Raw genomic sequence first — 229,156 nt, 5'->3', positions numbered from 1 at the left:
CCTTGTGCATTTGGCAACATTTTGTGCATAGTCAGCATCAGTTTCTTTGTGTTTGAGTCTTTTCACAGGGCAATGGTGGAGAGAACCAGCACCTAGAACAATGGGACTGTTGTATTTATAAATAGACTTTCAAGTCATTTGTTAAAAATTGACTAGATTTCATGTTGGCTGTATCTCTCTCAAACTCTGATTTAGAGAATACATTTTTGGTGGTTTGGTGATGTACAAAGCAGAAATAGAAGCTTAATTAAGTCTGTTATTATCTGAATATATACATTTACTGCTGAAATGTTTAATCAGCCATTTCTTTTCCCTCAGAGAAAATGAGGCGGTGTTAGTGGTTGAGTTTTTCTCCTGATAAATAAAAGTGCTGGTTATTTTAAGACAATTACACATTAAAAGTCTGATGCATACACTCCAAACTGGGAGCCTGGGTGAGGGTAGTTTTTCTTTAAAAATGTGTATCACTGTTTCTGTTGACATAGCTATTTTGAGTTGTGCTTTCGGGAAAATGTTGGAGTTGAGGCCGTCTGGTGCATCTAGATATTAACCTCAAATGTCTCATGGGGAACCCTCCTGATCCATTTGCACTGGCGGCTTTTTCTCTGGCTATCCTCGTACAGAAAGTTTTTGGGAGTCATCAGATTCTGCCAAACTGCTGAACTTTTTTCTCTCTGCTTTTTCTTCTCCTCTAACACCAAAATACCATAAAAATCTTACTGCGAGGTACTGCAAACTATTCTGAGTGCAGGGTCAAGCAATTGCTGGTGTGTGGGACATTCCCTTGAAGCACTTAACTTCAAAGGGCTGCTGTCTGATTCAAACTTGAAGGGATGTGTTGAAGTTTAGAGAAGTGCTTCAGCTCTTCAAAGTGTATTCTGCTAGCTATTCCTGGTGGGTCTGACTGAGGCTGGAGTCTATTAGTTTTGTACTGTAACATTATAAAATCAGGATTGCATTTCAAGGGATCATCTGTATGACTTCCCATCTTTGTGCTTGGTGCTTTACAATATGGAAAAATACAGAAGCTTGCCTGACAGTTTGCAGCTTGGGGATGGGGGCGAATACCAATAAAATATATTCTCAAGGAAATAAGATCAGTCATTGAAGTCCTTGCTTCCTCTTTAAAAGAGATGAAAAATTACAAAAGACTGAGTTAGTGCCATCATAATAAACATTTCTTCCCATACATAACGGAATTTGGCGGGAAACAACAATGTAGGGACTGTCCCTGAAGAAGTAAACTCTGATTTCAAATTCACCTTTTTCCCCCTCTTGGCTTTGGTCAGCCTGCTGAAATCCTGAGCACTGAACACTTTTTTACCTAGATGGCAAACATTAATCCTTAAATAATTCTGTACACTGTAAAGAATGATAAACAGAGCAAGAATAAGAAGATTTTGAAGAAAGCGTATTTTCACAAGGAAAGTGTTTATTACGTACCTGGGGTTTTTTTTGGGGGGGGAGGGGGTAGATGAGTAATTTTTGAAAGCATCTGAGTCCCTCCTTTTCAAAAAATGAATGTCTGGGAGCTCCTAAATGCCTGCATTACTCTTCAAAATGATTAGGGAGCTTTTGAAAATTGTACCCAATGACTTTTTGTTCTTGGATAACTCAGATAGGTTAGTGTTTAAACTTCAGACTTTCCATTGTCTTCGTCCTTGATGAGGATGAGTGCTTTATATGTGCTTGAGGAAATCTGATTTGAAATAACTGTATAGCTGAAAATGAAGTAGTGGCAATGTATAGTTCTTACTTAATTGTTTCAATTCATAGTAGTGCATGGAATGTGCTTAAAATATATGTGAGAGCAATATATATTTGTGTAAGGAATTGGATTTTTTTTCTTCATAGCTTCTGTCCAGTGGTTCAAAAAATTGGGCTGGGAATTCCAAAATGTGCAGCACTGCTATATCCAAAATGAAGATTTATCTGAATCTAAACAAAATGAATCACCCACCGTGCAAATATTGCACTCCCAACAAATCTAAGCTGATCTCTAAATCAGAAGGGAAATAAGCATTACATCAATGTGGGGAAAATGAAGCAGAGAACCACAGACTGTCTAATGCATCTGTGGGGTATTTCCATTGGCTTCAAAACACAGGAGTTGAATAGTGAGGATGTGATAGATTATTTATTTGTATTATAGTCCTACAGGCCCCAGCGAACGTCAGGGATCTGTTGGACTGGATCCAAGACAAATACAAAGTAAAAGTCAGGTCATATCCTGAATAGTTGAATTAGGCAGGACAGAGCATGAGCAGGTGGGGAGCTAAGGCACAGAGAGATTAAATGACTTGCCCAAGGACTCACAGAAAGTGTGTTTTAGAGCTGGGTACTGAACCCACATTTCTAGTGTCACATTCCAGTGCCATAACCACAGGACCATCTTTCCTCCTAGTTCTTAAATTAGCAATTATTTCCCCCTTGAAAATCAGGCTCTTCTTGTTTATGGTCTGGGTATCCCTCATGAGCAAGATCACTGAAACATCCTCTTCTACTGAAATTTATTTTACTGTACTGCTCAGAAACAGGTGTCTGAATGAGTGAAGGTCAGGACTGCACTTCTCAGAGTATATTTACAAGCGAGTAGGAAAGGGGAAATAGAGGAAGTATTGGTGAGTGTTTGTCAGTCAGCGTGCTCGTTTTTTGCTTGTGTTGAAATTGAGGTGTCAAATATCAGCTTGTGTAGTGGCCCTATTGAAGTTAATGGTGTGTAAGTCATGAGTGGTATTGGTGCAATGTGGTGGTATGCACTGGTCAAGCAGTATATGCTGTGCTGTTGCTTACCTAGTTGTCATTTGGATCACTCCCTGGAGCTAAGCCATTGGGTATTTTCTTTTCATGTCAGCTGAAATTGGCTCTCCTGAAAGTGAGGGTATAAGAATCTGATTCCCACTGAAGTCAATATGAATCTTTCCATTGATATTAATGGGCTTTGGATATGGCTCTAGGAGAGCACTCTGGTAGTTGGACACAGGCATAGCGCAGGCAAGATGTCCCCCATAGCTCTTCTAGTTCACATGAATTCTGAGCGGAGTCAACCCTGCCATCTCAGAGCTTGACCTCTCCTACAAAGACTAATTGTGCTAAAATACGTCAGTCTTTTTGTCATGTGGACTAAGGCCTAGGATGAGACCAACCTGTGACATTTTGGGGATCACACAGACCAGTAAGGGGTTCTGTCACCTTGGGTGCCTTTATGCTGTGCAGCTTTGGTTCAGACCCCTGACAGCAGTAGCCTGCCCACAGGTACAAGATCGCACCCTGTCTTCCACCACCCTACTTACTCTTTGCATGGTGACACTACCAGCCCTTCTGGTCCTGAGTCTCCCCGAATCCATCCTCCCCAAGTTCAAGTACTAGAAACTTGGACCGTTCTCCTCTGGTTCATCAGCCCAGATGGTGTGAAACCAACCCCCAACACCACTTAGTTTGGTCTCCACACAGTTTGGACAACAGAGACCTGCTTAGGGTAAAAATAAAAGATTTATTTAATAGAAAGCCACAGATTCAAAGATGCAAGAGTAAGGAAAGCCAACACATACCAGTTACATAAAAATAAATGAGACGCAACCTCAAGCTTTACACTTCCATATTAGACAAAATTGCTTTTCTAATACAAGTTACCTATTACCTTTGAACAGTTCCGCAACTCCCTTAGCCACAGAAGGGATCTAGCGGTTTATGGACCGCACCCAACAAGTGACTGTCTTCAGTTTCGGGATACCAAGTCTCAGACAGAAGCCTGCTTTTAAAAAGCTTTCTCTTTTCCCCCCACCTCTTACACCATGCTGACTTACGTTTGTTCAGAGTGTGGAAATCCTCTGATTAGAGAGCTGGCATGTCCGTGTCTTTCCATTAACTTTAATGGTCAACTATTATCCTTTCCTGGGCTGGACACTGGATGGGTACTTGAAGCTGGTTTCATGTAAACAGCTGTCTTGAGAGGTGCCTTTTCCTGTCTTAACACTTGTCGTCCTGCTGTGAAGTGGAGCCAAAGTTTTATGAGCACAGTTCTTTATATTCACAAATACATAAAATTATGATGATCGCCTGTATTCCTATATCATGATGATTAAATTTAGAACATTACAAGCTTTCATGAGACCTTACTTGACATTTTAATACCTCAATAACAGTGTATACAATCAGTTGGTTAACTGCTTATTCTTTAAAAAGAAAAGGAGTACTTGTGGCACCTTAGAGACTAACAAATTTATTTAAGCATTAGCTTTCATGAGCCTATGCTCAAATAAATTTGTTAGTCTCTAAGGTGCCACAAGTACTCCTTTTCTTTTTGTGGATAGAGACTAACATGGCTGCTACTCTGAAACCTGCATATTCTTTGGGGTTCAAACCCCCTATTCCCCCCTTGGAGTGTCTGGATCCTTGTTGTCACACAATCACACACAGCTTCACTTGTGACCTAATTTATCAAGTGGGCCTGCGATTAAATTCTTGTGCACTAAACCCCAAGGCCCACATCCTCCAAGGTATTTAAGTGCCTACCTCCCATGGGACTTGGGTGCCAAAATACATGGGAGAATCTGGGCCCAGCTCTCAAGTCAAGGCATTTTGTAGTAATTTTTGTTTCTTAACAAAATGTTAGTGCCCCAGTACAGAGTGCTTTGCATGTACTTGAGGAAATCTGAATCTGACCTGAAATTAATGATGATCAAGAGTGCTTATCACCTTACATAATCAGTCAGGTTTATTTACATTTCCTTTTTCCAAGGCAAGGGAAAAATCATTTGGTCCAATTAAAGGACTATTCTAAATTAACTTTCTGCAGCAAAGTTTCTTCGCAGTAACACACAATTGTCCGTTTGCTAGACCTGTTCCAGTCAGTACAGTAGAGAGATTAGCGTTATGATTTATGGGATGGTGATGTTCCATGGAAAACATCTTTCTAATCTAAAGCATTTTCAGATGAACTCATTTCAGCAAAATGCACTAGAGTGGAGACATGTTTGAGATGTTGATGATGAATCATGTTCCGTAAGAGCTTTAGAAATAATTCAGTTGCCTTGAGATCCTTTTGTACTTTTACTGACTCCAACTTTAAATCATGTTGGCTTTTCTAGAGTTTGGCTTTACTATAAATGTATTGTCTTTTCAATAGGGAAAATAACTTTTTAGAGAATTCCAGAGCTTTGAGCTCAAGAACTCTGAATGTACAATGGGGTCCATTTATATATCACTTATTAATACATATTTTATGCCAACTTGTGCAAGTCATGAATAAAAGAATAAAAGAGTCGTGAATAAAAGAGAAGCATTTTTACCTAGTGGTTAGAGCTGGAGATTATAAATCAGGACTCTGGGGTTCTATTTCCAGCTCTATTCCTCATTGTGGGATAATGGACAAATCACTTAGAGCCAGATTCTGCTCCCTCGCCTTTCGCTAATTGCTCACCAAAGGCCCTACTCAATATGGGTAAGGTGGGGAGCAGAATCTGTCCTTTTGTGGTGCCTCAGTTTATCCACTTGTAAAATGAGAACACTGTATCTCATATTATAGACATCAGCCTTAATTTAATTTAAAGCTTGTAAAGTGAAGGATTTAGAAAACCTGAGTTCAATTCCCTGCTCTTCTCCTGAAATCAGTGGCAATTAGGAGCCTAAATACCTTTTGAGGATCTGAGCCTTAGCTTCTCTGTCCTTCACTTCCCATCTGTAAATGAGGGTAATAGCATTGTCCTACCTCATGAGGTATTGAGGATAAATACATTAAAGATTATGATACATTGGGATACATTGGGTAATACAGGCCGGAGAAGTATGTTGAGATGCTTGGATAAAAGTTGCTTGTACAAATAGGGAAGGAAAAAACACCCACAGTTTCAACTGGGGGAGGAAAAGACCAAACCACAGCTGATAGATGTCACATCTCACTCAAAGCGCTGCTGGAATGTGCTAGGGTGCTATCATGATGAGGGTCATATAAGAACCTGAGTAGAACAAATGCAAGGAACTATTTCAAATATCTTTGTTTCCTATTATGTTCTAAACATATTTGTATTTCTTTGCTGAATTGCTTTATATCTCAATTGTAACTACAAGGTACAAAAGCATTTAATGGGTCTAGCATGAAAATTGTGTTTCCTTTGGCATTAATATTAGTTACTAAAATTCTGTGTTGTCCAAGGCACACTTTTTGGTCTCTTAAGTAGGCTCTATTGAAAAAACACATTTTAATATTTTTCTTTTTGTAGAAGACTGTTAAAATAATAGCGCATTTGTGTTGAACTCATTTCCTTTTATCCGGCTGTAGGCTGGGTGCAGGTCTCATCTGCTGTCTTTGTGGGTTTGCTGTCATATCATCAGGCAGTTTCCTCCTTTGCCTTTTTTAACAACAACAACAAAAAATCCATTTTGCCAGGAAAATCAAATCTGAGAACTTGGCTGGATGTTTTGCAAGAACATCTGAAGATGCCATCAGGCTTCATAAAAGAAGAGGGTTTGAGGAGGGATTTGAAAGAGGAGAGGGAGAGAGTTGAATCCCATTAAATGGGAGGCAGAATGGATGCAAGTGCCAAGTCACGACTGGTAGAAAGAGACTTAAGGTAAAGTCTGGAGAAAAGATTGGGAAGAATATAACAAATGAGGGGAAAAAAGAGATGAGAGAAGGAATGTAGGCAGGGAAAAATACTTCCAATTATTGTGTAGCACCTAGAGCCTGTATCTCAGATAAGGAACCATTTGTGCCAAACACTGTACATAGTAAGACACAGACACTGCCTTGGAGAGTTTGCAATAGACAGGAGATACAAAGGGTGAGATAGAAGTGAAATGACTGGCTCAAGGTGACACAGCAGGCCAATGGCAGAGCTGGGATTAGAAACCAGCTCTGGGGACAATCTACCCATTAGATTATGGGCCTTAGTGCTATACAGTCATGTGGGACTGTGCTCAGCACCCAAAACTGGAGCTGGATTTTCAGCACCCAGCAGCTCAATGTGACACTTGCAGTCAGGCTTTCTTAAGAGCTCCACCCCAACACTGTTGCAATTCCATTGACCTAGAGTGGAGTGGTTATTGATTCACACTGCTGTAAGTGAAGGGAAAATCAGGCTCAGTTAGTTTCTAAGGCACTTTGGGATCATTCTTTAAAAGCGGCTCTCTAAGGCCTGGTCTATATGCTACAAAGTTAGGTCAACATAAGCCGCCTTGTGTAAACCTAGTGCATGTCTCCTACTGATGTAAGCGCCCCATTTGGGAGATGCAGTAACACGTCCCCGAATCGTTTGAGCTGTGGTCAACTTACTGAAGTCAATACAATATGAGTGTAGACAGTCACCTAACAGTCCTCCAGCAGCTTTTCCACAATGATCAACACTGACAGCTCTGGTCACAACTGTAAACTCCATTGCCCAGAGTCACGGAGGCTGGAAACCCTCCGCGCCCCTCCCCCCCCTTAATGCTCACATTCTTTTTTAAAAACCCATAAATTTTCGAACTGCTTTTTCCTGATTGCCCAGCTTGGCGATCACACCTAGCAGCTCTTCATTGTTGTGTGCAACTGACAATGCCGGCTACACACTCCAGACATGCCTGTACTAGAATGGGAGCTATTGGATCTCCTAGGACTGTGGAGAGAAGAGGCTGGACACAACAGGCAGCTATAACCATTGGGATATTTTTCTCACAGAGATCCAATCTTGCCAGTAAACACCACCAGTGTTCCTTCAATTTACCAAAGGCACGTTCAACTGTCATTCTGCACCTGTGCTGCCTGTAGTTGAATCTTTCCTTGGTGCTGTTAAGGTGGCCGGTGTATGGCTTCATGAGCAAGGAGCAGGCTATTTCAACATCACCAGTAGCAATCTACTGGTTGGAAAAGAATTTCAGCTTTCTGAACAGTCCTGTGTTCTTCATGATCTGAGTGTCGTACACTTTCCCTGACCAGCAAACGCTTTTGCTGAGAATCACAGTCCTACTTAGCAGGAGGAGATTAATGGCCCTGCACATTTGCATGACAATAGCTCCTACTGTGGAGTTTCTAACTTCAAAATGCTTTCCCACTGACCGGTATCAATCTGGCATTGTAATCTTCCCCAATGTGATCTCCACTTGCTTCTCAACTGTCAGTGCAGGTCTCTTTCTCATGTCTCTGTGCAGGAGGGCTGGGGTGAGCTTAGCTCACAGGTCCAGGAACGTGACTTTTCACATCCAAAAATTCTGTAGCTAGTCCTACGAAACCGGAGTTCTTCGAGTGATTGCACATGGCCATTCCACTACTACCTTTAGCAGTACCCATTGGGGTTGCCCGATCACCCTGTGCTGTCTCACGCACACCACACAGGCACAAAAGATTCTGCTGCCCCAGAACCTCCCTCAGTTCCTTCCTACCGCCCATGACTGTTATTGAAGCTCCCTATCTTTGCTTGTGCAAGTCTTTTCTTCAAAACTGTATATTATACCCGTGTATAGTTAATGTAATTCAATAGTTAGTAAAAAATTTAAATTTGTTTTTGTTTTGTGTGGTTCCAGCACCCAGTCTGGGTACTGGTACTGGAGATATTCTGTGCTTTTTCAGGTATCAAGCTGGTAACAGACAATAACATTTTCAATATTTTTTACTCTAACCGGACTGATTTCAATGGAACAGAAAACTTGTCCTGTGGCAAGGCCATGCCTCATTGTGACCCTCACCCCAGCTGCTTTTAGTGGAGGCTCATGTTAGTGACAAGTGTGGCTTTAAGCCCTGTTTTTTTGTTTGTTTTTTTAAAAACAAGACAAGGCAGCCAGTGTCTATGGCCTTCATCCGATACTGAGCTCATTGGCTTCAGTCAGCAGCACATCGCCAGTGCTACCAGTACCAAGAGGCAGATCAGTGCCACCAGTACTGAAGAAGAGGCATTGGAAATCAGACTTGGTACTGGGATCATCAAAAGACTCAGAGGATGAACTCTTCTAAAGACTTGGGAGGATGGTCAAAGAGGAAACACTCCCCAGAGCAGGCCTCTAAACAGGGGAGCTGGTTGACACCAGAGTCCAGTGCGGGCCTGTCAAAACTGACTCCCGAAGCACCTTCATTGGCATCTCCTCATGCCATGGTACCACAGAAAGTCTTCCTCATACCGTCTATTCCTGAGGCATTTGAGGCTGTGAAAGAGGTGTTGAATCTCTCAGTGCTGCCATCACCAGCAGTTAGAGATTCATCCAGCGCTGGTGCCCAAGGTACTGCTTCCAGCATCTTCACTTCTGCACCACGCAGCACCAATAGATGTGGACATCAGGGTATCAGTGAGGCTGGTACTGTCTAGGGGAAAGCCACAGATGATATCCTCCACTCTTTCTTCAGTCTGAACCACCTTCCCCAGTACTGACAGGTATGGCCCTGCTATGGTTGCAACAAGAAACTTCATCCTCATCAGTCTCTGAAGTGGGATCCTGGTAATAAATGAGGATATTGATATAACAGGTGTCACAGAAACTTGGTGGCAAGGTGACAATCAATGGGACATTAATACTAAGGTACAAAATGCTGGTGGGGGAGTGGCACTATATATGAAAGTGACTATATATATATAATCAAATACAGTAAAAAAATCTTAAATTAATCAAACTGTACCATGGAAACTCTATGGATAGAAATTCTGTGCTTGAATAGTAGGAGTATAGCAATAGGAATATGCTACTGACCACCCGACCAGGTGGTGACTGTGAAATGCTCAGGGAGATTAGAGAGGCTATAAAAATAGAAAACTCAATAATAATAATAATGGGGGATTTCAACTACTGTACCCCCATTTGACTGGATACATGTCACCTCAGGACTGAATGCCAAAATGAAGTTTCTAGATACCATAAAAGACTGCTTCTTGGAGCAGCTAGTCCTGGAACCCACAAGGGGAGAGGCAATTCTTGTTATAGTCCTAAATGGAGCATAGGATCTGGTCCAAGAGGTGAATATAGCTGAACCGCTCAGTAAAGCATTCATAGTACAGTCTAATTAAATTGAACATTCTGAGCGGGGGAGGGTGGAAATACTAAAAGCTCACTACATTAGCATTTCATTTCAGAAAGGCGAACTACACAAAAATGAGGAAGCTAAGTAAGTGGAAACTAAAAGGAACAGTCACAAGAGTGAAATGCCTGCAAGCTGCTTGGAAAGTTTTAAAAAAACACCATAATAGAGGCTCAAATTAAATCTATACCCCAAATTAAAAAGACTAGTAAGAGGACCAAAACAGTGCTACCATGGCTAAACAACAGAGTAAAAGAAGTGGCTAGAAGAAAACAGAGTCACAAACAAACAGTGAAAAAAAATTTAAGTACGTCAGAAGTTGGAAGCCTGCCAAACAATCTGTGGGGCCACTGGACAATTGAGATGCTAAAGAAGCACTCAGGAAGATAAAACCATTGTGGAGATGCTAAATGAACTCTTTGCATTGGTCTTCACTGCAGAGGATGTGAGGGAGATTCCCATACCTGAATCATTCTTTTTAGGTGACAAATCTGAGGAAATGTCCTAGAGTGAGGTTTTGGAATAAATTGATAAATTAAACAGTAATTAGTCATCAGATCCAGATGGTATTCACCCAAGAGTTCTCCAGGAACTCAAATATGAAATTGCAGAACTAACTATGGTATGTAATCTATCGCTTAAATCAGTTTCTGTAACAGATTACTAGTAAAGAGCTAATACCAGAGGTGAAAGTAAGCCAGTACACTCCGGTAGTAAAGAACAGAATTGTCTGACATGTACAATGAACATGGTTTGTTGGGAAAGTATCCACATGACTTCTGTAAATGGAAATCATGCCTCACCAATCTAGCAGAATTCTTTGAGGGGGTCAACAAGCATGTCAATAAGAGTGATCCAGTGGGATCACATATCTATTCAGGGGACACCATCATAGGGCCTAATCACATCAGCCACACTATCAGAGGCTCGTTCACCTGCACATCTACCAATGTGATATATGCCATCATGTGTCAGCAATGCCCCTCCGGCATGTACATTGGCCAAACTGGACAGTCTCTAAGTAAAAGAATAAATGGACACAAATCAGATGTCAAGAATTGTAACATTCAAAAACCAGTCGGAGAACACTTCAATCTCTTCGGTCACTCAATTACAGACCTAAAAGTGGCAATTCTTCAACAAAAAAAACTTCAAAAACAGACTTCAACGAGAGACTGCTGAATTGGAATTAATTTGCAAACTGTATACAATTAACTTAGGCTTGAATAAAGACTGGGAGTGGACGTGTCATTACACAAAGTAAAACTGTTTCCCCATGTTTATCCCCCCTCTCCCCCCCACTGTTCCTCAGACGTTCTTGTCAACTCCTTGATTATCAGTACAAAAAGTTCCCCCCACACACACCCCACTCTCCTGCTGGTAATAGCTCCCCTTACCTGATCACTCTCGTTACAGTGTGTATGGTAACACCCATTGTTTCATGTTCTCTGTGTATATAACTCTCCCCACTGTATTTTCCAGTCACTCGATTACAAACCTAAGAGTGGCTATCCTTCAATTGGCATTTTCCTCCTTTTCTTTTTGTGGATACAGATTAACACAGCTGCTACTCTGAAACCAGTGGGTATAGTGTATTTGGACTTTCAGAAAGCCTTTGTCAAAGTTCCTCACCAAAGGCTCTTAAGCAAAGTAAGCAGTCAAGAGATGAGGAATCAGTAACTGGTTAAAAGTCAGGAAACAAAGGGTAGGAATTAAGTGGTCAGTTTTCAGAATGGACAGAGGTAGTGATGTACCTCTGGGATCTGTACTGTGATCGGTGCTGTTCAACATATTCATAAATGCTCTGGAAGAAGGGGTAAACAGTGAGATGGCAAAGTTTACAGATGAGAATAAATTACTCAAGATAGTTAAGTCCATAGCTGACAGCAAAGAGTTACTAAGGTATCTCACAAAACTGGGTGACTGGACAACAAAATGGCAGCTGCAATTCAAAGTTGATAAATGCAAAGTAATGCACATTGGAAAACATAATCCCAACTATACATAATGATGGGGTCTAAATTAGCTGTTAACACTCAAGAAAGAAATCTTGGGAGATCCTGGACTTTTCAGCTTGGAAAAGAAATAACTAAGAGGGGGTATAAGGGAGGTCTATAAAATCATGAATGGTGTGGAGAAAGTGAATAAGGAAGTGTTATTTACACCTTCACATAGCACAAGAATTAGGGGTCACCAAATGAAATTAATAGGAAGCAGATTTAAAACAAACAAAAGGAAGAATTTTTTCACACACGGCACAGTCAACCTGTGGAACGAGATGTTGTGAAGGCCAAAACTATAACTGGATTCAATAAAGAATTAGATAAATTTGTAGAGAATAGGTCCATCAATGGCTATTAGCCAAGATGGTCAGGGATTCAATCCCATGCTGTGTGTGTCCCTAGGCCTCTGACTGCTGGATGCTGGGGCTGGATGACAGGGGATGGATCACTTGGTGGTTGCCCTGTTCTGTTTATTCCCTTTGAATCATCTGGCATTGGCCACTGTCAGAAGGCAGGATACTGGGCTAGATACTGGTCTCACCCAGTACAGCTATTCTTATGATAAATTGGAGAATGTTCAGAAAAGGGCCAGGAGAATGATTAAAGGGTTAAATAACATGCCTTATAATGATAGACTCAAGGAGCTCAATCTATTTAGTTTAAAAAAGAGAAGGTTAAGGAGTGACTTGATTACAGTCTATAAGCATTTACATAGGGAACAAATATTTAATAATGGGCTCTTCAATCTAACAGAGAAAGGTTTGCAATAGAATGGCTGGAAGTCAAAGCTAGACAAATTCAGACTGGAAATAAGGTGTACATTTTTAACATTGAGAGGAATTAACCATTGGAAGAATTTACCAAGGGTTGAGGTAGATTCTCTATCACTGACCATTTTAAAATCAATATTGAATGTTTTTCTAAAAGCTCTGCTCTAGGGATTATTGTGACGAAGTGCTATGGCCTGTGTTATGCAGGAGATTGGACTAGATGATCACAATGGTCCTACTGGCCTTGGAATCTATGAACAACTCTTGACGCAGCCTTGATGACTCAGTAACACAGGTTAACTGACTAGATCTTTTCTCAAACTACCTCTCTCCTATAGGAAATGGCCATCATTTTACCAAGGCTAGTGACTAAACACTAAAAAAAAATCCATTAATGATTGTTCAGATTTAAATACAAACTTACTTTGACTTTATTCATGCCCTTTGCATCAATATTCCAGCAAATGAGTTTTACTGGTGGGAATGAAGACTGATGAAGGCAATATAAGAACCTAGACATAAAACCTTCACCAAGCCAGCAAATTTGAGGGGATTATTGTGCAAGAATCATGGAAAATCCATTTGGAATTCACACTAGTAACCTAATTCAGTCTTCGATTAATCTAAACAGTGAACAGGAGCTCTTGGAAGATCAGCATATAAATATGAAGGAAAATGTGGAGATATGAGTCATGTCCTAAACTAGTGTAAACAAGCATAAATTCTTTGAAGAGAATGGCACTATACCAATTTACATTAGTGGAGGAATCTAGCCCACAATTTATTCCTCTTCCTTCAGCTTTAGTTTCCCTCTCTTCTTAATCGCTATTTTTAATAGAAAAAAATAAAGCTTAATTTCTTAATTTTTGTCCATTAATCCCAGCAAGATAGAAAATAATCAGTAATGATTGTTATATGCAGAAAAATTAACTATTGTCAAGACACTGAGGGTTTTTTGTTAATTATAAAATATGAACTAACGAGATACTGATATCGGTGATTGGTCACCGACTTACCTAATATCAGTTGACAATTTGCTATAGGCATCATGGTAGAAGTGGGTCTTGAGAAAGGATTTGAAAGAGGAGGGGGGGAATTGCTTTATGGAGTCGTTCAGGGAAGGAAATCCATGTATATGGCTTGGAATTATTATTGCTTGTTAGACTGATTACTAAACATGTTTCATTTGAAACGTATATGGATTGCTTGCACCATACATTGTAGCAAAACCACATATGCTGCCTCAGCTATTGTCCTGGCAGCTTTGATTAAGTGCTGCTTTCAAAGACAATAAAGAAACAAGGAGTTTACATTTCAAAGGCCTAAACATTCATGGAGACCTCTTGCTGATGTCTACTTTACATAAACCAACATCAAGCTAATGTGCTAATAAAGTTTCATCAGTTTCCTTGACCAGGCCAGATATCCCATCTTGTTTTCTATTGTGTCAGTGAAGTAGAGACAGTTTCTCTGAGATTTATATGGTTATTTTACAGGGTTCAAAGGGAGCTTTGAAAAGAGGAGCCCATTCCTAACCTCTGCACCTTTCAGGAGCAGGAAGCAATGAAGGGGGAAACCAAATAGCAGGCCCAAGTTCAAGAAAGCTCAGAGGGACAGCAGTATGAGTAGGTGCTTCTGAGGAAAGGCTACTCAGGATGGATTCATAAGGTGCAGCATGGAACAAAGTGCAGAGAGGACTGTGGGAAAAACAGACAAATGGGTCATCAAGGCTGGTGTTGTTGGAAGAGCAGTGGGTATGGGGAACAATGAGGTAAGAGATGAGGCTGGTTAAGTAGGGAGGGGTAGAGCTGTGCAGTGCTTTGAAGGCAAGAACAAGAAGTTTTAATTGATGTGGTGGAAGAGGAGAGCCTGTGGAGGGTGGGATGGCTTAGTGTCAACCTATGGATTTAACTGTGTTTTGTGAGTATCAGTTATGATGGTAACCTGCATGGTGGATTAGGACGACTATTTTGTATCTGATCATATTTGTGTCCTGTCTTGGGAGACAGTTTGAACTGCTATATGCTTGTTTGTGACGGATGGAGGAGGGCGGTTGTTTCTCACCTTGGGGAGAGCTAATACAGGAAGAAACAGCCAGGCAGCTCCCCACCTGCTTTACCTCTCCCTGTGAAATAAGGGAGCTGGGCATGCTAACCCAGCATGACTTTTCAAACCAGGGGGGGCTCAAGTCCACGGCTGTTTCTTAGCCAGAGAGTTGTGTGCGCAAGGGATCAGTCACCACCAACAGCAAGAGGGACTTGCTGCAGGAGAGCCAGAGGGTACAGACAGACCTGGGCCCAAACAGAGGGATGAAATCCAGGGGAGGGGTTGCACTTAAGTCTTGGTAGTTTTGCCTAGATCGGTAACTCTCCTGCCTCAGAGCTAAGTGTAAGTGTTTGAGAAGCCAAGCCTGGCTCCTTGTTTTCCCTGTCACATGTTCTCTGCAGGGTGTAACTAGAGAACCCAGAATTCATCCAGCCAGGTAGACCCTGGAGGGAATGTATCTAAGCAACAGGGGGATGGGGAGGCTCCGGTTGCAGGGCCTAGGCAGCCAGGCTGAAGGATCCCCAGTGCAAAGAGGGGTGTCAGACACAGAGAATGCACCTGAATGGTCCAGAACAGGAATGGTGATCAGTTCCTCAGACCCAGGGAGCTTAGCAGCAGGTCAGTTCAGCGTCTGGATCCCATCACAACAGACTGGTGTCTGGTCAGAGAGCGGGACTGGAGATGGGGGGAGAGGGGTGGAGAAGGAATCAGTGAGGTGTCAAGGAGAGGTGATTAAGGTAATCAAGAGGGTAAAGCACGAGGGCCTGGAGGAGAGAGTTGGTTTGAATAGCAAGGAAAGCACAGACATTAGAGAGCTTGTTGTGAAAGAGCAGCAGGATCAAGACAGTCTGTTTGAGGAACAAAGGGGAGGGAGAAGTCAAAGATGACACCAGGTTATGGGCATGACTTAACAGAGGATGTGGGGTGCTGTCAAGAATGACAGAATGTGAGAAGGGAGGGGAGTAGGCCATTTCAGATGGAAAAATTCAAAGTTCAGTTTTGGTCAAGTTAAGTTTAAGTTGACAGCTGGAGCTCCAGGAGGAGCTATAAGAGAGACAGGAGCAGGTGCGGGGTCAGACAACGGGACACAGGTAAGGCGCAGAGAGGTAGATTTGTGAATCACTGGCATGGTGGTGGCAGCCAAAGCCATGTGAGCAGATGAAATCCATCTAGGGTGCAGATGGAAAAGAGGAGAGAGCCAAAGATGGGGTCCTGATCTTGCAAGCCGCTGAGCACTCTGGTCTTAATCCAGCAAAGTACTTAAACATCTGCATAACTTGAAGCACATGAATAGTCACATTGGCTTCAAGGATTGAGCCCCACGAGTGGACAGTGTCACGAAAGCTGGGGACAGGCTATCACAGGTGGCAGGTGCTCCACAGTGTCAAAAATGACACTGAGTTGAATTCCAGCAAGAGAGAAAGGAAGAGGGAACAGTAGGCCTGAGGGTGAGGAAGGATTTTTAAAGGTGCTAGAGTTGTGATTGCTGCAAAGTCCCTAATGGAACAAATTCAGGGGCCCAGCTCTCTGTGGGGCAGGAAGGGAGTTAGAGCCTGACTTTTTCCTGTCTCCATCTGCTAGTAGGAGGACTTACGCCCACTGTCTGTTCTGAAACCAAATTAGCAGGTTAAAAAATTATCATTTTTTCGGTCAGCAGAAACAGCAGCCTCCTGATGTCTCCATGGAGACCATTTGGACAAGGAAACTTGCATAGTAGTCAGATCTACAAGCTGCAAAGTACAGATCCTGTTCTGGATTTGGCACTCCTTAAAGTTCAGGCATGTTTGGATTTGGGGTTTTGCCCATTAAAAAGGGTACGGTTCATTTGCAAAATTTGGATCCAGCCAAGGTTCAGGTTTTCAATAGATATAAAGTCCTGGGGTGTTTAGATAGTGAGTTTTATTTTTGTTCAGCACCAGCTGTAGGAAGATTGCTCTTGTATGAGCAGAGACAGCATGGGTGGGCAGGGAAATTGTTGCTGAAATTGGAGTTACAAATAAATTTTTTTTTATCAGTTAGGAATCCCCCTTTTTTTCATCCCATTTAAAAATGAACTCAATAGTTGGCCTGGTCCTTTAGTGTTAGATGAGATGCTGCTTCTTTCTCCCCATATTTGCCTCATGTGGAAAGGAACTTGTGATGACTGTGATACTTTCTGATGGTTCCTTGTATATTTCACGCTTCTCTAACATAATCTTGAAGGCTGTTGCTGCAAGGAATTTACAGGTAAACTGTCTTTATCTCCACCAAAAGAAAAGGACACAGGATAATGTTCAGTCATTCACTATTAGCGATGGTAGTTCCCCAAAGCCGTATGCGAGATATTGTACCGTCACCAACTATGTGACATAATTCCCTACCATTCATATACAAAAGGAAGAGGATTCTCTCCAATCATGCCATACGTCTATTATACACAGAATGAGTCTACATTACCAGGCACTCCCATCACCTTTCCCCTCCCTCTTTCCTTCCTTTTGCTTGTTACACTCGAATTTGTGTTAAGGTCCTTCCAATGGATCTCTCTGAATGGGGCTCTAGTCAGCCACAGATGTCCCCCCTGTACAGAGCTTGTTGAGGGATCAGGACTATAGCTTGTAAGCATTTGGGGGCTTCCCCAAAGTCCTCTTCCCAACTCTGCCCCCTACCTGCCCCATCAGACTCCTTCCCCAAATCCCCACCCTGGGCCTGCCTCTTCCCAGAGCATGCCGTGTTCCCCCTCCCTCCCAGTGCTTGCCACCGCGAAACAGTTGTGTACCCACTACTGTTTTTCATTGGTATAAGGGTTTGATGGGAGTCTTTCCATTTACTTCAACTGGCTTTGTATCAGGCCCAAAGTGAGATCAGAATCGGTTCCAAAGCCTCCAAGAGCTCTGGATGGGGCACCAGGTTTCTGTGTTGCTCCCTACTGCGATCTATGGATCACCGCCACAAGCGAGCCCCAAGACAAGTTGTTTATGGACATGTTATGGACAAAGTTTTCACTGGAGAATTTAAGCAGGAAGGGGAATAGAAGAAAAATGTTTCACACCCAGAGGCTTTCCCTATGCATTTCTCCACCCACAGGCAAATGGCTAAATTACTGTAATTCATTCTTTTTAAGGATTTCAGCTACAGCTGGATGTTAAATGAATGGATTACTCTGAAAGTGCTTTTCTATTGCAGTGACTAACCAGTGCGGTCATTATCAACTGAGGCACTGATCAAAAACACCATCACTTATAATGAGCACTCCTAAATCCCACTTGGTAGGATGAGAAAGGGACAACTGTCAAGAAGTTTTAGATGCAGAATGCAGGCCCACTGGTAAAATGCCCATGCAGAAAAGGAGGAGAGTGCCACAAACCAAAGGCAATGGAAACTGTATATTTTTTTCTTCCTTTCTGTAACTGTAAACATTCCCCTGCAGGGTTGGGACCCTAAAGAAAATACCCAAAATAGAAACTAGATGGAAAAAGAATGTTTCACTGCCCAAAGTGAGGGCCTACTCCAGCCTGTGGGGGAAGTCATTGAGGAGCCAGTGATTTCAGTGAGCTCTGGATCAGCCCCTGAGTGAGGGGCAAGGAGTTGTCAAAGAGAGTAGCTGCTGAGAAGAAGGATGGTCTTATGGTTAAGGCACTGGACTGGGCCTCAACAGATGGTTCTTTGTCTTAAGCTCCTTTTACCTTGGTCTTTCTCTCTAAGAATCATTTTCTTATGTGTAGCTGCTGCCTAGATGTTACACCCAGGCCAGCAAACAGGACAATGCCTGGTGCCAAAACATTGCAACTGGAGTAGCTTCAGACCTGACTTGACATAACATCATAGTCTTGGGTTTCCAGGTTTCCCTTGTGACAGCTGATGATATTCTTAATGCCGAGCAGGTGGCATGACTCACCATGTCTTCAATGTCAGTTAGGCCTTCAAAAATTACAGTGGAAACCAAAATCCCACAAGCCCCAAATGGCTAGCTCCTCGATTACACGTAATGCAATTCACAGCCCAACTAGGTGCCTATGAACAGGAACCACAATGCCAGCACTCCTGAGTAAGTGCCTTAACCACTGGGCTCCAAACACGGCCCTTGCCTCTGCAGCCATTTTCTGTGGGTGTAGCTGTGCCCTGAGGACATCTACCAGATCAGCTCCGAAGTGAACACCTAGTCTGTGAATCCCTCAGGATCTCAGGTGTGAGGTAAATGCCAAGCAGCTCAGTGGGGTCAGGACTGAAGTGGCTGTGCACATGCCCAGCCATTGAAATTTAGGTTCCTCAGGGCCTCTAACAGTGGAAACATAGGTTTCAGAGTAGCAGCCATGTTAGTCTGTATTCGCAAAAAGAAAAGGAGTACTTGTGGCACCTTAGAGACTAACAAATTTATTAGAGATTAAGCTTTCGTGAGCTACAGCTCACTTCATCGGATGCATTTGGTGGAAAAAACAGAGGGGAGATTTATATACACACACAGAGAACATGAAACAATGGGTTTATCATACACACTATAAGGAGAGTGATCACTTAAGATAAGCCATCACCAGCAGCGGGGGGGGGGGGCGGGGGAGGAGGAAAACCTTTCATGGTGACAAGCAAGGTAGGCTATTTCCAGCAGTTAACAAGAATATCTGAGGAACAGTGAGGGGTGGGGTGGGAGGGAGAAATAACATGGGGAAATAGTTTTACTTTGTGTAATGACTCATCCATTCCCAGTCTCTATTCAAGCCTAAGTTAATTGTATCCAGTTTGCAAATTAATTCCAATTCAGCAGTCTCTCGTTGGAGTCTGTTTTTGAAGCTTTTTTGTTGAAGTATAGCCACTCTTAGGTCTGTAATCGAGTGACCAGAGAGATTGAAGTGTTCTCCAACTGGTTTTTGAATGTTATAATTCTTGACGTCTGATTTGTGTCCATTCATTCTTTTACGTAGAGACTGTCCAGTTTGACCAATGTACATGGCAGAGGGGCATTGCTGGCACATGATGGCATATATCACATTGGTAGATGCGCAGGTGAACGAGCCTCTGATAGTGTGGCTGATGTGATTAGGCCCTATGATAGTGTCCCCTGAATAGATATGTGGACAGAGTTGGCAATGGGCTTTGTTGCAAGGATAGGTTCCTGGGTTAGTGGTTCTGTTGTGTGGTGTGTGGTTGCTGGTGAGTATTTGCTTCAGATTGGGGGGCTGTCTGTAAGCAAGGACTGGCCTGTCTCCCAAGATCTGTGAGAGTAATGGGTCGTCCTTCAGGATAGGTTGTAGATCCTTCATGATGCGTTGGAAAGGTTTTAGTTGGGGGCTGAAGGTGATGGCTAGTGGCGTTCTGTTATTTTCTTTGTTGGGCCTGTCCTGTAGTAGGTGACTTCTGGGTACTCTTCTGGCTCTGTCCATCTGTTTCTTCACTTCAGCAGGTGGGTATTGTAGTTGTAGGAATGCATGATAGAGATCTTGTAGGTGTTTGTCTCTGTCGGAGGGGTTGGAGCAAATGCGGTTATATTGTAGAGCTTGGCTGTAGACAATGGATCGTGTGGTATGATCTGGATGAAAGCTAGAGGCATGTAGGTAGGAATAGCGGTCAGTAGGTTTCCGATATAGGGTGGTGTTTATGTGACCATCGCTTATTAGCACTGTAGTGTCCAGGAAGTGGATCTCTAGCAATGCCCCTCTGCCATGTACATTGGTCAAACTGGACAGTCTCTACGTAAAAGAATGAATGGACACAAATCAGACGTCAAGAATTATAACATTCAAAAACCAGTTGGAGAACACTTCAATCTCTCTGGTCACTCAATTACAGACCTAAGAGTGGCTATCCTTCAACAAAAAAGCTTCAAAAACAGACTCCAACGAGAGACTGCTGAATTGGAATTAATTTGCAAACTGGATACAATTAACTTAGGCTTGAATAGAGACTGGGAATGGATGAGTCATTACACAAAGTAAAACTATTTCCCCATGGTATTTCTCCCCCCCACCGCCCACTGTTCCTCAGATATTCTTTTAACTGCTGGAAATAGCCTACCTTGCTTGTCACCATGAAAGGTTTTCCTCCTTCCCCGCCCCCCCCCCCCCCCGCTGCTGGTGATGGCTTATCTTAAGTGACCACTCTCCTTATAGTGTTTATGATAAACCCATTGTTTCATGTTCTCTGTGTGTGTATATAAATCTCCCCTCTGTTTTTTCCACCAAATGCATCCGATGAAGTGAGCTGTAGCTCACGAAAGCTTAATCTCTAATAAATTTGTTAGTCTCTAAGGTGCCACAAGTACTCCTTTTCTTTTTAGTGGAAACTTAGGTGCTGAGGGAATTTACGTGCCTCCAGTGTTTGGTGACAGCTGAGCAGGGATTTTGTGAATGTCAGTGGTGCCAAAGTGTTGGACTTACGCACCTAAAGAGACAGTTAAGGGCACATGATTCCCTTTGTGAATCTAGGTGCCTAACTCCCATTAACTTCAATTGGAGTTATTACCCAAATATCTTTGAGGATCTGGGCTCAAGGGCCTGAAAATAGGTATGGGCAGAAAACTGAGAGAGAAACTGATTTTCAACATGTTGGCTTTAAACTCTGTCGTTTCTAGCTGTTTATTTAGGGAGTTTTAACAAGTTTTTATTTGTAATTTGTCCTCCCACGCCCTTGTGTTAAGGATTCTGCCAGTACCTGAGTTGTTTTCAAAGCCACTGCCCCCAAGAAGAGTAACCATGATTCCATCAACTAAAAGCTATTCCCTCCATGATTCACATAATAAGCATAATCCCGGAACAGCTGGGAATGTGAAAACCTAATTGGAAATATAACATTGTCCCTCTTCTCAACTCCAGGATGAGTGGCTGGAGGCTTCAATGTGAACAGCCAAAACATTTTAGCTTCTTTGTAGCATTCCCTGTTAGAGTTCAAGTCTAAAGTCAAGACTTGGCCCTGTTCAGCTGTGATCTTTGATGTTTCTATATTAGATCTTCCCCGCGTATGTTCTCAGAAGATAGGGGGAGAGGGGAGAAGACAATCTTGCACGAGGGTCACGTTTGCCTTTTACAATGGCCCCCTTTATGGTTTAGCATCAGGGGATCTTGCATATTGTGGACTATAGAAAACAGAAACAGCTAAAAGGGTAAAGCAAAGACCAGAGATCCTAGGCGAGAGAAATGAAAACAAGATGTGTTTTCTTGTTCCTGCTTTAATTTACATATTATACTCTCAACTCTTCTCTGGGCAGCCCTGTTTTATCTTGTATGGAACAACTCCCCTGAAAAATGAAGAACAGCATCAATTTTTATACTGTGTTTAAACATTATTTCTGCTTATTTTTCTTTTTAAAACAGTTGAACAAATCACTCCATAAAACAAGAGACCCAAGGGAACTCTGCGCCAGCCTCTTGCCCTTCTGAATTCCATACAGCTCCAAAGCTCTCTGCGCCTTTGGGTTTAACCTGTTGCCTTGTCATGGAAAGTTTTCCTCATACTAAGGGTCTGTTTGAGAGCTGGTAGAAGAATGAAGCAGTAGAAAAAGTGAAAATTTTAGTGATTTCCAGGTTGTATTCATTTTAGAGAGTTAGAAAGAAACCCATTTTTTGTTTTGGTTTGTTTGGTTGTTTTTGTTTTTTAAAAAAACACTTTTTTTATTATTTTAGTTGAAATATTTGTGTAAAACGTTATTTAAAAAGTCATTTTTACTGAAATCCCAAGTTTTCATAAATGAGTCATATTTTTAACTTTTAAAAGTCTAAATTTTTTGGTGGAAAAACAAGATATTTGTACACTGCCTACAAAATCATATTTGAAAATGGCTTTTGGGGAAAAAAGTTATAAATCTTTTTTTTCCCTGCCCCAAAAAATTGTGATCAGTTTAGTTATTGCTTATCCTCTCCAGTGTGTGTCCTGTGCTTCCTTCAGAGCACACCATCCAACAGCCACAGATAAATGAAGCAGACCCTCTGAATCCATGCTTTGCTTGATAGCCAAACCCACCTCCTTCACCATTCAACTTGTGCACTGAATGAAGATGAAGCCCTGCAAAGAAACAACAACCCTCTGTTACCATATATTAAGGAATTATAGAATTCTCCTGAGTTCCAGTCCAGTGCTCTATTCCAATGGTTCTCAGCCAGAGGTCCATGTACCCCTGGGGGCATGCAGAGGTCTTCCTGGGGACACATCAACTCATCTAGATATTTGCCTAGTTTTCAACAGGCTACATAAAAAGCACTAGTAAATTCAGTACAAACTAAAATTTCATACAAACAATGACTTGTTTATACTGCTCTGTGTCCTATACACTGAAATGTAAGTACAATATTTATATTCCAGTTGCTTTATTTTATAATTATATGGTAAAAATTAGATATTTTCTGTAGATATTTCAAAGTCATCGGTGGAATGGCCTTCAACAAAGGACTCCAATGTATAACACAGCAGCTACCCAGTGTCTGTTGCCAACTCAAGCCACTTACTGCAGCATCTTGCTTGGCCAATGCACATGCAACTGTTCAAATAGCACAGTGCAGCTACTAGCCTGAATAAGCACCATGTCATGTTGCGTATTGACCAGACATCCCTTTCCTTGGGTAGCATGGTTTCTCACACCACCATAAAGGCAAACCGCCTATTTTATCTTTGGTAGGCCATGAACTAGAGCTGCCTTGCATTAGCACATGCAAAATGGAAAATGTTAACATGTATCTCTTACTACATGGTTTTAGCCATTCATTTCTTGGCAAGGATGATTAGGATCAATGGGTCTGATTCAAAGCCCACTGGGGTCAATGGAAGCTGTTCTGCTGACGTGGCCAAAGATGCATTTCTGAGATACATCTGGTCTTGGAAGCTGACCTAGAAATGGTCTGTTTAATAAGAGCCGAATGTCCAAAATACTATTGCTAAAGTCGTCTTCTATTCCTCCTTCTCAGATTCCATCATCTCCCTCAAATCCCTGCATTATCTTCCTGCCTTTTATCACATTCAGTTCATGCTCCTCATCCTCACCTGCGTAGTTGTGCCTACTATGTCCCTGCCCTGATTTCTCCCGAGTTGACTCTCCCTCCTTATGTTCTTCCCTTTGTTCCTTTTCCCAGTCTTATTTCAGGTGGCCCCTGCAACAAGCGAAGTGCCCAGGCCCATATCTGCTCCCTCTCTCTGACTTAAAATCCCTTCTTAAAAATCAGCCCCTTCTAACTACCGCCGCCTCCTTTCTCCACTTCAGTAACTCCACACCCTCCCTTTCCTGAGCTGCTGTCATGTCTTGGCTTGCATTTATCTGTCTTCTCATCACTTAGATTGCAAGCTCCCGTGTATGGACTAAATCCTGAGGTCCTTCTTCAGTCTTCACTTTCTTTCTTGGCTGCTGGCCCGAGTAAAGACAGCAGTTGTTCGGCCTTGTGTTTCTAAAGCAGCATGTAAATGTACAGCACTCAAAAAAATATTTTATAGCACTCATTAGAGAAGTAGCCACAGAGGACATGGAAAAATCCTAGCCCATTCCTATAGCATGCTAGGCTGGACAGATGTGTGGGTGTTTCAGCTCATGTCTTGCCTGGCTGTAGTCAGGAAATAAATTAGTCAGTAAATCAAGTGACACCTAGTAGTGCACACATTATAGTGCATATTTCAATGGCTTCTTTCTGATCGACTTTAACATCATTTCCCATATAATTTTATACCTCCTTTGGAGGGAAAACACTTTTTGGTGCCTATTGCCATTACAGGGAATGCACTGTAATCCTGCTCCTCTTTATTTCATATCGTCTGCACAATAAGCCATTCCCTTTTGTGTTGGACTAGCCTCTAATGCTGTTCCTGTCTCATCCCATGTCAGACACAGTAATCTTTCTTCATCTCCTGCAACCCGGTTTGTAATTCTCATCTCATTGAGTCGCACTGACTGTAATGCTCTGTCTCCTTGTGTTGAGATGCAAGCTCCCTCAGAACATTTCTCGCAGCCCAGGCAATTGAAGCCAAGTACTGATATGCATGGACATGGAAAGATGCATCACAAGCAGGTCACTTATATAGTGACAATAGTGTTCAAACACAACCTTCTATCTCACTCTAAACTGAGGTGGTAATTCTGGGGCTCTCCAATAGTGTGCAAAATCCCGTCACCATAGCATAATAGACTATCACATAGTTACATATTATTGCCCCAATTTAATATCTAAATATGGGATTACTCATCTGCTTAAAAGGGGGCATGTATTTAGGCCCAGATCCCCAAAGATATTTAGGCCATATGGGAGTTAGGCACCTAAATCCCTTTGTGGCTCTGTGTCCAAGGTACTTACACCTATGAATTGAAATATAAAGCAGCAATGGGAGCATCAAATATTGCTATGTATAAAAAGTAACATGCCTAAGAACAGCAGGTTCCTAAAGCATGAACATCTCCAAATATTTTCAACACCTTTATGATTCTGTTTTAAGCTGCAAAGAAATAATCATGTATTTAAAGAAAAAGGTAAAAGATGGCCCAGGACTGAGAGGCGGAGACCTGGGTTCATTCTCCGCTCTGCCCTTGATTCATTGTACGATCTGGGTAAGTCACTTCAGACAAACTTTCTAAACTTGCGCACTTAAATGTAGGCAACTTAATCCCCATTTTGGCTAATAAGTAGGTTGCTTTTCAGAGGCACTGAATGGCCCCCACAGTTTGGGTTGGCAATGGGGGCTATGGCTGCCTCAGCACACCTGAAAATCAGGCCATTCATCTAGGGGCCTTAATGCGGATTTCAGGGCCTAACTTCCGGCATCCCAGTTGGAAAATGTGGTCTAGACCCTCTGTATTTCCATTACCCCATCTGTCAAATGGGGATATTCATATGAATCTGCCTCAGCAGGGTGTTGCGAGGCTAAATTAATGTTTGGAATAATGCTTATGAGATCCTTGGACAGATCCTTCTGCGGAAGTGCAAAATATTATGACGAATTTGCAATTCCCTTCTTAATTCAGCATTGCCAGAAGGCAGTTGTATTGCCATGTTGCTATAGCAACATCTCCCTATTGAAAATAACAAGAACTGAGAAAAGGAACAGCTTGCTTGCAGAGAGATAACAGAATGATTTTTTTTTCTTTGCTGCCATAGCTCTTGTTGGTTTTATGCTCCTAGGATAGGTGATTCTAACACCCCATGCACTTGGATGGTAGCTCAGCAAGCTGAAGGAGCAGCTTCTAGGTGGGCAAGAGCGGGGATGCAATAGACTGGGGCGATGGGAGGGAGGTCATAGCAGATTTGATTTAGCTTCCATTGCTTAAGCGATTGTTTTTCTTGGCAGGGCTCTTGTGGGAAGAAGCCTTCAGCACCAATGTAGAGTTTTTACTGCTGGAGGGAGTGATGAAAAGTGTCAATATACTGCGAACATAGAAACATAAGGATGGACATACTGAGTCAGACCAATGGTCCATCTAGCCCAGTATCTTGTTTTCTGACAGTGGCCAATGCCAGGTACTTCAGAGGGAATGAACAGAATAGGCAATCATTGGGTGATCTGTCCCAGCTCCAGGACAATCATATAGTGTAAAATGTGATGAAGACTTCCAGTATATTTTTTTGCTGTTATTCTTATGGGACCAGTGGCACAAATTGAGTTTCATGCTCACCAGCTTGCTCTATTGGTGCACAATGCATATATCAGGAATTTTGGCACAATATACAGACTTGCCAAGATTTTCCAAAGTGACTAGTGATTTTGGGTACCTTTTATTTCTGGATGACCACTTTGAGATACCTTTTAAGGGACCTGTTTTTTCTATAGGATGCCCCTTTATGAAAATCCGGCCCCTTCAAGTATCTCAAGTTGGGCACCCCACATTTTGCAGCACTTAAAATCACTAGTCACTTCTGAAAAATCCTGGCCATTGTTTTTGCATTGTGCTATAATAACACAAATACTTTGGACTTTTATAGCACTTTCCAACTATCCATCACAAAGGACTTTTAAAAAGAAATGTAAGTATCATAAGGCCCATTTTACAGATGGGGAAACGGAGGTACAACAAAGTGACATGACTTGTCCAAGATTATACAGCAGGTCAGTTGTTGAGTCAGAAGAGAAGCTAGGTCTCCTGACTCCCAGTTCAATCCACTAGTAATTACACTATCCTAATAATTATATTTCCCCATTTTACAGTACTTAGTGGGGCCTAGGCTGTATGAATAGGATGAACAGGTTTATTGGTCTTTGTAATTGCGCTAGAAATAGGCATGTTACAGTGTTAATGTGACTGTTGTAAGATTTAGACTTAAGGTCAAGACAGGGACTGTCTCTCAGTATGTTTGTACAGCACCTAGGACAGTGGGGGCCCAAACTTATTGGGGTGCTTAGGTGCTACTAAATAATTAATAACTATTTTGTATTATTATTTATTATTTCCATGAGTCATTACAAAATGGAAGGGACAGTGCCCTATATTTGATTGCTCTGGAATAAGACAATTCTGCTCTCACTTGAGTCAGTTCTGATGGAATGGCTATACAGAGAATAATCAGCTCTGCAAGCATCTTGGGGCTTGTTTCAGAACTAACTCTCTATCTAAAGCAGTGATGTCTAGTAGTGTTGTCTAGTAGTTAAAGCAATGGATTGGGCCAATGGACTCCTGGACTCCAATTCTCACGCTGTTTCTGATGGCCCATCAGACTTTAAGCCAATTACTCAATCATCTTTTTGTATCTGTTTACCTATGTTTAGTTCAAGTATAATGATACCTACTTTGAGACACTTAGTTTATTAGTGTTTGTACTGTGCATTGAGAACTGCATATGAAAGAACTTGTATAATTAGAGATGAGCCTTCACTAAGAAGTTTGGATCCAAAACCACCTGCACATTTTGAGTGAATTCAGATCTTGTTTCCTGGTTTAGATTCATCTTCCAGAGAGGAGGCTGAGCTGCAAGGTTCAGATCTGGATGTGACTCTTTCCAAAAATTCTGGGGTCTAGATTCAGTCACCTGCTTTGTACCGTCTTTGATTCTAAGTATGAAGTCAGATAACAAATCCACTGTCACCTTGGATTTAATGTTTGTCATGATGCTGTGCACCATGTGAGTCTTCCCAGGAGGAGTGGGGAAAGATCTCAGAAGCACAATCACCTACCACTTTAACAAAGGAAAATCTCCATTACTAGTTAGCAATACAGGGCCTGTTCCATTTAATTGAGCTGTTCAGATTCCAGTAACTAGAGGGCAGAATTATGCACATACGCTACCAGCGTGTTACAGTATTATTATTAATGAACTGTTTGTTCTTCAAAGGGAGGGAGAAGCCAACTTTAAACTATTAAAGAAAATCATCTACTTTTTTTTTTGGTAGCATTTCCTCCGTAACTGAGTTTGTTGCCAATTCCTATCCTTCCATTCAGCCCTAACATCCCCTCCCATTCCCCAGTGGATTTCCCAGCCGCTTGCTGCTGGACTGTGTACTGTTTGAAATTCCACTGAAAAGCACTTTCTCAGGATAGTTCCAAAAGGGGGCTGGGTGTGTACATCTGGAAATGCTGCGGGAAAGTGCTTTCTCATGGTCTTTTCACTAAGAACAGCAAATCCCAAAGGCTCATCCTGACCCCTGTTACTAGAGAGCAGATGAAAAGAGACACTCAGATGAAATCCCTGTTGTAACTGGAAGGAGAGGCTCATGACACCATACAACTGAAACTTGAGAATCCCAGAATCCCAGCAAAGTGGCATAGTTGTTCTCATGTTTCTATAGCCTTGGGCAGGCAAGGATTAAGATGTAGCACTGAATAGCAGGCACCCTGAACTCGGCTCTATCTTTTGCTCTGCTCCCCAGGATAGAAGCAGAGAATCGCCATAGAAAACTAAGGTGGTTTAGGCCCAGGTTCCAGTTTACAGGAACCAACAGTGTTTGTGGGGATTTATTTGGATAAAATTTTTTATTCTGGCTCTGCACTTGCATCCACCTCCTTTACCAGCTTTCCAAGGCACGAATTCAGAAAGGCACCTTGTATTAACCCTGTCTTTCAGGACACTGGAACAGATACCCCTACTCCTGCAAAAGTCATTGGGATCTCTCTAATGATGCTAAGTGCTCAGGCACCCAATTTTACATATTAGGCAAAAGTGAGCCCCTCCCGCATCACACTGAGGCATCGGCTCTGTTCTGAATCACAGCACCACTTCCTGTAGCACCTGGGTGGGGGTTTCTTTGGCGAGCTCCCATCTGTGCACTAAGCAGGACTAAGCCTGCTTTGTGTGTGGGATCTAAGCCTTTTCTACCACGTGCTCTAGCCCTGGGTCACACAGCTTCAGCTACCATCTCTGTGTTGATTATCTACTTCTCTGCACCTGACCTCTTCTGCTCCATCCAGGCTTGTGCCTGTGGCCACTTCCACTGAGGAGAGAGGACATGGACCTTGACAGCTCCTCGCACATGTGATCTCCGGTGTCCTGCTGCCAACTAAAACCTAACTTGGCTAAAACTGAGCTCTTACCTTTCCTTCCAAACTGTCCCGCCTCCCTCCCTTCCTATCACTGTTGGCAACTCTTGGTCCTCTCTGCCCAGTGGGTCCACATCCTTGGTCTTTTCTTCTTCTTCTTCTCCCCCAGATTGATACTATCACTAAATCTTGCCAGTCTTTCCTTCACAACCTCTCCCAAAATCTGCCCCTTCCTTTCCTGTGACCCTTGTCCTGTCCAGTCACCTGGATTGCTATGACTTCATCTTCGCTGGCCTGCACAGCACCCGCCTCAACCCCAGTTAAACCATCCAGAAAGCTGCTACCAAAATCATCTTGCTTGAATGACACACTTCCGGCTCCTTTGCAAATCCCTTCACTGGCTTCCCCTCTGCCCCACCTCTGAATCCAGTTTCATGCTCCTTGTCCTCTCCTTCAAGGCCCAGTAGGACCTGGATCCGGGTCAACTCTCCACTCTTGTCATCTTCTCTCCTCCTTGCTCACTTCATGGCTCCCTTCTTGCCAGACTTAAAACTGCCCTCCATAAGTCCCACGGTCTGTCAGAACAAACACACACATGCAGAGGTGACAGAAGCTCGCTTTGAAGGGGGTGGGAGGGGTAAGGTGCATATTGGGGGAGTGGGAAGCCGTGGGGGGAAGCAGGGGGTAATGGCAGGGGAGCTGAGAGAAAAGGGCAGTGGGGGAGCTGGGGGAGGCCCAGAGGAGCAGGGAGTGACTGCTTACAGAGTCTGTCCTGTCCCTGCCTCCCCACTACTTGTGCCCAACTCCTACTCCCCCTCAGCATGCTACATTCTCTGGGTGGCACCACTACTAGCTCTCAATATCATCTGGCTCCGACCGGACTCCTGCCAGCTCTGGCCCCCCATACCCCTCTGCCTGGTCTCAGCTGCAGCTTCCCTGGATTCCTACATGCTGATCCGCCTGGGCCTGGCACCGGTACTTGTTTGAGGATGCTCCAGAGAGGGAAAAGGACTGCCTGGGTGAGGACCAGCTCCCCACAGTGTGCACTAGCACCAGGGGCCCACTCACTCCAACTCCTACCTGCTCCCTACCCAGCTTGATGCACAGAAGTATAGTTCATCCCCCACAATATTTCCTTTCCGGGGGTTAGTCTGCACTCCCCTCTTCCCCCTGCGTGCTAGGGGCTTTGAGGTGTTAGGGTCCATTCAGGACAAATGTTGTGGTACCTAGGTAATAATGGATATCCATCTGCTACTTCGTTACTGTGTCAAATTACTGTCTGTAGGGGGCGGGGAGGAACTTTTTGTGCTGTTTTTATTTCCATGGCTGCAAGCAGTTATAATTGGATACCAAGTAGAACTATGCTGAAACTTTCATTAGCTGTTTCCTGTACAGAGGCATGTTAAACCCATTACCATGGCAGCACCAACATGTTTTAGGGCCCAGTCCTGTTCCTTCTGTTTTGCCATTGACTTCAGGGGGACCAAGAGCAGGCTCATACTCACTTGCCAGCCTATGGTTTGCAATCGTAAGGCAGTTTCTTTGTTTACAGTGGGCTGAAGCAGGCTCCTCTTACCTTTGTTCCAAACACATGGTTTTCATTACAGCTATATGACGCACAGGTCAGTTGGGGCCTAAAGAAACATTGATTTGACCTAAGAACAATTTTGCTTTTACTAAAACTCATTTTTCAGAGACTTAAATTGAGGACCAGATTGATTAAAAAAAAAGAGTTTGTATACACAGCTGTGACTAGATAGAGGGCAGTGTAATGGCAGCATACTATGGGGCCCACAGACATTATTGACTCGTGTTGCTTTAATGCATCATGTCGTGTCTGAAATAGCCAAAGCAGGATCTGTTCCTAAGACTGACCCATTTGTTCTGTGAGAAGAAGTTCTCTGTTAATTGTTCCAAGTTATTAAATTCAGGATGAATTACATTACAGCAAACTGTACAGAATGATGAGGAGTTTAAAACTAGCTAGTGAGCTATTAAAATATCTGATGGGGTGGTGAGGTGGTGTATTGAAAACTCTGTTCAAATAACAAGCTTCCCCTTTACAGACTGGCTTCCTGGTCCTCCTTGCAGGCTAGGGAACTTTGAGGGCAGCATGTGATCTGGTTCCGCAGGAGTCACTCTAGGTGGCTCTTTGCAGACTAAGGTTGGCGAGTTGTGCCTCTCTGCCTTAGGGCACAGCCTGCTTTGTGTCTCTCTCACTCTGTTTTTGACTCTTGTGTATTAGGGTATGTCTCAACTGCAATAAAAAATCCCATGGCACTGAGTCTCAGAGCCCGCGTCAACTGACTTGGGGTCATGGTGCTGGCTGCGTGATGAAAAAGAGCAGTGTAGATGTGCAGGCTGGATTCCAGGCTCTGAGAGCCACCTCCTTGCACAGTTTCAGAGCCCTGGCTCTAGCCCAAGCCTAAACTTTCTATACTACAGTTTTTAGCCCTGCAGCCCACGAGCCCAAGTCAGGTGATCTGGGTCAGCTGTGGCCGTGCAAGCGGATCTTTTATTGCAGTGTAGATGTACTCATAGGGTTCTGAATTCTAAGAAATAAAGTAGTGTTATGTTGCAACCTTCTAGGGAAAGGCTTTTATGTTTTTCCCTAACTTCTCTGTGTGTATGCTGGGAACATAAGAGTAAGGTATTAAGGTTTTATCAGCATGTGGTTGGGATGGCTGCCTTATTCACAAGTAGCAAAGCAAGTGACTTTGCAGGTTTTCCCAGAAAAATGATATGTATTCAGCTCTTTCTCTCAAATTCTCTCACCTTCTGTTAATGGTCTTATAAATGAAATCTTTAATGTATTAACCATTCTTTGGGACCCGTCGTCTGGTCCGTGTCCTAGGCCCTATATACTGGTGGTTTATAGGGGCTGTAAATAAACCACAAGAGATGAGAGGAAAATATCCTTGTCACAGGAATAAAGTAGGGTAGTTGTAAGTGACCCTGTGCTGTCCCTTACCCCTCATGCCAGTGTGTTACCGAAACAGATTCTCTGTTACTTGTACACTCTAGGGGACCCACCTTTACCCAGTTCCTAGGGCTCAAGGCATAACTCTCTTAATTTAGACACCCACTCTTACCCAATTCCTAGGGCTCAGGGCGTACTCTTTGTACGTTTACAGGACTTTTACCAGTCAAAGAGTAAGATCCTTATCTATGTATTGACCATTACCAAGCAGAATACACATGCTACGCATACAGTGCTGTGTTCACCATAAGATCAGGCAGGCGGACTTTCTCTGTTGGCCAAGCAAGGTCAGTCTCGTCTGGATTCTGGTTGCTGCACGTCATGGTCATGCAGAGAATTCTTAGCAGCTTTGATCTTAGGCTGCGTCTGCGAAGTAAGTTTCACTATATAAACTTGGTTTCAGAGTAGCAGCCGTGTTAGTCTGTATCTACAAAAAGAACAGGAGTACTTGTGGGGTCCAAGAAGGAGACCAGCAGTGAAGGAACAGAAGAATAAGAAGAGGGAAAGACCTGGAGGAAGAAGAAGAACTCGAGTCCTGCTTAGCTATACCTTAACCAACCATTTTACTAAAATTTTACTAACCAATCTTACCCCACCCCCTTAATTAATTTACACCTAGCAAAATTAATTATGTAATTGACAGAAACAACCAAAGAACCAGACAGAGAGTATACAGGCAAACAATGGAGAATTAGGGACCATAATGACAAAACAATAAAGAAGTGAGAATTTCACAACCACATCCTTGCCAGACAGGATGCTATCAAACTAAGTTTTCATTAACCATCTTTCAGAGTAGCAGCCATGTTAGTCTGTATTTGCAAAAAGAAAAGGAGTACTTGTGGCACCTCAGAGACTAACAAATTTATTTGAGCATAAGCTTTCATGAGCTACAGCTCACTTCATCGATGCATTTGGTGGAAAATACAGTGGGGAGATTTATATACACACACAGAGAACATGAAACAATGGGTTTTATCATACACACTGTAAGGAGAGTGATCACTTAAGATAAGCCATCACCAGCAGCGGGGGAGGGGGAAGGGGGGAAGGAGGAAAACCTTTCATGGTGACTAGCAAGGTAGGCTATTTCCAGCAGTTAACAAGAACATCTGAGGAAGAGTGTGGGGGGGGGGGGGAGAAATAACACGGGGAAATAGTTTTACTTTGTGTAATGACTCAAAACCATCTTACCCCAGCCTCTTGCTTCTTCCTGAGCTGTGCTTTCAGTGCTGTGTCTCCAGCTCGTTGTTGTTTGCACCCTGCTGTTGAAAGCACATTGTGTGTTATTGTATATACACATATGGCTAATGGCTGTACATGATTTAATTCTATAGAGCATTATGGGACACAATTTTTAGGCAGGCCATTACATTAAAAAAGCTGCATCATATTACATAGAATGGAACAAATTTCCTCTTGCTTTTAGTTAACTTTACATAGCAACATGTTATTTCTCTTTTGAATCCTGATAAGATGAATGCGGGGGGGGGTGGGGGGGAAATAGTATGAAGGCAACCTCCCACAAGCGCAATCTGTTTATCTGCTTGTGCCTCTTTAGTTTTGCAGCTAATTTGGTTCCTCTCAGAGCCAGTTGTTCGCCCAATAATGGATGATCTGAATATTGTCTGCCAGCTTCAGTTGCAGATAACCAGTACGCAATGTAGTGAGAGGAAGCCCAGAATAATCTGTGCGTCACTGAAGCACTGTAAGGTCAAAAAGCTCAATTCTGCTGAGTGTCAGTCATCTTGGGTGGGTCTTCCAAGCCAATGGGACTTCGCAGAGGGCACTCAGCACCTTGCAGGATCAGACCCAAAGGGTGGCCAGTGAAACACTGCAGAGAAATTCCCAAGGGAAAGTTTAGAAATGGCTAGATATTTTTTGCTAGGATTGAGAGAGAGAGAGAGAGACTTAAATTTGTATGTCCAAAAATTCTCTTCTAGTTAGAACTTTTAGTATAAGGACTTTTTTCACAGGGGAAAATCTTGAGATTAGTAACATTTCCATGACGGAAGCTGATGCACTTAGAAAAATAATAATAATAATAATACCTAGTTTATATATAGTGCTTTTCATCAGTAGAGCTCAAAGTGCTTCACAAAGGAGATCAGTGCCATTTTCCCCATCCTACAGAAGGGGAAACTGAGGAATTTAGAGTTGAAGCAACTTGCCCAAGGTCAGCCACTCATCAGGCTCATTCTACAGCCAGGAATAGAACCCAGATCACCAGTGCTTTATCCACTAGAATATGCTGCCTCCAAATTGAAGAGACCATACCCCACCTCTTAGATAGGATTTGAACGTGCAACTGCATGCGTACAAAGCACCACACTCTCCACTACTTCACAAAGCTACTGGGAAATTACTCTGGGAATTGATACAAAAATTGTTATATAAAAAAGTGTCTTGAAATGTTTTTTAAAAAATGAAGTAAAATGAATATACAATAGCTGTTTGGAATCCCAGCCTATGAGCAGATACATGGGCTGACTTAACGGGCAAATTTAAGTTGCAAAATCACATAAGCACCAATTTGCAATTGTAGACCCCACATTTACATGTGGATTTTCCTATTTTGCTCATGCAAATGCAGAACTGCGTGTGCAAATACAGATTTTGCCTAAACAAAATTAGTTCTTCAGGTTCAAGTGTTTCCCTAGAACAGTGGCCAGCCTTGCTAACCTCTGCACTGTAAATGAGAAAGGGAATGCAGCTCCCTGAAATGCTTTGGACATTTGTAATGTTCTCCACTGTAGCTGGATTTCACTGTGGCTATAACTGTAACTGTAGGGAAGTATTTATTTGCCTGTCAGGCAATAGCAATCCCAGTGCTGAGGAATATCAGGTACCTATTCCGGGGAAGGAGAGTGACCATGCTGTCAGAAACGTCGGAGCACAATAGTCAGGGGTCAGCTAAAAGGCTAATAACCTCACCCTGGAGTCTGCAGGGAAGCTATGGGTAGGTCCCTCTGACAAAAGGTAAAACGGCCCGAGTACAAACAGTAATCCGGGTAATGTGATCAGGCTTCCAATGTCCTCAAATGAAAAGCCCAGCCAGTCTAAAATAGGACCTGCAATAGTGTAGAGGCATTATTTTATTGCCTATGTGAAATGTCTTTCTGCTCTCTTGCCAGATTAAAATTCAAGGCATTTTTACAATATCCTCTGCCTAATAACAGGTGAGCATTGGAGCTGTGTGGGCAGGTGCTCTCAAAGGCTATCTGGGTTCCCTTTCTGCTATTTTTGTCATTTATTTTATAATAGATGTTAAATTCCTTAGCACTGCCTCTGCCCCCCACGTCTATCTTCCACAAATACTAGTATGCTTTTCCTTTTTCAATCCAGAATGAAAACATGCTTCTCAGACATCAGTGGAAGGATACTTTTTCTAGGGACAATAGCCTTATCTTCCTCTGTAATTCTCAACCAACCAATACCTCTCTCGGGAAACAGTTGATACGTCTCACACTTCCTTGCCTTTTACCCTGGAGTGATTCCATTGACTTCAATGCAACTGTTGTTGATTTACACAGGTGTGAAACTGGAGTAACACAGGTTTCAGAGTAGCAGCCATGTTAGTCTGTATTCGCAAAAAGAAAAGGAGTACTTGTGGCACATTAGAGACTAACAAATTTATTAGAGCACAAGCTTTCGTGAGCTACAGCTCACTTCATCGGATGCATTTGGTAGAAAAAAACAAATGCATTTGGTGGAGTAACACAGTGGTGGATCAGGCAAAGTACCTCTAAACTTCTCCCTAGATAGTGTTGGTAACCTGTATAGCCAATTGCTTGACCGCACTTTGGTTCATTATAATATCTATTCCAGAGGCCAAATAATCATTGTCAGTCAAGTTTATTGCTTTAAACTAATAATAATAAAGTACAGGAAAAAGGTTCAGCATACTACCAGTCTTCAGGAAGTCAGCTCACAGAGCCTTGTTATATTCCCCTTACACAGAAAGTGTGCTCCCAGAGTTGCACATTTCAGCTCGGAGTATTTATAGGATGATTTTTGCAAGTTACAAAATTCTTTACAGGTCACTAAAATTCAACCCAGCAGTTTGTCCCAGTTTCTTAACTTGTTGTTTTGGATACTAGCATTCCAGGTACTGGTCAATGAAAGATACCTTCCTAGCTTGTATTAAGACACAGAACAAATGTACATTGGGTGTGACACATTTCCTATCTGCTTATGCCAAATGTTGGCTTGTACTATTGCAGGGTCTTGTGGGCTATAACAACGTGAGTGAACAGAACTCTGGGAGAAATATAGGCCAGTCCAGCTCTTATAACTGGCAGATATTTGTACTATATGGTATGTACTAACCTACCATACACGTGTTGGGTAACAAATCCATCTGAAAGGTCATTACTTCAGTTGATATTAGTATTATTGTTAATTGAGTTTATTATGGCAGTCCCTAGAGATCAACCAAGAACTGGGCCCCAGTGTGGTAAGCACTAAGAACATAAGAACATAAGAATGGCCATACGGGGTCAGACCAAAGGTCCGTCCAGCCCAGTATGCTGTCTACTGACAGTGGCCAATGCCAGGTGCCCCAGAGGGAGTGAACCTAACAGGCAATGATCAAGTGATCTCTCTCCTGCCATCCAGCTCCACCCTCTGACAAGCAGAGGCTAGGGACACCATTCCTTACCCATCCTGGCTAATAGCCATTAATGGACTTAACCTCCATGAATTTATCCAGTTCTCTTTTAAACCCTGTTATAGTCCTAGCCTTCACAACCTCCTCAGGCAAGGAGTTCCACAGGTTGACTTTGCACTGAGTGAAGAAGAACTTCCTTTTGTTTGTTTTAAACCTGCTACCCATTAATTTCATTTGGTGGCCTCTAGTTCTTACATTATGGGAACAAGTAAAAAACTTTTCCTTATTCACTTGCTCCACACCACTCATGTTTTATATACCTCTATCATATCCCCACTTAGTCTCCTATTTTCCAAGATGAAAAGTCCTAGCCTCTATAATCTTGCCTCATATCAGACCCATTCCAAACCCCTAATCATTTTAGTTGCCCTTCTCTGAACCTTTTCTAATGCCAGTATATCTTTTTTGAGATGAAGAGACCAGTTTTCAGTATTCAAGATGTGTACCATGGATTTATATAAGGGCAATAAGATATTCTCTGTCTTATTCTCTATCCCTTTTTTAATGATTCCTAACATCCCGTTTGTTTTTTGACTGCCACTGCACACTGCGTGGATGTCTTCAGAGAACTATCCATGATGACTCCAAGATCTTTCTCCTGATTAGTTGTAGCTAAATTAGCCGCCATCATATTGTATGTATAGTTGGGGTTATTTTTTCCAATGTGCATTACTTTACATTTATCCACATTAAATTTCATTTTCCACTGTACAAACAAAAGACACTAGTATAACACTCTATCAGAGTGAACAATATGATGATGGCAAATGGCATATTAGTTCCCTGAGTTTTTGGGGGCGGGGGAGTGGGGTTGAGTTTAGAGGAGCTAATCTAAGGGACAGAGAAAGGAGCGGGATGAGGAGACAGGGCTGCAATGGGATGAAAGAGGCAGGTAGGAGGGTCAGGTATGGAGCGAGGCTGAGGTGAAGAGATAGCGAGGGCGGTGGGTTGGTGCAACCAGAAAAGGGGAGAGAATGTGCAACATCTATAATATAGCAGGGTAAGATATATTTTCATGATAAATACTGCCACATACCCTAAACCCGCTGTGCAATACAGTTGCCATAAGAGACATATGCATAGTGAGCCCCTTCCTATTTATACCCTCTACCAGTCTTTCCTTAAACTAGGCAGTTGGGAGCAGCTGATTAGACACAAGGGAACACTTTAGGCCAAATCTTGTTCCACAAGATTAACCTAATTCCTGAGTGGAACATAAACAAACTGGCTTACTCTATAGCTATTTTGGATGGTTTAGACCCAACAAATCCTGCATCTTGGCAGGGGATTAGACTAGATGATCTTTGTGGTTCCTTCCAACCCTATGGTTCTATGAGTCTAAATGCTAAAGCTCTCTGCAACTCAACACCCTCATCAATCCCTTTTTTCTACTGACCCAACCAAGCTCTGCTCTTCTTACCATACATTTTAAATGATTATCCAAGTGCCCCATCCCATTCTGGTCTGAGGGGCGCAGGATACACCATCCAGAGACAGCACTGTGTCCATGCTTCCCCTGGGTGCTGGGAGCCTGGGGATGCGAGAGCATCTCCTGAGTGCCACAGCTCTGCTATGGGGAAGACAATCATGGCCCCACTTCCTCCTGGCTCCCTTTCCAATGATTTGCACTCTTGAATGGAGTCAGAGGAGGAACCTGCTGGGGGAGACAGGTGATGGGCGTGGGGAGAAAGGCTCATTGTACCTGCCCAGCCATCCCCACACAAGGGCAGACACAACGTGGCCTTTAGCTTTCAAATCAATAGATGATACTGGGGAATGAGAGACACAAACGAGCCAATATAGTGTGTTGGGTAATGAATTATTATTATCGTTTTCTAAAATAAATAGGTTTGTACCAGGAATCTAATTCTGTTTTGCTTTTACACTTTAGAGCAGAGATGCACCCAATTCAGAAACCTGGATTTGAACAACCATGAACCAGATTCAGATTTTTGCAACTGAAGCTAATTTCAGTTGAGGGTCAAGCTAGTGTGTGGTTTTCCAAGCTTTTGGACAGCCGCTCCTTACTACAGTTCCACTCTGCTTGGCTCATGTTACACTTTCTATCAGGATTTCACAGCATATGGTTTGTTCCTTCTTGATGGCACGTCAGACAGGCTTCGCCACGTAAATGGCAGAACAGTTTGCTTTGACACCCAAATGCTCACCAGTCTAAATAGATACCTTACCACAAGGGACATGCGAGCTGCGTACCAGTTTTTACCCACACACATTTTCGTTGCTATAACAACATAATGTAGGTTTTATATTTTTGGCATCTAATTTTTTCAGTCCGATTCCTTTCCACAGTCATTTACATCAGCTTTTCGTCCCCCTTCAGTCAGCTTTCAGTCAGTTTATTTTTCTGCATTTAGCAGCGCTGGTTATAATGTGCATTTTCACTTGTCACCCTGTGGCTGTGCATTCGCATTAGCTAATTATTTGTATTGTACTTGCATCTCAAAGCCCCAACAGCTATCTGGGCCCCACTGTATATACCCATAATAAGAGAGTTCCCTCCCTCAAGCATTTACCGGATAGATAAAACAGACAAAAGCCCTGTTGGTCCCAGGATACTAGAGAGACAAGGTGGGTGAGGGAATATCTTTTATTGGATCAACTTCTGTTGGTGAGAGAGACAAATCTTCGAACTTACACAGAGCTCCTCTCTGTGTACGCGAGAAAACTTCTCTCTCACTAACAGAAGTTGGTCCAATAAAAGGTATTACCTCACCCACCTTGTCTTTCTAAAAAGACATTATGTGACTCACCCAAGGGCACACAGGGGAGTTGTGGTAGAGGTTGGAACTGACCCCAGGTCTCTCGAGTTCCAAGCCAGAGCCTCAACTACAAGTCTATCATTAGTCAATCCAAGATGACACAAATAGCCGGACAAAAAAGTTGGGCTGGGTTTTACAGCTCTTGGCCAGATTCTGCACTCAGATGGCTGTGACCCTGTCAATTCCAGTGGTTTTGTACATGTTCAAGTGAGGTTGGAGTTGTCCTAGGATTGCATTGCTCATTCATGTGCAGAGGTGTATTACCACGCAAATAAGATGTCTAAAGGGATTTACCTAAGAGCAATGAGCTTAAATTAAGAACAGGGAAAATGGGAGCTGACAACCATGCCAGTTAGAAATCTGTTAGTCTGTGGTCATGCACATTGGTGGAAACTCTGTCAGCAGAATCAATTTAAAAGTGGGTGAGCTAATATACTGTAGGGAGCAATCCTGTGCTGGCAGAGGGCTGGACTAGGTAACCTAATAGGCCTTTCCCATCTGATTCTGTGTCTGCAGGACCTCAGGCCTGCAAGTTTGAGGCCAGGGAGAGCATCTGGTTGAGACCAGTCCTGCTCACACCCTCTTAACCTGTGGAGACTCAAAGCCATAGAGGGTCAAATGGGGGGGACGAGGAGTTCTGAATGGGTAGAGCGCAATCCTCACAGGCCCCTCTGCTTAGCACCCATCAGGGTCAGGCTCTCAATTTTTCTGAACAATGCTGGTCTCGCTCAGTGTTTAGATCCAGAAAGACTTTGCCTGAATTGGCTGTTGACATTCCAGTTCTGTAGGAGTCGAGAGATTGATGGCGAAGCTGGCAGCTGCGTAGCCCTTATTTTCTGCTCCAGGGTCCAGCTGTCACACAGGAAGTTCTGAATTCCTGGTGAGTCATCAGCTTTCCCCCTCAGTGTTCTGCAGAGACCTAACTGCATTTCCAGGTAATGCATAAGCCGTGTGTGTATATGTAGAATTTTTCTGCCATAAATGGGGAGTCAAAAGAATAGTTGAGTAATCAGAGAAAGTTCTTTGGAGAACAAATCCTGCAGTTCTGTTTCCATTAAAGTGTTTAATGAAAAATAACTATAAATGAATCTGGAACATCTGACACCTAGTGCGTATAGGTAGGGATCATCCCACCTACTAGTCATAGCTATGCTATTCCTTCTGTCAATTGCTTATTGGCAGAGGAAGTACTGAATGGCTGGTATTATTATTATTATTAGCAGCAGCAGCTTCTACGTTGACCTAGGGCAATTCTAAGAACAAGTCTGTATCCCAGCCCAGGTGGGTGGGACTGTTACAGTCTATCCCTCTAGAACAGTCGTTCTCAACCAGGACTTTGGGGGCTCCTTGGGGGGGGCGGTGAGCAGGTTTCGGGGGGGGCTGCCAAGCCGGGCCAGTGTTAGACTCGCTGTGGCCCAGGATAAAAAACTAAAGCCCCACTGCATGGGGCTGAAGTCCAGGGCCCCGAGTCCGACCACCTGGGAGCTGAAGCTGAAGTCTGAGCAACTTAGCTTTGCAGAGGCCCCTGTGGCATGAGACCCCAGGCAATTGCCCTGCTTGCTATCCCCTAATGCTGGGCCTGGCTTTTATATGCAGAAAACCAATTGTTGTGGCACAGCTGGGCTGTGGCATTTTTATAGCATGTTAGGGGTGCCTTAGAAAGAAAAAGGTTGGGAACTGATGGTCTAGAAGGTCAGTGCTCAGGTCACTTCCCCTAGGATTCATTTCCTTCTTTCCTTAAACCAGGATTGTAGCACATCTGCCAGGGGCCTGAAAGAAAATGGAAATTCCACTGCTCTGCAAACAGAAAGCAAAAAGAGTCAACCGACTGTGAATGAACCCAGTTCTAATTAGAGATGGGCCAAAGCTGCAGAGTCCAGATCCAGCAATTCTGCCCCAACTGGTGGGTGCTGGGATCCAGATTGCATTTTGGTTCAGGTCAGAGGAAAGGTTAAATCCATTAAAAGCTCCCCAAAGGTTGGAGACATTGATTTGGGCTCAGCTTTAGCTATAACTGTTTGTTCTCCATATCACTCATGCTAGGAGCTGCATTAAATGTAAGCGGGAGCCACACCGCATACAGTGACGTGATTCTGCTGCAACCCTGAGGACTGGAGCCTCATGCTCATACACTGAACAAGCACAGCATGGGCCAGGGCAATGCAGCCTTTGGTAGGAGTGAGAGTTCTGTCTCTGTGTCCAGTCAGTCTTTGGCTCTTGGGAAGGGGAGTAGCTGTAGTTATGGGGCATTTGGGGATGCTGCGCAGCCCATAGGCAGCTCTGGGAAGACTGCTGAAGTTAGAGCAGCCCTGTGGCTGCTTTAACTTACACTAGGAGCTGAGTGAAGACCCTTAGTAGCCCAGAATCCAAAGGGCACATAGGTGGTGAAAAGCCACCTTGCCCACCCTCATCCTGGGTTGTACCTCCTGGCAATCCAGCACAGAATCTAGATTGTGCTACTTCGTTATTCCTCATTGTAGAGCAAGTGATGTATGGAAATGTGTTTTAGCCAATTGGTTGTTCACAAATCAATCTCTTTGCCTGTGCCTTCAGCTACTCCCAATTAGTGTGTGATTGGTCACATACGTCACATGATAGGCTTTCTGTGCCCTGACTGGGTGACTGAAATGTTATCAATAGGGGATGCTCACTTCTTCAGTTGGGCATGAACACTATTTTTTATTTTATTTTTTGCATGTGAACACAGGCAATTGCATGAAGATCTGGGTTTCCCCTGTTCGTGTGTGAGCGAAAGTCTAGCTGCACAAATATTCTCAGAAAAGCAAGGAGGCACAAACATAGCCAAATGGACAGAGACTGCAAAGTAGTGAAAGCTCTCGTAAATGAATTCCACACTGTCTGATCAGCTCTACACCCATATCTGCTGCAGGCACAAATGGGACTGATTCTGATTTCACACCAGTTTTATAGCAAACAGTATTATTTATAGCAAATTCCATTGGACCAATTCCCCAGTACGCTCTGACTACTTTGCACTGCTCTGGTAAGCCAAGGCAGCTGTAAACACAACATAACTGGGCAGGTAGAGAGCTGCTTTGTATCACCAGAGTGGCCCCAAAATCAACCAGAAACCAGCCTATTAACTTTCAGTGGAGTTACTCCTGATTTACCTTGTTGCAAATGAGACTTAGGGTATGTCTACACTATGAAATAGGTCGAATTTATAGAAGTCGGGTTTGCAGAAAGCATTTTTATACAGTCAAGTGTGTGTGTCCCCACAGAAATGCTCTAAGGGCATGTAGTCAGCGGACTGTGTCCACAGTACCGAGGCAACAGTCGACTTCAGGAGCTTTGCACTGTGGGTAGCTATTCCACAGTTCCCGCAGTCTCCACTGCCCATTTGAATTCTGGGTAGAAATCCCAGTGCCTGATGGGGCTAAAACATTGTCACGGGTGGTTCTGTGTACATATCGTCAAGCCCCCATTCCCTCCCTCCCTCCGTAAAAGCAACGGCAAACAATCGTTTTGCACCTTTTTTCTTGAGTTACCTGTGCAGACGCCATACCACAGCAAGCATGGAGCCTGCTCAGCTAACCGTCACCATATGTCTCCTGGGTGCTGGCGGACATGGTACTGCATTGCTACACAGCAGCAGTTTATTGCCTTTTAGCTGCAGACAGTGCAGTATGATTGGTAGCCATCATTGATGTAGTCCTGGGTGCTCTTTTAACTGGGTGCCTGGGTAAACATGGGAGTGACTCAGCCAGGTCATTTCCCTTGTTTTGTCTCATGGCGATTGAGTCCTACTGGCAGTGCACTGTCTTTTAATTTGCAGCCAGCAGAAGACGATGGCCAGTAGTCATACTGCACCATCTTCTGCCGAGCACCCAGGAGGTGACGATGGCTAGCGGTCGTACTGCACAGTCTGCTGCCAGCATGATGTATAAAGATAGATGAAGTGGCTCAAAACAAGAAATAGACCAGATTTGTTTTGTATTCATTTTCTCCTCTCTCCCTCTGTGAAATCGATGGCCTGCTAAACCCAGTTTTGAGTTCTATCCTTGAGGCGGCCATTCAGTTTCTTGCAAAGCCACCCCCTTTGTTGATTTTAATTCCCTGTAAGCCATGTTGTCAGTCGCCCCTCCCTCCATCAGGGCAACAGCAGACAATCGTTCCGCGCCTTTTTTCTGTGCAGATGCCATACCACAGCAAGCATGGAGCCTGCTTAGATCACTTTGGCAATTTGGAGCACATTAAACACCACACGCATTATCCAGCAGTATATGCAGCACCAGAACCTGGCAAAGCGAAACCGGGCGAGTAGGCAACATCAGCGCGGTGACGAGAGTGATGAGGACATGGACACAGACTTCTCTCAAAGCATGGGCCCTGCCAATGTGGGCATCATGGTGCTAATGGGGCAGGTTCATGCGGTGGAATGCCGATTCTGGGCTCGGGAAACAAGCACAGATTGGTGGGACCGCACAGTGTTGCAGGTCTGGGACGATTCCCAGTGGCTGCGAAACTTTCGCATGTGTAAGGGCACTTTCATGGAACTTTGTGACTTGCTTTCCCCTGCCCTGAGGCGCAAGAATACCAAGATGAGAGCAGCCCTCACAGTTGAGAAGCGAGTGGCAATAGCCCTGCAGAAGCTTGCAATGCCAGACAGCTACCGGTCAGTTGGGAATCAATTTTGAGTGAGCAAATCTACTGTGGGGGCTGCTGTGATGCAAGTAGCCAACGCAATCAAAGATCTGCTGATATCAAGGGTAGTGACCCTGGGAAATGTGCAGGTCATAGTAGATGGCTTTGCTGCAATGGGATTCCCTAACCGTGGTGGGGCCATAGACGGAACCAATATCTCTATCTTGGCACTGGAGCACCAAGCCAGCGAGTACATAAACCGCAAGGGGTACTTTTCAATAGTGCTGCAAGCACTGGTGGATCACAAGGGACGTTTCACCAACATCAATGTGGGATGGCCGGGAAAGGTACATGACGCTCGCATCTTCAGGACCTCTGGTCTGTTTCAAAAGCTGCAGGAAGGGACTTTCTTTCCAGACCAGAAAATAACTGTTGGGGATGTTGAAATGCCTATAGTTATCCTTGGGGACCCAGCCTACCCCTTAATGCCATGGCTCATGAAGCCATACATAGGCAGCCTGGAGAGTAGTCAGGAGCTGTTCAACTACAGGCTGAGCAAGTGCAGAATGGTGGTAGAATGTGCATTTGGACATTTAAAAGTGCACTGGCGCAGTTTACTGACTCGGTTAGATCTCAGCAAAACCAATATTCCCACTGTTATTACTGCTTGCTGTGTGCTACACAATATCTGTGAGAGGAAGGGGGAGACATTTATGGTGGGGTGGGAGGTTGAGGCAAATCGCCTGGCTGCTGGTTACGCACAGCTAGACACCAGGGCAGTTAGAAGAGCACAGGAGGGTGCGGTGCGCATCAGAGAAGCTTTGAAAACCAGTTTCATGACTGGCCAGGCTACGGTGTGAAAGTTCTGTTTGTTTCTCCTTGATGAAACCCCCCGCCCCTTGGTTCACTCTACTTCCCTGTAAGCTAACCACCCTCCCCCCCTCCCTTCGATCACCGCTTGCCGAGGCAATAAAGTCATTGTTGCTTCACATTCATGCATTCTTTATTAGTTCATCACACACAAAGGGGAATAATTACCAAGGTAGCCCAGGAGGGGTGGTGGAGGAGGGAAGGACAAGGCCACACAGCACTTTAAAAGTTTAAAACTTATTGAATGCCAGCCTTCTGTTCCTTGGGCAATCCTCTGGGGTGGAGTGGCTGGGTGGCCGGAGGCCCCCCCACCGCATTCTTGGGCGTCTGGGTGAGGAGGCTATGGAACTTGGGGAGGAGGGTGGTTGGTTACACAGGAGCCGTAGTGGCAGTCTGTGCTCCTGCTGCCTTTCCTGCAGCTAAACTATACGCTGGAGCATATTAGTTTGATCCTCCAGCAGCCTCAGCATTGAATCCTGCCTCCTCTCATCACGCTGCCGCCACCTTTCAGCTTCAGCCCTATCTTCAGCCCGCCACTTACTCTCTTCAGCCCGCCACCTCTCCTCCCAGTCATTTTGTGCTTTCCTGCATTCTGATATTGTCCGCCTCCATGCATTCATCTGTGCTCTGTCAGTGTGGGAGAACAGCATGAGCTCAGAGAACATTTCATCGCGAGTGCGGTTTTTTCACCTTCTAATCTTCGCTAGTCTCTGGGAAGGAGAAGATCCTGTGATCCTTGAAACAAATGCAGCTGGTGGAGAAAAAAAAAAAGGGACAGTGGTATTTGAAAAGACACATTTTATAGAACAATGGGTACACTCTTTCACGGTAAACCTTGCTGTTAACATTACATACATAGCACATGTGCTTTCATTACAAGGTCGCATTTTGCCTCCCCCCACCGCATCTCTAACAGCGGGGAACATTTCTGTTCAGCCATAGGCAAACAGCCCAGCAGGAACGGGCACCTCTGAATGTCCCCTTAAGAAAAGCACCCTATTTCAACCGGGTGACCATGAATGATATCACTCTCCTGAGGATAACACAGAGAGATAAAGAACGGATGTTGTTTGAACGCCAGCAAACACACACTGCAATGCTTTGTTCTACAATGATTCCCGAGTACGTGCTACTGGCCTGGAGTGGTAAAGTGTCCTACCATGGTGGATGGAATAAGGCTGCCCTCCCCAGAAACCTTTGGCAAAGGCTTTGGGAGTATATCCAGGAGAGCCACGAATGCCAGGGCAAATTAATCATTAAACATGCTGGCTTTTAAACCTTTTATAGTATTTTAAAAGGTACACTCACCAAAGGTCCCTTCTCCATCTGGTGGGTCTGGGAGGCAGCCTTGGGTGGGTTCGGGGGGTAGTGGCTCCAGGTCCAGGGTGAGAAACAGTTCCTGGCTGTCGGGAAAACCAGTTTCTCCACTTGTTTGCTGTGAGCTATCTACAGCCTCCTCCTCATCGTCTTCCTCATCCCCAAAACCTGCTTCCGTGTTGCCTCCATCTCCATTGAAGGAGTCAAACAACATGGCAGGGGTAGTGGTGGCTGAACCCCCTAAAATGGCATGGAGCTCATTATAGAAGCGGCACATTTGGGGCTCTGACCCGGAGCGGCCATTTGCCTCTCTGGTTTTCTGGTAGCTTGCCTCAGCTCCTTAAGTTTCACGTGGCACTGCTTTGGGTCTCTGTTATGGCCTCTGTCCTTCATGCCCTGGGAGATTTTCACAAATGTTTTGGCATTTAGAAAACTGGAACGTAGTTCTGATAGCACGGATTCCTCTCCCCATACAGCGATCAGATCCCGTACCTCCCGTTTGGTCCATGCTGGAGCTCTTTTGCGATTTTAGGACTCCATCATGGTCACCTCTGCTGATGAGCTCTGCATGGTCACCTGCAGCTTGCCACACTGGCCAAACAGGAAATTGAAATTCAAAAGTTTGCGGGCCTTTTCCTGTCTACCTGGTCAGTGCATCTGAGTTGAGAGTGCTGTCCAGAGCGGTCACAATGGAGCACTCTGGGATAGCTCCCAGAGGCCAATACCATCTAATTGCGTCCACAGTACCCCAAATTCGACCCAGAAAACCGATTTCAGCGCTAATCCCCTTGTTGGGGGTGGAATAAGGAAATCGATTTTAAGAGCCCTTTAAATCGAAAAAAAGGGCTTCGTCATGTGGATGGGTGCAGGGTTACATCAATTTAATGCTGCTAAATTCAACCTCAACGCCTAGTGTAGACCAGGACTTAGGCACTAGGAATTGGACTTAGACGGAAAGATCTTTTCACAATGATCAAATATATTTTTCTTGGCCAGACTGTCGGGGGAGTCCAGAACCTGGCATATGTGCTTTTTCATTGCAGCTGTAGTATAAAGACATATAACGACATGGGACCTGCCACAAAAAGTTTCCAGTGTAAGATTTGAACAGCTGACCTTCCCGGTGGGAGGTTCTGTGCCTCACATCCTTAAAGCTATTTAGGTGCCCAACTCCCATTGAAATCAATGGGGCTTCTATCACCATTAGCATTCCCTGATCCATTTAGCTGACATGAAGACAGTGCTCAAGAAAGTTGCAAGATTAAAGTCCTCTTCCTAGTCACCTGTGTGCAGGGCTCCACACAGAGATTTACCAATGTGCCAAACTCAGGAAGGGACAGGCTGAGCTATATGAAGACATTTTTTTCTTCCTATATTTTCTTTAATTTGAGAGTGAGAAGTTTTAGAAACTAGCTGGGAGGCTCCTGGAGACATTACAAGTTACACACAGGCTGCAATTTAGTGTGTAGCATGTAATGATATTTCAAAGTTATGCCAGACCTATTATTGAAATAGGCGTCTGTGCCATTTGCTGCTACTCTGTTTCCAGTTTGACCTGGACAGTCTCTACGAAAAAGAATAAATGGACACAAATCAGACGTCAAGAATTATAACATTCAAAAACCAGTTGGAGAACACTTCAATCTCTCTGGTCACTCGATTACAGACCTGAGAGTGGCTATCCTTCAACAAAAAAACTTCAAAAACAGACTCCAACGAGAGACTGCTGAATTGGAATTAATTTGCAAACTGGATACAATTAACTTAGGCTTAAATAGAGACTGGGAGTGGATGAGTCATTATACAAAGTAAAACTATTTCCCCATGTTATTTCTCCCCCCCATCCCACCCCCCACTGTTCCTCAGACGTTCTTGTTAACTGCTGGAAATGGCCCACCTTGCTTGTCACCATGAAAGGTTTCCCCCCACCCCCCGCTGGTGATGGCTCATCTTAAGTGATCACTCTCCTTACAGTGTGTATGATAAAACCCATTGTTTCATGTTCTCTGTGTATATAAATCTCCCCACTGTATTTTCCACTGAATGCATCCCATGAAGTGAGCTGTAGCTCATGAAAGCTTATGCTCAAATAAATTTGTTAGTTTCTAAGGTGCCACAAGTACTCCTTTTCTTTTTACATCAAATCTGTAACTGAAAATACAGCAGGAGAGGGCTGGGCAACAAGCTGGCCATTACTTGTACAGTTTCAAAACTGGGTGCCCATAGCTAGGCACCCAAACCCATATTGAGGCATCTAACACAGTGCCTTGATTTTCATGGGGTACTGATCTTCCTTTAGGAATGGTTGGAAACTGTTGGCCATTGTGGACTGATGTTCAGTAACTGATAATGCTCTTGCACTGATATAATAACTCCAGTAGTTTTCAAAGCATCTTACAGAATGTACTCAGGAAAAGTCAAGATCCTGCAAGGTGCTGAGTGCCCCTTCTTGGCTGTTTCTCAATGCCCAGCACTTTCCAGGCCTGGGCCCTAACTCAATACACTTTGGGCCTGATTCTGATATTGTGTACACCAGTGTCGGTCCATTGACTTCAGTGGAGTTACTCCAAACAGGACTTAAAGTGGTGCACTGGACTGTTGCATGGGTGGGGGTGTGGGGAATTTCACCCTCTGGGCTGGGGAGCCAAGGGATCCTCTGATGACTATGAGCAGTGATATTTATTCATCTAAAACTGAAGTAGCTGCTATGAAAGATAATGCCCTAGGGTCTTTCAGTCTTAGTGTAATCTAATTCCTGGCCCTTTTGTAGCCTGAGAGTGTGGGGTAGTCTAAGCTAGTTTCACTTGCCTGCAAAGCCATGGTTTAAGGGATGGATTACCATTAATACAGAACAGAAATGATGCCAACTGCTCTTCTTGTACTGGGCTTACAGTGGATGTAATGTCGCTGCTCATTATTCCTCGTTTTCCCTGCTTGCTGTCTGATGGAAGTGCTTCCCAACATAGGAGAGCTACAGTGCAAGCCACTGTTTTAACAGCAGCTCTGCATCCTAAATAGCATGTTTTTGCAATGAGAGCCAACTGTATGGTAAAGTGGGAAGGATGGGTTTAAAGCGAGTGTTTAGAAGTTCTATGATCACCTAGTCCGTTCCCGCCGGTGCCAGCTTGCTTCTTACACTGGCCACTGTCTCCGTCTGCATTTGTCACACTGAGTTTTAAATATCTTAAGCCATGGTGCTTATGCCATTTCCTGTGGATTCAAGGAGAGGAAATGACTCAGCGCAGTACAATGGCAGATTCTGAGGCAGATTCTGAAGCTGTTTATCAATGAAACAATTTCTGACATCTGGGTGAGATAGTGAGAAAACTTCACAAAATTAAGATCAAATGACAGTAGATGTGATCAAATCAAAATATTGAACGCAAATTGTTGCAAGGGAGGACTAACTGGACTCTGAGCTACGGCTTTGTTTTGTAAAAGATACCTTAATTGGTCATGTTGAGAAGGAAAAAGGCAACAAAGAAGCAGTAGAACTGCCGAGCATAGTGAATGCATTATCGCCAACACCACTTTGTCCTTCTGTGCTTCTTTTCACCTGAAGTTCTCCCAGCCAGTATCATTACTCCCATTTACCACCTGGGGCACAGCAGGTCAGTGGCCAAGATGGGAACAGAACTGGGGTCGCTTGACTCACAGTCCAATGGTGCTTTTTTGGTACCTCAGTGATCCTCCTTATTTGGCTGGCAGTTTGGGAAGCTCCTGTGTTTGTAGGCATTCCAAAGTAGGATCAAATCCATTTTGGTCTATAGCTGGATACATTTTTTATTCAGCTTTTCCTACACATTCCATTCCATTTTTTCCTGGACTGGTTCCTTTCCTAACATGATCTCAAGCCACTCAGCGAAGTCCTAAACCTTGCTACAAAATCCTGGCTCCAGCTTTTTTTTCAAACAATAAACTAGATTCTTCTATGGGCCTGAGCATGTTACCTAATTTTTTTTGCTGTTGTTGGCAAAGCCCACTTGCACTAAAAATAGATACAGCTGCTACATCTTAGGGCGAGTGCTAAGATAGGTGACCCAGCGTGGCACTGAAACCTGTGTTGAGTATGTGGGACATGAGACTGCTGCAATGTGTGAAGGATGCCATCCACGCTGGTATCTATGACATCCCTGTGTGTCTTCTGACACATGTTAATTCCAGGGTTGTTTTTTTAAAAAACAGGTGCAGGAGAGCCAGGCAGGAATGTGGCAAGCAGCCGGGAAGATACACTTCATGGTTTTCATATCTTACATACACAGAGCTCCTCTGGAGTCATTTCAGGAATTTTTTAATAGATGCATTCAAGAGCATGTGAGAAGATAAATTAATTCTCTCTGATCCCATTCTTCACGCTTGCTGGATCATGGCTAGATTCTTTTCCTTTATTTGTTTTTACTCTTCGCTTTGTAGGTCTATCTATAAGAGTTTGCCATGTACAGGGAGTCTGTATTGTCCTTGTCTTTCAGATGAGACACAATCAACTTCCTCTCCACCAGTATGCCATGATGTCAATAGTTTAGGGTTATGAAAAGGGGAAATGATGTGAAGCTAACTCTGGCCATCACTTTCTGGTTTTACAAAAAGAAAAGGAGTACTTGTGGCACCATAGAGACTAACAAATTTATTTGAGTATAAGCTTTCGTGAGTTACAGCTCACTCACGAAAGCTTATGCTCAAATAAATTTCACGAAAGCTTATACTCAAATAAATTTGTTAGTCTCTAAGGTGCCACAAGCACTCCTTTTCTTTTTGCGAATACCGACTAACACGGCTGCTACTCTGTTTCCAGTTTTAGTAACTGGCCTGCAAAAGCATAGAGAATGGTTTAAAAATTCGTGGTTTTTTCATAGAGCTGATACATTTCACACTGGAAACTCAAGGAAGGAAACATTTTATACATTTATTATATACAATATTAAGGCACAAGTTTAAGCAGCAAAGAATAGGAAAATCTTTGGCTGACCAACAATATCAATATTTGCCGCGAGTGACACATAATGTTCTTCATTTCCCCACATATGTACAAACACCCCTCCAGCTGTACAACACTGTACACCAACCATTCTATACAACCAACAACAGTAGAAAATGACAATATTTTACAATCAGTTACCAACATCACCTGGAATGGCTACAGCACAATTTCACAAAGCACAATACAAATCAAGCATTTGGGAAGAACAGTAGAAATGCAGTTACACTGGTTTGCTGAGGCTAGGTGAACTGATTTACTAACAGTAGTACTTTACACATATTGCCACTAATGCTCTAACTTTGGGTAGAGATCCACTGCCTTCCTTTGCGTGAAAAGAAAAATTTCAGCTGTGAATTCAAAAGCTATCTAAATAAATAGTTTTCTGTAGATGACTAGAATTCTGGGCAGCATCAATTGTAAACACACCTTTGGGTATTGAAACTGGAGGGATTGATGCTTAAAGAAATGCTGGAATATATATAAAGAGAGAGGGAGAGGTGTATTCTAAGTGACCAAAAGAAGCAAAGATATACCGCTAGCAGATATAATTGTGTGAAAACAACACCATCATGCACGTTAATAGAACACCGTTTTTGCTGGATGATTAGTTGTATATATGTACAGCATATATTAAATAGTTCTGCTTGAAAGGAAATAGCATAGCTAGCAATAAAATACTGAACAAACAAAAGGATTACAAAGCTTTTGTGTATCCTTATTCCTTAGAAAAGGTCCAAGGTCCATTTGGTGAAATATTTATCACTAGTAGTTTTATTTTTACTCCCTTGTCTCTCTGCTGATCCATGCCTAATTAAGGGTGTGATCTTGCCACATCTGTTCACTTGAGTAAGGACTACTGATGTGAATCAAGGTTGTAGGATCAAGACCGTATGAAGGACAGATAGAAGCCATATGTCGAATGCATATTCTCTTAAAACATTTAAATTAACAAAGTGAGGAAAAGGAATTTCTGTTACAATGCATATTAAACTGTGTAACATCTTCCAAAGGGTTTATGCATTTGCTTTGCAAGACAAAACTGCTAATACTTAAAAACAGACCCTATTTCTTGGTTTAACAAGTGCAAAAATTAGAGAGAGGGAGATGCTGACATATGAATATTTCTATGTATAGAGAAATATAAGTGCATAGATTTAACAACATTGTTTAGTACAAAAAAAAGTATCGTTTTGCTATGCACTACTCCATGTTGTATCAGACACACGGCTGGTTTTTGGCACCTGCAGGCCTTCAGAGCACAAGTTTTCAGTGGAAGCAGACTTGAAAGTGGTTGCAGTCTCCACAATCTAGTGGCCAGTAGGAAGAGCTCAGTGTAAGTCTTTGCAAGAGGGTTCCCCACATGACCCCCTGGGGCCAGCCCTGAACACATGAATGAATCTAAACATGTGACTTTTGTGACAAAGTCAGGCTGGACAGCTGGGAGAGAGTGGTGGAAGGCGGGTAGATGAGCCCTAGAATGATAAAGGCCCTTTTTCCTCTAAGCTGGAAAGGAGTTACTTCAGGTCCACTAGGGACACCCGAGTCCAATTAAGGGCTGCCTGAAATCTGTACAAACCCCTCTGCTGGTGAGAGAGGAGGGGGAGAGACTAGCTGCTGCAGGGCTAGTGGCAGCAAGGAGAAAGGACTCCTCCACGGTGGAAGGCTGCTCACCTCCCTACAGGGGAAGCTACTTAACTGCCTGCCTGTTTAGGGGATGAACTGGCACCCCAGGGCCAACAAAAAGGCCACCCAACCCCAGAAAGAGGGTAGGAAAAGGTATTCCCCTTTTCTGTTTTGTAGATTTGTGTCCTTTGGTTTGGTGGAGGAGAACTCCTTGGACCTCCGCTGAAGCCTAGCTGGAAAATATTGACAAATAACCCCCCTAGTGGGAAGATAAACACTGTCTGGAGAGGGGCTGATTCACTCCAGGCCCACCTCCACCAGCAGAGGAGCAAGTGCTGAGCCCTGCGAGGCGGAAGAGGTGCCTTGGCACACTTTAATCTTTGACCACCAGGGCTGCAAAATCACCCTCACCCCCATCTCAAGGCCGTATTAACCCCTAACTTCAGTAGAAAAAGAGAATCCAAAGATTTGGAAAGATTTTTTTTTTTTTAAATGATGAGGAGCGACATCTACCCCCAGCATTTGGAATAAAAGAAGCAAAGTTGTGTGTGTTAGGTTTCATGGTGAGGTGTGTCCCCTTAATTACTGTCACGCCTTACACCACTGAAAGGTACATTTTAAAATGAGGAATGTTTCATCTTGGGAGAAAACAAGTGGAGAAGAGAGATGGCAGGTCAGCAGGAAACAACCAAATTATTATTAACATTGATGCAGTTAAACTCTTGGAGCCAAGTTCTGCATTCCTGAAGTGTCTCAAATCCCATTAACTTGAGGGAGCAAGGAATGTAAGATCAGACGCGAAAGGCGGGTGGGGGAGAGTTTCTCTTGGGGAGATTTTTTGGGGTTAAAAACACTAAGCACTTATATAGCGCTTTGCATCATCAAAGCACTGTACAAACACCAGCCTTCTCCACAACCCTGGTAGGAAGAAAAGCATTCCTATCCGCATTTTACAGCTGGGGTCACTCAGACACACAAGGCCTGAGGCTACACTGCAGTCCTTCCATTTTTAGGCCAGTGACACTGGTGTAAAACTGGAGTAGCGCAGCAGTGAATCAGGCCCAGAGAGATTGACTGACTTGCCCAAGGACACACAGAGAGACAGTGGCTGAGCCAAGATTAGCGCATGGGGAGTTTCTAGACTCTCAGTTATTAGAATATGCTGCCTCCCGACCTTTGTCTTCTCACCTTGGGGAGACATTTTCAAAACTTGGGCTCTGCCCAGAAGCCATTTATTTTTTAGTTTGAACAAATCTCCAGCCATATTTGTGGGAAAAAAAAAAAGAGTTATTTTCATAGAGTTCTATTCTTGTGAGCAGCCCCACAACCAAAGTGATGAAAAGGTGAATTCCAGCCTCCATCGAGGAACTCTGCATACATAGTCCTGTTCCATGAAAACGTGTTTTGATTTGACCAAATTCTGGCTGAATCATGGAGGATGAAATTCACCCTTGTGCAGAGAGCCAGGACAAGGATCTTTTTACATAGAACAGGTTCCACTTTTGTCCCATTTAAGCCTTACTGGGAAGCTTTAAGTGGGGCGTAGGTCTTGTTCAGGCTCCTCTGCACCGGGGGGGCGGGGGGGGGGGAAGGGAATGTAACTTCTAAGGAATGATAATTTAGACAGCAATGGTTATGCATGTGTACATATACAAACTCACCACCAAAATATCCCTTCGGGACCCTAACCTGGTGACCTTAGAAATGTTAAATCTTCCATCTCTCAACACACATTCACATGTGTCACAATTAAAATTCGAGCCCAGTCCTGTAACCTTGACTCGGGTGAGGAATGGTTACTTATGAAAGGGCTGCAGGATTGGTCCCTTTAAGATCAGGAAAAAAGGATTAGGAGAATTTCCGTGCATGTTCAGAAACATCCTTTCTCATTTACACAACCAGGCTGTCTTTTAAAATGAATGTAAACATCCCAGACAGGCAGCTACGAAGTACTGTAGAAATCTTACCAACAAACTGAACCATGCTAAGCAGTTGTGCAAATTAACTCCTGCAGAGCCATGTGCAGTGGAAATCCATTTTTAAGTGAGGACTTTTATTATTTCTCATCCCAAGTGTATTGACTAATTTATTATTGTTATTTAATATACACCCAAGGGCCTGATTCTGATCTCAATTGCAAGCAGTAAACCTGGATGAATTAGGCTGAAATCAGTCAATGATCTCCACATTCCTCTCAAACCTCTACAGTGATTGGCCCCAAACACGGTAGTAACCCTGGCCTAAAACGCTGCCTGCCATTGCATGCTCAAATTCACCCTGGGTCATAACAGGAGGGTAGAATTTGCCCCACTGACAATGCTGAAGCAGTTTGGACAGAATACTGCAGAATACTATACTATTATTTTAATAAGCCAGAGAATACATCTACAGTGGCACCATGTTGTTCCCTGCGAGGTGCTGAGCATCCTGAATGCCCATTGTCTCCAGGCCCTCATGAGTAAAAACTTTTAGCACTTGAATGTATGTACAATTTGCTGCTTACACAGCTTTGTGTGTGTGTTTTATGTATTAGAGCTGAGGGAATATGCTCAACATTTTCCCCTGAATAGTTACCAAAATTGTAAAAGAAATTGCTTTGACAGGGTTTATGCCCCTTTTACATGCATCTTCTATGCAAATTCTAGCAAAGAAATGCTCCTGGAGACAGTGAATTTTGAGCAAATTTTGAATTTGCAAAACATGAGAATTTGCTTTGGAAACCTGTTCCCAAGAGTAGCACTCATCCAACCAGGAAAGACCTATACATCCAACCAAAACAAACCAACCTGGCTTGAAACAAATACTTACAACAAACTGCTTTGTGCTCAATCTACAGACCAAGATTTTTTTGCTAAAATAATCTCGTGAACAATTATGAATAATGACTAAATTTGAGAAAAGTGTAAACTTCTGGACAATTCACGAACTCCCACTGACTTCAACAGAGCCAGGATTTCAGTCTCTGTCTTGGTTGTAGCTAGAGAGTAAAATAGAATAGCATTATAGAACACTGTTGTAAATGGTAAAAAGATACATTTTCTCTACAATAGTACATGCAGTTCCTATTTCCTTTACCATCTCTTTGTGAATCCATGTTTCCTTATCACCTTCTGTTGTCAGAATATTCCAGCCATTCATGTCCACCTTCAACATCCTTCATTTCATGTTTACATCTCTTTCTTTTCCCTCTGTCATTCAAAGTCTTATTCATCTCAGCCTCTAGGCTCCTTCCAGACTCAATCTTTCTCAGAGTTCTTCAAACTCATATATTTAGTTTTTAAGATTTGTACAACATTGGCCTCCGTGGACTTGAATGAAACAAAATCCTGAGGAAGGTCACTCTTTCCTCAGATGAGGACTTCCATCATGTCGGCATCAGGAAATTCAGGCTTCTGGACCAAACTGCTTACTCGGCCTTTGTTATCAGACAGCTTCCCATGGCTGGGGGAGTTCTCTGTGACAGTGAGGAGAGAGAGAAATCCAGATTCATCAGAAATTCTCTAAAACTAATGCAAAATATTTTGGGGGGAAATCTCTAACAATACTTTTTTATAATGTAAGGCCAAATTCATCCCTTAGGTAGTGACATCAGAGAGAGCTCCTTTGGTGTTTGCCAGGATACAACAACTCCTCAGTCACTTATGCCCTCTGAGATAGAATTCTTATTTTTATGTTTCAGTTTTGCAATTTGAAAATATAACTCCTTCCATTTGCAACATCTGAAGTTCTCTGTGGCAAACTGGATTTGCACCAAGAAGGGCTTGTGTGTATTTCATAGTAGAACCTGACCCTGAATTCCTGGTGCACCAAAGGAATCCCACTGACGTTAGTAGGTTAATTAGCATGCAAAGAATGTAAGATTGGACACAATGTGAATTAAAGGGACATGGTAAAGATAAAAATGACATTTAACAATGTTTCTTCCCCTGTGTTGCTAATAAACACAATAAATGCCTACCTAGATACTGAAACTGCCATATCACCATAAGAATCCTCAGATTCTTAAAGCAGAAAGAATTTTTTAGATCATTAAAACACAGAGAAGTTTAAAAGTTTAATTCATTGTTAATTGAAAAGGGGCTTGAACTAACCCCAGAGCTGAATTTTGGAAAACATACTGGCCAAGATTTTCAAGAGACTTGTGATTTTGGACACCTTGTAGAGGCCTGATTTTTAGAAGGAGGGTGGCTCAGCTTCACCCCCTTAAGAAGAAAAGGAGTATTTGTGGCACCTTAGAGTACAGACTAACATGGCTGCTACTCTTAAACCCCCTTTAAGGTGTCTCAAGTTGGGCATCAAAATCACAACTTTCACTGAAAAACTGAAATTTGGAAAATGTCAATATGCTGTAGGCTTTACCATTATTTGGGGAAGCTTCTCAGAGCAGCTACTCTGGATCTATAGTGATATAACTGAGTATAAAATCCCTAAATATTTTTAAGTTGTTTTTATTCTTTTTCTTTATCTGTGAAAACAGTTCTACTCATACAGCATTTTGAAAAATTAGTCCAAGATACTATTGTAATCCATGTATTTTATCTATCTGTCTATTGCCCCATCACAAGAGAATCTAAAGGCTGAAAACACAAGTCTACACCCATCTTATTTCCCTTCCTGAAATATAAATTTAGGGTTTAAATTACTTGACTGCACCTCTTTCAATTAACAGCAATGGATTTCTTTTCATGGGGAATAAAAGATTGTGTGGGAAACAGTCTTTTTCTAAAATAATGTTTTTAAAACAAATGTCTCCTCTAACTAGGAGTGTATGGAAACAGTCCCTATCCATCAAAAATTATTTCTAAATCAAATTTCCCTAGTTTTCACACAAAAGTAAACCATTCTGTGTTTTTGGCTCACTTTTCCCACAAGTTTTCATAAAAATATGAAACAAATGATTTCTTCCCCCCCAAAATAGTTTAAACTGGGAAAATTCTACAAAAAAATGTTTGTCTGAATGTGGGAACAAATGCGGAATGTATCCAAGGTGAGAAATGTTGTGACCAGTTCCAGGATGGAATGTCACTTTTGGCACCACAAATAACTGTACATGCTGAAATTTCTCCCTTCAGCAAATTAATGGAACTTGATGAAAACTGGTAAAAAAATCTAAGCTCTGCATAGGAAAGTTTGCAAGGCCAAACTAGGTGGTTTTGCACACATCTCTCTCTTAAATTTGACTTAAAGGATGCTTTTGATTGTCTTGAGATAATAACCAGCAACAATTTATTCATCCATCTAAGAAGTATTGTCTGTCTATAATTATATTTGTCTCAGGCACCTATATAGCGTGAGTCACCAAAATATCAATGCACTGATTGTACCATGAAGGTTGGAATCACTTACCTAGTTTATCTCTAGTGCCTTTGGCTCCTGTGTGTCTCAGGGCAGGGCTGTTCGATGGGGTGGCGTTTAGCCTTCCCCTGCCTGGAAAAGAAGAAGTGTTTGGCCAGAAAAGCTCAGAGCTTTTGTCAGTCTGAGTGCTGCTGTCTTTGCTGCCTGTTTTAGCATGGGAGGCGCTGACTGGCAACGAGGGGGCTGCACAGGACAAAGAGGGAGGTAGGGGAGGCAGTGCAGGGATTGATGAATGGTCGTGATGATCCTTCCCTAACAGCAACCCTAAAAACACAATAATGATCATGTTAGTAAAATCAGAGATGGAGAAGCCCTGCTAGATCCCCCAGCCCAGCCTCCTCCCAGGGCAGGATTGTTCTCCAGGGCTTTGGTGCAGGGTAATTTTAAATATATCCACTAATGAGGGGACCACTACTCATCTGGGGAGGCTCCCCCTGAGAGACAGCCTCCTAGATCTCACTATCAGGAAGATTTTCCTAATATCAGCTGAAAAGGTCAGCTGAAAAGGTCCCTTCTCTTGAGTCCATGATAAAACCCCCTAGAGGGGAAAGAGTGTGAGATTCACCACAGGGATGAGGAATTTGGACACTCAGCACATATTCTCAGTGGTGTGCTGACCCCACTCTGGTGCCACCCAACTTCTCCTTCCTCCCATGGTTCTCAAAGGAGCACAGCTGACTGGTTAAGAGTAAAGTGCGCCTCATACAGCCGTTGCTATGCACCCCTTCCATCGTTCCCCAAAGCCATGGAGGCCCAACCTTGCAGAATTGGGATAGAGGAGCTGCTGAAGGCTACCCGGGAGGGGACGAGCATACATTGAAGATTCTATTGCCAATCTTTCATGCTCCCACTCTCAATTCCATGCATATTTGCTTCCCACAGCCTGTATGAGCAGGTAAAAGCACAAGACCCTTCCTTTGATCCCATTACCACTCATTATATTCTGCACTGTTCTTCTTCTTCTTTGGTGTTCATGTTGTTCCCATGACACTCTCAGAAACTATTTCCTCAAGATGTACAGATTCAGTCGTTTTTACCTCATCTGATACATCAGTCATTTCAGAACAATTGCTCTTCTCTGAACCCCCTCTCATTTGCCTACATTGTTCTGACACCAAGCACACTGAACACAGCATTCTGAAATTGCTGTCTCAGCAGTGCCATGTAGAGAGGGGCTATTGCTGGATTGCAATGCCTTTTTGCACACAGCCCAAAATGGCATGCCTTCTTTTTTTTCCTGCCTTATTACATTGCAAATTCCTATCCAAAGTGCTGTCTGCTCTCTAGTTTAATGCAACTTTTCCTAGCCCAGAGTAGGTTTGATTCCCATGAAATATGCATACACTGCCTGCATTCCTCTGGGTATGATTGTCAGGCGAGTACAGCTGTGCCTGAACACACAGGGTGGTGGTTCAAACTGTTTATGGAAGGTGGCCAATCACACTTTCAACGCTGACCCTAAAAGTCTTATTCTGGCCACAGACAGATTTTACTTGTTAAGCCGCCCTCTCTCTGAAACTGTTTGCACTGCCAATGCCTCGCTCAAATTGGTGCTCACCTATGCTTCCTTTCCAGGTCTTCTCCTCCTTCTTTTCCTCAGCTATCTGATTGCTGGTGAGAGAGGTCTGGCGGGAATGCGCACCCGTTGCTGCAGCGATGGACGGGACTGATCGAGCAGGACGTAAACTTGTGCTGTCTGTTTTCCCAGCATCCTTCCGCAAACGCTGCTGAAGGACCTTGATCATGGCATCTTTCTCAATTATTTTCGCATGCAGATTCTTTATCCTGCCAAAATATGAATGTTCTGCTTACAAAGATAGAAAATAACTCCTAGATCACAGCTATTCCATTGCTGCCTTTTCCCTGTAGTACATGCTCTGCTGCTTTACCCCTTCCAGTTTTAAGCAACTCAAACAATGAAATATCCACCATTTCCTTTGAGGGCAATTGCACAGCTTAACTGGGCAATATTTCCTGCTATTACAATCTTTTTGTAAGATTAAATAGATTTAAATTAAGCTGATCCATTGATATTTCTTCAATAAACTAGCAAGATTAATCTGAAAAATAGTCCTAAAGATGCTGTGGACTGATGGGATCATTCAGATAGGTAAAGGAGCAATTTTCTTTGCCCCATAATACTTCTGGGCTAAATCCTGAGTTCTTTACTGTGGCAGATTGCCATTGGGGAGTTTTGTCTGAATCACGGTAGACTGAATTAAAACTGCGTAAAAACCTCAGGAGTTGGCCCTATAATAGATTGAAATAATAATAATTAAATTATCTTGCCCAAATCTCTGAGACCCCATACCAACTGCCACTGAAATAAATGAAAGAAACTTCCATTGCCTTCAGTGAGCATTGGATTGGGCCCTGAGTTTCTGTTGAAAGCAGTGGAAACAACTAATGGTCTGTGTTTTCCAACTAATTGGAGGCCCCAACAGCTTTCTTCTATAGATCCTGAAAATGTTTTAAGATGATAAAGAATCAATTATTTGAGAACAGGCTGTGGAAACATGGCGGTGGGGAATTTAAGACTGAATCAAACTGAAAAGGTTTGAACTAACTAATTAAAATGCCAGTCAAATGAAAATCATGTCTTGTGAAATATAGCCAAATACAGCAGATGTTTTTTGTGAGGGTTTTAAAAAAGAAATGTCACATATGGTCTAAATAAACATATAAGGGAGTTGAAAACTTTAAGGCTTTTCAAAATGGAGTCCCTAATTTGCACTTGCAACATAAAATCCTGATCCACCTCTTAAAGAAGTCAGTGGCAAAATTCCCCCTGATTTCAAGTCCTCTGTGGGTGTGTATGCATGCACGTGTCTATAAGATGAAAAACATAGAACCGGTTAAATTATATTTGTATTTTCTGAAAAAAAATTTGAAGAACATAAAATTTTTTGTCAGAATTTTATTTGGCTTTTTTTTTGCTTTTCAACAAAACCTGGGAAATATCTGTGAAAACAGAAATTTTCTCAAAAAAATAAATAAAAAAAAAGTTTTGATTACAAATTTTTGAGCAGCTCTTGCAAACAAGTAATTGGACGTGCTACATACATATTTGCATTTGCATGCTCAAAATGGGAAAACTGCATTTGTAATGGGCACTTGCGTGTGCATAGACAGGTTCTGTAGCAACTACTGTTTTCATAGATTCCATGCCAGGAAGGACCAACTATTTATAAACTGTGATCAAGTCAACCCGTAACCTTCTCTTTGTTAAGGTAAATAGATTGAGTTCCTTGCGTCTATCACTATAAGGCATGTTTTCTAATCCTTTAATCATTCTTGTGGCTTTTCTCTGGACCCTTTCCAATTTATCAACATAGAATCATAGACTTTAAGGTCAGAAGGGACTATTATGATTGTCTAGTCTGACCTCCTGCACAACGCAGGTCACAGAATCTCACCCACCCACTCCTGTAACAAACCCCTAACCTATGTCTGAGCTACTGAGTCCTCAAATCATGGTTTAAAGACTTCGAGGTGCAGAGAATCCTCCAGCAAGTGACCCATGCCCCATGCGGCAGAGGAAGGCGAAAAACCCCCAGGGCCTCTGCCAATCTGCCTTGGAGGAAAATTCCTTCCTGAGCCCATATATGGCGATCACCTAAACCCTGAGCATGTGGGCAAGACTCACCAGCCAGACACCCAGGAAAGAATTCTCTGTAGTAACTCAGACCCCACCCCATCTAACATCCCATCACAGGCCATTGGGCATATCTACCGCTAATAGTTGAAGATCAATTAATTGCCAAAATTAGGCTATCCCATCATATCATTCCTTTCATAAACTTATCAAGCTTAGTGCCCCCACTGCTTCCCTGGGAAGGCTGTTCCAGAACTTCACTCCTCTGACTGTTAGAAATCTTCGTCTAATTTCAAGTCTAAACTTCCTGATGATCAGTTTATATCCATTTGTTCTTGTGTCCACATTGGTACTGAGCTTAAATAATTCTTCCTCTGATATATTTATAAAGAGCAATCATATCTCCTCTCAGCCTTCTTTTGGTTAGGCTAAACAAGCCAAACTCTTTGAGTCTCCTTTCATAAGACAAGTTTTCCATTCTTCGGATCATCCTAGTAGCCCTTCTCTGTACCTCTTCCAGTCTGAATTCATCTTTCTTAAACATTGGAGACCAGAACTGCACACAATATTCCAGGTGAGGTCTCACCAGTGCCTTATATAATGGTACTAACACCTCCTTATCTCTACTGGAAATACCTCGCCTGATGCATCCCAAGACCGCATTAGCTTTTTTCAGGGCCATATCACATTGGCGGCTCATAGTCATCCTGTGATCAACCAATACTCCAAGGTCCTTCTCCTCCTCTGTTACTTTCAGTGATGCGTCCCCAGTTTATAACAAAAATTCTGTTATTAATCCCTAAATGCATGATCTTGCACTTTGCTCTATTAAGTTTCATCTTATTACTATTACTCCAGTTTACAAGGTCATCCAGATCTTCCTGTATAATATCCCGATCCTTCTCTGTATTGGCAATACCTCCCAGCTTTGTGTCATCTGCAAACTTTATTAGAACATTCCTGCTTTTTGTGCCAAGGTCAGTAGTAAAAAGATTAAATAAGATTGGTCCCAAAACTCATCCCTGAGGAACTCCACTAGTAACCTCCTTCCAGCCTGACAGTTCACCTTTCAGTGTGACCCGTTGTAGTCTTCCCTTTAACCAGTTCCATATCCACCTTTCAATTTTCATATTTATCCCCATCTTTTCCAATTTAGCTAATAATTCCCCATGTGGAACTGTATCAAATGCCTTACTGAAACTGAGGTAAATTAGATCCACTGCATTTCCTTTGTCTAAAAAAAATCTGTTACCTTCTCAAAGAAGGAGATCAGGCTGGTTTGATACGATCTACCTTTTGTAAAACCATGTTGTATTTTCTCCCAGTTACCATTGACCTCAATGTCCTTAACTACTTTCTCCTTCAAATTTTTTTCCAAGACCTTGCATACTACAGATGTCAAACTAACAGGCCTGTAGTTACCTGGATCACCTTTTTTTCCTTTCTTAAAAATAGGAACTATGTTAGCAATTCTCCAGTCATACGGTACAACCCCTGAGTTTACAGATTCATTAAAATTTTTTGCTAATGGGCTTGCAATTTCATGTGCCAGTTCCTTTAATATTCTTGGATGAAGGTTATCTGGGCCCCCCGATTTAGTCCCATTAAGCTGTTCAAGTTTGGCTTCTACCTCGGATATGGTAATATCTACCTCCATATCCTCATTCCCGTTTGTCACCCTACCATTATCCTTAAGCTCCTCATTAAAGACTGAGGCAAAGTATTTGTTTAGATATTGGGCCATGCCTAAATTATTCTTAACCTCCCCTCCATCCTCAATGTTTAGCAGTCCCACTTCTTCTTTCTTTGTTTTCTTCTTATTTATATGGCTATAGAACCTTTTACTATTGGTTTTAATTCCCTTTGCTAGGTCCAACTCTACTCGACTTTTAGCCTGTCTCACTTTATCCCTACATGTTCTGACCTCAATAAGGTAGCTTTCCTTGCTGATCCCTCCCATCTTCCACTCCTTGTAGGCTTTCTGCTTTTTCTTAATCACCTCTCTAAGATGCTTGCTCATCCAGCTTGGTCTACAACTCCTGCCTATGAACTTTTCCCCCTTTCTTGGGATGCAGGCTTCTGACAGTTTCTGCAACTTTGACTAGAAGTAATTCCAGGCCTCCTCCACCTTTAGGTCCACAAGTTCTTCAGTCCAATCCACTTCCCTAACTAATTTCCTTAATTTTTTAAAGTTAGCTCTTTTGAAATCAAAAACCCTACTCACAGATCTATTTTTGTTTATCCTTCCATTTAGTTTGAACTGAATTAGCTCATGATCACTCGAACCAGGGCTGTCCCCTACAACCATTTCTTCTATGAGTTCCTCACTACTCACCAAAACCAAATCCAAAATGGCATCCCCTCTTGTTGGTTCAGCAACTACTTGGTGAAGGAATCCATCGGCTATCACATCCTGGAAAATCTGAGCCCTATTATTATTACTAGCACTTGTCCTCCAGTCTATATCTGGGAAGTTAAAGTCTCCCACGACTCTCACACAATTCCCATTAGTATTTACTTCATTAAAAACATTAAAGGGATCTCTATCCATATCCAGATCGGATCCCAGTGGTCTATAGCACACCCCAAGCCCTATCCCAGGGGAGGCTCTAGTAACTTTCTTCCCCAATGTGATTTTTGCCCAGACAGACTCTGTCTTATCCATTCCATCACTTCTTATTTCTTTACAGTCTACCTCATCACTGATATACAATGCTATTCCACCACGTATTCACGCTGTTGTGAATTTTCTAAAAAAAATTTTTTTTTAGGAAGGATATTTTTTTAGGAAGGGTATTTTTTTTAGAAAATTTTTTTTAGGGCTTTCCTAAACAGCACATACCCTTCAATACCTGTAGTCCAGTCATGACTACCATTCCACCATGTTTCTGTTATCCCTATAATATCTGGTTTCACTCTCTGCACCAGTAGCTTTAGTTCCTCCATTTTGTTACCTAGGCTCCTCGCATTAGTGTACAGACATCTTAATTTTTGACATTTGGCCTTGCTTACATTCTTTACCCGATTAGGCACAGACACTCTACCGCCAGTATCACCTATTAGACTGGTATGTACACTACCCTTCCTCCTTATATGTCCATTCTCCTACCCACGACTGTATCCTTTTTTACTTCGCTTTCTCCTCTCTCAATGTTAAAATCCGGTGTGGAGATTACCTGGACATCTCCCAACTATCTCCCCCAGATTCCTAGTTTAAAGCTCTCTTGATCAGTTGTGACATCCTCCATCCTAGAAGTCTATTTCCCTCCTTACTCAGGTGAAGTCCATCCCCATACCTCTGTATGCATTTTTGTGTGGGTTCAACTTCAGGTGTTCAGTTTTAAAGGTTTGTTCCTACATGCCATGGTACCTTTCATATAACTCAGAGAGATATCAGATACATACACACACCTTTTTGGTTGGGCAGCAATGAAGTCATATTTAAAGCATTGGCTACTAGAGAGTCTTGCTTTAAAAAGTCAGAATTTTGAGTGAGATCATGCAAGCTCATGCCAACCTCCTTTTTGTCGTAAGGAAGCCATCCGTTTTTAAGGTCTCTCTTTGTTGTGAAGAAGGTTTAAATCCAGGGAGGGGAGGAGGCAGAACCTAATCCCTGTCTTTTAATAGCTGAAGAGTGAAATGACTAGAAGACAAACTGAAGCAAAATCCCTCTTTTTAGAATGGGCCTATTGGCATGCGAAGGGCTAAATGACGCGTAGGCTAGCTTATCCAAGGATCCGAGCGGTTAGGACGCTATGAGTCTCATGATAAGATCTTTAGCACAAATCCCGCGGTAAGTATTTAAAGCTGTCCTTTACGTGTATTCCATGTCCTGACACCTCCGATTGGCTTGAACAATCTCCTCCTCTTCCTGCCATATTCGAACCTCCAGGGAGTTCTCGTTGTAGCTGCCATTCCGCGAGTGGTTAATGACTGAGGTATCCCTAGCAACACAAGACACAGCCACACCCTTTAGTGTCACTTGGTTCAATAAAAGGCCTCTTTTGAAACAAACAGGCATGCAGCTGTTTTTTCACCATTCACGTTACAATGGAAATCTACAGCTATATTTGGAGGATGTAATAGTCCAGTGAAATGAGGATTTCTGAAAATACAACAAAAGGTGGGAGGGAACAAATTGGAGGTGAAATCTCATGTTCTAAAATGAATTAAAATGAAAGGACACTGTCAAGATAAAAATAATGGACCAGATCTTCTGCCAGTCTAAAACAGCTCAGCTCTATTGAGTTCAATGAACCTATGTTGATTTACATCAGTTGAAAACCTGATCCAGTATATTAAACAATAAATCCTTAGCTGGTGATATAAATAACAAATAAATGAACTGTGGATTGTTTTTAACTCCCCTCAGGTTTCTGAGCCTTTGAAGTACACTTGAATCATGTTTCATGTTTTCCTGTACAATCACAAGGGCTAGAAAAAAATATAAAAAATTAATGAAAGCAGAGATTCTCATGTAATCACTTGGCTCTATGTGCTCGGGCTTTAAGAAAAACACCAAATAATGTGAAGGTTGAAAGAAAATCACAAGAGTCATCACATTAAATCTAATTTGCTGTTTGCTTCTGCACTTCAATGCTGGATGAGAAAATAAGATAGATCAAGTTAATTTCCTGTTTCAAGTTAAGTTTCACTTTCTGGTTCTCATACACTAGCAAAAAGCTGGTATGTTTGAGTTTCCAAAGCCGTAGGGGAAAATTTTCAAGAAAACATTTATATAAAAGAAAAATATATAATTGATTAAAAAACGTATTTTATGTGAAATTTTGCAAACCTTGGTTTTGTTGTTATTTTTTATTTTACATTTTTTTTATAAAGTCATACCTACGTTTAGGATCTAAAATATTTGATAGGATCCTTTTAATTATAATTTTTTAGATGTCAGTACACATCAGTGACGATGCCTTGTATTACCTGTGACAGAAATATTAAAAACCCTATTCTGAAGACACAAATGGCCTGATTTGAAAAGGTGCTGAGCACCCACAAGTCTAGCTGAAGTCGACAGGAGTTGTGGGTACTTTGCATTGTGATGGGATGACTACCTTGCAGGGTTTAATGCAGGCCAGATGTGCCAATTAACCCCCTAGGCAGCTGATCAAGGAAGCTCAGCTAGGTCACAATAGGCAGGGTCTATAAAGGCCAAGAGCTGAAGCAGAAGGGGATACTGGGAAAAAAGGCAGACACCCCCAGGAGAAAGGGAGGAATGAGTCGAGACTGCAGACACTACCTGGGAAGAGGGAGGAGGTGTTGGGGAACTGGTAGGCCTATGAAGAAAAGGGGAACCAACAATAGGAAGAAGCCCAAGGATAGAGCAGTGAGGCCAGAGAGAGAAGGCCCAGATTGCTAAACTCAGGGTCCCTGGGCTGGAACCTAGAGAAGAGGGTGGGCCTGGGTTCCTCTATCAGCCACTGGGCAAGTGGCACTGAGCGAGAGAAGTAGCTAAACCTCCCCTGGGAGGGGGGTGGTAACTTGTGACACAACCACAGGGCCGAGCCATGAAGAGGATGCTGTGAGAGGAGCTCCAGGTGGACAGGGTGACGATGTGCAAACCGTGGACAGGGGTTTGTCTGCCTCAAGCTACTCCCCAGAGTACCAGAAGGCAGTCAGGCATTGAGTGGTGCAGCCCATGACATACCTCTCTGAAAATCAAGCCCCCACTGAATACACTCATTTTTTGGGTAATTAAAATGCCTGGGTCTGTGTGAAATACTTGATAGTATCTGGCAATAAATGGAGGGAAATTCCTTTGTGAGCCCTTAATACTATGGAGAAAAATTCCCTCTCCTCCCCCACACATGCCAAGTACATTACACCAGGTTTATTAAGGAAAACTTCTGCCTTCCTTTGATGCAACAGTTATAGGTAAGACCCCGTATAAATCACAATTTCCTGGAGGGCATGGAAGTTGTGAAAATGCCCTCAAACCGTGATTTTAAAATATTTTTTTTAAAAGGTAAAAGTCTACAGCAAAGTCCATTTCAAGGATGGATTGAATTTTACAAGTAACAATAGTCAATGAATTTTCTGTCCTTGAAATTGATGAACATTATTTGTAAACTTCATTCTGTGCAAACTCCATGAAATTCAATACTTTGCCATTTACGCTGTTGTGAATTTTCTAAAAATAATAATAATCATGATTTACACAGGGCCTTAGCTACAGGACACTGCTGGAGGCTGGTTCACTGGCCTTGATGAACCATTGATCCTGACCCAGAATGGCAAGGCCTCAAGGCCTTACTATGGTGAATGGTCCCATTAACTTCAATGGGACTACATGACTGGATAAACCAAGCCAGATTTGTCCCTAAGAAAACACCCACTTCTTTTTACTATACAAAGCCTCATTTGATTGAGTGTATTGCTGACTGCCTGGAACAATATGATCTTACCTTTCTGTTGCTGCTGTGGCTGCTGCATTCATGGCAAAGTGCCTGATTGTGCTCTCCTCTAGATACTTCTGCTCCCACTTGGTCATGTCAGCTTCCAGAGCCAGAATCCTCTCCTCCTTTTCCCGCACTAGCTCCATCAGTGCTGGGGCATTGTGTTCTGGCAGGCTTTCGGCCTGGTAGTTCCCCTGTCTCTGGAGTTGGGGAGAAGGAAACAACGAAAGATATTCAGCCTGCACCAACACGAGAGCTGCAGGCACCTCTTCTACAAAATCTTCTGCAAAACAAACCCAGGGGCTTTCAATCTTTTGGGTGGCCTGTTGCTGAATCAGTAGCCACCCTGGTGATCAGAGCTTAAATAGGGCTCCTTGTCAAAGAGTGACCCAGTAGTTATTGCCTACAACCAGTGAGATGCAAGTTTGCTCTAGAAACTGACACTAGCAACTCAACAGCATCAGGAAAGCTGGTTTATTGCTTAGCAAAGGAGGCAAGGCTACACATGGCGTGTGTAAAACTTCCAGCTGAAGGTGGGGTCCTCCCCAAGTTCCTGAAGGTGACTGACTGAATGCTAAAAGATGTTGAAAGAGGCTAAAAGAGCTGGTGGTCCCAGCACACTCCTCATGGGGTGGAGCCGTCCAGCTCTCCACCGTGGAGTGTTAATACCTCATGGGCTGATTGAGCTGGCTGTTCACCCTCGCACATGCATATACTGCATGAGCTGGTGAAAGCCGGCTGGCAGAGCTGAATTGAGCTGCTATCCCAGGCATACATCTGCCAATATAACATACTTGATGGATTGCTGAAAAAGCAATGGGATTGTGAAATAGGCTAGTAGAGACAGCATGTTTGCTGCCTATTACAGCATGTCCACACCACTGCATGGGAACTGAAACAGCACACGGACTGCACAGGATTCTGACTTCTTGTCTCTATGCTCCTTTCTCTTCTTTCCTCAGTTCCTTCAAGTAATCTCCACACTGTCTGTGCAAGAGATCAGCCTTGTCTGAGAGAGCCTGCCTGTGTCTCTCTCCCTTATTGGCCTGCAATCTTTTTTCAAATCTCTCGTCCCCTATGTCCAGGCTCCTTCATTTTTCTCTCCTCCTGCTGTCTTTTAAGCTGGCATTTTCAAAACTGGCAGCCTCAAGTTAGGGCACCTACATCAGAGGCTAGCTTTTCAGAGGTGCTGAGTACTTGCAAATCCAAGTGAAGTCAGTGGGATGGAGAGTTCTCAACATCCTTGAAAATACATCCACTTAAACAGGTACCTAATATGGATTTGGGTCCAGATCGTCAAAGGTACTAAGCGCCTAACTCCCACTCCTTTCAATGGGAATTAGATCCTTAAATACCTTTGAGAATCTGGGCCTTGGGGCCTAAAGTTAGAGATTAGTTAGTTAAAGTTTCAAACCTGAGTTTGAAAATGTGGGGTGGGATTTTCTAAAGAGCTCAGAGTTTGCCTAAGTCTGCTTCCATGGAAGTTAATGGGAGTTTTACCAATGACTTTTTGCAGTGCCTACATGGAGCACTTTAAAAAGTCCCATCCTTTGTCTTTTACCTCTCTAATGGCTGCTGTCTTGCACTGCCAAGCACCTGGGGGGTGCAGTTTGTAGGAAAGGTGCAATGCAAGCAAAGGTTGTGTTCTGTTGTTATTACATTTGAAAAATGTGCTGGCAGGACTGGCTTTCCAGATGCTCACTGTGGCCATCATATATTCCATGGGATGCTGAACCAGGCTGACAGAACTAGGATTCCTGCTGCTCATCCTGGAATGCAAGGGCATCGTGGGATACTCCAAACCTAGCATTAAAATACCTCTTTTGCTGACACTTTGTCACACTTCTCTCATGCATGGAGACAGTGTCCAAGGAATTGGTAATAGTTAAATATAACCCAGAAGCAAAGCAATATAGCATGCTAAATTAAACGGCACTTGGCCACTATTATGGGCCATGGATCAATGCCAATTTACAGGAGCTGAAGATCTGTGTATCTACTATGGCTTCTTAAGCACCAGTTTCAGACTGTCCATCTCCCCTTGACATATGAGTTTATAGAGCATTCTTAATACCAGCTACAGTACCTCTACTGCATGTAGCACATTAACAGCACTTCAATAATCAGCATCATTATAAGATATAGAAATCAATCCATGAGTGTGGATAAAGCTTTTTTATGTTATGGATAACACTGATGTTTGTTTACGCATTATCTCATTTGGCATCATCTTTTGAAATTTCAGAGTTATGGGATAAGCAAAATGGACACAGTGGATGAAAGAACCCGATAGAATAGAAAACTGTTTATCCAAAGCAGGGAAGCTAATGCAGAGGATGGGGAGTTAAAAGACCTTGGCTCTATTCCTGGTTCTCCCACACGATCTTAGGAGGTGGTTTCTGTGGTATAGCAGTTTGTGTGTTTATCTAGCATGCAAAAAGTCCCTGGTTTGAAACTGAGCAAAATGCTGGTTTTCAGCTCCCACAGGAACTCTGTATGGAACAGTGAAAGTAAGACCTTAAGCAAATTACTTAACCTCCCTGTACCTAAAATGGGGATAACATTAGTTACCTAATCCATAGGGGATGGTGTGAGAATTAAGTGTTGTAAAGTTCTCTGAGACCTTCAGAGAGTAGACATTATTGAAGTGTTTTATAAAGTATAAAAGTTGCTGCACTTAGTGGCACATAAGATTGCATCAGAGACGAGGAAACTATGTTGTGCACACCCGTTTGTCAACTTTGCCACATCATAAGCTGCCCAGGGCAAGGCAGGCCCTATGTGATGCATCAACACCATGAAATCAGGGGTTACCATGTAACCTACATTTCCATTCTCTGGAATTCACGTCACAAAATACTACAGCCTCTATTTCTTCGTTTTGGAACCTTTCCTCTTGATGACAGAAAACATGACTTGGGAATGCAGGAGAAGACTTAAGTGAACTTTGGCTTTGGGGTAATACTGACTTTTTTGGAAGAAGTTTTCTGGAATAATCCATTATGGAACAATCCTTGGGGGGCAACTGTTGTGATGCTTCACCAACAAAAACATCAGTTATACTTCAGATAATGTCAGTCCTGGAAGGTATGATCATATTTTTACAGAGCAATTCCACTCTGTAAAAATTGTACCCTGAAACTCCATGTGTAGAGTGTCTTATTAATATCAGATCAAAATAAATGCCTACCCCGTAAACTCAACCTGGAATATAAAGTTAAGAGGTCCTTTTTTCCCAGATACATGCATCATCAACAATAAAGATTGGCCATTTGGAATTTAGCTAATAATTTTGTTGATGATACCTGAGCCAGAATAAAATCCAGCTCATTCTCTCCTAGGTGGACTGGGTCTATAAAGCTCACTGGAGTAAAAAGTAGTAAAAGTCTATTTTATTTGGCATGACTCAATATTCCGTAGATATGACTGTGATACATGGATAGCAGGTGTCATTTTATGGAGTGATGGGACTCACCCCACAGTTACAATTAGAGCTAGTTGTTCATCATAAACCCGGTTTTGGCCCTCTCTCAAATTAAAAAATAACCCAAACATTTATACCAGCCTCCCCTCAAACCCGGCAGGTTAGCTGGGAGGCCAAGGCAATTTTTTTAAGTGAAAATCTGAAGGGAAAAGGTGTTCCAGAATTACGACACTTTAAGCATAGTGCTAATTACAATTCCAAGCCACTAACTGTAGTAGACTGCCCAGTATTTATGCTTTTATCCCCCCAACATCCCTGTGAAGTAGAGAAATATTTGCAGATTTCCCACCTTCCCAGTGAAAATTGAGGCACAAAGAGATTGAGCAACTTGTGAGGTCACACAGATTGTCTGTGGCAAAGCCAGAGATTGACCCTAGATCCCCTGAACCCAAGTACAGTGCCTGATCCAGAAGCCCATTCTGATTACACCATAGACTGATGTGGCTCACTGATATTCAAACACTGAAAATAATTTTTTTTTAATGTTACTTAACTGCAACTATCTTCTCTTTTGGGGCCCTGATCCACCTCTCACACTGGTTTTTACACTGTTATAACTCAATTTAAGTCAATGGTGTTATTTCTGATTTATCCCCATGTAGCTAAGAGCAGAATCAGGTCCTTTGCTTTTAAGCAACAACACTGTGTAGCAGTGTGTCTATTTGCCACAAGTCTTAGCAATAACAAGCCCTGATTCCAGTAGGGTTCTGGCAGCAGCAGTGTTTCTCGACAGTGGGAAATGTGTGAACTTTCTAAGTTAAAACTACATGTCATGCCTCAGTTATGTTCCTTTTTACACCCTTCAGCTGTTTTTATCAAATGGTGGCTTAATGCACTAGTATACCCATTCGCTGACCCTCAGCAGCCAATAATCACATGTTCTGATCTCAGTGCTAGCTGCAAGCTGGGAATTCTCTCTGCAAACTCTTCAATGCTTTTTCTTTGTCATGAACTAATCTACGCCCCAAAATAACATTACGATTTGTTTTGAGGAGGTGGTGATAAGTAAAGGCGAGAGAGGGAGTTACTTATCTAGATGAGTAACTGTACTAAGACAGTTCAACTAAGCATGAAAGTACAGGCTCAAACACATAGATGCAGAGCTCCCAAAAAAACCCATGAGATCCCGGGAAGCATTCATAGAACCATGTCTCCGCACCTCCATCCAATTTTGTTTTTAACCCATACATAAATAATTTACTGGAGTAGCAGAAGAAATGGTCCTTTGTAATCAAGTAAATTATTCTGAATTTGTGCATGTATTTCCATATATCAAATCAATGTCATGTTACACCAGAAAATGCTATTAAATGCTGTTTGAGTGTTTGGTTCTATAGGATCCATTTGAAACTTGCATTTTCAGTAAAAGTCCATCAGAAAAACTATGGGCAAGATTCTCAGCAGGTATAAATCCCAAAGCTTTATAAATGATACAGTTGAATTATGAAGTGTTTACGAGTCTGGAATTGCCAGAGTTAAGGTTGGAGAGCGTATGAATTCCTTACTTACATTGGTCCCAGTTCAGGACCTTAACTCTGCTCTATAGTGACACCATGCAATAACCATATGATTACAGCTAAGGATTTTAGTGATTAGTCCCAAATTAGATTGATTTTTGAAGCATTTTTTTTATTTTTTTTTAGATTTTTTTGCTTTCCTTACCCATCCCACCCCACTCATTGTTTCACCATAAGGCAGAGTAAAGGTTGTTTGAGTGCTCCAATTCTGCATTTTTACCATATCATACCATATTTTTATTATTGTAAGGCTAGCCTGAAATCTGAATTTCCTAGGTTCATAATGTTTGTTTGCGGGATAACTGCAACATTCCTGTAATGTGTTTTACCCTAAATGACTGATATATGTACTCACAAACCTAACTTCAGATTAACATTATTTTTGTCTAGGAATTTCCTTGTTTTGTTTTTTTAATTACAATTTTCATACATTAAACCCTAAATAGGAAACAAAAGAGAATGTTGCCTTATGATATTTCTAATGACATGAAGATGTGTAATATCAACCTTAAAACATCATATCTATTTATTTATTTATTTATTTTAAGCCTTTTGTAACCAGATTCACCCATTTCCCACTCGCTCCTTCAACCCCTGCATTCCTCTGCATGTACCTTTACACACATACAGAGTTTTTCCCACCTATCCTCCCTGTTGAACAGATCTGGTAGTTTTTGAAAAGCAATTTTGAGAAGGATACACTGTATTCTCCATAGATATGAAAGCAGTTGAATCCCTACTTTCAGTGCAAAACTACACTCAATCTTAACTATGGAGCTGTAACTAGTGTCTCCTCAGCATCTGGAGAGAGCCAAGCGCCATCAAGCAAAAAATGGTGGAGAATAATAAATAATCCTCTATTTAAAATCAGCACTGAAGAGGCTTTTCCAAGTGAAGGATTCATCTAAAATCCAGGAATTTCTATCAGGGTGACCTTTGATATAGTTAAAAATGACTGTCATGATTAAAAAAATGAAAAAAGTATGTGGTACGTGTCAAGTCATGAGTATTAAGCATCCAGGTTTCTGCTTCAGTGCTGCATGGAAAACTCAGAGCTTTAAAACTCAACCAGGCGCTCACACAGCTCTAATCCAGGAACCCTGACAACACCCCATGGAGTCAAGGAATTCTTGAATCTCTCTAGAGGGACTGGTAAAAAAAAAAAATCCTAAGAATATGACAATTCTCCAAAATGCTCCTGTATTTGTTTAGCTTGTCATTGAGCTGGTTTGCTTTTTGGTTTATTTAGCAACCAACAAGAGTCTTTGCAGGTTTTACACCAAGGCAAGAACATGTAGGGTCATGACTATAGGAGATGAGTGACTGCTATATGAATATTCACACCATGCAGGCCTGATCAGCAGTCTGTCATCATGTACTTTGCTATCTAACCTCAGCACCTGCCTTAAGGACCTCTTGAAGGGCCCATCTCTGAAAACAGTCTATCCCCAGATACTCAGATCTGTAGGTGAGAGCACTTCAGCTGACCTCAACTGTCACAATGCTGCATAGGGAGAGACGTCATCCCTCTTATAACTAGAACTCAGCCAGGCAGGGCTTTAAGGATCATGATTAATTGTGCCTAGAATCAAATAGAGGCAGGGCAGCCGTTGAAGCATTGGTGTAATATGCACTTTGGCTAATGCTACTAAGCAAGCTGGCTGTCACATGCTGAATGAGCAGTAGCTTCCAAATGGCTTTCATGGGTAGCCCCACAGAGAGAACATTGCATCATTAATCCAATGTAGAGCTCACAAAAAGGCTTAGCTAACTGTGGCGAACATCAGAGAGAAACTCTTGCAACCATTGCATCAAACCGATGGAAAAAGGCACTGATAGCTAACGAAGCACTGCAGAAACAAGCAAGGGTTTGGAAGTGCCCCCTAACTCAGCTTCACAAAACTGCACTCACCCACTCACTGAAGGGGGGGAAGGAAATTGTTTTGGATGGGCAAATAAAATACCATTCTTGTTTCTACTATCAACATGGTGGCAAAGGGTAAGAGACCATTCCTCCTGTTCTCATTGCCAAGACACATCCTGGAGGTAATGCCAGGAGTACAGGGCATGAAGCATTCCATCCTTATTTACCCAGGCATCGGGATGGATGTGCTTGTGGCCCACGACCAATCAGCCTCTCACCTGCTGCATCCTCAGCGAATCCAGCTCCCGCTCCAGCCGCGTGCGCAATCGCCGTTCCATCTGCTCCCGTTTCTCACATGCTGCCTGGAGCTGGGTCAGAGCCTGCTGCAGCTTCTCCACTTTCTCAACATAGGCCTGCTTCTTACGCAACTGGGGGCAGAGCGCAAGCGGAGAGCACAGTGTCATTAACAGATGAGCAGAAGCCAAACAAATATGACATGAATGTTTATGTCCATGAATCAGGTTGCGATATGATCTCATAAATCACTGGCATGTGCATGTTGCATGTAAATGTGGCTTTCACTGAACCTAAATTTCACAGGGAGAAAATTCTGGGTAGCAAAGGGCTCTTTAATCTAGAGGAGAATGGCATGACAAGAACCAGTGGCTGGAAGCTGAAGCCAGACACATTCAAATTAGAATTTAGCCACACATCTTTAGCAGTGAGGTAATTAATCACCTGGATGAAGTACCAAGGGAAAAGAAGGATTCTCCCTCTCTTGATGTTTTCAAATCAAGATCTATGTTTTAGCCAAACACAAGTTATCAGGCTCAATAAGGGGATAACTTGGTGAAATTTAATTGGCTTGTGATATACAGGAGTTCAGACTAGATGATCTAATGGTCCCTTCTAGCCTTCAACTCTATGATTCTAGAAATAAATCTTAACCCTGTATAACTGAATGATCCAGTCTCCGATGATGGGAAAGGCATCTGCAGACCCTTAGCTGAAGGTATACATCTGCTGGTTTCCAGATGTTTTCTTGTCTACCAAGAGCTAGGTCATACAGATGAATATGGGTGACTGTTAGTATCAGTATCAGTTAAAGCCATTCTTACTTCTAATGCATGCAATGAGTGATTTATAGGCCCAGTGTTACATGAGGATTCTGCAACCTAGCATTTTATGGCCTGAGATTAATCCTGACTTGATCAAGTAGCATACCCTAACAGGAGTTTGTGGGAGTGGACTGCAGACTTTCTCTGTGACCTTTTAGGCATGCAAGTGGATGAGGATATTAGGTGCATCATAGCTGCTATCTGAGCCATTATTCTTGCGGCCTCCCACCGTGCTACAGAAGTGGTAATTGCAGGACAACAAGGTAAAATTATATTAATCCATGATGGGGATTAACATGCTTTAGAACCTTTGGGGAAAAGTTCAGATATGCCACAGACTGCCCAAGGCACATGTCAGTGAGAAGGGCATCAAAGCCTTCTGGGAAAACTGATCCTCGGGAAGCAACTAGGACAAAAAATGAGCCTGATCCTGGGGTGTAGTGAAGTCAATTGGAGTTGCAATTACTCAGCACTTCTCAGAATCAGTCCCAGTGTAATCCAAAATGCAAATTGTTTCTATCAAGAGTGACTAAGATACAGTCCTCTTTCCCATTGAGCTTGGATGCTAACCCTAAACTTGCATGCATATCATTTTGACTGCTGCAGACAGATTCAAGACTTCACCCTGCAGGCTGCAATGCCTCTCTCTGGTGAGATATTGTGTTCTTGTTCCATCCCAACAATGTAAATGTTTAATCCCCTTCAAAACATACCTGCTTTGTTGTACAGAAAAAATCAATTAGCATAAAGCAAGGCTGCAAGTCCAAACCAATTAAAAACATTTCTAGCCTTACTGAAAAGTTCACTAGGCCCAGGAGTTGGGGTTAGATAGTTTGGATTTTGTTAAATACAGACTTTACAGAGATCAGTGTGATTATTGCCACTTGATAGATATGAAACTGAGACAGAGAGCTTAATATGACTTTAGTCACAGTATGACAATATGAGGTTAATATGACTATCCAAAGTCACAGCTAATTCCTAGCATACGCCGGATTCCTGGCTTCTAGTCTAGTTACACAGACACTCCCACTCTTCCTCATTTATTTGTGCTCATGTGGCTTTGGTTCTTTGCACATTTTACAGTCCAGATAGGAGGTTGGAAGACTAATGTTTAACACAGTTATTGTTAGAAGAGTGCTCTATAAAGAAACAAGTCTGTATACATGTGAATAGGAAACAGTAGTTTTCCAGTTTCACAAATATTTTCAAGAATTTAATACTTTTGCACCTCTCAGATCAGGACAAAAAGTCAAAATCTTAAACTTTTGCAAACTGGGAAACCATTTTTTTTCCCGTTTCAAGTCGATTGAATTGTTTCAGTATGATAATTTCAACACATTTCATTTTGATTTTGACCTTCTTTTCAGAACTTTTTTTTGGTCTTATGAGCTTAAATTTCAAAGCAAAAAGTCCTTTCAAACTGGAACACTGGAATTAGTCATTTTGAAAATGTCAAAGTGAAATGTTTCAACAATTCAAAACCTTTTTGGTTTTTTGAGTCAGGAAATTCCTTGAACCTGATCCGGGTTTGCAAATGGTGTTAGTTTTGGCGAACCGGCATTTTTTGACCCCCCCCAAAAAAATTAACCAGAAAATTTCTGACCAGCTCTAGTCAATAATTAGTTAATAGATAATGTGCTATTAGCTGATACTTTAGAATATGCAGCTTTCTTCCTGGGTCTTGTAGGACCAATAACAATTGTTATTATGGATTGCAAATGTTTTCTTGAATGTGGTCCTTTGCATGAAGCTCTTAGCAATTATAAAGCAGGGCCTCAGGTGTTTCATCCAGAATAGGTGGAATTCTTTCAGTACAATGCTAGATTAAGCTATGTACCTTCCCACAGATTATACTGACAATGGATTCTTATACCTCAAAATTGTTTTCTGTGACCATAAAATATCCAAGTCAAAAATCAGAAACACAGGTTTCAGAGTAGCAGCCGTGTTAGTCTGTATTCGCAAAAAGAAAAGGAGTACTTGTGGCACCTTAGAGACTAACAAATTTATTAGAGCATAAGCTTTCGTGAGCTACAGCTCACTTCATCGAATGCATCCGATGAAGTGAGCTGTAGTTCACGAAAGCTTATGCTCTAATAAATTTGTTAGTCTCTAAGGTGCCACAAGTACTCCAAAAATCAGAATGAAATTAATGGAGGTTTTTTTACAATACAGATGCAAAACAAAACTTATTCTAAGCAGCCTTTCTAGACACAGTAACAATGGGCCAGATTCTCATCTCCATTACACTGCTGTAAACAGCAGTTATTTCAATGGATTTACATTGGTATGAATGAGATAAGAATCTGAACTAATGTCCAGAAGCAATCAGAAGATTAGATTCCCAAGGGGTGTGTGACTCTGTGAGAGTGGTATTGTGGGGTTCCAAGTTCATGATCTCTGGCTTACTGATCAGAGGTGCTCAGTTTACAAGCAAAAAGATGGTTTTACTAACTGCCAGCCCTGCAGACTGAGCCTGGGATCAGAGAGTCAAGCTGGATTCTTTCTCCCTCATTCATCATCAGTAGCAATAAAGACACTCCAAGCCAAATTATCTCTCATTCATAACTGAGAAACCCTGTTGTCTGCAAAGGAAGTGCACTGATTTAACCAAATGCAAAATTTTGGTTTGTAATTGGAACTTAGGTTCCAGTCCTGCAAATGCTTAAGCATGCATGTAATTTTATTCACTACAGTAAAGGAATGCACTGAAGTGTTCACACTATCAAGCCCTTTGTTAACAATGTTGTTGATTATACACAAAAATATAGCTCACTTGTCCATAAATAATAATGAATTATTATTATTATTGGGCAATTCTGACATCCTTACCCAGTCTGTAATTTCATAATCACCAAATACACACAAATACCTTTAAAAATTAAAGTGAAAAATGTTTGCTAAATGGAACAGGAGAAATTTGGTGGGGAAATAATTGCTAGTCAGCTTAGAACTGAACTGTGTGTGAAGAAGCAAGAGCGTAATAAGAATGATATGATTTTAGGATCCAATAACTCATGACTTATTAGAGCAAGAAACATTTAATGGAACAATAGAAAAATTCATAGGATCAGTAAACTTATCCAGGTGCTGGTCCTGGCCTAGCGATCAGGAAAAAAGTTTCTCTCTTGGCTCAACCAGTATCTAGCCTTAGATTTATACATTTTAAGGTCAGACGGGACCATTATGTCAAGTATCGGGGTAGCCGTGTTAGTCTGTATCCACAAAAACAACAAGGAGTCTGGTGGCACCTTAAAGACTAACAGATTTATTTGAGCATAAGCTTTCATGGGTAAAAACCTCACTTCTTCAGAAGCTTATACTCAAATAAATCTGTTAGTCTTTAAGGTGCCACCGGACTCCTTGTTGTTTTTAAGGGACCATTATGATCATCTAGTCCAGTGGTCCCCAACCTTTCTTGTGGGAATAGGAAGAAGTGTTGCCGCCAAAATGCTTCCAAGAAATGACAATGCTTCTCGGCGGAATTTTGGTGGCAGGGTGTCCTGCAGGTGCACACAAATGCCCTGACAGGCACCATGGCACCCACAGGCACTGCCTTGCGGACCCCTGATCTTGTCTGACCTCCTGCATAGCACAGACCGTAGGGTGTCACCCATGAGTTTCTGCATGAAACCCATAACTGCCTGAGCTATGTCGTATCTTTTAGAAAGCTATCCAGTCTTGACTTAAAGACTGCAAATAATGGAGAATTCACCACGTCCCTAGGAAATTTGTTCCAATTGTTAATTACTTGCACTATTAAAAATTTGCATCTATTTCTATACTGAATTTGTCTATCTTTAGCTTCCAACCATTGGATCTCATTTTGCCTTTTTATGCTAAATTAAAGAGCCCTTTCCTACCAGAAACCTCTTCCCAATGTACACGGATATAGACTGGGATCAAGTCACTAGAGTCCTGTGCGGTGACAAAATTTGTATCCATGTCCAATCCGCGATCCGCAAATATGCGGATGTGGATATCTGCGGATATAAAGTGGATAGCTGCACATTTGCAGGGCTCTACGAGTCAACTCTTAATATTCTCTTGAATAAACTAAATAGATTGAGCTCTTTAGTCTCTCACTATAGGGTATGTTTTCTAGACCACAAATAATTTTTGTGGCTCTTTTCTGAACCCTTTCCCATTTTTCAACATCTTTTGTGAAGTGTGGACACTGGACTGGACATTATTCCAGTAATGTTCTCATATACAGAGGTAATACTACCTTCATGTTTTAAAATAAAATATTTCTATTAACAGGCATTCCATATAATGTAGATTTACACAGTAGGTTTTTTACATTTTTCATTAATAGTTTTGAGTTATGATTGCCCTGGTTTACTACAAACAGCTTTTTAACTTAACTATGATGATTTGGCAATACAAGAAATTCATTGAGATTTACAAAGATCTGCAGGTGGTAAAACCTTGATAAAAGTGTAGATTTTCCCTAAAGTATTTTTTTTTCATTCCGTATATTCCAAATTATATTAAAAACTCCTTGTTTAAGAAATGGTCCAAAACTTCAGAAATGGTTATCTTAACATGTCTTATGTCAGGCAACCAAAAAGTGAGACACACAAAATCAGTGGGCTCTTTTGAAAATGTCATTTAATTTTGTGATTAGAAACAGACAAAAGGTGGGAGGATGGAAGTATTTAATAGCTCATTGTACAAATGGGTGGTGGAGCAACAGAAAGACTCAGTGATTTGCCCCAGATCACACAGGAAGTGTGTAGCAGAGCAAAGACTTGACCCCCAGTCTACTGCCTTCATTGACCATCCCTTCTCAATTTGTTTTGCTACCCAGACTGTTCCTTTATTTGTTCATTTTGTAACTAAGATGTCAACAGCAAAACTCCCATTGATTTCAAGAGGAACAGTACTGAGTCTATAATTTACATATTCCATATTATTTTAATATTGTGAGTTCAAAAATAGATGGCTTAGTAGTCTAAAATAAAGTAATAATAATACTTAGCAGGTGCACATAGCACTTTACATCTTCAAGAGTATGTACAATGCTGATTAATGTAATCATTAGGTTTGAAATACCTAGATTCTTTGGCACCAGTGCTTCAATATGAATTGCATGCACTTTGCTGCTTGTGAATCTTACAGATGAGACCTCAGAAAGTACTTGGATGCTTTTTATCATAGCAGTATCTGAGCACGTCACAATCTGTAGCGTATTTACCCTCACAACACCCCTGTGAGGTAAGGATATGCAATTTTCTCCATTGTACAGATGGGAACCTAGTCACAGATTATTAAAAGTAATTAGGCATCGCTGCGCTCAGTGTTGCAATGCCTACCTGATTTAGGAGCCTAAATCTCATTTTCAAGAAATATTTAAATCCCATTCGGATTCTGGCTCTTAAGTGCCTAAATCCCTTTTGAAAATTAGATTTGGGCTCCTTAATCAGTTAGTTGCAGCAGCGATGTTGCTGAGAGAAGCAATGGCTAAATACCTTTAAAAATATGGGCCAGACAGACTAAGTGACTTGCCTAAGGTCACACAGGAACTCTGTGGCAGAGCAGTGAATTGTGCCTTGATCTCCCAAGTCCTATCTAGTGCCCAAACCACTGGACAACCCTCCCTCTCACCAAGGTCTGATCTGCTCTGTATAGACATTCAAGGTCCCATAGCCTTTTTATCCTTATTCAGAATTTCCCTCATTACACTGTTCATAGATAAAACCAGAAAGACCAATGATGATAATCTAGTCTGATCTCTTGCATAACACAGGCCATAAAATTTCACCAAGTGATTCCTGCATCAAGCTCATAAATTCTGATAGAGCTATAGCAGATCTTTTAGAAAGACATCTAATCTTGATTTAAAGACTCAAATGATGGAGAAGCTAGAACCCTCATAGGTAAACTGCTCCAATGGTTAATTATCTTCACTATTAAAAATGTACACCTTAATTCTAGTCTGAATTTTTCTAGTTTCATCTTCAGCTACTGGATACTGTTATGCCTTTGTCTGTCTGCAAGATCAAAGAGCCCTCTTTTATCAGAAATGTTCTCCCTATGTAAGTACATCTACACCAGGGGCTCTCAAACTGGGGGGCGGGACTCCTCAAGGGGTCACAAGATTCAAACCCTGCTTTGCCTCCAGCATTTATAATGGTGTTAAATATATAAAAAGTGTTTTTAATTTATAAGGGGGGGGGTCACACTCAGACTTGCTATGTGAAAGGGGTCACCAATACAAAAGTTTGAGAACCACTGATCTACACGATGATGTAAGTATTCTGATACTGTGGTCAAATCACCTCTTAAACAATGCTTGGGTAATCTAAACAGATTGGTCTTCTTTAATCTCATTGTCGGGCAGGTTTTCCAGACCTCATATCGTTCTTGTGGCTCTTTTCAGAACCCTGCAAACTTTACCAGCAATGTTTTTATATTCTCATCCAAATCATTGACAAAGATATTGAATAGCACTGGACCAAGAACAGATCCACTAGAAACATCCTCATTGGATGACTAATCCCCATATACAATGACTTTTCGTGATCCATCAGCTAACCACTTTCTAATCCATTTAATAAGGGCTACATTGATTTTGTATAATGCTAATTTTTTAATCAGAATGTTGTGCAATACTTTGTCAAATGTCTTACACAAGTCTGAATATATTATTTTAAACTCAACCAATCTCGTAATCTCATGAAGTTATATCATGTTAGTTTGACAATCTCGGTTTTCTATATAACCATACTAATTTGCATTAATTATGCGACCATTCTTTAATTCTTTACTGATTGCACTCAATCAGTCTTTCCAAAATTTTGCCCATGACCCTCAAGCTAACCAGCCTATAGTTACCCATGTTAATCCTGTATAAATGTTGGGACATTAGCTTTTTACAGTCCTTTGGAACTTCACCAGTATTCAAAGATTTGTTAAATATCAGAGTGCCTCAGCCATTTCTTTTAATACTCCTGAATGCAATTTATCTGGTCCTGTTGTACTGAGTTCTGTGAATTGATCTGGCTGACTGTGGTGCACTCTGTGTGTGTGTTTGTATACACAGACACAGACTATATGTATGCACTTTGGGATTCTTTGAGAAGAAATGGACTATACCCATACAAGATATTTTCTCATTAATTACACAAGTCCTAAATTAGTAGACAGGGTATTCTAAAGAGAAAGAACCCTATGTTCTAACATCACGTTAGCCATCAGCTGGTGAAATTCGGTCAAGCTTTTGGTTACACAAAAAGCATCTGTGATTGTGGTTTCCTTTCATATCCTGCCTGGCTCAGTGTTTTATAATTGTTTTCTGTTTGGAAGGGTCTGGGGAAGAGGGGGGCTGCCACCCTGGTGCTGGAAAGGGTTAAGAGGCTGGGCTGAACTACAGCTGTAAAATGAATACTAAATACAAGCAATCATTTGCAGCAAAGCAGAGGAAATGATGCCCTCATCTCACCTCCTCTTCCAGTTTGATGACCTTGGCCTGAGCATTGTTCAGTGCCTGGTCCAGGATTTCGATGTGTCTCCGCTGATCCTCACTGGCAGAGCGCACGGCTGCCAATTCCATTTCCAGCTTCTCCCTCTCCTTCAAGTGCTCTTTGTCTGGAAGAGAGAAGAACAAGAGCAGCTCTATCAGAACAGTGCACAGACTCCGGGCCAAGTGCCAGAGGTAAGTTGGCACCATGTTAAAAAAATAAAACCTATGCAAAGCAACAGAGGGTTGGGCTACTCTAGCACAGTGCCTGAGATTCAACTGTGCAGTGGTGTGATGGGCAGAGAGTCTCATATGCCAGAACTCACTAGCTCACAGCCTGGCTTTACATTACTGAATCACTTCTCACTACATTGCCAGCACAAAGCTGCTTCTCTGCCTCTGCCGAGGGATAAAAAGCAAAGACCTTTTACTTTCCAGTAAATAATCCAGACCTGCCCAAATAGGAGGTCAAGATGCACCAGCAGAAAGGATCTTAATGTGTCATTAGCCAGACAGGGGAGCTGATCAAAGTGCCTCACTGACCACAGTTCAGAATCCTCACCTTCGGGTTCACTAGAACCCTACTGAAATTGTGATTTTATTATTTAAGGGAAAGGAAGGTAACCTCCAGTAACAGGCATTCTCTTGATCTATAGCCCCTGCATAGCCATAGGACCCACAACAGGGATTTCTAGAAGCAGTTCTAGGAAAGAGAATTTAATCTTTAGTCCCACTGGGGCTCTAGTTGATCCTCTAGTCCAGCATGACCTACGTGCCCTTCAGCCCTGCTGTGACTGCCAGCAAACTGGCTCTTCTACTAAGTGACTGTTCATATGTCAGTAATGAGTGATCCCTTCCTTCACAACAAATGTACCAGGAACTACCCATGCAGAAGCCCTGATGGCAAAGCACACAAACGAGTGTTAGACCTCTGTCGTGGGTGTAATCCTCTCTATTGCCAGATCTAATTTCACCATTCGTGCCGGCTGGAAAATAGGGACATTTTCTGCCAAAATTTCATCCTCCTCTTTTTTTTTTTTAACAAAATTTCAAATTTTCAAAATTAAAAATGACTTAAAAAAATCAAATTTCACAACCAGCTATGCTCACCATCTTTCCTTTAGCAAGAAGGCAACAAGATCTAAGCAACAACTCATAGGCCCAGGTAGCATCTTTGTTGGCTAGCTGTCTATTGAGAGCATAACGTTAATTCATTACAGCCCAAACTCACCTAACAATCCCTTCCTGTGAATGTAAGTGGAACTACCCGCGCATAAAGTTGGCCATTGGATCGTCTCTTACCTGAAGGAGGGCAGTTAATTTTTAAAGCTATGTGGAAAAGAGAAGTTCTGTTTCACAAAGAATTTAAAAAGCAGGCTTCATTCTGAATCAGAATGAAAATCAATAATTTTGAAATTCTCTGCCAAGGAAATATGGGAAAAGTTCATTTCAGATCAATTGAAACATTTTGTTCAGTTTGATTTCGACCCTTTTTCTTTTGTAGTATAACATATCACAGAATGCTAAATTAAAAAACTCAAACAGGCATGTTTAAAAATAATTCCGAATGTTTTGTTCTAAAAATATCAAAACAGTCCAGTAACTACAGTTAATCATTGGACTATCAGACAACACTTGACAGGGCTCTCAGACTTCAAGTGCCAAACCTTTTAATATATAGTAGGGCTGTTGATTAATCGCAGTTAACTCATACGACTAACTCAAAAAAATTAACTGTGATTAAAAAAAATTTATCGTGATTAACCGCGCTGTTAAACAATAGAATACCAATTGAAATTTATTAAACATTTTTGGACTTTTTTCTACATTTTCAAATATATTGATTTCAACTACAATTCAGAATACAAAGTGTACAGTGCTCACTTTATATTATTTTTATTACAAGTATTTGGTCTGTAAAAATGATAAACAAAAGAAATACTATTTTTAAATTCACCTCATACAAGTACTGTAGTGCAATCTCTGTCATGAAAATGTAACTTACAAATGTAGATTTTTTTGTTACATAACTGCACTCAAAAAACAAAACAATGTAAAACTTTAGAGCCCACAGTCCAATCAGTCCTACTTTTTGTTTAGCCAATAGCGCTAAGACAAACAAGTTTGTTTACATTTGCAGGAGATAATGCTGCCTGCTTCTTATTTACAGTGTCACCTGAAAGTGAGAACAGGCTTTCGCATAGCACTTTTGTAGCCCGCGTTGCAAGGTATTTACTTGCCAGATATGCTAAACATTCATATGCCCCTTCATGCTTCAGCCAGTATTCTGGAGGAAATGCTTCCATGCTCATGATGTTTGTTAAAAAAATAGTGCATTAACTAAATTTGTGACTAAACTGCTTGGGGGAGAATTGTATGTCCCCTGTTCTGTTTTACCCGCTTTCTGCCATATATTTCATGTTATAGCAGTCTTGGATGATGACCCAGCATGTTGTTTGATTTACGAACACTGTCACTGCAGAGTTGATAAAACGCAAAGAAGGTACCAATGTGAGATTTCTAAAAATAGCTACAGCACTCGACCCAACATATTGTGTTCACCTATGCATCTGATAATTCTATTCTTTAGTACAGTTTCAACCAATTTACCTGGTAGTAACATCTGGTTTACTGACCTGTAATTGCCAGGATCACCTCTAGAGGCTCTTTTAAAAATTAGCATTATATTAGCTATTCTCCAGTCATCTGGTACAGAGGTTGATTAAAGTGATAGGTTACATACCAATTAATAAAAAGAAAAGGAGTACCGGTTGCACCTTAGAGACTAACAAATTTATTAGAGCATAAGCTTTCGTGAGCTACAGCTCACTTCATCAGCTGTAGCTCACGAAAGCTTATGCTCTAATAAATTTGTTAGTCTCTAAGGTGCCACCGGTACTCCTTTTCTTTTTGCGAATACAGACTAACACGGCTGCTACTCTGATACCAATTAATAGTTCTTCAGTTTCATATTTGAGTTTCTTCAGAACTCTTGGGTGGATCCTATCTAGTCCTGGTGATTTATTACTGTTGAATTTATCAGTTTGTTTCAAAACCTCCTCTATTGACACCTCAATCTGGGACAATTCCTCATATTTGTCACCTAAAAAGAATGGCTCAAGTGTGGGAATCTCCTTCACATCCTCTGCAGTAAACACCGATTCAAAGAATTCATTTAGCTTCTTTGCAACTGCCTTGTCTTCCTTGAGTGCTACTCTAGCACCTTAATCATCCAGTGACCCCACTGATTGTTTGGCAGGCTTCCTGCTTCTGCTGTACTTTACATTTGTTTGTTGTTAGTTTTTGTGTCTTTTGCTAGCTGCTCTTCAAATTCTTTTTTGGCCTGCCGAAGTATACTTTTACACTTGACTTGCCAATGTTTATGCTCCTTTCTATTTTCCTCACTAGGATTTGACTTCCAATTTTTAAAGGATGCCTTTTTCCCTCTAACTGCCTCTTTTATTTAGCCATGGTGGCATTTTTTTGGTCATCTTACTGGGTTTTTTTTTATTAGGGGTATACATATACCTCTATTGAGCCTCTATTATGGTGTTTTTAAAAAGTTTCCATGAAGCACAGAGGCATTTCACTCTTGCAACTGTTCCTTCTAATATCCATTTAACTTGCTTCCTCATTGTTGCATAGTTTCCCTTTTTGAAGTTAAATGGTACTGTGGTGTTCTTCTTTGGTATTTTCCTCTCTACAAGGATGATAAATTGAATTACATTATGGTAGCTATTACACAGTGATTCAGCTATATTCACTTCTTAGACCAGATCCTGTGCTCCACTTAGGTCTAATCAAGAATTGCCTCTCCCCTTGTGGGTTCTAGGACAAGCTAGACTAGCTAGTAGTCATTAATAGTGACTAGAAATTTTATCTCTGCATCCCATCCTGAGGTGGCTAGTTTCTAGTCACTATGTGGAGTAAATATCTCTCATTATTACTGGGTTTTCTGTTTTTGTAGCCTCTCTAATCTCCCTGACCATTTCCTAATCCCCATCACCATTCTAGTCGGGTGATTGGTAGTATATTTCTACTTCTACACTCCTGTTGTTCAAGCATGGAATTTCTATCTGAAGCGATTCTGTGATACAGTTTGATTCATTTAAGATTTTTACTGTATTTGATTCTATACTTTCTTTCAGATATAGTGCCACTCCCCCACCAGCACAACGTATTCTGTCATTCTTATATATTTTGTACCCTGGTATTACCGTCTTCCATTGATTATCATTGTTCCACCAAGTTTCTGTGAAGCTGAAATATGAATGCTATTTATGCCCCCTGGCATTAAACTGTCATGTGCTAGGAGCTAGTTGGATCAATTCTGACTTTAAAAGCAATACTGTACATTGGCAACACATATAAAAACAAGTCTTGGACCTACTCTATCATCTTGCACCTGAAGAATTCAAAACATTTTACCCACATTGATTCATTAAGCCATACTTTGCCCCTATCAGGCAGGGAAGGGATATGCAATATACAAGAGTGATCATCCATTAATAGGCTGGAAAGCACAAGTTATTTAACAGCTCGCAAGGATGTTGCACAGCAGATTAGGCCGTCATTTAACTTTTGCTTCAATAGGCTGCACTTTCTATATTTATAAGCACTTTCTTTATTTGGTTAGTTCTGGGTAAAAAAGGACTACTTTTAATTCTTGTCAAGTGCACCTGAAATATCAAAATTATGCTGTAATGAGCTACAATACATATATCTTCCATAAAAGAAATTGCTTCTGCACCTGCATGTGTTCACTATACACTTAATAAATTAATAAATATTTCTGTTATTCTAATGCAGGGGTGGGCAAACTTTATGGCCTGAGGGCCACATCTGGGTATGGAAACTGTATGGTGGGCCATGAATGCTCACGAAATTGGGGTTGGTGTGCAGCAGGGGGTGAAGGCTCTGGCTGGGGATGCAGGCTCTGGGCTGGGGCCAGAAATGAGGAGTTCAGGGTGCGGGAGGGGGCTCTGGGCTGGGGCATGGCGGGGAGGCTGTGTGTGTGTGTGTGAGGGCTCCGGCTCAGGGTGTGGGCTCCGGGGATGAGGGGTTTGGGGTGTAGAAAGGTGTTCCAGGCTGGGCTGAGGGGTTCAGAGGCCAGGAGTGGGATCAGAGCTAGGGCACAGGGTGTGAGCTAGGGCACAGAGGGGTGCTCTGGGGTGGTGCTGGGGATGAGGGGCTCTGGACTGCAACCAAGGGGTTCACAGAGCAGGAGGGGGATCAGGGCTGGGGCAGGGGGTGGTGGCACATGGGGATGGCTCAGGGGTTCAGGCTTACCTCAAGCAGTTCCCGGAAGCAGCAGCATGCCCCCCCTCCGGCTCCTATATGTAGGGGCAGCCAGGGGGCTCCGCAAGCTGCCCCCTCCCCAAGCACCACCCCTGCAGCTCCCATTGGCCATGGTTCCCGCCCAATGGGAGCTGCGGAGGTGGTGCTTGGGGAGGGGGCAGCTTGCGGAGCCCCCTGGCTGCCCCTACATATAGGAGCCGGAGGGGGGGCATGCTGCTGCTTCCGGGAGCCACATGGAGCAGCCCCCAAACCTGCTCCCCAGCTGGAACGCCAGAGCGGGGCAAGCCTCAGAACCCACTCCCCAGTGGGAGCTCGAGGGCTGGATTAAAATGGCTGGCGGGCCAGATGCGGCCCGCAAGCTGTAGTTTGCCCACCCCTGTTGTAATGAGTCAATATACTCAGACTGTTAAGGGATGCTTCCCAAATGGCTTCTCTTTTATTGTTATAGTTGTAATTATATAGAGTTCAATCCCCTTCCTGTGATAGTCAGCCTTCGGTGTGCTGAGAATGAGTAGAGCTATTCAGTGTGTTTGGGCAGATCAAACAGGGAATACAGTGGGGAGGCTGGGTTAAGGTTCTCTCCAAACACACATGTCTTGGGTTATATATATTTGTAAATATAGTAACGGGAATCTACCAGTATGGGAATATATGATTTAGGGTGAGTGCACAGACATTGTTTTATGGAAAGGAGGGGTAGCCCCTCCTCTGGGAAAGTGGGAGGAGGTGGCCCCTTCCCTCTGGGAGAGGGAAAATGACAGTGGGTGAATAAGAGGAGAAACAGAGCATCTGGGAGTAAGAAGAAAGAAAGAGAGCAAGGAGAGAGGGCAGACAGACGGATGGCAGGAAACTGGGACTGAGAGAAACTGAGAACGAGCGGAGAGGCTGAGATTGGGCAGGACAGACAGATGTGCAGGAGAGGGTTCTGTCAGGTTAAAGATAGCTGGTCAAGTCGGTCCGTGTTTAATGGCATGTTCCTGAGCATCCGTTCCTGATCATCAGATCTGGTCTGATTCATGCTGTCCCAGGGACCCAGAACAGGAGAACCAAAGGTCTTTCAAATCCAGAGGATCTGGTCTAATGTGCACCCCCAAAAGAAAGCACCACTGGAGACAAGTCCAGCTCTTTAGGAAATCCTGAGAGGCACTTGAGCTCAAAGACTGACTTGGGTGTTAGACAGAACCCAGTGAAAGATCTTGGGAAAGGGGAACCTTGAACTAAAAATAAAATAATAAAATTATTATTATTAATAATAATTAACCTATAAACTAATAGCCTGTGTAGACAGAGATAGACACAGATTTTTTTTTATTTAGAGGGTTATATGTCACTAAATACACTTAATAGTAAGTATAGTGTGTGTGTGAATCATTATTATTTTTATTATATATATTCTTCATATATTGAATGTTATTGTAGGTAGGTGGAATCCAGTTCCTTTTGTTCCAGTTTAAATAAAATCCCTGTTATGTTATCTGTTATATTTTGACAACCAGTTGTAATATCTTGTCTAGTATTACATAATCTTTTATCACGGTGCAACGCCCTCCCTCCACAGCTCTCACCTGCCAAATAATATTGTACCAACACTGTGATGGACCATTATTAAATCTTGATCAGTGGTTTTGGGGCAGGGTGACCCTCGATGTATTTCAGATTATAACACAATAACTCTACTCAGAGAGGTCAGTTTACAGATACACCTTTTTCTTATGTGTTTGTACAGTGCCTGGCACTATGGAGTCCTGGTCCAGGACTGAGGCTGCTAGGTGCTACCACAATACAAACAATAAAACAACTCCACCAGAAACACAGTGTTGTTGACTGTGCTATGGAACAGAAACATTATACAGAAAGAAACATTTGCTCGGTGCCACCCTAACCCCAAAGGCAAGAAAAAAGTGGACTTGTTTTCAATGTTAATTTTTAATTTTTAGGGAAAAGCTCTGCCCTTGACTTGCACCCAGGTCATACATCATGGGAAAGTTTGCCCCCACATTTTTACCCAGATCACACATTTAACAAATGTTACTAATCTGGACAAAGTGGGAACAAAAATGGGCCACACTTTTAATTAAGGTTTTATTTATAAAAGGTTGTTGAATGATTAATAGATGTTTTAATAAATGATGAATCAATTGTTATAGAGTTCAATGGATTGCTTACAATAGGTTGCTTATTTATAACACCTACTGATGTGCTAATAACCATTAATATATACTACTCATGTCTGTAACATGCTTGTAAGAGCTACTGATCATTTATTAGGTTTATCTGAATGTTAATGAAACCAATAATCTGGAGATTCCATCAGTGCATCCAGAACGGTTGTCCTCTCTTCAAAATAAGCAGACCCAAACTCTTGCAAAATGAAGCCTTTAAAATAAGTATTTTTGATTCCTCTAGAATTATCATCAACAATGGGACTATCAAAATTGACTGGTATAAGAGAGGGCAGAATTTGGCTCCAAGAGTTTTGCTAAAAATATTAATCTCCCTCATTCTGAATCAGAATTTCTCCATGTTGTTTTCACAATTATCTTTTTTTAACTAATGGGGTGTTTAGTTCTGGTTTATTGCTCTTTATTTACAGCTGTTATTTCCAAAGGCCCCACAGAGGGACCTTGCCTTTCTTGAGTGATAACTAGGGTAGTTATTTAGCTTTTCATCAGTCTTACAGCCCTGACACGGCAAGCACTCGGATGAATTTTGTCGTGAGCCATTTACAAATGCAGGAATCCATTGCTGCAGCTGTTGCCAGGCCTATCATGGAGTGACTGATTCACTAGAATGTAGGCTGGGTAACAAGATATGCCTTTTCTGCTCATTCAGCTCCAGCCTTGATCTGGCTGATTCACAGAACTTGACCTTAACAAATCGGTGGGGTCATAGGGACACAGGGTGAAAAGGGATATAGGCCACTTGTACCCTGAGCCCCTACCAAAAATGCCAGTATTTGAAGATGGCACAGAAAGTGGCAGGATGGATGCAGAACTGATGAGCACAAGATTCCAGAAGATACTGAAATTCAGACATGGTCATTTCACATGCTGCAAAGACCTTGAGCTGTAAGTTCTCAAAGCACTGCATGGGGCTTGCATGCCACAAATCCTGCTAATTCAATGGGGGTTGCACTGCTGAGACACAGAATGAAGGTTTTCTTATTTTTTTTCTAACTGAAAGGGGTCAAGTTGCCAAGCCTGAAGACCTGATTACCCATCAAAGACATACAGGATGGACTGTACTAGGACAAGCTTTCACCACGCTGTCCAGACTGCATGTCTCACTCTGAACTTGTAGGCACTGATCCCAATAGGATAAGACTAAGGCAGGGTCTCTGGATCCAGAAGTCCAGCAGTCTGAGTGGCCTGATGTAGCAAAGTGCCATGGAGGAATAAAGTGTTTATTTCTGCCTTCACTGACACAGATGTGACTCCTAATGGGAGGGCAAGTGAGGACCAAACTGGACATCAAGAGTTTATGTAGGGTGGCTGAGAGGGTAATATGAGGGAGCCCATTGGGGTGGAGAAAGAGCAGGAATCTATGCAGCAAAAGGGTGATTTTTTGAGGTGGGGCAGCAAAGTTTTGTTGAGTCTGGCCCCATTTTCTGTTAATCCACCCCTGTTTCTATGGCTTAACCTCTGTTCACATTCATCCCTTCACCTCACAGCTGGGAAGGGCTGAGTGAAATTCCCACATTTGCACACACAATTACAGTGATTATAGATACACAACAGGAGTGAAACTGTATGTGCACAGTCCTGGCCTCTGATATGTTGAAAATCAGGTACCATTACACAAGAGCTGCAGTCCTAACCCTTGCGTCCTGGCCAAATTCCATCAGTAGTCATTACAATCTACCCTCCTAAATTCCCTCTACAATTTCAATTACTGATGGTGTGCTAATGACAAAGCTCATCGGAGAACTACACATGGTAGGGACTGCAAGACTGAAAAAAGACTAAATGACTACAGGAATTCACATTTGAGAAAGGCAAGGTCTCTGCACAGCATCTCTGGAATTAACAGCTATAAATAAAGAGCAATAATCCAGAATTAAATAACACATTAGCTAAAAAATAGACGGAATTGCAAGAACACCCTGAAGTAAATGACTCTGATTCAGAATGACAGTTGTTCTGGCCACATTCTGTTTCGGGTTATACACTGGGGCTATCAGTGGGATAGCAAGTGTGACCTAGAGCAGAATTTGGCCCTTAATCTGATTTGAAAAAACAAGAGAAAGTATGGTCCAGTGGTAAGGGTGCTTGCCAGGGACTTGGGAGATCAGGGTTCAATTCCTGTCTCTGTCACAGACTTCCTGTGTGACGTAGGACAAGTCATTGAGTTGCTCTGTGCCTCAGTTTCCTAGCTGTAAAACTGGAATAACAAAATGCCCCCACCTTCCGTGGATGTTATGAAGATAGACCCATTGAAGATGGTGAGGTGCTCAGATGTCATCAAAATGAGGGGCATAGATGATAGGAACTTAGCTCTGATAGCCTATGGAACCCCAGTGGCTATCCTCAATCACCACGACCTGTCTCTTTTAATTCTGTAGATCTCAATACATACAGACACATATGAATGAAGCTGTACTGAGTGCACTCAGGCTGCAATTTAGCCACAAATTTGCAAAGAGCTTGCAGTCTTCTGGCTGAAGCTCCTACCAAAAGATGTAACAGAGTGTACAGAAGGGGCCCACAAAACACCAGACCTTGCTTGCAACAGAGTGCAAGCCAAGTTGTATTCTGCTTCTCAGAAAGGACTTATAAATGACTAAACCTGGACTGCAAAGGGATGCTAAACCTGGACTGCAAAGGGATTTTCATTACATCTGGAGAAAGGGAAATTCCTTGTGGATCTCAATAGTGGAGTACTCAACCAATATTCTCATATCAAGCTAATCTATTCTGCAGACAATAGCTGCTCACAAAATATAAATAAAGATGGCTCAGTTCGTAAATTCTGTACCCCCTCTTTTTCTATTATTGGAAAAGCTTTACATCATATTTGTCACATTTGGCTCTCTGGCCTAGACTAGTAGACACTCCAAGCATCCACGCCAATTTGTGTGATGTGATCTCAAAGTGCTATATTTGTTTATAATTGTTATCTGTGATACACTGAGAGCACAGCATGCGGTTACATCATTACTTCTGGTTATGTGTCAATAAAACTATTTTGAAGCATAGTTGTAGTCAGAAAAGTGACTACAGCTTTGGCTACACTGGCGATTTTAACCATCAGTTGCCCAGCCATCAGTTTAGCTGCACTGGTGTAGACCCTTTGTATCGAAAGGCAAAGGCATTATAAACTGAAAATTGTATTGGTGTAATCTATCCTTGCTTGAAACTGTCCCCAGAATAGACAAGGCCGGTGTGAAAGTGGTATCTTCTTATTCAACAGACCTGCTTCTGTATTCAGAACACCATCGACAGGTCTAATGACATCTGTTAACAATGCAGAGCCAACATGGTTATGGAAGAGTGGGCTAGATTGCCTTCTGCTTTGCGCATCTATAACAAAATTATCATACACATTCCCACTGTGGCATCTTTGTTACTGATGATGTTGCATAAGCCAGAAAGAACACAGCATGATTTTCAAATTCCAGGTGGAGTTAGCATGGCTGGCAGTTGGAAACCCCAAGCCAAATCCTTAGATGGTGTATCTCAGCATTTGCTCCAATGAATTCAGTGGAGCTAGGCTGATTTACACCAACTGAAGAGTTGCCTCTTACTTTTAACTTGTAAACTCAGCAAACTTGATATGGAAATATGGAAGCCACGGAGAAGGACAAGATATGAAACCCATACAAGGTCACTTTGCAGAGTAACTTCTCCTTAAACACTCTTTTAACACATTGAAATCTGTGGTCATAGAACAACATCTATGCATCCTAGCAAACACTCATTTAGCTAGCAGGATGGTACATCCACTCATTCAAGATCTGTGCAATAACTATTTGCTCTTCAGTGTTGGGGATATTTTTGGTTGGTATCTTATTGGCTAAGGTCCTAGTAAAGGATTTTTTAAAAATTTGCTTTAAATCGCAGTATAATGTATGACGTGATCTGGTTCAAATAAAGTTTAGTGTTTTTAGTAACATGTAGTAGCAAGTACACACCCACAGGCTACATTATAGACATAAATATTAGAATGTTAAGGAATTACAGAGCCTAAATATTCTGGAATATCCAACAGATTGAGTCCAGTTTCCTCACTCTGAAACTATCACAGAGTCCTTTAAAAAGACATGGTTACTTACTGTAACTGTGGTTCTTCAAGATGTGATACAAAAGTGTATTCCACTTATGTGTGTGCAAACACAGTGCACTGGTGCCAGAGAATGCTGCCTAGTGGTACCCATGCCTTGTAGCCATAGCCCCTCCATTGGCTATATGAGGCAGCACCACCGTATCAGAGACAGCTGCAGTAGCACAGGAGCTAGCAAACAGAGCTGTAAACAGGGGAGTTTGAGTGGCAGTTTGTAAGGGGAGTTTGTGTTGTGGTGCTTGTTTGGGCTTTGGGGTTTTTGCTGTGGGGGGTGGTCTTTTTGGTGTGGCTTGTGTTTCCCAGATTAATAGGACTTAGGTGGGAAGGCTATGATGGATACAGAGGCAGCTGTGGGAATGACTCCTGTAGTGGAAGACTCAATGAAGATGACTGGATGTGGAAGCTGTGGTATGTACATGATCCTGGAGGGGGAACTTGGTAAGAGTTTTGTCTGCATGAAATGCCGTCTGATAGAGCTGATGGAGGAAAAGATCCGAGGTTTGGAGATGCAGATGGAAAGTCTGGTTGAGTTTAGGAGGGGGTTTGAGCAGATGAAGGAGCAAAGACATGAGGTATCTGAAGGAAAAAGCTCAGACTTACAGATGGAAGCACGGCTGGGGAATTTTGAGGGGAGACTGGGTGAGGAAAGTGGTCAATGGAAGCATGTGACTAGAAGAACCAGGCAGAGGAAAAAACGGGCTAGTGAAGGAGAAATAGAGTTTAGGAACAGGTTTGCAGAGTTGGAAAATGAAGAAGGGGCTCAGCAGGTAGTTGCTGAAGGTGGAAGGGTAAGGAAGAGGAGAAGAGAGGCTAGTCCTATAGGAAAAGGGGAAGAGTCAAGGGAGACTACACCAAATATGAGCCCCAGGAGGATACAGGATGGGTTGAAGAGGATTATAAGGGAAAATAGGAATGGAAAGAACTTGCAGCCAGAGGGAACAGGGGAGAGACTGGAGAATAGCATCGTCACCAGGAAAAGGCAGGTCTATGTGATGGGGGACTCTTTATTGAGAAGAATAGAGAGACCTGTAACTAGAGCTGATCCAGAGAATAGAAGGGTGTGCTGTCTTCCGGGTGCTAAGATACGGGATGTAGACCTGAGGTTGAAAAGGATCCTAAAGGGAGCGGGAAAGAATCCCCTAATTATCCTTCATGTGGGAACAAATGATACGGCTAGATTCTCGCTGGAAAGTATTAAGGGAGACTATTCTAGGCTGGGGAAGATGCTTAAGGAAATTGAGGCTCAGGTGATCTTTAGTGGAATCCTGCCTGTTCCTAGAGAAGGGCAACAAAGGTGTGACAAGATTATGACTGTCAACAGATGGCTTAGGCAGTGGTGCTATAAGGAGGGCTTTGGGATGTATGGCCACTGGGAGGCATTCACGGACAGAGGACAGCTCTCGGGATGGACTTCATCTGAGTAGGGAAGGAAATAGACTTGTAGGATCGAGGCTGGCACAACTGATAAAGAGAGCTTTAAACTAGGAATTAGGGGGAGATGGATGGGAGATGTCCAGGAAATCTCCACGCCAGATTTTAGCATTGAGAGGGAAGAAGACGAAGTAAGAAAGGATACAGCCGTGGGTAGGAGAATGTATATAAGGAGCGAGGGCGGTGTGGATACTAGTCTAATAGGTTATACTGGCTGTAGAATGACTGTGCCTAATAGGGTACAAAATGTGAGCGAGGCCAAACAACAAAAATTAAGATGTTTGTACACCAATGCGAGGAGCCTAGGTAACAAAATGGAGGAACTAGAGCTACTGGTGCAGGAAGTGAAACCAGATATTATAGGTATAACAGAAACATGGTGGAATAGTAGTCATGACTGGACTACAGGTATTGAAGGGTATGTGCTATTTAGGAAAGACAGAAATAAAGGTAAAGGTGGTGGAGAAGCATTGTATATCAATGATGAGGTAGAATGTAAAGAAATAAGAAGCGATGCAAAGGATGAGACAGAGTCCGTCTGGGCAAAAATTACATTGGGGAAGATAACTAGTAGAGCCTCTCCTATGATAGTGCTTGGGATGTACTATAGACCTCCGGGATCTAATTTGGATATGGATAGAGCCCTTTTTAATGTTTTTAATAAAGTAAATACTAATGGAAACTGCGTGATCATGGGAGACTTTAACTTCCCAGATATAGATTGGAGGACCAGTGCTAGTAATAAAAATAGGGCTCAGATTTTCCTAGATGTGATAGCTGATGGATTCCTTCATCAAGTAGTTGCTGAACCGACTAGAGGGGATGCCATTTTAGATTTAATTTTGGTGAGTAGTGAGGACCTCATAGAAGAAATGGTTGTAGGGGATAATCTTGGCTCAAGTGATCATGAGCTAATTCAGTTCAAACTGAATGGAAGGATTAACAAAAATAAATCTGCAACTAGAGTTGATTTCAAAAGGGCTGACTTTCAAAAATTAAGAAAATTAGTTAGGGAAGTGGATTGGACTGAAGAATTTATGGATCTAAAGCTAGAGGAGGCCTGGGATTACTTTAAATCAAAGCTGCAGAAGCTATCAGAAGCCTGTATCCCAAGAAAGGGGAAAAAATTCATAGGCAGGAGTTGTAGACCAAGCTGGATGAGCAAGCATCTTAGAGAGGTGATTAAGAAAAAGCAGAAAGCCTACAAGGAGTGGAAGATGGGAGGGATCAGCAAGGAAAGCTACCTTATTGAGGTCAGAACATGTAGGGATAAAGTGAGACAGGCTAAAAGTCGAGTAGAGTTGGACCTAGCAAAGGGAATTAAAACCAATAGTAAAAGGTTCTATAGCCATATAAATAAGAAGAAAACTCAGAAAGAAGAAGTGGGGCCGCTAAACACTGAGGGTGGAGTGGAGGTTAAAGATAATCTAGGCATGGCCCAATATCTAAACAAATACTTTGCCTCAGTCTTTAATAAGGCTAAAGAGGATCTTAGGGATAATGGTAGCATGACAAATGGGATTGAGGATATGGAGGTAGATATTACCATATCTGAGGTAGAAGCAAAACTCAAACAGCTTAATGGGACTAAATCGGGGGGCCCAGATAACCTTCATCCAAGAATATTAAAGGAATTGGCACCTGAAATTGCAAGCCCATTAGCAAGAATTTTTAATGAATCTGTAAACTCAGGAGTTGTACCGAATGATTGGAGAATTGCTAATATAGTTCCTATTTTTAAGAAAGGGAAAAAAAGTGATCCGGGTAACTACAGGCCTGTTAGTTTGACATCTGTAGTATGCAAGGTCCTGGAAAAAATTTTGAAGGAGAAATTAGTTAAGGACATTGAAGTCAATGGTAAATGGGACAAAATACAACATGGTTTTACAAAAGGTAGATCGTGCCAAACCAACCTGATCTCCTTCTTTGAAAAGGTAACAGATTTTTTAGATAAAGGAAACGCAGTGGATCTAATTTACCTAGATTTCAGTAAGGCGTTTGATACCGTGCTACATGGGGAATTATTGGTTAAATTGGAAAAGATAGGGATCAATATGAACATCAAAAGTTGGATAAGGAATTGGTTAAAGGGGAGACTGCAATGGGTCCTACTGAAAGACGAACTGTCAGGCTGGAGGGAGATTACCAGTGGAGTTCCTCAGGGATCAGTTTTGGGACCAATCTTATTTAATCTTTTTATTACTGACCTTGGCACAAAAAGTGGGAGTGTGCTAATAAAGTTTGCAGATGATACAAAGCTGGGAGGTATTGCCAATTCAGAGAAGGATGAAGTGTAAGGTTATGCATTTGGGGATTAATAACAAGAATTTTAGTTATAAGTTGGGGACACATCAATTAGAAGTAACAGAAGAGGAGAAGGACCTTGGAGTATTGGTTGATCATAGGATGACTATGAGGTGCCAATGTGATATGGCTGTGAAAAAAGCTAATGCGGTTTTGGGATGCATCAGGAGAGGCATTTCCAGTAGGGATAAGGAGGTTTTAGTACCATTATACAAGGCACTGGTGAGACCTCACCTAGAATACTGTGTGCAGTTCTGGTCTCCCATGTTTAAAAAGGATGAATTCAAACTGGAGCAGGTACAGAGAAGGGCTACTAGGATGATCCGAGGAATGGAAAACTTGTCTTATGAAAGGAGACTTAAGGAGCTTGCCTTGTTTAGCCTAACTAAAAGAAGGTTGAGGAGAGATATGATTGCTCTCTATAAATATATCAGAGGGATAAATACAGAAGAGGGAGAGGAATTATTTTAGCTCAGCACCAATGTGGACACAAGAACAAATGGGTATAAACTGGCCACCAGGAAGTTTAGACTTGAAATTAGATGAAGGTTTCTAACCATCAGAGGAGTGAAGTTTTGGAATAGCCTTCCAAGGGAAGCAGTGGGGGCAAAAGATCTATCTGGTTTTAAGATTCTATTCGATAAGTTTATGGAGGAGATGGTATGATGGGATAATGGGATTTTGGTAAGTAATTGATCTTTAAATATTCAGGGTAAATAGGCCTAATCCCCTGAGATGGGATATTAGATGGATGGGATCTGAGTTACCCAGGAAAGAATTTTCTGTCGTATCTGGCTGGTGAATTTTGCCCATATGCTCAGGGTTTAGCTGATCGCCATATTTGGGGTCGGGAAGGAATTTTCCTCCAGGGCAGATTGGAAGAGGCCCTGGAGGTTTTTCGCCTTCCTCTGTAGCATGGGGCACGGGTCACTTGAGGGAGGATTCTCTGCTCCTTGAAGTCTTTAAACCACGATTTGAGGACTTCAATAGCTCAGACATAGGTGAGGTTTTTCGTAGGAGTGGGTGGGTAAGATTCTGTGGCCTGCGTTGTGCAGGAGGTCAGACTAGATGATCAGAATGGTCCCTTCTGACCTTAGTATCTATGAATCTATGAAACCCCCATCAGTTCCTTCACACTGAACGCCAAGAGTATAGACTCCAAAGCTGATGGGACAGAGGGTGGATTGTGGAATACTACGTCTGCATCACATCTTAAAGAACTCAAGTTATAGTAAGTAACCGTTTCATCTTCTTTGAGTAGATTCAGCTGTGTATTGCACTTAGGTGACTCATAAGCAGTACTGGGAGGAGGTGGGGCCCAGAGTCTGCTTAAAGGACTGCTCTACCAAAATTTACTGCAACATCCAGAGCAGATGCAATGGCATAATGAGTGGTAAACGTATGCACAGACAACCACGTAGCACCCCTGTAAATGTCCAATACTGAAACGCCACTTCAAAACACCATTGTTGTAGCCTGCACCCTCGTGAAGTGAGCTCACACCCCTTGAGGGGTGTAGCTTGCATTTTTTCATATTCATATCCACCTGGAGACTGCCTGCAAAGAGACTGCTTGTCCCTTCATCTGATCTGCATAGGAGACAAACAGATGAGGCAAAATAATAAAGGGTTTAGTCCTGTCCAGGTAAAAGGTGAAGCAACACTTAACATCCAACAAACGAAGACTCTGCTTCTCCAGGATTAAATGTAGCTTAAGTTAGAACACTGGAACAGGTAGATACACTGCCTGTTTCAGGTAAAATTGAGATATCACTTTAGATAAAAACTTAGGATGTGGCCACAAGGGCATTTTGTCTTTAGAGAATTGCCATCAAAGACATGAAGATGCAACAAATACTCCAAGATGTTCTGAATCCCAGTCAACATCAGTTGAACCCTGCGAGTCGATGACCACACCCATAAACATTTCCATTTGGCCAAATAGGCCAATCTGGTGGAGGGTTTCCTACTATTAGGTAAAACCTGTTGAATAGCCTCTGAATATTGTTCCTTCTCCTCATTTAACCATGGAGCAGCCATGCAATGATATATAGAGGGCTGAGTGCAAGATCTGACTGTGATGATGGGTCAGGAGGTTGGGATGAAGAGAAAGAGATATGGAAAGGCCGAATCAATAACACCAGAAACCAGGAGAACCAAGATTGCCTTGTCCATGCTGGAGCAATGAGGATGACCTTGGAATGATCAAAAAGAAAAAGAGTACTTGTGGCACCTTAGAGACTAACAAATTTATTTGAGCATAAGCTTTCGTGAGCTACCGCTCACTTCATCGGCTTATGCTCAAATAAATTTGTTAGTCTCTAAAGTGCCACAAGTACTCCTTTTCTTTTTGCGAATACAGACTACAGACGGCTGCTACTCTGAAACTTGGAATGATCCAACTTGAGTTTGAGGATTACCTGAGGGATAATTGGAATTGGAGGAAAAGCATACAGGAATGCTGATTCCCAACCCAGGTGAAAGGTATCAGTCATGGAGCCCAGACTAAGGCCCCCTTCAGAGCAAAACAGATGGCATTTCTTATTGTCTTTCATAGTGAACAGATAGATCATAGTGATGCCCCAATTACAAAGATGGATTGCAGGACACTGGGTTTCAGAGACCACTTGTGACTCCGGAAGAAATTCCAGCTGAGGTGATCTGTGAGTTGATTCTGGGCCCCAGGTAAGTGATTAACCACTGGAGTAATGTTCTCTCCAGTGCAAAACTGCCATGCCCTGATTGGTTCCTGACACAGCACTCAAGTGTGCTTCTCCTTTCTGTTCACATAATACATCACGGTGGTGTTGTCTGTAAGAATGTGAACCACTGAGCCACGATGCAATCTCTAAGGGCGTGATATGTGTTGTAAATGGACTGAAGTTCCGGAATGCTGACATAAAATGTAGCTTCTCATTCTGACTACAGACCCTGAACTCTCAGTGACTCCAGATGTGCTCCCCAGCCTATCAAGGAGGCATCGGTGACAACAGTCCTGGCTGGTGAGACCAGGTGAAGGGAACACCCTGGCATATATTGCCCTCAACTGTCCACCACCATAAGGAGAGGAGGGAGCCAAATCAATCTGTCTAAGGGGTGATGAGTTGGATGATAAAATTGTCCGCAGCCAAATTTGGAGAGGGCGAAGATGCAACTTGGCAAGCAGCCATGTGACCCAACAGCTTTAGGCACGCTCGAGCTGTAGTTAAAGGCTGAAAGTGCAGCTCCAGATACAGATGACAAATCGTCTGAAAACGATCTGTCGGCAGAAGTGCTCTCGAACTTGTAGAATCTATTAAGGCCCCAATGAACTCAATTTTTTGAGTGGGGACCAATGTTGACTTGTCTCTGTTGAGAATGAGACCCAGACAATCAAGTCAGCAAAGTGTGGAGCGTACATGAGAGAGAACTACTTCACTGGACTTGCCCCTCAGTAACCAATCATGTAGTTATGGGAAGATATGAACTTCCCCCTTTCCTGTGTTATACTGTCACTACAACCATCCATTTGGTAAAAACTGGGGGAGCAGAGGCCAGACTAGAGGGAGTATGGTATACTGATAATGTCGGTGTGCCACAACAAACTGGAGAAACCGTCTGTGGCTTGGAAGAACTGTCATGTGAAAATAAGCATCCTAACGGTCCAGAGTTGTTCTGATTTAATGCAGGAAGGATAGTTGATAGGGTGACCATCCAAAATCTCACATATCTGACATATTTGTTGAGGTTGCAGAGATCAAGAATCAGTCTCATCCCTCTTTTGGTTTTGGGAACCAGAAAGTACTGTGAATAAAACCCTGGGCCCTGGTTCTGTACAGGGACTTCCTCTACAGCTCTCAAAGCTAGTAGAGACTGAACCTGCTCAAGGAGCAATGTCAAGTGAGTGGGCTCCCTGAAGAGAGATGGGGTAGGAAGGTGGAAAGGAGGGATGGAAAAGAACTGGATGGCATAACCTGATCTGATGGTGCTTAGGACCCAGCAGTCAGTGGTAATCGAGTCCCAAACATCATGAAAACAAGACAGCCTGTCCCCAAACAGGGGGGATGGGGATATAGTGATCATGACTGGATCACTGCCCTGGACATACAAATTAAAACAGGCATTTGGTAGATGCTGTGGATGAGTCAGCTGGCCAAACCCCAGACCTGACAGCCTCTGCTCCTGGGATCTATGATCCTCTCTGGGGTAGTCTTGTTGCCTTGGGGGACAGTTGCAAGTGGTACAGTTGATGCTGCCACTGACTGTCAAAATGACATCTCCCCGCTGCCTGAGTATATATCCCAAGAGAGCATAGGGTGGTTCTTGAGTCTAAATGAGAGCAAGGTTTCAGCAGTCTTTTCCGGAAAAAGCACTCGACCTTTGTAAGGCACATCCTCAATAGTCTGCAGCACATCTGGAGCAATGCCTGAATTTTGCAGCCACGACACCCTTCTCATGGTTACCGCTGAGGCCGTAACTCTGGCCAATGTACCTGCCATGTCCAAAGCTGACTGCAAGGATGTATTGGCCACCAAATAGAAATCAGCTCCCAATGCTCAAAATTCGTCCCTGGAGGCTTCAGGTAACTGGTGTACAAATTTAGACTTAGCTGTCCAATTAATAAAATTGTACTTGGATAGCAATGGCTGCTGGTTCGCAATACACATTTGCAGGGAAGAGGAGGTATACATTTTTTTACCCATTAAATCCATCCTCTTGGATTCCTTGTCTTTGGGCGCAGACTTACACCTGCCCTGCCAAGCCCCATCATTTCCTGCAGTCACAACCAGGGAATTAGGGAATAGAAGCCCTCAAAACCCTGCGTAGGTACAAAATAGTGTTTCTCTGAATGCTTTGCTGCAGGTGACACTGAAGCCGGAGTACTCCAAAGAATGTTTGCAGACTCCAGGAGTGCATCATTAATAGGTCAATAGGCTACCCTCCCATGGAAGACGGCTGAAGAATATCCAGTAGTTTGTGAGTATTCTCCTGCAGGAACGCTGCCTGGATGCCCAAGGTAGCAGCCACACACTGCAGAAGGTCCTGGTCAGCCTTGAAGTCCTCAGGCACTGATGGAGAAGAGGAGCCTGGTACCCTCAAATCATCAAGGGACGATGATGAAGCAGCAGTTCCACTAGAGATGGGTCCTGCCCTGAACTGTCAGATCTGGACGGGACAACTCTGAGAAGGGAAGCTCAACCGATGTCTGAACTCACAGTGGAATACCACCGCCACCGACGTACCCCATCAGGTCTTGCTCTGGAACAGGGTGAGGAATGTGACTTTTGACACTGAGGACCATCCCACAGATTCCAAGGAGGTCATTGGGAATACGGGTAGGGCACTGGTGGCCAGGAGACTCTGGGTCGGGGCCTCTGTCTCGGTACCAGTGCTCTTCTCGGCATCAATCGGGTGAGGGAGAGCATAAAAAAGATCCCAATCTGAATCCTGAGGAGCCCTAGGTCTCCAGGAACAGTGATGGAGCCCCTGATGGTGCAGGAGATGGTCTGATTCACCTGCTACCTAGTAGGAAAGAAGTATTAGTGCGGCTGATGGAACTGGCACAGCCAACACCAAATACATCATAGTTACATCTGGTGCCAGGAGCGGTATTGGTACTAACGTCAGCAGCGGTGCTGATGCAGCAGATGGTTCTGAGATGGAAGATAGGATCTGCTGTCAAGACAATGTCAGTGCCAAGGAGTGCACCAGTGCAGAGGAGGTTCTCAGTGCCAGGCCCAGCACTGGCCTCAATTCTGCAGTCTGTGGCAGGTGGAAATCAGGCTGTGTTGTCCACGGACCCCAAGGTACTGAGACAAGCCTAGACGGTGTCAACAATGTCATGGATGCCATAACCCCAGCGAAGTCCTGGATGAGTGGGAAACCCAGAACTGATAGGCAGAGTAGATCTGCAGCTGCCTGGCATACTGTCAGTGTGTAAACACCCAGTGCTGGCATCACTGTCATTGGTACCAGACTCCATGGATGTTCCAGAGCTGGAACTAGAGTCACTAGTAGGGGTGCCAACCCTCCAGGATTGTCCTGGGGCCTCCAGGGATTAAAGATTAATCTTTAATTAAAGATTATGTCATCTGCTGAAACCTCCAGGAATATGTCCAACCAAAGTTAGCAATCCTAGTCACTGCTATGGGCTCCCCATACCTCTACGCAGTACTGGGGAGCAGTCTGAAGGGCCTGCTCCATCCCATGTGCAGGCAGTAGCACCAGTCCATACTCCTCTTAAAAGAAGAAGAGTCTCCATGAGACTTTTTCCTTGGCGCACTCCAGGAGGCTGAACAGCTTCTTCATCTCTTTGGAGAGATGCCAGCCCTGCAACACAGAGCGGCGTCACTCACTGAATCTGAGAGCGACCGCCGATCCAACTTGGGCCTCTGTGCTGAAACTGGCCTCATGGCCTGCTCAAGGAGGTGCTGCTTCACACGACGGTCTCTATCCACCTGAGTCCTTTCTGTGAATGATTAACAAATCTAACACCACTCCTTGGCGTGACCCTTGCCCACACAGAGCAAGCACCTCATGTGGGGATCACTAAAGGGGATCGCCCTTGAACACGACAGGCAGCGTTTGAATCTTGGGAGGGCATCACCCACGGCAACTAACTACACTAACTTGCTAACTAACACTAACACTGAGTAGGGTTTAACTATATAACTATAGAGAGAAAAAACTCTCAGTAACTGAGAAGGGATTGTGAGGTGAAAACCACACAGAGCTCCGACTCCAGCCCCAGGCAGTGAGAGCAAACTATACCTCATATAACCGGGGGAGGGGCTACAACCACGAAGCGCGAGTGCTACGGGTACTATGAGGCAAAATTCTCAGGCTCCGATGCACTGGGAGCACACATACTGATGTGGAATACATGGCTGCATCTACTTGTAGAAGAACATTTCTGAAACCTCTAGAACTATTTAGTATTTATTAAGCACTGTACAAGAAAGAAAAAGTCAATACATTATAGACAGGTGGGCACGGAATGAGGCTCCTGCCTCATTGATTGCACAAGCTGTGCAATGCAGCACATTCTAGTGTTGCTAGCAAATAGTAGCACATGGTAGAATTTCTTTGTTTCCCTATTTCTCCTTTTTTTAAAATGTAGGAAATTCCATATTAAAAAAAACAATGCTAGAAGACAGCTACAGTTGCAAAGTGAATCATCCACTGACTAAATTAAGGCTGTCTGTGCAACCTGAGATCTCACCTCCTGCATATGTTATTATGCAGTCAATGCTATATAGTCACATGCTGTCATTTAAGGAAACCATCAACACACACCAGAAAATGAAGATTAAGTCACATTCCAGACATTTGCTTCAATTGGATCAAATCCGACAAGGTGCTGCATAACACCAGGGAGGTTTTCAACCCTGAGCTCCCATTGAAGCTTCTTTGATACAGCTGGCTGGAAATTTTTAATCAAAATGGAGTTTTGACAAAAAACTCTGGTTTTGTAGAAACAGAAACATTTCAGAAAATATGTAGATTTTGACAAAATTTTGTTCAGAAATAAAAGAAACAAAATATTTTGATAACATCAAAACGTCCCATTTCAAAATATTCAGAATGGAATGTTTTCATTTTCCATTTCAATATGACTATTTTTTTTAAAGAAAATTAGTTGTTTTTAGATTAATTTTTTAAAAGGTCAAAATCAGAATGAAATGTTGTGATTTTATTGAAACAAAACTTTTTGATTGACCCAAAACTATTTTTTTTCCAGAATTTTTTTTTTGTGGGAAATTTCTCATTTGGTTTTGTTCTGTTTTGGAACAGCACAGCATTCCACCAATAAATAAGCCTAAACCTCTGGGGAAATGCCTGGGATGTCACAAGAAGTGTATGACTGCTGTCCCTCCAGTTCCCTTCTTCAAAGAAGGGGCCAAATTCTGCTCTCATTCACATTAGTGTCTATCCTGAGTCATTCCAATGAAGTCAGTGGAGGTTACTCTGAACCTATCCCAGCTGAGAGAAGAATTTGGCTTCTCTGAGATGTGTGTGTTCTGGGACTACCCCTGCAAACAACATTTTAAAGTAAATATTTAATCAAAATGATCTAATTTGTGTGTACCGTTAACTCCTGTTACATGGCTCTGGTGCACAGAGAAACAACAGGCTACAGAACCTAGTCTGGTAGCTGCAATAATGTTACACAACGAATTTGCTAAGTAAAACCTAAGCACAAAGGCAATCAAAAATGATGACTAAGCTCCCTCCTCCACTCCAGTTAAAAACCATATCTTCAGAAGAGATGAATGTAGTACTCACTCTGAGAGGCATAAAAGCCCTCTGTTGCCTTATCTTCATGCCCATCAAATTCTCTGCTGGCCAGCTGCCTATTGGCAGTCTCCAGTCGGTCTGCACATAAACAGGAAATACTTTAAGTATAAATACATGTATATAAAATTATAGGCCAACAACCAAGAAAATGCATGCCAGCAGCATGGTATAAATAGAAGCTCAAAAGGGAGACATAAAAATGAAAGAGGCTGAGGTATATATCAAACAGTGAGGGATGAGCCCTGGACTCCTTCAGAAGATTCATCTTTTAGTTTCTGGTTGCTAAGAAGATGTTTACTGGTTGGCAGAGTTCAGGCCTTCATAGATTTGAAAACCAGAAGCAACATTAGATCATCAAGTTGGACTGCCTGCATAACACAGGCCACAGAGTTTCACCCAGTGATTCCTGTCTCAAGCCCAATGACTTGTGGTTGAGCTAGAGCAGTCTTTCTCAACCTTTTTGAAACCTGGGACCAGTTTGTTGCCTTCCTAAACTGTGTCTGGGAGATCTCAGGGACTGTCACCGGTCCACGGACCTGTCATTGAGAAACACTGAGCTAGAGCATCTCTTTGAGAAAGACTTAATTTAAAGCTGTCAAGTGAAGAAGAATCCACTATATCACTGGATAATGTGTTCCCAATGGTTAATTGCCCTCAATGTTAAAGAGTGCCCCTTATTTCTTGTTTGAATTTGTCAAGCTTCAGGAGATGAAAGGCTGAAATTAACAGTACAGGAAATAGGAGACCTGAATGCCTGCAGCACTGTCGATCACGGTACAGAGTACTCTAATGTAGCTGCTTGTGGTCTCCAGGTGAAATTCAGCTCCAGGCTGAGGGCCAGCACAAGGCCTATGCTTTAGTCCCAAATAAGAACTACTTGGAGGATGATAGGGCAATGAAATGGTGCTAAGCATTGTGCCAGCCCTCTGTACAAGGGTGAACCTCACTCTGCAAGTGCAAGGGCAATCCTGCTGTGGGTGGTAGTGCTGTACACCACAAAGGGGATAGCCTCACTCCTGACCAGCAGCTAGTACCAGAGGAGCAACAGTGCTGCTTTGAACTGTGATTCCCCTACAGAGAGAGACATGTGATACCCTTCTCCACCACTCAGGCACTACTCATTCTACCTCCCTGCACCCCATTGCTCCATTGGCTCTAACCTTATTGCCTCTTCACTTCCATTTCTCCATCTGTAAAATGGTGACCAACCTCCAGCTGTGCTGAGTAAAATCATGACTCCATTTTTAAAGGGCCTCCATTGGACAAGCGCACAAAGAGGAATCTGTGCACACGCAGTGGATAGTTAGGCACACAATTAAATGACGTGCACATCCATTTGCACTCGCAAAAAGGGTGTCTACAAATGTTGCCTATTCAATGAGAAGCTCTTTGAAAATTTGGCTTTTACATGTTTGTAATGCATTTGAGACTAGGGCTGTCAAGTGATTAAAAAAATAAATCGCAATTAATCACACTGTTAAACAATAATAGAATACCATTTATTTAAATTTTTTTGATGTTTTCTACATTTTCAAATATATTGATTTCAATTACAACACAGAATACAAAGTGTACAGTGCTCACTTTATATTTATTTTTCATTACAAATATTTGCACTGTAAAAAACAAAACAAATAGTATTTTTCAATTCACCTCATACAAGTACTGTAGAGCAATCTCTTTATCATGAAAGTTGAACTTAAAATGTAGAATTATGTACAAAAAATCCTGCATTCTAAAATAAAACAATGTAAAACTTTAGAGCCTACAAGTCCATTCAGTCCTACTTGTTCAGCCAGTCACTCAGACAAACAAGTTTGTTTACATTTACGGGAGATAATGCTGCCCGCTTCTTGTTTACAATGTCACCTGAAAGTGAGAACAGGAGTTCGCATGGTACTGTTGTAGCCAGCATTGCAAGATATTTACGCGCCAGATGCTCTAAAGATTCATATGTCCTTTCATGCTTCTACCACCATTCCAGAGGACATGCCTCCATGCTGATGAAGGGTTCTGCTCGATAACGATCCAAAGCAGAGCGGACCAACGCATGTTCACTTTCATCATCTGAGTCAGATGCCACCAGTAGAAGGTTGATTTTCTTTTTTGGTGGTTTGGGTTCTGTAGTTTCTGCATTGGAGTGTTGCTACTTAAGACTTCTGAAAGCATGGTTCACACCTCATTCCTCTCAGATTTTGGAAGGCACTTCAGATTCTTAAACCTTGGGTCCACTGCTGTAGATATCTTTAGAAAACTCACATTCGTACCTTCTTTGCATTTTGTCAAATCTGCAGTGAAAAAGTTCTTAAAACGAACAACATGTGCTAGGTCATCATCCAAGACTGCTATCATATGAAATACATGGCAGAATGAGGGTAAAACTGAGCAGGAGACATACTATTCTCCCTCAAGGAGTTCAGTCACAAATTTAATTAACACATTACTTTTTTAACAAGCGTCATCAGCATGGAAGCATGTCTTCTGGAATGGTGGCCGAAGTATGAAGGGGCATACAAATATTTAGCGTATCTGGCATGTAAATATCTTACAATGCCAGCTACAAAAGTGCCATGCAAACACCTGTTCTCAATTTCAGGTAACATTGTAAATAAGAAGACAGCAGCTTTATCTCCTGTAAATGTAAACAAACTTGTTTGTCTTAGCAATTGGTGAACAAGAAGGATGACTGTGAATTTGTAGGCGCTGAAGTTTTACATTGTTTTGTTTTTGAGTGCAGTTATGTAACAAAAAAAGTCTACACTTGTAAGTTGCACTTTCACAATAAAAAGACTGCATTATGGTACTTGTATGAGGTGAATTGAAAAATACTATTTCCTTTGTTTATTATTTTTACATTGCAAATATATTTGTAATAAAAATAATAATATAAAGTGAGCACTGTACACTTTGTATTCTGTGTTGTAGTTGAAATCAATATATTTGAAAATGTAGAAAAACATCCAAAAATATTTAATAAATTTCAATTGTAGTCTATTGTTTAGCAGTGCAATTAAAACTGTGATTAATCGCGATAAATTTTTTAAATTGTGATTAATTGTTTGAGTTAATCATGTGAGTTAACTGCAATTAATCGGCAGTACTATTTGAGACTTATATTTTATATTATATATTACATTATATTACATACTTTGCTGTAGAGCTCATTATAGACAGATTAGATTTGCAGACTGGGAAGAATAACCTTTAGAGGTTTACTGCAGAGTTTATAATTTTGGTCTTCAGGTTAAACTGGTGTTTTAAGGATTGAACAAAAATCCAATGCTTGAAGTTGTCTCATGTAGTTTGGTGGGGTACTTGTTTGTAACTTGGAAAATGAGAGCATTTTTATCCTTTACCAACAAACAGAACTTGATTTCTAAAGAGGTTTATCTAAAACACATGAAAATCGGTTTGTCTAAAGCCTGAGGCTGGTGATTAGGAGCTTGATAATTGAGGAATGATGCAGCATGTCACTTAGAGTGAAAAAATGTGTAAAAAAACTCAACATACCACGGAGATCCCTGTTGAAATCGTGAAGTCTCCTAATTTCTCCTTCAAGCTTGTTTCTCATAGCCTTGTCCAGAGACTCTCTCTTAGTGGTGGTCTTGACCAGGCCCTCATACGCTTCTGAAATCCTCTGAATTTCTATTTCAAACTGAAAGGAGAGAGACCTCCCATTAAAGCAGGGCAGGAATGTATGTCATTCTGAAACTCGCTTGGAGCATTTCCCAGGGGCTTTTGTGTGCCGGGACAATGCACGTTCCAAGTTTCAAACAAGCATATGATTCTATAATAAGAATTCTTTTAGACAGATGACAAACTGATCCCTGTGCTTTTTAAACATCCCTATTGCACTGAGCAATCAACTTCCCACCCACCCCAAAAATATTCTGCTACAATAGCACAGGTCAATGCTCAGATAAATGCTTTCAAGCAAACTCAAGGGGGGGGGGAATGGACAGCTGTTATGTAACATAGTGATTTGATCCTCTTTCTTCAGCTACAGGGGCTTCCATTTGAAAGCTGTCCTCAGGGGGTACTGAGGAAATATGCACATTAGAATGGGCTGAGTTACTCCTGATTTATACTGGTGTAAGTGAATCTGGCCCCTTATTTCTCTAACACACTGTTTTCCAAACACCAGTAGGTCACTGGAGAGCTCTAGATTGTTTGCCATGTGCAGGGCCAATTAGTCCATTACTAGGTACTGGCCTAGGCAAGCATATACTTCTGTTCTGGTGCCGAGGGAAGGGCCTAGGTGGGTGAGGAGGAGGGGGTGGAGAATGAGCCCACCCCACACTCAACCCACACACAAGCTCCTGCCCAGCGGGGCTGGGGCTGGATCCCTGTTCCAGACATTGCAGCCTGGGACATGGACTTGCAGTGCCACTCAGGTTTGGCCCCGAGGGGACAGGAGCTGCTGCTGTAAGGTGTGTGGGGTTGGGTTCACACTCCATCCCCCGACCCTCCCACGCCCAGGGCTGCCCTTCTGCACCAGGCCAGGATTAGGGTTTTGGTGCTGGGGCAGACGGTGCATATGTATAATGATAGATTGCAAAAAAAGACAAAATGGTGCGTCATCTTAGTTAAAAGGTTGTGAACTGCTTTAATGGACTGAAACAAAAGCCAGGATTTGAACACGCTTGCACTTGGACTGTTGAAATCTAGATCCCAATCCAAATTGAAGCAAATTGCAGAGACCTGAATGCACAAAAGGAATTTGGCGTGGTGACACTGAACAGATTCACAAAGCCTGAGGTAGGCGTCCAAGCTCCCCTACAATAAACGGGAAGAGACAGGAACCTTGGACTGCAACTCACAAAAGCCAGCACACTATGTGGGGAGCAGCCTAAGCTAGCCAATGGGAGATGCCATTGAGATGGGTTGTGCTAAATCCCACCAAGTCTCAGAGGTAGGTGCCTAAATCCAGGCTGTAGGGAGGCACCTAGCTCTGTTTGGGATTCTGAACTGTAAATCCTCTCTTGGCAGCAGCACCTATGTTGTTAGTAAGGAGGAGGAGAGTGGTTAGGGTACTCCCCTAGGATGTGGGAGACCCTTGGCTAAAGCCCACCTCCACCTGAAGGAGAAAGGGGATTTGAACAGGGAACTACCATCTCTTAGGTGAGTGCTCTAACCACTGGGCTATGGGATATTCTGAATGTGGGGCTTCCTCAGGCCATGTCTACACTACGAAATTAGGTCGAATTTATAGAAGTCGGTTTTGTAGAAAGCATTTTTATACAGTCGATTGTGTGTGTCCCCACACAAATGCTCTAAGTGCATTTAGTTGGCAGAGTGCATCCACAGTACCGAGGCAACCATCAACTTCCGGAGCGTTGCACTGTGGGTAGCTATCCCACAGTTCCCGCAGTCTCCACCACCCATTTGAAATCTGGGTAGAAATGCCAATGCCTGATGGGGCAAAAACATTGTCACAGGTGGTTCTCGGTACATATCGTCAGGCCTCCCCTTCCCTCCCTCCCTCCATGAAAGCAACGGCAGACAATCGTTTCGCGCCTTTTTTCCTGGGTTACCCATGCAGATGCCATACCACGGCAAGCATGGAGCCCGCTCAGCTCACCGTATGTCTCCTGAGTGCTGGCAGACGCGGTACTGCATTGCTACACAGCAGTAGCTCATTGCCTTTTGGCAGCAGACAGTGCAGTATGACTGGTAGCCATCGTCGCTGTACTCCAGGGTGCTCTTTTAGCCGACCTTGGTGACGTCGATCGGGGGCTCCTGGGCAAACATGGGAGTGACTCAGCCAGGTCATTTCCCGTTTAAGTTTTGGCTCATGGTGATTCAGTCCTGCCGGCAGTCCTACTGCACCGTCTTCTAATGAGCAGCCAGAAGACGACAATGGCCAGCAGTCATACTGCACCGTCTGCTGCCAGCAAGATGTATAAAGATAGATGAAGTAGATCAAAACAAGAAATAGACCAGATTTGTTTTGTATTCATTTTCTCCTCCCTCCCTCCCTCTGTGAAATCAACAGCCTGCTAAACCTAGGGTTTTGAGTTCTATCCTGGAGGGGGTCATTCTGTTTCTCCTTGATGCAAAGCCATCTCCTTTATTGATTTTAATTCCCTGTAAGTCAACCCTGTAAGCCATGTTGTCAGTCGCCCCTCCCTCCGTCAGAGCAACGGCAGACAATCATTTTGTGCCCTTTTCCCTGGATTGCCCGAGCAGACGCCATAGCACAGCAAGCATGGAGCCCGTTCAGCTCACTGCAGCAGTTATGACCATTGTAAACACTTCGCGCATTATCGTGCAGTTTATGCAGAACCAACACCTGAAAAACCAGGCAAGGAGGCGACGGCAGTGCGGTGATGAGGACATGAACACAGATTTCTCTAAAACCACGGTCCCCAGCAATTTGGAGATCATGGTGTTACTGGGGCAGGCTCATGCCATGGAATGCCGATTCTGGGCTCGGGAAACAAGCACAGAGTAGTGGGACTGCATAGTGTTGCAGGTTTGGGATAATTCCCAATGGCTGCGAAACTTTCATATGCGTAAGGGCACTTTTATGGAACTTTGTGACTTGGTTTCCCCTGCCCTCAAGCCAAGAATACCAAGATGAGAGCAGCCCTCAGAGTTCACAAGCGAGTGGCAATAGCCCTGTGGAAGCTTTCAACGCCAGACAGCTACCGGTCAGTCAGGAATCAATTTGGAGCGGGCAAATCTACTGTGGGGATTGCTGTGATGCAACTAGCCAATGCAATCATTGAGCTGCTGCTATCAAAGGTAGTGACTCTGGGAAATGTGCAGGTCATACTAGATGGCTTTGCTGGAATGGGATTCCCTAACTGTGGTGGGGCTATAGACAGAACGCATATCCCTATCTTGGGACCAGACCACCAAGGCAGCCAGTACATAAACCACAAGGTATACTTTTCAATGGTGCTGCAAGCACTGGTGGATCACAAGGGACGTTTCACCAACATCAACGTGGGATGGCCGGGAAAGGTACATGACACTCATGTCTTCAGGAACTCTGGTCTGTTTAAATGGCTGCAGGAAGTGATTTACTTCCCAGACCAGAAAATAACTGTTGGGGATGTTGAAATGCTTATAGTTATCCTTGGGGACCCAGCCTACCCCTTAATGCCCTGGCTCATGAAGCTGTACACAGGCACCCTGGACAGTAGTAAGGAGCTGTTCAACTATAGGCTGAGCAAGTACAAAATGGTGGTAGAGTGTGCTTTTGGACGTTTAAAGGGTCACTGGCGCAGTTTACTGACTCGCTCAGACCTCAGCAAAACCAATATTCCCATTGTTACTGCTGCTTGCTGTGTGCTCCACAATCTCGATGAGAGTAAGGGGGAAGACGTTTATGGCGGGGTGGGAGGTTGATGCAAATCTCCTGGCCGCTGAATACGCATAGCCAGACACCAGGGCGGTTAGAAGAGCACATCAGGAAGTGCTGTGCATCAGAGAAGCTTTGAAAACCAGTTTCATGACTGGCCAGGGTACTGTGTGACGGTTCTGTTTGTTTCTCCTTGATGAAAACCCACTCCCTTGGTTGCCTCTAAATTCCCTGTAAGCCAGCCGCCCTCCCCGCTTCGATCACAGCTTGCTTGCAAAGGAAATAAAGTCACTATCGTTCAAAAAACATGTATTCTTTATTAATTGATTATACAAATAGGGAGATAACTCACAAGGTAGCCTGGGTAGGGTGTGGGAGGAGGGTAGGAGGGAAGGAAAAGGCCACTTTAAAACTTGTTGAATGCCAGCCTTCTGTTGCTTGGGCTGTCCATGGGTGGAGTGGTTGGGTGCCGAGAACCTCCCCCCTGCGCGTTCTTGGGCGTCTGGGTGAGGACGCTATGGAACTTGGGGAGGAGGGAGGGCAGTTAAACAGGGGCTGCAGCGGCAGTCTGTGATCCTGCTGCCGTTTATGAACCTTCACCAGACGCCGGATCATGTCCGTTTGATCCCGCAGTAGCCCCAGCATCGCCTCATGCCTCCTCTGATCTTCCTGCCACCACCTCTCCTCACATTCATCGGCCACTTTCCTGTACTCTGCTATTGCGTCCCTCCACACATTCTGCAGAGCTCTGTCAGTGCCGGACGACTGCATGAGCTCAGAGAACATTTCATCGCGTGTGCGTTTTTTTCGCCGCCTTATCTGAGATAGCCTTTGGGACGGAGGAGGGAGGCTTGAAACATTTGCAGCTGCTGGAAGAAAAAAAGGGAGTGAAGTATTTTAAAAGATACATTTTACAGAACAATGGCTATATTCTTTCATGGTGAACAACAATATTCACATTACATAGCACATGTGATTTTGGTATAAGGTCGCATTTTGCATCTTATATTGAGTGCCTGCGGCTTTGGTATTAGAGATCATACACGAAGGACCGGGCAACAGAATTCGGTTTGCAGGCGGCCATGGTAAGCCATAGTCTTTCAGCTTCTGCAACCTTCATAACAACAGCGCCCTCCTCTCCCATACCAAGCAAAGCACATTGAGTTGGCCATTTAGTGCTGCGGTTTTCCTGTTAACGTGCAGCAGCAGAAACCAAACTAAACCCCCCACACTCATCCATTTCTCTGGGATGATCGCTTTACCCCGCCCCACACCGCGTGGCCTGTATCAGGGAAGATCCCTACTAGCCAAATGTGAACAGCTCCGCGCCAATGCCTTCTCTCCCCCTCCCCATCGCATGGCTAACTGCGGGGAGGATTTCTTTTCAGCCACAGGCAAACAGCCCGGTAGGAACAGCCATCTCTGAATGTCCCCTTAATTAAATTCCCCTATTTCAACCAGGTGACCATGAACGATATCACTCTCCTGAGGATAAGACAGAGAGATAAAGAACAGATGTTGCTTGAATGCCAGCAAACACTGGGACCATACGCTGCCAGGCTTCGTCATGCAATGATACCAGATTACTTGCTATTAGCATGGTGTGGTAAAGTGTCCTACCTTGGAGGATGGAATAAGGCTGCTCTCCCCAGCAACCTTCTGCAAAGGCTTTTAGAGTACCTCCAGGAGAGCTTCATGGAGACATCCCTGGAAGCTTTCCGCTCCATCCCCAGACACGTTAACAGACTATTCCAGTAGCAGTACTGGCCACGAATGCATCCCAAGTCTTCAGAGCTACTTAATCATTAAAAAAACGCTTGCTTTTATAACATGTATTATATTTAAAAAGGTACACTCACCAGGGGTCCTTTCTCCAGCTTCGTTGGGTTGGGAGGGTATTTCAGTCAGGGTGATAAAAAGATCCTGGCTGTCAGGGAGAACAGTGTGCTGCGTGCTCTCCTCAAGCTCCTCCTCCTCCTCCTCCTCATCTTCCCTATCCGCAAAATCCTCAGCCATGGCAGAGAGTACCCCATCATCAGAGTCCACGGACGGGGTAGGGTAATGGTGGCAGCCCCCCTTAGAATTGCATGCAGCTCAGCGTAGAAATGGCATGTCTGGGGCTCTGTTCCAGAGCATCCGTTTGATTCTTTGGTTTTCTGATACGCTTGTCTGAGCTCCTTAAGTTTCCAGTGGCTCTGTGTTGCATCCCTGATGCAGCCTCTGTCCCTCATGGCCTCGGAGATTTTTTGAAATGTTTTGGCATTTCGTCTTTTGGAACGTAGGTCTGATAGCACGGATTCGTCTCCCCATACAGTGATCAGACCCAGTACCTCCCGTTCGGTCCATGCTGGAGCTCTTTTTTGATTCTGGGACTGCATGTCACTTGTGCTGATGAGCTCTGCATGGTCACCTGTGTGATGAGCTCGCCTGGCCAAACAGGAAATGAGATTCAAAAGTTCCCGAGGCTTTTCCTGTACCCCTGGCCAGTGCATCCGAGTTCAGAGTGCTGTCCAGAGCGGTCACAATGGTGCACTGTGGGATAGCTCCCGTAGGCCAATACCTTTGAATTGCGTCGACACTAACCCTAATTCGAAACGGCGATGTCTATTTCAGCACTAATCCCCTTTGGAGAGGAGTACAGAAATCGGTTTTAAGAGCCCTTTATGTCAAAAAAAATGGCTTCATTGTGTGAACGTGTGCCGGGTGAATTTGATTTAACGCTGCTAAATCCAACATAAACACGTAGTGTAGACCAGGCCTTAGTCTCTCCAGTGGAAGCTGTTGCCCTGTGGCTAAATAATTAGAGTCATTAGAGCAGGGGGACTGGACCCTGGGAAATAGGTCTCTGTCTCTCTCTCATTATTTGTTCCAGAAAGAGAGCACAAGCATAAGAACGACTCTATACTCTGATGGTGAGGGCACCCAGACAGGGAGGCAGTATGCACTAGCTCAGAGGCAAAGACCTAGGTGCCTTGGCAATTTCTGCTGCCAAAACTTAGGAGCTGAATCAGTTTAGGTGCCTGCAGGATTCAGCAGGAGTTTAGTACATTGCAGTGGCCCCAAAACGGGGGATTTAGGGGTCTAAAACAGGATTTTAGGTATTTAACTCCTTTTGTGCATTCAAGCCAGGACAGATTTGGTATTCAAGCCATTACAGAGATAGGCTTAAACTGTGTACTCAGATCCCTACCTGGTCCAAGGGTGCTAGGAGGGGAGTCAAAAGCAAGGTTTGGTTTGCAGTGTCGCTGAATCTCATGAAAACCAGCTCCTGGAGTGCTGGGATTATGACAGAATCTCAGTTTTCATTTGAAAAAAAAAATTATAAATAAGGACCGAATTCTCAGCTGGTGCAAACTGTCATAGCTCCAGTGAAGTAAATGGTGCTATGCTGATTTACACCAACTGAGTATCTGGCTCTATATTTACAGACCTCATGGTTGTGGAGAAAAGCAGGAAAACAAGACCCCTAATGGCTCAAAAATCGGGATGCAAATTAAAAGAACCCAAATTCATCACTGGTTACAATCTCATGAGATTTTAGCCAATCTCAACATATTCAGGGTTTGACTCAGGATTTTTGGACACTTGGGGTTGGCAATTTTGGGTCTGGGCCCATCTCTCCTTATAATAGAGCCCATCTGGCATGAAAACTCTAGAGTTAGGGCCCTCTCTGATGTTGCTTGGACTTGATGCTGCAGCAATGGCAAAGAAGAGGTCCAGCTACAGTAATCATAGAATATCAGGGTTGTATTAGAGCTGTACAAAATGTTTGCAGTGGAACTCGAAACTAGTGAAACTGGCCAGGCTTCACATTTTGTCACAAACTCGAACTTGCATCCAGATTCCCCAAAAGGTTTGTGATTATTTAGAACGCCCCCCCCCCCCGCCCCTCCGAGTCCTGTGATGTGTAACTTTGCAGGGTTGGGATGTGGAATGAGCTAGGAGAAACTCAGCCATTTCGACTGACTTTTGATTTCAGTTTATTTAGACCTGACACTGAAGATAAAACTCAGGGGTATAAATCTATGTTAATGGAAACTAACCTGGACCTGATCCAAAGCCTAATGAAATCAATGGAAAATCTCCTATTGTCTTCAAGGGCTTTGGATCAGGCTCCAAATTCATGAAATATCTAGCTTACATGGTCATTTAACAATTACCATGCACTGCTCATCTCTACTCAAAATTTTTAAAAGGTCATTAACAAAGTTACCTAATGTCCATTGCTTCCCAAGTGACCCCCAATTCTGCACAACATAGAGAATCCAATGGGCTTCTTGTAATGTGGCAGTGAACAGCACAGTATGATCTGAAACACTGTCTTAGTGCTACCACAAATTAGTATCCTGACTTTTTATTTTGTTTTTAAAAAGGAAGAACTCCAGGAAGCAGCATTATTTTTCAGCTAATATCATCTTTAAAAGGTGGCCTTTCTCTTTAGCACAACTGAGACACACCAAAATAACAGTAGCATTTTGAGTACAAGAGACCGCATACTCAAAATAACTCTGAATAAACCTTGCCACATTACTTTGTTGCTGTAAGAAAACCACCTTGTACAGGAAGAGAGTTTATTTTTCACTCTTTCCTGCACTACGACTGGAGAACTTATCAGCAATCGTTTACTTTCCAACTGGCAACGGGCAAACATGCTTGGATAAAATAAAACACCCCAGAGAATCTTTGTCCAAAATTCAACCCAAATCTTTACTGCGGTTCAAAAACATCTGGACAACTTTTTTTTTCATCTTCTGTAGCCAAAATTTGGACCAAAATTTAACAAAAAATGCTGTTTTGCTCGGGATGACAATTACTAGAAATCTCAAGAGAAAGCCTGTTATTGCAAGTTTTGCAGAATCAAACCAATGCTTCAATTAGCTGGTTTTTAATCTATAATAATACATAACACCCCAAAAGTGCCTTCCCTCTGAAGATATCATAGTGCCTTACAAAGTAGGCATAGATTTCAAAGCTAGAAGGGCCCATTATGATCATCGAGCCTGACTTCTGCCATAACACAAGGCATAGAATTTCACTCAGCAGCTCCTGAGCCATGCCATCACTTCTGGCTGGACTAGAGCAGATCTTTTAGACAAACATCCTGTCTTAATGTAATGACTTCAAGTGATGAAGAGTCTAGCACACCCTGGTTAATTATATTAGTGTAAAAATCAGCACTTATTTCTAGTTTGAATGTATCTAGCTTCAGCTCCCAGCCACTGGATCTTGTTATGTCTTTGTTGCCAGATTAATGAGTCCTCTACTACCAGAAATTTTCTCCCCAGGTAAGTAATAATAAACCATGTTGAAGCCATCTCTTAGCCTTCTATTTACCAAGCTAAACAGATTGAGCTTCTCCAAGTCTCTCACACGAAGGCAGGTTTTCCAGACCTCAAATAATTCCTGTGTCTATTTTCTGAATCCTCTCTAATTATTCAACATCCTTTTTAAAGTACAGACACCAGAACTGGACATAGCATTCCACTAGTGGTCGCAGCAATGCCATATGCAGAGGTAATATCACCTCCCTGCTCCTTCTCAACATTTCCCTGGATCACATAACTCCCCTCCCCCTTAGACACCTCATCACCTTGGGTCCTCATGTTATACTGGCTATCTCCATTTTCCAGATGAGGCACCAGGAGATGAAGTGACTTACCCAAGATTACACAGGAAGTCTGTGGCAGAGGTGGAAAGAGAACCTACCTCTCTAGATTCCCAAGGCTTATGCTTTATCCCCACAACCATTCTCCCATGTTAGTCTTTCCTGCCTAAAAGCCACCTGCTACATAATGTTCCTATTGCAATTAAATTAATTTACTAACACAGCCAGGCAGATTAACAGCTTATTAGTGCAGATCAATATTGTTAAGTCATATAAGTAAAGCCTTGTTCAATGCCCTTTAACTCTTTAGATATCTTTTCCTCCCCCAAAACACACTCCATCACGCAAGTCCCTCCACATGGTCTAGCAGCTATGACCAGAGGCAGGCTTGCTGCAGGATAAAAGGAGAGCTACCATCAAAGCTACTTTTGTTTAAAGTGATAAAGGGGGACAAGGGGAACATCATTCTCATGTTTCTCAGCAGCTCTGCAATTTCCTTTTCAACTCCCACCCCATTCCCAATCCTTTCTATCCCCAGATGGCTTCCAATGCCAACCCACTCAAACAACCTACATGATGAGACGTTGGTTGAAACCATGCCAACCTGATCATTAAGCTTCAAAGAGGTAATATCATCAACAACAACAAAGAAAGAAAGAAAAAATGAAAGCAATGAACAAGTGAGCTAAAAATGAAATATCAAAAAGAAAACAGCTCTTTTAGATGTCAGAATGAGACAATGTTTCAAACAATGCCAGGATTAATCACTACCTTGTAACTCATTGCAAAATGTCTATTCAAACATGGTCTAGAATTTGACAGCACTTAGGGACACCCTGTTCATGCAAACTACTAGCTGTGCTATACACATCAGGAACACAGTCTGCTTTTCAATCCTCAGTATTTTTATTCTGTTCTGTTCTGAATGTCAGTGGAGGAAAGACTGTCCCTCATATCGCAAACATCTTTTCCCTGCTCCACCACAGACTTCCAATGTGACCTTGGGCAAGCCACTTAGCCTCTCTGTGCTTCAGTTCCCCATCTGTAGAATGTGGATAATGACACATCCCTACCTCACAGAGGTCTTGTGAGGATAAATACACGGAGGATTGGGAAGAGTTTTGAGATCAACCGATGAAAAGCATGATAAAAGCTAGATATTGTTATTATTAATTATTATTATAATTATTTTGCAGTGACACATTTTGCTTAGAAAAAATTACATACAGCCTTTTTTCAATAATACTGAGCAATTTCCAAGTCCAAAATGCATTATTTAACTAATCACAACACTCAGGTGAAACAGTTAAACATAATTATTATTTGACAGGTGAGGAAACAAAGACATAGAAGTTAAGGCAAAACAATTCAGATTTAGGTGCCTAAGTTAGGCACCCAAATGAGTGGCTTTATTTTTAGAGGTTCTGAACACTCACAATTCCCACTAAAGTCCAACAGGAACATCAGGAGCCTCAGAGAGAAGGACTTGACCCTTCTTTGTCTGTCATAGAGTCATAGAATATCAGGGTTGGAAGGGACCTTAGGTGGTCATCTAGTCCAACCCCATGCTCAAAGCAGGACTAATCCCCAACTAAATCATCCCAGCCAGGTCTTTGTCAAGCATGACCTTAAAAAACTTCAAAGGAAGGAGATTCCACTACCTCCCTAGGTAACGCATTCCAGTGCTTCACCACCCTCCTAGTGAAAAAGTTTTTCCTAATATCCAACCTAAACCTCCCCCACAGCAACTTGAGATCCTTACTCCTCTTTCTGTCATCTACTACCACTGAGAACAGTCTAGATCCATCCTCTTTGGAACCCCCTTTCAGGTAGTTGAAAGCAGCTATCAAATCCCCCCTCATTCTTCTCTTCCACAGATTAAACAATCCCAGTTCCCTCAGCCTCTCCTCATAAGTCATGTGTTCCAGTCCCCTAATCATTTTTGTTGCCCTCCCCTGAACACTTTCCAATTTTTTCACATCCTTCTTATAGTGTGGGACCCAAAACTGGACACAGGACTCCAGATGAGGCCTCACCAATGTCGAATAGAGGTGAATGATCACGTCCCTCAATCTGCGGGCAATGCCCCAACTTATACTGCCCAAAATGCCATTGGCTTTCTTGGCAACAAAGGCACACTGTCGACTCATATCCAGCTTCTCGTCCACTGTAACCCCTAGGTCCTTTTCTGCAGAACTGCTGCCTAACCATTTAGTCCTTCATCTGTAGCGGTGCATGGGATTCTTCCATCCTAAGTGCAGGACTCTGCACTTGTCCTTGTTGAACCTCATCAGATTTCTTTTAGCCCAATCCTCTGATTTGTCTAGGTCCCTCTGTATCCAAACCCTATCCTCCAGCATATCTACCTCTCCTCCCAGTTTACTGTCATCTGCAAACTTGCTGAGGGTGCAATCCACGTCATCCTCCAGATCATTAATGAAAATATTGAACAAAACAGGCCCCAGGACCGAACCTTGGGGCACTACGCTTGATACAGGCTGCCAACTAGACATGGAGCCATTGATCACTACCTATTGAGCCCAGCAATCTAGCCAGCTTTCTATCCACCTTATAGTCCATTCATCCAGCCCATACTTCTTTAACTTGCTGGCAAGAGTATTGTGGGAGACAGTGTCAAAAGCTTTGCTAAAGTCAAGGAATAACACGTCCACTGCTTTCCCCTCATCCACAGAGCCAGTTATCTCATCATAGAAGGCAATTAGATTAGTCAGGCATGACTTGCCCTTGGTGAATCCATGTTGACTGTTCCTGATCACTTTCCTCTCCTCTAAGTGCTTCAGAATCGATTCCTTGAGAATCTACTCCATGATTTTTCCAGGGACTGAGGTGAGGCTGACTGGCCTGTAGTTCCCCAGATCCTCCTTCTTCCCTTTTTTTAAAGATGGGCACTACATTAGCCTTTTTCCAATCGTCCAGGACCTCCCCTGATCGACATGACTTTTCAAAGATAATGGCCAATGGCTCTGCAATCACATCCGCCAACTCCTTTAGCACTCTCGGATGTCCATCACATCAAAGCAGGTAAGAAAATGGAGTCCTTTTAAATGACTGACCAATGAGGGCCTTGATTCAGGGAAGCATCCCTATTCAGGAAAGCACTTATACACATGTTTAACTTTAAGTATGTAATTAAGTTCCATGGGACTTAAGTATGTGCTTTCCTCTGGCAAGGCCTAATGCCACAAATTTCCAGAGCACCAAAAAGAGAAAGAGAATGCAATTACTAACAAGTGTAAAGTGGTAAGACTCTTCAATTAATACATTTTTTGTGCATCACACTCAAATATATTTTATAAAAGAAAGCAGCCTTTGTAAAACCAACATCTGGAATCCAACCTATTCAAAGAATATTTTTTGTCCAGGAAGGCCATACAGAGGACACCATTAAAACCTTTACAACTCTTTAGACAAAATTCAGTACGGGGTTGGACCTCTGGCCTCAACTCTCTAAAAATCTGGCCCATGAAGTTCAAAGTGGATATACAAAAGTCCTGTTGATTGTTCAGTGGAGTAAAATCTTCACAGCATTTTCCTTTGCATGTAGGCAACGTTACTAGTATATTTGCAGTATTTCCTATACTTAGGGTATGCCTATACTGCAAAAAAAGATGTGTTCTTAATTTGGGTTTGCTAATCCACATTAGATAACTCAGGTTAAAACAGCAGTGAAGTCACGGCAACCTATAGGCGATCCTGGGCTTGAACACAAGGTAGGTACATCATTGTTTATGCCCTAACATGAACAGATTCCACTTTCTAAAAACAGACCCTAAGAGTTCTAGCACTGAGTTAAGCAATCCACTGTTAGCCTGGACAGGAGACAGACAGTAGTGCCCACTCTTTGGCAGTGGGTCTCTTTAAGTATCATCTTCTTGCTTGATTTTCTTTTTCTCCATTTTCTTCTATTGTTGCTTTAGATAGTTAGCTAGACAAATAGGCACAGTGACGGAAATAAGAACAGAATCTTTAAATAATTATTTTACACAGTGTGGGTGCCATTAGATTGGGTATGTAATGAGGTCAAAGGAAGCAACTCTGAAAATCAGCTCACCTATGTAGAGGTCTTTAAAATTGATTTAGGCACCTAACTTTTGGTGCCCATGTTTTAAAACTGGGCTCTAAAGTGTTGCTTTTTTTATTATTAAATTTAAAAACAACTCCTCAGAAAAGATTTATTATCAAAGTCCCAAACATGAGTCAACCCACAGTACTGGTGTGTTTGTCTCTTATGATAAAAGAAGGACTAATGCAAATCTATTAAAATGCGCAAGACCACACAGGACAGATTTTGTTGTGATCACTAAACATATTCAGTTATGTACAGAATGTTGCTGATTACGCTACACCTGTACAAAGGTGCTAGCTTAAAAATGCCATGTATTCAGACATGCACTCCAGAAGGGAGCCTACTGAAGGAAGTTTCCCTAAGGCAGGCATAAAAAAGTTGAAGTAGATGCTCCCAAGAAAAGAAAAAACAGCACGCCTTCTGAGTAACATTTTCATGGCAAAGGAGTCTGCAGAGCCTACTGTATGGGAATCACAGTCCATCCAATGACTGGCAAGGACTTACAGAGGGCCCACATGGCAAGAATAGGAACCACAGGCTGTGTTAGGCAGTTTGAGTGCCTCATGTTAGGAAGGATTACTTAGATCATTGCCTGTGCCCAGGAGGGTAATAGACACACTTTAGACACACTATAATAGGTGCTTGCCTCTTTTATACCCTGTGAGAACATTCCACGTACCTTCTGAAGTTTGTCTGCCTTCTCGTAGTATCTCTCCAGCTCCTGCCGCAGAACACGATTCTCCTCTGACAGCATTTCCACCATTTGCTGCGCTCGCTCCACAATGGCATATGCATCAGGCGTGAGCTGCTGGCTTGGTGCAGTTGCAGGTGAAGACTGGGCAGTTACAGCTGAGGGGAGCTGTGGCAAGGTTGCTGAGTGCAGTGGGCCAGTAATGGAGGAGGCCTGGGAGGACATTGGGCTGTGCTGCTGTACCGGCACCGATGGAAAAGCAGGTTGACATTGTCGGCTAAATAAAAGCAAATACGGGAAAAGAATTATATCAGCCCAGAAAAACTGCCCAGAAAATATACCAGCCATCTAGATTGTAAGGGCTTTGGGATAAGGCATATCTTTTTACTACAAGTTTGTTCAGCACCTAGCAATGGGACCCTGATTTATAAGTATTACCATAATATAAATCACAACAGTACTCCAAGTAAAGCATCTACTCTCACGGGATTGACAATGATTTATATATTTATCTGGATCTCTAAAATGATAAAAAGATATCAATCCAAAAGCACTGGGTATCCTGCTTTTGCTTAGATGCACAACTAGTATCACAGACTTCAGACACCAACATAATTCAGGAGTACTGGCTGATGGATGCTAACAATATATTCCTCATCCTTCAACCATTACCTGCGTGGAGCAAGTTGGTGAGTAGAATTCTGATAGGCTGAATCAGAAGATGGGAGGAAGTGAAGCGAGCAATGTGATGTTCCTGAATAGCTTTAGCCTAGCAAAGGACAGACTGCTGCAAAACTGCTCGCTGGACAACCCAGATCAATTATTTCAAATCATCAAAGTCATTTTACAAAAGACCCTCATAACGATTGTATGAATAGGTGAGTTATATTCAGATGCATTAATCTATTTATTGATTTTACTGAAAACAAAGAGATGACTTGATCAGAGGTGGGCAAACTACGGTCCGTGGGCCACGTCCAGCCCACGGGACCCTCCTGCCCAGCCCGAGCTCCTGGCCCGGGAAGCTCACCCTGGCCCCTCCCCCGCTGTTCACCTTCCCCCGCAGCCTCAGCTCTCTGCGCCGCCAGTGCAATGCTCTGGGCAGCGGGGCTGTGAGCTCCTGGGGCAGCGCAGCTGCAGAGCCCAGCCTGACCCGGTGCTCTGTGCTGCACGGTGCATAGTTGGCTCCAGCCAGGTGGCGCGGCTGTAGCGCTGCCAGCCACCGGTGCTCCAGGCAGTGTGGTAAGGGGGCAGGGAGCAGGGGGGTTAGATAGAGGGCAGGGGAGTTCAGGGGGTGGGGGTGTGGATAGAGTCGGGGCCGTCATAAGGCGGGGAACAGGGGGGTTGAATAGGGGCAGGAGTCCCGGGGGGGGCAGTCAGGAAGGAGGGGGTGTTGGATGGGGTGGTGGGGGGTAGTCAGGGGCAGGGGTTCCGGGAGCAGTCAGGGGACAGGAAGAAGGAGTGGTTGGATGGGGCAGGGGTCCCGGGGGGGCAGTCAGGAAGGAGACGGGGCGGTGGGGAGCAGTCAGGGACAGAACTTCTGGGGGCGATCAGGAAAAAGGGGTGGTTGGATGGGGAAGAGGTCCGGGGCAGGAGGGGGGAGGGTCAGGGGGGTGAGAATCTTTAACGTATATATCCTCACCACACTCCTGTGTGGTAGAGAAGTGCTATTATCCCCATTTTACAGATAGGGAACTGACACACAGAGAGGCTAAGTGACTTGCCCAGTGTCACACAGGAAGTCTGTGATGGAACAAGGAATCAAACCTGGGTTTCTGAAGTCCCAGGTTAGCATCCTAACCACTGGATCAACATTCCTCTCCAATTACCCATTCTCCATCATCTGCAGCCGTATCAAGGCTACTTTTCCTGAAAGATAAGTTCTCAGATAACTACAAGTTATTGGAGTTGATGCAGGAATCACTGGGTGAATTTCTGCATCCTGTGTTATGCAGGAGGTCATAATTATCCCTTTTGGCCTTAAAATCTATGAATACTATTATGTATACACCATATTTTTTGCTAAATACACAATACATGTGATCAATGTTGTTTTCACAGTGTATGGTGCTTCACAAGGAGTGAAAGATGGGATTCTCAAAAGCACTTAGCATTGGCTAATTCTGTTCCTACTGGAATCAACATCCCATTGACTTCCATGGGTGCAGAGTTAGACCAACACTGAATGCTTTTGAAAATCCTACCTAAAAGCAAAAGTCCAAGTACTAAAGAGCTCACCACAGCCTAATAACAATGGCTAGGCAAGTGGCCTGTTGGCAATTCACAGGTATCTTAGCTTATGCCTTGATGGACAGAACCTGGTTGAAATAGGAAATGTCCTGAAGCAGCAAAGGTGCCATTACACAAGCGGGATGGGAATGGGCAGCAGGGCAGACTTAACCAGTAAACACTCATGAGGCTACTTTGTGTGCTGAGTACATCATCGCATTAGTGAATTTTTTAAAACTTATTTGTTAATTCACTAATGATTAAGTTGGCACAAGAAAGCAGGTGAGTGCCAGGAAAGAGCTTGAACCAAATACATCAGGAGATAGATTTGCTGCAATTGTTATACTTTGTTTTGCTTCAATAGCCATATAGTTTCACTTCAAAGTTGCTGGCAGAACCCCCCTCCTCCCGGCCTTCTCACACTACATGCCACATCCCACCTATGCCGCATAATGTTTGATCCTTAAGCGAGGTCACAGAGCATCAAGGGGAAAAGAAATAAGGGAAGCTATCACAAGCAAAGCCACTGTTAACTGAATGGATCCTGTCTGGAACTGGGAATTCTCCTACACTGCTATACCAGTGACGATGTCATAGGGGATGGGAAGTTACAGCAACACTGTTCTCAGTATTGATTATAATGGGAAGTAACATGATGTATCCTGCTTGGGCTGCGCAGTGCTCCTTTATGTGGAAGGGTCAGTATCACAGGTGATACTGCTTGGAATGTTATGCTGCTCTGCTACATCTGTCTCCTTATCACCAGCAAAATCAGAGAGAGGAAAAGACTGTGCGTGTGGGCGCATGTGCTGTGGGGGAGGCCTTTCAAGTGCCCCTTTATTCATTCCTTTGCAATAGCGTTTGAGGTTGGACCTATACCTGGTCAACCAGTTTTTTATTGACAGGTTTCAGAGTAGCAGCCGTGTTAGTCTGTATTCGCAAAAAGAAAAGGAGTACTTGTGGCACCTTAGAGACTAACAAATTTATTAGAGCATAAGCTTTCGGGAATGCATCCGATGAAGTGAGCTGTAGCTCACGAAAGCTTATGCTCTAATAAATTTGTTAGTCTCTAAGGTGCCACAAGTACTCCTTTTCAGTTTTTTTATTGTGAACTGAACGGTGTGGCCTTCAGATGTTAGACTGTATCACCCCGAGATGTACTGAGGCCATTTTGTTACTGCCCTTTTCTTCATCACACTCGACTTTGTAAAACCTCATAGGAAACCGCCAGTATCCTGACCTCGTCAGGGAACTGAAATTTCTTTTTGTTTCAAGAGTTAACAATATAAAAACAGTATGACCAATATTATAAATTGCGTTGAGCAATGAAATGTCACATACAATATTATGAGCATGTCAAATATTTCCAAATGCAACCTAGTAAATGGAATATTATTAGTTTATGTGAGGCCTATTCTAACACTTAATAGTTTTATCAATATAATTATTTCAATTAGTGTTTATTTTACCCAAATAGTTATCCTGGTAAAAGGCTAATGTAGACACAGTTATGCTAGCATAAAGGAGACTTATACCAGTATAGTTAATTCCCCTCCTGTACAGGAATAGCTACACTGGTATAAAGATACTATATGTTGATATACCTGTATCCAAACTAGGTGAGCTGTACCTACTTTAACTATACTGGTTAAGCCCTGATTTTCCTGTTTGGGGATTTCTAACCTCGTATTAGTTTTGCACTTTTCCGTTGGCTTCAGCCAGTCTAGATTTACATTGAGAAGTGAGGAAAGAAGCAGGCCCAGTTAATTCAGTCATTCCTGATTTTTGAGTTATTCACCCCAAGTTACTCCTGATTTACATCCATGTGAGAGCAGAATCAGGCCATAGATTCTGCACAGGCCAGAGTGTATTGGATGTCCTCATAACTATTTTCCATCTTGAACTTGTACAATTTATGTCGCTTCTTTTGATGTGTGGCTGGTAAACATAATGAATTACTGATGAACAGTTTGTTCTTTACTGTTCACAAGTCCCATTTATCCCAGGTTTCCTTTGAAGTTTTTTAAAACTGAACCCACTGTCAAACCTCTGGATGCATGTACAATACATAGAATACAACAATCCAAAAAGCAAACTGGCAGTTAGAAAAAATAAGATTCCCTGATGAGGTTAAATACAGTTCATATCCAACCCCTCAAGTTAATACCTGAATGAATAAATAAATGAATCAAGCTTCCCCTCTGCCAGAAAGTCAACAGAGTTGAGCTCCCTTGGACTAATAGGGCACACAAATGCCAACGATTTTCCTTTATTCTTTTAGATGATGGTTTTACTCTGTATTAGATCTGGCTGAAATTTCCTGTGTAAAAGGCTTTTTCATGACAAAATTGCCTATTTTTTAAAAAAAGAAAAGGAGTACTTGTGGCACCTTAGAGACTAACAAATTTATTAGAGCATAAGCTTTCGTGAGCTACAGCTCACTTCATCAGATGCATCGTGCATCCGATGAAGTGAGCTGTAGCTCACGAAAGCTTATGCTCTAATAAATTTGTTAGTCTCTAAGGTGCCACAAGTACTCCTTTTCTTTTTGCGAATACAGACTAACACGGCTGCTACTCTGAAACCTATTTTTTAAAATGACTCTTCAAGAAAAATTATCAAAATTATAGGTATTTTCCATTTTTTGCAAAATTTCCAGTGATGTTTTTATCAATTCTTTTAAAATGCTTTTGTCAAAATTGTTTTAGAACTCAGTGGCATTTTTTTGTTTGCTGAAAACCTGGTTTTTTGGTAAATGAAAAGTTTTGTACAAAATAATAAAACACTGCTTTTGGGAATGAAAAATTTCAGTAATGATTTTGATAAAAATTTGATTAATTTTTCAGTTTAAAATATTATGAAAAATAGGTCCACTTGGAACACTTCATAATTCTGAAATCATTTTTCAACCAGCTTTGCTCTCACTTTTTTTCATTATAATTGTTTCCCTAGTGATTGCACTTTTCTAGTGTTGTCAGGATAGTTTTATTGATTGTTTGTTTATTTTTCCTTTTTGAAAGGCATTTAGGAGGGAAGGCTATGACAGCTACAGAAGCAGCAGTGGTAGTGACCCACGGAATGAAGTGACTAGAAGTGGAAGCTGCAGGATGTACAATCTTCTGGAGAGGGTACTTGAAATGAAGTGCTGCCTGATAGACCTAAAGGAAGAAAAGGCCAGAGGTTTGGAGATGCAGCTAGAAACTATGGTTGACTTTCTAAGGGGATTTGAGCAGATGAGAGAGAGAGAAGGCTGAAGGGAAACCTCAAGACTTGCACATCAGAGAACTGTGGATGAAAAAAGTGGCCAGTGGAAGCGTATGACTATGAGAACATGGCAGAAGAAAAGACCAGCTAGCGAAGGAGAAATAGAGCTGAGGAATAGGCTGTTGGAAAATGAAAGGGAGAAGCAGGCAGTAACAGAAGATGGAAGAGCAAGGAAGAAGAGAAGAGTGGCTAGTCCTACAAGAAGAGGGGAAGAGGCATGGGTGGTCGTTATTATAGATTATAGATATATTATTATTATTATTATAGATTGGGGGAGGCTGAGCCTTCCCAAACACCAGGAAGAGGCAGATCTATGTAACTGGGGACTTCCTACTAAGAAGAACAGAAAGACCTGTCACCAGAGCTGATCTGGAGAATACAAGGGTGTGCTGTCTGCCCGGAGCTAATATATGGAATGTGGACCTAAGGCTGAAGAGAATCCTAATGAGAGCAGGCAAGAATCCACTGATTATTCTTCACATGGGGACAAAGAATACTGCTAGATTCTCATTAATGTGCATCAAGGAAGACTACACCAAGCCGAGGAAGACGCTTAAAGAAATGAAAGCTCAGGTGAGCTTCAGTAAAAACAACAAGGAGTATGGTGGCACCTTAAAGACTAAACAGATTTATTTGGGCATAAGCTTTTGCCCAACTAAATCTGTTAGTCTTTAAGGTGCCACCGGACTCCTCGTTGTTTTTGTGGATACAGACTAACACAGCTACCCCTCTGATACGTGATCTTCAGTGGGATTCTCCCTATACCTGGAGGAGGAGAGCAGAGGCCAGACAAGATTATGAGGATCAACAGATGACTTGCACAACGGTGCTGTGAAGAGGGCTTTGAGGTAGTAGACCACTGGGAGGCATTCAGCAATAGAGGATTGTTCTCATGGGATGGATTCAACCTTAGCAGGGAGGGAAACAGACTTCTGGGATGGAGGTTGGCACAGCTGATGAAGAGCTTTAAACTACGAATTCAGGAGAGACAGTTGGGAGGTGCTCATATAATCTCAATGTTTGATTCCAATATTTGAGCAGAAGGAAAATCACGTGAAAGAGGATACAGCAATGGAGAAAGGAACAACAGAGGGTAGGAAAATGGACATCAAGAGGAAAGATGTGTCAATACCACTGCCAATAACAGGTATGTGATACTGGCAGTAAAATGAGTGTACTAATCGGGCGAGAAATCTGAGTGAAGCCAAGCAGCAACAACTAAGATGTCCATACACCATTGCAAGGAGCCTGAGTAACAAAACAGAAGAACTAGAACTATTGGTGCAGAAGGTGAAACCAGATATTATAGAGATAATGGAAACATGGTGGAATAGTCGTCATGACTGGAATACAGGTATTGAAGGGTATGTGCTGTTCAGGAAAGACAGAAATAAAGGTAAAGGTGGTGGAGCAGCATTGTATATTAATGATGAGGTAGACTGTAAAGAAACTGGAAGTGATGGAATGGATAAAATGGAATCTGGGTCAAAATCAATTGGGGAAGAAAGGTAACAGAAGCTCCACTTGGATAATGGTTGGGGTCTGCTACAGAGCCCCAGGAACTTATCTGGATATGGTATTTTAAATGAAATAAATACTAGAGCTGTCAAGAGATTAAAAAAATTAATCACGTTGTTAATAATAGAATACCATTTATTTAAATATTTTTGGATATTTTCTACATTTTCAAATATCTTGATTTCAATTACAACACAGAATACAAAGTATACAGTGCTCATTTTATATTTATTTTTATTACAAATATTCGCACTGTAAAAAACAAAAGAAATAGTATTTTTCAATTCATCTAATATAAGTACTGTAGAGCAATCTCTTTAGCATGAAAGTTGAACTTACAAATGTAGAATTATGTACAAAAAATAACTGCATTCAAAAATAAAACAAATGTAAAACTTACAAGTCCACTCAGTCCTATTTCTTGTTCAGCCAATCACTCATAGAAACAAGTTTATTTACATTTGCAGGGGATAATGCTGCCCACTTCTTGTTTACAATGTCACCTGAAAGTGACAACAGGCGTTCACATGGCACTGTGGTAGCCGGCATCACAAGATATTTATGTGCCAGATGCACTAAAGGTTCATATGCCCCTTCATGCTTCAACCACCATTCCAGAAGACATGCGTCCATGCTGATAACAGGTTCTGCTCGATAATGATGGTGCGGATGGACACATGTTTTTTTTTCCATCATCTGAGTCAGATGCCACCAGCAGAAGGTTGATTTTTTTGGGGTGGGTGGGGGGTTCAGGTTCTGTAGTTTCCGCATCAGAGTGTTGGTCTTTTAAGACGTCTGACAGCATGCTCCACACCTCATCCCTCTCAGATTTTGGAAGGCACTTCAGATTCCTAAACCTTCAGTAGAGTGCTATAGCAATCTTTAGAAATCTCACATTGGCAACTTCTTTGCGTTTTGTCAAATCTGCAGTGAAAGTGTTCTTAAAACGAATACTATGTGCTGGGGCGTCATCCGAGACTGCTATAACATGAAATATATGTCAGAATGCAGGTAAAACAGAGCAGGAGACATATAATTCTTCCCCAAAGAGTTGAGTCACAAATTTAATTAACACATTCTTTTTTTTATAAGCGTCATCAGCATGGAAGCATGTCCTCTGGAATGGTAGCCAAAGCATGAAGGGACATACAAATGCTTAGCATATCTGGCACGTAAATACTTTGCAACGCCAGCTACAAAAGTGCCATGTGAACGCCTGTTCTCATTTTCAGGTGACACTGTAAATAAGAAGTGGGCAGCATTATCTCCCGTAAATGTAAACAAACTTGTTTGTCTGAGCAATTGGCTGAACAAGTTGGACTGGGTGGATTGTATGCACTAAAGTTTTACATTGTTTTGAGTACAGATATGTAACAAAAAAAAATCTATATTAGTAAATTGCATTGATTTAAATTACAACACAGAATACAAAGTGTACAGTGCTCACATTATACTATTATTTTTATTACAAAATTCACACTGTAAAATGATAAACAAAAGAAATAGTATTTTTCAATTAACCTCATACAAGTACTGTATTGAAAACTCTTTATCATGGAAGTATTTAATAAATTTCATAGATTCATAGATACTAAGGTCAGAAGGGACCATTCTGATCATCTAGTCCGACCTCCTGCACAGCGCAGGCCACAGAATCTCACCCACCCACTCCTATGAAAAACCTCACCCATGTCTGAGCTATCGAAGTCCTTAAATCATGGTTCAAAGACTTCAAGGAGCAGAGAAGCCTCCCTCAAGTCAACCATGCTCCATGCTACAGAGGAAGGCGAAAAACCTCCAGGGCATCTCCAATCTGCCCTGGAGGAAAATTCCTTCCCGACCCCATATATGGCGATCAGCTAAACCCTGAGCATATGGGCAAGATTCACCAGCCAGATACTCAGGAAAGAATTTTCTATAGTAACTCAGATCCCATCCATTTAATATCCCATCTCAGAGGATTTGGCCTATTTACCCTGAATATTTAAAGATCAATTACTTACCAAAATCCCATTATCCCATCATACCATCTCCTCCATAAACTTATCGAGTAGAATCTTAAAGCCAGATAGATCTTTTGCCCCCACTGCTTCCCTTGGAAGGCTATTCCAAAACTTCACTCCTCTGATGGTTAAAAACCTTCGTCTGATTTCAAGTCTAAACTTCCTGGTGGCCAGTTTATACCCATTTGTTCTTGTGTTCACATTGGTGCTGAGCTTAAATAATTCCTCTCCCTCTCCTATATTTATCCCTCTGATATATTTATAGAGAGCAATCATATCTCCCCTCAACCTTCTTTTAGTTAGGCTAAACAAGCCAAGCTCCTTAAGTCTCCTTTCATAAGACAAGTTTTCCATTCCTCGGATCATCCTAGTAGCCCTTCTCTGAACCTGCTCCAGTTTGAATTCATCCTTTTTAAACATGGGAGACCAGAACTGCACACAGTATTCTAGGTGAGGTCTCACCAGTGCCTTGTATAATGGTACTAAAACCTCCTTATCCCTACTGGAAATGCCTCTCCTGATGCATCCCAAAACCGCATTAGCTTTTTTCACAGCCATATCACATTGGCAGCTCATAGTCATCCTATGATCAACCAATACTCCAAGGTCCTTCTCCTCTTCCGTTACTTCTAATTGATGCGTCCCCAACTTATAGCTAAAATTCTTGTTATTAATCCCTAAATGCATAACCTTACACTTCTCACTATTAAATTTCATCCTATTACTATTACTCCAGTTTACAAGGTAATCCAGATCCTCCTGTATAATATCCCGATCCTTCTCCGAATTGGCAATACCTCCCAGCTTTGTATCATCTGCAAACTTTATTAGCACACTCCCACTTTCATTTCATTTGGTATTCTATTGTTTAACAGTGCAATTAAAACTGAGATTAATCGCGATTAATTTTTTTAATCGTGATTAATTTTTTTGAATTAATCGTGTGAGTTAACTGTGATTAATCGACAACCCTAGTTTAGATGTAACAAGTTAGAGGATGCTTTTCTGTATGTTTTTTTTCTTTTTTTTTTGCTGTTAATCTAGTTTGTTCACGATTGTCCTCCACTGCATCTTCTGATGCCACAAATTAGTGACATGGATGTGATGTCTAGATAATTAATCTACTTTAACACTCTCTAAACAATGAACAAATTGGGGTGAGGGGCAATTGTCTGATGCTTTATTTTAATCAAGATCATTGTGGACCTAGAAACAAAACAATTCCCTAAGATGAATCCTGTGAGGACTGATAATCATGCATTGAATGACTACAGCAGTTTGTTGATGATTATGGTGCAGCATAACAAAAAGGTAGCATTCCCTTCTGAGACCTGTGGGAAGTAAAACCTATGGGTACTTCCACCTTTTCATGTTCTCTGTATGTATAAATATCTTTTTACTATATGTCCATTCTATGCATCCGATGAAGTGGGCTGTAGCCCACGAAAATTTATGCTCAAATAAATTTGTTAGTCTCTAAGGTGCCACAAGTACTCCTGTTCTCTATGTACACAGCATTTCATACATTCACAGTGACAGAGATGAGCTATAGAAAGATTGCAGCCACTTTACAAAGGCATTTGGCACTGAAACTTTTTATCCTGGCAGAACGTTTCCAGATTCTTAAGTGGAATCAGCAGCCTGCCAAGCTCACAGGTGTGCATGTGGCACAACTAAAGAAGCCAACCCAATTTGGAACAAATCTGGATGATGGTTTGAGGAGCTATTTGGTGTGTGGTTAGAGATGCCCAGCCATTTCCTGACAGAGGCAGATCTTACATAATCCAGTGCTGTGGGATATCGCTGTGTCAGTGAAGACTGTAGCAAAAGACACAGAAGATAAAATGGCCCAAAGTCAGAGTGACGTTTACCAAATCAGTGCCACATTAGCCAAAGGCTGAATCCTCATTTTGAATGTTTCTTCTGTTGCCAAACAGACCATAAATTGTCATTTCAAAGGGGAGCTGTACCAGAAGTACCAGAAAGAAGGACATACACAGTCCATCTGTAAAAACAAATAAACTGTAACAAATCCAGATACAAGAATAAAGTAGTTCAAACTGTTCCTGAACAACTGTCACCAGTGACAGCGATGGTGACTGGTTAAACATTGCCAGTAGGAATACGCACACAGAAAATAAACCCCAGAAAAGCTCAGCTATCATCTAGACGGAACCAGAAAACATCTGCAGCATCAGTTAAAAAAGCTAACAGAATGTTAGGAACCACTGGAAAAAGGACAGATAGTAAGACAGAAAATATCATAATACCACTATATAAATTAATGGTATGCTCACACCTTAAATATTGTGTGCACTTCTGGTTTCCCCATCTTAAAAAAGTTATATTAGAATTGGAAAAGGTACAGAAAGGGGCACTAATTCATGATCAGGGGTATGGAAGAGTTTCCATACGAGGTGAGGTTAAAAAGACTGGGACTGTTCATCTTACAAAAGAGATGACTAAGAGGGGCTACGATAGAGGTCTATAAAATGAATGGTGTGGAGAAAGTGAATAGAGAAGTGTTATTTATTTACCCCTTCACGCAACACAAGAACAAGGGGTCACGCAATGAAATGAATAGATAGCAGGTTTAAAACAAACATAAGGACGTAGTTCTTCACAAAACGCACCATCAACCAGTAGAACTTGTTAACAAGGGACGTAGTGAAGGCCAAAAGTATAACTGGGTTCAAAAAAGAACTAGATAAGTTAATGAGAATAGGTCCATGAATGGCTCTTAGCCAAGATGCTCAGGTACACAACCCCAGCCTCTGGGTGTCCCTCGTCTCTGACCGCCAGATGCTGGGACTGGACAACAGGGAACAATGGATCATTTGATAATTGCCCTGTTCTATTAATTCCCTCTGAAGTATGTGGCATTTGCCACTGCTGGAAGACTGGTTTAGATGGACCATTGGTCTGACCCAGTATGGCCATTCTTAAATGAGCAGTCTCACTGAAGTCAATGGGACTACTTGTAAGAGTTCCTGCTCACCAGTGAGCAATAAAGGAGTTCACAAACTGGGCCCAAACAATTTCAAAATCAATTAACCTCGCTGTATCATTCCCATTTTGACACAGATTTCAATGAAGCTCTGCCGCATACACTGGAGGAAGCTCTGCTGCTTAGTACACAGGGCCTTGCCCAAGGAATATTTAAAGAGACTTAGCAGAACAAGCTCCTTGGTTATTGAATCAGCATTTTTCATGAGCTATAAAAATCAAGCCATCACCCTTTTATGTGGAGATTAATCCATTTGGTGTCTGCAGTGTTTGTTAACATAATGAATCACAGCTGGAATCCTGTTAGGCTTCCTGAGAATATGACCTGAACGTGACCCCATTATCTTGCATTTCCCATTCTCATATAGTTGTTTCTTATCATAAACAGGGATTTTCACTTGGCTCTTATGAACATAATTTTCAGCGGAAAAATTATACAAACTCTGGAGAGCTAATGCTGGTATTCAAAACACATGTTTAGCTGGTGGAATTCAAATAATGTTCCCAAGTCTAAGCATGCCTAAGGGAAGGCCGGCAGGCCACCAGTGCAGGCTCGTGCTTGCAAATAAAGTGGCAAGGTCCTAATTCGGGGCATCCCTGCATGGCAGAATCAGATTTTATTTAATCAATTTGTACAACCGTTGCACTATTTGAATGAGCAATCGTCTTTACTAGCCCTCATTTTCCAAACAAACAAGTTACTTCCACTATTTCAGACATTCACAATAATGAAATCATGTTCTGATTTATGCTTTCAAAAAAATGATCAGAAATGAGGAGCTGGGCCTGGGAATTCAGACCGTACTCCAGCTTCACCATGGACCAATGCTGAGGAAAGAAGAGGAATTCTGCATTGGGAGTTAAAGTCAAAGGAGCTTCAAGGATTTATGGGTCAATAAATATCTAATTAGACTACTTTTAACATGGAAAATATTAACACACCACCAAATATGTGGATTTTTAAAGTTCTCCAGATCCGAGGAGGATGGAGAGATGTTGTTCAGGGAGACCAAGGAGGAATTGCTAAGAGTCATGTGATGAAACAGAGATTATACATATCAGGAAAAATATTCTAACAGTGCAGTCCATTGGACTATGGAATAATTCCCTAAGGAATGGTGGAAGCCTCATTCTTTAAGGGATACTTGAGGACAAACTCCACCTTCAGACAGGAGCATGAGAATTCAGTGGGAGCTATGATGCTTAACTGGTTTCCACTAACTCTTAGGAGTCAGTCCACAAAAGGTAACATTTTAAGATGACTTTTTATGCACTTTGAGGGAAACACCCCTGTGCAGAAGGTCAGCACAAGGGACTATGTGCCACATAAGCCCACTTGTGAGGATTTAAGTGAAACATAAGAGGCACATAGGGCCCTTTGCACAAGACAGCATTTTACTCTTTGAGTGACAGTCACACCCAATGAGGACAGCCTGAAATAAGCGGGTAACTCATTACCTTGCAGAGCGTGGCTTTGTTTTCTGGGTTGTTGGTTTTTTTTGGGGGGGAAGGGTTCCACACTCTCATTTACAAAGAACCAACACACTATTTCATTTTTTTAACACTCCTGGACTAAAAAATTTTAGGCCAAACCTCAGCCCAAAGCATTTTTTTTTCTTACTTGTGAACTACAAACAATTGACAAACAGGGTTTTACAAAGGTAGCATTGTGTCCTTTAATTTAGAAGCTGAATCAGAGTAAGTGTTAGAAAGTTTATGGCACCTCTAACCACCTATGGTGGTGACCTAGAGCTTTGTTGCTTCAGATAACCTACATTAAAATGGGAACATCTGTACAGGTTGGTATTACATTAATGGTGAAGAATTGCATACCTAATCAATGTTTTTTCTACTATAATTCAATTGCATAAATATATTCAGATACTTTTAGGTTTATGCGTAGAGTGAAATTTATAGGAATTAAGATACTAAAGAACTTCTAAATACAATATTCATTTTTGAAGAACTTTAGAGCTCAGAGATTATCAGAATATTGGACCCAGTTCTGCTCTCAGTTACAGCAGTGCAAATCCAGAGTAATTCCATTGACTCCAGTGGAGTTAATCCAGATTTATGCTGCTGTAACTGAGAGCAGAATATAGACCACTATATTTAAATATATCATCAGTGTTATAATCATGGGGCCTAATTCCAATTTACACTAAGGTCACTTTATACCATTCTTCCAGTGTAAAGGGCCTTGAAATGGGAATAAATTATATTTACATCCATTTTAAGGCTCTTTTGCACTGCTAGTAGTGTAAAATGGTCCTAGTGTAATGGGAATCAGACCCATATTTGTTTATATAGGACCAGAACCTGCACAAGCCAACTGGAGTTATTCCATTGATGTCACTGGGCACAGGATCAGGGCTTGTACAACTGTACTTTCACTTATCCCTTCAGAAAACAATTATTTATGACTTACACAGCATATTTCTAAGTCTGTGGGAAAGTCTGGTGCAATTTGATTTCTTGGTTCAAGTTGTTTAATGGGAAAAAATGCCCACAGATGAACCCACTTGGCTTTCTAGCATTATGGAGCTGATGGAGTTCACCCTCAAAGCTAAGAAGCCGGATTAAGAGAATAGTAGGCCTGTTTGCTTAAAAGCATCAACAACATTAATTTAAAAAAAAAAAAGTTCAAAGCCAAAAAGTATTTACAAAAACAAGGATGTCAAAGGCCAGGAGCTAGAATTACCTTGTCACACCATATTCCGGGGGATGCTGGTATCTGACAACTGCTCCTTCCGTTCTTGCTGGCAGAGGAACCGGGTAGGAGGGTTTGAGAATCTGCATCATTCCAGAGTGCTGGTCATTATAAAACAACCCATGTTCCTGAGTCTTGCTGACTGGTGACACCACCTGCTTGGCTTTGTAGGGGTACTCGGGCGGGGGACCTCTGGGATCCATTCCTTTGCCAGAAGGCTGAGTGGGTGGGGGTCCTCCAGTTTTGAAGCCTTTGTTGCTCCCTGAGGTAGGAGGGTGTTGCTTAGCACCATTTCTCTCCAAAGACAGCTGCATTATTCTCTCGCTTAGAGATCGGACATGACCCTGCTTAAGTTCTTTAAGTGCTTCATCTTTATGAGCCTGCCCACTGTTGGCCCGATTCACAGTTGGTCTCCCTTCTGTTCTCGATTTCTGACTGGACACCCCAGCCACGTAAAAACTTGGGCCAACAGCACCTGGCTGCTGGCCCCTAAAAAACTGGGACTGGGCCTTTGCCTCCTCATAAGTTGGTAGTTCTTCATTGTTCTGATGAGGCTGTGTGGCCCTGGGCTGTTTCTCCATCACAGTATTGTCCACCTGATGTTCTTGCCCCTGAGGTTCCTGGCGTGCTGACTGCTGGAGCATTTGTGGGTCTTCTTGTGTGAGGTTTTCTGTGGAAGAAAGTGTGCTCGTAGTGCTGTTGGATGGTCCTGCGCTCCCTGTGGCCTGGTGCTGAATTGCCAGCAGATTCATGTTCTCATTTGGATTGCCATACCTCAGCTGCTCCTGGATCAATCGCTGTAATACTGTTCCCGCTGCAACATCCTCTGAACCTCTCATTTCCACCTCTGAGATCCCAAGGAAGTTTGGCGGGTGGAAGTTGCAAAGAGGGTCCTCAACTAAACATAGAACAGAAGAAAGTCAGGGTTTATGTTTGCTGATGACACCATTATTTAACGCTGGCAACTGCTGAGAAATCATCTAATCCTTTTACACTATAGTGCCCACCTTGGGAAAACTCTGAAATGCTATTAAAAGTAATAATGTTGTACAGGTGTAATTAAGAGTAGAATCTGGCCATGAATCTACTATCTTAGTCCAGTAATTTGATTTATTTCTAACAATGCCATCTCTACATGATTAACAGTAATATTGACATGTCAGTTCTAACAAGATGATAGGGTGACAGATGCACTGCTATGTAAATCAGATCTGCTTATACAGTACCTTGGCTGTTCTATTCTCAGATGTCAGGCACCTTAGAAATAATACAGCTAGGCAGATTAGATAAAATATCTTCCATAAATGACACAGACAATAAAAAGGATAGTGCAATATCCTGAGCCACAGGAGGACAGGAGCTAAGGAAAAGTCACAAATCTCCAAGTACTGTATTTTAGGGGCCAAATACCACATTAATTTGCACGCTGTGAAACTCACTGACTTCAATAAGGTTGCACAGGTTGTGAGTAACTGCAAAATACTGACTGATGTCTGAATTGATTCCAATCCACTTTTCCAACACTTGAATCCACTCACCTAGTTTTCTACTGGAAACAATTTACAGCTCATATAACGAGGAGTCTTTGTGGCACCTTAGAGACTAACAAATTTATTTGGGCATAAGCTTTCATGGGTTAGAACCCACTTCATCAGATGAATGGAGTGAAAATACAGGAGCAGGTATAAATACATGAAAGGATGGGGGTTGCTTTACCAAGTGTGAGGTCAGTCTAACGAGATAAATCAATTAACAGCAGGATACCAAGGGAGGAAAAATAACTTTTGAAGTGGTAAGAGAGTGGCCCATTACAGACAGTTGACAAGAAGGTGTGAGTAACAGTAGGGTGAAATTAGTATTGGGGAAATTAAGTTTAGGTTTTGTAATGACCCAACCACTCCCAGTACAATGTACATAGCAGAGGGGCATTGCTGGCACATGATGGCATATATCATATTGGTAGATGTGCAGGTGAATGAGCCCTTGATGTGATATATGCTATCATGTGCCAGCAATGCCCCTCTGCCATGTACATTGGCGAAACCGGACAGTCTCTTCGCAAAAGATAAATGGACACAAATCTGACATCAGGAATCATAACATTCAAAAACCAGTAGGAGAACACTTCAATCTCTCTGGTCACTCAATAACAGACCTAAAAGTGGCAACTCTTCAACAAAAAAACTTCAAAAACAGACTCCAACGTGAAGCTGCAGAACTGGAATTAATTTGCAAACTGGATACCATCAGATTAGGCCTGAATAGAGAGTAGGAGTGGTTGGGTCATTACAAAATCTAAACTTAATTTCCCCAATAGTAATTTCTCCCTACTGTTACTCACACCTTCTTGTCAACTGTCTGTAATGGGCCACTCTCTTACCACTTCAAACGTTATTTTTCCTCCCTTGGTATCCTGCTGTTAATTGATTTATCTCATTAGACTGACCTCACACTTGGTAAAGCAACCCCCATCCTTTCATGTATTTATACCTGCTCCTGTATTTTCACTCCATGCATCTGATGAAGTGGGTTCTAGCCCACAAAAGCTTATGCCCAAATAAATTTCTTAGTCTCTAAGGTGCCACAAAGACTCCTCATTATTTTTGCTGATACAGACTAACACAGCTACCACTCTGAAACCTTTGCAGCTAATGAATTGCAAAAAGTGAAATATGTAGCTGGGGTCTTTGCTGAATTTCCTAGACTGTAGCAAAGCAATAATTCTATCTATACAATCTCACCAGGGCTTGCTTCCCCCTCACTTAGCAGGCACTAGTTCCACAGGGGTGTAACTCCACCGAGACCAATGAAGTTACTCCTTAGAGACACCAGTGTAAACGAGATTAGAATCAAGTCCTCAAGAATTGGATATAATCATCACAAATTGTTAGGCAATGAGGAAGCACCATTCTGTGTTCATTTTTTGAGGTCACTCTTGGAAATGTTATTTCTGAAGCCTGCTGTTCTCAGCTCTCATAGCAGTTTTTTTAGAAGTATTTAAAAAAATTCATTTGAAAGTAATTAAAAAACAAATGTTCTCTCGAGGTTTCGTACCTCCCTGAGGTTTCATCTGTTATTGCTCACACTGTGTGATCACTTACATACAAAATTGGATGCCAGATAGAAAAGAAAAACCCTCAGCTCTCCACTATGAAAATAGGTCACTTCTATTAACGTTTTTGTGGCAAAGACTTAAAGATGATTGTAGGATTTGCAGGGGAGAGTTGATACCATGCTGTTTCACTACAGTCATGTCACACGCTCTGCAAAGTTCCTTCAGAGGACATTATCTGCCTATGCAGGGTCTAATCATTGCCAGGAAGTGCTTTGATCACAAGCTGTCCATTTAGTTGAAGTCAATGGGACTGGTTAACCTACTAAAAGCTACACATGTGCTTAACTGCTTTGCTGGATCAGTGCTGGATCAGGGCTTGAGTCAGAGAACATATATGTAAAAATCACTAAAATGTAAACATTTTCACACTTTGCAAAGGGATAAATTCCATTTAAATCTGCAAAATAACAAAGGGCCAATTTTTTAAAAAATAGGCCCGTAAAATGAGCCTGCAAAATGTGCAGATGCAAAAACATCCATTTATGTGCTCAGTTGGATACCTGCACACGCATTTACCTAATCTGTACCTGCAGTTGCATACTTTTCATTTACAGCTGTCCCCTGTTGCCCATTCGTAGCTTCTGGCAAACAGAGGTTAAGGACACCATCCATATGATGGAGGTCTCTCTACAGCACCTGCCTAACCAGTCATCCATTTGCACCCTAAGTTCTATATTTTGGGGACACAATTTTGTTGCCTATTTTTGAAAACTTGACCCAAAAGGACTGAACCGTGCTTATTTTTCATAGAATTCTTGCAGTCCTATTCCCTAAGCAGAGAGCCATCCACCTTGGTCTAACTGTCCAGTGAAGAGCAATTGAGTACTGCAGTGTAACATGATATGTTGCACTGGGTGAAAAATGACACAGGATCAAATCCAGATCTCTCACTGAAATAAATGGCAACACTTCCCTCGACTTCAATGGGAATCAAGATTTGGCCCATGATTTTCTTAAGTTTTTACAGATCATTTTGAAGAAACTCTAAATTTCTCTTCAAGGAGTTGACAACAGAAAAAGGAACGGGAGTTAATTTTACAGGTAGGTGTGTAAGGGTTGTTGCTTGCTTACCAGCTTTATTTTTAGCACCACTGACTGTCTCTGCTGTTAACGGGGAAACATCAAGCCTGCTGGTAAACAGTTGATGGTCCTGGTAAAGAAAGCCAATGTCTTCCAGTATCTGGACAGGGCTACTGGGGTTGTAAGAAGCAGATAGGGGGCCTATAAGAAAGAACAATGGGATGTCAATGCCAATAAAAGAGTCGGTGAAAAGTCTTGCTGCCATGACTCATGCTGGCTGTATGTTGGAATAATGAACTGAGTCTTGCTGAATGATCTGAGTGGCTCTCCCAGACCTTTTTTTTCATTCACATCATTTTGGATTTAGGGCCCATTCCTGCCAGGTCTGAGTGCTTTCTGGTGAGGTGCTGAACAGATTCAACACCGATTGATTTCACTGAGAGTCGAGGGCACTCAGAATCTCTTAAGCGGTGTTCTGCACCTCTCAGGACTGGTCCTTTACGATGGAAAATGTATCCAAGGTCAGCCACCCAGCTAAGGGCTGCACAGGACAAATTTTCAATACAATGTAACACTGCTTTTTCTAGCATACCAAGAAGGTTTATACTACACCATAATTTCATACACGACTATTCAGCTCAGTTATACAAGCCACGGGAAAAAATATGCCTTAAACCTAACCATAAATGAAAAGAAAGCACAGCTGTGCTTTGAACCAAACACAGGCGGCAATTCCAGCTGTCAGATGCCCAGTAGGTTCAAAACTAAGCACTGAAAGCTTCAAAGCTCTGAGATTCAGGATTTACTATATTCAGTCCTCTTTCAATGCCACAAAAGCACTGTTAGACCGAGGGACCAGCGACTGTTGAAGGCCTGCCACGCTGTGAACCCTCAGGAATCTAGACGATTGCTCTATATCGTTGGAAAGCTGGGAAACCCTCGCCCCTAAAGATATAAAGAATTAATTTCTAGCCCTGACAGGGTATGTAACATAAGCTCATAAAATCACATTATTTTGATTACTAATTTATTTCCATCATCACTGCATCCCATTTTTAATGTGACATTGTTTTAATCTCTAGAGCTAGGAATAAATATTTATGCCATCTCAAACAGCTGGGGAATCTCTGATTTCACAGGATATATAAAGCATTAACGTTCAACTCGAGTGACGTATCAGTTCCTAAAAGGCCTTGCCTAGACAATACCTTGACCTGCTAAAATCAAACTAAAGCAGTTAAATTGTGTCTATATTGGTATTTGGTGGAGTTTTAATTGGGTTAAAATAGGTTGATTGAGCTAATCTCATTGAGAAAAGCAACTTTTTTTCTTAGTCTGCACAGGGCCCAAATTGGAATTTGGCTATAATACCAAGGCTGACACCATGGCTCTTAAGAAATGCACTGGGATCTTGAATGGTCATAAGTGGCCTGAACCTTGTTTTTACATGTCATCTGAAAGGAAGTCATTCAAACTGCACAAGGACAACACCACCAAGATAGCACATTGGATATGAGGAACAAGTACCACCTATTGAATCATCAATGCCATTTCTTGCACCAGTTTAGACTTTGAGGTCTCCCATCCAAATATTGAGCAGGTCTGACCCTGCTTAGCTTATAAAATTTGGCAAGAGCATAAATCAAGGTATAGCCACAAAATAGCAATGGGAAGTATATGTGGAGATTGTATTATTGAAAGAAAGGGTTGAGAAATCCAAATATCTGAAACAATCCCAATGGCAGAATTCAATTCGATCTGAAGTCCATGAAGCCTTTTAGATGGAAGTTCACTGAACTCATGAGTAACACTCATCTAATTCAGAACATAATTGTTTCATGGAGTACCATCACCACCACATAGGTAGAGATAACATGATTCAATATGTACAGATATTCTTAATATGGTAAAAGGAAGATCTAGCTAGAGCATGAACAGAACCACATCAGGGATAACTACGCTTACATTTCTTATGGCTGCCATAATGCTAACAAAACTTAGAAGCATGTCTTCTACTCTCTTCTGCTCACTACTCCACCTACTACCTTGACTACATTCCTCCTGATTCATGAGTTCCCTTGCTCCCTCCATCTCCCACATCCTTAAGCTCTCTCTGTCACCTAACTCCTTTCCCCTGCCATCAAGCATACCAGTGTGGACACTTGTCTCAAAGAAGTTTCCATCCAACTACCTCACTCCCTCTTTCCCTTCATTGCTCAACTCCCTGAATGTACTGTCTAATCCTTCTGCCCAGACTTCCTCTCCACTAGCTCCCTCCCAGTCCTCTTCAATCAGCATCTGCCTGCTGTGTTCTACTGAAAAAGCCCTTTTCAATGTCATCAGTGAACCTTCCTGGCCAAGTTGCATGGCCTCCTCTCTGTCCTCATGCTCCTTGATCTATGGCCTTTGAAATGGTCCATCACTTCCCCATCCTCCTCAAAGCTCTCTCTCTCTCTCCTAGGATTCAGAGAACCTGACTTCTCTTCTTTCTCTGCTTATCTTTGATTCTGCAGGGTCTCTCTCAGCTGCTCCACCTCCTGTTCCCCACTCTTTCTATCAGAGTCTCTTAGGGATCTGTCCATGAGCCTTTCCTTTCCCCTGAGAATCCTCATCCAGTTGCACAGCTTAAATCACCACCATGCTGATAGCTTCCAGATCTACTTCTTCTTACCTAAATTATCCCCTGCAGCCAAATATGCTCCCTGTCTGCCTTTTTGATTTCTCTTTCTCACTTCATCTTTACTCCCTTCTCTAGTCTATTGTTGTCAGCTCCAGCCTCTTCCAGCTATTCTTGGCAACATCCATGACTCCTTCTGCACCATGAACACTGTTGCTGACATTAATCCTGCCAGTTTTTTCTCTATCACCACTCCCAAGTCCACCTGTTTCTCTCAACTCCCACCATGTCCAGGCCTTCATTGCCTCTTGCCGCAGTTGCTGCAGTCTCCTCCTTTCCGGCATCTTAAATGATCACCTCAGCCCTCCTTTCAATCAGTCCAAAATGCAACCACAAAATTCATGCCTCTTGCCCACAACTCAGACCATGTCCAACCTCTCTTCAAATTCCATCACTACCAGCTTCTCATCACCATCTGCATCAAAATAAATTCCTTGTCCTTGCTTCCAAGCCCTGCACAACCTGGCTTAAGCCTACCATCTGCTCTTTCCACTCCACCTCCTATCCCCAGACTCTACTCAAACTGCATGACTCACCTTCCCCTTTGTGTCCTTCTCCTGGTCTTGGTTCTGAGCACGCTTCCATGCTGCCCAATAAACCTTCCCTCCTTACCTCAGCCAAAAATACCTCCATTCTCCTTAAGACTCACTCCTTCAAGGAGGCCTGTCCTCATTAGTCATCTCCTTAGATTGGTGTTTACCAACTAGATGAGCATTTACTAATTATATGAGTAAAAATATTTATTTTACTTTAAAAAAAATCCATCCAAAAGTCAGAGAACTACTAAAACATGAGCTAAACTGCATGCCTCATTCACTCTGCCTTATCGAGTTTCCATTACCCCCTCCTGTGTCTGAATACTCCCTGTCTATATTGTTTTTCTAGGCTGAAAAGTTCTTTACAACAGTGATCTCGAACCTGATTCTCAACTCCCACTGGTTTCACACTGGTGCAGCCTGGACATCAGCGGATGTCCTTTTGACTTACACCAGTTTAAGCTTAGGGAGAATCAGATCCTTCATCTTCACATCTGTCTGTAGAACATGGTTGTCATCAAATAAATAATAAATGACAACAGCATACGGCATGTAGGCGAGTCTGTACAGTCTTTGCAGGAGAGAAAAGCAGCCAAGGATAACAGAAAGTAATTTACCCTGATTACTCAGAGTAAGATAAGGATAACTGAATATTCGATAGCACACACCACACACATTTTAAATAACATTTGCTTTCAACAAGCCAAGCTCTGCTCTCAGTTTCACTAGTGACTCTTCCCTGAATCAATTCCACTGCCCTCAGTAGGGCTAAATGAGTAAAACTCAGGACAGAATTCAACCCAATATCTTCAAAGGCATTGATATGCATACTCTTTTTTTTTGGTATCCAGAGGAAAGAAAAGCAGTTGCCATGAAATGTTAATGAATTCACCATTTGATCATTCAGAGTAGGCATGATCTGCTGTGCAGAATATCTATATTTAGAGAGCAACATGGAAAGATTACTCAATTGGGTGAATATAAGGCAGAAAAAAAGACTGTCAGATTAGCAAAGTAAATTGTTCTGGAATTTGTGTTGATACCGATATAGACCAAATATATCTATATTGAACAGAATTTTCATTTCTAACATGATTATACGCATTCTGCTACAAAATAACATGGTAGCAGCCTAACCCTGCCTACCTCACACACACTAAATTTCTTATGAATTAATCAGTGGGAGCTTTGCATAAAAGAAGCCTAGATTTGCTTTATGACTATAAACTGTGTACTGTAGCACGTCAGAAAAAATCTAAGCAAGGAAAACAAACTGAATCATCCAGTACTGCCAATCCCAAACATTCAAATATCATGAATCAGGCTTCCAAAATGATGAGACTGTCTTAAAATCATGAGATTTTTAAAAAATAATAGTAATTTTGGGTTCTTTTTACTTGCCTTCTGGTTGTTGAGCCTTTAGTACTAAGGTCATGTTTTCAATCTTTTCTCTGCAGCCACAAGGGCTAGCAACTTCCTTTTTCAGTGAAAACAGAAATTCTCACCTAATCACTTGTCTCCAGGAGCCGAGGGTTTAAACAAAACATCAATACCACAAGACTCTTGATACAATCACAAAAGTTTGACAACCAGGATGATCTCCCAAAGAGTTCACATGCAGGGCCAGATTCTGACCTCAGTTACACCAATCCCAATCCCAAGTAACTCCAGCCCAGGCAGAAATCATCCCTTTCTGCTTTGTCTCTGTTACTGTAGTGGTGTTTTATGTTCAGTGTCCATAGGTTTGAATAAAATGTCAGATTTAATTGGCACAGGAAACATATACCAGTTTGAGTGTAAGACAGATAATGGTTGCTGAAAGATCCGTGTTTCGCAGAGGGCCTTAACCCAGATCATAGACAATAAAATAAAACTTGAAAGGTATTTAAGCTTAATAAGTAGTTTCAGTCTGAGGCAGAGGTCTCTTTCCTCTTTGTGTATGATGCTATTAATGGAGTTTCAACTGACTTTTCTTCTCCGGAGGAGAAGGGACTTCTCCCAACAAAGACAATGGCAAAACTTCCATTTATGTCAATGGGAGCCAGCCCTAAAACAGTTCCAAAACGTCTTCAGGGCTGGGCCAACAGAATTCACCCCAAGGTTACTTCACCATGTACAGCCTTTGTTCCCAGGTACAAACTCTTAGAGATGGTAAATCACCTCCTTCCAACAAGGCAGTGATTCCCAAACTTTAATAACCCGTGAACCCCTTTCACTAAAATGTCAAGTCTTGAGAACCCCCTCCTAAAAATGAATATTTCCAGGGATTTTCTCCTTTACTTGAGTATCAATTATAAAAACAAATGATCTTGGAAATATAAAATTTGTTTTTATGACATGCTTATTACACACTATTTATTATTATTTATCATTACAGTATTTTTATTACATTATGAAAACGGCAACACTCTTCCAAGATCTCACTTTCGCAGCTTGTATCACTTTGAATAAGCCTGTTCTAAGACAAGGCTCCTATGTTTCATCAAGGAATATCAGATGTGAAAAAGCATGAAGGTATTTAAGAAGCCAACTCAAAGAGTTCCTCCTACACAAGCATTCAGGTCTTGAGCAATCCAGGCAAACAACGCACATTACAACAAAGCTTAAACTTGTTCTCCATAATCATTTTAAAAACAATACTAGCTACCTATTTAATTTTAAAAACAGCAAAAAATATCCACCTCCCTTTCCATTTCTTATAAGGAGTCTTGAAGTTTAAATCTCCTCACTGTGACAGATATGCTTGCTTTGATCTGCTTAACCCTTGGAAGTCCGGGGGCTCCGGGCTGCTGGCCCTGGGCTGCCCAGGGTCCCAAGGGTGAGCTCTGGCCGCCATTAGGGAATTTTTTCCCAGGAACCCCCTGTAACATTTCATGAACCCCAGTTTGGGAACCACTGCAACAAGGCATTTTATCACACTGCTCCCCAGAGGTGGATCGCCCAGCCCACTCTGTCCCAATCGCCCCGCGTTCAAGGCCCTTTTAAAAAAATCACATCTTCCACAATGCCCAACAGAAGTGAACCTGGACAGGAGAAAATGCCCAAACACTAAGGGTAAGACTGACAACCAGACAAGGAAGATTTCTCCCATTCTAAGCAGCCCTTTCAGGGTGCCTTCCACAAGCTCCAGCCTAGGGTGGGGCCTGGGGCTGGTAGGAATGGCACTAGCGGGATTCTGAGCAATGCTTCTTCCCCAAGGCAGTTTAGGGTGGGCTGCCCAAGTGACACCAGGAGGAGTTTTGGCCCCTGGAGCAGCCCAAATTCAAGGTACAAAGGCGGCTTAAAGCATAAGAGACACATCACTGAATCTCACCCTGCATCCTCTGGATTTCCTACTGCGACCCATCTTCCACATGTCTTGGTCTTACAAATAAACTCTTTGGGGCAGGCAATGTCTTCATTTCTGTATATCATACGATGTCATAGTCCATATCGCACAACGGCGCTGGTACTAAACCAACTAAATAGTAACACGAAACCCAAGTTCTCACTTTTCCTTGTCCTCATGACAATGCAATGAAGGAAATCTCTTTCAGAGTCTTTAATGGCCCTGCAGGCTAGGGTGGCAGGATTCTGGGCCGGCCTGCTGGGAACATCAGGCCAAGTGGCAGCCCTCCACAGAACACACATGCTGCTGGCCCAGTTATTGAACGCCTGCGATCACTAAGCCACACTGAAACTGCCAGGAAAAGATTTAGAGGGCCAGTGCTCCATGCAGAAGCAGTGCTATTGAAAACCAGTTCTGACAGCAAATGGGAGGGAAGGAAGAGAAAGTTAATTGGCAGCAAGAGAATGGCAGGCAGCATATGTGACCGTATGAAGGCTGATTCTGAGAGAGACTGAGACGAGGAGTTGGCTCCTTAGAAAGCTACTATTTGTGTCTCAAACAAATTAAAGCAGCAAGTTACCTCCTACGCTGAAAAATAAACTGAATTTGGGAGCATTGCTGGGAAGTAAAGTAGAACAGGAAAAACAGAGGGACGGATGTGGCAGGCATTTATTTTCTAGCTCTTTGGCTCACAGTGGGTCTTTTGCTTTACCCTGTCTTGAAAGAGGCCTTTTCATTCTTGCATGAATTACATAATCAACTGTTTGTTCTTTAACCATCCAAAGAAAGGGGTGGAAGGTGCTTGCTTTACCACAACATTGTTTTTAAATTGGGAACTACAAAGAGAAGGGAAGTGGTTAGGATCTGGGAAGACAAGAGGGACACAAAGATGTGTGTGGGAGTATGCAAGAGTACTAAGACTAGGAGAAGTCATGTGGGAGTACTAATAGACCATTATTATTTATATTACAATAGCACTTAGGCTCTAACCAGATCCACTCCCCATTGTGCTAGATGCTGTACAAACATATGGCAAGAGAGAGTCCCTCCCAACCCCAAAGAGTTTACAGTCAGAGGTCCTGATTCACCACAACACCAGTGCAGGGCCAGAGGAAAGACAGCTTCACAACACCACAAATTGGGGCCTCTGTATCTAAAGCCAGGTATATGCAGGACTGCTGCCAGTCCAACCACCTGTGGTCCCAAATGCAAACCAGGTATTTGCTTTTAGTTCAGGGGACTGGTAATGGAGTCCATCACTTTGAGCTCTTTCAATTCCTCCCTCCAGTGGTAGTAACCCAAATCTGTGACCATCTCATGGCTGTTGACTGACCTATGTGAAATGGGTTGCTGATCTCAGTCCATTTCCTAAGAGACGTTTTTCCACATGATCAAAACACCATCCTAAAACTGGGAGCCTAGCAATCTCAGCAGAGAAACTAAGGTCTTACTGACTGTCTCTGTTCTGTGGGAAACAAGGGGCAGAGGTGCCGGCTTCCTCCTTGCCCCGGGGGTGCTCAACCCCCACTCTGCCCCAGGTCCTGCCTCCACTCCACCCCTTTCCCACAGGCCCCTCCCTTCCTCTTCCCGCCCAGTTCTGCTCCCTCCCAGGAGCATTCCTCTCCTCGTCCCTCCCGCCCCAGTGCTTCCTGCATGCACGGAACAGCTGATTGCAGCAGGCCGGAGGTGCTGTGAGGGAGAAGGAGGAGTTGATCAGCGGGGCCATTGGTGGGCAAGCGGTGCTGGAGGGGGAGAGCGAGGAGCAGGCTGCCAGTGAGTGCTAAGTACCCACTAAATTTTTTCCGTGAGTGCTACAGGGCTGGAGTACTCGTGGAGTTGGTGCCTATGACAAGGGGAATTCAGCCACCAACGCTGTTAATTCATCCCCAACATTCACCAGCACTGATTCCACTTTGCAAACAAATATTGCTTAGTTCAATCAGCTCCTGTGAGCAACATCCTTCTAGATATGATTCAGATGGGCTAGCTAATCCCACCCCTTTCCTTTCCTTTCCTTTCCTTTCCTCGTAGCACTTTTGTTTTCTTCTAATTCTATTATCCTACATATGGATGTAACTGAGCAAACGTCGCGGCTGAATCAGTGAGACGCTTCATTAGCAGGATTTCTTTAACTGGGTAATTACAGATATAGTTCCTGCTGTCCCCTCTGCTTCACTGTACACTGGCCAAGAAAGGAGAATTTGGAGCTGATGGCCGCAGCCAATGAGACCAGAAGACAGGTTCCTCCCACTGCCGCAGACCCTTTAAAAGGATCAGTCTTAAAAGCAGAACTTCCTGGAGCTTTGGTAGGAAGCAGCTAAGACAAACACCTCCATCTCCATATCCGCAAGGCTGAGGACTGGAAACGTAGCAGGCTGCATAGTCCAGAATGGCTGATCTGGTCAGGCCAAGGGAGCTTGGATTCAGATAGCTGACCTTGTTCCCCTGAGGAGGAGGAGGAGGAGAAAGATTCCTTCTGTTTCTTTCCTCCTGGGAAAGCCCCTCTGCCTGGAGCGCCTGGCACAGGGGAGTCTCAAGAAGAGATGTGGCATCTTAGCCTCATTGAGGATGTTTTCTTTGAGACCAAGATCTTTGGAAGGGAACATGAATCCCCTACTCCCACAGGGTCAAAGGATGGCAGAGTAGTTCCTAGGTAGTTTGTGCCTGGGAGGCCCTTTGTTTGGCTCATGCTTACAACTCTCTCGGACAGGGAGAGGTTTGCTGTGCCTCACCAGAGGATTTAGTGCTTAACCCGTTAGCACTCCTTCTGCCACAGGTCTTGTCTTTAGTTTCATGTGGGACTCCTTTTCTATTGATCCCCCTTGGGAAGCCTTTGGATTTCAGCTGAGAGGGGGAACTGATCCCAGGATTGCCTGGCCCAGAAAGATAGGCCCCAAGGGGAAGGAATACAGGCAATAACCTAATAAAACAAGCTTCCATCCTAGGGGGTCTTCGTTAAAGTCACTTGCCTGCTTCTCCTACAAAAAAAACTCCCAAAACCGACTCCAACGAGAAACTGCAGAATTGGAAGTCATTTGCAAACTGGACACCATTAAATTAGGCTTGAATAAAGACTGGGAATGGATGGGTCATTACACAAAGTAAAAACTATTTCCCCATGCTAATTTTTCCCCCTACTGTTACTCACACTTTCTTGTCAACTGTTTGAAATGGGCCATCCTGATTATCACTACAAAAAAGTTTTTTTGTTTGTTTGTTTTTTGTTGTTGTTTTTTCCCCTCCAGCTGATAATAACCCACCTTAATTAACTGGTCTTGTTACAATTGCTATGGCAACACCCATTGTTTCATGTTCTCTGTGTATATATATCTTCCTACTGTATTTTCCACTGCATGCATCCAATGAAGTGGGTTTTAGCCCATGAAAGCTTATGCCCAAATAAATTTGTTAGTCTCTAAGGTGCCACAAGTACTCCTTGTTCTTTTTGCTGATACAGACTAACACGGCTACCACTCTGAAAGCAGTTCAGGAGTATCTAATGATAGGACTGGATTGGGAAAGCCCCTGATACAGGTTCAGGAAGCATGATTAGAAAACTAGTGCTGGGCCTAAAGGTCCCACAACAATCTAGTGGCTCTGTAGTCACCACACCTGGCGATGTGGGCTCAAGAACCTTGGAAGAGTATTTGGGTCCTTTTTCCTGGACTTCCCTTTGGATGCTGATCCCTGCAGGGGCGTCCGCCACTAGCTACTTGTCCTGGGCTAGGGTCACCTGATCCCTAGCCACGGCACAATGGCCTAGGCTATAATTCCCTGGCGGATCCCACACCGGAGAGGCCTAATTGCTCGTTACAGAATAGACACAGATGCCCATTCAGACACTCAATGATAGGCAAGTGCAGGATTTGTAGTTCAGCCTTTATGTTCTGTCTCCAAAGCTGCAAGGAGGCCAAGGTTCTGCAGACCTTGCTTCTAAGAAAAAGAACAGCTGTTCAGAGTATTGACCTGCCAGGGCCCTGTGGTGAGCCTGTAGGGGTGAAGCCTCAGACTTTTTTCAAGAGGCAAAAGCCACTTGAGCCTTGAACTTAGGGAGCGCTATAACTATGGGAATGACTTCAGAAAAAGGGGGGATACAGGCAAGTACTTGGCCCACAGTTGGGGACAGAAAAGTTTATCTTGACAGTAATCATGCCCACAAATACCAGGCATGGTCTACTAACCTAAGACCAGTATGGGCCCAGCACCAACGTATTGACCTCTTGAAATCAATGGCAGCTGCAGATGCTCAGCCTCTCTGCAAATCAGGCTCAAGGAGCCAGGGTTTCAGCAATGCACAGCTATTATACAAGCACCTAAACAAAGTACCCAGCACCCTGCAGCTCCCGCTGAGAACAGAAGATACTGAGCCCTTTTGAAAACTCACCCACTATGGTGCCTAAATGGGAGCTGGTCTGGGTTAAGCACTTTTAAAAATTTTGTTCAGCTCCGCTCCCTCCCGCCCCCACACACAAAATGGAGGAACCCAGAACCACTAGCCACTTTCTAAAACGTTAGCCTAGATTTCCACTCATAGATGACAGATAATAAGGCACGGCTCATGGATAGATTGCTCATAACTCCGCTGAGCAGATGCTTACAGCCGGGTGGATTTTTAATGATATGAAACTTCCAGCAGAGAAATGCACTCAGCACAGATTTCAACAAAACTTTGATAAGCAAATCAAATAAAGAATTAAAAAAAGCCTTTGGGGTTCTGCCAAAGTTGTTTCCCTCTAGCTGCCAGAGGCTGCGGCCTGAAGTGCCTTTGTAAAGGTGAGGCATTTTACTGGGAGGTTTTTCATTTGTTCCAACAAATATCATTCAAAAATAAATAAATAAACAAAGCCAGCCATTTGATTGGGGAGGGGGGAGTATATTATTTATGAAAGGTGCTGGATTTACAGCCTTGGAGATTAGCATTCTCTACCTGCAGAACAGGTACAGCACAGGCAATGGCACTGGTAATACAAGCTTAATCATGCTGTCCTGTCAACAGGGTCCTCCTCAGCCTATGGGGACAGTGCAGGTTAGCCTGAGCCCTCTGGTTAGGGTTAGGACCTGCAGGGAAAGTCACACTGCAGTGGCTGTACTGTTCTCCTGATACAATAATTTCAGTCTCTTTCTAATGCCCTCACTCTGATTTATTTCACTGGCACTAAATTCACTCAAAATCTCACTGCATTTTTAAAAAATGGCAGGGAATCACTCTGGTGCTTCAAACAAGTTATTTGTGAACCCATTTGCTTACACTGTTATATAAACCCTCTGCTCCAGTTAACTGCCAAATAATGCAAATGCATGCTATGAGCTTGCAGTTAGGAAAAAAACACTAGCAACAGAATCCATGCTGAATTTGTTTTGTCTGAATTTGTATATTATAGCAACTGTTTTATGGATTTTTAACCTGTTCACAAGGCCATTTGGGGCAGCAATCTGCCCCCATTGCCCTCTTTTCCTTGTCTATCCTTCTTCTTGGGTTACCAGGCACAGACTCAATATGCCAAGCAACAGTATGGAGGATCTTTTTTCCAGGGACATCAGTATCTAGCTCCCTGTCAGATTCCCCTTCCAGCAAATGAGCTGGCAGCTCTGGAGCTGCCTCTGGGTCTATCACATGTATGGACTGCTGACAGGTTTTCTGGGTGTATTTCTTTAGCTGAGCAGTGTTTTATTTTGATTTTGATAAATTTAGGGGCTAGTTATTCATTTGTGAAGGACTCATCATCAGAATTTCCTTTGTAAATGGAATACTTTTTCCCCACCACACAAATAAATGGCTAAATCCTTCAGTCTAAGTGCATGCTGCAGAAGGCCCTGAACACAGTAGAAATCTGCTGACAAAAGAAGGTTGGGTAACCTCTTCCCCTTCCCATGCACTAAGGAATACATCTCCATGATCTCCACACTGGGCCGGCCTGATGAAGACAGATCTGGGGATGGGATGATAGCAAATGTTCTGGCATGAGGGAAGTGCAGCAGCCCTGAGCCCTGGAGAGGCTGGAGAGAAAGATATGGATGTACCCAACTCCATGTGCCTTTCCCCTGTCCACAGACTTTGCTCCCAAGCTGTGCCAGGGGACCAGGACTGAGCGCACTACACTGTTTTAACTATGAGAATCACCACACAGACCGTATCCTGGCCTCCTGAATGTCTGATGTGTCATCCGAGTTTTCTTGGTTACTCAGAAGACAAGGATGCAGTCGCTGGCCTGTACACAAATATATTATTTATGTGAATAAAACACTTCTTCTAAAGAGAAAGTCATTGCCAATGTGGAATGTACCAAGATTTGACATTTGAACACACAGAGATATGACATTAAAATACATGCAGGGAGAGCCAATAGTCATACTGTCACCAATCTAGCTAGCTATTTCTCATATGTATCTTACTGTATCTAGGCACCAACCTGTGGAGAACACTATCCATAGCCAAGATCCTCAGCACATGAAAAACAGCACATAGAGCTATGCCAGTTTATACCACCTGGAAGTGGTAGAAGCCTAAATACCTTTGAGGAGCTGGGCCTCAATCCTTATAAATCACACCCTCAGATAGTGTAAATTGGCTAAGCTCCATGCACTGATTTATATATCTTGAGGATCTGGCCCTGTATCAGGTGTTTAGATAATTACCATAGGCCAAAATTCTGCTATCTGTAGAGACACTGAGCAGTGCCTTACTCTGCAAGTAGTCCCACTGATCAGCAGGATTATATATGAAGTATTACTAAGTGTGAGTAAGGGTGGCAGCAGGGCAGGTCTGGGGCAGCAAATCAGAAGGGGCGGCACTCCGGCAGTTCTTGGGCTGGCACTCCGGCAGCCCTTCGGCAGCGGCACTTCGGTTTATTTTTTCTTCTTTGGTGGCTTTGGCGGCCGCTTTTTTGTTTGTTTGTTTTGCTTCGCTGCTTTGGGCGGCAAAAAAGGTAGAGCCGGCCCTGGGTGGCAGAATCTGGCCCATAGGTTGTGTCCATTATACCACCTCCAGTTGAGACCCTTTCAGAGCTCATAAGACAAGCAAACTCTGGCCTAGTCACTACACAGACAGGTGTGGTAGAGAGTTATGGTGACCATATTTCCCTAAACTGAAAACGGGACACCAGGAGTAGATATAGATGACCTTTCTGCCCCAATCCTTCTCCCTGACCACTCCGCTACTATTGCCCTTCTCCCCTGCCCTTTCTGCAGTGAGACAATATGAGCGGCCTGGTATCACCACTGACCCAAGCCCGGCTGTGCTGGCAGTGCTTAATTTGTGCTGGGACTTGCCAGGGCAAAGCCCCAGCACCTTTAGGCTTGGCAGTTCATAGGCCCAGCACATCTGGGCTCTTGGCCAGCAGCCGCCATTCTCCAACCACCCAGCTATGAAGGCAGTGCCACTGCCAGCAGCAGCGCAGAAGTAAGGGTGGCAATACCATACCATGCCACCCTTACTTCTGCTAGCAGTGGTGCTGCCTTCAGAGCTGGGCATCTGACCAGCAGCTGCCACTCTCCAGCTGCCCAGCGGGGCTGGCCCAAGCCTTGCCATGCAGGGCTGGCCCAAGCCGCATGGCATCGCTGCACACCCAAGACAATATCATGGAGGTCACTACATTTTTGGCAACTGGGCATTTGCCCGAACGCTCCTCTGTGCTCCCCCACACCTGGGGAAGAGCAAATGGGACAACCAAAAAAGTCATGATGTCCAGGACAGAGATTAAAAAGGGGACTGTCCTAGCCAAAACAGGATGTAAGGTCACCCTACAGAGAGTGGATTTGGTGATTCAGCGGGTGGTACTTCCCGGAGTCAGTATATCACCAGTGTCTGCATGGTGCCCAGGAGCACTTTTTGGATGACAGTGCCATCTTTTGGTCCTGACCACTCACTGTCTAGCCCACTTTTTGCAAGAATAAAGTTAACTCGTATGTCAGACCACATTCCAATTTGAGTAATTCCATTCAGCCTACCTACAGGTCCTATACACCTTCAATTCTATATAACAGTCCTCTGTATCTCCTCTCCAAACTGCTGTGTCATGTTGCCATGCTTTGTTAAACAAGTGCTACCTTCCACCGTGTGTGCATTTCAATCGGTGGTGAACTGTGCATGTGCACACACATGGCTAAGGCGGATATCACAATGTATTGATCTGGGAGGTAAATATTGTCTGAAGCAAAGCCAAGGTCAATATTTACCTCCAGCAACAATAAATCTTGATGTCCACTCACACAAGAAGCCAATATGTGTGTTGTTATATGCATTCATTTTTGCAGTCATTCAAACTGCTAAGCCAGAATTCAATCTAGCTGCATAAGTGGCCAGTACATATTTTCCTTTTAAATTGACATTTATCCAGTGTTTCCTGCATCAGGTCCAATAACTTGTAGTTTTCATGGATCCTAAGCATATTTAAGGCCTGATCCAACTCTCATTGAATTCAACAGGAGAATGATTGAGCCCGTGTTTTGCACTATGCTAAATTTCAGCATCACCACTACTCTCTAAATGGTAGCCAGTTGCACCCATTTTATACATATTATCTTTGCATTGTGGTATTTTTCATATCATACAGAAGGAGATATTGTATTCAGAGGGTGATTATAACACATTTTATAACTCCTTTACAGGTTCATTACCATTCTAATGACTCATGTATTAAGACCAACGGAGGTGAGTAATTGGCCAACCCAGAGGCAGAAGAGCGATACCCAAAGATTTCCTGTGTCGGATGTGAGTTTAGTCTGATATCTAGGAAGGATCCAATACAAAATTTCAAAATAGGAATCTAATACAAAATATTGTGAGCACACATACATGTGAATAAATAATGTATCTCCTTCTAAAGGGCACTGAAAATACTTGTCTTACAAAGATAATACATATAAAACAGCCGCAAATGGCTACCATTTAGACACAAATCGAGTGATAAATTGCAGAATCATGTGATAAATTCATTTATCTTGCATCTCTCACCACCTCCCCTTGATCTCTTCTCAGTCAGCTGGATTTCTGTGGCATATTCTGCATTAGTTGCACATATGGCACTTCCTCTGACATTCATCACTGTGGAACGCGAATAGAATGTTCAATAGAAAGTCATGGTAAGTCAAGCATGGAGGGAAATATTTCCTATGAGAAATTATTTCCTAATTTTTTCTAAATGGATCAAACAATCCTAAATGAGGTTGAGGCTTCTGAAATCGCGTTTGAAGTAATGACTTGAAATTGAAAAGGGAATAAGTGATTCTGCAGTTTATAAAGCATTTCCAGAAATAATACAGAGAATGTAAATTATTTGAAATAGTTTCAGACTCTACACCAGCCCCTCAGTCCCACAGCCAATTTGGGGAGGATTATAACCATGCTACCCTATTTGAAAAGTACTTTTCTCTCCCCTGTTGCTCCATGAGATTTTTTTTTTTTGTAACAAACAGTGGAAATTGACTATGTCCAAAGTGCTGTCAAATGCACAAAACAAACTGGAAAAACAGAGGGCTAGATTTTGTTCTGTGCACAGCGCAGAAGGCAAGCCCCCGGGGAGGTGAGGTAAAGATGTTTTTTGATGCCTTTGCACCTTACAGATTCCAGGTGGCTGCAACAGTCCCCAGTGTAAGGGCACATCTTCACTGACAACGTTAAAGCACTGCCATGGTAGCACTTTAACGTGGCTTGTGTAGTCACGTCACAGTGCTGGGAGAGAGCTCTCCCAGCGCTCTAAAAAACCCACCTCCACGAGGGGCATGGCTACCAGCGCTGGGAGAGCAGCTCCCAGAGCTGGTGATCTGTCTATACTGGCACATTACAGCGCTGAAACTTGCAGCACTCAGAGGGACGGGGGAGTGTTTTTTCACACCCCTGAGCGAGAAAGTTGCAGCGCTGTAAAGTGCCAGTGTAGACAAGCCCTAAGTAAGAGCAGCCCCACAGACTGATCTATCTTACTGTATAAAATTTTCTCAGAGGTTCCCTAGAACTCACATCAGTCCTATCCTGCTCCTGCACTGGGGAAATTCTCCCCTGATGCCTTGAAGCTTCTGTCTGGCCCCTATAGGCTGCTGCAGGTGTACATATGGGCCAGAGCAGGGGAGGTTGTTTTTTTTTTTCTTCTCTAATCTCTTTCAGTTACAGTCATCTCAAGCGTTACCTGTAACAGTAGGTAAAACAACTTTGGACAGAGTGGTTTTTTTAAGTTGTTGGTGTCCCTTTCAAGTGACAAGTTGCAATGCTAATTATGACAAGCTGCTAAAAGAGTCTCAATATACGCATCTAGGCACAGATGATTCATTTGCACAAGTATTGCAACACATTTAAAATGATCTCACATGTAGCTTCTTGTTTTGTCTTCTTCCGAAAGCCTTTCAAGCTGAAATACTCCTAGACTTGGTGGTGCCATTTTCAAGATACTAGCATGATCATTAGATAATGCTCATCCTCACACCAGCTAAGTGCAACAAGAACTAATGTATCCATGCTTTCTCGGAAAAGAAAAGACATTAAGGAAGCACACACTCCCCACTGTACCGGAGCATCTGATTTACACATCGGTGAGTTATATGATCTGAAGTGCTTCTTATAAATACAGAAGAAATACGTAGTGTTTTCTACCCCGCTATACAGCGTTGCCAGGATTGGACGGAACTGAATTCTCATTGCTAATTTTTTTAAGCACTATAGAAAAATCCATCACCATAGAATACAAAACCAGTCAAGCAACCAAGCAAGAGATTCATTTGGAAAACCAGGCAATATTCATCCAAATAGACTACTGGATCTATTGGTGCATTCTAAATCTTGAAGCATTATATAAGTCACACCCTCCTCACCAGCCAGGGTTCACCTGACTGAAACAATCTTAACTGACTGTATCATGGGATGAAAGGTGGTCTTGTTATGAAGATGCTAACCTGGGACTCTCGAGACCTAAGTACATAGCCCATGTTCTTCAGGAGGCAACATTGTTAGAGAAGGCTACAATGTACCTCCTCCCTTTCCAAGAGAGAAGATGGTGGTGCATTATGGGACATGTAGCCTGACCAAAGAGCACAGATTATAGAGGAGAATAGGAGCTTGAGGCAACTAAACTACAACTCCCATGAGACAGTGTAGCAGCACATGCAAATCAAACTTTTTTTATTATTCAGATTTTCACAAAAACATATTTTCCAGTGGAAAATTTAGATGAAAATGGGGGAAAAAATGTTTTCATCAAAATTTTCAATGAGGAAAAATCCCATTTTTTGACCTCGGGCTGTGGTGCCTCTGAAAGACAGCCCTACCCATTGAGACTTGGGTCTTAAAAATCCTAGGCTAGTGGCTTCACCACAAGAATCATAGATTATCAAGGACCTCAAAAGGTCATCTAGTCCCACCCCCTACTCAAAGCAGGACCAATCCCCAATTTTTGCCCCAGAGCCATAAATGACCCCCTCAAGGATTGAATTCACAACCCGGGGTTTAGTAGGCCAATGCTCAAACCACTGAGCTATCCCTCCCCAAGACCAACCTTAATCCATAGTGCAGTTGGTTAAAAATCTAGCTTAAAACCATCTGAGTACCAAAAAGACAGGGGGCTCTACTGTCTGGGAGTTCCACTGATAGATCCCTAATCTTTTCATGCTCTAATTTAAAAAGGTACCCATGCATTTGTATACATTTTAAACCACTTATATGATGGTAATATTCATGTGCCAATTTGCTTTTATCATGCGCTTTTTCCTGTTCTCACCTTGACTCTGCCCAATATCCCACATCTGCTAGGTTGCAGCGTTTAAAAATAATGCTTCCAAAATTTCTCTCTTCACAACTCTCAGCCCACCCCCTCTCCACTCCCAAACGTAAATAAAAATTACACTGTTCTGAGGATAGCAAGAATCAGTCTTTCACCTAGATCAGTGACAAGATGACAGTATTCAGAGTAGCAGCCATGTTAGTCTGTATTCGCAAAAAGAAAAGGAGTACTTGTGGCACCTTAGAGACTAACAAATTTATTAGAGCATAAGCTTTCGTGAGCTACAGCTCATCCTAATAAATTTGTTAGTCTCTAAGGTGCCACAAGTACTCCTTTTCTTTTTAAGATGACAGTATAACATCTTGGGCCAACTAAAAACAAAGGGCCTGATTCTCCATTGCCTTGCATGTGGGTTGGTCATTAACAAACCTGCCCAGTGAGTGCAAAGTGGATGTAAAATCCTACCATACTGAAATGGCTATATTTTACATTCACTTTGCATTTCTTCTGGTTTAAGGAACTACACAAGGTGCACACCCACATAGAATCAGGCCCCTATGCTTTATCTGGTTGGAGAACTGGTATTCACCCTTTCCAACAGAAGATATAGCACTTGCTTCTGGCCCTGGAAGACAATGATCTTAAAATATCAGTATTATGATTTACAGAATAAAGACACGTTGCATGCACTTTAGAAGCCTCTAAATATTGTTAGCCCTGATTTTTCTCTTCCTTTGAGACCTGAATAGTTGGATCTATGATACTACAACAACTTGGATTTATAGTAAGGATTTTTTTTAAAAATATAACCAGTAATTTTAAATGTCCACTTTGCTCGTCAGTAACATGAAATGCCAATGATCATATTGTCTCATGTCAGTGTTGCTACTCTGAGATAGAAAATTAAGTATTATACATTCTGGAGAGTGGAAAGGCAGGAAACTCTCCTTGAAACATTGAAATACAGAGGATGACATGAAGCCTGCAATTCAAGGAATGGGCAGCACCTGTTTTGTCAATACAGTTAAGGGGCAGCTGGCATTTTCATTACATTATATATTCTGATCTTCAGGCCATAAAAAGACTTTGCTCCAAGCTAAACTTGCCATGCAAAGTGTTCAAGCAGGAAAAATATTTTTTCATTGAAATGAAACCATCCGTATATCAAACTGCTTCAATTTACAGGACAAACATTTGCAGAACTCCAATCCAAGGTATGATTCACGGTGTTAGTCCCTTCAAAAATTATTATATTTTCAGGTGTCAGAAATTATCCAGCACAATTAATTTCACTTAGGTGTTGCCAAAGGGAAAAAGAAATTTAAAAATAAGTTCAAATATTACACAACCTGACATTTACAGTGCAAATATTTGTAATGAAAAATAATATAAAGCGAGCACTGTACACTTTACATTCTGTGCTGTAATTGAAATCAGTATGTTTGAAAATATAGAAAAATATCCAAAAATATTTATAATAAATTTTAATTGGTATTCTATTATTGTTTAACAGTGCAATTAAAACTACAACTAATTGCGATTAATTTTTTAATCGAGTTAATTTGTTCTGAGTTAATCGCTTGAGTTAACTGAGATTAATTGACAGCCCCAATCACAACAGATAATCCAAAGGATCTTTCCATGGAAGATTATCGGAAAAAATGTATTCCTAAAATGCTATATTGTAAAAAGATCAAAGGCAATGGGCAGCCCGTGAACCACTGCCTCGGGGAGGCTAGCCCCCAGCCCCAAGTCTTCTGCCCAAGGCCCCACCCCCACCGGAGCTCAGAGTGCCCCCCCACCCCAACCCCCGGAGCGCCGGGTGAGTGGGCTGCCTGCCCCCAGCTTCCCCAGCCCCAGGCAGGCAGGCTGCTGGTCTCCAATTCCCCCAGCCCTGAAGCACCGGGTGAGCGGGCTGCCAGTCCCCAGCTCCAGGCAGGTGGCCGGTCCCCAGCTCCCCCAGCCCAGTGAGGGCCTGGGAGGGGAGTGCGGGCAGGGCAACTCAGTACTGTTTGGGGAAGCTCAGCCTCCCCTGGCCTGCGATACCCATCGCTCATGTCAAAGATCACATAACTCCTGTGAAAGACACTGCACAGAGTCATGCTACCTGTCATCAGGAGACTTAGTTAATAAGAAAGAGGTAGGGATTTCAAAATATGACATGCATGTCTGTGCAGGGAAAGGCATAGCAACTGCATTGCAGTGATGATACACTTATAGAATGGCATGCCATAGGCAAGCTAATTGAAAAGACACATAATATGCATGTCAATAAATATTGCAATATCTACTATTGTTTTAGATGAAGCAATTGCCCATTTGCTGCATTCTTTCTGATGTGGGACAAAATTCTTTTCCCGGCTCATCAGTGTGAAACTGGTGTTACTCCACTGCCTAAAGTGGATTTATTCCAGATTTATAGAAACGAAAAGCAGAATTTGATGTTATAAAAAGAAACATTAAAAAGAAACTGTGCCCATTTGCTCTTCACATTTTTCTGACATTTCAAAAAATTATGTCCAGTGAATTTCCATGTAGATTTATTCTTGGGGAGAGGTGATTTTTTTTCTCTTCAATTTAACTCTGCTGCTCTGAGTGCAATGAGGACTGTTCCCCTTTAATATTCTGGAAACAAATGGAAACCAGATTATATCTGTCCCAAAGCTGCCAAAAAAAGTGTTTTATTAAAACAAAATCTTCCTGGGATTTTCCCAAATCCACAAAATATTCCTGAGTGCAAAAGTTTCCACTGGGACTATTACATTAGCAGATAGGCTGCATCTACGCTGCAAAAAAAACTCATTGCAGTGAGTCTCAGAGCCCAGGTTAACTGACTTGGTCTTCCAGGACATGTGCTGCAGGGCAAAAAATAGCAGTGTAAACATTCCCTCTGGGCTTGAGCCCGGGCTCAGAAACCCAGCAAGAGGAGTTGGTCTCAGAGCCCAGGCTGCAGCCTGAATGGGAATACCTACACTGCTATTTTTAGCCCTCTAGCGTGAATCCCGTAAGCTCGAGTCAGTTGACCCGGGATCTGAGACTCACTGCGCGTTGGGGAAGGGGGGATTTGCAGTGCAGACATATCCAGATATGTATCTCGCCATCTCCCTAATTCCTCCCGCTATAAGGATGCTGCAAAGAGCAAGCTATTTCCACCTGAAAGCTGGAGTAACATTTTACCAGCTCAGGCCTTTAAAATGCAGGTCTACTCTAAAAAGTGGCTGTGTAAAAAATGCAATGTGGGGCACTAGACTTTTGTTTCATGGATTCCTGATCATATCTGCAGAGTTCATATATAAAATATACTCTTCCCTGCCTGCCAGCCCCGCAAACTCAGACGGTGCTCTGAGAGTCCAGTGGAGGTCTTTCTGTCTTACACATCATAACTTAAAAAATAAATACTCTGCCTTCAGCTACACCTGCCTGTTCAATCACAAGCACACGCACCCAAACATCCCCAACTACATTTGAAGACAATGGGATTATAAATGGTTTAAATAAGGGCCTACAGCTATGGATAAGGCATAAGATTCAAAGTCTTTCAGAGAGCTGGTTGGATTTGGCAGAGTGGCAGCTAGGAAATAAACACAACTTCTTACATATAAACTGACCACATTTTAGTATAAATCATTGTAACATCATAAAATATAGAACCCCATGATGTCATTTTTCTGGCCACTTTTCAGAACTGCACTTTAAGTCATATGTCATTCAGGCTCCACAACCATCAAGCATGAAAAAGCCAGGAAATGTCAGATTTTTTTTGCTTCCTGCCCCATCTTTTGTTTATTATTGGGCAGATTCTGACACTTTATTCCACTGAGTAACACTTCACTCCTCTGTAGTTCAACTGAAATCAAAGGAATTGTGTGTGGAGTACAGAGATCACATTCCAGCTTTATGCTAGCTAGCTATTGTTATAGCAGAAGTCACCAGTTGGCACTATTACAGTCTTACAAGTCTTTTTTTCCCTTAGAGTGCTGGTAGTGTACATTCTATGCAGTATGCTACATTGTTAGTTTCGAGATGAAGATTTCTTTCAGGGGAACTAGTGCAAGCCACAAGGGAGTTTGCTCTCTGCCTTAATCCCTCTAATTAGAGTCAGTTCTTGAGGCAGAGTCGCTTCCTGGGAACTGGGTATTCATGTGGGGCTGATTCCTGACAGAGACAATTGCCCGCATGTTGTTTGACCACTTCTGTTTCAGGTTTACTGTATATGGCAACTAAAGCAAATTATACTAAGAAAATACCCAGACTCCATGTCACTGATTTCTCCTACAACAGGAAACTGATTTACAAGGCCCCGAAATCTGCTACCTATTTAGTTGGGAGTCACACCCATAGTACAGTAGTCACTTTCCAAACACAGAAGAAAGCAGAGACCCTGCTTCAAAGAGCGTACAGTCTAAAAAAGACAAAGATAGAAAAGGGTGGTGAAAGTGATGCAAGCAAGGGGCCTGGTTCTTCCACCTTACGCAGTGAGCATATACACTGAAATCAATGCACAGCAAGGTACTAATCAGAGTGAGCAGAGAATGGCAGAATGTGGCCCTAAAAGATCAGGGTAATGACAGGTGCATGACCTATTTTTTCTAAGTTTGGCTGTTTGCTAAGTTAAACAAAATTCTCCCCCTCCTCACTCTGTCATGCAACTCCCTCATCTTCCCCTCACAGCAATCCTAGCTTCAGTCTCAGCCATCTGGCTGGTTGCTAAACCAATCATTGACCTGGTTTTGATATTATATAATGTTTGCACATAGGAGGCTGAGCGGGAAGCCCCCTCTCCGTCAACAATCCCTCGTTAAAGAGTGGGCAGCAGAACACTCTAGTTATGCTTCTGTCCCCTTTACTGTTTTCTCCATACCTGTTCCCTTTCATTATATTTTCTGTGTCAATAATGAAGTCCCAGCTCCTTAGACTATAATAGCTCTCCCCTGCCCTGAGTCCCACCTTATTCCTCATTCTTCCCAAGCTTGCTCTGTGGGAGCTCTGTCCTCCGCTCTGGGACTTGTGTTCTTCTCCATTTTCTATGCTTTCGTCATCTCTCCCCCTTGTCCTCACAGGCCTCTGCTCATTCCTGCTCTCCCTTCTCCAACCTATACCACTTTTCCTCCCCATCTCTCTCCTTCCTATTTACTCCACACTCCTTGTCAGCATTCTCCCTCCAATCTTACCCTCTCTCTTCCACTCCCTCTCTCTCTCTCACACACACATACACCCTCTCTTACCTCTGATTTTCCTACCATACACCATCTTCTCTCCCCATACCAATAAGTCAGTATTCAGCCACACTAGCCACCTTCTCTCTTTGCAGACCCATGCATGAAGATGAGTTCCTCCATTATGGGATCCCGACCCAGAACAGCTCCCTCTTGTTGCTCCGTGGGTGGCCCTTAGGCCCCATATCCTCTCTTCCTTTCCACAGGACCTCTCACAACCTCTGCAGGGCCCTACCTTCACACCATAAGAACAGTCTCCCATTAAGCAGTTACAGCGAAGCCCTCAGAATAAGTCTGGCCGGTATCTAGGTACCAAGTACTAGTAGGATATACATAAGCTATTCTGGCTCAGTTCTAGCCCAGAAGGCAAGTTTGTCTGGGGGTCTAAACCCATGCACAAGCCACTTATGATTTAAGCCAGTCTCCATCATCATCAAAACACATTTCAGGAATGGAAGAATCTGACTTGGTTATGTATTGTGCTACAGATTATCCTTTTTGTATAAACCACATTCCCTTTTGAGAGTTAGTTAGTCCCGACCTGGTAGACGTGGTGTGCTGGAGAATTTTCACCCACCCCCAAACAATCCAGTTAAGTCATAAAGCCAAGATTTCTAGATCCACTGATTTCCGTGAAGTTACACCAGCATAAAACTGATGTAAGAAGCACTGTTCCCTCTAAGCTGTGCGCGTGCACACAGATCCTAAACCCCATGCACACAGCGAAACACCGCATGCACAAAAATTTGCACAGAAGCACAATTTGCACAGAAGAAATTTTTTGCGCACACGGCCTGTCAAAAATTAGAGGGAACATTGGTAAGAAGGTGAAGAAACAGGTCCTACAGGTTTTTTTTAAACCACATGTTCAAAATCTATCCATAGATGTAGTAGAGAAAATATGTGACACCATATTTGGGTCTTCAGTGTGTGCTACTCAAAATGAGCTATAGGTATTGTATGTGCTGAATGGCACAAACAGATTCACAGGAGTCTTCAGCATATTGGGCCAAGTCTTCCATGTGACACCAGCAGAGAATTTGACCCATTCATTTTAACATTTCATTCCAGGTCCTCCAAAGCTTGTCTGACTGGCTCCCATTTAGCTGCAAATGTTCCAGCATTCACCAAGTTGTGACATCACATCCAGTGCCAATACTCACAAGCCCTTGTGAGCATTGGCACTGACCCACACAGGATGAAAGAAGTGATATTTTACAAATATGTGACATGGTATTGAAATGGGGTTTTGCATTTCCATTATTTAATATCTTTTGGGATAGAAGATAAAAAAATATTACTAAACTGGGCCTATAACTATAGCAAGAGCACCTAGTTTAGTGCTTTTTATCTGAAGATCACGAAGGGGATAAGATCCACTATCCTCCTTTCACAGAAAGGGGAAACTGAGGTTGAAAGAGATGACATGACTTGTCCAGCATCGCCTAGCAGGCCAGTGGCACAGCCAGGCATAGAACCCCAAGCACATATCCACTGGACCACACTGCCTCCCAACACATCACTGACCTGACCCTGCTACTACTATTTATTATTTGTATTACAGTAGTATCCAGAGGCCCAGACTACGATCATGGCCCGAGTGTGCCAGGTGCTGTACAATCCCTATAGGCCAATTCCATGCACAGTGGGTTTCCCTGGGAACTTGGCCAATTATATTCTGCCTATTTACATTCCCTCAGCAGTTTCAGCGGGATCAGTGTACTTCACCTCCCCTACTAAAATGTTATGCAAGACTGCTGTGCTCTGTTACACAGCTACTATTTTCCACTTCAGAAGTGTCTGCATTTTTAGTGAAGCAATCACTATAGAGTTACCTCATAGAGGTACTGTGAGGCTTAATCTGCTAATGATTGTAAAGTGCTATGAGATCTTTGGATGAAAGTTGCTGTAGAACTATTATTAGCTATGACATCACAACAGGGTGCATGCTGGGGCTTCACAGATGGGCAGGAGCATGGGACTGCAATTTAAGGGGGACTGAAAAAAAGGGGGGACTTTAATGTAACTAGAGGGTGAAAACCCCCTTTACCTTTGTTATTTGGAGCACTCAACACACAGTCATTTTTTTGATAAAGTATTTACAGGCCACCTTTAAAATAAAGAACATTTCAAATAATTAACTCTTTTTGTTAATTGCAACATAGCTGTCATAAATAAACCCCTCAAATTTCCATGCAGACAATGTAAAAGGACCCCATTCAATTTAAAAATCTCTCTCTCTCTCTCTCTCTCTCTCTGAAAGGCTTTTTGTTTTGTACCTATTATTGTAAAACACCTGAGATTATTATAAACACTATAAAGTATTACTATAAATACTACCATGACCAGGGCCTAACAAATGCATCGATAGACAGATTAGATATAACTGATAATTTGCTCTGTGCATTTGATAGCACCTACTGAATAATCATTTGCATGGGTTCCACTGTATAGCCACTAAGTCAATTTCCACTATTGTTCTTGTGGGTCTTTCATACAGCAATGGGAGAGAGAAAAAACTTCTTTAAAAAATAGGAAAATGTAAAACCACAATAACTGGCAGTCGGACTTGTAATTTCAGGTTCTAAACCTGCCTCAATTTAATTGTTTTCTTCTTTAAACTGACTGGATTTCCCATCTATGCATCCTTTATATACAGTTTTCTCTTCATTCTTTCCTGTGGTGCATTAGTATGTTTCACCATTCTCTAATAAAGTGTAACCTAAATACAAAAGCTTCTTTAGACCATTTCCTTCTCCTCCCCGAGCCCACCATGCATGCCTGCAAAAGAAGAAAATATCCTACTTACATCTCTCCTCTGACTTCAAACAACCCTTACATGCATATTCCCCTTGTCTGATGATATACCCTAAACTCTCATTAAAATTGCTAAGCACAAGCAACCCAAAAGACAAATTCTAATCTATATGTGCTCTAAAGGCTCCTATCTCTTTGGCTTCACCAACTGCTAAATGATTGCTGAGTGTTTTCAAACTCACATTTTCACTTCTACTGCAGGATGCTTGATTGAATAATTATTAATGTCACTTTAATCACACCTCAGTAATTAAAATGTTTCAAAGAAAGGAATCTGTTAAAACTTCTTGCACTGATGGCCTAAACCACTTTAAACTACAATGTATAGTGACATTTCTGATGTATATTGAGAAGAGTATTACAAGTGGCCTAGGGTTCTTTTTAATAAGGGACTTTTAAGGGACACATCACTACCCACAGATATGTAATTCCCTAGCAAAGTTCAGATGGAAATAGTTTCAGTGTTCTCTAATAAAGTTTAATCTAACACTTGACATATTCAACCTTAAAAGAAAACTGGAAACATAATGATAGGACTTAATGGAATGATGGAATCTCCATCACTGGGGATTTTTAAGAGCAGGTCAGACAAACACCTGTCAGGGATGGTCTAGATTACACTTATTTCTGCCTTGAATGCAGGGTACTGGACTAGATGACCTCTCCAAGTCCCTTCCAGTTCTATGATTCTATGACTTAGACAGTCATTTCTTTACTGACCCTAAAACTATTTTTAAGACGATAAATGCACAGAAATCATGTGTGTTGCTTGGGAAGGTTTTAAAAACTAGTGTTTCATCAGAGCAGCCATACTGGGTCAGACCAATGGTCCATCTAAGGGCTGACTTTCAAAAATTAAGGAAATTAGTTAGGGAAGTGGATTGGACGGAAGAACTTATGGATCTAAAGGTAGAGGAGGCCTGGGATTACTTTAAATCAAAGCTGCAGAAGCTATCGGAAGCCTGTATCCCAAGAAAGGGGAAAAAATTCATAGAAAGGAGTTATAGACCAAGCTGGATGAACAAGCATCTTAGAGAGGTGATTAAGAAGAAGCAGAAAGCATACAGGGAGTGGAAGATGGGAGGGATCAGCAAGGAAAGCTACCTAATTGAGGTCAGAACATGTAGGGATAAAGTGAGACAGGCTAAAAGTCGAGTGGAGTTGGACGTAGCAAAGGGAATTAAAACCAATAGTAAAAGGTTCTATAGCCATATAAATAAGAAGAAAACTAAGAAAGAAGAAGTGGGGCTGCTAAACACTGAGGATGGAGTGGAGGTTAAAGATAATCTAGGCATGGCCCAATATCTAAACAAATACTTTGCCTCATTCTTTAATAAGGCTAAAGAGGATCTTAGGGATAATGGTAGCATGACAAATGGGAATGAGGATATGGAGGTAGATATTAACATATCTGACATAGAAGCAAAACTCAAACAGCTTAATGGGACTAAATCGGGGGGCCCAGATAATCTTCATTCAAGAATATTAAAGGAATTGGCACCCGAAATTGCAAGCCCATTAGCAAGAATTTTTAATAAATCTGTAAACTCAGGAGTAGTACCGAATGATTGGAGAATTGCTAATATAGTTCCTATTTTTAAGAAAGGGGAAAAAAAAGTGATCCGGGTAACTACAGGCCTGTTAGTTTGACATCTGTAGTATGCAAGTTCCTGGAAAAAATTTTGAAGGAGAAAGTAGTTAAGGACATTAAAGTCAATGGTAAATGGGACAAAATACAACATGGTTTTACAAAAGGTAGATCGTGCCAAACCAACCTGATCTTCTTCTTTGAAAAAGTAACATATTTTTTAGATAAAGGAAACCCAGTGGATCTAATTTACCTAGATTTCAGTAAGGCATTTGATACCGTGCCACATGGGGAATTATTAGTTAAATTGGAGAAGATGGGTATCAATATGAACATCAAAAGGTGGATAAGGAATTGGTTAAAGAGGAGACTGCAACGGGTCCTACTGAAAGGCAAACTGTCAGGCTGGAGGGAGGTTACCAGTGGAGTTCCTCAGGGATCAGTTTTGGGACCAATCTTATTTAATCTTTTTATTACTGACCTCAGCACAAAAAGTGGGAGTGTGCTAATAAAGTTTGCAGATGATACAAAGCTGGGAGGTATTGCCAATTCAGAGAAGGATCGGGATATTATACAGGAAGATCTGGAGAACCTTGTAAACTGGAGTAATAGTAATAGGATGAAATTCAATAGTGAGAAGTGTAAGGTTATGCATTTAGGGATTAATAACAAGAATTTTAGTTATAAGTTGGGGACGCATCAATTAGAAGTAACAGAAGAAGAGAAGGACCTTGGAGTATTGGTTGATCATAGGATGACTATGAGCTGCCAATGTGATATGGCTGTGAAAAAAGCTAATGCGGTTTTGGGATGCATCAGGAGAGGCATTTCCAGTAGGGATAAGGAGGTTTTAGTACCATTATACAAGGCACTGGTGAGACCTCACCTAGAATAGTGTGTGCAGTTCTGGTCTCCCATGTTTAAAAAGGATGAATTCAAACTGGAGCAGGTACAGAGAAGGGCTACTAGGATGATCCGAGGAATGGAAAACTTGTCTTATGAAAGGAGACTTAAGGAGCTTGGCTTGTTTAGCCTAACTAAAAGAAGGTTGAGGGGAGATATGATTGCTCTCTATAAATATATCAGAGGGATAAATACAGGAGAGGGAGAGGAATTATTTAAGCTCAGCACCAATGTGGACACAAGAACAAATGGGTATAAACTGGCCACCAGGAAGTTTAGACTTGAAATTAGACGAAGGTTTCTAACCATCAGAGGAGTGAAGTTTTGGAATAGCCTTCCAAGGGAAGCAGTGGGGGCAAAAGATCTATCTAGTTTTAAGATTCTACTCGATAAGTTTATGGAGGAGATGGTATGATGGGATAATGTGATTTTGGTAAGTAATTGATCTTTAAATATTCAGGGTAAATAGGACTAATCCCCTGAGATGGGATATTAGATGGATGGGATCTGAGTTACCCAGGAAAGAATTTTCTGTAGTATCTGGCTGGTGAATCTTGCCCATATGCTCAGGGTTTAGCTGATTGCCATATTTGGGGTCGGGAAGGAATTTTCCTCCAGGGCAGATTGGAGAGGCCCTGGAGGTTTTTCGCCTTCCTCTGTAGCATGGGGCATGGGTGACTTGAGGGAGGCTTCTCTGCTCCTTGAAGTCTTTAAACCATGATTTGAGGACTTCAGTAGCTCAGACATAGGTGAGGTTTTTCGTAGGTGTGGGTGGGTGAGATTCTGTGGCCTGCGCTGTGCAGGAGGTCGGACTAGATGATCAGAATGGTCCCTTCTTGACCTTAGTATCTATGAACCTATGAATATAGCCCAGTATCCTGTCTTCTGACAGTAGCCAATGCCAGGTGATCCAGAGGGAATGAACACAACATGTAACCATCAAGTGATCCATCCCATGTTGCCCATTCCCAGCTTCTGGCAAACAGAGGCTAGGGACACTTCAGAGCATGGTTTTGCATCCCTGCCCATTCTGGCTAATAGCCATTGATGGACCTATCCTCCATGAACTTATCTTGTTCTTTTTTGAACTACAGTAGTGGTTCTCAAACTTTTGTACCTGTGACCCCTTCAACATAGCAAGCCTCTGAGTGCAACCCCCCCCTATAAATTAAAAACACTTTTTAATATATTTAACACCATTATAAATTCTGGAGGCAAAGCAGGGTTTGGGGTGGAGGCTGACAGCTTGCGACCCCCCCCATGTAATAACCTCATGACCCCCTGAGGGGTCCTGACCCCCACTTTGAGAACCCCTGAACTATAGTCTTGGCCTTCACAACATCCTCTGGCAAAGAGTTCCACAGGTTGACTGTGTGTTGTGTAAAGAAATACTTCCTTTTGTTTGTTTTAACCTGCTGCCTATTAATTTCATTTGGTGACCCCTAGTTCTTGTGTTATGAAGAGTAAATAACACTTCCCTATTCACTTTCTCCACACCAGTCATGATTTTATAGACCTCTATCATATCTTCCCCCCCCAACCCAGTTGCCTCTTTTCCAAGTTGAAAAGTCCCAGTCTTATTAATCTCTCTTCATATGGAAGCTGCTCCATACCCCTAATCAATTTTTGTTGCCCTTTTCTGTACCTTTTCCAATTCCAATATATCTTTTTTGAGATGGGGCGACCAGATCTACATGTAGTATTCAAGATGTGGGAGTACCATGGATTTATATAGAGGCAATATGATATTCAATAAACATTGAGTCTCTCTCTGCACAGTTTAGGATTATTCAGCTCTAACACTGCATTAAACCTGAAGACAACATATAAATCAGCTGAAAAATAAACTGTGTTGCTGTTTCTTCATGTTAAGTACCACCCCTATCCCAGTCAGCATGCATGCGTTGTGGGACCCCCAGCTCCCTGATGGCAGCCCCTATGAATTAATGCATCGGTGTCTCTTTCCCCTACATTGCCATATTCCAAGGAAAGCTCATGGATCAGATCCTGAGCTGGTGTCCGTCCGTACAGAGTTCCAGCGTTGAGCCAGCTGAGGATCAGGCCCCAACCTTTAGAGTGTCGTTTTCCCAGAACCTTCAAAGATTCTTTTTTTCAATGCAACTTTTTCAAATTATCACCCGACTCATTAAAAGTATTTTCTGGAGGGTTATCTAACTGCCGTATTTCTGAATGTTCCGTGGAACAAAGACAGAATTGCTGAGACAGGCTGCCAAAGTACAGTACATCTGTACTGACTGACTACAGAATCGGTATCAGAATGCGCACGGTTTGCCCCGAATTCTGGTTACTCAGCACAGCTTTCATATAAGCATATGGCTTATAAGCTTTTCTCTGTTTGAAAGCCCACTAAGGCGATGATTCTCAAACTGTGGGTCGAGACCCCAAAGTGGGTCGCGACCCCATTTTAATAGGGTCGCCAGGGCTGGCTTAGACTTGCTGGGGTCTGCGGCCAAAGCTCAAGCCCAAATCCAAGGGCTTCAACCCTGGGCAGCAGGGCTAAGGTTAGAGGCCCCCTGCCTGGGGCTGAAGCCCTTTGGCTTTGGCCTCCCGGCATAGGGCAGTGGGGCTTTTGCTTCGCCCCCTTCACCTGGTGGGACGGGGCGTGGGCGGACTCAGGTTTCCGTCTCCTCTCATGGGGTCCTGTAATAACTTTTGTTGTCAGAAGGGAGTTGCGGTGCAATGAAGTTTGACAGGTTTCAGAGTAGCAGCCGTGTTAGTCTGTATTCGCAAAAAGAAAAGGAGTACTTGTGGCATCTTAGAGACTCAAATAAATTTGCTCAAATAAATTTGTTAGTCTCAATGAAGTTTGAGAAACCCCTGCACTAAGGCACCCTCTCAATCTCTTTCTCTCTCTCCCAGCTTCTTTTCCCCTTCCCCAGTCCGCTCCACTATCAACAAGCGCTGAGCGAGGCAGCAGGCACTTCCATGGTCAGGCAGCTCTGACTGAAGGAATCTCAGACATATGTCAGCCTCTTTCAGGAAAAAGCGAACTAACTTGACTTCCCAGTCGCTGTTTACATCCAAAATAAAGCCCCAAAGCTGCAATCAAAGGCTTCAACCCTTCCGCGGTGCCCCCCGAAGTCTCCCATGCTCTGTTAAAGGAGATCACATGGAGCAAGTAGCTTTTGCAATTTCCCCCCACCCACTCCAAAAATAAGTTTGTGTTTATTACCTTTCACTTCTTGCTCAGAAGTTCCCGGCAGAAACTTTGCAATCCACATGAGGCTACCATGGCTAGTTTTGTCCCCACAAAAAAAAAAAAAAAAAAAAAAAAAAAGCAAGCATGAAGCGGCTACCGTGCAAACGTGCTGCTTGACATGATGTGTAGAAAACGGATCGAGATGCAGAGGAAAACCTCAGATCCAGGACACAACAATCAGCCCCATTCACACTGGAATGAAAGGAATGTCAGAGCTTTACCTACTGCCCAAATCATGGTAGTCTCTGCTGGGTCCTAATGTTGCACCATGTATCCAGCGAGAGTTCAGTCCCCAGCAGACTGGGCTGAGCGGGCTGGGCGGGATAGGGGGCTGGCATCGAAATGGTAACACGACACTATCCTCCAACACACACACACACACACACACACACGCGCGCACGCACACGCCAATGAGCTACCAGGTCCTAGTGCACCCGAGTAAAGCAGGACAGACCGAATTCAGTAAGCGAAGTCTCTGCCAGAGCATGCAACGCTGGCATAGCAGGGCCTGCTGGTGGTCGAAAAGCAGCATATTCCCCTGTGGCAGGAGTTTGGAGATTTTAACCGCGGTTTCATCTAAAACTCCTTCGGATTTTATTCTAGGGCATAAAAACACATTGAAACAGTTTTAAGCAACCGCTTAAGGGAGTGACAAAATACTGGGTGGTCTTCTAGTGAAGATGGAGCAGAGTCATGCTCCACACACACGGGGGGAAATTCTGGTAATTTCTAATTAGAATGGTGTCCTGTGCAAGTTTCTACTGCCAATATTTGCACTGGAATGGATCGAACTGAATCCATCCCTGAAGGTAATTTAAGATTTTATTTATTTTATATTCAAAATAATTAAATTTCATTCAAATTGTGTTGGTTTGGAGGGTTGGTGATTGTTTTATTTTTAAATCTCACCTTCTCACAACCTTGCCCTCCTGCTCTTCTCTGGAAGCCACTCTGCAGTTCCATTTCTCAAAAAAACAGTCACTTGCAAAATAGGAACCTTAAGAGATCCTTACACTAAAATATGCCTGCAATGCCTGACATCAGATTTCTGCAAACTTCAGGGCCCGCTGCACTGGGTATCTTCTTTTGAAGGAGGCAAAAAGTAGGATTCTCTGCAGCATGTGATCCCCGTTTTCTTCTCCCTACTAATTCCAGGGACTGGCATAAATCAATTAAAATATTGCTTGTTAAGTGATGCTGGTTTATTAATACCCCAATCCTGCAAACACTTTTGCAACTTTAGGATAATAAAGGTAAATTTGTGCATAAGTGTTTGCAGGATGAGGGAACATTAGTTCAGGCTATGTTCAGGCCTTGAGATGGCCATAGAGTAATCACAGATAATTTGCATCAATGAGTTTTTAATCCCATCAGGTGCTGAAGAAAGCTCTGATCCAAAGCCTGTTGAAATCAATGGAAGCGCTCCCATTCACTTCAATGAGCTCAGGCCCTAAAGGACTCACAAATACATTTTCCTGCTATTCAACCAGCTGCATAGATGGCCCAGCAATATTCAGCAAACAAATTATTTTTTTTCATCAATCAGCAAGTAATTCAATAATTATATCTATAAAAGCATTTTATACATTCATAATTCATTAATAATTTTCTCCACTAGTCATCTGTCCTTACTTGAGTCCCCCTTCCATGAACCTCATCCTCATGGGTACCACACTTCTTTCAATTCAATAGTATTGTATTGGCATGACAACTTAGACAAGTGTTGCCAAAGTATAAAAAGACAGGACACCCAAATCTCTGATAAAGGCTGGCATGGTGGGCCTGATTCTCCTCCTGGTTATACCAATATGAATCAGGAGTACCTTCATTCAAATCAATATTGTGACACAGGTGTAAACCACTAACAGCAGAATCAGGACCAGGATAGAGTTGTATTGCCTAGCTGCATTTGTCATTGCCCATAGCTGAATTGGTGCCAGGCTGCTATGCCTTCGGTTTAGGATTATGCCATTTTTTCCTCTTTGCTTTTCATAATGGAAAGTCTTCTCATGTTTGATAATTTGAGGTGGTATCATTCATAGAATCATAGAATATTAGGGTTGGAAGAGACCTCAGGAGGTCATCTAGTCCAATCCCCTGCTCAAAGCAGGACCAACACTAACTAAATCATCCCAGCCAAGGCTTTGTCAAACGGGCCTTAAAAACCTCTAAGGATGGAGATTCCACCACCTCCCTAGGTAACCCATTCCAGTGCTTCACCACCCTCCTAGAGAAATAGTGTTTCCTAATCTCCAACCTAGACCTCCCACACTGCAACTTGAGACCATTGCTTCTTGTTCTGTCATCTGCCACCATTGAAAACAGCCTAGCTCCATCCTCTTTGGCACCCCCTTCAGGTAGTTGAAGGCTGCTATCAAATCCCCCCTCACTCTTCTCTTCTGCAGACTAAATAAGTCCAGTTCCCTCAGCCTCTCCTCGTAAGTCATTCTTCCATTCCTTCCTCTTTTAGACAGTGGAGTATAAACAGTCCTTCCTTTTCTCTTTTTACCCTTTGCTTGAACAGTTGCACCTCTCCAGATGTATATTTTCTATTACCTCCACCTTATGGTCACCACCGATTCTGTGGTTAGTAAGAATCTGCCTTAGTTTTGCATGTTATATTGTGAGGAAATAGTCACTAGTGCTATACATGCATCAGTTACAATCTACCATATTGTTTTTGGTCTGTTCTGCTTAGTAACTTCTAGATATTGATGTTTCAGAGTTTTTGCTTGAGCAGTGAACATGGTTCATATTGGGATAAGGTTTTTTTCCTCTTGATTTTATTGCTTTGTTGGACTCCAGGGTGTGGAGCTCACGTGCCCTAGGTCCCCGTGTTAATTAATTTTTCTTCAGACCTTAAAGTGTAGTAATATTCTGCAAAAGATTGTGTAAATATGGTGCCATGCTTCCTATTTAATTGAAAGCCTGTGATTTGGAAGTCAAGCTACTAGTAATAAAGATTCTTCAGGCCAAATTCTATGGAGCTCTCGCTCATTTAATATGATCTTTTCAAATGAAAGAGGCAGAGATTAGAGCTCAAACATCTGTGCAACTGGCGGTTGTACTGTGGGGTTACACAGGTGATGGCATACGACTGTGTTGGACACATGTAACTGAGGGAAAAATCTAGTCCTGCAATTGGCATGAAGCTAACAATTTTCTTGGTGATACGTAGGTCAAGAGAGAGTCATGCTCATTCTCACTTAGCTGTGTTGACTGACATCCCAGTAGGAATAAAAAGCAGAAAAAGCTTAATCACCAAAGTCACAGATCACTGGGAACAGATCTGTTGAGCAAGAATGTCCCATTTTTACATGGTCACTTTTTGAACCATAATCACCATCACTTTAAGTGGTTAGGGTACCAACATGGGACTTGGGAGACCTTGGATTCCTTGCTCCATCACAGTCTTCCTGTGTGACTTTGGGCAAGTCACTTTGTGTGTCAACAATGCAAAAATAGAATAAAATAAAAACTAATAAAATAACCAAAACTCTGCTGCAGCAAGTCTCAGAGCCTGGGTTTACAGACTTGGGCTTGTGGTGATAAAAATAGCTGTGTAGACATTCCTGCTTGGGCTGGAGTTGGGCTCTGAAATCAGGCCAGGGAGTTGCGACATCTATATGGCTATTTTTAGTGCCCTAGTGCAAGCCCTCTGAACCCGAGCCTATCGACCTGGGCTCTGAGACTTGCTGCTGCAGGATTTTTTTTTTTTGCCAGTGTAGACATAACATTTGTCTCTCTGTGCTTCAGTTCCCATCTGTAAAATGGGGCTAATAGCACTGCCCTACCTCACAGGGATTGTTGTGAGGACAAATGTGTTAAAGATTATGAGCTCAGCTACTGAGAGAATGGGGGCCATATAAGTACTCAAGACGAATAAATAAAAAAATGTTTTTAGCATGAAAACCGGGGCCTCAGGCATTGGTGGTACCTCAGTCTCTCATTCACTGCCTATGGCACACAAGTTTAATCTCCTGAAGACCGAAGGGCTTTAGTCTAACCCAAGTTATCGCTCAGAATAGATGTTTTAATGGTCCATTCTGGCCTCAGACTCCATGAAACTATGAAAACAGGTCTGGCCATGTTTATTACCTTCCACTCCTTCCCCTATCTCAGTGTTCCCCTTTTGTAGTATTGCTATTGTTTATTTGTATTACAGCAGGGTCTAGAGGCCCCAGCCAACATGATAACAGGCCATGCCCCAAAGAGCTTACAGTCTAAAGAGCTAAGACAGACAAAGGGTGGAAGAAAAAGCATCTCTCTATCATCATCATCATCCCACTTTACAAATAAGGAATGGTGGCACCAAGAAATTAAGTGATTTGCCCAAGGTCACACAGACAGTCGATGGGAGAGTTAGGCATTGAATCCAGATCTCCAGAGCCCCAGTCCCGTGCCTTTAGCAAAACCATTCTTGCTCTCTGTTAGGAAATTCTTTCACACCGGTTAGAATTTGAATGAAGGATTTGCATTTTGTTAGTGTATTTGCACTTTCGTTGTCTTGTTGAGCAGCATCCCGAGTGTGCAGATGTGGGGGGGCAGTATAAATAACATTACTGTTATTAAATCCAGGCCCTTCTCCCTGCTGCACAGCTGCCTCCCGACTCGTTTTCCCATAAATCGCTTACTGTACATATTCCTTCGTGTCAAGCAGTGGATTTATTGACTGTGCTGGACAGCAGTACTGTAGAAACAGGAAAACAGGAAATTTGTCAGCACACAGTGGTTCTTTGCCATTCAGCACTCCAGTTCCACAGGATGCATTCTCATTATGGCTGGAATTATTCATGATTTAACTTCACCAACCCTATCTAAGCAAGCCATTCTTCAGACTTATGATGCTGTAGAGTCTGATTGCGAAGTGGGAGACCTACCTGTATGTGGGTAGCGTGTGTATGTGTGTGTGATTATTTTGGACTTAGTGCCTTTCAGCAAAACATCTCTAAGCGCTGTACAAAGGGGTGCACTGAGCTTTCTGAGGCATGGGGTCAGGCAAGCATACCCCCTTCATGCCATGTACCTGTACTCAATGTGCTGTACCTTTGCTTTATTTCCTGGCGCCAACATTTCTTATGGTGACTGGATAGTTCCTTCTTTGGTCTCTCATCAGGAGAGAGAACACAATGCTAAGGCATGTCTATACTTTGAGCTCGGGGCACAAGTTCCAGCTTAAGAAGACATACCCATGCTAGCACTGATCATGCTAGCCTGCTAAAAATAGAGTGTAACTGTCATGTCAAGAGGAGCCAGCCACCCCGAGTATGTACCCAATGCTAGCATTGGACCATACTCAGGGTGGCTAGCCCCTCCCACCACTCACATGGCTATGTTGTACTTTTAGCACACTAGCTTGATCAGAGCTAGCATGAGTATGTCTCCTCCTGGGAATCACACCCCCAGCTCAAAGTGTAGATGTACCTTTAGATTTCTCTATTTCATTGCTCCAGCTACCTTTACTCAAGCAAAACCTCTAGTGACTGCAGGATTAGCCCTATCCTAGTAGTTACTTTACAGTGCCTAGAATGTGCAAGGTGCTTTACAAACCCACATAGAAGACAAAGGGGCTGATCCTGGGCTCAACCCTTGTTCCTATGTGCTAGTCTGATGGTGTAGAGGGGCCAGAGAGGTGCTACAATAGGCTGGAGGAGAATCCCCCCAGTGCAGCAGCAGTGTAGCACCATATTTGATACTATGCTAGCCCCCTCACAGCCCCCAGCATGGGGTGTGTGCTAGGGATGGGGCTGAGAGGGGAGAATCTCTATAGTGATAAATACTATGGGAATTCTGGGCTCCTCTAGGCTGTCGTGCATTCCATAGGCTGCCTGGGTAAGGCTGCTGTAAATTAATTAATTTTTCTTTAGTTACCTTGATCCTGTATTGAATTTTATACAATCTGAATAAAACTAGATTTGTGGGATTTAACTGAGTCTGGTTACGTTAGCCAGAGACTCCTCAAGCCAGTGTTTAGAAAGATCTAGTTTGGTGTTTTAGCCTATCCTTACAGGCACCTGCAAAGAGGATTATCTCCTAACACATCTTTCTATAGCCCCTTCAACCCACAGTGCATGATCTGGATTGTGTTGATGGTCTCTTTCTGCCTATGTAACTTTGTTTCTCTTTCCCCCCCAAACCCTGTATTTTTGGAGACACATTTGCCAGGGCTTTTCAAAGTCCTTCTCTTGTTCAATTCTGTTTTGACTTCACAATGAATTTAGCGGTTGTGAAGGGTGCAAGATTGGAGACTGAAGTTCTCTAGTAGGTGACAGGTCTGGTACAGGCCAGCAGCAGCTCAAGCTTCCTCACACCACTTATCTAATGGAGTTAGAATGTAACCCTTAATGGGACAAGAGGGTATTTCAGTTCCCATGCCCACTCAGTCTTTGGCATCTTTGCTGAGGATGCCTATTATGGTCATGTAGACAAGAATTCACTATGAACTGGATTGACTATATCATCTCATTTCACATAGGCCCATGACCAGCCACCTATTGTTAACAAGGGCCCTGGGGCAGATTTAAGACCAGCAATCTAAAAATGGAAGGCTCTCTAATCTATGAGAGAGGGAAAAAAAAATTCCCCAGATTTCTCATGCATTTCTGCTTTAGTTGTGGGTGGGCAGAGCAAACATTCCCCAAAACGTGACAAATTTTTCCACCCATTTCTAATGACCCTTCTTCACTGAGTCATCACCAACCTCCTGGGTCATCTTGAGTCCCCAGTCAGCTCTGTGTTAGTGACTCCCTTTTACTATATAGGTCTGTGATGTTTATTACACCCAGGCTGCAGGCAAGAGCACTGAACTCCTGTGGACTCGGCCGTTCTGAACAGTAAGTTCAGTCTGTTATTGATGCTCATTACATTTAAAACCACCCACGCATGTAATCACATCAACTCCAAATGCAAACAAACAAATAATTATCCCATTCCAGCTGACAATTTAGCAACCCCAAATGCCTGCACCCCATTTTATTTCTTGATTGTGACTGCCACTTCTGATGTTAGACTAGGCAGCCCACGACTTACAGCCCCACTAGCATTACCCCCAGCTATAGTGTATGTACAGCCAGCCTAAGATAGGAACAACCAAAACAGTCATGGTAAGATGCTTGGACAACAGCATGAACCAAAACGTGGAATTAAAATACAGTCTATAAAGAAGACGTTTTATTAGAGTAAATTTAGTAAGTAACACAGATCCGATGAAGTGATCTGTAGCTCACGAAAGCTTATGCTCAAATAAATTTGTTAGTCTCTAAGGTGCCACAAGTACTCCTTTTCTTTTTGCGAATACAGACTAACACGACTGCTACTCTGAAACCTGTCATTAAAAAAAAGCCTCCTTGCCATGACTCCTGCCCAGTCAGATGGAAAGAATGCTAGCTGTTCTGATTAATCACTAACTTCATTTATCCCAGATACATGGCTTGTTTCAGCAGATATTATTTTAACAGTCATCAGCTTCTCTGAAATGTTTTAAATTATGAAAAGAGGCACATCCACTTGTGCTCTTCAAGCAGTAGTTCCATAATTCCATCTGCAAAAGGTGTTTAAACAATCTAGCTACCAGATGGCCAGTAAACTCAAAAACTTGATGAGCATTACAAGAAATTTATTATTGCACTAAATTAATAGCCACTGCCAGGTTTCCACTATGGTGACGGCTGTACATATTTATCAGCTTCCCTCTGCTGTGCATTTAATAGGCGGCATTGCAGCTACAGACAGCAAAGTCATCTCTGCACATCTGTTTTCCCAATTTTGCCAAAGAGCTTTCATTTTTCTTTCCTCTAATAATTTGACCTGTTTCGTTTCTGGCAGAGGACTCCATTAAATGGAGCACTAGCTTCCTGGATTCATTCCAGCCAGAGATGAAGTCAGAACAACAAGGAAAAAAAGCAACTGGTGGCTACTAAGCAATGGGAACGAACAGGCAAGGGATTTTTAAAAAAATCAAATGGGATTGGATTCCTGGTTGTAATGGTTGCACAAGAACAACGTACCACAGAAACTGTATTTCCTGCAATCACAGTAGTTGTAGCATGCCTCCCCTAGTACATCTAGATAATCACACATGTGTTCAGCTATCAGGAAATTTGGTGCACAGCCTCTAAGAATTTCTACAGATGTATTAGGTCTTTTACAAAAGCATTCAGATCTGGATTCAGGGAGAGTTGGTTTCCCATCTCAAACACTGCCCCCCCCATTTTATTTTTCCACTTTTATCAAATTTCAATACTCTAGCACAGATTTCTCTGATCCAGTCATGTAGGGAGAGAGCTCTTTCTTCACACACATTTTTCCTCATCTGGCCTCTCTTCACCCTGATAGTCAACTATCTTATCCTAAAGCAGCAAACAGACCAATTTCTAGTGACACTTTCATTTGGGTGTGACTCAGAAGCAGGATGTAGCTGTGGCAGCATCAACTGACGCCCCTCCTTAAGAAAGCATCTCTCCCTTGCCTTTCCTTTCTCCGAGACCAAAAATTCCACCTCACTGCTCACCAAGGAGACAATACAACATTCTTCTGCTAGGCTGCAGAGCAAGTGTGAAATATTCTGTTTTCATCATTTACAGAACAGTCATAGGCAGAATCATAAGTGCAGAAATCCTGAATTTTGGGAGAGTAGACAGAATGAATGAGAAGAAGAGAGAAGAGTTCATTTTAGGCTAATCATTATGGACCCCTGACAAAATGATGCTTCCAGTACTTGCTTATCACAATCGTTTTAACTTGGGAATGAGTACGGGACACTTCAGCTAGCAGCTACAAAAGGGCACAATTGTGTCAGATGATGAATATCTCCAGAGGCTTCTCATCACCCTCAGTTCCTATACTCTTGTGAAAACTGAATGTGCAAAGCTCGGCTCAGGAGATGCCCTTCGTCATGCAAGATCAGACTCATTGGTGACTGCTAGGGAAGACAGTACTGATCATCCAAACCAAGCCTTTTATGAGGTGTGGGGGGGGAAAACTGGTTAAACTTTCTTCTCCTCTATTATGTTTCATGCTGGAAGCCAAAAGAACCAAATACCATAATAAAGACCGTTCTCATGATATTTCAAGCTATATAGGAAGCAGGAAGGACCTGAATCTCATAGAAGTGCTTGGAGCACTTCTGTACTTGGAAGTCTCCCACTATCTGACAATGAGGAGAGCGCTTTCTCTCTCTCTCTCTCTCTCTCTCACACACACACACACACACACACACAAACCTCTGTCTTGCTAAAAACTCTCTTCCTTCTTCTAAGCTCTAATCTTTCCTTGTTCTTCCATTTTTTCACAATTGTCTCATATTCTGTTTTGGTCTTATGTAGTTTATATGTGAGATCCTGTCTTACTCTAGGTTTGGAAGGAACAATGGAAATGTAGGGTGCAACCAAAACTACGTTTAATAATAATTTCTGGCCTCTGGGATGTTGAATGTTCCCACACAGCTGCTATTCCCCCTTCCCACACAAGTGGTCAAATGGGGAGCAGGGACTGGGTGGGAGCACCCTCAACTTGCCAGTTGTACCAGCGTACCAGGGGAAGTGATTTGCACTGAGTAGAGGGCTGGCACAGATTATTTCCTTCTCGGAGCAGGAATGGAACTAGGTCACAATAAAGTTCCTGGTCTACTCCCAGGGCAGTACAGTAATGCTCTATCCCTTGCTTAGAGCTTGTGGCAAAGACACAGTTAGCCTAGTTTTGCAGGTCCAAAAGATCTTGCTAATTGATCATCCAAACTCTCTGCTGTTTCATTTAATCAAACCAGACCTTAGAACTTTTGAGGTTCAGCCATCACTAGTAAGGATGTGGTCGAGGGAAGGATCAATAAGAAAAGCACAGAAGGGAAGAGTTGGAATCTGCAGCAAAGCAAGTAGGTTTTAAGTAATTTGCAGATTTTAGACCTATAAGATCAGTTAGGCAATGGAATAAGCAGCCAAAGGAAGGCTGTTGACATTGCATCGCTAGAGATATTCAGCACTAAACTAGACACCCATCTAGTATGAATTATTTTTTAATAATCTCAATCCTGACATCAAGCAGACAGAGCTCACAAGAGTTTCCCTACAATCCAATTTTTAGAATATAGTTTCCATTTAGGCATTGCATTAAGAAATCCAAACTCTGGGCACCAGAGGCTCACAGTAGAGATGTGTACATGATAAAATATCTAGGGATAAAGTGAGACAGGCTAAAAGTCAAGTAGAGTTGGACCTTGCAAAGGGAATTAAAACCAATAGTAAAAGGTTCTATAGCCATATAAATAAGAAGAAAACTAAGAAAGAAGAAGTGGGGCCGCTAAACGTTGAGGATGGAGTGGAGGTTAAGGATAATCTAGGCATGGCCCAATATCTAAACAAATACTTTGCCTCAGTCTTTAATAAGGCTAAAGAGGATCTGAGGGAGATAGCATGACAAATGGGAATGAGGATATGGAGGTAGCTATTACCATATCTGACGTAGAAGCAAAACTCAAACAGCTTAATGGGACTAAATCGGGGGGCCCAGATAATCTTCATTCAAGAATATTAAAGGAATTGGCACCTGAAATTGAAAGCCCATTAGCAAGAATTTTTAATAAATCTGTAAACTCAGGAGTTGTACCATATGATTGGAGAATTGCTAATATAGTTCCTATTTTTAAGAAAGGAAAAAAAAGTGATCCGGGTAACTACAGGCCTGTTAGTTTGACATGTGTAGTATGCAAGGTCCTGGAAAAAATTTTGAAGGAGAAAATAGTTAAGGACATTAAAGTCAATGGTAAATGGGACAAAATACAACATGGTTTTACAAAAGGTAGATCGTGCCAAACTAACCTGATCTCCTTTTTTGAGAAAGTAACAGATTTTTTAGACAAAGGAAACGCAGTGGATCTAATTTACCTAGATTTCAGTAAGGCGTTTGATACCGTGCCACATGGGGAATTATTAGTTAAATTGGAAAAGATGGGGATCAATATGAACATCAAAAGGTGGATAAGGAATTGGTTAAAGGGGAGACTACAACGGGTCCTACTTAAAGGCGAACTGTCAGGCTGGAGAGAGGTTACTAGTGGAGTTCCTCAGGAATCAGTTTTGGGACCAATCTTATTTAATCTTTTTATTACTGACCTCAGCACAAAAAGTGGGAGTGTGCTAATAAAGTCTGCAGATGATACAAAGCTGGGATGTATTGCCAATTCAGAGAAGGATCGGGATATTAGACAGGAGGATCTGGATGACCTTGTAAACTGGAGTAATAGTAATAGAATGAAATTTAATAATGAGAAGTGTAAGGTTATGCATTTAGGGATTAATAACAAGAATTTTAGTTATAAGCTGGGAACACATCAATTAGAATTAACGGAAGCGGAGAAGGACCTTGGAGTGTTGGTTGATCATAGGATGACTATGAGCTGCTAATGTGATATGGCTGTGAAAAAAGCTAATGCGGCTTTGGGATGCATCAGGAGAGGTATTTCCCATAGGGATAAGGAGGTTTTAGTACCATTATACAAGGCACTGGTGAGACTTCACCTGGAAAACTGTGTGCAGTTCTGGTCTCCCATGTTTAAGAGATGAATTCAAACTGGAACAGGTACAGAGAAGGGCTACTAGGATGATCTGAGGAATGGAAAACTTGTTTTATGAAAGGAGACTCAAGGAGCTTGGCTTGTTTAGCCTAACTAAAAGAAGGTTGAGGGGAGATATGATTGCCCTCTATAAATATATCAGAAGGATAAATACCGGAGAGGGAGAGGAATTATTTAAGCTCAGCACCAATGTGTACATAAGAACAAATGGGTATAAACTGGCCACCAGGAAGTTTAGACTTGAAATTAGACGAAGGTTTCTAACCATCAGAGGAATGAAGTTTTGGAATAGCCTTCCAAGGGAAGCAGTGGGGGCAAAAGATCTATCTGGCTTTAAGATTCTACTCGATAAGTTTATGGAGGAGATGGTATGATGGGATAATGTGATTTTGGTAAGTAATTGATCTTTAAATATTCAGGGTAAATAGGACTAATCCCCTGAGATGGAATATTAGATTATTAGATGGATGGGATCTGAGTTACCCAGGAAAGAATTTTCTGTAGTATCTGGTTGGTGAATCTTGCCCATATGCTCAGAGTTTAGCTAATCGCCATATTTGGGGTCGGGAAGGAATTTTCCTCCAGGGCAGATTGGAAGAGGCCCTGGAGGTTTTTCGCCTTCCTCTGTAGCATGGGGCACGGGTCACTTGAGGGAGGCTTCTCTGCTCCTTGAAGTCTTTAAACCATGATTTGAGGACTTCAATAGCTCAGACATAGGTGAGGTTTTTCGTAGGAGTGGGTGGGTAAGATTCTGTGGCCTGCGTTGTGCAGGAGGTCTGACTAGATGATCAGAATGGTCCCTTCTGACCTTAGTATCTATGAATCTATGAAAATGATCATTTTTCTTCTATGCAGTGTTGTAGCTGTGTTGGTGCCAGAATATTCGAGAGAAAAGGTGAGTGAGATAATAGCTTTTATAGGACCAACTTCTGTTGGTGAAAGAGACAAGCTTTTAAGCTTATAGAGCTCTTCTTCAGGTCTCCTGAAATTGGTCCAATAAAAGATACTACGTCACCCACCTTGTTTTTCATTTTTAATTCTGCCTATGGATAACCCTGTGTTTTACTTTAGGGTGCTGGTGATCTATCAGTTTCTGTAGTTGTCTCTAAAAGTGGTTGTATCTCCATAAAATCAAGTCTCCTTACCAGAAATCCAGTATTTCAGAAAAAGGAGTGTATGTTTGCAGCAATACTCAAATCTCAGGCTTCAGAGCATAAAATGATCAATGAAGGAGTCAGGGAAGACATTTCCCCCCAACTACATTGCACAAACAGTTGGTGCACTGTGAGTGGTAGGAAAGGAAGATTCACTTCCCACCGAAGTTCATGTGATGACCATTCCTGGAGGTGGGATACCAGAACTTAATGATCCAATGAGGGAAATTGTACGTTCTTATGGACACACGATGTTGCCCTCTATGAGACATGATGCTCTGCTCCAATGGTCAAGTTTAAAAGTGCATGACTCTCTGTGAGTGGGCAGTGGGGAGGACTGGGGGGAACCACAAGAGAAGGGTCTTTCTGCATGTCTAGCTAAACAGACTGTTGAAAGACGTACCACAAACAAATACAGTCCTGAAATATCAGTGCACCTCAGATTAGATTCTGCCCTCCTCCTTCTGTGAGAACATAATTAATGTGTTTGGTTTTAGGGAGGTCTGCTCTCTATTGTTTAGTAATGTGAATCACGTCACTTGGTCCCAGAGCTCTCACAGTGCAGAATGCTGACAAAGAGCACAGGGCTCGTACTTGAGACCACCCTAATTTAGGATGACTTTGGTATGAAGCATAAGCACAAAGGGAAAGCCATTGTTCTAGGTCCACTGGCACCAAGGGGTTATATGGAGAAAGAGTGTACCTCTTCCTCAGGATAACAGTTTTTGCTGTGAGTGCCTCAGCTTCTGCTTCTCCCATGCTGACAACCTGCTGCTGAACAGCCATCTTGCTCAATGGCAGTAGGGCAGAAATGTCAGTGTGACAATGGAGCAGGCTGGGCACTCCAGGCTGGCTGTGATGCCACCAGCTTTTCTGAGAAGCCACTTGCCCATAGAACCTGAACATGTTTAGTCAGCTCTCTTGGAATAACTGCACTTTGTATGTTTACTGCACATTACACCTCCAACCTTTCCCACTTCTAAACTACCCAGGAACCTCTTGCCTCATTTTTCATTTTGTCAGGCAGTCTTGACAGCATGACCCACACCACCACCATTACATACACACACTCTTTTGTCTCCATGCCCTCTCCCCATTCCTCAGGGCAACAGGTGGTCAATATCTTCAGCTGGCTCTACAGGGCGCTCTTTGTATGGGCCACCTGTTGAGGATCTTCTGATGAGCAACATGTAGTCCATCTCATTCTCTCTGTCCTGCCTCAATACAGCACTTCTAGCTAGGGCTACAAAACAGACTACTTCTGCCATGGCCCTGCTGAGCTGGGGTTAAGAGAAGACTCATGACCTTTATTGCCTAACGATGTCCTAATGAACCTGCTAGAGATTATGGATCATCTCTCCTAGAAAGCAAGTGCTGGAGGACCCCAAGCAAAGAATTAGGGGGTGTCTCTCAGCCTCAGCTCAGTAGACCCAACAGCAGGGTCTGTTTGCTGCTCCCTGTTGCATTATTTGGGTAGATGGTCACCCAGTCCCCAGAAATGCCTTTATGCCAGTTTGAGCCAGTCGCCTACACTGGGTGGCCCCCAAGAAGCTACCTAGTGCCCCCTGCAGTCCAAACAGGGGAACTTCTAGCTACAAGACTGAACAGGGATAGAGCAGGCCACCAGCACCCAGTTCCCCACTTGAAGATAAAGTGGGTGGGATCTTGAGCCCAAGCAAGGGACTGACTGTATGTTCTCCTGAGTTTGTCGAATCCTGCCAAACCAACCCATATGAAGTGAACTATTGATTTCATTCTGGGAACTGGACTCTTCACTCCTCAGACTTCACACATTTCTAGTCCTGATTCCCCTCTGCTCTAACCACTAGAAACATAGCATACTGGAGGACAAAGTTTTGGGAGCTCATTGTAGCACTAACCATCAGAGCAGAGAGCACTAACCATCAGAGCAGAGAGTCACAGAAGTGCTGGTGCCAGGCATGGGTTAATCTTTACCTGCACTTCCAAAAACCTGGAACATTTACACTTTCTGCAACAGAAAGGTGCAAGCTCTTGGCACAAAATTAAATACCCAAGCAAATGTGATTCAGAAAGGTACTAAATACATCTCCTAGTATCCAGCAGTGTCCACCTCTCTGGTCTGTGCATTTAAAAGCAATGCAGAAAGGAGCCACTGGCAATGATGCATTTATGCGGCAGACTGCACTCAGCAGCTGCCCTATTTTTATAACTAAGTCTTCTCATTCAAATTACAGTATAGGATGCAGAGAAGAAAAAGACGTAGGAATATATGCTCTGCATAGGACTTACCCAACTGATCCAATCTGAATGGTGCTGGTGTACCTTCAGAAATCTCATTGTCTGCAGGAAGAAGAACAAATGCCTGGAAAGAGCAGCCTGATTCATAGGTGTATATTGTTAGAGAAATAAAACTGCTTCTAGTAACACTGCAGTGAGGCTGTTGCTTAGCTTGCCGCTAGTTCTGCCAGGTGCTTTCTCTCAGCATGTCTGTTTGGAAATTAACAATTGTCAAAGAAACTTTGGGTCAATTCAGCCCCAAAACCAAAGCATATTCTTGCTGCAAAATGAAACCTTGTCCTCCCACCAGCACCCATACACTTTGCGTTGGCAGAGTCCTAGGGGGCTGCACTGCACCATTCTGATCCGTGGTGGGACACCCAGGCTGCACATGTAAAACAACAACCTCATTTTCTGCCGTGTCCTCCAGACTTTTCAGAAGCCCCACCACTCCCATCTCCTGTTCCTTTTAGTATCCAAAGATTGGCCAGAAGCATCATTAACCAGAACAGAGGCTCCAGAAGTGAGCATGCCGATCCTGTGCCCACCTGAATGGACACAAACACCTCCCTTCGCTACTGCAGGCCCCTCTTTGCCATCCGGCCTGCCTGCCCACTGGTTGCTAGGCAACCACAGCAGGCAAACGTATTCGGCATTAACTCTCCCACCCTCTATGAGATTTTTGTTTGTTTTTCAATTATTTAAAAAGAAAAAAAAAACCCTGAGAAAAGGCCAGATCCTCAAAGACAAATAAATAACAAAGAAACCAAAGAGACTCTTTCCCCTTCAGTCACTGGATTTGATCTCCCAGATACCGAAATCTCTTGTCTATCAAACAGGGATGTTGTGTAGCCAGAGTACATTTCAACCTATGGAGAGGAGGGGAAGGGCTACAGCCCAGTTTTCTCCCTCCTCCTGACTAGCAGACCAAGCGAGCCCTTTAACTCTGTGAATTTTCACCTGTAACACTCACAGGAGAAACTCTCACAAGGCACTAGTAGAAAATAAATCACTAGGGACTACCCTACACTGAGGATAAGACATGGGGACTTGAAATCTAGCAAGTCACCCTCACCAAATGATCTTGACACTTCACACACATCAGTGAATTTATCCCCACAACACCCCTGTGAGGTAAGGAAGTATTATTATACTATACTGTCTTTGTTATTGGGATCTTCAGTCTAGCAGACAAACCTGTAAGTAGATCCAATGGCTGGAGGCTGAAGCCAGACGAATTCAGATTGAGAATAAGATGCACATTTTTAACAGTAGTGAGGTTGATTAACCAATGGAACAACTTACAAAAGTTGTGGTGGAATCTCCATCACTGGCAATTTCAAAATCATTACTGGGTGTTTTTATAAAAGATATGCTCTAATTCAGTGGTCTCCAAACTTTTTACGCGCAAGATCACTTTTCGAATTTACTCTACTCTGCCCCTTCCCTGAAGCCCCGCCCCTTCCACAAAGCTTCGCTCTGCTCACTCCATTCCCCCCACCCCAATGCTTGCTCTCCCCACTGTCACTCATTTTGACTGGGCTGGGGTAGGGGATTGGGGTTCAGGAGGGAGTGCGGGCTCTGGGTTGGGGCCAGGGGGTTCACAGTGTGGGAGGGGCCTCTGGGCTGGGCCTGGGGCATGGGGCTGGGGTGCAGGAGGGGGTGTGGGTTGTGGGGTCTGGGAGGGAGTTTGGGTGCAGGAGTGGGCTCCAGGCTGGGACACAGTGTTGGGGTGCAGGAAGCGGCGGGGATACTGGCTCTTGGAAGGGGGGCCAGGGCTGGGGCTTGGAGTGCAGAAGGGGGTATGGGGTGCTGGCTCCAGGACGGGACTTAGGGCTGGGGGTTGGGATGCAGGAGGGTGTTTGGGGTGCTGACTCAGGGCTGCGGCTTGGGGTGCAGAAGGGGGTTCAGGGTGCAGGAGGGGGTATGGGTTGATGACTCTGGGAGGGGACTCAGGGCTGGGGGTTGGGGTGTGGTCTCCCGCTGGGCAGCACTTACCACCAGCGGCTCCCAGTCTGCGGTGCAGCATGGCTGCCACTAAGGTTGGCTCCCTGCTTGCCCTGGCCCCACGCCACTTCCAGAAGGTGCCAACATGCCCCTGTGGCCCCTCGGGGGGCAGGGGACATGGGGCATGTTGCTCTGTGCACTGCCCCTCTCTGCCGGCATCGCTCCTGCAGCTCCCATTGGCCATAGCTCCCTGTTCCTGGCCAATGGGAGCTGCGGGGGCGGTGCTTGCAGGCAGGAGCAGCGTGTGGAGGGAGACCCCTGCCCCCTGTGCCTCTCCCCCCCCCGCCGCCCCTGGGCTCCAGGGCTGTGCTGGCCACTTCCTGGGGCGGTGTGGGGCTGCGGCAGGCACGGAGCCTGCCTTAGAGGCAGCCCCGCTGCACCACCAGAGATTGCGATCAACTGGGAGATCCTCTAGGATCGACCAGTTGATCACGATCGACCAGTTGGTGACCACTGCTCTAATTCAAACACGAAAGTCCTATGGCCTGTGTTTTACAGGAATTCAGACTAGAGGATCACAGTGGTACCTTCTGGCCTTATTATCTGTGAATCATCCCCACTTAACAGATGGGGAACTGAAGAACAAAGAAGCAAAGTGACTTGCTCAGAGTCACACAGGAAGTTTATGGCAGAGCTTAGAAACGAATCCACATCTCCTGAGTCCCAGGCCAACCTCAGCCACAAGCCCATCCTTCCTTTCCTGACCTTAGCTGAGGCAAGACTATGCTATGGTGCCTATAAGAAATCAGCCAACATTTAATGATTAGGTCGAGGAACAATGGTGGGAGGTGGCTGAGGGTTCGCTAAGACAATGCTTGTATCAGAGCAGGTGGAAAAAATTTTATTTTCAAAAATTTTCATAAAAATTTCAATGTTTTTCAAAATTCTAAAAATGCAGTAAATTTTTTGAAAAATGTTTAGAATTTTTTCCCATCAGATCTAATATATTTATTTGCAAAACTATAGAGTAGATTGGAATACAGATTGATAGATGTGAGCACACACATACAAATTGTATAAATATATCTAATCATTATATCTGATCATCTTTGTCTTCTCTATCCTTATATTTTGCCTGTCTTCCTAGAGTGTAAATTATTGATGGCAGTGACAATGTCTACCACTATTTGTTCAGCCCCCAAGCACAAACAGGGAACTACAATAATATAATTATGAAAGAATAACATAGACCTGAGCACATGGCCAGTGTTCAACAAATCAATAGTAATGGGAATTGAGATAAGACCATATAAAATGTTTTTCTTCTAGATATTTAAAATGGACAAAGTAATTACACCAGGAACCTTAGATTATCTGTTGCCTTATCCAGCCTTACTTCATACCCTTTTAAACAAACAGACTATTGTGGAACAGCCTTCTTTCCCCCTGCAACTCCCACATTGGACTGTGAGGAAAAGAAATTACATTTTTGTGCAAATATTTAAGTATATTAGACCCACAATTTGGTGTATTCAGATGGACCACAATCAGAAGAATCTTCCCTGACCCCGCCCCGATGCAGCACATCCCCTCTATCAAAGGTGGACTGCGGGATCAGGATGGTGTCAGTCAGGGTTTAAATTCTCAAAGATTATTTCCTGGAGGTCCCTCCCCCCATTCAAGGCTCCGGACTTAAGTCCCTCGGGGCCTAGGGGGTGCTGGGAGGCACCAGCATCTCCAGCGGAGCTCCCCCAGGTTTGAAAATATTTACCAAACCTCCTCTCCAGTGGGCTCCTGCTGAATTTAAGCCCTAGCACCAGTGCAGGTGAAGTGCTATCCAAGGTTGGTAAGCAGTGAAATGACAATTTTATCAGCTTATTATTATTACAGCCTTATTCACTTCAACACAAACACACACTATACCTCATATCTAGAGACTGCTGAATAGCATCAGAGCATCTCTAGTGTTAACAGGACATGTTCTGATGGTTGTGATCATCGTCTCCAGGGACTGAACCAAAGATCTTTGGATCTAAAATGGGCATACTGAATAAGACCAATGGTCCATCTAGCCCGTATCCTGTCTTCCAATAGTGGCTAATGCCAAAAGCTTCAAAAGGAATGAACAGAACAGGGTAATTATCAAGTGGTCCATCCCTGTTGTCCAGTCCCAGCATCTGGCAATCAGAAGCTAGAGACATCCAGAGCATGGGGTTGCATCCCAGACCATCTTGGTTAATAGTAATTGATGGACCTATCCTTCATGAACTTATCTAATTCTTTTTTAAACCCAGTTATAATTTTGGCCTTCACAACATCCCCCAGCAACAAGTTCCACAGGTTAGCCATACACTGTGTCTCATAAGCCCCTGCTGCCTAAGCCAAAGGACAAGGTCCAATAATTTGAAAGCATTTGTAGGGATAAAGGCCATGCAATACCTTGAACAATTCCCAAGACATGTAACAGATGCCAAGATTGGCCATCACCAGCACTAAAGGAAAGTAAATAGAGTTGGATGGTACATTTTTGCTAAAGCAAAACACTTTGGTTTCCACAAAACTGTTGTTGGGAAGGTTTTTGGGTCTGGGGCACAGAGAGTGGATTAAACAGGTGGATTAAAAGCTGCACAGCTGCCATACCTCCTCTGTCACTAGCAAAGTGAAAAATACCACTGTGAGTCAGCCAGTTGATTTCATCCAGCTTCCAGTTGTCACCGAGGTCCATGCTTTCCATACAGTGTCAGAGAGTTGCTGGTAACACCTCCTGGAGTTTTTTCTGAGGAATAAACAAAACCTATTGTGAATTATCGCAATTGCCAGGCTTCAAAATCTGCAAACAACTAACCACTGATGCAGAGCGAAACTAGTATTTCTATGTCTAACCCTATTGGCCAAATTGTGTGCAGACCACACATGGGAGTGCAAGACAGGGAAAGGGCGTACAGTTTCCAGATTACGTTTAGGTGTTGGTTTGACTAGGGTTAAGTGGCAATTTGTTTTCTTGTCCTGTGAAAATTTTTGACATTTCAAATTTTTTTCCCATCCATTCGCATACCAGGATGAAGTTGAAGTCTCAAAAATTGTCATTACCTGGAAAAAAAAATCAGTTTAGGTCAATTGAAATGTTTTGTCTCAGTTTTAACTTTTTTCCTTTTTTAACATTTTTAGTGTAAATTTACTAAAACTTCAGAACAACTTGAAACATCAAAACTTTCTGGTTCAACAGAGTTGAAACCTTTCTTAACCAAAATTTTTTTAAGTCAGGTGTCTCGAACCTGACGCAGTTTCATGAACAGTTTGGGTTTCAACAAATCGGCATTTTTCAGGGGAAAAAAAAGTAAAAAAAGTTGCCAACCAGTTCTGTAGCTGTATAACTGTGTTTTAGAGACTGCTGTAACAGTAGCAATTAGCCAGGGTACTTCAACTTGTGATCCCTGGTTTAAATGAGAGGGAGCTACTGGCAGGATTGCTAGATAGGCTTTTTGAGCTGATGTCAGGGAGAGTGCTTTATCAGCATCGAGCCAAATCATACTAAAACATTTACAATTACTTGCTTTAAGTTTTGCCATGTGCATAAGAATTTGATTAGCACATCTTTAAAAATTCTACATGTGTGTATTGGGACAGGGTCGGGCCAGATGGCTATAAGAGAGTAATAGAAGGCAGATATATTAGCCCCAGGCTAAGTAGGTCCCTTTTCCCTGGGTAAGGCAACAGGGAAGGTTCCAGAATAATCAGGAACCTTCTGGAGACAATTAAGACAGGCTGATTAGAACTCCTGCAGCCAATCAAGAAGCTGCTAGAATCAATTAAGGCAGGCTAATCAGGGCACCTGGGTTTTAAAAAGGAGCTCACTTCAGTTTGTGGTGTGCGTGTGAGGAGCTGAGAGTGAGAACATGGACTGTTGGAGGACTGAGGTGTACAAGCATTGTCAGACACCAGGAGGAAGGTCCTATGGTGAGGATAAAGAAGGGGTTGGGAGGAGGCCATGGGGAAGTAGCCCAGGGAGTTGTAGCTGTCGCACAGCTGTTCCAGGAAGCAGTCTAGACACCTGCATACCACAGGGCCCTGGGCTGGAACCCGGAGTAGAGGGCGGGCCCGGGTTCCCCCCAAATCCTCCCAACTCCTGGTCAGACACAGGAGGAGTCGACCTGGACTGTGGGTTCAGAAAAACGGCCAAGCTGAGGGCTGCCGTGAAGGTCCAAGGTGGGCAAATCCACTAATAAGTGCAAGACCCACCAAGGTAGAGCAGGAACTTTGTCACAGTATATTATATATTATATCACAGTAACGCAGTCTGACTCTTTGCCCCCTATAGGGGCTAAGCTGCATAACAGGTTTCTGAGTCTGCTGCTGCTTTCAAGCTAAGGAAGCTAGTCCTTTAGCTAAGGCAGCAGCAGCAGCTCCTGCTTTTAGATCCAGAGCAACAGGGTTCAGCCCCTGAAGACCCACTTGACCATGTCCTTTGAACATTAGAAATTCTCTGATGCTATTCAGCAGTCTCTAGCTATGGAGTATAGTGTGGTTTAGAGCTGAACCCTAATGATTTGCTATCTACTCTAGTATTAATTAATTATAATATAATATTATTATTATTGTATTCATTATTATTTTAATGGCCACCAGAGTTTAAATGATCAATTTCCAGATTACCTGGAGATTTGCATTTTGTGAGTTATTAATAATAGCACATGGAGGCAGAGACTTTTTTCTTCCTATCTTGTCCATGTGGAATGGAGCATGGGAATCATTCCTAGCCCTTCCCGTATGGACAGCTGCCAGTCTATCCACAGGTAATTAGCAGCGTTGGGTTATGACACAGCTTTATTCCACGAGATCTGAAAATAGATGAAGACTCAGTGAAGCAGACAGAGGTACAGGATGACTGTTCTAGTTAGCAGAAACCTTAGAGGAAGACACCCTTGTTTTGACAAGATTGGGCAGGGCGATAAAGAGGAAGCCACAGCTAAATGAGCTGAGGAAGAAGGGAGGGGAGAAGGAGACAGGCCATGAGTTTGTTTGCGGCAAGTCCAGACAAGGAGAATGGTTTTGAATTGGATTCAGTGCTAAGGCTGGGGCTGGCCGTGCTGGTTTTAGTGCAGTGCTTTGCACTGATGCAGTCTTAATGCAGGGAAGATTCTGGGCCACCATTATCACCTGATTAATATCACCTTAGCAGAACAATAGCCAGACATCAGGAGGAAAACCACTGGATACTAGGTATTAGATGAATTAGATGCATCCGATGAAGTGAACTGTAGCTCACGAAAGCTTATGCTCAAATAAATTTGTTAGTCTCTAAGGTGCCAGAAGTACTCCTTTTCTTTTTGCGAATACAGACTAACACGGCTGCTACTCTGAAACTAGGTATTAGATGTTTTTCACACAGAATGGGGCTTTTTATCCTGGTATCTGGGGCATAGTGTGTTTTTGAGCTGGGACTTCCCCTCTGCCCAGTGGGTGCTCTACCCCACCCCAACTCTGGCCCTACCTCTGCCCCCCTTCTTCCCACCCTGCCCCACCCTTGCCCTGCCTCCATTCCACCCCCTTCCCCCAAGTCCCCGTCCCTGCCCCGCCTCTTCTCCACCTCCTTCTCCGAGCATGCCGCATCCCTGCTCCTCCCTCTCCGTCCTAGTGCTTCCTGTCCACTGCCTAACAGCTATTTGGCAGTGCTTAGGACTTTCTTGGAGGGAGCGGGAGGAGCAGGGATGTGGCGCACGAGGCAAGAAGGGGACGGGGGAGCTTGGCTGCAGGTGGGTGCGGAGCACCCGCTAATTTTTCCCTGTGGGTGCTGTAGCCCCAGAGCACCCCATGGAGTTAGCTCCTATGGCTGAAGCTCAAGTCAGTGCTTGTCTACATGGAGAAATAGCCCAAGATAGCTATTGTGGACTAGCTCTCCATATGGACACCTTTATTCTGCACTTTGAAAGTGGACCAAGTTAAACTGTAAAAAGTCACTCAGTGGAGAATAAGAGTGTCCACATGGAGAGTTTGTGCTGAATAGGTATGACCTTGCCATTAATTCCAAATGCAGTTTAGACATGTAGATGACTGTAAGCATCCATATGTGCTTCTATCGATAGCTGGAGGTGTGTGTGTGTGTGTGTGCACGTGCCAATAGTTCAAGCTTCCAAATGAATGCAAAACCTGTGTCCTCGGTATTTACATGGTAAAGCATACCCCAGCACATACCTCTAAGACTAGATCAGAAGGAACCTAATGGGATGGACCCGATTCTCCCCTCACTTCCATGAAGATAATTCAGAGCCAACAGAGTTACCCTAATGTAAAAGAGAGAGGAGAGAATCAGGCCCAGCTGGTCTAATGTTGCTAAATAGCAGTGCTGAAAGTTGCATCCTCATCCCATGGAGCCTGGAAACTGCTGCACTGAATCACTAAGCGTCCTGCTGCCTTACACTCTCTCTCTCTCTCTCTGAGCCTCTTCCTGGAGCTAGTTGTGCCAATACTGACAGAAAGTCTGGGGGCCCACTTCCTCCTACTACCACTCAGAGGAAGACCTCTTTCCCTCAGCCCTCACCAAGCAGCTACTACTTCCATGACTCAGAAACAGGTTAGACTTGTTTCCACCCTCTTGAACCCTTCTTCCCTGACACATAGGCAGGGCCGTCCTTAGGATTTATGGGGCCCTATGCAGTATTATTAAACTGGTGCCCCTATGCCAGTGCATTCAGCTCTGTGAATACTGGTGCCCCTATACTGCCCCTATACTGGTGCCCCTATGCTGGCGCAACTGGTGCCCCTACGCTGGCACATTCAGCTCTGTGAATACTGGTGCCCCTATTCCAGTGCAACTGGTGCCTCTATGCCGGCGCATTTGCCTCTGTGAATATGGCCCCTGCCTTTTGCCTAGCAATGAGACTGCAGCGCACAGTGGGTGTGCGGGAGCTGACCCGCTCTTACCTGCTGCCCATCATAAGCACAGACTCTGTGGGTGGGTGCTCTGGGACTGGAGCACCCACAGGGAAAATGTAGTGGGTGCAGAGCACCCACCGGTGCCAAGCTTCCTCCCTCTACTCCCCTCCCACTGTGTTTCTCGTGCACCTGTGACCCCGTGCTTACCAGCTCCTCCCACTCCCTCCCAGCACTTCCCGAGCGCTGCAAACAGCTGATTCACGGCATTCAAGCTCGGGGAGGGAGGGGAGGAGCAGAGACAGGGCATGCTTAGAGGAGGAGATGGGGAAGAGGTGGGGTGGGGGTGGAGCAGGGCGGGAAGAGGTGGGGCAGGGGCGGGACCTGGAGCAGAGTCGGGGTTCAAGCACCCCTTGGCAAGATCAGAAGTTGGCACCTATGGTCCCGGTGGTGCCCCAAATTTTCGGGTGTCCTACACAGCCGCGTATGCTGCTTATGCTGAAGGACAGCCCTGCACATAGGCTATGGGAAGCTGCCAGCACTTCCATACATCATGGAAGACTCTGTGGGCAAATAGGAAGTAGCTGGTTTACAGCATCACACATATGATGCAAGTGAAACCGACTGATTGAGATGGGACATGATTTTCAGTCAGATTGTTTAGAACTCTGAGATTTGTGGCATGGTGGTGAACACCCCATTAGCTCAAATACCTTATGCAGTCAGAGCTGAGGGAGATTTTCAAAAATCACCTCAGGTATTTAGGAGCACATGTTAAAGAGGAAGTGACGGCTGCCATCTTGACCAACACACCAGGGATTGAAGCAGGGACCTCCAAGTGTAAAGCATGCAGTGCTACATCTTGTACTAATGAATGAAGGCTCTGTAGTTGGGGGCCATAACAACTCATATCCTCTGTGAATTGGCACAGTGGGGGACTTGTAACACACTCACCAGTGGGTTACATAAGCATTTCCTCAGCCCTTCATAGAATATCAGGGTTGAAAGGGACCTCAGGAGGTCATCTAGTCCAAACCCCCTGCTCAAAGGAGGACCAATCCCCAATTTTTGCCCCAGATCCCTAAATGGTCCCCTCAAGGATTGAACTCAGAATCCCAGGTTTAGCAGGCCAGTGCTCAAACCACTGAGCTATCCCTCTCCCTCTTGTCAACTAAGGGCTGAGAAATTACAGTATACACCCAAGACCTTCAATTTAGTCCTCTAACAAAAACAAGGAGGACAAGACTTAACATTCCTGATATTTCTAAAGCTTAAAGGGCAGGGCCAGAAAAAAAACTCATCCCCCCCATCCATCCTTCACATTACTACACAGCAAAAAGGGGCACAAATCCAATTCTTTGTCCTTTTTGTCCTCATTGTTAAAGTCCTCCCTAACTGCAGAATAAATACTGCAATATGTGAATTATTATTTCGGTAACATTTTTTCAACCTCTAATCTGTAAGAACTGGATGTCAGAGGACAAAGGTCAGTTAAGCTTCTGGTTTGGAATTTTTCCAGTTTAAAACAATCTGTTGCATGTATTCTCTGGACAGTAACAGCTGCACTAGAGCTTTTTAAGACTAAATTGTGCAGAATTCAACTAGCCAGAACAGGAAAATAAATTGTAACAACTTGACACTAACACACACAAGCAAGGGATTCATGGGATTAAATCCCCAATACTGCATCATGCAGCTGTCAGATTTTGGAGGCCGTGGTGGAACTCTTCCAAGGCTTTTCAGAAAGCCTTTGACAAGGTCACTCACCACAGGCTCTTAAGCAAAGTAAGCTGTCATGGGATAAGAGGAAAGATCTTGTCATGGATTAGTAACTGGTTAAAAGATAGGAAACAAAGGGTAGGAATAAATGATCAGTTTTCAGAATGGAGAGAGGAAAATAGTGGTGTCCCCCAGGGGTCTGTACTGGGACCAGTCCTATTGGACATGGAGAACAATTCATCACCATCCTCTTTATATCAGGTCCCCCCCAGTCTTATTTTCTCAAGACTAACCATGTCCAGTTTTTTTTAACCTTTCTTCATAGTTCAGGTTTTCTAAATCTTTTATCATTTTTGTTTCTCTGCTCTGGACTGTCTCCAGTTTGCCCATATATTTCTTAAAGTGTGGTACTCACAACTAGACAGTACGCCAGCTGAGGCCTCACCAGTGCTGAGTTGAGTGAGACAATTACCTCCCATGTGTTACAAACATCACTACACCCCAGAATATCAGTCTTTTTCACAGCTGCATTACATTGTTGGCTCATATTCAATTTGTGATTCCCTGTGACCACAAGATCCTTTTCAGCTGTACTACCACCTAGCCAGTTATTCCACATTTTGTAGTTGTGCATTTGATTTTTATTTCCTAAGTGAAGTACTTTGCACATGTCTTTATTGAAATTCATCTTGCTAGTTTTGGATCAATTATCCAATGTGTCAAAATCATTTTGAATTCTAATCCTGTTCTCCAAAGTGCATTGAAGTTGCAATCCCTCCCTACTTTGAGTCACCTGCAAATGTTATAAGCATTCTCTACACTCCATTATCCAAGTCATTAATGAAAATACTGACTAGCATCAGACCCAGTATAGACCCCTGCAGGACCCTATTAGATACGCCCTCCCAGTTTGACAGTGAACCATTGATAACTTCTCTTTGAGAACGGTCTTTCAGCTAGTTGTGCACCCACCTTATAGTAATTTCATCTAGATTGCATTTCCCTCAGTTCAGCAGTTGGACACTGAAGATACCCAAATACCCATCTAAATAAGTGCTGTATCTAGAGTGCAGATGTACAACTGGCTTTGGCCTGGTTTACACTGTATAAAAGTTTTACCAGCATGGCTATATCGGTTGGGAGTGTGTGACTTTTTGCTGACACAACTCTGCCAGTGAAAGCCTAGCTGCAGATGCAGTTATACCAGTATAAGTGCACTTATGATAGTATAAATTACTTCACTTCACTGAACCTGAATAAGTTATACTGGCATAAGCACTTTTATACTGACATAACTGTGGGAGTGTTGCTACTTTAACTATTAAGGCATAGTTAAAGCAACAAAAGAAACCCAAACTTCTAAGTGTAAAGAAGGCCTTAGATGTACAAATTTGAAATGTTCACAGCAGTGCAGTCACCTCACTCTGCTTCTGCACAGCCTGCTCTCAAGACATAGTTCAGCCCTTGGAAAAGATTCATCTTTTTGAACCAGCCTTTGAACAGTTACACTCCTGCTCTCAAAAGCAACATTCGTGGAAACTTCTTCCAGCCACCAGCACAGCCAATGAGATTTGGATCAGGCCCCTAGAACGCAGTGACATGGAATCACTCAGACCCTCATGAGGCCAGAAAAACAGCCTGGGTGTGCACGCACACACTCATATTGTAGGAATAATGTCCATTGTGCTGGAATGTACAAGGAAAGAAGCTGCCTTTGTGGTTATCAAACACCACAGCATGGCTTCTTCATTTAATCATCCTCAAAGGCCATTTATTGCCTCACATATCCCTTCCCCATGAACATTCTCCTTTAATTAACCAGAAAGCTGACTTATGAGCTGTTCGTTAATGCAATCATTCAGAAAAATCCATATAGCCGCTCTTAAAGTTTCTTAAACAGTGAAGTTTGAGCCAACTAGCACGGAATATGGTCACAATGTTAATTACATGATCTCATGATAGTTATCTTGAACTACTACATTATTAATCTGACTTTATTATAGCTAAAGGAGAAACCAAGAGCACTGTGGTTTTTGGGCATTGCAATCCCCAGGAGAGAAATCTTCTAAAAAGCTGTTATGACTTGAGACAAGGCACTCGTTTACACATTGCATATGCCTGTTGGGACAGGGTTTAGATTTCTGTGTTGAAATGTACATTCCCCCATGTCCCATGCCTGCCCATGGAGAAAGCATTCAGTGCGGACACATGGGAATCGTAAAATGAATGATCTCCTGGGAATAGCTGTTTTTGTAAAACAGCAACAATTGTCCTATCCCCTATTTTAAGAGCGGTCTCCAAACAATGTTTTGAAGGATTTTTAGATGGGGGAAAATATATATAAGCTACAATGTCAATTACCTTACTAAGAACACATGGTGATCATTAACATGGTTTGGATAGATTCTACCACCCTTATTTAAGCTTAAGAGTAGTATTTTAGGGCCAGATTGTCTAAAAGATCTTGGTAGCCAAAGGGTGCTAAGTGTGTTTGAAAATCTAGAAATAACTATGACGATGGGAACTGCTGAGTACTTTTCAAAAATCTGGTCCAATGTAAAATCAGTAAGACTATTTGCAGAGTCAGGAAGCATTAAGTCGCCTTTAATATATCTAAGGGTGCTGGAATCTGGCCTATGGTAAGACAGTTATGGAAGAAATGTTAAAAAAAAAATCAAACAAATATTGTCTAGTGTATAGTCCTAGGCACCTATGCATTACTTAAATTATGCAAAAAATAATCATTTAAATCCATTTCAGACTTCTCATCACCTCTGTCCATAAAAATCAATTTCACCAAAGCCCCCCAGAGGTTATTATGCCAACCAAATCTCTCCTCAAATTATTTGGGGGAAAAATTCCCTCACAAACAACCCCAGAGAACCTCACAAACTAAGGCTGTACAATGCCACAGAAATGCAGCCACTTATGGGGTGGAGGGAAGCCACAACATTGGTGGGACTGGAAATATTGGCTACTGTATTGGTGGTGTAATTGCCTATTCTTGTAAAAAGTCTTATAAGATCTTTATGTCCATGTGGAGCTGGGCCCTTTCTTATTATTATTTTAAAGCTCCAAAAGATCCTTTCTCAGTAAATTGCATGGAATAGTTAAACAGATGGTTTTTATTTCTTCCTTTGCCTTTTATTTCAACATCAGTCATGGTATATTTTAAAAGCAGTCTGTAAGATACCTATTCTGATGTTAAAATCCTCAGGGCAAGGGCTGTGTCTTCTTTTGTGTCTCATACAGAGCGAACCATACTGTCTCTACTAAACGTATAACAACCACCATATAAAAAAAGTCTTAGCCCATCATCACTAATTCAGTCAGTGGTATGCACAGATTGATTAGCTGCCAGTCCATTTTACACACGGTATTTGCTTATCTAGTCAACAGATAAATACTTCTCTGTGGCTTTCCTGTGAGCTAAGAAGAGGCATTTTCCAGAAAGTACATGGCTCTTTTCTATACCCACAGTGGAAAATGTTCCCGCTAGATCTGGATAAGGCCTTTCAAAAGGTCTGAATTACAAACAGTAAAATCTTACCTGACAAAGTGTCCGTAGCGTGACTCCTCTGGCACGAAAACACTTCACCCTGATACTGCAAGACCAAAGATTGTTCTCCCAGTGAGCTATTTGTACTTCATCCACTGACGACTCTCTGAAAACTATGCAGCCATTGCCTGGGCTTGCTTAGGTTGTATAGGTAAAGCCCTGGAATTCAACTGTTCTTGTGAGTTCAAAGAGCTTCAAAACACTTTAAACCATCTATTAGCATTATCAGTACTGGGAGTATCTAAAGTATGCATTCGTTTTCTTGAGTCATATAATTATCTTTGGGATATTAAGCTACTGGAAGTGAAACAGGAAAAAACATACACAAACACTTATTTTCATTCCTAGAAGGTAGAAAGTGTTATTGTGAGCAGTTCCCATTTAGCAGCTACGAAATGACTGCATTGCCATAGGGGCATTTCTAATTCACATATTTCCAAGCACTCAAAGCTAACAGAGCCTACTGTTCCTCACACGTTCTTGTCAACTGCTGGAAGAGGCCCACCTTGATTATCATTACAAAAGGTTCCACACCCCTCCCCACCCCCCGGCTCTCCTGCTGGTAATAGCTCACCTTACTTGCTCACTCTTGTTACAGTGTGTATGATAACACCCACTGTTTCATGTTCTCTGTGTATATAAAATCTCCCCACTGTATTTTCCACTGCATGCATCCGATGAAGTGAGCTGTAGCTCACGAAAGCTTACGCTCAAATAAATTTGTTAGTTTCTAAGGTGCCACAAGTACTCCTTTTCTTAGAGCCATTGGTTTATCTATAGTTCTTTCATCTTCCAGAGTGTAACCAGTGTGTAATCTGTTTGAAAAAAAAGCAGATAAGGATTCTCTAAACCTACCTGAAGCACAAGAGGGTCTGATCCAAGGCCCACTGACTTCAGTGGATTAGATCCTTACTAGGGGAGAAAGTAAAGGCAAATAATCCTGACTCATGACTTTGTAGTGAAAAACTTAGTCTGAGTCATCTCCAGCCCAGATAAGGAAAATAGGACATTATACCATCTCTAGGGTGATTGGGCTATTCAGATCTTAATAAGGATGCTGAATATCTTGAAAAAGCAATGAGGAGTACTTGTGGCACCTTAGAGACTAAGAAATTTATTTGGGCATAAGCTTTCATGAGCTAAAACCCACTTCATCAGATGCATGGAGTAGAAAATACAGTAGGAATATATATATAGATATAGATATACACATATATATAGATATACACACACACAGATACCATGAAAAGATGGGGGTTGCCTTACCAACTCTAACAAGACAAATAAATTACAGTGGGCTATTATCAGTGGGAAGAAAAATCACTTTTAAAGTGGTAATCAGGATGGCCCGTTTCAAACAGTTGACAAGAAGGTGTCAGTGACCATCACCTTCAGTCCCCAGCTAAAACCTCTCCAGCGTGTCATCAAGGATCTACAACCTATCCTGAAGGATGATCCCTCACTCTCACAGACCTTGGGAGACAGGCCAGTCCTCGCTTACAGACAGCCCCCCAACCTGAAGCAAATACTCACCAGCAACCACACACCACACAACAAAAACACTAACCCAGGAACCTATCCTTGCAACAAACCCCATTGCCAACTCTATCCACATATCTATTCAAGGGACACCATCATAGGACCTAATCACATCAGCCACACCATCAGGGGCTCATTCACCTGCACATCTACCAATGTGATAGCAATGCCCCTCTGCCATGTACATGGGCCAGACCGGACAGTCTCTACGCAAAAGAATAAATGGACAGAAATCGGACGTCAAGAATTATAACATTCAAAAACCAGTAGGAGAACACTTCCACCGCCCTGGACACTCAATTACAGACCTAAAAGTGGCAATTCTTCAACAAAAAAACTTCAAAAACAGACTCCAACGAGAAAACTGAAGAACTGGAATTAATCTGCAAACTGGACACCATCAAATTAGGCCTGAATAAAGATGGGGAGTGGATGGGTCATTACACAAACTAAAAACTATTTCCCCATTCTAATGTTCTCCCTTACTGTTACTCACACCTTCTTGTCAACTGTTTGAAATGGGCCATCCTGATTACCACTATAAAAGTGATTTTTCCTCCTGCTGATAATAGCTCACTGTAATTGATACAGACTAACACGGCTATCATGCTGAAATCTGAATATCTTGAAAAACTCTGGGTATTTTCCATTGATTCCAGACCACCTCGGAACAAATGGCTCCAGGGAAGGGACATTTGCAATACTCAAAAATCACTTTAGGAAGCCTGGGAAGAGAACTGAGGATGGACGACATGCAGGTGACCTTCTCAGAGAATCTTCTTGATCCAAGCACAGGGGAAGAAAGGATAAGATGGATCCTGGAGACGAATTGATGGATGCACTACTGTGATAAAGAGGAGGGGGGTTTGAGTCACAGAGCGCTGGGAAGACATCTGTGATTATAGTCTGTTTGATGGAGCCTGACTGGTTTTTGGGTCATGAATGTGATTTCCTATGTGCTGAAGGAAATGATGGAGACAATTCATCAGGTGGTACTTTACCCTCTGAATCAGTACAGAATCAGTGCTAGTATACAGTGCAATGAGGTACTGTGCAGCTGGAAGTGCCATCTTTTGGCAGATAGAAGCTGTCAAGTCCTTATTTTCATATGTCTATAAAGGCCACATATCCCTTTTTGTAGGAGTTTAGGTGTTAACCCTGGTGCCCTGACCAAATTCTAACAAGAAATTACCTTCTACCTATCTAAATGATAGCCTAGACAACCTCACTATAAAGGTAGGTGCACAACTGGTTGGAAAATCATATTCAAACAGTTGTTATCAATGGTTCAAAGACAAGCTGGATGGGCATATCAAGTGGGGTCTCACAATAAGTTGTCATGGGTCCAGTTCTAGTCAATATCTTCATAAATTATTTGGTAAGGGCATAGAGAGTACACTTATAAAGTTTCTGGGCTATACCAAGCAGGGAAGGGTTGCAACTGCTTTGGCTGACAGGATTAGAATTCAAAATGATCTTGACAAACTGGAGAAATGGTCTGAAATAAATAGGATGAAATTCAAGAAAGACAAATGCAAAGTATGTTCCTATCTTTAGGAAGGAATAATCAATTACACAACCACAAAATGTGAAATGACTGCCTATGAAGGAGTATTTCAGAAAAGGATCTGGGAGTTATAGCAGATCACAAATTAAATATGAGTCAATATTGTTGCAGAAAAAGCAAACATCATTCTGAGATGTATTAGCAGGAGTGTTGTAAGCAAGACACAAAAAGTAATTCTTGAATACTCAGCGCTGATAAGGTGTCAGCTGGAATATTGTGTCCAGTTGTGGGCACCACACTTTTGGAAAGATGTAGACAAATTGAGAAAGTCCAGAAGAGAGCAACAAAAAGTGATGGAAGGTCTAAAAAACATAACCTGTGAGGAAAGATTGAAACAATTGGGTTTGTTTAGTCTGGAGAAGAGAAGACTGAGAGGGGAACATAATAACAGTCTTCAAGTATGTAAAAGGTTGTTATAAAGAGGAGAGTGATAAATTGTTCTTATCTACTGAAGACAGGACAAGTAGTAATGGGCTTAAATTGAAGCAAGGGAGATTTAGGTTTACATTAGCAAAAATTTCCTAACTGTAAGGGTAGTTAAGCATTGGAACAAATTACTTAGGGAGGTTATGGAATCTCCATCACTGGAGGTTTTAAAGAATGGGTTAGACTAGGGGTGAGCAAACTTTTTGACCCTAGGGCCACATCTGGGTATGGAAATAGTATAGCAAGCCATGAATGCTCACTAAATTGGGGGCTGGGGTGCGGGAGGGGGTGAGGGCTCTGGATGGGGGTGTAGTCTCTGGGAGAGGCAGAAATGAGGAGTTCAGAGTGCAGGAGGGAGTGGGGTGGAGGAGGGTGAGGTGAGGGCTCCGGCTGGGGGTATGGGCTCTGGATGAGGGGCTGGGGGTGCAGGAGGGTGCTGCAGGCTAGGACCGAGAAGTTTGGAGGGTGGGAGGGGGATCAAGACTGGGGCAGGGGTTTGGGGCACGGGAAGGGGTCGGGGTGCAGGCTCCTGGTGGCGCTTACCTCAAATAGGCCCCAAAAGCAGCGGCTTGGCCTCTATCCGCCTCCTACCCAGAGGCATGGCCAGGCGGCTCCGCGCACTGCCCTGTCCACAGGTGCTGCCCCCGCAGCTCCCATTGCCTGTGGTTCCCAGCCAGTGTGAGCTGTGGGGGTGGCGCTTGGGGTGGGGGCAGTGTGAGGAGCCCTGTGGCTGCCCCTACACATAGGAGTTGGAGGGATGACATGCCACTGCTTCAGGGAGCCACTTGCAGTGGGGCAAGCCCCTGACTCCACTCCCCAGCTGGAGCGCCAGAGCTGGGCAAGCCTCGGACCCTGATCCCCGGCAGAAGCTTGAGGGCCAGATTAAAACGTCTGGAGGGCCAGATGCAGCCCCCGGGCTGTAGTCTGCCCACCCCCAGGTTAGACAAACATCTGTCAGGAATGGTCTAGAGATAATACTTAGCCCTTACTCAGTGTATGGGACTGGACTAGATTACCTATCGAGGTCCCATCCAGTCCTATATTTCTATGATTCTATACATGGGCAGTGGGTAGTAAAGGCAGGGGAAGGCTCAGCTTACTCAAACCGCCTGCATGGCCCTGCCTACTCTCCACCCTCAGGCCCCCTCCTGCTTCCCCCTGCAGCCCCGGGCCAGTGGTGCGAGAACCGGGGGGGGGGAAGGGGGATGACCATAGTAGTACTCCCACTTTTTTAAAGTGGACGGGCCTGGCCCATCCACTTTTCGCTGGGGCGGACCCTGCTTCCTTCCCCTCCTCTTCTCCCCTTCTCCCCCCAGCCAGGCCACCATGGAGCACAGCTGGGGACCCCCCCCGCAGGCAGCCATGGTGGACCCTCCACCTGCCTGGGATTGGGGGAGACTGAGAGCAGCTCTGGCTCATGTCCCCACCATCCAGGCTCCCTGCCCGCCACCCAGGCATGGGCAGGAGGAAGGTCCCCACAGCTGCCCATGCAGCTCTCTCTGACCTGGCTCCGGCTGTAGGGGCATCTCGGAGCCGCAGCCCAGCCATGGTAAAAGCCACACAGGCAGCTGTGAGGAGTGGCGGATCCTCCACCTGCCTGGGCTGCAGGTGGGCTGAGAGCAGCATCTGGCCAGCATCCCCACTCCCCGGCCGCCTGGGGCAGGAGGGTCCACAACTCCATGCCGGCTCCCCACAGCTGCCCGCATGGCTCTCCCCGACTTGGTTCTGGCCAGTGGGAGGGCCTTGCAGACTCAGCCTGGCCATAGTAAGAGCAGTGCGGGCAGCTGGGGGGGAGCCTGGGTCCCTCCACCTGCCCTGGTGGGGGGGTCTGGGACATGGGCAAGGGGCTTCCTTCGCTTCCACCTCAGGCAGCACCCCCCCTTTTGGGAGGGCTCCAGTGCCCTTGCCCCAGGCTGGAGCTAGTGGGGGGTGGCCTGCAGCCAGGGACTCCGGGCAGCTGGAGGTGGTGCTCCCGTCACCTGCTCACCCAGGGCTGGAAGCCATGCTGCACACCCACCTGGTGCGGGGGCGCGCTGCCTGCCTGCCCGGCACTCTGGGGCTGGGACTCTGGGCTCCAGTGCCCTTGCCCCAGGCTGGAGCTGGTGGGGCAAGCTGGCCGGGGGCCTAGCCTCCCCAAGCCTGAGGTTCACTTACTCCCCATGATTCTATCTGAATTCTCTCTGCTGTTTCCAATAGACAGAATATTCTTTGTCACTTCTTACCCTAAATTGTTGTATAATGTTAAACAGCAGCGATTTCCTACCTCAGAGGTACTTCATTTTATTTGTGAGTGAAATGATTACTCCTGCATGCCCCTTATCTACCTCATATGCATATTGGGAGGTATAATACAGTTAATAGGCCTGACCCTGTTCCCACTGACTTAAATGGGAGCAGAATTGTGCCCACAGACTTGTCTAATGAGATTTCCAGAAGGGCTAACATGGTACTTAGATGTATTGACAGGAGAATATCAGGTAGAAGTGGGCACCTTATTATTTCTGTATACAATATTGAATACAATATATTCTGTATATAATATTTCCTATTATTTCTGATGGGACTACTACTGAAATACTGTGTCCTGTTCTGGTGGCCCCATTTTAAACAAGCTGTTGAAAAACTGAAAATAGTTCAGAAAACTGGTACAAGAATGATGTGTGGTTTGAAAAACACACCACAGTGAAAGACTACAGGAGCTCAATCTGTTTAGCTGATCAGAGAGAAGGTTATGAAGCAATATGATCACAAATCTATAATGCAGCTGCTAGAATGATCTTGGAACAATTTCAATTTACCAAGGTATGTGGTGGAGTCTCTGTCACTTGAAGTCTTTAAATCAAGATTTGATGTTATAACATATTGGAATTGGGTTACTATCCCTTTAAATAGCACTTGAGTGGCCCTCACTGTCATCTTAATTAATTAGCCTCTTACAGTTTGTATGGCAACTTCTACCTTCTCTGTATGTATATATATCTATCTTCTTACTATATGTTCCATTCTATGCATCCGATGAAGTGGGCTCTAGTCCATGAAAGCTTATGCTCTAATAAATTTGTTAGTCTCTAAGGTTCTTTTCACTGTCTTCTGTGTTTCAGAAGTCACCATAACCCTGATGAAGTAGCAGTGTATATAGGTAGCTAGGCCTTGCATGTTGTATATAATTAAACAGTTATATGTGCACCCCTCTGCTCATATGATTCCTTACTGTTACACAACAGAATTACTGGGTCAAACTTTGTGGCTTGCATTATACAGGAGATCAGACTGGATGATCACCCTGGCTCCTTCTGGCCTTAAAAATCTGTATGATTCTTCCTTGCCTATGGCTCTGAGCATGTCACTGTTATCCTTGAGTTCCTCTGCTGACTTCCACACCACAGGAGATTCAAGCTTCATGTCTTCACTTTCAGGGCCCCTCCAATCCCTGCTTAAGGCTCACTCCTGCTGCGACGCCCCCAAGAAGTCAGCCAACCCCTAGCACCCAGGCTGTGCAGCAGTCAGGGGGAAACAATTTTAGTAATCTGTTAAAAGAAAGAACTTGCACTAGTTTGGATCCATCAAGCTGTGCAGTAGCGTAACCAGTGTGAGCACATGATCTTACCGTCATTACTAAGGATACGATTTAGTCACAGAGGTCATGGATTCCATGACTTTAACAAACCACCATCGCTACTTTGGCTTCAGTCCCTCCCCTGCCACCCCTGGGCTTGGACTTCAGCCCCTGCCCCCAGCAGTCAGCCCTTCCCCACTGCTTATTTTTAATAAAAGTCATGGACAGGTCATCGGGTTTCATGAATTTTTGTTTATTGCCCACAACCGGTCTGTGACTTTTACTAAAAATAACCATGACAAAAATCTGAACCTTAATCATTATCCTCAGCTTCTTTCCCTTCTGCGGTGACCCTCTCTTATCATGCCTTCTATCAAATTAGGTCAGTGGTTCTCAAACTGTAGGTTGGGATCCCGTTTTAATAGGGTCACCAGTGCTGGTGTTAGACTTCAAGTAGGATATGGTTCCACCATCACTTTTGGTCATTGGACAAAGGACCCTACAGGGGATAGGCTGGTGTTGTGGTTAAAAGCTAGGGCCCTGTGTCATGAGAGCGAGGTTCTACTCCTTGTTCTAGCTCCTCAAGGACTTACTCACAGTGTTGCCTCTGTTTGCCATCTATAAAGTGCTTTGAGCCCCATGGATGAAAAGCACTATGTAAAGAAATGCACCTTTGTCTAACTCGCACTTCAAGTTCAATATCTATCCCTTCAACTGTCTCACTTACCTGACATGCAGGGACAGAACCCAGTACTGAAATGGAAATAGTTCAGCAGGAGCCATGACCTCTTGCCTGGATAGATCTCTTGGTGATAGATCCCAGAAGAATAATCCTTGGTCCAGGCAGGTAGCAAGACTGATTATTTTCCCTACATCTGTGTATTTCTGAAGGTCTTCTCTGCCTTCCCCAGGTCTTTATGGAGTCTTTTGAGGAGGTAACACAATCTATGGACAGTGATAAGGTTGATCTCAGCCAGATCTTACCTCTATTTGCTTACTTATGATGTCTGCAGGAGTACTTTGGTAGCTGGCCATGTGAGGCCAGGTTGTTCAAGTGCAATTAGAGGACAGTACATTAAGTAGCAATGAAAGGACCCTCACAGAAAGGTCATTGCTAGGCTGGAGAAAGATGATTTCCTTGCAGCCTTCTACCCCAAAGACACTTCATTTTTCCCCAGACATGAGGAGGCCCACAGAGGATGCACAGAAACTTCTCCCCCAGTCAGTTGCCATCTGCATGTCAGGGATGGCAGGAAGCATGAAAAAAGTTGTTTTAAAATATTTACACACAGTGGAATCAGAGCAACCATGGAGGAGTCTGGAGCTGGCTATGCAGAGTCTTGCTTTTAAAAAAAATAAAAATAAAAACCACACAATAGGTCAGACCCTCAGCTGGTATAAATAGTCATTAACAGTGATGGAGCTGCACTGATTTACAGCAGCGGAGGTCAGCCCTCTATTGTTCAAGGGAACACTCAATAAAACAGTGACTAGACAAGAACACAATGATCAGAGAAATGCCAGACAAGACAAAAGACAGGAACACCAAAGAGTCTTCATTATTAATAAAATTAGGGGAAATTAGTCACAGGAGTAACTGGATGAAAATCTATGGCCTGTGTTATACAGCAGGTCAGAGTGGGTGAGCCAATTGTCCCATTTGGCTTTAAAGTCTATGAAATTACATGGAGGGGAAGGGTTGACTGCTGGGACCCAGGGGTGTAGAGAAAATGGACCTGAAGCTGGGACTTGCCCTTGTGGAGGGCAAGGCTAGGGGACAAAATGGTGGACGGAGCAGGAGGCCTTAGCGTGGACATGACTAAAATTAATTCAGCAAATTTGTGACTAATAAGCTACTTGCTTGTGAACATCTTGATTGGTTTTCTTGGATTCTGCATCTCCTTCCCTGACCCTTCTACTGTCTGTTATAGAATCATAGAATATCAGGGTTGGAAGGGACCTCAGGAGGTCAGCTAGTCCAACCTCCTGCTCAAAGCAGGACCAATCCCCAACTAAATCAGTATCTTCTTAGACTGTATGTTGCTTCAGGGCTGGGACTATCTTCCTTTGTGTTTGGGACGTGCTTAGCATATTTTGGGTGCTACCATATCCTCATGCTGACTCAGAGCCTGCTCCTGCTAGATGCCGAGTGCCCTTGATATCCAGGAGAAGACTTCAAAAACCCCACACAGGAGTCCTGCAAGTGCAATGATTCTTTCCATGCCTTTCCTTGCACAATGCACTGTTGAGCTGGCTGACTTCGTTTTGTACTTGGCGTCTCTCAGCATACTCCAGAGCAGTTCCTAGCTGGAAACTGGTATAAACCAAACCAAGTTGACCCTGGTCTATATGTTCTATACTTATTGGGACACAGAAACTGAAAAATAAGAGAAGATCTGGTAACAGGGAAGACATGGTGGAACAAAGATGTATTGCGTGCCTCACCGTGAATGACTTATGATCACTCCAAGAAGGTCTCCATAGCTTTTGTTTTTTTCTGCAGGGTTTTACATTCTCTCTGTTTCCTGCCCTACTCCTATAATTTAAAAATAATATTAAGCTAATTTAATGCTGGGGGAGGGGCTGCATTGACATCTTTGGTGGCTGAAGTTCTCTATTTTTCCACAGATCATATCCAGCATGGTCAGATGCACTGCAAGCTTCCACACCCTATATGTCAATGTGCTCAACCCCAGGGCCACCTCTAGGGGTGAAATTCTCCAGGAAGATCAATCCAATGGTTACATAGATTTTAAGGCCAGGAGGGACCATTATAAGGGTCTAGTAGTCTGACCTGGCCAGAGAAGTTCACCCTATAATTTCTGCAGCAAGGCCCTAATTTCGGTTTACTAGCAGAGATATTATAACTCAAACAGCCAGTCTTGCTTTAAAGACTGCAGGTAGCGGAGACTCCACCACATCTCAAGGTAGGTTGTTCCAATGGTTAATTACCCTTGCTGTTAAAAATATGGCATTTATTCCACTCTGATACCCCATGAATGTATTGATAATCTGCCTGTCTGAAAATAAATACTTAAAAAATGTTCTTGGAAGGCCAGTAATTTACATGAAGTTTCTTTGATAACCTGCAGAATAAAGCTTTCCAAAGAAACATCTGTTTTCCAAAGATAGATTTTTTTGATGCCTTCTCTTTGTTTACCTTTGCTGAAGTCAGAACTAGAGCTGGTCAAAATTTTTTGGATGGAACAGATTTCCATCAGAAAATGTTGCTTCAATAAAATCTAAATTTTCCATTGGAATCTATTAACTTTGTCAAATTCTGACAAAAAAATTAATATGTTTCATTTCAACAAGATTAAAGTATTTTGAACGTATTCTTTCAACTTATGTTTTGTTATATTATCATTTATAATACAAGTTGAGTTGATAAAGTTGGAACAAAATGTCATTTCAATTTTCCAAAACAAAATTTTGGAATTTTCATTTTGCAGGAAATTTCACCATTTTCATTCCACTTGAGAATGAAAAAAAAGGGGGGGGGATTTTGATGCTACGTTCTGACTAGCTCTAATTAGACCATATTAGATGGAATTGTCTTCAGAGAGAGCAAGATCAAGCCCATTGGCAGAATTCCCATTGCTTTCAATGGTATGGAACCAGGCTCTGTGTTTGCATTTTTCGTTGGAATGTTTTCTATTCCATAAATTGATCTCACCAGCACTAGCTGACAAGAAAAGGCTAGATTGACTGTACTCTGCACTGGGGACTACATTTCTCTGTCCACAGAATAAGTCCAGCCCAGGCAGCAAAAGTCCAAACTTTCCCACCCTACCAATGTGTCTCATCCCAGATCTCTGCTTTAGGGATGACCATGTCTTTCTGAGATTGCCAGTTAGTGTCATCTGTGATTGCAGCTTGTGTGTGCCCAATGGTGCAATATATTACCAGATATATTACTGACTCATGCGGGCAGGGAAATGAGAGGAAAAGCTGATTTGGAGGATGTGACTTTCCAGTTTGCTGCCATCCATTCTGCAAGGAACCAACATGGACCGCAAGCTCTTTTAGAAATTCATTATCTCCAGCTCTTGCTGGCAAGCTAACAGATATTGCTAGGAGTTGACAAGTTTAGCACAAAATTTACACCCCATTATAATCAGAACCCCTGGGCCACATCTGTTAACAGCAAAACTCATCAAAAAAATGGAAGGGGAGGGAAGAATTTTATATATATAAGAATGGGCCCAAGCCCTTATTCAGGGAAAATATTCATTGGTCCAAATGTTGCATCGAACACAAGCCAATGGCTTCCTTTGGAGCCCACTGAGATCACTACCACAGTCTTTAATGGACAAAAGGGCTCCCTGTTGATTGATACCAAGGTCTTCTCCAGCTGCCAGAGGCCAACCATTCTGTATTTGCACCTATGCATATAATGGCTCATACTGCCTGTTCTACCACCACCTCCTGATTTGTACTTTGTACTCATGGTGATAGACTATGGTCTTAAAAGTTGACTTGGCTTTGTTCTAAATAGAGGGTCTGGTTCTGATCACACTTACCTGACATCTACGCTGGTGTAACTCCACTGATTTCAGTCTACTTTACATCAGTATGTGCCAAATCAGAATCAGGCACAATCAGATCAGAATGAGAGTTTCATCAGTCACCATGTGGGATTGTCCCGTTCTCAGTGTCTCCATCAAGGGCTGTTTTTAGGTATGGTAGCTTGTTTCAAATCATAGTTCTTAGAAGCTCCAGAAAAACATATGCCATTAGTGAACTCTTACATAAGATAGAGAAGGTTCAGATATAGATTCAAAATTGGACCCACCTGCAAAGTTCCGGACTGGGATTTTGGCTTAGCCATTTGGAGAGATTGGGACAAGCCACTGTGTTTGGATCAGAGTTCAGCTCCAAATGACACTGAAGTTCAGGGGTGCTTGCTACTGGGGTTTTGGTTTGGGCTCGTTTAAAAAAAAAAAAAGCAAAACTCCCACAGCTGTAATTACATAGACAATAGAATCCAGATAATAGTCCAATACCTACTGGCATAGGGCATGCAGTAACTCTTCTTTAGTTTACATGTCTGTGCTTAGATGCTATCAGTCAGCACAGGGTCTAGTCACATTCATTCCTACATAAACTGGGCAAGCCAAACTCATATTTTAGAAAGTGATCAGCAGATATTGTGCAATTCCTGTGAGCTTTAAAACAAGTAGTGAGTCATTAACTACATGACAGATTTATGGCATACTATGTAAATCTGCCTTTAAGAAGAATGAGGCAAAAGATTAAAATTCAATCCAAACCTTCTCCCTCCTGCTTTGGATTTCAGTATTGGAAAGAATGGGGTACTGACAAAATGCCATGCAGCACATAGCATGTTTAGAACTACAATGGCAAATAGCGTTATTGTAGAAAGGGATGTCTCCCTCTTATATACACCCCATAGATTTGTCGGGATGGGAGAATCCCATGGAATGTGGCCAAACCCCCGAGTTCCTTCCCCAGCCATGATACCTGAACTCTGTAATACCCCACTGGATGGACTTTTCCAAAGTCAGGGGGAAGCAGGCTTTGGAGCCTAAACTCCAGTTCTGCACCCATAGGTGAGAGCCACATGTACAGGGTCTCCTCAGCTCAGAGTGGAGAGAAACCTTTTAGTCCAAAGGTAAAGCAGCTAACAAATCAGGGCCTTATTCTCCACTGCCCTGCCCCTTGGATTGGCATGTACTACTCTGGGAAGGATGGGTATGAAATACACCAAAACAATGTGAGAGGTTCCTGCTGCCCACAGCTGACTGGGCAGCCAAAGTGTTTCAAGCTCTGCCATGCCACGAAATATTGGACTTTCAGAGATTCATAGATTCTAAGGCCAGAGGGGACCATCTAGTCTGACCTCCTGGATAGCACGTGCCATAGAACTTCCCCAAAATAATTCGTAGAGCGGAGCTTTTAGAAAAACAGCCAGTCTTGATTTAAAAATTGTCAGTCATGGAGAATCCACCATGACCCTTTGTACGTTAATTACTCTCACTGTTAAAAATGTGCTTTATTTCCAGTCTGAATGTGATTAGCTTCAAGTTCCAGCCATTGGATCATGTTTTACCTTTCTCTGCTATACTGAAGATGCCATTATTAAGCATTTGTTCCCCATGTAGGCAGTGGTGGATTAGCCACTGGGCCAATGGGGCCCATGCCCAGGGGCCCCAGCCAATTGGGGGCCCCCAGAAAAATGGAAACCCCCATGTCCTGACCCCTTCTGCCCAGCTGCCCCTGCTGCAGAGCAGGATCAGGGCGCGGTGGCTTGTCCCGCTCTGCCTGCTTGGCACTCCTGCCAGGGAGCAGGGCAGATGGGCGGAGCATGGCAAGCCCCTGCATCATGACCCCATTTCCCTCGCAGGAGTGCTGGGGAGGACTGCAGGCAGAAGGGGTGGGGCCCCCGCTTGCTCTGGCCCAGGGCCCCACAAAACCATAATTCACCTCTGCATGTAGGTACATCTAACTTGTAATCAAGTCATCCCTTAGCCTTCTCTTTGCTAAACTAAATAGATTGAGCTCCTTAAGTCTATTGCTATAAGGCATGTTTTCTAATCCTTTAATCATTCCCATGGCTCTTCTCTGAACCCACTACAATTTATCAACATCCTTCTTGAATTGTGGGCACTAGAACTGGACACAGTATTCCAGCAGCGCAGACATCAGTGCCAAACCCAGAGGTAAAATAACCTTCTGCTCCTACTTGATATTCTCCTGCTTAAGCATTATAGCCACAGCATCACCCTGGGAGTTCAGACTCAGCTGGTTATCCACTACAACCCCCAAATATTTCACAGAGTCTCTGCTTCCCAGGACAGAGTCCCCTATCCTGTAAGTAGGGCCTACATTCCTTGTTCCTAGATGTAAACACATTTAGCCATATGAAAACACATTGTTTGCACCAAGTTTACCAAACAATTTAGATTGCTCTGAATCAGTGACCTGGCTTCTTCATCATTTACCATTCCCCTAATTTTTGTGTCCTCTACAAACTTCATCAGTGTGTTCTTCCAGGTCATTGATAAAGATGTTAAATGAGAGTAGGGCCAAGAACCAATCCCTGCAGGACCCCAGTGGAAACACTCCCACTTGATGACTATTCCCTGTTTATAGTTCCATTTAATAATTGATGTCTAAAAATGTATTAAAAATTGGCTGTGTGCCATGTTAATTTGAGAACATTGCATGGTATTTTGATTAAAAAATCTAGAAACACTTTACAGAAGTCTACATATATTACAATCAATACTATTACTTTGATCAACCAAACTTGTAAACTCATCAAAAAAAGGTATTGAGTTAGTTTGACAGGATCTATTTTCCATAAACTCATATTGATTTGTATTAATTACACACCCTCCTTTAATTCTCTATTAATCAAGTCCTGAATCAGTCGCTCCATTATCCTGCCTGGAATCAATGTTAGGCTGACAGGCCTATAAGTACCCAGGTCATCCGGCTTAACCTTTTTAAAGAAATGGAACATTAGTTTTCTTCCAGTCTTATAGAACTTCCCTAGTGCTCCAACACTTATTGTAAATCAGCATTAACTGACCAGGAAGCTCCTCAGATAGCTCTTTTAAAACTTTTGGATGCAAATTATCCGGACATACTAATTTTAAAGTGTCTAACTTTAGTAGCTTCTGTTTAACATTCTCTAGAGATACCAGTGGAATGGAAAGAGTATTATGACAATATGATGAGACTATACAATCTGTTTTCCCCCAAATATAGAACAGAACACTTCTGCCTTTTCTGCATTATTACTGAAAATTCTACCATTTCCATCTAGTAATGGACCAATACCATTGTTAGGATTCCTTTTGTTCCTAATGTATTTTAGGAACTCTTCTTTTTTGTCCTTAACTCTGCTGGCCATAGATTTCTCCTTGTGCCCCTTGGCTTCCCTTATCAACTTTCTAAAATTGCGGACCTATTTATATTCATTAGTATCAACTTCCCCTTTCTTCCATTTGTTGTATTTATTTTTTATAGCTGCCTTTGCTTTCCCTCTCAACCAGGTTGGTTTCTTAACCATCACAGTCTTTCCCCTTAATTGTGGCTTTTGGGGCATCTAGGAAGTTGTTCTTAAATGATTCCCAATTAACAGTCACATTTTTCTGATTAAATTCTTCCTCCCATCTGATTTGTCTCAATTGTTTCAACTTCATGAACTTTGTCCTTTTAAAGCACCAAGTATATATATAATTGGTCTTGACTTTATTCTGCTTGCAAATTATAAATGTGATCAAGTCATGATCACTTGTACCTAAGCTACCATTAACTTTTAGTTCTGTGATCAGTTCCTCTTTATCTGTTAGGACAAGGGCTAATATAGAATTCCCCGTGTTGGCTGCAACACTTCTTGAATTAGGAAATTGTCATCTATACTATTTAGAAATTCCAAGGATGTTTTACTGGGGCAGCATGAGACTTCCAGGATATGTCACTCAAATTGAAGTCCCCCGTGATCACACTCCCCTCCCCTCCCACACACACATATTGTAGATAGGTGCATAAGGAGGCAATCATCCTGTTCCCTGGTGTGATTTGGAGGTCTGCAGCAGACACCAATACCCCCATCTTGTGTTTTATCTCTTAGGACATGAATGCTTACGGATCATAGATCATGATTTAGTTGGGGATTGGTCCTGCTTTGAGTAGGGGGTTGGACTAGATGACCTCCTGAGGTCCCTTCCAACCCTGATATTCTATGATTTTCTTCTAAGTTATCAATGACTCAAACAGGTAATGCCATTTTTGACAGAGTGCGACTTCCTTTCCTCTTTTGCCTACTTGATCCTTCCTAAATAGGTTATAACCATGGATTTTAATATCCCAGTTGTGCAAATCATCCCACCAGCTTTCAGTATCATCAATTAGATCGAATTTCTGCTTATAAATGAGCAATTAGAATTCTTCTTGTCTGTTCCCCAGACTCATAGCATTAGTGTATAGGCAATTCAAGAGTATCTTCTCTTAATGTCCTTTGGTTTCTTGATTAATTTTGTTCTCAACATCTTGATTTTGCGCTGCATGCGTGCATCTTTCCTCTTTTTCCTATCCCCTTTTGCCATTATTTTAAGCCCCTCCTGTCCCCCAGGAGACTGGTCTCCCTTCTACTCAGATGGAGGCCATCCAAACGCTACAGACCCTCTTCAATAGGAGGTGGGCTAATGTTCCACAAAACCAAAGCTCACCTCCCTACACCCTTACCTAGCCAGCGATTCACTTCCCGAATCTTCTGTCTTTTGTCTTCCTTTGCTCATGTGATAGGGAAGATTTCAGACAAGATTGCTTGGACATTCTTCAGCACGCTCCTAAGTTCTTTGAAGTCATCTACTAGTAGAGCTAAGCAGGCAAGTCTTGGTATAAGAAGTCACTTGTAAGACAAAATCAAGAGCCACAAAGAAAAGCAGCTAATGAGAGTTTGGGAGGGAGTAGTTCCAGCTACAGACTCTATGATTGGAGATAGCACATGACTTGGTGAGTGGTGCATTTGAGCCAGCTGTGGGCTGTTTCTTCATTCTCGGTCTACAGGTTGCAAAGCTGTGCTGTAGGCCCATGAGTAAACCTTTGGAGCTTTGATCAGTGCTTTGCTGAAGACCACGAGTCTCTAGCCCTTGGACCTTCTATCAGCCCAGCTGGTTGATGTCTGAGTGGTTAATTGCTCCCTGGTGGTGAACAGGGAAGACAAACAGAGGCAGCTAATAGGAATTTTGAAAAGAGGCAAGGGAAACCAAGGATGAAGGGAAATCTTCATCCAAGAATATTAAAGGAATTGGCACCCGAAATTACAAGCAAGAATTTTTAATGAATCTGTAAACTCGGGAGTAGTACCGAATGATTGGAGAACTGCTAATATAGTTCCTATTTTTAAGAAAGGAAAAAAAAGTGATCCAGGTAACTACAGGCCAGTTAGTTTGACATCTGTAGTATGCAAGTTCCTGGAAAAAATTTTGAAGGAGAAAGTAGTTAAGGACATTGAAGTCAATGGTAAATGGGACAAAATACAACATGGTTTTACAAAAGGTAGATCGTGCCAAACCAACCTGATCTCCTTCTTTGAAAAAGTAACAGATTTTTTAGATAAAGGAAATGCAGTGGATCTAATTTACCTAGATTTCAGTAAGGCATTTGATACTGTGCCACATGGGGAATTATTAGTTAAATTGGAGAAGGTGGGGATCAATATGAACATCAAAAGGTGGATAAGGAATTGGTTAAAGGGGAGACTGCAACGGGTCCTACTGAAAGGAGAACTGTCAGGTTGGAGGGAGGTTACCAGTGGAGTTCCTCAGAGATCGGTTTTGGGACCAATCTTATTTAATCTTTTTATTACTGACCTTGGCACAAGAAGTGGGAGTGTGCTAATAAAGTTTGCAGATGATACAAAGCTGGGAGATATTGCCAATTCAGAGAAGGATCGGGATATTATACAGGAGGATCTGGATGACCTTGTAAACTGGAGTAATAGTAATAGGATGAAATTTAATAGTGAGAAGTGTAAGGTTATGCATTTAGGGATTAATAACAAGAATTTTAGTTATAAGTTGGGGACGCATTAATTAGAAGTAACAGAAGAGGAGAAGGACCTTGGAGTATTGGTTGATCATAGGATGACTATGAGCTGCCAATGTGATATGGCTGTGAAAAAAAGCTAATGCAGTTTTGGGATGCATCAGGAGAGGCATTTCCAGTAGGGATAAGGAGGTTTTAGTACCATTATACAAGGCACTGGTGAGACCTCACCTAGAATACTGTGTGCAGTTCTGGTCTCCCATGTTTAAAAAGGATGAATTCAAACTGGAACAGGTACAGAGAAGGGCTACTAGGATGATCCGAGGAATGGAAAACTTGTCTTATGAAAGGAGACTTAAGGAGCTTGGCTTGTTTAGCCTAACTAAAAGAAGGTTGAGGGGAGATCTGATTGCTCTCTATAAATATATCAGAGGAATAAATACAGGAGAGGGAGAGGAATTATTTAAGCTCAGCACCAATGTGGACACAAGAACAAATGGGTACAAACTGGCCACCAGGAAGTTTAGACTTGAAATTAGACGAAGGTTTCTAACCATCAGAGAAGTTTTGGAATAGCCTTCCAAGGGAAGCAGTGGGGGCAAAAGATCTATCTGGTTTTAAGATTCTACTCGATAAGTTTATGGAGGAGATGGTATGATGGGATAATGTGATTTTGGTAATTAATTGATCTTTAAATATTCAGGGTAAATAGGACTAATCCCCTGGATATTAGATGGATGGGATCTGAGTTACTACAGAAAATTCTTTCCTGGGTATCTGGCTGGTGAATCTTGCCCATATGCTCAGGGTTTAGCTGATCGCCATATTTGGGGTCGGGAAGGAATTTTCCTCCACGGCAGATTGGAGAGGCCCTGGAGGTTTTTCGCCTTCCTCTGTAGCATGGGGCATGGGTGACTGGAGGGAGGCTTCTCTGCTCCTTGAAGTCTTTAAACCATGATTTAAGGACTTCAATAGCTCAGACATAGGTGAGGTTTTTTGTAGGAGTGGGTGGGTGAGATTCTGTGGCCTGCGCTGTGCAGGACTAGATAATCAGAATGATCCCTTCTGACCTTAGTATCTATGAAACCTTAGAGAAACTTGTACAGGTTAACTTTGTTCTGGGCTCCAAATCTCATTGCTTCTCTGGCTGGTCTCACACTCAGAGAACTTGGTTTACAGTTATAGATGTTCAGGTTCCCTATATGCTTGTATGGTAGCATTTCTGTGTCTTCTATTTTATTCCCCACTTTCAAGACTTTTGTATCTAAAAGATTTACCCACAGAGATGTTGCACTCTGCTCTAGCTCTAGAGCAGATTTATGAGGCTCCTTTTCTCAAGTTACAGGAAAAAACTCACTTGCCCAGCTCTTAAACAGGGACAGAAGAGAGCCTGTAGAACAGATGGAAGTCAGTGGGAAAACTCAAGCCTTAGGCCAGGCCAGGCCAGCATCGTTTCTCGAAGGAGAGAGTTGTTACGAAAACAAATGCAGACTTCGAAGGAAAACATTTAGTGAGGGGAAAATCAGACTGGGCAGCAACTCTGATTGGCTGGAGCCCTCGTGCTCCTTGGGAAACACAGTCAATGTTTCTCACAGGACCGGCTCTAGGCACCAGCAAAGCAAGCACGTGGTTGGGGCGGCACATTTCAAGGGACAGCTTTTTTTTTTGCTTCGGCGGCATTCTGTCCACTTTTTTTTTTTTTTTTTTTTTTGCTAGAGCAGTTGCACTCTTGGAGCAGCAAAAAACCTAGAGCTGGCCCTGGTTCCTCAGACAGAGAAAAGGAATGGAAACTTTCAGTGCCAAATACGGCCTGGTTGTGGTCTCCACAGGGACAGAGTGCACTAATGTCTAAGGGTCAGGCTGGGGTTTGTAAGGCAATGGCTGCACTAGAAGTTGTGAGAAGGGTCATGCAACAGCAGAAAGCCCCAAAAGAAAGCTCACGGGAAGAGGAGCTCCATTGTCCTATGAAAGGAACCAGTACACAGCACCACTCTCCTCCCCTCCATCCCGTCCCACTCCAGCTGGCTGCTGCAGAAGGAGCGGGGACCATGGCTCCACCTTTGCCTCAATTCTCTCCCTCAGAGCGGCACTAGCTACACAGTGCCATCACTACCCAGACTGACTGTGACTCCCCTTTTGCATACCCCTGCACAGCTCAACCATCCTCTGGGTGAAGTACACTGTAGTCAAAGTGCAAGGCTGTGCTGAGCCAGGCCAACAACTCCTCTTCCACCCAACCTGCTTTCCTTCTGTTTCACTGACAGCCCAACCCTTATCTTGTTGCTGTCAGCAGGAATGTGTCCTATGCTGCCTTTTTTTTTGCTCTTGAGGTCTTTCATTAGCTCAGATCAAATGCAAACTATCTTCTACCGTCTGGGATACCTCACACACTGTGTCATTCTAAGACACTAGAATACACATGGCATGTAACATATACTGCAGGCACCACCAGTCAGTCACAGCTAGATGCACAAATGACTGCCCTCTGGCCCAGTTTGATTGGGAAGTAAGTAAAGCTGCCTGTAAAAAGGAGGACACAACAAAAGGCTACAGTGCACTACTCCTCCAGAAGGAAGACATTGGCATTCTTTTCTTTCCAGCTTTGAAGGGAGTCTGTGGTTTTAAAGAAAGCGCCAATTGGGAGGTTGGAATGAAAGTGAAGGGTAGCTTTACTTGACTCTATAGCAGTGGGGTTTTACATATATGGGGATTTGTACTCCCCTTCCTCAAAAATCTACAGAAGGAGAATCTTAGTGCAAAGACTCTACTTGCTAGTGCAAAGAACCACGACACACTCCCCTTGCACAAGCAAAGTCACTCGCAATGCAAAACGAGCTTCAAAACTCAGCATAAACCGAAGGAATACAGTAAGCGACATTGCCGCCCGCACGCATCTGGGTCCACACATGGGGATCGTTGCACAACTCTCCAGCACTGCCTTTTCCTGTGCCTTCTGCTGCTGATTACCTACGGTTGGAGATGCGTTTGTAACCACTCTGGGGCACAGAGACTTTTATTGAAGTTGTTTACTTCCCAAGGGGGACAGCTCCTCCTGCTCTCTTCCAGCTTACACTCTCTACTCTTCCTCAGAGGCGCTCTGCTATGCAAAGCGAGCAGCAGGATTGATGGTGCCTATGTACCCCATTGAGGAGTGTGTCACAAGTCCCCCTCCATGCTGATCCACAGTGGTATGAGGTATCAAATTAACTTGCACGTTTAACATAAAGCTGTCTCCACCACAAATATATTAATGAGGCAGCAACATAAGTTCCCATTAAATTGTGGTGTGCCCCAATTCTTTCTTTTTCCATTGTTGGTTGCCTACTCTCTAAATGGGCATTATGAAGCAGTGCCAAGTTCTCAACTTGGGGCATGTTGTTTAAAATTCTCACTCAGGGAACCGAAGTAACAATTATCCTAACGACTGCTCTAACGATTTATAAGACTCCAACAGGCACGATAACATAATTCAAATGGCATGACAGATCAGCAAAGAATGACCACAAACAAAGTGTACCCTAGGACCATTATACAAGAACCATTCATAACAGACCATGTTCAGCTGTAGCCTAGGGGCTAAGGAAGCAAGAAGACTTAATTATTCCATTATGTAACATGCAGTAGATCTTATTACTTTTGCACATATATTGCAGAAGAGTCCTCTAGCAGTCTATCATTCAGACAGAACAAATGCACTCCAGAGTCTACAGCCTCTCAAAGAGAAAGGAGTCTGATCTTCAGTTTAAAACTTATTATTGGCCTGATCTAAAGCTACAGAAGTCAATGGGCGTCTGTCTACAGATTGGTTTCAGAGTAGCAGCTGTGTTAGTTTGTATTCACAAAAAGAAAAGGAGTACTTGTGGCACCTTAGAGACTAACAAATTTATTAGAGCATAAGCTTTCGTGAGCTACAGCTCACTTCCGATGCATCCGATGAAGTGAGCTGTAGCTCACAAAAGCTTATGCTCTAATAAATTTGTTAGTCTCTAAGGTGCCACAAAGTACTCCTTTTCTTTTTGTCTACAGATTGGAATGCGTTTTGGATCAGGCCCCCAACTGCAGAAGGAGGCAGGGGGAATCTATCTTTTTACTGTATATGATGCATAGCGACTCACCTAGATTCCATAATAGTTCAAAAAAACCCACCTAAGGTAACATGGACACATTTGGGAAACGGCTGATAAGGTGAAATACTTTCCCGTGGCTTTTTAACATGCTCTCCATTTTAATGGGCTACGGCTCTGCTAAGCTGAGGCTGGATGATTACATAATCAGAGGGGGTTTCATCCTGAACTGAGAGTGAGTTTTGCTGTTGCTCATGAAGAAAGAATCATGAGTTTAAATATGTTAAATTTCCCCCCCCCAAGAGTTCTGTTCTATGAACATGCAATTGCCCTTCAGCCTTTATTTGTTCTTAATTAAATTAGTGTATTTATGGGTGAGCCAGGGACACAGGAACAGAGAGGCGGCATTCTCCTCCTAGGTCATGGGGCAGCCCCACAACTCCTCCCCAGGAGCAGTCACAACCCAGAGAAGCCTTTGTGATCTTTTATACTGCCCCCCAATAATAATGCCTTGCTCCTACATAGCACTAATGAGTAGATGTCAACACACTCTATAAAAGGAGAATCATTCTCCCCATTTTACTGACGGAGAAACTGAGGCACAGAGAGGTGAAGTGACTTGACCAAGGTCACCCTGCAGGCCAGTGGCAGAGTGGACAGTGGCACCCGCAGCCATACACACATTACACCTGGTGCGTACCATGCCGGGGCTGAGGCTGCTAGAAATGGAACAAGGCCAGGTAGGCCCTTGAGGAAGCCCTGGTGCAGGAGCTGAGTGGTCAGTGGGGAAGCTAGCACTGCTCCTCCTCACTGCTGCCATGGGGCGTCTCCTGCAACCTGACCTCGCCCTGCTTCCAGCAGCCCATGTTCCCTGCTCTGCCCACAGGACTCACTCAGCAACAGCCTCAAGAGCTGTTACACATCTAGGGAGCTGCAGTGAGGGCCCATGCAGGGGGAACTGGTTAGCAAAGGGGCAGCAGGGAGCCAGGGACCAGACACGAAGGGGTGAGTTGTGTGTTCCATGTGAAGAATTTCTGAGGGTTCCCCTGAGAGCTGGAACTAGAGCCCAGGGGTCCCAAGTCCAAGTTCAGTGCTCTAGCCACTCGCCCACACTCTCTCCACATGGGGGAGACTCCATACACCATAGCAGCAGGTGCTCCATCCCCTGCATGCTGCCCTACTGGGAACCCCCATGCAGAAATCTTCATACAGCACAGGAAGGGAGCACCCCTTGCATGGTCACTTCAAAATCCAGCTCCTCCTACCCTCCCATGCAGTGGAACTGCACTGGGTCCACAATGAGGGGAGTCTATTGAGGCAGGATCTGCTCCTAAGGTGAAATGACCGAATCTTTCATATAACTTGAGTAACTAGGATTATGTGGAGCTCTGCATGGAAACTGGGGAAGGTGAAATGCACTTCTCTCCAGCCCAGGGGCCAGCTATGGAGCTGCACTTCACCCCATTTCTGGCCTTCTGAGGAGCACCCCCAGCTCCTCAGGGTATGTCTACACTGCAACATAAGCCAAAGGTTCCAACTCAGGCTCAAGCCTAATCCCCCTTCCAACTACACACAAGTCACGCTAACCCAAGGCTTGAACCCCAGGTACCAGGCTCCCGTAGGGTTTGGAGTGTCTGAGCCAAGCCAGGACCCAGGTTTCAAGCCCGATTGCTTTGCAAGGTAGAAGCAGCCCCTCTGGACTTCTGCTCTGAGAGTTGGCCAAAATTATTCCACAATCCCACAGGCCAACTTTCTTTGTCCTCAGGACACTCAGGTTTTCCCACACTGCACCATGGCCACGTTTTGGAGGGTGCTAGGAAATCTGGTATATGGGTGGTGGGACTCAGGCCCACTTAATGCACTGTAGATGCTGAAGCCTCAGGTTGGGACCCAGGGTTCAACAATTCCTAACCTGGAGTTACAAATGAGCATAGGGGCTCAAGCCCCAGGTTAACAAATCCAGACTCTGCTACCTTAAGTTCTAACCCTGGGCTTACAGTGCAGTGGGGACATACCTTCGGGGTCCCCTCTGAGGATTTCCTCCAGGCACTGGCAAGGGCGGTGAATTATATCTCCATGTGGTTCCTTGGCACCAGCAATATTCAGAGCCCAGGGGCCCAGCTCCACCAATATTTGGGGCCAGGTGTCCCCCCCACACCGGCCCCACCTGCCGCCCCCCCACGCATCCCCCAAGTGTCCACTGGCCCCCTCTTAGACTTCACAAGCTTGATCTATGCTAATAAGTTTTACAGTTTCAAAGAGAAAAAAGCCAGACAACTCATAGAAGTTTAGGGCTCAATGAATACCATAGGGCTCATTCTCATCTGACTCACTCTGGTATAAATCAGGAGTACATAAGAATGGCCATACTGGGTCAGATCAAAGGACCATCTAGCCCAGTATCCTGCTTGCAACAGTGGTCAAAGCCAGATGCCCCAAAGGGAATGAACAGAGCAGATAATCATCAAGTGATCCATCCCCTATTGCCTATTCCCAGCT

At 43.0% G+C, this 229,156-nt stretch overlaps 1 protein-coding gene across 7 annotated transcripts; it reads right to left on the bottom strand.

The window, feature by feature from the left end:
• Window positions 1–51,241: 51,241 nt before the first annotated feature.
• Window positions 51,242–195,609, bottom strand: AMOTL1 (angiomotin like 1). 7 transcript variants are annotated; one of them, XM_043504172.1, is made up of 14 exons: window positions 195,474–195,567; window positions 190,899–190,949; window positions 143,969–144,118; window positions 139,774–140,680; window positions 125,041–125,329; window positions 110,871–111,015; window positions 107,349–107,438; window positions 83,755–83,900; window positions 75,465–75,614; window positions 68,331–68,521; window positions 65,733–65,858; window positions 59,878–60,104; window positions 58,311–58,583; window positions 51,242–56,418 (listed from the first exon to the last, which is right to left on the bottom strand). In XM_043504172.1, the coding sequence occupies exons 1-14, from the start codon at window positions 195,565–195,567 to the stop codon at window positions 56,312–56,314; spliced, it is 2,946 nt and encodes a 981-aa protein (XP_043360107.1). In that variant the 3' UTR covers window positions 51,242–56,311. The 7 variants fall into 7 exon arrangements, with proteins under 7 accessions (XP_043360107.1, XP_038242883.1, XP_038242886.1 ...); XM_038386955.2 differs by lacking the exon at window positions 190,899–190,949 and having other exon boundaries at window positions 195,474–195,609; XM_038386958.2 differs by lacking the exon at window positions 195,474–195,567 and having other exon boundaries at window positions 190,899–191,058.
• Window positions 195,610–229,156: the final 33,547 nt, after the last annotated feature.

The sequence above is a fragment of the Dermochelys coriacea genome, chromosome 1, assembly GCF_009764565.3.
Source record: "Dermochelys coriacea isolate rDerCor1 chromosome 1, rDerCor1.pri.v4, whole genome shotgun sequence".
Lineage (NCBI taxonomy): Eukaryota > Metazoa > Chordata > Testudines > Dermochelyidae > Dermochelys > Dermochelys coriacea.
This window is presented reverse-complemented; position numbering and strand designations above follow the sequence as displayed.

Coding starts and splice junctions, on each gene's coding strand:
- AMOTL1 (XM_043504172.1), bottom strand. CDS start 195,567: ATGGAAAGCATGGACCTCGGTGACAACTGGAAGCTGGATGAAATCAAC. Junction 107,439..110,870: donor TTTCAACAGGGATCTCCGTG/GTATGTTGAGTT, acceptor GTTTATGTGCAG/ACCGACTGGAGACTGCCAAT. Junction 75,615..83,754: donor TCATCAAACTGGAAGAGGAG/GTGAGATGAGGG, acceptor CTCTGCCCCCAG/TTGCGTAAGAAGCAGGCCTA.